We start from the raw sequence: 288,358 nt of genomic DNA on the forward strand, positions 1-288,358 counted from the left end.
GAGGGTGTTGTTGTCAATAAAACCCTTCCTCTGCGTTGTTTCAAGCTTTGAAAGAAACATATACATTTCACACACACTCAGACACTAAAATATCTCCCAAACGGAGCTAGAGATGGTTTTTGGGTTTGTTATCTCACCTCTCCCATATAGGGAAGGTGAGATATTATAGTTCATTTGCCAGTAGGGCCATATACAGATATGCCAGTTGCCGTAGCAACAGTTGCCACAAGGCCACATTGTTGCCATAGAGTAATGGTTAATTTCCATGAGTAGCTGCGCACACATGGTGGTGTAACCCAGGGTTACTGGAAGTCGATGACTGAGGGAGGTGTTTAAACATGTCCGTATGTGTGTGTGTCAACTTCTGTTGGGTTAATTTCTTCAAACTTGGTGTGAAGGTAGTGACCCAAGGTTGAACCCTTGTGTCTCGTAGACCCTCAGAACCAAAGGTCAAATTTAGTTACTATCGCTTGTCTATTTTGTTTCCGTAACTCCAAGGAAATTGACACAGACCCTCCACATGTATAATTTAATATCACGTAGTACTTTCCTACGATTGCCATATTGAGTTACTAATAATAATATTGTTCATTTGAAGTTAGTCTTATACTGCAGGGATGAGATATACAACTCCGTGGATTACCCTCTTGTTTGACCATTTATTTGGATAAACTGAGGTCGGCATTAGTCGATAAATACATAGAACTATCATTTATTTATCTATCTTCTTGTTCGCGTCTGTCTTTCGACTATTTTAAGACTGCTGTTTTGACTACTTACGTAGCCAGGATTAATATTAACGAGTCGTGCAATTTTTCATTTTTTATCGTATTGATTATGTTATGTACACTCCACATCAGTGACTGAGTAGAATTTTGCAACCTGTAAGCCCGTTTGAAGAAATAAACTGATCGTTTGCACTCACAAGAATAAATACATCAATGTATCTTTCTTTTCTTTTTCATTGCTCAGTGATGGGTGTTACTATTTTGCAGTCAAAACCATACGTTGGATGTACTTTACTGGCTGGATAACTTTCTTTTTCTTTTTCATATGTGACTTCATCTCTTGAATTATCATGCCGTAAAATTACTGTAAAGAATAAAAATCATAAATAGCAAACATCTCGACAACTTCAGATAAAAAATGTAGTGTACTCTACTTCTTTTGTAACGGGTGCAATCTAAAATAGCACCCTCTTTTCAATTGTAGGCGTTAGAGAATAGTTGGTGGATGCTGCCACGACTCACTAGTGAAACGTGAGTTTTAGTTTCAATTTATTTACACAGTGCAAATATACAATACTACAAAAAAAAAATCAAGGTGCTTCAGGAGCAGGGGTTGGCCTGGGGGTACGTGCCCTCCAAGAAAATCGTGCTCCTAGGTGCCTCCCCCCCCCCCCCAGATGAGATTTGTAGTGTTAAAAAACAACTAAGCCAAACAAACTTGATCTGCCTCAGTTAAAAACATAAATATCGGACAGACTAATCCCGAAAATTTAAGTTGAAGAATATAGCACCAGATTGCATCTAGGAACCTTATTTATCAATAAATTTCTCAAAAACCAAAATTTTAAGGGTAGGTGAGCACCCCCTCACATCCCTTGCCCAGGACGGCTTTCACAGCAACATTGTGCCCCCTCTGTAAGTAGTATGCCCTCAGTGCCCCCAAGATTGAAATGTCTGGCGACGCCACTGTGGAGGAGGACTAAGAAAGCTGACTGAAGTTGACTGAAGCGAAAAATTGATTTGCGATGGCCCGTATGTTGTAAATAGTGACTTTTTAACACTGTCTTAATGTCGACTGCCATATTAATGGCGTTAGCCAAAAACTAATACTTACTCAATTCAGAACAATGGGATTTGAGAGTGTTACTTTCCGCAAATAATGGAGAGGAAAATAAGGATGCCTTGAAATATAGCTGGGGCGCATTTCACACATTTTATGATCAACCATGACTAAGTTTTCATTGCGTTGTGTTTTAGGTTTCGGAATACGCCGACACTTCACGTTACATAAATTGTGTATTATGTTCCACTGTAGTTTTTCGTAGAATATAAAGTTCTATACATAGATTGAACACGCAGACGAAGAATGTCAGAGAAGTGAAGTATATCTACTCCAGACATACTTCTAGTCTTTATGTTCTCTCACACCAGCTGAAGACGTCTACATTATATTATATCCATTCCAAGAGTCTGTCATATAATCGGAATTGCGCTATCAGACACAGGTAGGAATTAAGAGCATTGGCGAAATGCCATTTTCCGTTGTTAGTGCAAGCTGCAAAAGGTGTATTTAACGAAGGATAATGTTTCTTCAATAACCGATACGTATATACCAGCTTGATTGCATTATAGGCCTACAGTATTTCTCACAACTCTGAACAGTAGCTTCAATTTCAATCACTGATGTGTTAACATTCAGTTGTCACAATTTGTCTGTCAGTGTTCTCCTCCGGGTCACTTGGAAGTACTGCCATATATAGTGCCAAATATAAGTATGTCATTCATTTCTCGCTAAACTAATAATGATTGCGCTGCAGGCAATTATTTTGTTAACGTTTTTACCACTTAATCAATCTAATAACTCAGCCAACCTTGCCACGCCCACTTTTGCTCGACCGAGCGCGCCTCCATTACAAAGTTGTGGCCACAGCTTGGCCTAGACAGCTATTTTCAGGATTCTATCATGTTTCATCAAGAACTTATGAGGACTCAAATCTGGTATCTTGTAATGGAGGCACTCTCGGTCGAGCAAAAATTGCCTGCCTTCCTATAACTGACTAAAATGATGAAAATATAATATTATAAGATCTGTTTTGGCATTCACGTCATTGGCATTGTCATCAATGAATGTGTCAATCGATATGAGCTGGTGCTCTCAAATAAACTCTAGCAAAGCATGGACATGCACTATTGTAAATATTAAAAGTATGATGTAGCCATTATCAGTTTAGCAGGAAAATGGGAAAGTTTTAAATAAGAAATGCTGAGTTGTTTATGTTATGTATCAAACACAGCTAATTTTCTAGGTTATGAAGAACAGTATCTAAAGAGACAGATCCCCGACTCCTACCCCGTGATACTATTTACTATATTACTTTGGTGCTTCATGCAATTGCACACACCCAAAGTATTCAAGTTATATCTTCACTTAACAGAACATACCTTTATCGAGATTTTTATGATCTATAAATCGCGAAAATCCTTATCTCTTTCTTCTAAATCGGATGTGACATGCCAAAGAGGTCACATTTCCGATCCACTTACAAGTTTGAAAATGTCCGATATGTTTTGACATATTAAAACACTCCCAAATAATATTCTGTACACACAGGTTTCGTAAGGGATGCGCAACTTAGTTTATTAAGAGAACAACGAAAGAGGTCCCTTGTGTCAGTTGCATGAATTCACGGAATATTCTTCGGATAATCAACCCACTAATCCAGTCTTAAAGCTATAGATATACACTACTCTTTACTATACTGTACTATACTACACTTCGCTACACTAAACTATACTATACTTTCTTTTTTATTAATTTCATCTTTACTGTGGGTAGTCCTGCTCAGTGCAGAAGCACTGCTTTCCATATGAGCCCTCAATACAAAATACATATTCAATATTATGCAGTAGAAAAACGGTAAACATTCAAAAGCACAAAAAGGACGGCAAAAAGTTAGACCAACAATTATCAGACATCTAAACAAAATATATAAGTTTCATATTGCATTTAAAAATATTAACATTTGGCAAGCATTTCAAATTTGGGGAGAGACTGTTCCACGATCTGCCTCCAGAAAATTAAAAGGAACTTTTACCATTCACAGATTTAACAGAAGCAAGTAAATCATTATTAGAGCAGCGAGATCTAGTTCTGTAGGAATGTCTATCTTTCAGTAGAATTGCATTATCAGTAAGGGTATCTGGAGCCAGGCCGTGGACACATCTATACATTAGTATATTCCTGAAATATAATGCACTTTGACGGATATTTAGCCACTTCAATTCAACAACAAAATATCTGTAACATGCACACCCCAAAGCCCACACCCCAGGACTAATCTAGCTGCTCAATTTTTGAGAACCTGAACCAGGTGAACCAATTTGTTCGTCGCCGTAGTCCACACGGCATGACCATAACTATCTGGGGTACAATTAAAGCGTTGTACATAGTATTACGTGTATGCTGGTCAACACACAAGCTAAGTCTTTTTAGAATACCAAGTTTCTGTGATATTTTTGCAGTAATTTTGTCAATATGTTTTTCCCATTTAAGAAACGGGTCGAACCACGTTCTATGGTATTTGAATACATACACATTTCAAGAATATAATTATCAAGCTTCACATTCAGGGGATTAACATTTTGTATAATTTGAGAAGGGTCAAATGTTATAGCCTTGGTTTTAGAAGCATTAAGTGTCAGCTTATTAGTGTTCATCCAATCAGACACAGCTTCCATGTCCAAATTGAGGACCCTTTCAATATATAATTCCTTTTTTTCCCATTTAAGAAACGGGTCGAACCACGTTCTATGGTATTTGAATACATACACATTTCAAGAATATCATAATCAAGTTTTACATTCAGGGGATTAACATTTTGTATAATTTGAGAAGAGCCAAATGTCATAACCTTGGATTTAGAAGCATTAAGTGTCAGCTTATTAGTGTTCATTCAATCAGAAACAGCTTCCATGTCCAAATTGATGACCCTTTCAATTATCTAATTCCTTTTTTTAAACTATACATGATGGCAGTATCATCGGTATACTTCTTCCTCCCCTTTCTCCTCACCTGATATTCGTGACCAAAATTAGTCTGCGGCTCATGAGCACAATCTTATATTTCATTTCTAGCTGATACTCATTCAGCATTCTTTGTAATGTTCTGCATCTTGATGTGTACAGTAGAACTCTTCCATTAAGATATGTACGTCACGATAAAGTAATTATTAACCTAATCAGTCAATGACAGTACTAACTTGTAATGATTGTACAGTAGTCGGGCGCGCAGACAGCTTTCTTTGTGTGATTGGGCAAAGCGATTGTTTGCCTCCATTTTATGATTGATAGAAAATGGTATAATTAATGCTTGAATCGATCGATGACTTTCCATAACACAATGTAGTATTTACCTTCTGTTGCATTTCGAAATTTTGTCGAGGAAGGGGGGGGGGGGGTGGGGTGCACACAATTTGACCCACGTCTGTTCTGACGAGGGGTTTCGTTTCCGGAGGGATTTTTGGTAAGGTTCCTTAGATGCAACATGGTGCAATAATTTCTCTCTCTCTGTCGTAGATCGCTCCAACAATGGCAGACAGTTCTGAAGATGACCAAGAAGCTCGCTTATCACCACTCGATTGCCCAGTATGCTGTCTCAAGAATGCCGATCCCAAGGTGTTGCCTTGTGGACATAGCTTTTGCAAATCATGCATTGAAAAGCTAATGCAAGCACTTCCAGCCTCATGTCCCGTCTGTCGTGCACAAATAATCGCACCTTCCTCTGACTCGCTACCCACCAACTTCACCCTTAAAGCCCTCATTGTGGAGGAAGAGAAAGATTCTTCAGACTTTAATATGAAGTCCAGAAGACTGGTTGGTGATTGTTCTGCACACATGAAAACTCGCGATCAGTTCTGTAGAACGTGTGAACGACAGATATGCGAAGACTGCGTACAAGACCAACACGCAGAGTCTGAGGATCACGACATTGCACCGGTAGGAGCAATAGTCACACAGCAAAGGGAGGTCCTTGATGCCACCATGGCGGAGCTTATTACAATTACCGAACAACTAGCAGAAATTACCAACTTCACGTCTACAGTCGAAAAGACTTGCGAAGATCAGTCTCAAGATTTAATGAACGAAATTACCGACGCTGTAAAAACGACTACACGAGAGACTAACGACGAAGAGACAACTCTAAAACAAGCTGTACAACAAGAACGGGAGGTTGTTCGTCGAACGATCGCTCCAATGAAAAGCCTGCATTCCGAGATCGCTTTGCTGACTAATTACTCTACAGATATCTGCTTGTCCTTTCAGAAGGACCTTCAGGAGGCCAATGTTTCCAAATTAAATGGGTTCAAATCTGTTACACAAAAGAAAGAGAACATTTTAAAAAATCTTGCTTATCTTCAGGATATGAAGAATGCCTTCACTTATCGTGATCCACAGTTTCGATCCCAGGCAAAATCATGTGTTGGTAAGCTGGTTAGCCGTGGGTCGACTCTTTCAAAGTACATGAAAACATTTGAATTATCTAATGATAATGACTTATGTGGAATTATATGGCCACAGATACATTGGTTGATATCTATTTCTTGTCATGTATCTGGTAATCACAATTTCGTCCAGTTCAATAACTTTAACTTCTTACAAGATGACATTGTAGTTGAAACAGGCATTGACAAAAAGTGGTTGACGATTACACCAAACTTCTGTTCTGATCGGCGTAGCATTCTATCCTTGGCTTCTGGACAGATTCACAAGTTTACTCTTCCAACCACAGATAAGACGGAAGATGGCATGGAAATAGTTGCTACTGTTTTCAACCTCCCGGATATCATCGGTATATCGTGGGACGAACAACGGAAAGGGTGTTACGCCTTGTTAGGAGATGGAAAGACGATAGTCCATCTGGATATCGAGAACAGCAAAGCCCCTAGGGAAGTAATGCAACTAACAGAGAAAGTGACATTGAAAAGTTATACCCATATTCTACACATACGTGTGGACGGAAGCATGGCTGTTTGTGATCACGGTAACGGGGTCATTCGATTTTACCCTTCTCTGAATGGCGTAGGCCTTAGTAAGACGGTAAAGAAACCTACAGAACTGAAACACGTAGAAATAGCCGTACCGTGGAGTGTTTGCACGAGGAACGAAGACAATCATTGGTACGTCCTTTGGGTGTCCTATTCTTGCAGAGATAAGTTCGCCAATGTGTTTGTCTACGATGCATCGTTCGAGTTAATGGGGGAACTGTTGAAAGTTCAGATTAACGAAAACGTGTCAGCGAGTTCACAAGCTCACACTTCTTCTTCTTCTTCGAGCCGTTTTGGCGGGTTGGATAGGTTCCAGATATTCTATGAAACACCAAAAAAAGTCCCAGATCCATTAATCATGGGAGCATCATTTTGTTTTCAAGGGGAATTTATCGCTCTAAAGTTAGAAAAGAAAATATACGTTTATCATATCTGAGGATCTTAAACTCGTATAGATCAGGTTATTGTTACGTTCTCATATGTAATACAAGTACTTTCTGCTATATTGTAATAGTTCCTACCGATTTCATCTTATTTTAATATTTCTTAATGTGGAATAGGGATATTTTGTAGATAGACAATGGGGGAGATTCATAATATTTACAGCTGTATTTAGGAGGTTATTTTCAACGACAATCTTTATATTGATAGAGAGGCACGAAAAGAACGATATTTTAAGCAGTCATCTTTAGTTTGTGGTTGTGTCTAGAACATTAGAACATTACACTCATTATGATATTTTAATTTTCTACTGCTCGTTTCATTCTTCGTGAAACGACTTTCGAATGATAGCTTTCTTCCCTTGCTGTCAAATCGTTATGTAGCTTTTCCTTATCAACGCCTGTCCCAGTCTTCGATGCCTAAATACATACAGTGGATGCATATCGTTATCAATAATCTTTACATTATATTTGGAAGATTTGTCCTAATTGTTTTTTTGTTGTTTTGGTTTGCAAATACCAAAGTGTAATGAAGCATATCACTTCTGGCTAGAATTAACCAAGACCTGGGAGCTGGTACCTAACTTTTTTATTCCCATTTACCACTGCAAGCGGATCTGCTTCAACCTTTGGAACCTGGCAGGAATGACAATTTGTACATCGAGAATGTTGCCTTATTTTAGTTTTCAAACACCTAATCAATATTCTTTAATTGTTTATTATCGTTCAAAGAGTTGTCGCTGGGTTTTTTCATATGTCAGAATATAACCGGCAATCATTTCAACAAAACATTACTGACATTAATTTAAGGGCCAATAGAAGGTGACGTTTGAATATAACCTCAACTATATCTACGATTGTAAATGGTACAGACATGTTGTGACGTCACCGATTCAATCTAGGTGGACCCCTTATCCATGGATAAGGCATCTGAATGGATTTTCATCCTGACATAAACAAAGGCTACTTCTAGTTCTTAAAATAATAAACTAAACCTGCTCAATCCGTCTAATAATTCAATACATAACAATACAATCAATCTGGCGGGCCATAAATACTTATTTCTCTCTAGATCCCATACTCTTGTTACTAAGCAATGACGTCACCCCTCATGACAGTTCTAACGACCAAATGTACACGCTGTAGCCTATTCATAACGCTAGGTCACTGAGCAACATTACGTACAGAGAAATTACCTAAAATGTCACATTTACGGCATCCTGATACATATAATATACTATTATTAACAACATCAAGATATAAATCACTTTTGTACTGATATGACTCGTGTAAATTATGACATTGTACCACTAATCAAACTTCAACGATAAACAATTGTTATGCGAATATACGTAGGCCCATGATAACACAGACATATCCTACATGCAAACCTGACGGTCTCATTTATAACGAATATTAACTCTCATGTATCGATGGCAAATCTAGACCATCCGTCATAATGAAACACTTTTAATAACGACAACTATTTAATCAACAACCTAATAATACTTTCATATTCACATGAAAGGGATTTAAGCATAATCTTCCATGTGAGACGGAGAGAGGAAAAACAGTTTAGTTCTGTAGTTGTTATAACGTTAAGGCACATGTTAATCAACCGCTGGGGCTCCGCCCACCATACGCGCTATTGAACGCCAAAACAAACAACAAAATTTTGGATAGGGCACCGCTAATCATACCCAAAACATTTTGTAATAGAAAACATCGACATGAATTGACGGCTTCCATGTATCCAATGAAAAACTTTTCACCGTTTTTCACAAACCACTGTAAAATTACGTCTCAGCACAGGCGTCCTGGCTGTCGGAACTCAACCTCTAAAATACAACCACTTTTAACAGTGTAAGAAAACAAACCAACCAGTGACCGAAACTACAGAAAAATAGGCAGGTAGAAGAGGTGCATGCCAAACGATTCTGATAACTAAATGGACTCAGAAAGCATATACTGTGCTTGGTCATGCGATATATTAACCACGCTCGTAGAATTCATAGGAATTGAACTAAAGAGCCAAATACAACAGTTAAAAGTAATTCTTTCTTTGCTTGTTTCCCTTTTTATTTACGACTTTGTGTGAATGCAGTTTAAATGAGGTGAGGGTGAACGGCCCCACCTTTCATTCTTAAACCGGGACCCCTGAAACCCTAGCTACGCCACTGTTAGCCACGCACTTTAATCTCCATTGAGTGCAACGAGAAGTGGTGACGACATCTGCTTTGAAACAAGCAGCCCGAGACATTGTAATCAAATTGATAACCCATGCATATGTACGTAATATCCTCAAAACGATCCTTATTACAACTCGAATAGTTTTTCTTATAAATCATTACATGAAGTAGTGAGGCCTCTAGAAAGCTAACATACTTATCTTTTTAAACGTATTTACAGACAGATATGAATCAAGACAAATTGTTTGTCATTGCCATTGAATTATCTTCTCATGACATAGAACTTTGGAATTAAGATACTCAAGTGAGTAAACACTCTCTCAGTTTCACAATCGGTCTTTTCCAAAATTCTATAAATAGAACTAGATTGTTGTTGAGTTTTAGAAATTTTCTGCACCTCTTGAACTTGAGTAGTTTCTTGTATATTAAGTTGAACACGAAATACAAATAATTAGGAATAGCCAAGAGTGCTTGACCCGTGTAAAGATGGTACTGAGATGAGCAATAGATATGTGCTTAGTGACTGTAAACTTGATCGTAACTCCTCTTCACAGAAGTGAAACACCTTCAAATGAATGAACTTTGTGGTGTACGTATTGGGCAATGTTTTATAAGACAAACGGCACAAAACGTTATCATATAATGGCCACAATTTTCTGAAAAGGTTGCTCGAAAATAGAAGTGATCAGTATAGGTGCAAAATGTGATCACAATATATTTATTTGTTCTTTCATAGATGTAAATTACTTAACTGTAAACTGCGACGGTAAATTCCTTACAGCCTATAGCAACCATTGAAAAAGATCACATGATCATTTTTAAAGTTAGAAGTTAAACCGACTGTTGCAGATTTCCTTGAGGTAAGGAAGCAACTATCTGGTAATGTATATACTCAATTTTACAATGTTTCCTATTCCAGGATTAGGCGTGAATAAAATGAAACTCTGTGACATTATGTTGTGACCATGGCTAAAAATAAGTATACGGTGGAGACAGTCGCTGTGTCCATTTGTAATTACCATGAAACTGTGAGGTGTTGTAAATACGTACTTTGCAATTGAGGGGGCAATGGCAGTGTCGGGGGTGGGTGGGGAAGGTGGTGTACGAATGATCTGAAACTTATGACAATGTTGAAACTTTAAGTTCTTCTGCTACAGCTTTCTCAAAGTTACTCCATTTCCTTGTAAAATGCACACCTCTCGCAAAGTAAAATTGTGCTTTCTGCAGAAAATTGGTAGATATCAGGCTTTGAACACTGATAGGGAATGAGTCTATGATGTATTTGCTGATTTATTGAATAAATTTCCTTGACATTTCCTTAAGTGTGCCCTGTTTTGCTTTGTCACAAACAATTGTGTATATTAAGCTCTTTTTTATCTCCAGTGTGTCACGGCCTACGCTAGGAGCACTGATTCTCAAACACAAGAAAGAGTCTTTCATCAAAACAGATACAAATTTGATAAGAATATCATTTATTTTCATACCGTTGTATACATAAAAGTGTGAAAATATTTCTCCTTTAATTATAAAAACAGAATTTTCAGCTTCCCATTAGACTAAATACAGTTAGCGCTATATACACTACGTAATCAATAATCAATATTTTCTTAGAGACCTTTAGTTTCAAAACCGTTACAACCGATATCACCAGATATGCCGTCACTGTGATAAGTGGGCAAGCTTAGAACATCACAAGATAAAAGTGGATATTATTAGGTTTATCCAGCTTTTACTGTAACTGTTTCCAGCTTACCACATTAACATTTTAACACTGATGATTTTGCTATTTTCTCTTCTCTTATCGTTGTTACAACAAAGATATGTCCTCTGAGGTTTTCTCTTATGAGCCAAGCTTTCCTCTCTTCAACACATGAAAAGCTCTGCAGGTGAAAAAGTTTGGAGGAAGTCCCATAAGATTTGAAATGAGAACATCATAGTTGCAATATTATGAAGGAAAAAGAATATTTCAATATTTTGTGTACATGGGCCATCAGAGAAACACATCAAGAAAGAACATCCTTGTGTTCTAAGTCTAACAAGTGAAAAGAAAATATTTAAAAAAAATAAATTGGACACTGTAATTAACAAATTAATTCTAAGATAAATAACATACACTACCGACTATTTTCATATCAAATGTTTATTTGATTTAACAAATCTATTATCATGTGGAGACATGGTTTGATTTGTCTTAAATGCAGTTCAGTGTTAAGGTTGCTAGTTAGATGAAAAGGATCAATCCTCTCTACTTCTTGAATTATAGAAAGCAAGCACCAACAGAACACTTACAAAACACTAACAGCAAGCTGCATAGGAGATGAAACTGTGAAAGAAGAAATTGATGACTAAGAGTGGAGTACCAATAGTGAGATGAACTGGTCTCGTGCTCTTCTAACAAAGATATCTTTTACATTATTGTTCTGTAGGTTGACCCCTATTTATTTCCATTACATTTAGTACTTACCTGTTCCCCTTCATACCCAAAATGTCCGGGGTTTTTTTTTCAAATGTGTACAATATAAAAATTAAACTAATAATCATATTGAATTAAGCAATCAACAGAATCATGTTCAAAACATTGCTTGCCTATTAAATACTTGAAAAAAAGTCTAGAAATGTCAATTTTACGTAATGACTTTTACAGAGAACGGTTAACATTAAGAGATTAATGTTACACAGATTATTATCGAAAGGCTTAGATAGTTGCTTTAATAGATATATGCTAGTTGTTATTTATTTGATTCTTATCACAAAGAACTTTATTGACCAGAAAGTAACCAATCAAACATTCGCAGACGTCTGTACACTTGAAACAAAATTTTCACTTCATTACAATCATGGCAAAGATAACTTGTAAATGAAGAAGAAATGATAGGAAATTGCTATGTGGCTATGATGAATGAAAACATCTTCTTAAACTGGTTTTTGGAGACCAAAACTATCCTTTGACAGCAAGTCCTTCACAGGACATGTGTTTACATGGATATCTATTTAGAGAATCAACCTGTCTATGAAGATGTTCCAATTATAACAAAATTTCTTAACAGAACATGCAACATTTTTTGGAAATAAAGCTGTTATTCCAGAGTAAAAAACTACTCAATCAGTAACCTATTAAATTGTGTTATGTTATTACAACAATCACACGGCTCTGTTGTTAACTAATAGAAGAAACTTTGAGTTTATATTCTTTTTAAATAAATTTGATGTAATAGTATAGTGTAGAAAGCATGCAAGAAATGTTTTGATATCTCTACATGTATGCTAGTCAAAAGATAAAGTATTACGCTCTTTATACTATTCACACTATTTCACACAGTTTAGCTACCGAAATGGTTTGTACATGACTAGCCCACATTTTATCTCTACAGAGTAGGAGTTCCACTATCTAACCTGCTGAAATGTATTACCGTACCAAACAATCTGTTACAGGGGATCAATGTCCTAAGAAAAACCAAATAGGCTCACCAAAAATAGCAATATACTATGGTTTATATATATTCAACATTATAATAGATATTTTACTTAGCGATTATTATTCCTCAGACTTTTTAGTAACTTTATCCATTAATCGTCTAGCAGGGAATAATTATCCACTACGGCATAGCGAAATGCCACAAAGAATGGGCAACTAGCTATATAAGATGTAACCAGTCACACAGGAATCATTGTATTTCATATAATATCCAATTCGGAGTCTGCAAAACTGCCTCACCAAATTTTGACAGCAAATGAATCCCTGTATTGGGAACCAGCTTCACTTTTGTCCTGCATTTCAAATGACTTGTCATTTCTTGTTATTAACTGTTTTTAATTTCATCGATAAATTGATTGATGTATGTTTTCAAAAAGCCACTAACACTTATAAATCGTTTTGTTGTTTACCACAAACAAAAACTGTTATCTTCTTCAATGCATGAACTGAAACCGATATCCTTTATGTGACCAAATTGACAAGAAAAGCCAAAATAAGAAACAGGGCCAATTTTTGAGATAATATATACACAACACCAAAGAAAACAGAACTTTATATTTTCTCTTGTTTTTTTTATTTCAACTACTCTACAGCTAAAAGTTCTCTTTGTGTAAAATTAATCTGTCTATACCACCTACAAATAATAATATCAACAAAATGGAGACATTACCACAAGAGGAAGCGTGTATGGGTTGGGCGGGGCTGGACAAGCATCTCAACAATAATCCGTAAATGGGCCAAGGTTATTGCAATGTCATCGATTTGTCACGTCTACGCTGGCTTGAGCCTTTTACTTTTTCTTCGTGAGATCTTCAAATCTTTTGCTGAGTTCGTCAAAGTCCAGATCATCTCCGCCATCGTTGTGATTGGCTGACGGGGAGCCTCTGAAGGCACTGATGGGAGTTCGGGTATCGTGTCGGCTGGTCCAGCTGCTGGAAGGGGTTGGCATTACCCCTCTAGGCGCAGGATGTGGTTTACCTGGGTCCATCGGTTGAGCCTGTGGTGGAGGATCTGTGTTCACGAATGCAAAAGAAAATAAATTCAATATTTAATATGAATAATAGATCAAATTCCTGGTTTGTAATAAAAGAAAATGTGATGAGTTTCCAAATGACAGAAATATTCAAATGAACTATGGCAGTTTAAACATTTTTGAAACCTTAAAAAGGGAATCCTTTTTGTTACACTTTAGGCAGCGCCTCATGGTTCTAAAAAAAAATCAATTTACTGATTTCATTTTACCTTCAATGTTCTAAATAATTGTCATTTTTTAATATTGAAACTCAGTAAGGGAAAGGCTCCAATACTTACAGGGAGGATCGTTTGCTGCAAGGGAATACCTCGGAGGATCCTTTGAAGAGAAGAAATTCAAAATAACAGGTGTGATCGAGAGATATACATCAAACTCATGAGATTTCCATAAACCATTTTAATTGTTTAGTCACAATGACAGAGGCTTCAGTAATGAAAGTAATGAAACCGTGCTTGAACAAAAGACCACATAGCAAGATTCCATCTTAGGAAATATCTTTCAATCTTGGGATTCACACCTTACACCAGTTCAAAGGCAACATATAAATGTTGTTACCTACTACCATGAATATCTGTCATAGTAATCTCCATATTTGTCTTATATGTTGATTTTATCTTGTCCAAAAAAAGCGTATCTAACACGACGGTACATACAAAGCAAACAATTCTATAAAAATATTTTGCGAGGAAGTTTTCTGAATTTACTTTCAGACTAAAAACGTTTTCAAGGAGACGACTTAAACCTATTAATAAGTTAATCAAGATGTACTGGGGAAAACCGACAGGCACATTGGAGGGAAACCCAACTGCTCCTGGGGGGGGGGGGGGCAGAGGCAGCAGGCTGCAAAAGCAAAAAGAAATGAAATGTCAAAATTTTTGCAAGGGGTGGAATTGAAGACGGGTAACGAACGTTTGCATGCAATTGGGAAACATTTAAAAAAGTGTTCCTTCCTTTCCCTCAAATCATAAAACCATTTCTTCCTATTCATCACACCATAAAACCATTACTTCCTTTTCCTCAAACAATAAAACCATTCCTTCCTTTTCCTCAATTCATAAAACCATTCCTTCCTTTCCCTCAATTCATTAAACCATTCCTTCTATTTCCTAAAATCATAAAAACCATTCTTTCCTTTCCCTCAAATCATCAGATAAAACCTTCTATCAATGCTTTGGCATGTCTTGAAAGTGACGAGTTTAGTGTGTAAGTCAATGGAACAATTAATTGTAGTGCGAGACCTATAGACCCTATAGACCCTATAGTCACGTTCAAGACGTACTAGTTACGCAACTATTTGCGGCCATTCCCCCATACTGCCATACTTATCCAGCTTTGGTTGTGTACGCACGAACATAACACCATACTTACCCTTAGCAAATGAAGCAAAGCTATGTTTATCACTGAGTCTGAACGTTAGACATTTGGTAAATGCAGCCAGCCAATCAATCGTTGCAAACTGTTGCTGATGAAGTTGGAAGGGCACTTTTAAGGGCAAGGGAACGACTTCAACACGATATACCACCAAGCAGTGGTACTAGCAGTAGTAGTAGTACCACAGGCATGGTACCATGTAAACATTGCCCCCAGACCAACCACTTCTCCGTACGAGGTTAATTTTAAAACGGCTTGCCATTCGACCGATCCTTCAATTCCACTTTAAGCTAAAATGTATTTTACTTAAGAAGAATTGAATTTTACTTAAGTAAATTGCAATTGTATCTAAAGAGAAAGATCCCTAAGTCATATACATGTGTTGTATGTATTTCAGATCCTCCTGCAAGCAGGAATTCGCAAAGAAGCCATCATTGGCTTACCAAAGCCGCAAGCAGACCGAAGTCAGTCTCTTAGATCCATATTTAACGTCCATGATTATGAATTGTCTGTTGTCAACAACTCTGTAACTAGACGACATACATTAATCTTGGAGTGACTCGAAATCGTTACCTTATGATTGTTTAGAGTTTAGAGTAGTAGCACCTCCTAATTAGAGTAGTAGCATCCCCTTTTTAGGGTACGTAGTAGCACCTCCTGTTTTGGGTAGTAGCACCTCCTGTTTAGAGTAATAGCGCCACCTGTTGTCCTTTTGGCGTTCAATACCTTTTGCGTTTCGTGACTTATTTCTCACTGCGTTGGTTTTAGGCTTCGGAATTCCCCGATTGAGTACTCGTATGACACGTCACATAAATAACGTATTATGCTCCACCAGTGTTTGTCGTAGGAATTATAGTTCTGTACATAGATTGAACGCAGACGACGAATGTCAGGGAAGTGGGGTTAATCTACTCCAGACTATTATTCTGGTCTTTCTGTTCTCTCATACCCGCTGAAGACGTCTACATTATATGATATCCATTCCACAGGCCTGTCAGATAATCGGAATTGTGCTATCAGACACAGGTAGGAATTAAGTGCATTAGCGGTATGCCATTATCCGTTGTTAGTGCAAGCTGCAAAGGGTGTATTTAACGAAGGATAATGTTTCTTCAATTACCGATACGTATATAACAGCTTGATTGCATTATAGGTCTACAGTATTTCACACAATTCTGATCCGTAGCTTAAATTTCAATCACTGATGTTTTAAAAATCCAGTTGGTTGCAAGTGGAGGGTCGTTGATGAACCCTGGTTCTCACTTCCATAAGATCTGTTTTGGCATTCACGTCGATTGGCATTGTCATCAATGTATGTGGCAATCGATATGAGCTGGTTCTCTCAAATGAACTCTAGCAAAGCATGGACATGCACTATTGGAAATATTAAAAGTATGATGTAGCCATTATCAGTTTAGCTGGGAAATGGAAAAACTTTAAATAAGAAATGCTTAGTTGTTTATGTTATTTATCAAACACAGCTAAGTTGCTAGGTTATAAAGAACAGTATCTAAAGAGAATGATCCCCAAGTCATATATGTATTGTATGTATTTTAGATCCTCCTGCAAGCAGGAATTCGCGAAGAAGCCATCATTGGCTTATCAAAGCCGCAAGCTGACCGAAGTCAGTCTCTTAGATTCATATTTAACGTCCATGATTATGAATTGTCAACAACTCTGTAACTATACGACATACATTAATCTTGGAGTGACTCGAACTCGTTACCTTATGATTGAAAGGCACCGGCGTTGATTGAAAGGCACATATTCTATGATGCTGTTTACTATACCTAAGTCAACAGGTTTATACACTTGCACACACCAAAAGTACTAAAGTTATACCTTCACTTAACAGAACATATCTTTATCGAGATTTGTATGATCTATAAAGTCGCGAAAAATCCTCATTGCTTTCATCTAAATCGGATATGACACGCCAAAGAAGTCACATTTCCGATCCACTTACAGGATTGAAATGTTCCGATATGTTTTGACTTTTTTACAGACCCCCAAATAATATTCTGTAGACACAGGTTTTGTAAGGGATGCGTAACTCAGCGTTTTAAGAGAACAACGGAAGATGTCCCGGGTGTCAGTTGCATGAATTTACGGAATATTTCTGCTGATAATCCACCCACTAATCCAGTCTTAAAACAATAGTTATATATATATATATATATATATATATATATATATATATATATATATATATATATATATAATATACTGTATTGTACAGTAGGTTGTACAGTACTGTAGGCTACTATATACTATACTGTTCTATAAAAAAGTAATTATTAACCTAATCAGTCCATGACAATACTAACTTGTTATGGTTGTACAGAAGTCGGGCGCGCAGATACCCTATTTGGTGTAATAGGGCAAAGCGTTTTTCTCTTGCCTCCATTTTATGAGTGATAGAATTAAGGTTAAACTAACGCTTGAATCGATGGATTACTTTCCATAACACAATGAAGTATGTACCTTCTGTAACATTTCGAAATTTTGACGAGGGAGGGGGGCAAACAAAGTTTGGTCAACGTCTGTGCTGACGAGGAGTTTCCGTCTCCGTTTTCGGAGGGTTTTCGGTAAGGTTTCTTAAATACAAAATGGTGAATTATTTTCCATCAAATTACCTACATTTGTGCACAACTTGCCGATGATCTTTGCGACTTTACGTGCGTGTGTGAAAATACGTAAGCAATTAGAAGCAAGTTTGGTGGCAGTGGATTTGAAGAGCCCCGTACCCTTAGTGGCTAAGGCCCTGTATAGATGAAACGATGTCAAACATTTACAAACACATAATATTATAGCGGGTTGGTACACACAGATATCTCATGTCTCATATATCTAAAAGACGACAATCAAGTTCCATACGATACACGGAACTTTAACTAAAAGTGGCACTACCTTAATCAGTTATTCCGTTCACCTGAATGTTGTCATGTGCTTTATATAAATTATGTGAAAACTTGAGCAGAATAAAAAGAAGTAGTATATCATGATAAACTTTTCCTTTTGCAAAGTTTACCGTCCCCTCTTCTTTCGCTATAATTTCTGTTTGTGTTTGTGTGTGTACGTGCTCTTTGTACGTAATTGACTACAAACCTCTGGAACCTTCCTTTTTCTTCATCCATTTATTCGTTGATCTATATATTAATCCATCACTCCATTCATTTATTCTTCTATTCATGCTCTCATTTCTTTCTTACGTCATTCTCTCTCTCTATCTGTCGTAGATCGCTCCAACAATGGCAGACAGTTCAGACAGTGAAGATGACCAAGCACCTGGCTTAACACCACTCGATTGCTCAGTATGCTGTCTCAAGCATACCGATCCCAAGGTGTTGCCTTGTGGACATAGCTTTTGCAAATCATGCATTGAAAAGCTAATTCAAGCAACTCCAGCCTCTTGTCCCGTCTGTCGTGCACAAATAATGGCACCTTCCTCGGACTCGCTACCCACCAACTTCACCCTTAAAGCCCTCATTGTGGAGGAAGAGAAAGATTATTCAGACATAAATAACAAGTCCAGACGACTGTTTGGTGATTGTTCTGCACACATGAAAACTTGCGACCAGTTCTGTAGGACGTGTGAACGACAGATATGCGAAGACTGCGTAAAAGACCAACACGCAGAGTCTGAGGAGCACGACATTGCACCGGTAGGAGCAATAGTCACACAGCAAAGAGAGGTCCTTGATGCCACCATGGCGGAGCTTCTTACAGTTACCGAACAACTAGCAGAAATTACCAACTTCACGTCTACAGTCGAAAAGAATTGCGAAGATCAGTTTCAAGATTTAATGAACGAAATAACTGACGCTGTGAACACGATTACACGAGAGACGAACGAAGAAGAGACAACTCTGAAACAAGCTGTACAACAAGAACGAAAGGGTGTCCGTCAATCGATCGCTCCAATGAAAAGCCTGCATTCCGAGATCGCTTTGCTGACAAATTACACCACAGATATCTGCATGTCCTTTCAGAAGGACCTTCAGGAGGCTAATGTTTCCAAATTGAATGGGTTCAAAACTGTTACACAAAAGAAAGAGAACATTTTCAAAAATCTTGCTCATCTTCAGGCCCTGAAGAACGCCTTTACTGCTCGTGATCTACAGTTTCGATCCCAGTCGAAGTCATGTGTTGGTAAGCTGATTAGCTCTGGGTCGACTTTTTCAACGTACATGAAAACATTTAAATTACCTGATGATGGGGACTCATGTGGAATTATATGGCCACATACACATTGGTTGATATCTGTTTCTTGCCATGTATCTAGTAATCACAATTTCGTTCAGTTATACAACTTTAACTTCTTACAAGATAATTGGGCAGTTGAAAAAGGTATTGACGAAGAATGGTTGACGATTACACCAAATTTATGTTCTGATCGGCGTAACATGCTATCGTTAGCTTCTGGACAGATTCACAAGTTTACTCTTCCAACCTCAGACAAGGCGAAAGATGGCATTACATTGGTTGCTACTGCTTACAACCTTCCGGAAATCATCGGTATATCGTGGGATGAACAACGTAAAGGGTGTTACGCCTTGTTAGGAGATGGAAAGACGATACTCCATCTGGAGATCGAGAATAGCAAAGCTCCGAGGGAAGTAATGCAACTAACAGAGAGAGTGACCTTGAAAAGCTATACCCATATTCTACACGTACGTATGGACGGAAGCATGGCTGTATGTGACCACGGTAACCGGGTCATTCAGTTTTACCCTTCTCTGAATGGCGTAGGTCTTAGTAAGAAGGTAAAGGAACCTACTAACTACGCAGAAACAGCCGTACCATGGAGTGTTTGCACGAGGAACGAAGACACGCTATGGTACGTCCTGTGGGTGTACTGTTCTTGCAGCGAAAAGCTCGCCAAGGTGTTCGTCTACGATGCTTCGTTCGAGTTAGTGGGGGAATTGTTGAAAGTTCAGATTAAAAATCAAGTGTCCCCGAAGGTGCCAGGTTTTAATTTTTCGTTGAGCCAGGCTCAACAGCAAGAAAAACGAAAGGTAAGGCCACATACACCACCAAGTCCTACAGATCCATCAACGACGGAAGCATCATTTTGTTTTCAAGGGGAATATATCGCTGTAAAGTTAGAAAACAAAATATACGTTTATCATATCGGATGAGTTTAAACTCGTATAGATCAGGTTATTGTTACGTCCTCATACTTTCTGCTATAGGCCTATTGTAATAGGTCTTACTGTTTTCTTCTTATTTTAATAGTTCTTAATGTGGAATAAGGATATTTCGCAGATAGGCAAGGGGTGAAGGCATTCATAATATTTCCAGCTGTATTTAGGAGGTTATTTTCAACGACATATTTGTATTGACAAAGAAGCATGAACATAACGATATTTTTAGCATTCATTTCAAGTTCAGGGTTGTGTCTTTCCCAGAACATTAGACTCATCATGATATCTTAATTTTCTACAGCTCGTTTCATTCTTCGTGAAACGATTTTCGAATGATACCTTTATTTCCTTGCTGTCAAATCGTTATGTAGCTTTTCCCTATCAACGCCTGTCCCAGAGTTCGATTCCTAAATAAATACAGTGGATACATATCGTTATTAATAACCTTTACATTGAGAGAAAGGAAAACAATTAAGCTGCGATGTAGTATATGGGAAGATTTGTCCTAATTGTTTTGTTTTTAGGGGGGGGGGGTGCAAATATCAAAGTGTTATGAAGCATATATCACTTCTTACTAGAATTAATCAAGATCCGAGAGCTGGTACCTAACTCTTGTACTCCCATTTACCACTGCAAGCGGATCTTCTTCAACCTCTGGAACCTGGAAGGAATGACAATTTGTACATCGAGAATGTTGCCTTATTTTAGTTTTCAAACGCCTAATCAATATTCTTTAATTGTTCTTTATCATTCAAAGAGTTGTCGCTGTTTTTTCATATTTCATATTTCAAAATATAACCGGCAATCATTTCACCTAGCATTACTGACATGAATTAAAGCCTAAGACAAGGTGATGTTTGAAAATAGCCTCTACTCTCTACAATTGTAAATGGTACGAACATGTAATTGTGATGTCACCGATTCGATGTAGGTGTACCCCTTACCCTATAGAGGTACCAAATGTACAGACGCCTCTAAGCAAATCGACGGAGATAGTTTTTAAAACAAATCTAAGAACATTTTGCTATTCCAAAGACTTTAAACCAAATAAAACTTGTATTATTGTGTCGATTCACTCTTTCTGCCGAAAGATCAATATTCACAGATAAAAAGTAAGTAGCCTGAAGTCTTCACTTCACTAATTTAACTTCGCTTGGCTTCTGTTACGCTCCGCCGTAAGTCACTATAACATAATAATATTTGTTTAGTGACACTACATTTATGTATAGGTAAATGGTCTGAAATATAGTAACACTGCATTGGATAGGAACTTGGTTCTTTAGAAACAGCGATTGGACAAGGTGAATCCATGACGTAACAACCAAACTAGCTCGTACTTTTTAACCCCCAACCTCCACGTGGGCTGATGTGGTAACGGATTGGGCATTTGATATCACTCGTTTGGGGTTTTACAATATAGGTGTACATAAACATGATGTTGAATTAACCCGATGCGAGTTTCCTGAAACTATGCAGACACACTGTTAAAGAAAAACATAAATTAAAGGTGAAATATTGATTTAATATAACTGTAAAACGCCGTTTAAACATAACTCATTGTAATGACATGGAATTTTGGTATTAAGATACTTCAGTGAGTAAACACTCTTTCTGTTTCACAATCGGACTTTTCCAAAACTCTATAAATAGATTCGACTGCTTCTCTTAATTTATTTTAATTAACCCGATGAGAGTTTCCTGAAGTCTGAAAACCGTTGCTACGTATAACAATTTTTAAATTAATTTTTAGGAAGTTTTTTATGCATGGGTGTGATCATAGCAGTATCAAACATTAGCCATAGCTTTTATCGTGAGGCGAAGTGTTTATTAGTTTAAACTTTAAGCAACATGATATAATGTAAGTTGCAGCATGGTGCATGCAAGTCCATACTTATGACATGCTGCAGACATTTCATCAAACAAAAATATAGTTGTAAATTGCAAGAAATGTGTGTGATGAAGTATGTGATATGGTAAAAACACACATGGAATTCTCTCGCATGTAAATTGAAAATAGAAATGACAAAAAAAACACAAAGGTCTATCACACCAAGCTAAACTATGCAGACACATTGTTAAAGAAAAACGTAAATAAAAGGTGAAATATTGATTTAATATTACTGTAAAACGCCGTTTATACATAACTCATTGTAATGACATGGAATTTTGGTATTAAGATACTTCAGTGAGTAAACACTCTTTCTGTTTCACAATCGGTCTTTTCCAAAACTCTATAAATAGATTGGACTGCTTCTCTTAATTTCTTAATGCACAACATTCTTAATGCACTTCTCTTAATTTCTTAATGTATTCGCATATATATTAACCAACACATGGACATCCGGAACGTATTGTATCGTTCAAGGAATATTCCAGTCTCGGATGTTTATTGTGTACGAAGAAGTTTAGAAATTTGCTGCAACTTCTGAACTAACTTACTTCACGGAAATGAAACACCATCATATGAATTAACTTTCGTTGTAGAAACTGTGGTGTTCATATCGGGCAATGTTTAAACGACAAACGGCACAAAACGTTATCATATTATGCTTACAATTTTCTGTATAGGCTGCTTGGAAATAGAATTGATCAGTATAGGTACAAAATGTGATCACAATATATTTAATTGTTCTTTCATAGACTTGTTAATTAGTTAACTGTAAACTGTGACGGTAATTTTTTTAGAGCCTATAGCAACCATTGAAAACGATCACATTATAATTTTTAAAGTTAGATATCAAACCGACTGTTGCAGATTTTCTTGAGGAAAGGAACCAACTATCTGGTAGTGTTTATACTCCACTTAACAATGTCTCCTAATCCAGGATTAGGCGTGAATAAAATGAAACTGTGCCATTATGTTGTGACTATGGCTAAAAATAAGTATACGGTGGAGACAGTCCCTGTGTCTATTTGTAATTACCATGAAACTGTGAGGTGTTGTTACTACGTTTTCAATTGAGGGGCCAAGGGCAGTGTCGGGGTGGGAAGGGAAGGTGGTGTACGAATGATCTGAAACTTATGACAATGTTGAAACTTTAAGTTCTTCTGCTACAGCTTTCTCAAAGTTACTCCATTTCCTTGTAAAATGTACACCTCTCGCAAAGTAAAATTTATTTATTTATTTATTATTTATTATACAAAATTTCTGTGCTTTCTGTGCTTTCTGCAGAAAATTGGTAGATATCAGGCTTTGAACACTGGTTGGGAATGAGTCTATGATGTATTTGCTGATTTATTGAATACATTTCCTTGACATTTCCTTAAGTGTGCCCTGTTTTGCATTGTAACAAACAATTGTGTATATTAAGCTCTTTTCTTTGAATTTGATTTCCAGTGTGTCACGGCCTACGCTAAGAGCACAAATTTTCAAACACAAGAAAGAGTCTTTCATCAAAAAAATGAGATGCAAATTTGATAAGAATATCATTTATTTTCATACCGTTGTATACATAAAAGTGTGAAAATATTTCTCCTTTAATTATAAAAACAGAATTTTCAGCTTCCCGTTAGACTAAATACAGTTAGCGCTATATACACTACGTAATCAATAATCAATATTTTCTTAGAGACCTTTAGTTTCAAAACCGTTACAACCGATATCACCAGATATGCCGTCACTGTGATAAGTCGGCAAGCTTAGAACATCACGAGATAAAAGTGGATATTTTTAGGTTTATCCAGCTTTTACTGTAACTGTTTCCAGCTTACCACATAAACATTTTAACACTGATGATTTTGCTATTTTCTCTTCTCTTATCGTTGTTACAACAAAGATATGTCCTCTGAGGTTTTCTCTTATGAGCCAAGCTTTCCTCTCTTCAACACATGAAAAGCTCTGCAGGTGAAAAAGTTTGGAGGAAGTCCCATAAGATTTGAAATGAGAACATCATAGTTGCAATATTATGAAGGAAAAAGAATATTTCAATATTTTGTGTACATGGGCCATTAGAGAAACACATCAAGAAAGAACATCCTTGTGTTCTAAGTCTAACAAGTGAAAAGAAAATATTTTAAAAATAAATTGGACACTGACATTAATAAATTAATTCTAAGATAAATAACATACACTACCGACTATATTCATATCAAATGTTTATTTGATTTAACAAATCTATTATCATGTGGAGACATGGTTTGATTTGTCTTACATGCAGTTCAGTGTTAAGGTTGCTAGTTAGATGAAAAGAATCAATCATTTCTACTTCTTGAATTATAGAAAGCAAGCACTAACAGAACACTTACATAACATTAACAGAGGGCTGCATAGGAGATTTTAAACTGTGAAAGAAGAAATTGATGACGAAGAGTGGAGTCCCAACATGAGATGAACTGGTCTCGTGCTCTTCTAACAAGGATATCTGTTTACATTATTATTCTGGTCGACCCCTATTTATTTCCATTACATTTAGTACTTTCCTGTTCCCCTTCATAACCAAAATGTCCCAGGTGTTTTTCCAAATGTGTACAATATAAAAATTAAACTAATAATCATAGATCATGTGTCGCTTTTTCAGCAATATTCAAGTACAATTGAATTAAGCAATCAACAGAATCATGTTCAAAACATTGCTTGCGTATTACAAACTTGACAAAAGTCTAGAAATTTCAATTTTACGTAATGACTTTTACAGAGAACGGTTAACATTAAGAGATTGTTACACAGATTATTGTAGAAAGGCTTTAGATAGTTGCTTTAATAGATGCTAGTTGTTATTTATTTGTTTCTTATCACAAAGAACGTAATTGACCAGAATGTAACACAAGTCAAACTAAAGTAACCAATCAAACATTCTCAGTCTGTACACTTGAAAGAAAAATTTTCACTTCATTACAATCATGGAAAAGAAAATTTTCCTCAAATTAAAAGCAAAACAATTACACTTCTTTAGCCTAGAATGCAACCTGTATTCAACTAAGTAAATCTATATATGAGTACACAAACCCAAATCGCGGTTTTACACAAAACCCATAGTACATAAACCAACATTACAGTGTAAAAGCCGATAGTGAGTGTATGATGATAATAGTGAAGGTTAGAATTCCAAAACATCCATCATAAAGCTTGCAAATGAAGAAGAAATGATAGGAAAATGGCTATGTGGCTATGATGAATGGAAACATCTTCTTAAACTGGTTTTTGGAGACCAAAACTATCCTTTGACAGCCAGTCATTCACAGGACATGTGTTTACATGGATATCTATACAGATAATCAACCTGTCTATGAAGATGTCTCCAATTATAACAAAATTTCTTTACAGAATATGCAACGTTTCTTTGTGTTATGTTATTACAACAATCACACAGCACTGTTGTTAACTAATGAAAGAAACTTTGAGGTTATGTTCTTGTTAAATAAATTTGATGTAATAGTATGGTGTAGAAAGCATGCAAGAAATGCTATAATATCTCTACATGTATGCTAGTCAAAAGATAAGTATTACACTCTTACTATTCACACTATTTCACACAATGTAGCTAGCAAGATCACTTGTAAATGTGATGCCCACATTTATCGCTGCAGAGAAGGAGTTCCATCATCTAACCTGCTGAAAATGTATTACCAAACAATCTGTTACAGGTGATCAATGTCCTAAGAAAAACCAACTAAGCTCACCAAATATAGCAATATACCATGTGTTATATATGTTCAACATTTCAGTAGATAATTTACTTATTGAGTATAATTCCTCAGACTTTTTGGTTACTTTATCCGTTAATTGTCTAGCAGGGAATAATTATCCACTACGGCATAGCAAAATGCCACAAAGAATGGGCAACTAGCTATATAAGCCCAAAGATGTAACCAGTCACACAGGAATCATTGTATTTCATATCATATCCAATTCGGAGTTTGCACAACTGCCTCACCAAATTTTGACAGCAAATGAATCCCTGTATTGGGAACCAGCTTCACTTTCTCCTGCAATTCAAATGACTTGTCATTTCCTGTTATTAAATATTTTTAATTTCATTGATAAACTGATTGATGTATCCATCCAACAAGCCACTGAAACTTACAAATCGTTTTGTTGTTTACCACAAAAAAACTGTTATCTTCTTCAATGCATGAACTGAAACCAACATCCTTTATGTGACCAAATTGACAAGAAAAGCCAAAATAAGAAACAGGGCCAATTTTTGAGATAATATATACACAACACCAAAGAAAACAGAACTTTTTACTTTTCTCTTGCTTTTTATTTCAACTACTCTACAGCTAAAAGTTCTCTTTGTGTAAAGTTAATCTGTCTATACCACTTACAAAAAATAATATCAACAAAATGGAGACGTTACCACAAAAGAGAGAGCGTGAATGGGTTGGGGCGGGGCTGGACAAGCATCTCAACAATAATCCGTAAATGAGCCAAGGTATTGCAATGTCATCGATTTGTCACGTCTACGCTGGCCTAAACCTTTTACTTTTTCTTCTTGAGATCTTCAAATCTTTTGCTGAGTTCGTCAAAGTCCAGATCATCTCCGCCATCGTTGTGATTGGCTGACGGGGGAGCCTCTGAAGGCACTGATGGGAGTTCGGGTATCGTGTCGGCTGGTCCAGCTGCTGGAGGGGTTGGCATTACCCCTCTAGGCACAGGATGTGGTTTACCTGGGTCCATGGGTTGAGCTTGTGGTGGAGGATCTGTGTTCAGGAATACACAAGAAAATTAATTCAATATTTAATATGAATAATAGATCAAATTCCTGGTTTGTAATAAAAGAAAATGTGATGAGTTTCCAAATGACAGAAATATTCAAATGAACTATGGCAGTTTAAAAACTTTTGAAACCTTAAAAAGGGAATCCTTTTTGTCACATTTACGTTTATACAGCACCTCATGGTTCTAAAAAAAAAAAATCAATTTACTGATTTCATTTTACCTTCAAAGTTCTAAATAGTTGTCATTTTTTAATATTGAAACTCAGTAAGGGAAAGGCTCCAATACTTACAGGCAGGATCGTTTGCTGCAAGGGAATACCTCGGAGGATCCTTTGAAGAGAAGAAATTCAAAATAACAGCTGCGATCGAGAGATATACATCAAACTCATGAGATTTCCATAAACCATTTAATTGTTTAGTCACTATGACAGTGGCTTTAATATGAAAGTAATGAAACCATGCTTGAACAAAAGACCACATAGCAAGATGTCCATTTTTGTCTGATATGTTGATTTAATCTTGTCCGAAAAAAGCGTATCAAACATGATGGTACATACAAAGCAAGCAATTCAATAAAAATATTTTGCGAGGAAGTTTCCTGAATTTACTTTCAGACTAAAAAACGTTTTCAAGGAGACGACTAAAACCTATTAATAAGTTAATCAAGATGTAAGTGTACCTGGGGATAACCAACAGGCACATTGGAGGGAAACCCAACTGCTCCTGGGGGTGCAGAGGCAGCAGGCTGCAAAAGCAAAAAGAAATGAAATGTCAAATTTTTTGCAAGGGGTGGAATTAAAGAAAAGTAACGAACGTTTGCATGCAATTGGGAAACATTAAAAAAAGTGTTCCTTCCTTTTCATCACACCATAAAACCATTACTTCCTATTCATCACACCATAAAACCATTACTTCCTATTCATCACACCATAAAACCATTCCTTCCTTTTCCTCAAACAATAAAACCATTCCTTCCTATTCCTCAATTCATAAAACCATTCCTTCCTTTTCCTCAATTCATAAAACCATTCCTTACTATTCATCACATCATAAAACCATTCCTTCCTTTTCCTCAATTCATAAAACCATTCCTTACTATTCATCACATCATAAAACCATTCCTTTCTTTTCCTCAAACCATAATACTATTCCTTCCTTTTCCTCAAACCGAAAAACTTTCCTTCTTTTTCCTCAAATCATAAAACCATTCCTTACTTTTCCTCAAACCATAATACCATTTCTTTCTTTCCTCAAACCATAATACCATTCCTTCCTTTTCCTCAAACAAAAAGCCTTCCTTCCTTTTCCTCAAATCATAAAACCATTCCTTCCTTTTCCACAAAACATGAGACCACTCTGCCCTGCTCTAAATGTACCTCTCATATTCAGCCAGTTAGTGACTTTAATACTTGCAATCGGAAATATAGCAAGGAAAACACCACATTTTTTTTAAAACAAACAACGAAGTTAATAAGTATGCAACCTTCAATACAGACAATAACCAAAAAGTTTCAGACAGGCTTAAACGGAATTAGCAACATAAATATAAGTAAGTCATGAACAGAAGACTGACTGGGAAATTATAAAAGAATTTTGAAAAGATAAAGGGAATGAATTCTTAACTAAAAAGGGACCTATTTAACCAGTATTTTCGTCACTGGTCTGAATAACATTTTGCTAAAGCTTTCAAGAAATGGATATAGAATGATTTCGAAAGATCAGGAAGTAGGCACACAGAGAGGTTATGATGTTAGCACTCTTGGTGTCTTTAGATTGAACTAGAAACTACAATTAACTTGATCAAATGCCAACATATCTTGGTAGCAGTAACGCATACAAATTTGAAAAATAAAAAATTCCTTCAAAAAGCATACCATCCTCTACATCCAACAATCGCCCATACAACTTTCTTTGTGTCCCTATTTTCGTTTTGAAAAATGTTTCCTAACATTGTACTTAACATTTTACTTTTTATCCAACATGTGATTACTCTTTCTTTTCTTTCAGCTTTATCAATTCATTTCCAAACCATGTGTTCTTATCTTTGTTTACACTGTAAGGTTTAAATTTAAAAACAAAATATATAAAATATGGGCAAAATGAGCAGAAAGAGCAAAATAACAGAGATACTGTAAACGTCTAGGGTTACCACATAAACTCTTTGCATAGAGTATTGTGTCACATGCTATGAAGCAGTATAGTGTCTGTTTCAACTCTGTATTAAAGCACAGGAACTATATTCATTCTGTGAACATGGAATACCAAGCTGATACACAAATATTGATTGATAATAACAATCGACATATATGATATTTTATGGCAATTGGCAACGATATAATTTATTACATGAACATGAAAACGAAAAATCTTTCTCATTAAAATCAATCGTAGAAAAGTCTCTATACTCTTCACATAAATGGCATCAAACTCCTTCAAGTCAGTTTTTCAATTTGGGTGAGTGACTGGCTTGACTTCCTTTTCAATTCCTAATCACCAAGGTTAACAGACTTAAAAATGTCAAATAATTTACTACCATGAACTCTGGGGTAGTGGGCAGGGATGGGGGGGGACTAAGTCAACCATGTATGATGATATGGTAACTTGGTGCATTCCATAACTTTGTGTACTGTGGCATACTTGTTTAGCTTCATTGATAAACACTGTTCCTGCCATGTTTGAAAGCCATATGATAACCACGTTTTTCAAATAATTTAAATACACAGCCTCAACAAAATATGTTAAACATTAAGAGAAGGAAACATCAGGGTTCTTATTCTCAGATTCTTTAACTTATGTAGTAAAAAGGGAATTTTTCCTTGTTTTGACTGAAGACCTTTACAAGAATAATCTCAACAGTGTTATCACATGCACAGACTGTGTAACTGGGAATCATAAGATGTTGTTTGTCTTTCTTCATGGCCAGCTATCATACATTACTATTTATTGCAAAACGTTGCCAGGTGTCTGATTATTTACAACAGACAAAAGAGCCATCTTTCCAAATAGAAATAAGACCACATTGTAAGAAATTGCACAAAACATTACAAATGTTTCCCCTCACATTGGCAAATGTAATTATTGGAAAATTCATGACTTTAGGAACAAAGAATGTCAAAAGAAGGCAAAGATGATTCCAGCTATAAAGAGTGTTTTATGTATGCTGTGTGCACTTCTACGTTTCTCAAGATATGTGTTCATGTACAAACTGCGATTTGGAATGGCTAGTTAACAAGGTTTTTTTCATTAACTAGGCATCCAAAAATGATGAGTTATGGCGTTCCAGCTAAGCTGTGAAGTAGTGACAATTAGCCTTCAGTGTAATGACACTATATTTTATAGATAAATATAGATACATCAGAAATTTGTCAGAAAGTGAGAATACTTATTTAGGGAATGATCCATTAACCCATAAACAGAATGCAAGCAATGTTATAACATGATAGCTGAATGTACATGCAATTCATTTGTGTTAAAATGAACCACCACCAATGTTTTTTGGTACTGTGAGTTATTTCAAATGTGGCATAAAATATGTGGAGTATGTTCACTCTGTTACAATGGAAAGCCAGTTATATGAAAGCTACAGTGAAAATTTGCTACAATGACAAGATTCTCATTCAAAGCAGTCCAACATGTTTGCTGAATATTCATGCAATTCCTGTATGTTACAAATAAACCAGCAACAATGTTCCCTTGAACTCTCTAGATTTCTTCTCAATCATGAAGTTTACAATTTATATCATTGAAACTAAGTGTGCTTTTCGTTACCCATAAAAGCTTTAATTTTAATAGTTGGGTTTACCACTTTAATACCATTCCTAATTCTCCCTTCCCCCTTTCTTGTTTCTCCTCTCCCTTTCCCATATCCCTTTCCAATCCCCCCCCCCCCTACACTTTGCACCCAGTTCCCTTTCTCCCAAAGACTTAAACTGCCATTGTTCATCATCGAATAGATAAATAAGGTTTCAAGATTTTGTGTGTCTAGCTTTTTCAACTAGAAAACTGTGACAACCACCTGAGTGGATAACGGCGGTGTCATTTGAAGCAATGAGGCTACCGTTTGCCCATCTGAAATGACTTTCTAAATTGAAAAGATTCCAATTTCAGTTAAAATGTTGAATTGGAAGCTACTCGACGTGTAAGTTGTAATCCATAAGCCCTGCGGGTTTCTCCCACATTTGTGGTCGCTTAAGCGTCATGAAAATAACTGCTGATTAATATTATTATTATTTACTATTTGAAAACCAACAACCAGATACTGTGCAAGGCACTTTATGGTATGAGTTAAGAAATTTAAACAGCAGGGTTTCATACAAGAGTCTCAACACTTCTGCAACTATTACTGTACTTGACTACCATTTCAGCCCACGACAAAAAATCATCCTTAACAATGAAAAGTTATGATGTGAAGTAAAAGTTTCATAATGCCAGATTTATAAAGTATAACTTTGAACAGAGTTTCCTTCTTGGTATATTTTTCAGAATTTGAAAATGGAAAAAATGTTTCAACAATTAAAGTGGGATAAACTGTGCATTTAGTTAAGATTGTGTGAACAGCACAACAGTTTTGTGCAAGAGAAAAGTTCGATTAAATTGGATAAAAATTACCGCAGTAAATGGTAAAGATATTAGTCAAAATAAATGACATAACAAGTAAAAGGAGAGAAAGTTTGAATAATTCCTTTTGCACAGGAGTTTCTATACACTGACTTTAATACTGGGTTAATATGATATTACAAGAAGCATTTAAATACACCAGGTATATACGGTATATACAGTATATATGCCACATGTACTTTCACCGGTTAAAAGAAGATATGATTTTTATAATGGAAAATTGTCAATTGTATTGGAAGCGCTGATAGTATGTTCACCACAGAGAATGGAGAGATGATGCAGAATCACAACAATGAAGAGAGTGACTGTTTTCTAAGTCTAAGTTGACCTCTAGAGATCTAACTCACGCTCATATTGGTGAATCCCACCGGAGGTTTACTGGGCAACGGAGGAGCGCCATTCATGGCTGGAGCAGGAGGAGGTATCTATAATATACGTACGTTACATAGAGATCACAAGAATGTACAAAAATCGAAACACCAGTAAAAAATGGCTGACAGAAGCCAAGCTACTGAATAACAAGACTGCAAGGACAGGTCAGCCAGACCAAACTGAAGATATTTATTCAAGGGAAGTCAAACAAGATAGACACGTTGGTAAAGATCTCTGATTTGTGCAGAGAAGGTAAGATACGGAATGTTTCCTAACGCAGCTTGCTATGAATCATTTGGTATTCTAGCATTGGCTGGACTTAATCCAAGCTGCAAAGCCGGTTCCATCGAGCTTGCAGTAACCTCTGTATTCGACCTATCAACTAACTTTTTAGTTTATTAGCAAATAAATTCATCTGGAAAGTGTATTATCGTCTGCGATAAAGTTCTGCTACGCTAATAATTTACAGAATAAACTCAGACATGATGTTGTGGTGTTATATGAGGACTGAATCTTAAATGAGTGAGTGATTCATTGCTCCGTAATGATTCCTACCAACTGTGTGACCTAAAATTACACTAGCATTGCAGCTAGAATTGTTAAAAATTAGAAACATACAAGGTGCTAGTCACAAGGTCTATGGAATCCCAATGCACAAAGACATATAAATTTCTTGTTTTCAGTTGTCAGGATGGGGTTACTTCAAAGAAATGATTAAATGAGACCAGCTGTCAAACTTTCATATCAAATATCAACATCATTATGTTAATCTTACAATCAGGCTTTTTCTTGTTAATTATGGTCACACAAAAAATCACAAAACTTTCAACAAGTGATGGAACCAAGAACTTGTTCAAGAATCGAGCTCTTATTCCAAAGAACTTTCAAGGTTATGCTCTTCACTCCCACCTTGTAGCCCCATGAAGTACCTACAGTACTGTGATCGCTTAACGATCGTACAATTTCGAAGAAACGATATTCTGCGATTTTTTACGATTTTATTCGACGTTATTCGAATTTATGCGATTTTGCGCGATTTAAAAAATCGTTGAAAAATTCGGACGTAAAGATTTGTACGAAATTCGCACAATTATTCGCGGTTTTTGCGGTCAGTTTTACAACGTACAAAATCGCACAAAATCGTTGAATAGGCCTTTTAGAATTACAACAGTCGTTTTTTGATATTACGTGTGTTCGAAGTATACAATACAACTTTTATCTATGGTTCAAATCACTTAGTTACGAGACTCAAATGTCATACATTCAATATGCACAGTGTACAGTACCGCTCACGTATAACTGGACATGTGTATGCGCACATGATCGTGTAAAGACGTATAAACAAGTATAATCGCGAATAAACTCGTTGACAAACAAATTGCCGCGTAGACATTCGTATAATCCATGTACGAGTTTCTACGCAGGAAATGCTATTGTGCTCAATGAATAGGATTAAAGTCGCCGAAAATTTTGAAAACCTAGAAGAAAAAATAAAGTGTTACTAAGCGTTTCTTGTGTCAATTTTTTATATAATTTACCGTTGGCTCCAACTGAATGAAAAGAGAAAAAATTCCACCCAACAACTGAAAAGAAAAACAAAATCCACCCAACAACTTTGAGTTTGAAGAAGGGCCGGTTAAAAACAAAACATGTTTCTCGTCCGCGCAATGGGCCTCCTTTTACCTGATTCCCGAGTTTCTATTCGGATTACAAGAAATCTCAACTATCCTTAAAAATTATTTTGTAAGGGTTGCCACATATTCCAAACTAATATTAGCGCTTGAAAAGAAGAAAAATGGCCGCCCGTTTTTTTTCAGATCTCAGTACGAGAAACATGTATTTTATTTGGATAATAGAACAACTTTTGTTAATGTGGTTAAGTTAATATTTTCCTACCCTAGCTGTATGTCGATTTTATAAAACCTTCATGAAAACAGACTTTTTTGAAAATGGATTTTGAAGCTGTCAAAAATTTAACAAATGCTTACCGTTAAATACTGGCGTCAAAAAGTACATTTCGTATATATTCCAATAAAGATCCACAAAGGATAACAATGCTAGGTAGAGCTTACTAAAGAGAAATAGAAACTGCATGTACATGGTCATTTTAAGTATCCAAGTACTATACAAAGAGACTGAGTTCACCGAATCACCCCTTTTCCCTACCACCCGAGGAAAAACAAAAATTTGTATGTGTCGCAATAAGTTTTAACCGCACAGCATAGTACCATTAATAATTTGCATGTTACACCAAAAGTTACACTCGACGTCTAGATGGCGGGGAAAATGTTACATCTTGTTCAATGTATTGAGTCGTTCCCACGGTGCAATGAACTTGGGCAAGTTGCCAAGTTCGAATGTCGATGACCTACTTATGTTCCGTGACCAATGTCAATGGGTGTGTAAAATCTCAGGTTTTCCACGTGTTATATATATATAAAAAGAAGTTTTCGTAAGCGTACTAAGCGGAGCGAATTTCGGGCGGCATGTTGATTGTGAGGAAGCACTTATGCATCAATATTTGTGAAAAATATCGTACGGTTTTTCTTCAGAAAATATTTTTGACTAGAAATTGAAAACTCAATGTATTAAGAAGTACTACTGGGTCTAAACCTTATCATTGCATTTTGGGGGAAGCCAGATCTTCAAGTGCAAAATATTGTTTTTTTTTCATTTAAGGTTATCGTAGTTTTCTTGCGAGGTGTATACGGCGTAACTTTCGAAGTAGGCTTTCTGATCATATAGCCTACCCTGTATGTCATTCTGCGTAATCTTGTTATCGAATGAGTTACGGTATTGTCTTAGTAGAGAAACATTCAGACTGTCTCCGAATATGTTCGTCATTTGGGGGGGGGGGGGAGAAGGGGGGTGGCACAACAATTCTGGTGTGGGTGGGGGCCCGTTCCCCGTGTCATCCCGTTTTACAGTGCCGTAATTTAATAACGTCGAACGTGGTCTCATTTCGTGAACAAGAAGTTTTTAACTATTTTGGTAATTAATAGCCCAAAGACTCCCAGGGTCCCTATAAACACCTGTTAGCTCATCCTGCTGCAGTGATTGGACAATAAGTACACGCGTTCCTCATTTTTCCCCAGGTAGGCCTACCTCCGTAGGCATTCTGGGAAAACAAACATTCTAGACGTCAGTAATATATAAGCTAGTCATAGCAAGATCCATGCAAGGAAGACACGTGCTGTGCTGTGTACAGGGCTAGCGCTGTTCACTATATTACCGGCGTAGTAGGTAGTTTTAGTCGCAAGGTCTTTTTAATTTTGGGGACGGGTAAAGGGAGGTGATGGTCACCCTGTTGAGGCGACTGGTAGTTATCGGTAAATATCGGTAACGTATGAGAAAATATCGGTCTGAAGATGGGAATAAGGATAGTGGAATTCCAAGCCCAAGCTTGATCAAGCCCCTCATGAGAGGTGGGGTTAGGACAGCTAAGCCCGGGTAAACGTTGATCAATGTAAATAAACTATTGCCTTGGGGTGTAAAAGATAAGATGGATTTTACCAGTTGTGGTTTCCGCCGCTTGCTAATTTCTGTATTGACATAAACTGTGTCTATTTCCATATTGGTTGTGCATGTGTACAATGGACTGATGCAGCGAGAATGAAGGAATTACGTAAGGCATTGCTGAGTAGTACACAGTGTATAGCTGCCCGTGTATATCCGCATGCATACAGTATAAAGTTTGAGTTGCTTTCTTGAAGACGTCCAGATAACCGGAAAGGCCATTATTATTATTATTATTATTATCGATATTTTCGCAAAAGTAGACAGAGTAGAGCATGTGGTCGGAAGATGAAGTATTCGCATTGCTTGGCATTTGGTGCGACGAAAAAAATATGTCGAAAACGCTCCAGTGTACTGAGACATCTTTATGTATGGGAGAGAAAAGCCTACACACCATGCAATACTAGCAAAATACACTGCAGTGGAATTTCTTGTTGGCAACTTGCCAAGAAAAGTTTTAACATCTATGTCTAGTCCAATTGTACAGTATAAAAACAGGTGCGCACATCGAGCCCAGCTCAACCATTTTGTGTTAGGGGTCAAATATTTCTTTTCGGTAAAGACTTAGTGTGCGAACAATTTTTTTCCAGAGTTGTTGGAACATTGTACGCACACAAAGTCGGCATATCTGCTAGATATAATTGATATGATTACATTTAGGTTTTCCATTTTATTTTTTTTTATTTTTGGAAACTATGAAAGATTGTTTTAACGTAACCCCCGCGAAAAGTCGTACCACTCAAAATATTGCTTTTCAGGTACGAACAATGATTTCCCTGCCCAGTGCATTGACTTTTTCAAAGGTGATAAACGTTGGCCGTATCGGGAAAGCCCCGGTAGAAAATAGCGTGTGTGTGCGCTGCTTGGATGATATATGCACCCGCGAAAATCTCACTGCATATATCTGTCGATCGCTCGTATTCTCTATTGTAATAACCTGGTTCGGACGATTTCCAAGGTTTTCCAAGCGTGCCGCTATGCCCGGAGTTAACTCGTTGAAACGCGGGTTCAAATTGCAGGGCTTATCTGCGGTTACGGTTTTAGCTCCACCTATGCTTGCTTGAAACAAGACCGTGTTCGTGGGAACGGGGTATTTGTGCATGAGTCATGAGTGACCTTTTTCAGTCGGTTATTGTGATCAACACAACGGACAGCCCTTCCGTATCAACTCGAGAACTGCTTTCTGCAGTAGAGGTTGTTGCGGGAGGGAGGGTGGGGGGGGGGGCAGTGGGGGAAGGGGTGTCAAGTCCGTAGTCCGTAGAAGCTACTTATGCATCATACAAATGACGTCATATTTACCATATTTTACACCAACGAGACCGAAAATAAAAAATATTATACAAATTATCTATGATTGGGATACATACAGGCTGAGGTCTGTTGTAAACTTTTTTTAATGCATCCATAACTGAATTCTAAGGAACTGATCAACCAGGCCTCGCGCCCATAACTCCTTATGGTTTAGACTAAAAAAATGCAATGTTTCAACTAAACAAAAGGCTGCGTCTTTCTGTAACAAAGCAACTGTCAATCACTCCCATAAACATTGCATGTCGGCCGTCCGTCCAGGGTATTTTATTTTGTGCACCTGTTGCTAGCCAGCTACATCTGATACAAGGCAAAGGAATTCCGCCTTTTGGTGTAATATGCAAATGATGTCTGGTGCAGTACTGTACTGTCTGGCGACACACATGTAAACAATCTGTGTAGAGCTAGCTGTTATTAAATAACTTTTGTGTCAATGCACTGTGAGCCTATATGGAACATTTCAAGACGTTTCTTTTTTTTCTGAGGTGGTCGGGAAGGGGGATTGTTTGGGTGTTCTAAATCTTTTGTATCCTCCTAAATATAAAAGATGGTATTTTCAACATCTAAAACTTTAATGTACATGTAGTTTCTAATTTTCGTCAGTAAGGCTTACTGAGTGAGAATAAAAATTGTCTAAAATTGCCAGTTTTACCAACATCGTTGTTCTTACGCACTTCCGTTTATCCTATGTCACGGATCTTTATTGGAATATATACGACATGTGTTTTTCAACATCATCTGCATTTTACGGTAAGCATTTTAATAATCATTGTGCTTCAAAATCCATTTGAAACACGATTTTTTGTGCTTGAAATACAAATCCAACAAAGGGCTAGGCTATTGGCGAAATTAAACTGTCAAATGTTTGAACCTAAGCACTGTAGCGACAGGTGTTATAGACAAGCAAAATACATGTTGATCTCGTTCAAAACTTAACAGAAAAAAGGACGACAAAAACCTAAACAAAAAAGCGGATGCAGACGAGGAACACGTTTTTCCACCTAGCACTGCATCAAACGCCCTTTATAAGTTTATCATTTCTTCAAAATCTTCCCAAAAGTTTAAAAATGAATTTAAGCTGAATTTTTCCTTCATGGAACACAACCTTTATGTTAGAAAAGGGGGATAAAGACCATTGAATAGTTTCCTTATTAAAACATTATATGGGAAAACACCATCGTCCTCTTTCCTTCTAGATGTATATCATTAACAGTTATCACAGCATCATGAGCTAAGTACGATGTAGGAAATGGCTGTTTCAAACATCTCACTAATTCTTTCGGCCACTTTAATCTCCATTCATCGAGCACAAAAAAAAAAATAGCATTTCCTTTTATCAACGAGTTAATGCTCTGTTGTACTTGTTTAAAAACGCTTTTATACGATCCTTATACGGGAGCGGTAGTGTAAATGTTTGCATGCTGACTGGATGAATTGACTGTTTTTAACTTCGATTTTTCTTTTTACCGGTAAATTACTTCCGTGCCCGTTTTTGAAGTGAATTGATTCACACATGAAAATACATTTTAAAAGAAGCATCGGTGGGAAAAACAAATTCCGTGTTTTTCGCTTTTCAAGATTTCATGAATTCCGCATTTTACCGCGATATTCCGCAAACACGGAAAACCACTGGCCCTCGACCAGTGAGGGCCTATGCTTTTTTTTTCATTGATTCTTTTTCGACATCTTTATTGGAACGGCTCCGAAAATTCTAATCTTTCACCTCGCCCGTTCAGAGTTAATTCTCTGCTTCATTAAGCACACATTCCTGTGGTCAAATGTACGATTTTACATGCGTTAGAATTGTGCGAAATTTTGTTGAAAAGTTCGTGTACGAACTTGTGCGAAATTGTGCGATATTACGCGATATTATTCGAAATTCTACGATCGTTGAAAATTTTTGTACGATAGTTAAGCGATCACAGTACTGTACTTACCAAAACCTCCCATCTCCTACGCTAACCTCCCATGTCCACGCTAAGCAATAATAGGTAAAAACATCAGACTACACTTACGTATGGCTGTGGAGCCTGGGGTGCCTGTGGAGGTGGATAGGCCATAGATGGATCATGCATCACAGGACCAGAGAATGCGTTACCAGGACCAGAGAATGCGTTACCAGGACCAGGGGGGCCTCCATACCCTCCGGCTCCTCCTCCTCCATAACCACCTGGAGCAGACCCTCCTCCTGGTGGTCCTCCCGGTTTGTTGTTTTTATCCGGTGTTTCAGATGGGATGGGAGCGTCATCGTCCAACTGGACGAGAAGATCCTCAATTTGTTCTCCCTGGGAAGATTAAAGGTGTTATATTTCTACATCAACTGACAGAGGCAATGAATGGAAGATGTTGATCTATATTTTTAAGAATGTTGGACTTACTGATAGTACATAAAACCCTACGGGGACTCAGTTTTCGGATGTTGTTCCACAAAAAGGAATAGAGAAACAAGCAATGAAAGTATAAAATGGCACCTGACAAACAAAGAAACACCCTCAGCAATATCAGCATTATATGACAATACCACCTTCCCAGTTTGCCATTATGGTTGAGAGTTTATTGAGCCTTTGGACAAATCTGATTACAGTTGCAGTCCATTCGACAATACTGGCCTCATCCATGAAAATTTTGTCTGGTACCCTCAAGGTTGTTACCATGGATACCAGCAGTCGATCATATAGGAATCTCTCACTCTTGAAAATTAACAGACAATAAACATCTGTTGACAAAATGAATGCAAAAATCCTAACACTGTATTTGAAGTTTGGGTTCAAGTGTCCCTGCTTCAGTTGGAGATTTAATTTTGATGCAAACATAACAGGGACGGTTTTCATTTGAATGTCCAGACTTATTAGAGGCATCCAAATTGGGATGGAACAAAACTTCACCAAAAACTGGAGAAATTTCAATGAAGCTACATAATTTTAATATATAAGGTCAATAATTAACAGAAAACTGACCGGGAATTCTGGATAATGGTAAAGAGCAAAGAAATTAATGGCGGAAACAGGAATTTGAATATGTGACGTATGGTTTACAAGCCCAGCAGTTGATGGCAAATCTCTGTATAGCCATATTTTTAGCTGGGGATGCCAATTAAAGGCCACAGTACCTTGCATATAATGTAATCAGCGATCACTCCACAGTTTCATTCGACACAACCCAGAGATCACTCCTGCTAGTTCGAATCTCGTTGTAGCCAAAAAATGTCTTTGTTCTATTCCATTTAGATTTGAAAATAAATCTGTTTAGTTAACCAAAGAACAAATTAAACCTACATTGAGCACTGCTGTGTCTGGTTCATAGGGGATGTTGTGACTCTTTGCAATCTCAATCAAGTATCTCTCGACTAAGATCTTTGGTGGAGCATCGACTTTCAGCTTATGCACCAACTGTATTGAAGGGAGAAAATCATAAATTTATATTATGTATAAAAACAAAAATATTAGGGGAAATTTCATTCTTTGGATCTTACGTGCGCCTACTATCCACTACACTGTTCAACAGATCCTTGTATTATGTAGGCAAATTAACCCAACTAAGGAGAGCATTCAACACCCTGTTTCCACAGCACCCCCCCCCCACCCTCCCCACCACACTACCACTGACCATAGTGCAATAGCTACACAGTAGTAAGATGCAAATCTTCTAAAATTTGGGATCATTTAAATGTTACTGTCTATGATTTGAAGCTCTTCTGGTTTCCTGTGCAATGGCACAACTAGTTATATCCCAAAACATGTGTTGTTTGCAGCAGTTTAATGGCTATTTGCCCACTTTGCATAGCACTTTGCAATGTGATACCCAATAAAAATGTTATAACTTAACATCAACTACCTCAGACAAAGTTAGTGTTAAACAAACATGTTGAATGTGCACACAAATACAACTTGTGCCCATGTATACAATTCAAGAATTTAACTTAATGGTAAACAGCGATGCAATTTTTCTCAAAAACCTCATTGCTAAGCAAAGTTTTGGTTATAACACAAACTCACCTTACATCTTAACATGCAGGTGGCTATATCAAACCATACTAATGTGATAAATTAACAATTAACAGATAAAGATGTCGTTGGTTACCAATACTCATTTATAATAATAATGAGCAAAAGAGACTTATTATGTATTGAACAAACAGTGTAAAATAAGTCAAACAAAAATTCATATTTACATTCATGTCCCATAGTCTATTTTCTAAGTGACTCATGCACTACATCAGAGGTCTACCCATCCACAAAAAGGAAGGGTGAAACTTGACTTACCCTGTCGTTTACAGTTCCCATCTCGTTTATGAGGGCCAACCTGCCAAATTCTTTGCCATATTTAAGAAATAACTGATCTGAGACCTAATGCAGATGAAAGAGAAGACCAAAAAAAAATGTATTACATAGTGTGAAGCTTCTTTGACTTACTAACATAATATATACATAAAAAAGGGTTTGTTTAAACCACAACTTAAAGTAAGCAAATCTATCCTACAACTAAGTTGCTACACTTTGATAAAAAAAGTCTTTAAATGTCTACAGACACCTTTGAACAACATTGTCTTCATCACTCTAATCGGCATGAGAGATCTAGAAAATAGCTGAAACTGCCATCAAAATCCATCAAAGACTGACCATTTTACAAGTACTTTTCTTATTTCTAGTTTTATTTATGAATAAACATTAGCAAGTTATGTACATTGACGACATTAAGGGAGTGCTTGCCTAATGTTCTTTTATGTTATCTCTTTGATTTCACAATCTTTTTTTCAATGACACTGACTACAGGTTTGCGGACCTAAGGCAATGTTTTGAAATATTTTATTGTCTTCTTTTAAAAGAGGAACATCATATTATGCAAACGATATATGTGGGCTTGTAATTATGGGTTAACTTATTAAGTGCTGAAAAAGGGAACTCCACGTCATAGTTTTCACATAATTAACGAATATCCTGGATTTATCAAACCTTCATGTGTGTATGTCATGGAAACAAAAAGAACCTTTCAAAAATTTCAACAGATTATGTATGAGATTATCAAACACAGCAAATAAACTAAATGTGGGGCAAATTGGCTAGGTGTCCTGTTTTGAAGGATATGTCCTACTGTAATGTACACAAATCTGAGGGCCTTAAAGATCTGCTTTATTGGCTCCAATTATAGCACGCTATAGCTAGGAAAGTTTTGTGATTACATTACACCTGCCATGGTCGTAAATCGACCACAGACTCAACAATTTGCCTGCATTGCTTCTTGAAACTATTAGGCTCTTCATGTAAACAATGAGTGGAAATATGTTCATGTCTACAGTGTAGTTAATCATACAGCATTCACACAAAGACCCTCATACAAGAAAAAATATGTGGCAGGTGTTGCAGACTAATTGGTAAAAAGAGGTCATTTTACGACCAAGCAGGTCGATTACGTAATCTCAAGAAACTTTTCCATGATAGCGTGCTATAGTTGGGGTCTATACAGCAGACCTTTAGGTGCCCTTAAACTTACAAAATGTCTTTAGAAAGTGATAGTCATCAGATTTATCTAACATAATTGAAGGTTGAAGACTGTTTTGTATTAGGGTGGTATTAACTGGAGGTTAAATTAACATTTCCACCCCAGAGACTATTTTCTGCTTTTTACATAGAACACCTGAGACTTGAAGTAGTACTACTGTAGTTTCTATTTCACATTAGGACAAACATATATCAGTCAACTTCAAAGGGATTATTCTGTGTGTGTTTTTATCCCTTCTGTTACTGTACGTTATTTGTCATTTAGCCTCTGAAGAAGATCCTGCTAGGATCGAAATGTCAGGCCAACTTACTTTCACACATTCTCTTAGGATAAGCAGTTTGCTAACAGTTTTATTTTATTTTGAACTTCAAAGGTAGTATAGAATAGAAATGGAAAGGCCTTTATCAAAACATTGGATAATTTTCCTCTATAATTTGAAGGATATTGCCACAGGTAGTGAGACTTCATGAGAATCTAATTCACAACATAAAGAGTAAGATTTGCCACCAAAACAAAAGAAATCATATGGGGAACAGCTGAAGAATTGCTCATCCTTAGATGATATCTCGGCCTAGAGGGAACAAGACCTGTCGTGTTCAATTGAGGGCTGGTCTCAGAGAACTTCTTATCACATTTGTCCTTGCAGGAGAAAGTCTACTGCAATGTAGTCCATGTGGACAATTTACTGTATTTTCTACGATTTTTTTGTTCCTAACTGAAATATGGCCAAATCTTATCCAGTCGAAGGTTGATAGTGTATAGCAAAATAATTTAAGTCCACTAATGGCAGGTCTTCTTAGAATTGGAGATGGCTCACAGTTCACATTTCAAGTAAGCAAACGAACAGTCAGAACTCAGAGTGTACAGTACTTGTTTAGGACAGACTGGTTTAATAAAGCAGTGAAGTAATTACAATAGTCGTGGAGAAAACTAGCAGTTTCATTCTTTTTTGTTTTCTTTATTTTTCACCTTAAACATATTTTCATCATAACAGATTTTGTTAACATCGTAAAAGTCATTAACAAATGTAATCATCATTGCTCAAGATTACGCAAACACTTACTACTTTGAGTTCTGGGACTTCTGTTGTCATTCTTGGTGTTACCCAGATGATGCTGGTGATTGCCTCCTGCAGACCTTCGTCGACGTGTTTCATTGATTCAATCATCCCAAACCTTGCCAGTAACATGTCACAGTAAAGTTCCACCATCTCCATGGCTTCCACCAAGTAATCTTCCCTGATGATGTGTTCTACCTACAAAACAAATAAAATAAAAAAATTCCAAACACAGCGAACAAGCCATTTTGAGAATTCTGAACTGTTGTTTGTGTTAAAATATTGAAAAGATTTTTTAAGCAGTTTGAACATTTGAAATACCATTTACCCTACTTCTCTCTGATAACTAAATGCAACATGACATACTTAGGTCTCTTAGGTAGCCTTCCTTTTCTCTGTTAGGCTCATTACATCATATTGAACTGAAATAATTATTTTATGGCATTTCTGTGCGACAAAATCAGTAGAAATATTTGATTTAAAATGTGATAAAGACTGGTGTGAAGTGCACTAAGGGTTACATTGCTTCAATAATGAAAGACAACCCACTGGTTATTTTGTATATAAAGGGAAATTTTTGGTCTGGGCTATAAACTTACCCTTATTCTTGCCCTGTCATCTTTGGCAGCTGCGATGTAGTCTGCTATTTCTTTTCTGGCTTTCTGAGCTAGTTCAGCTGAAGGTATAAAGAATTACATGCAAACAATTACTAGACTGCAGACAACCGTTAAGTTAACAAAAACGACGCACAGGAAACTTAAATGCACCAGGCCTTGGGAAAGCATAAAGAGGTAACAGTACTACAGCAGAACTACATACACAGGCCATAGACGATTTTGGGCTAGTACGAATGATTCTTAGGAAGCTTTGTTGATCCTCCATCCCTCAGATGAGTAAGTAAGATTTTCCAAAACAACAAAGCTTGTTGTCCAACAAGTTAAATACAATAATGGAAGTGTTGACAGACTGTTTTACTGTACACAGAAGTCAGAGAATAGTGAATTTTGGTTGTCCAAGACAACCGGCAACCTCCCTTTCTCCCCGTTCCTTTTCCTTCCTCTCCCCATTCAAACAAACTCTGATCTTTATTGACATCCCTAAAATGGTTCCAGTAGGAGATACTGAAAAGTCACACTTACTCTTTTTCTTTTCCATCAACTTTAATCTGTTGATGGCAAGTCGGAGATGTGTCCTCAACTTTTGGGAACGATACCCTCCAGAAAACATGTTGATATCAGTTCTTCTCTTACTGTTGAACCTGTAATGGTTAAAGATACAGTATGTGAGTTTATAGGATGATATACAGTAACTAAGCAAATAAACATTCTTTTTAAAGATCAAATGTAATGAAAATATCTTTGATTTTGGTCTGTGGATACTTTTACCCTCCATCTACTTGATTTCAGCATCTTTTTTAATAATGACATAATTTATCAAAATACCTCAGAATACAAACTTCACTGTGTAAAGTTTAGCTGTTTCCTTTGTTCCGAACAAATGCTGCAGTTTAACTTACAAACACAGAAACTATCAGTGCAGTTTAAATCACAATATTACAAAAATTTAGGGAGCATGCAAGTATGTTCAAACGTTCGACATGTTACGGAAAAAAAAGTGATATGAGATAAATGGTTACAATTTAACTCGAACAAAGTCCCTGAGGAATACACATATGTTGTTGCCTCTGAAAATCTACCCAACATTATTAATTATGAATGTTAATTTATAATTATGCACCTTCAAATATAGAGAACTATCATCAAGCAATGTTCAAGGTTGCATGTGTGACTTATGTTTGCTATCTATTTTTGTTTTCAAAAGGCCAAATTGCATCCAAGAGTGAGGCAGTCTGTGTACCTCATCTTTTTTCATTTCAACTGGTATGGTGGTGTTGTAACTTCCCATGTCCACTCACTCTGTGTACTGTGTTCTACATATGTAGCTGCTCGGATAGACAATGTCCCTGCCAAGTTCATAAACTGTCATATCGTACCCACTCAAGAACGCAACTTTAATTAAGTACTATATTTAGCCAACACAAAAACAGTTTAAATTGAAACAAGAACTTTTTGTACTCTGAAGCTCTTTCATGAATTACTGAGCGCCCTTTCACCAGAATCATCCGTTAATCTTTGATGCATGTCCACGGTAGGGACATTTTTGCCGTAAAAAACACAATATTATGTAAATTAAAGCAAGTGCTTCGTGTTTGAAATATTTCTGCACATCACATAAGTTACTTCTTATGCTGTGTTTGACTGTGGTGCATTGTTCTTTGCATTGTCTCTAATGCCATATATATAACTTCGTTTACAAGTGCAAAAGTTTCTTAGATTCATGCAAGAAATTTGTAAGCACAAAACAGGTGTCAGTGGGGGTATGTTCAGTTTAAATTGTGTCCACTTGTACAATACAGCACCTGACTAAGGAAATTTGTTTTACCGCACAGCAAAGAAAGTTGGCAATTTTGAAGTTTAGCCCACAAAGTTTGGTAGCAATAGGGTGCCCCGCACACCAGGCTCATAAAATTTTGCAAGCCCTGCATAGCCATAGGCAGTACAGCTACTATCTTATTACTAGGCCTAAGCTAGCCTAGGCCTGTGTTTCAAAGTTCAATTTCAACCAGACTCTGACTGCTTAGCCCTGCCTAAGCACGGAAATCTCACACCCACAGTGAGTTAGCACTAGAATCAGGTACTAGCCTAGATAAGTAACTTCCTTACTGTACTTATTAAGAATGAGAAATTGCTTTTACTTGTTAGACCGATAGTATGTGTTTGTATACTGTAGCCCTATATGCTACGATAGTCATAATCATTGATTGAGTTAGCTAGTACTACTGTAGTATAGTGTAGGCTTACGTTAGCCTGACAGTGATAGTGATACTAACTTTCATTATGATAAATTATAGCCTAGACTCACCCAGTCTCAAATTAGTTTATTCTTGATTTGAGTCTCGACGATGAGACTTCGTGTGCCTTTAGAAAAATGGCAATGTTCTTGTTTCTTGAGATATCAATATCAGGACCGGGATACGTGTATGGTGTGAACTTCAGGGGCGAAAGTGGTGAAATGAGTATACTGTAGCTCTGCAGTAGGCCTAATGTTATTGATATCGATAGACTTTGATTACTGATTCACAGTCACACTGTACAGGACAACTTGTAAGGTCGAAAAATAACACATGACGTCATCAATGCTTAGTAATATAGAATGCCATTGTGGACAGAATGTGCATGGGTGAGCCGGCTAACCGCTCAAATTGGTGTCAATTGGACTATGATACAGCAATAATATTCAAGAATAAAACGTTAAAAACCATTTGTAGTTTTTTTTTTTAACCATACGGCTGAAACAACTTCACACATATATACACGCACTAAAGCGGGGTTTTCACAAGCATGACCCGAGTCACAAGTGTTCCAAATTTCTAAAACGTTTAGAACCTTTCCACGTACAAAGAGTACATCCCACATCTGCTTTATTGGCTCCATTTATAAGTTTGTGATTACGTAATCGACCTGCCACGGTCGTAAATCCACCTCAAGCTCTAAGGTTAGCCTGCATAGCTTCTTAGCATCATTTACCATTAACCAACTTTGTGTAACACTGTGTTGAAAATGTTCATGTCTACAGTGTAGTTAACCATACAGTGATCACACAAAGACCGTCATACATGAAAAAATATGTGGCAGGTGTTGCAGACTAATTGGTAAAAAGAGGTCATTTTGCGACCAAGGCTAGTCGATTACGTAATTTCAAGAAACTTTTCCATGATAGCGTGCTACAGTTGGGGTCTATACAGCAGACCTTTAAGCTTGTTTAATTTGTAAGGAACTTGTAAACTTTCTTTTCAAGACGTTCTTTCGGTAAAAAACATACACTAAGACGGGCAAATTCTAAAATTATATATTGAAATATTTCAAGAACGTAGGATGCGAATAAAGTTTTTCCAAACAGCAAATTACTATATTCTACCAGGGAGTTGTTATGTTCCATAACAACTCCCTGATTCTACTAGGCGCTAGCTACGTTACTCGCTATTAGTTGTGTGGGTATATAACATGACGACCATGACAGGCGTTTAGGGGCGGGTGGGACACCCATGGATGCGCGGCACATCATGTCTATTGTCAGTTATATTTACAGGAATGTTAGTTATTATTTTCACCAAAACGGGTGGCGATCAAGTGAAATGATATGTACTACTATACTGCTTTGACCTATGGCACTAACCCCCGTAGTGCAAAATAAAATAGCACACCTGTTAATGATGAAACACAATCCCCCTGATAACAAGTACACTAGTCCATATAACGGCCAACGGCGCCTGAGGTCATTAAGTTCACTTTTTTATATCCCTCCTTGAGCCAAGCCATGTATATCTCATCTCATGTTGTCATATAGTATATACACTGTTGGATATGGAATTTACTACTGGATTGCACACCATAAAGATTGTTCTTGCAGCTCTTTCAATGACAAGTTCTTGTGTGAACAGTTACAATAGGTATCATGGAAAACGCGTTTTCGCAACAAAAATATTGTATACTAGATGGAAGATAGGAGGATACTGAATGAACATTTTATATCTCGCAAAAGTTATGGAGAGAAATGATCATAACTTGGCGACAGACATCGAGTTTTGGTGAAAACAGAGTGAATTTGTCCATTCATATTAGGGTTTTTTTTTTTTTGCGAATATTGTTTATTTTGGTCGAGTTCTGGTTACCATAAATTCCAGGAGCTGAAAGTATGAGATCGGAGCTGATAATACGATTGTAGCAGTAAAAGAATAAACATAGGTTATAGTTAAATTTATATTGGTAAAGTAAACTGCAATCCTGAAGCCATATATGATATTAATTGCACATTTGCTTCATGTACGCTGGTCAAAGAGCGTGGTCGATTATACTTAAATATTGATTTAATGATATTATACGATACACCAGTTACTGCTAAATCACTTAAGCAGACCTTGATTAAAGTCAGCTAGGATTCAATATATATACATCTACAATTTGGCGACTAGCTCAATATTCCTAGACCTGCAAGATTCCATCAGAGCAGTGAACTTTTTGCTTTCAGTTGGTTATTTAATTATTGTTTGACAACAAAAAAATCTTACATGCTTGTTGTCTTAGTCAATGTGGGATATCAAAGGAACATTCAACAGACGTAGCAAGTTCCATGAAAGCAAAAGTTTCGTTAGTTCATCAACCGTTTAGTCTTTTCGCTTGTGCATACACTGACCATACGTGGATCGCTGATAATACAGAGACTCGGATCTGAGGTAATAAGATTGCAACAGTAAAAGAAATAAAATTTTGTTTTATATTGGTAAACTGTAAAGTGAAGCTGTATATGATATGATTGCACGTTTGCTTCATGTATACGCTGGTCAAATTGCATGGTCGTATATAGTTATATAATGATTTTATGATATTATGCAATACACAAATTACTGCTAAGCTCTTAAGCAGAACTTGGTTAAAGTTTACTCGCATTCAACATATGTACAATCATCTCAACTTTGGCGATCATATATAGCTTCATATTCCTAGACCTGCAAACACCATTGGACTTTTTCGTTACAAGGTTTTCATACAACTATCGAATGACATTCTTACATGCTTGTTGTCTTAGTCTATGTGGAATATCAACGATTACAATAAACATTTATAAACAGTAAATGCTGCTGCAAGAACTGAGTTTACAAAAATGGCTAATAAGATCAACAGTGATCAGAATTACCCATTGCATACTGTACTAAAAAAGTCGTCAGCACAAATCGAACAGAAACCTCAGATATCCCCACATTTTGCCAAAATAAAGAACACAAGTTTACAGAAACTCGTTCATATACCGCGCTGCTTTATTCAATCCGAGCACTAACTTTGTTGTTGTAGCCTGTCTGTTATATCGTTTTATGTATTAGGCCCTAACTTTTGTATGTGTAGAATATTTTATACGATATCCTATCATATACCTTTTTTCTTTTCCTTTTATATTAGTTATTCTTCCTGTGAACGTATTTTATGACTCCTCTTTATAAATTATATATGATACTGGAATAAATACTGAAATCTCAGAAATCCCCACATTTTGCCAAAATAAAGAACACAAGTTTACAGAAACTCTTTGATATACCGCGCTGCTTTATTCAATCCGAGCACTAACTTTGTTTGTTGTTGTCTGTTTGTTATATCGTTTTATGTATTAACTTTTGTATGTTTAGAGGTATTTTATATGATACCTTTTAACATCTACCATTTTTTTTCTTTTCCTTTTATATTAGTTATTCTTCCTGTTAGCGTATTTTATGACTCCTCTTTATAAATTATATATGTATACTGGAATAAATAAATATATGAAGGAAGGAACAAAAGAACGTTCGAACAGACGTGTACAGCACATAACACGAAAGCAACATTTTCATTCAACCTTTTTTCAACAGTTCATCTATATCGTATATTCCTTTCGCTTACACGTACACTGATATCAACTGATCATATATACGAATGGATAATTTAGCTTTAGAATTGGAGGCTCCTACACCAAATGTGAAAGATGGAACGAACACAGAGAATCCCAGCCGACCCGCCGAAGATGATGTTGACATTGGCCGTGAGAAGAAGTTCCTTGGTCACGAAGACATTCCTGCTGAAGACAAAAGACTTACAATCTGGTTAAAAAGGTTGATCCCATCTCGAGGGATGCTGGTGGCCGTCTTCTTTACCTGTGTCAATGTGTCTATTGAACTGTCGACACCACAAGTCCATCCACATCTAGTGCTAGCATTGTATCCAAATGTCATCATGGCTCTTTCATTGATTTGCATAATTGTCACGAGAGCCAAGGTAGTGTACAATATAAAACAGTACCTTTTTCTCGTAGTCTCTGGTGGAGCTTATGCCACTGGTGCAACGTTTGTTACATTATCCATCAGCAGAATACCGGTTGGGGACGCAGTCGCCATTTTGAATTGCATGCCAATTTTTGGTGGCATTTTTGGTTGGATTCTGTTGAGGCAGTCGTTACGGTTACTCGATCTTGTCTTTACAATATTATGCATTGCAGGAGTCGTTTTGATTGCACGGCCCTCTTTCATATTTCCAGCATCTGTTCAAAATGACGAAGTAGATGCAATTGGTGTCTTATTGGCCATAGGAGCGGCTTGCTTCATTGGATTTTCCATCACTGCCGGTAGAAAGCTCCAAGAAATGAGAATAAATGCACTGTGTATATTATTTGTCAATGCTTTCTTCATATTTTTTATCAATGCTATAATATGCACGGTAATGGATGTATGGAGCGCGCCCAGTCCTTCATATTATTGGGGTTTATCTTTAGCACCTGGGTTGTTCTCATTTCTTGCTCAGATGTGTGTGTTGTTCGCTGTTAAAATGGAACGTGCTGTCATGGTTACAATCATTTTGACTTTAGGAATAGTTTTCACTTTTATCATGCAAATATTTATTATAAAGATAATTCCTCATTGGTATTCAGCGATAGGATCTTTCTGTATTTTACTGTCGTGTATTGGAATGTCTGTCCGGAAAGTAAACGAGGAAGAAGTAGAAAGTTAATCTAGAATAGTGCAGTTCTCCGGGAAACCAAATGCAGATAAAAACAGAGGCAGTTTTTCTTAGAAAACAAAGGCAGTAGAAAATTGGAACACTTCTTTCTATTTTGAAGACAAAGTCTTGTGCACAATATTTCAGTGCCCGTCGTATTCGGTTTGGGCGGAGTAACCTCAATACTTTTAGATTACGTTTTATTCGTTGTATACTTTGAAGGTATAGGCTCTTCTTCTTGAATTTATTAGTTGATAGCCCATTCAATCCTTTTTGTAACAAAAGAGGTCTTGGATCGTTTATTCGTGCAGTGGCACATTGTTTCTTCGTCGTTCTTCTTGGAGTCAGAATTACGCTTTTTGAAGCGTTTGTTAACTGACTTCGAAAGAGGATATTTCCTTTGGTTTCAATAGATTTATTAAGCATCCTCTTTACTACTTTAAATTTACATATATCATGTTACATTTTCCAATGTTAGCACTAAATTAGTTCTCCTATCAGTTTCAATATTTGATAGAAGTTTAAATGCTAATTTTCAAGAAAGGTAATCCAAACTTGTTTTTTTTTTATCATTATTATTATTATTATAACGAGTTGCATACTTCATTCATGTTATATACCTTAATTCTTATTTAAGATTTAAGTCGTATTCATTGTTTCTTGCTTCTGAGCAGACTACATTGCTTGGCTAAGAAAATACTTCTAACGTTAATTTCATTATGTAAACCCTTGGATACCATATCATATTCGCACATAATTTTATACTGTTACCTGTACTTTATATCTATATGTATGAAACGAAACATGTCAATAAAACATGTAAAACATTCTCAGCAACCTCATAAAAAGGTCTCAAATTCTCTATTGAACTATTAATTGAGTTTATAACATACGGGACATATACTCCTCAACTCTAAGTATGATATTTTTGCTGTTTATTTATCACGGGGTGCGATTAGATGTAAAGTTCTTACCGTCTTAGCTACTCAATGAACGCCCCAATAAATCTCATGAGCTCAAGTAATAAATAGTGTACAACACAAGTCAATTACCTTAATAAAGGTATGTCTCTGGTAAATCTGTACTATTGTTTATATTTGATTTTGAACGAAGAATTAAATCCTATACTTGCACTTGCGGGAACAGCTCCCTGCGAGGGACGGGGGACATGACCCTTCTACGTTCCATTTCAGTAAAGTACGAGAAGTATCATTGCAAATGACGATGCGATGTAATGCAATACTTTAGAATGCCCAATACAATTATCACGATCTGATGACTGTTCAATGCAATTTCTACCGTAAGAAAGTAAACGACAATGTCTCTAATTTAAAAAGAAATTAATTATTCCTGAAAGCAGATTTCAAGCTTCCAAACGTAATTTGAGGCTTAGACTTATTTCTATGTGATAGTATTCAAATTGCAAAAGAAACGTTAACTTGAAAAGAAAGTCCGACACTTTAGGGATTTTAGACACTAACTTTTGTTAATAATGGTAATACTTTGCACGAAACATTAAAGCGATATATGGATGCTTAAGATATAGCTGGTACCTAAACTGAAAAAGTGTTAAATGTATATCATCCGCAACGGTACTATATCGAATTTGGTGTCGCATGCATGGACTAATCTTAGTCTGAACACCATTCCCCTTTTTTAAGCAGGTTTTTTCTTACGAAGCGATATCGATAATGTATAGGTTAAAAAGGATGCATGTGAGCATTAAAGAATGAATGTCAGCAGAAAATGGCTGTATGTCACAAGATACAAGAAAATGGTACGTGTTGTTTGTACCCTTTCCTATTTTATAGATATCCAGCATGCCAAATGTCTGAAAACATGTTTTATGTCCCTTCCTTCACTTTGTAAATTTTAGCTGTTTTCTTTGAAGCTAAAACTTTTGTTTCAAACAAATGCTGCAATTTATCTAACAAACACAGCAGTTACACTGTCTATCAGAATGAGTTCAGTGGAAAACACAATATTAAGAAACATTCTAGGCCATGCAAGGTTACCATTCAATCGTTCGACATGCTACGGCACAAAAGGTGATATGATATTGTAATCAAGGGCGGCGGAAGCACTTCCAATCTGGGGGGGGGGGGCACCAACGTTGAAGGGCACTTAGCAGAAATTCGATTGGACTGATGCAGCCTGATATTTAGTACCCTTTATAACTCTTATTGTATTATCTTATTTGCGTATACACATCACTCCATCAACGCCACCACCCCCCCTCTCAAGGAAACAATGCATATTAGCACTGCAATATCTAATGTGCAAATTGGGAAACAAGGAAAAAGACAAAATGAGGTGAAATCATTATAAAGTCCAAGTCCCTGCACACGCGATCGATACATGCATGAAAGCAAATGAAATATGTCAAAATACCGAAAGAAAAATAATTTTCTATGTGTTTTTCAATGGTTAAAGTGATATTATTATGATCATTATTATTGTAACGACTTTCCCAATAATTGTAACCAATTTGGAAGGGTTATAACACGGCAAATGATTGTATGTTATTGGCATGCGATGTAATAACCAACGCATGCCTATATGATATGCACGTTGCCATGTTGAACGCGCGCGTAGCGCGCGAAAAATTTTGGTAATATTTTTCGGGCAAGTCGTTACAGCCTCCCCAATTCAAATTGGGCTCCTACGCCTGTGGTAGTAACATTTAAAAATTCCTGAAATATTTCATTCGACGTGGGTTTCGCTTTGTTAACTCTTTTTTTATTTAGAAATTTTTTGGTAGAAAAAGGGCACATTTTTAACCTGAGGAAAAGTGGGGGGGCACGTGCCCCCTGTGCCCCCCCCCCCCCGGTTCCGCCGCCCTTGATTGTAATGGTAAAAGAACATAAATAAAACAAACTCCCATATCACTATATATTTGTTGTTTTCTCTGGAAATCTACCCAACATTATCACTTATGAATGTTTAATTTTACTGTATAATTATTCTCCTTTAAATATATAGAACCATCATGAAGTAATGTTCACGGTTGCATGTGTGACTTATGTTTGCTATATATTTTTGTTTTGAAAAGCCAACTTGCGTCCAATCGTGAAGCAATCTGTGTATCTAGCCATTTTTATTTCAACTGGTGGTGTCAGGCTGTAGAATTAATATTGGGAACATTCTGTTCATATTTCAAGCGTACAGAACGGGAAAATTGAAGAGCAGGTAGTCTTTGCAGGCAAATACATTTAATTAATGTGACACAATATTTATGTAATAACAAGAAACGAATGATAATACATTCATAAGAATTAACGTGCCAATTGCTTGTAAACAAACGGAACTTTTGGTTACATTTGGGAACCCAGTTATTATACATAGATTGGCAGTAACACAAAGTTACCATTTATCCTCATAAAGATTTGTAATGCATTGTAATCATCTCACTGTAGATCACAACTTGTAGTAGAATAGCTGAACGACTGATATACTAAGTCTATGAATAATATTATTATGACCTAACATATTTTCCATCTTTCGTCACTTTTGTACAATCCCGCGACTAGCACATACGGGTTTATACAAATGTGCTATGTTTTCTAATGTCCTGGCGCATATGAGTTATCTAAATCATTACAGAGCGTCTTAGTTTAAACGGATTTTTTTCTTATTCTTACCAAAACCTCAGTTGATACAGAAGTATTACTTGAACAAATGGAAGAAATTTGAATACGTACTCTACATATCATAATAATTTTGTGATTACCTTCATCCTTTTAGTATACGTACCGTGGGTACAGTTGAACTAGATTCATGCTACCACCCCCCTCCCCTCCCCCTCCAACCCCACCCACATCCTTCACTCGTTACTTATTGGTCGAGTTCTGGTTATACCATAACCAGTAGCTGAAATAAACAACCTCGTATCTAACAAAGTTATAAGATTGCAGCAGTAAAAGAATACAAATAGTGTTCTATATTGGAAAAGCAAAAGGCTATGAAATGATTGCTAATTTTGTTCACGTACGCTGATGAAAGTGCGTGATAGTTATATAGTTATATATTGATTTTACGGCTTATACGATCTACCCGTTACTGTTAACTCTCTTAAGCATAACAAGATAAAAGTCAACTCTCATTTATCATATCTACATTCCAGATTTGCGTATAGCTTTGTATTCCCAGACCCGCATGATTTAATCAGATCAGTGGACTTTTTCGTTATAATTTTGTCATGTAACTATAGTCAGACAACAAAAAGTCAGAAATGCTTGTCGTCTCAGTCCATGTGGAATATCAACAGACGTATTTAGCAAGTTTCACGAAAGCAAAATTTCCATCAGTTCCGATAAACCGTTTTGTCTTTTCGCTTGTGTATACACTGACATTAAGTGATCGTAAGAATGGATCATCTAGCCGTAGAAATGGGGGCTCATACACCAAGTGTGAAGGATGGCACTAACACAGAGGGTCGCAGCCGACCCACCGAAGATGATATTGACATTGGTCATGAGAAGGAGCTCCCTGATCACGAAGACATTCCTGCTGAAAACAATTGTCTTTCATCATTGTCGCAAAAGTTGATCCCAACTCGAGGGATGCTGGTGGCTCTTCTAGCGGCCATCTTGGTTTCCGTCCTCGATGTTTCTCTTAAACTGTCGACATCGCAAGTCAATCCACATCTAGTGTTAGCATTGTATCCAAATGTCATCATGGCTCTTTCAATGATTTGCATAATTGTCACGAGAGCTAGGATACTGTACAATATAAAACAGTACCTTTTTCTCGTAGTCTCTGGTGGAGCTTATGCCACTGGTGCAACATTTGTTACATTATCCATCAGTAGATTACCGGTTGGAGACGCAGTCGCCATTTTGAATTGCATGCCAATTTTTGGTGGCATTTTTGGTTGGATTCTATTGAAGCAGTCGTTACGGTTACTCGATCTACTGTTTATTATATTGTGCATTGCAGGAGTCGTTTTGATTGCACGGCCGTCATTCATATTCCCAGCATCTGTTCAAAATGACGGAATAGATGCAATCGGAGTATTGTTTGCCATAGGAGCGGCTTGCTTCATTGGATTTTCCATCACTGCCGGTAGAAAGCTCCAAGAAACGGGAATAAATTCACTATGTATACTTTTTGTCAATGCTTTCTTCATGTTTTTTATCAATGCTATAATATGCACGGTAATGGATAAATGGAGTGCGCCCAGTTCTTCATATTATTGGGGTTTATCTTTAGCACCTGGGTTTTTCTCATTTTTTGCTCAGATGTGTTTGTTGTTGGCTGTTAAAATGGAACGTGCTGTCATGGTTACGACCATTTTGACTTTAGAAATACTTTTTACGTTTGTCATGCAGATATTAATCATTAACATCATACCCCATTGGTATTCAGCGATAGGATCTTTCTGTATTCTTCTGTCGTGTATCGGAATATCTACACGGAAAGTAAACGAGGAAGGAGTTGCCAGTTAATTGTTAAAGCATTTAAACCTTATCAACATCTTTAAGGAATTTAGGGTAGTAATTTAGGGTACCAAAGGTTTTGAAACCGTATCATAAAGGAAATCATCTCCGCCAGGGACCTCCTGCCCTTTTCACGTTATACACCTTGTCCCATTAGACCCGTGGTTTTCAACCTTGGGCTCGCGGGCCCATTTGGGCCCGCGAAGCCGATTTTGTGGGCTCGCGAGCATTGCCCCAGTAATGATTAAAAATTGTGGCATTTTTGGGGGCTGGTGGCGAAGGCACATGATGATGTTTCTTAGGAAGCCTCTTCGATGAAACCTTGTACAACGGGTAAAATTTACTCAACCCTAACCCTATAAGACTAGTATAAGAGAATTCGGTGACTCCCACCAACCACTGCACACTACGTATTTACCAAGGTTATGATGTGTGGAAGCCTTGCTTTGTACCATTGCCTTGTACCATTGAGGGTTGCAAGAAATCTTTGAGATAGGCTCTAATTGGGAAGTACCTGTCATCTGATCACGGAGGAACATACACAGCTCTGATTGAGTCCCCGGGTCACTTGTGTCAAGAATACACTAATAAACGCTGTGAAATTGATTTTATGATGTTGATAACTTTGCAGGGTAGGGTATGGGCTCGCGAGGACGGCTCGGAAGACGAATTGGGCTCGTGATCGAAAAAAGGTTGAAAACCAAGGCATTAGACAGTTAAATGTCACAGGGAGACGAAGGCTTATAAGTGGCAGTAGTATAAAAGCATGTGCATTATTTGAGTTTCTAGGGGCTGACTGTTGATATTTTAAATATGGGAATGTTATCTTAAAGTGCTTTCTGTATACTGTTAACCATGTCATATTAAGGATGAGGCTAAAGGTAAAAGTTCTAAGAAATAACAGATATGCTTTGAAGACGACTGTAACTGGCAGGAACAGTCCACTGTGACAACTGGGGATTCCCGTGTATATAGTATGCAAAGTATATCGCCATATATTATATAACGCCAATATATAGGTATAACGTTAATTGGCCTGTGTGACAGTATAGGTGACAGGAATATACAAAGTATATTGCTTTTCCTTCGTACTATTATAATTACGTTTACACATAAGTATCGTGTAGAGAAAATATAACTCCAACGTTGGCCAAAAAAAATGAACACTTATACGGTTGGTGAATGGGTGCCGAAGAGGACTTTTAGTAGACCCACCACAGTAACCCAATTGACGGAAGTTTGCTATCAGCTGGCCGAAAGAGATTGTCAATCACAACAACGCACTATTCTAGTTTACGTACGAAATCGGTGCGAATCTCCACAACGTGGGCGTTTATTTTAAATCTTTGCGGCCTGATAGATCATCCATCTAAAAGAAAAGTCCAGGTCAAAATTTCTTTTAGATATGTTAAACAGGAACATAATCTAAGCATTCTATAGTGAAATTTGCGTTCAATTCCTATTATATGTACCGTTTTGGAGATATCGACAGTTGAAGTTATCTGATATTCTACCAAAAATGAACTTGAAGCAAACAGGTGTGATATCATAGTTGCATACTGACAAATAATGTTTTGTTTTTACTTCATTCTTCAGTCTATTGATTTGACCTTGGATTGGATAGGGTGACTAGTTTGCCTAACTGCAGGATGTGAAGTTTATAAAATACCAATACCTATCGTACATTCACATTATGGATGCATCCATTTGCCGAGTATAAAATTAGACGTACATATTAAGGGAAAACAAAACATTATTTATCACTGTGCAACAATGACGTCACACTTGTTTGCTCCAAGTTCACCTTTGGCACGAAAGGAGGCAACTTCAGCTGTCAATATATCTCATAAACGGTACATAGGAATTGAATGCAAATTTCACCAGAATGCTTAGATTATGTTCCTCTTTAACCTATCAAAATAAATTTTGACCTGGACTATTAGGAAAAGTACGGTATCTTTTAACGCGTTTCTCGGTTTACCAGATATTTAATGGGAACTTCTTCAGTTTTTCATTCGTTTATACCATTTCCTACAAGGTCGTGATAAACATATATATTTCATTAACATTGGTGATTTGTAAACTTTGCTGAAATTTATCTAAAAAATTATAGCCGTACGTGAACCAGCAATATAATCTTAAATACAATCTTGTATCTTAACGATATAACATTTACGAATAAATAATAATACGTGGTTTAGACTTAATTAAAGACCTACTTTATAGTCTCAATGCCTCAGTATGCATCGATCATTTGACGTCTAACCATTCTGTTTCTTTGTGTAGGACCCCCTCCCCCCCCCCCCCTCGACCCTCTCTATACTGAGAACCGGCTTCAAATAGCACAGGGCAGGGCCACACTGACCCACTCCGTTTTCAAAATAATGGATCGGGCTCTGGCTATGTCCCTCCCTCATAACTCGTTTAGAACAAGAGAGATCTATGGGAGATATTGCCAGAGAATTTACGAGAAATGTCCTTTTTTTTGGCAAGTTTATTTGGGGGGCATGGAAATCATTAAGAGGGATCAAGAAATATCGTGATCGAATGGACGGTGCCCTGCGATTTATGTGTCATTGGTGCTAGTTGAATGATCAAGATGGTACGGAATAGCTAAGATATAGGGTTTTGTACAGCTATACCGTATTGGAATAATACATGTAGGCTAACACGTTATTAGTATATAACTAACATATGCTACTGATAGAACTAACATGTGTAAGACACACCTTTCAGCCACTGCAATAATTTAGTCTAGTCTAAAGGGTATCTTCAATATAAAAATTAACTGTAACTAGACTAAAATTAAGTATAAAATGTTAACCACCGACGAGAGCTTTTCAAAATCAGTTCTGTGCCATAAATAATGTTATGACAATTGTCATCCTATAAACAAAGATACAGTAGATACAACTGGATTAAGCCGTGCCCCCCCCCCCCTCAATACCTGTTCTCAGTTGAAGAGTATACCTGCATGGTTCCGTTAACATGACGGTGCCAAAATACATCAACATATATGGCAAGGTCATACGTTGTGATCATAGTGTAACCAGCGCCGTGATCTATTTCTAACAAGAGCAACGATTGGCTGTTGAAGAATTGTTGTCGGAAATGTGGGTAAATTGTTGTCGAATGCGGCTGAATTGTTGTATATATGGTGACATATATTCCTGCACTCTCATCGGTCGAATATATGTCAGCATTAAATCGAATATATGTCAGCATTAAATCGAATATACTTCAGCATTAAATCGAATATATGTCAGCATTAAATCGAATATATGTCAGCATTAAATCGAATATACTTCAGCATTAAATCGAATATATGTCAGCATTAAATCGAATATATTTCAGCATTAAATCGAATATATGCCAGCATAAAACCGATGTTATGCCCTCATTAAATCAATTTTATATCATAGAACACAGCCCCCTCGTTGGCTCGTAATTAATGTCTGCATTAAATGGAATTTATGTCAGCATTAAATCGAATATATGTCAACATAAATTCCCGAATTTGGTCCACTGTGGGCAACCATAAAAGTTTGCCGCTGAAGACGTATATCAAAACAGGACGAGAACGGAAACAAAGCACAAAACAAACGTATGTGAAAACCTTGACGGGTTGTACTTGACTCTCCTGTATTCTGTTCTTCTCTCGACATATAAATTCATCGCACAGTTGGATGCACTTATCCAGCTATTCCTTGCACGGAAATCCTACTAGTTCATTCATAAACAAAATAGTCTAACCTTCAAATGGCAGTCTTTTTTTTTTAGTTGTTACGATAAGATGGCATTCTATCTCATAATCATGCCACCATGTATGCTGGAAAAGCCTCATGCTTGACAGCGACGAGTATTCACTATACACAGCGACATGTGTGTACACAGGTCAAAGTGCATGGGTTTATGTCTATATTTATAGTGTCTTTATGGAATCCACATTATGAGCTAGAATACTCCTTAATATCGTACTCATCATGCAGCATATACCCTCACAATTTGAAGTATGGCATGGTGTTCATATATATACAACCAGTGATCAGATGAGTGACCTCTTCTGTACATGTGCGGAATTCTACCAAAGCATTCCACTAAATCATATTATCACATGCACTGGATCACATCAGCTCATCTGAAATGAAATGTAACTTCAACAGGCAACATAATTCTTCAGGTTAAATTTCGTACAATTGCAAACTTAATAAAGCGTATGTAGATACTGATGTAGTCTGCTGCATTAGCATGGGATTGTTATCTTGAAGACTCTCGGCTTAATAGGCAATTCATCAGCTTAGAAAATCGTGTATATTTTGACTTGTGTATACGGCCACCTATACTGATCTTTAAGAATGGATAATCCAACTGTGGAATTGGAGGACCATACCACATCCACGAAATGTGCAAGGGCCGTGTGTGATCCCGACCGACCAAACGCAGATGATATCGATAGTGGTCATGGCGGGGAACTCCCTGGTCATGAAGACAGCTCCACGAAAAACAAAAGACTTTCGACCATGTTGAGGAAATTCACCCCATCTCGAGGGATGATGGTGGCATTTCTTTCGGCTGTCTTGTTTTCGTGTGTGGATGTTTCCATCGAGATTTCGACCCATGAAGTTCATCCAAACATTGTTTTAACTTTGTATCCAAACGTCATCATGCTTTTCTCATTGATTGGTATAATTTTCGTCAAAGTGGAAGTACTATACGACGAGAAACAGTACCTTTTTCTCTTCGTTTCTGCTGGATTTTACGCCGCTGGAATAACCTGTCTTGCCTTGGCCATCAGTAAAATACCCGTTGGGGACGCAGTCGCCATTTTGAATTGTATGCCAATTTTCGGTGGTATTTTTGGTTGGATTCTATTGAAGCAGTCGCTACGGTTACTTGATCTTTTATTTACTATATTATGCATTGCAGGAGTTGTATTAATTGCAAGGCCTTCATTCATTTTTCCAGCATCGAGTCAAAACGACGAATTCGATTCATATGGTTTATTGTTTGCGATAGGAGCAGCTTGTTTCATTGGATTTGCCATCACTGCCGGTAGAAAGCTTCAAGAAATGGGAATACATGTTCTGTGTATATTATTTGCCAATGCTTTGTTAACTTTTCTGCTCAATGCCATAATATGCTCTATATTGGGTGTATGGAGTGCACCTAGTCCATCATATTATTGGGCTATATCTTTGGCACCTGGAGTGTTCGATTTTTTTGCTCAGATATGTGTGTTTTTGGCAGTCAAAATGGAAAGAGCTGTCATGGTTACAATCATTTTGACTTCAGAAATAGTTTTTACATTTATCATGCAGATATTCATCATTAAGATAATACCCCATTGGTATTCAGCGATAGGATCTTTCTGTATTCTTCTGTCGTGTATCGGAATGTCTATACGGAAAGAAGGCGAGGAAGTAGTTGCAGGCTAACCGTTAATACAGTAACATATACTATCTATCCCAAATGTTCACCTGTTCTTTTTTGCATATTTTTTTAAAATATATTTCTTGGCTTCTTTTTCAACACAGAAGAAACAAATGTGAGAAATAGGTTCACGTTTTACCCAAAGGAGTGTTAAATTTTAAGAGCATTTGGAACCATTAATGACAACTTCTAGCATATTTGGCTGAAATGTACCTGAACATTTACGTTGAAGGAAAGGGTTACATGTTAAAGGTCTTGAGCAATGAACACAAATGTCAAGACGGCAGTATAATTGAAGTAAACACGTCCACAATGTTGCGGCATATTCTACCATGCATGTGTAGGATCGATGTAAGTGGTGGGTGGTGGCGGGGTCGAAGAGGCGTGCTGGAGTGGGTTGTGGAGGGGTGAGAAAATGCTGAATGATCATTTGTATATTACTTTGGACTATTCATATTTGATTGACGTTTTTTGCATTTCGTGTAGAGTAAAGCATAACGCGAATGTAGGTGTAACCGTAGCCTAATTAATGCTATGTAGTAAGGGAGAGGAGAGTTAATAACTTGGCTGAGACTGACCACAGAAACTATAGTGCTATCACATAATTGACGGAGTTTTGCTTTGGACCGAAAATTTTGAAAGAAGTGGCTTATCCACAGCATAACCTCCCCTAATCATCCATGTTTTGTTACTTTTAGCTTGAAGAAGCAATTTATTCACTGATTGACACAGACAGGTGTACAAACTTCTCAATGGAGGCGTTAGGCCAAAGATATATCGAAACTCAACAAGCCAATTGTCTCTTTAAGACCAAAGAATCTCACTAACGCTTCTTATTGGGATTTACATAAGCTTATATTGAGTCTAAATGATCCACTTTAATCACTGTCGTTTTCAAAAGATTTCTAAGTAGGCTAGCTGCACCGAAAACAACTCACAGTCTCGGAATGTCACACTTCACAACTCCGAGACGCTTCGGAAGAATCGCCAACGTGTACGGTACGTGTAGAGAAACTTCCCTGGAAACAGCAACCGGAATCGAATGCTGTACCTCCGTTTTGCCCGTAACAGATCTTTTGCACATAGGAATATAATGTTTTGCACGTATAATAATAATGTGGGTATAGGTCTAATCACGTATGTATAGAGCCTCTTACGTGCATGACGACTGATGTTCAACGATATCATCACCGAATATGAAAGATATTTTGAACTCACCTGAAAGACAATTTTGTTGAAAATAAAAATGTATATTTTATCTCAGAACGTTCTCTCAGAACGTAAATATGTTTGCATTGTATATATACGATACTTATAGCAAAATGGCATATTGGAACGTTATAACTTCTCTATATACAGGTTCACCAGCAACCAGTGTAACCAATATATAGTCATTTTAATATATGAATTGTAATGATTTCTTCACATTCTGACGGCTGATTTCTTACCTCGCTTTACATTGGCAGTCTTTATCACTAGATGTACAGTTTTCCGTGTGAGTTCTTACAACATTACACTGCAGAACATGCAATAATAGGTCACAGAAGCAGGCAGGCAGCAACAAAACAAACATAAATAAGAAGGGGTTCGTTTCTTTCTTTATAGATATCGGCCATTTGGATAAGATCATGTGTAATATCTACTCTTTCCAATTCAGATACACCTACAAACGTTAGATCGCTCACCAAACATTTGCAGAGATCACTGTGTTGGATCAGGGAGTTGTTCCATAACAACACCCTGGTTGGATATATTATTCCCTTCGCATGGGGACTGCATGGTGAGAGCTCACCTATAATATACTATACTGTTGTGAGGCACACGGTTACACGGTCTCGATCTAAGGTGACTAGGGTTAAACAGTGGATCAAGTATTTTCGTGTTTTTTTTTCTGCAACGAAAATGAAAAGAAATGGGCCGTATAAACATTCGTTCTACGGTTAATTGTCGTCGTTTCTACACCCCCAAAGTGTTCCAGTTTCGAAGAAGTATTCTTCAACGTCATCACAATTTTAATGAGTTGGTTTATATATTCCTCCTTCAATGTTTTGTTGTTATTGATATTGTTAGTGTTATCGCAAACATTTTATACATGTGGCATGTAGGTTACTCTCATATTTGAATGTGTGTATGTATGTAGGCCTATGTATGTATGTATGTATGTATGTATATTAGATCCTCCTGCAAGCAGGAACTCGCGAAGAAGCCTCATTGGCTTATCAAAGCCGCAAGCTGACCGAAGTCAGTCTCTTACATTATGAATTGTTAATTGTCAACAACTCTGTAACTGGACGACAAACATTAATCTGGGAGTGACTCGAACCGGGGACCTTATGATTGAAAGGCACTGGCGTTAACCAATGAGCTAAAACTCCTAATTTTTCCTAATATTTGAATAGATTTGTAAACAAAAACCCTCGTAACTTTTTTTTTCCCCCTGAACCGACCCCATGCCCTCTTTGTACCATGCGTGTACCATGCGTGTACCATGTACTTCCGATTTTCACGACATCTAGTACATTTTAAAGTAATCCAATGCCTGAGTATTTCCCGCAGAGAATTCCACCCCCTGTTTTCATACAACTTAACTGGTGAAAACAAACCCTTATCTCTTATCCCTTATCTCTTAAACATAGCCGTATTCATGGATGGCTACGTTATATTCACTGACGTACGGTGTACACTAAGGTAGTAAATACCAGTATAAGTCATAAAAAAAGAAGAAGCTGTTTTATGATATGAAGTTCCAAAACAAACATGACAGTGCGAATTGTATTGCATATATATCAAAGCTGCCGGTTATATGCACAGGTTAAAGTACTTAACATTATAGTTTTATATGCCTATAGGCTATTTGATCTCTGATAAATGCATGGAAGGCCAATACCGCCGCTGTCTTTTAAGCTCTTGGTGGTGGTTGCAGTGTAGTTTTGCATATAAGTTAATTTATACAATTTGCTTCACAAATACGTATACCTGAGAGAGATAAACTTATAGCTATCATGTCCATTATGGTTAGATATCTACCACAAGAAAAAAAAACACACATAGGCCTACCAGATGACACCCAACCGAGTTGACTTAGATCAAAGTTACATGAAAGTTACAGCATGAACAGTTAAAATCGGCAAACTTGATCCAGCGCACACATAGGGGATTAAAGACTTTTGTAAATTGGGAACGTCGTGATATTGTGAAGATTCTCGGCTTAAAAGCCAGTCTAGCAGATCATCAACATTTTTATGTCTTTGTGCGTTATGTACATATGCATATGCAAGACAAAAGTGACAATCCAGATAACGCAGCCAACTGAGAAACTCACACCGAACCGAGTCACGGACAACAGAGATCAAAGTTACAGGAAAGTAACAGCATGAACAGCTTAATTGCAATTTAACCAGTGCACTCACAGGGGAAAGATTTCTGTCTGGGAAACAGTACCTTTTCTAATGTCATCATGTTTTCTGCATTGATCTGTATCGTCGCCACAAGAGTTAAAGTACTATATGACAAACAAAAATATCCTTTCCTCGTTGTTTGTGCTGCAGCCTTTACGCCGCTGGTATAAACTGTCTTGTATTGGCATATAGCATATATATATCAAACACCCGTTGAAGACGCGGTCGCCATTTTGAATTGTATGCCAACTTTCGGTGTTTTTTTTTTGGTTGGATTCTATTGAAGCAGTCGCTATTAGGTTACTCGATATTATCTTTGGCATATTGTGCATTGCAGGTGTTTCATTAATCGCACAGCCTTCCTTCATATTTCAAGACGTATTGCGTAATCAATGGCGACTCACTGTGCAATGTGGTGAGTCCTTATGAGCCAATTTTTAAGCGAGCGAATTCAGTAAAACAGGAAGCGGTTAACTTAAAGGCATTGAAGACTCGCCCCAAACCGCGTGCCGCCATCTGAAAAAAAGTTAACTTTCTGTTGTTTGCAAGTAACGTTTTGTTCGTGTTGCTACAAAATGCAGACAGTTATGAAACGTGACACCTAAATTGTTATCTTTAGCTGGACCTGATATGTCCATCGCTGTATCGTTTGTATAATGTGCTGTGGGTATTGACCGCAGCTGTATGTACTGACTGTACACTAGTGTCTAATTACCGACGGTAGCAAGCTGTGTGTGTATTTTCTGGGATCGATGGTGGTGTTTAACACTTCTGTTACACCTCATTCGAAACTAGGTCAAATTACCGGCATTAGACGTTCCTTTTTGCGCGAGTCTTCACACCCTTTAAACATCGAATATTAGAGAGTTTTGAGGAGTAGTATATTATGCACCGTTCGTACCCTTCTTTTGGTGGGTAAATGTGGTGGGTAAATGTGGTGGTTGAACTGAAATATAATAGCGCCCCCATTTGGGCAGTCGTAGATAACATGTACATAATACATAGTGTAAAAGTATATATTGGCATTTAAACATAGTTTAAAAGTATAAATTTATATATTTATAAAAGTATATATAGGTATTTATAAAAGTATATCTAGGCCTAGGTATTTATACATTTATATAAGTACATATACAGGTGCGTATCCAGGGGGGGCGTTGGGGGCGCGCGCCCCCCGGGTAAGGAAAAGAGGAGAGAAAAAAAGAGAAGAAAAAAGGGAAAAGGAGGGGGAAAAAAGAAAAGGAGGAAAGGAAGGAAGGGAAAAGAAAAAGAAAAAAGAGAGAAAAAGGAAAAAAAGGAGGGAGTAGAAGATAGCCAAGACCTCGGGAAGAGAAGAGGAACAGTCATAGTTAAAGCGCTGATCCCTATAATATACACAGGGTAGCCAGTGACAGATCAAGGATTACGGAGGGGGTGTGCGCCTCACCCTACCCCTTACACCGACAACTCCATTTTTGACGTTTCCATTTTTCCTCTCTCACTAATGTATCTATATAAATACTATATATGGTCTATCATAACGCGCGTGTGTGTATGGACGCCTTAAACAATTGTACAATTGTGCTATATGGAACCAACTGTGGCTGGTCTTGAACTCAACCGAGTCGTCGGGGTACATGACGCATTTTGGGAAGGGGGCGACCGCCCCCCCCCCCCGAGCAAAGTTTCTTTATGACATCTCTAGTAATTTCAAAATAGACAATGCTTAGATGCAACTTACAAGGCCTGGGAAGTGTCATTTCCAGCGATATGGGAGGCATTTTCGGCCAAAATTTTCCTTGTACGCTTCGCGCCAACCCATGGTGGCGCTTCGCTTAGATAGTTTGCCTACAGGCTTCGCCCCTCCCTTGGCAATTACTCGCTACACGCCTGTTCGAATTTGTAAAGCAAAGAGCAGATAAAACATCATATCAGTGAGCATTGAAATGCATGTTCCACGATGAACAGCCTCAAAAACTGTCTATGTGTGTAGTTAAAGGCGTAGGAGCCCAATTGGATTTGGGGGCTGTAATGACTTGCCCGAAAAAAAAGCCAAAATTTTTCGCTCGCGAAGCGCGCGTTCAACATATCAACGCCAATATCATATAAGCAAGCATCGGTCATTACAGTGCATAGCATCGTGTACCTTACGGTCCGTGAAAGTTGCACAGTATACCGATGCTATGTAAACAACCAAATGTCTTATGTAGATGGAGAAAAATCATACAGATCCATTTATGTCAAAACTCTTTTACAGTAGTAATGTCGGCCAAGCTTAGAACTTTATTTTAATTACCAAGGAGATCCATTTTTAAGCTATTCGTTGCTATTTATTTTTCTTTCAGTAGGTGCCTGAAAAAGATGGGGAAAAATTTGGTTGTGGGTTAGGGGTTGGGGGGGGGGCTGCAGCCACCGCGTCCTACGGGACCTACGCCTATGTGTGTAGTGTTCGGTTTCGATATACCTGATATCGGAAATATCTGCTATTTTTCATTTCCTTCAACCAAGTTTTATAATAGCCATTATAAGAGGTTGCAATATTTCTACATCAATAAATTAACTGTGTCTGAATTTTCCAAAATTTCCTCACCAACATTCTTCAACATACTTTCATCTACTCGTGCAACTTTGACCTGTCTGTTAGGGATTCAAGGAGGTTTTTCTATATTGCTTGTCCATAGATTGAATTTTGTGCAACATTATGGGTATGTTTTCAAGTGATTTTATTCACGAGAAATGTGAATTTTCAAATTCTCACCAAATAATGGGCTTAAAACCTTGAAAAGTGGGGCTTTCGGATATTGTGGGCCGTGACGTAGAATCACCTACAAAAGCAATCATCCATAGGACATGCAATGAGGTCGAACATGATGTGTGACTCAGTGCGACGTTTACGACAGGGGTTAATTAACTAAATTAACTTCTGACTACGGACTCATGATCACTATGTATCATGCGAAATGTTTGCAAATGTTATTTGCCCTGAAGTAGCTTAATAAATATAGAGCTGGACAAATACGATAACTAATCACAATGAGGCTGAATCACATCGGCACGATAAACAACGTTGAAAGTACCAGTCGCTATTCTTCTGTGCCAAAATGATCTATCGGGAACATACTCGGGCAACTCTAATACATTGACATGTGCCCCCCCCCCCACCCAAGGAAATAAATGTCCTCCCCCAGGACCCCAAATGAAATTTGCCATAATTAACTTAGGTCTACCTCTAAAGTCGTGCTGATTTGAAGCGCCAGTAGACAATACCCACAATACGCGCATGATGCTTTACCAACCAGTGGCGTAGGAAGGTACTTTTGAGTGGGGGGGGGGGCTGAAGACTGATGGCCGGCCTGGGGGAGGGGTCTAATGGGAGGGGCTGTCCCCTCCCCTTTGGAATTTTTTGCATTTCCAGGTAGCCTCAGATGCAATTTGGTGCAATATAGCACACTTAAACACCCACTCCATTTTGTAAACTTAATTTTGTATTTTCACCAGGCCTTAGATGCAATTTGGTGTTCCAAATGAGATTTTTTTTTCTCATTTGGAAATGAAAAAGGGGTTTTCTGACTTGCGAAGCGGGGGGGGGCAGAATGATACTTCCGCCCCTCCACATTTTTCACTGGGGGCTGGCGCCCCCCCCCCCCAGCCCCCCCCCAGCCCCCCCCCGGTTCTACGCCCTTGTTACCAACACATGCATGATGCAGTAGACAATCGCAGTACACACTTGCGTCAGCTTAGAAAGACCAGAAACATAATAATTTATATTTATTTCCAACGTTGTCTTTCTGGATGTAGTTCTTTTGGCGTTCCATACTTACTCTTGACAAAAATGCGGCATGGTGCGTAGCAGTTTATACAATACAGTGTGACAATACGTGCATGATGCAATAGACAATCGCATTACTATATAGGCTACAATATATACACACTACCGTCAGCTTAGAAAGACCAGAAACAGCCAAATGACAAATTTGAATCTTAACTATTGTTGATGTCTGTTGATTTTTGCCGTTCATAGATTTCAAAATACCCAAGTAGTTGTCAATAAAGCTTTGAAGCGAGGAAAATTTTCACACTATAGTTCTGAATCGTTGGAATTACTCTCCAAGATGTCAGAAGATGACGGGGTGAGTTAACCTTCTCGAAGCCTTATGTTACTTGTTAGTCGTAATCTTAGTACGAGGATACACTATACTGTGGCTGCCCAAGGCCTAGCGTTAAATCAATTTAAGCATAGGCCATGACATATGCAACGTAAGTAACGAGGCCTCTCCCTAATCTCATGCAGCCACTTCTAGGCCTAGCAGCATCAAGTCTTTGAATTTTGTCTTTTATTAAACACTAATATAAGACTCCCTGTATAAAACTGCTAAGCCTACAGTGACAGTATTGTATGTTGGAAAGGCTAACATAAAAGACTGACTCTGTAGACCTACATATTTTCCCTTGTTGTGCTTGTAAGTTGTACCTTTTCTTAGGCAACCTTAGCCTTTGTTAAGCCTAAATCATCACCTGTACTGTATATGAGAAAGAAGAATGCTAGGCTTTGGACAAATATTGAGATTTAGTGTACATTGAGGGCTTGGAGATTTTATCTTACTTGTATAGGAAATACAGCCTAGGACTGATAACTCTTTATCTTTTTCTTTCAAGATATTTGACCCAACCATGAAAAAGAAGAAGAAAAAGAAGCAAACTCCTTTGGAGTTTGATGCCAACCAAGATGAAGACGGTGCTCCTGCAGAGTCAGAACAAAAAGAAGACAAGACAGAGACGACTGAGGAAACTAAGGATGAGATGAAGGATGAGACTAACACTAAAGCCGATTTAGGTGAGCTAACATCGCTGGCATTTAACCATTTGTCTGAGACAACAGCATCTGGTCTTAAATAACTAAGTTTCCCTTCATGGGAAAAATAATTTTTTAAACTTCAAAGCTTCAACCATGAGCCTGAAATAATTGCATACTGGTGCATTATTGCTTTCAATTACAACTTATCAATTTAAGTGTTTCTTCTAGTTGCATGCTTCAGTTCTAGAGTTCCCATGAATTTTCTAATAAATAAATGTGATACAAGATTCTGGATTTACACGACTCATACAGGGAGATTGTATTGACAACATTTAGTGAAGTCATAAGAGCTGCTCTCAAATTAACATTTTTGTTGATCAATAATACTTGTTGTTGAACTGTATCCCTGAGTTTGAGTAATTGCAATCTTTCTTTCAGAAATAATTGGGAGGTTCTCTGAAAATTGGTGTAACAGGTTCATTCAAAACATTAAGGAACATTTCATGAACACATCTTTCCCTGACAATCCTTTTGAAACAAACCTTTAATGGTAGCTACTTCTCCGTATATAGATGATGATCTCGACAACTTCTCAAAGTTGAAAAAGAAGAAGAAAAAGAAGAAGGCCCGTTTTGACATGGATGGTCTGATGGAGGCATTACCTGTAAGCAACACTTATTTTGGTCTATATATACAGTAAGCAACATGTAATAAATGGGCCTACTGAAGATGAAGTAGGGCTGTAGTGGCAATTATGCACAACTAAAGGGTATCATCACAGTATACTGTACTGAGATTTGTGGTCAGAGTTTGTGTTACTACAATCTCAGCATGCTACATCTCTTTTGCTTCAAGGTTTTGACCTTGTCGTAATTCCACATTGTCTACCTAGGTGTTTTCTGAAGATTTCATATTTTCATGCCAAGTTTGAGCATACAAGATATTCTCTGATTTTACTGCAGAAGTTTGCTTGTAGACTGTAGTGTCATTAATCCAATATATACTTCCACCCCCTCCTCCCTCATGTTGTGTAATGCCATATAGTACAGAGAGATACGTTTACATATTCAGTAGTTGTAGTGTAGCTGAGATTGAGAAGACAAGGAGAAAGTTGCATTGTACTCCATTGACAAACCTGTATTTCTGTTACTTACCGGTCTTATCTGTACATAAACACCGGGGAATGTACCTTGCATCAAAAACTTAGTAATATTTTTAGAACAGTGTGTTTATTGACTCACTTAGACTGTGTTAGTACACTTTCCTCTTCCTTCGGAAGCTGCCATTCTGAGGGCAGACAACCTGTCACAAGAGCAGGGTAACTCCCTCTATCTCTCCTGTCATACTCAAATCTAGTTTGGTCTAGCACTCTTTTCTGCCCTGTGATGGTTTTGTAATATGGTTTTGATTTTGTTCACTTCATTTAAAGTCCTGTCTTCAGTTGGAAATTACAGGTCACAGTTCAAGTTGAATCAGTAAATATCGCATTACTCTGTGACAGTTTTTTGTACATTTAGTAAATTGTGGGTAGATTTTAGAATTTGTTTTTGGTCTTTGGTTGCTCCTTTATAAGTGTCAAAGTTTTACCCTCAACTGGCTCACTCGGTTGAGTCACACTCCCTTTAAGCCATGTTGTAAGTGAGTTTGAAGACATTGATTGCACAACACTGCTTTATTGGATCAATTTCGTCAGGATAATGAAGGGACAACTGAGGAAACAACACAGGAAACCAACGAGAGTACAATTGCTCCTCCCGCTGAGGACGACGACGATGAAGATACAGACATCTTCTCAAAGAAGAAGAAGAAGAAAAAGAAGAAGAGAGTGACGATCGAAGACGCTCTAAGCAACGGACAATCAGAGGAACAGAAAGAGGAAGGTGAGTTGTTAATCATGTGACTTGTCAGGTGGTATTATGTATGATATCAGGTAGCATGTATCCTGACAGAATGCCTCTATACCTTTCAAATTAAATTGTCTGAACGAACCTGTTTCAAGACATTGTGGATCTTTTGACCTGATACACTACACAGTGGTCCTTTTCTGTGTAGCGAAAATCCTGTATATTGATGTTATGTCATTCAATTTTCTGTGTGCTGACTTAGCTATTATGGAGAGGAAAGAAGTTAAACTGTTATGATGCTTTTTAGGCACTCTTCCTGGACAATGTGTGGATTAATGCCAGGGTCGATTGATTGATGATAGGGTGTCACCATAAACTCAGTCAGGGACGATTCTTTACGTACACTGACTATTGTAAATTCTGTACATGTTCAATCATTCTGGGACAAACTGATATTTATCTTCTAGTTTTACAAGCAATATATTTAGAACCATTCCTTTTGTTGGTCACTGTTCCATTTTTTTATTTTTTATAAATGTTTTTCTTGATTTGCCTCTTTTAAGGAGAAGACATTGACGCGCGGATCAAAGCTGCAATTCCTTGGGCTGGATCTGAGAGAGATTACACATACGATGAGGTGATTGATTTGTTTGCCATGTAATCGTTAAGTATCTTTTATTGAATATGGTGGATATATTTATATGGTGGATATATAGTGGATATGCCAAAAGTGTTTTTACCATGCACTGATAAGCTTCTGGTAGAGAAAGGACTGTAAATATGCATCTAAAGTAGTAAACATTTGAACAGTTTTAATTTGTACACACAAACATAAAGAACATTCAGTAAGACTGGAAAGTTAAGCCTGACTGTAAGTTCTGACTTAAGTAGTCCCATCGTATCTGCCTCTTTCAAATGTGTTAGTTGTTGACTTTCTTTAAAGTATGTTTTGATGTAAAGCATAATTGATAGGGTTTATTCAAGTAGGATCATTACAGATATTGAGACTTGCTGCCTTTCCTTCCGATCTGAAATATCTTTTGTCCCAGATATTATAATGAAATTGAGCATCCTGTGAAAGTGAAGTAACCCTGGGGGCTTACAGTACATAGAGAGTTTGTTGTGAAGATATTACTATTCTTGACGTATTTAACATTGTTACTATTGCAAAAGAACGACCAATATATCTTTTTGGGGGGGTAGGGGTTGGGGGGGTGGAAGGAGTTAACTTGTTCCAATCACTTAGCCCTTCAGACAGACAACCTTAACCTTTCTTGAGTCAGGAGCAAACAGATAGGGAAGCAAATGCAAGAAATTAACAGTGGATCTTGTATTCATGTGTGTGCATGAAGCAGAATCCATCCTCTTACATTCACTCGGCTATTCAGACAATACTAAACTGAGCAAACTCTATAGTATTTAGTATGACACTACTATAAGGAACTTAATGAGAGATATAAGTGTAGTCATGTGTAGTCATGGAGTGAAGACTGTTTTAAAGACTTGATGCTAATTTTAATTGATCATCTCTTCCTAAAGTCTTCTTTATTTTTCATGAATTGTGCACGCAGCTTTTGACAAGAGTGTTTGACATTATGAAGGCCAAGAATCCTGACATGGTTGGAGACAAGAAACGATTTGTCATGAAACCACCCCAGGTGGTCAGAGTGGGAACCAAAAAGAGCTCATTCGTTAACTTTTCCGATATTTGCAGAATGTAAGTGACTTTCTGTCTCTTTGGAAACAGTTTACAAAGGAATACGAGGCAGTGTTTGAAGGCTTGTGTAGTTACATGGTAAACAGCAGGCTACCAGCTGTCACCTACATTACTACTCTAGAAGCAGTTTAGGACTTAATCTTCTATACTGTACTCTCATATCATGCTCATATCAGCAACTATACAGATAGTATGAACAGTTTCAAACTTGAATCTGAGAGTAATATAACATTTGTACTGTCAGTACAAATTATTTGAAGGATGACATCAAAGTACATTATACAAAATTCATAGTCGTGAATATTTAATTATATAAAATGCTAATTAACCTTTTCTATAGTTTACTGATACATATATTACATGGACTGTTTGTTAGCTTTGAGGCAATGCTTAGCACTTATTGACTTTCGTTGCATGGTTTGTTGCATTATCAGTATTAAATGAGGTTTCTCAAACAGCTGAAATATATTAATTAAACGTGGCGCTCAAATTTCATAGGGTTAGATGCATTCAATACGTTAGCAATACATAGCAGCTTTGTACTTATGAAAAAGCTTCTACTCAATTCCAAAATTTGTTCTGCTTGACATCGGTAACATGATGCGATAACGTTGATTGAATTTACAGTGACCTGTCTGTGATTAAAGGGTGGGAAGACTTGCGCAAAAAGAAACGTGTCATGTCGGTACTCTGACCTCGTTTCGAACAAGGTGAAACAGAAGTGTTAAACACCACCATCGATCCCAGAAAATACACACACAGCTAGCTACCATTGTTAATTAGACACTACTGTACAGTCAATACATACAGCTGCGGTCAATACCCACAACACAGTGTACATAGCAGCGTGGACATCTCAGGTCTAGATAAAAGATAACAAGGTATCACGTGTCATTACTGTCTGAAAACACTTCACTTGCAAGCAACAGAAAGTTGACTTTTTCAGAGCAAGGCACGCGGTTTGGGGAGAGTCTTCAATGCCTTTAAGATTTAAGAACAGTTCAATAGTAGATCGACTACTCTTTGTTCTTCCCCATCCCAGGCTTCACAGGCAGCCGGAACATTTGCTAGCCTTTCTCTTGGCTGAGCTGGGAACCAGTGGATCTATTGATGGTCAGAACATGTTAATCATCAAAGGTCGTTTCCAACAGAAACAGATTGAAAACGTTCTAAGACGATACATTAGTAAGTACATGGAACGTGTCATCGTTTTCACGCTTCCGCTTCATTTCCAAATTTTGAGAAGATTCTATGTGGACGGGTGATCATTAATAGTGGAAATGTTACTTGTAGTGAGTGTTGTGCTTGTACTCAGCTGCTCAGGGCATATTGAAAATATTTCATAGGTACTAATTTAAGGTTACCTACTCACAGTTGAAACCTTGTGCTGGTACTCATAGCCAGTGGAATAATAATTGTAATCATGCCGTTTGTCCATTTGTACTGCACGTCTGTTGGAAATGTATTGTTATTTCATTGGGAATTGTCTATAACTCATGAAAAATTGTACAAGAGGAGAATTTTCCTTCATGTTAGTAGATGACTGATGCTTTCCCTCTGAAAAATATTCATCTTGTGAAGGAGACGTTCGGAGACCACAATCAAGCTCCACAGCCCTCTGCCGTTGGACTTAAATTGTCCATTTTCTCCAAGATGTTCATAATCCTGCTGTATCCTCCATCTCTAGACCTCTAAAATGTCAAGTTTGATGAATGTTTCTCTTTTGCTCCTCCCGCAGAAGAGTATGTGACGTGTCACACGTGCAGGTCCTCGGAAACCATCCTACACAAGGAGAACCGCCTCTTCTTCCTCCAGTGCGAGAGCTGTCAGTCAAGGTGCTCGGTCGCTAGTATCAAATCAGGATTCCAAGCCGTCACATCAAAGAGGGCAACAATGAGAGCCAAAGCTAACTGATCCTCCGACGAAAAGATAGGGACTCTAAGTGACAGGAAGAATCGATAGAGTTTTGAAGGAACAATAAATGTGGATTTGTTTGGTCGAATGAACAAGCATGGACAATTTCATCACAGTTGAGGTCGATTTGCTCTTAATACCAACATTGCGCGATGTGGACGACCGGTCATTCATTAAGTAGGGAGGGAATCTTCGGCCTGGCTTTAAAAAAAAAAAACAGATCAACTTTAAAGGCAGTATATCTTGTTTTGTCCACTGAACTTCAACATATTGTAAACATCTGATTGGTCCTTCATTACTTGGTTCTTCATTTTCTTATTTTCTTGTTTCTGTGATAGTTACTAGTACGTAATTTGGTAATATTGCTTCAGTTTCTTCCAGAGACTGCTGCAGATGCTTGTTGTTGTTTGTAATGTGTTTCAGTTAGTCATACATTGGAAGTGTAAGTTAAAAGGGCCGGGTGGTGGAGTTACCGTCGTTTTAGATGTAGTTTGATGAGCCTGTATTAAAAGTGAATGTTTGGGGTCAGTTTCTAATGATCAAATTGAGCAGAAGATTGTCTATATAAACAAGAAAAGTTGACCAGCTGTGAGGTTAGTTAAACATAATAGATTGAGTTATCAGCTCTTATTATTAGTTTCATGGAACAATGGCTATGAAATCATAATATACATATATATATATTATTATATATATATATATATGTTTATATATATATACACAAATATATATATGTCATATATCATAATACATATTTTCTTTAACTTATTATACATGTGTTGTTCAAAATACATGTAAGTTAGAGAAAATCTGTACATAAAATGATACTTCTGTATGTGTAGTAATTCTTAACTAACATTTCTCTTGCTTGACTAGCTCTTGTTTATAACATGTAGGTAAATGGGAATTGCTTGGTATTAATCACTCTTCCCTCACCGTGGAACATTATGACTAACAATCATCTTATTTTTGTGAGAACCCTTTATTGGAAACTAATCATCGATGATAGGAAAATGATCCAGTGATTTATTGAAGGTTTGGTATTAAAAGGAAAGAATGTCGTGTGGGAGGAATATAATATATATTCTTGGTTATGAAATTTTGTAATGGAAACGTGAAAAGTTACATTGTCATAATAAATTATGTAACTGTCTTGTTTTGGTGGCATTTTCAATAAAAGAGAAGGGAAAGACACGTCAGGAATCTGTCCCTTTTTTCTTTTCTTGTTTTTATTGTTAAATACACCTTTGAACTGTCAATGCTTAAATGGCTGCTAAGATAAGCAATTTACTGATACCAACCTAATAACCATGTTTTCTGGGGATGAGTGGGGTGCCTTCCAGAGGGGAGAATACCGAAGGTACCCTGAAACCTAGGATCACGCCAATTTTTATTTCATTAAACCCAGCAAGTGGCAGGGAAGGGATTTTAAGAGAAACATCGCCCTTTCACATAAATGTAAGAAAATCAACACGGTAACTGATGGGGAAGTTACGAAAGATTTTTAAGAAGCAGAATTTTGGCTAGAATGGGATTTGAACCTCCTGACCACAAGATAATTTTGATCTATAACACAACAGTGCTCTGTTCTGTTCTTCCTGTTCAATGTATGTAAGTGAAGTGGCTAAATCATTTCAAACAAAATATTCTGTGACAAATGTTCATTTCCCCAGACTGGTTACCTGGCAAAAGGTCTGACAAGAGGGAGGGGGGATATATAGTATACACATCACCACGAGGGTCAATTAAGTTGCTAAGAGATAAATAATTTGTTCTCATTTTCATAGTATACTTTAGGAAAGTAAGTAGGAGGGGGAGAGTGGCCGGGCTAGTGACATCTTTCCCCGGAGTCCAACCTTACTCAACTCTTAATGTTACTGTCCGTGAAACACTACTGTGATCCTTTAATAAATACAGACCTCTTAAAAGAATATGAAGTGCAACTATAGGTCAAATTTTGCCACAACTTTTGTAATTCATAACCTCAAATATTCTCATATGGAATAAGTATAAATATTATCATATACATACATCATATTTAACAAATCTATGGAAACAGCATACATATTTTCATATATATCTCTATATATATATATATGAATATCGGAAATATCACTTTGCATTCCCTCTAAAAATTTCTCAAAAGCAGTGGTTGGATTTACCTAATGCTTATCAACTCACCTGAACCCCATCTTAACCATTTTACCAATATCTTGCCTTGGAATCACAACACCAATGGAAAACATCACTCTCATTAATATTTTATAATTTTACACCAGCCTATTGAAAATATCTGTTACATGATTTCAAATGGCAATATGTTTACACAGCACACATAAGAGCTAAATGGAATGAATACTTCATACCATAGTGAAGAAAACTATATAAAGTATACATAGCACACATAAACTGTCAAAAATACTGCTTAAAAATTTTTAAACCTACTTCTACTTTCTCCATATCTTTTTAAGAAATTCTTGACTGATCAAGTCATCTATACTAACCAATTTGCGGTTGGTATCAGTAGATGGTGGCAATTTCTCTACATGTTATTGATGAAGCAATGTACACTAGTAAATAGTGAACATTCACACTATATTAAACATCACTGACTTGTTCATTAAATGCAGCACTTTAAGCTAATATCATAACACTATACCTGGGGATTGGGTTCTTAACTTTTCAAGTCAGTTTATATGCACATTATGTATTTACCTATCATTGGTCATTAATCAAGTCAGCAACAATATTACTTAATGCTTTCCATTTGGAATGTTTCCCTTAGTAGTTATTACATATGCTAGGAACACATGAGATTCATGATATAGAAGGGGAAAAATGCCGTTTTTTCTACTTAAGAATGGTAAAGCTCTGTTTGGTTTAATCTTTTTCACATTGTCGGAGAGCAAAGAATCTGTACTGTTGATATAGCACACCCAGCTTTGGCCCTAAACCACAATAAGCTCACATGGTCATGTTTTAGATATGGAAGGTCAAGGTTCGTAATCTACTTATCAGGCAATTAAATTTACACAAGTCACTTCTGAATAACAAATTGTTAAGAAATGAAATTGGAAGAAAACTATGAAAAAAAACATTTAACCCCCCACCCCTATCCCATCCTCTGGTCTCCTCCTTCCATGAAATAAAAAAGAAGAGCATGAAAACTGGAAACAAATATATTAAAATATCCTAAATACCCTGGATATCAATTGTAGATTATTGATGAAGAAAATATCAGCCTCTCTGTAATAAATAAATGAAAATAAATATTTGATTTGTGCCTCACTTTGTAAAAGTTAAATAGTTAAGTTGAATTACTTCTCTCTTTGTGTTCTACTGTACTTACATTATATGCAACTTTTGAGGTATTTACTAACTGGCTCTTCTGTTATGATATGGTCAAACATGGAGAAAAGCTTTACAAGCTCAATTTCAAAATGTTTCATTTTGGAAATTGAACCGGGAAGATTCACGACCAAACAAAGTAACAAACATCAAGTTTGTTGTTAACTGTGATATAGGCCTTGACATATTGAACACATGTAGTAAATTAAACATCTTAAAGTATTAAAATTTTGGCAGTTTCTGATATTAAACTATAATATTTGGGAATGGAAAAGTTGCAGCTATCCTTTAAATTTATTATATAAAAATTTGTGCAGTGTTATGGTCAGTTAATGTAACCTGTTCTTCATATCTTTGACCCTGACAATCAATATCAAAGTGGTGTGCTACGTTTGAAAGAAAATTATCACGTCATAGCCATTATGAAGGTGTTCTAGTTCTAACAAGAGTTAGTCTATTGTTTACCAACTGATAGACAATTAAAATTCAGATTTCCTTTGTTACAAGGTCTAAATAAAACTAAGGGATGAATCTTATATGTGCTTTGTATCAAATGAAAGCTAAATAACATGGTTTCCAAATAGTAGTGTACCATGATACAGTAAATGCCATAAAGAAAACAAAAAAGCCTGTCAGGCTAACTTTGTGCAAAATGTGAAAGATATAATCCCAAATGTGAATTGAATATCGAGCATTTCTCAACATTTATGTCAAGTAAAACTTTGAAAATTTGTCAGACCACATTCTGCAACGGAGCTGAAAATTAAGCCTAAAATTTTTTAAGGTTTCACAAAATGTCCAAGATTATCACACTTTCACATGTCATTTGCCACAGTGAATTTTTAAAGAATGTTTGTCTGTTTTGTGCAAAATATGAATATTGTCACACATATTTGTGTGAACAATGAAATAAAATTTATAACATTTTAAGTAAGGTTGTGCAGAGTTGACTTTGTGCAAAGTGTCAAAGTTATCATATCTTGACATGCGTATGTCACTATGAGTCTTACATAAAGTTCTATGTGTTGTGCAAGTGTTGTGCATTATATTAATAATGATATAATGATATAACATTTTTATTGCTATAATAACGATTTCAGTTGTCCAAAATCTGAACATCATCACATCATTTTTTTTTTATTCTTGCAAAAGGACAAACTGAACTTTCAATCAGATTTAGGTTGGAATACAAAAACTGCAATCTAGAAATCTTTTCAAAAACAAACATCAGCCATTTTATAATTTAAGCAGATGAAGAGACTTCCATTGAATATATGCCTCGAACTAGCCTAATTAGCATATAACACTCTAGGGCAGAAACTGCTGTTAATTGGTTAGATTTATTATCATCTCATTGCTGAGTACTTCATATGGGGTTCTTACACCAACTTAACCTGTGTCAATAAAACGTCACCTAAAGAAAGAGGGCACTGAACGTTTCCAATTTTAAGCGGAACACAATTCACAGCCTTAAAGAATGACATAATAACCTGTAATAATTTATTGCCTCATGTTGGTGTTGGTCAGTTGAAGGTCCTGATGTAACTAACAAATCTTACAATATAAACCAAACAGTTTGAACCACGATGAGTACTTCATTCAATGTTACTAAACATTCAGATCAGGTATTGAAACATTTCGACAAGTACCAAATACCACACATATATTCTGCCATAGATAACACTAAAACCCTTTTAGACCAGATTCTGGTTACGATCCGAGGTAGGAATCATATTAATGCTGTTCTTTAACTCCCCGTAAGACCAGTGGAGCTGTTTAACTTCCTGCAAGTGACGTTTCTTTAGTTCATCCATCTCTTTCAGTAAATGGTCGTTGGTGGTTACTAAAGACCTGAAAGTAATAAGAATTCATTTTGACTCTATTTAACTCATGCTGTGTCACTTACATTAAATAATTGTACAAAGCAAACCCCTCCCACTCTCCCTATAAAAAAACAAGGGGAAATGTTCAGGTGTAAATGCTCACAAGGTCATAGTTTGTTACTGTTCTAGAGATGCTTTAATTGTGGTATAAAACTGCATGCTTTTAGCTGTCCAATTCAGAGGCTACGGACAGAACAAAATGTTTCTGTGTATTACAACAAACAAGTACAGACACTCTGCCAGTATTTTCAGTTATATTGGAAAAGACAGTGAAAAAACTATATTGAGCTCCTTACTTGTGACTTTCTTGCAGCATGTTGGCTAGTTCTTGAAGTTGTTTAAAGTGTTTTATCTGAAATTTGAGCTTCTCATTTTCGAGTAGTAAGGAGTCAACTTCTCTCCTCAGACCTAAAGAGGGGACAAAGAAAGGAAAGAATTGTTAATATTCAGAGGTAAGGTAGATATAATATGGGGCTTTGATCTTAGTGATTCAACCAGTGTTGATGATGGAGAGGGAAAGATGGAGAAAAGGGGCCAAGGCAAAGGGGAGGGAGGGGGGAGGATGGAAGGGCAAGGGATAGGAAAGAGGGAGGGGGAGAGCAGTGAAGACAGGGGGTAAGGGATTGGTTAGAAGTTACCTAAGTAAAGTACCAACAAACCTAAAAAGCAATAAGCAGGATATGCTGATTACTCCTTGCTAATTTCCCAAAGAAAAATTAAAGCCAAAAGGTAAGAATAAAAAAAAAATCAATATTCCCTCCCCTGTCTGTAGTCTCCCCTCCTCCAACATGAGTGCAATACAGTGTTACCTTCATCTACTCCAGCTTTAAGTGGGTGAATCACACCATTTGGTTCCCTCGTCTTCAGTAATTGGTTTTGAAGAAGAGAATTCTTTTCCATAGAATCCTGAAGTTTACCCTGGAGAAGCCGCTGAAAGGCAAGTGGGAAACAACCATTAGCTTGAATAGTCAAACACTAAAAAAAATCATTTCAAATAACGCAGAAAACCATTAAACATTTCTGACTTAGTATTTGCATGTTATCAATTCTGACACAAAAAATGAGTTGTGGTGACAATAATTTATGAGGATGTTTGAATAAGTCTGATCAACTATAACCTTACATGTAGTAATTCTCAGTAAACATTTCAAATAATGCAGAAAACATTCAAGTTTCTGACTTAGTATTTGCAGTTATCAATTCTGACACAAAAAAGAGTTGTGGGTGACAATAATTTATGAGGATGTTTGAATAAGTCTGATCAACTATAATCTTACATTGAGTAGTAATCCTCAGTAAACTTGGTAAGAGTAGCAGGAAACCACAGATGAAACATACATGGCTGCATCACATTACATTACCTTCTTAAAGACGCCTTTTTTTTTACTAGAGTTTACAGTATATTAATGACAAAAGAAGGAACTTCCTTAACCGGGGGTTACAACTGGTACAAACATCCCCAAATGACAGACTGAAGGATAAAAAACTGTCCAGAGAAAACAGCCATATTATTTAGGAAATCAAGTTCAAAAGTGATTATAGCTTAAAATGGCTAAAGAGCCCCAATATTCTCTCTGTTACTCTTTTTTGCAACTCAAATCATATCTTTGAAACTTAATGGCTTGGCCACTCTCAACATTAACAATTAAACATTCTCCTACTCAGAGATTTGGGATCTTTCAACATTCTTTGTGCAAGGGTTAACCACATCTGTCAGATACCAAATAAAATGTACCCCTTGTCATGATATCATTGCTAGGTACCTGTTAGCTATGAAAGGCTATCAAAGAAGGCATCAGTTTCAACATGGGCTTTATTTCTTACTTTCTATTCTTCTAGGATTTCTTGTTTAAAGTTTTCTTCCTTGTCTCTTCCGGTTTTGCTTTCCAACCTTCCGGTCGCTACAAGCTTAATCAACAACCGTCATTTGAACTTATGGTGCATTTTGTACACTGAGCACCTGTATTGACTTTTGTGTACATGTGACAAAGTAACTTTGAATAAAATTGAATTTGAATCGAATAATGACGGAATAATGGGATGTCAAAACAGCTACAATTATAATTTACTTACAACTTCCTCTTGAGTTTCCCACAAACACTTTTCCAATTCTTTGTGAAATTGTTGACCGTCCCCTTTCCTTCTCTCTTCGACCTCTCCTCTCAGAATAAGATTCTCCTCCTCTAGCTTCTTCATCACTTCATCAAACTTACTGGCAGGACTCGGATGGGATGCTAAGTTTTCAAGGAATGCTGTCTTTATGATATGTCTTGCTTGTGCTGTAGAAAAAAAGGAGTTTGTGCTTCTTAAAGGACACTATGTGAAAATCTCCAAAGACAACTTTATAACATATTATGGTAATCTCTAAAGACCAACATCATATCATATAATGGTAATCTCCAAAGACCAACATTATAACATATAATGGTAATCTCTAAAGACAACATTATATCATATAATGGTAATCTCCAAAGACCACATTATAATATATGATGGTAATCTCTAAAGACAACATTATAACACATAATGGTAATCTCCAAAGACAAACATAATATCATATAATGGTAATCTCCAAAGACAAACATTATATCATATAATGGTAATCTCCAAAGACAAACATTATATCATATCATGGTAATCACCAAGGACCAACATTATAACATATAATGGTAATCTCCAAAGACAACATTATAACATATAATGGTAATCTCTAAAGATATCATTATATCATATAATGGTAATCACCAAAGACAACATTATAACATATAATGGTAATCTCCAAAGACAACATTATAACATATCATGGTAATCTCCAAAGACAACATTATATCATATAATGGTAATCTCCAAAGACAACATTATAACATATAATGGTAATCTCCAAAGACAAACATTATATCATATAATGGTAATCTCCAAAGACCACATTATAACATATAATGGTAATCTCCAAAGACAACATTATATCATATAATGGTAATCTCCAAAGACAACATTATATCATATAATGGTAATCTCCAAAGACAAACATTATATCATATAATGGTAATCTCCAAAGACCAACATTATAACATTTAATGGTAATCTCCAAAGACAACATTATAACATATAATGGTAATCTCCAAAGACAACATTATAACATATAATGGTAATCTCTAAAGACCAACATTATAACATATAATGGTAATCTCCAAAGACAACATTATCACATATAATGGTAATCTCCAAAGGCCAACATTATAACACATAATGGTAATCTCCAAAGGCCAACATTATAACACATAATGGTAATCTCTAAAGACAACATTATAACACATAATGGTAATATCCAAAGACAACATTATAACATATAATGGTAATCTCCAAAGACAACATTATCACATATCATGGTTATCTCCAAAGACAACATTATAACATATAATGGTAATCTCCAAAGACCAACATTATCACACATAATGGTAATCTCTAAAGACAACATTATAACATATAATGGTAATCTCCAAAGACCACATTATCACATATAATGGTAATCTCCAAAGGCCAACATTATAACACATAATGGTAATCACTAAAGACAACATTATAACACATAATGGTAATCTCCAAAGACCACATTATAACATATAATGGTAATCTCCAAAGACCACATTATAACATATAATGGTAATCTCCAAAGACAACATTATATCATATAATGGTAATCTCCAAAGACAACATTATAACATATAATGGTAATCTCCAAAGACCAACATTATAACATATAATGTAATCTCTAAAGACAACATTATAACATATAATGGTAATCTCCAAAGACCAACATTATAACATATAATGGTAATCGACAACATTATAACATATAATGGTCATCTCCTATTACAACATTATAACATATAATGGTAATCTCCAAAGACCAACATTATAACATATAATGGTAATCTCCAAAGACAACATTATAACACATAATGGTCATCTCCTATTACAACATTATAACATATAATGGTAATCTCCAAAGACAACATTATATCATATAATGGTAATCTCCAAAGACCAACATTATATCATATAATGGTAATCTCCAAAGACCACATTATAACATATAATGGTAATATCCAAAGACAACATTATAACATATAATGGTAATCTCCAAAGACAACATTATGACATATAATGATAATCTCCAAAGACAACATTATATCATATAATGGTAATCTCCAAAGACCAACAATATCACACATAATGGTAATCTCTAAAGACAACATTATATCATATAATGGTAATCTCCAAAGACAACATTATGACATATAATGGTAATATCCAAAGACAACATTATAACATATAATGGTAATCTCCAAAGACCAACATTATGACATATAATGGTAATCTCCAAAGACAACATTATATCATATAATTGTAATCTCTAAAGACAACATTATAACATATAACGGTATCTGGATCTCACAACAAATGAGGAGTAGTTCAACAAAAAATTCCTCTATTTGCTGTTTCACATCTGATTTCGATAAAAACTCACTTTGACAAAAATCATCATTGCAATACAGTACCACCCTAATATAACATGTGGCAAAAAGAATAACAAATGTTGCACTTATCAAACTACCATAACCAGAGACTATGACGACAGACCTGGCAAAGAATGAGGAAACTCTCAAAAAAAATTCTGCCTTTCTTCCAAAGTTTTACCACATTTGTATGTATCATAGATTGACCAATACCCTCAAAGAAGTAGAAATGAAACCTTACCTTGAAATTTACCATGATAATGTAGAGACCTGGATCCATTCCAGTATCTATCCACTAAATGAAGCAGAGACAGAAGCAGCTCATCACTGGCATCCTTGATGACTGGAGATGGTCTTGTATCCTTAGTTTCTTTTGGAGGCTAGGGGGAGGGAAAAATATATTTATTGTTTTTTCTTCAGCACTAAAAATTACCGCCCAGCACTGTCTTAAAAATCGTGAATCCCACCCAGCACTATTTTCATCTAAAATCCTGACATTCCTAACAATATATTCAACATAAATTGGGCCCTAGCCTATGCCAAAATCATACAGACTAATAATGCATCAGTTACGCATGCGAGAAACATTACTTACGGCTCTCAATCGATCCCTTGTAAAATCTCTTTGAAACAAACTAATAACTTTTACCAGGTACCTCATATATTTCACTAAATAAAATTTAAAAATTGTAAATTGTTAGCAAAACTAGTACTTGCGTATGTGCTTAAAAAGCTACACAAGTGCCAGCATTTGGCAATTGAGCACCTTCAAAAATAAAAAAAAATTCTCAAAAGGGGAGGGGACACCCCCTCCCCCTTAGACCCCTCCCCCAGGACGACAATCAGTATACCCAGCACCCAGGAAATCCTGGCACATCCCTGTATATATATATATAAATAAATAAAAATAAAATAAAACAATACTTTCAATTGAGCTCAGATACTGGTAACTTAGAACAGAAATTTTTTCAACTAACAAGAGAAACTGCTTCAAAGGGACATTGCAGTAGCTGTTTGCTAACTAAAGATGCTAGAAATTTTCTGTATGTTGTAGGTTCAAACCTCATGCTCATAGCATTGTGTACGGCAAATGTTGGTGGTACATTGTGAATTATATGGCAACAACAGAGTGAATGATGTCAACGTGGAAAATTCAGCTCAAAATGAAATTGTTTTTCTTTACAATATTTTACTCACTTATTCAGAGGAAAATAACATTTTTATAGCAGTTGCAGTTTGATGAAATTTCTAACATTAGAGAATCTTGAAAGCTAAGCAAACATTCCAACTGTATCAGGTTTCAAGGATAAAACAATAAGAAGATTAGCCATAATGAAAATCACAGACCATGTAATGTGATAGATTCCAGGGAAGACTCAAGGGTTTAGCCAGTGAGTGAGAATAAGTTACATTCAATCAAGCATATCTTGAGTTATGGACAAGATAATGAGATGGGCTTTTCAACAAACAAAAGTGGACATAGCTGTCTCTTCCATATAAATGTCATATTGTTAGCCACCAGAATATCCCTTTGCATGTCATCATCGTGATTAATTATTCATATTTACCTCAAAGAGTCTCTGAACATGTGGTGGTTCCTTGTATTCTTCCAACTGTGCTTCACTTGGAACCCTTTTAACCGATGTTTCATGATCTGGAAAGACATGGAAAACGAAGTCAACTACATCTTACAGTCCAAAGTACACCAAATATTACATAACCCATGTCAAATGTGCTAGTCCATGAGTAGTTCAATTGAGATCTGGTTACATTCTACAGTCTAAAATACACCAAATATTACATAACCCATAATAAAATGTGTTAGTCCATGAATAGTTCAAGTGAGGTTTGTTTATATCCAACAGTCTAAAGTACATCAAATATTACAAAACCCATGACAAAATATGCTAGTCCATGAGTAGTTCAAAAAAGTAAAGTTTTCATCTCCAAGTTATCCCATTTGTCTGTCCCATAAGAAATGGTCTTTACGATGGTCAAAAATGTTCATTGGAATTGCTTACTGCAGTTATTGTGCAAGCAGCAACACTTCCATATCTATAAGTATGTGTGTAATACACATACTTACACCTCTTCCTATCTCTACATAATTATAGACCATAACATATTCATAAATCACATTGCTAGATAAGCTACCTCAGCTATAGTCTGACCAAAAACATCCCTTCACAAAACATCACTTTCAATTTTTATTTATTAGTTATTTTTTATTTATTATATTATTTCACATTATTCCAGGAACTACATTGGACAGTCGGACACAAGAACTGTTGCAACAAAAGAAATTCTACAGGAATGTCATCCAATTCTTGCATACATGCCATAGGGTTACTGCGACAACCTTTTCAAAACTGACCAATCAGAGTTGACTTTCAGATGATTCATACCTGCTTTAGGATTTGGAGTAAAATGTCCTTTTGAGGTATAAGATGTGTAAGCATCATGTTCGTCAGAGTATCCTCCTCCGTTTGGTAACTCTGAGTCTCCGCCATCTTGGAAATGAACTTGGCCTTTTGTTTTTCGGTAGGTAGAATACTCATGGTGTGATGCATGATGGGAAGCCCCTGGCTGACCTAGAAGAGAAAATTTTGCACAAATGGGGTCAAAATACAACTTGGTTGCAAAGAGCTAGCTATTATTACTACAGTAAATGGGAAAACTTAGCATTGACTAGATTCTAAATCTAAACTTCCTTCAGCCTCAAAAGAGACTTCCAGGACTTGCAGGAGAAACTGATGGTCCACTCTCTTTAAACAAGCAAGATATAACTGTCAACAAAGTCTTAAATAATATGTCAAGCTTAAAAAACATTAAACTAATAATTGGTCTAGAATTTGTGAGTTCTCTTTGAAAGAAACTAGTATATATGTTGTTAACAAGATGGTGAGTCAGAAGAGAAACTGTCACTATTAAAAACCTCCCTAATCAGCCTAACTTAGCTAATCTGAATGCTTCATTATGACCTTAAAGGTACTAATCTATGATACTACACAGTTCTTAGATGGTTATGCTGAATCATCTGTTTATTCCATTAACCAAAAAGAGAGAATGAAGGAAGGGGAGATGGGGGGAGGAATGAGGAAATATGTAAGTCAAAACAGCTTAAACAGTGAACACACAGAATGCACAAACTATAAGTAGCAAAATAATATACTGAAATTATTAACAAAATCATAAATGAGCAATGCCATGTTTTACATAATCAGGTGGCCCCACAGCAACTAAATGTATCCTGTACAGTCGATTACATTACTGAGCCTATAGAGGTGGAAACCACAAACTTACCAGAATTGTTACTTTGGAATGATCCTGTGCTACTACACTCATCACCAATGGGAGTTTCACTGTCGGGGGTGTGATGGTTCCCCCCCTGTTCTTGTAGTAGATGAAGGTCGGTTGGTCTTTCTGTCTTGCCGTCCATTCGTCTGATGTCTAACGGGAACAGATTAAATCTTATCAATTAAATGTTGAATTTAATTCACAATTTTTTTTTTTGGGGGGGGGGGGGGAAGATGATATTTCATGTTTCCTTGAAAAACCAAATAAAAGGTTTGGGCAAATGATTAAGTGCCTGATTCAGTGGTGATAAAATAAATGAAGTAATTAAAAATTCTATTTTAGATTTGTAAAGTGAGAAGGGCTAACAGGAATTCTGCTAAATTGTCAAGACAAATACAAATGCTTAGTTTAGGCCTATACCAAAATCAATCCAAAGCATATTTAGAACTAGGCCAATCCTATTTTGTATACAAGTTTCTAGTCCGAGGAAGTTGTTAATTATCAAGAAGCTGCTTGAAATAACTGGTTGGATTCCATAAACATATTCCACTACCCCTCCTTCACATACCAATTCCAAGTCGCTGGTGCAATTGTCTGCAACATACTTCTTGTTGCCCACCCTCCCCCCCCCCCAAAAAAAATAATAATAATCATAATGAATATAGAAATGAGGGGGGAAGCCTGTTACTTACCATAAACAAAATTATGAAATAAAACTTGGAAAACTCTACTTCTTATGTGCAAAATATGCTAAGCTATAATATATTTGATTCAAATGTATGGTAAGTCGAGACGCTAGTCTGAAAGTTGATGTTGGATTAAACACACTTGAAAGAATTTCTCATCATTCAAAAGACATGCTCTGACATATATGAGAACCTAACATGCTCAATTACATTTCATCACAACAAATGTTACGCTAAAAATGATGACCAGCTGCTTGGTCATGATTATTCATACTGCTATTCATGATTATTCATGCTGCTATTCATGAATATTCATGCTGTTATCCATGTCATAGTTGGAGATTTCTTTATACGGTTACCTACCTTCTTTTGAATGAGGTTGAAAACTGCTGTCTTTGGCCTCTGAGCCTGATAGATGGTACGGTTTGTTGAGGTCACCACTGGTCTTGGCTAAAAGATCTATGAGGTCACTATCATCATCATCCAACGCTGTGCGAAAAGAACAAATGCAAAGAGGATTCGACGACAGAAATACCTTGAAGGTACCCCTCACAGAGCAAGCTTACTCACGCAAGAAATCAACACAGAGTTCTTCTGTATGGTCAACTGCGCTTGCCAAGACTTGAAGACTGTCACTTTGCTAATTAAATGTTGCATCCTTAAACAACATTATCCCCCAGAGAGACTAGACTGGACGAAATATTGCCTTCATTGAGTCGTTGTAAAGGATACAGTTAGTTATAAAAATCTGTCAGCAATGACAGATCCATGTAAAAGCATACTTAAGAAATATTATTAAAGTAGTTGATGATGTTCAAGCATGTATTCATTAGGGCACCTGGAAATATTGAATTATTTTTCTGTGAGTAAAGGAAATAAGATGATGTTCTTGATTTATAACTTGAAACCCAAAAATATAGTAATAATAAAGAAGGTAGAGGCAGTTTTCATCAATGTTTTTTAGGTTTAATGTGTATATATTGTATCCCCAGATGTGTGACATTTATAGTCAGGTTGAGTCCTCTGGTAACAAGCTTCAACTTTGCATATTTTTCATACATATGCATGTTATGCATATGAGTAAGGATTTGAAAATAAATATTACTGTGAAAATCACTTCTAGATGAATCACATCTAGAAATCACATCTAGAAATCATATGAATCACATATTGACAATCACATATAGATAAAGTATGCTATATCTACTTTTCATTAGTAGTAAAAGGCAAATGTTTTTCTTTCTGATATTCCCACTACCATATAAGCAACAGCATTGCTAGCATGTTACATATTTCACATGTACAGTATGTAAATGCAAGGCGGAGAGGAAGCCCTGCCAATAACCCCATAAGCAGACTTTACTACCAGTTTATTATGTACATTAAATTGTACTTTAGATGATAATGTGGCCATGTTAACCTTTAATTGCTTGACATGGTATTGTCAACTCACATGTAGGATGGCGGGCAAGTTTCTTCATCTGCTCTGATCTGGTTATGGAATCACTATGTGTGATGCCCTCTTTCTGGGTCACCTGATCGGTCACATGGGACATCAAATCGTAAGCCTATTGGAAGGAACCAAAGCCACTCATAGTGTCCATTATATAATATATCAGTATTGCCAGTTTATCTTCTGATATATATACAAGAAAATTTTATAAGAATTTTATGACAAATTGATACAAGTTTGACCCAACTACTGATATGACCATTTGGTTTTAAAAATAAAATTTAAAACAAATCAGTGAGGTAATTAATCATTCATTCATTGTTTTGCATATCAAAATACTAGAATTAATTATCAACTTGATATTTAAATGATGAAAAAAAAAAAAAAATCTTATTTATTTATTTTTTCTTATTTTTTTTTTTATCTCGGATGATGCATTAAAGAGAAACTTCCTCATGAACTAATCTGAATGAAGAGTACCCAAATGGTTCTACCTACATAGATTGAAAATAGATGATAAGTACAGACTTTCAAACTGTGCTACAGTAACAGGATGGAGATCTACTTTGTAGTAGTTGAGAGTGCAATCATTTATGAGTGGACAATAGTGAGGCCTGGCATTCTTACCTGATCGGTGTCAAAATGCAAAATGGCCGCCTTCCTTTCACTGTCTCTGACAGATCGATCATCTGAAAAGAAGCATTTGAAATTTGAAACTTTTTTTGAAAATTATGAACATTTTTATACAGACAATAAATAATAACCAGGAGTCAGACTCAACTAAGTTTATGGTATGAAAGGACGGAGCATTTTCAACTTGAAAAAAAATGGCCAAAAACACATGATTTAAGACATTTGAGATCAAATTGACTTAACTAGTCTAAACAGCTTTTGTAAATATCAACTTCACTGAATACAAGGAAAGAAATTACCGCTGACAGTTAATTGCAATTGATCAGACTGCAAAGTTGAAAACAAACTGCCATCTTTTAAAATATAAGTTTAATATATTATCGATTTCAACATTTTGGAATTTCTATAAGAACCATTTTTGTGTGTACATACGTACTGTACCGTGTCAGTCCCTTACCAAGCTTCCTGAGATTTGGAAGAAGATGGATCAGAAAGAGCCTATAATCAACTTCATTTTTGGTCACAGGGTTGAGACGTAGGTCCAGGTCATGTAGATTGGCATTGTGCCTCAGTTGATAAAGGTCCTTTAAATTCTTGATGTCATTGTAGTAACTGAAATCATGTTTAGGAAAGTGATTCATATTATTGGACAATAGAACTGAGGGAAGGTTTGGTGTTTGGGCATTTATCCAAAGGGGAAGGGCACTAAACTTATAGTAACGAAATAAATAATCAAATAGGTAAATATATGAACAGATGGACAGGAAGGGGTATGAAATGTTTGAAACAGAATTTATCATTTTAACAGAGATGTACAAACAAAAATTGACATACTGTTAAGTCCATTCACTAAAGACTACATGATAACAATGGGTAGTTTCACAAGAAATCAGATTTCAATACAACTCTTGTGGCCCATATTTACACATATTATATACTGTAGCACACTCTCATATCACTGTGATATTGTGAACTGCATTAGAGTGGTAGTGTGTCTATCTTATTCAGCATATGAGCACAAAAGCCACACCTCCACATGGCAACAGATTTAATAAAACAAGGAAAAACACGGTACAAACATAAAGGATACAGATTGAGTTTTTCCAGCACTTTCAGGTGGGAAATTCCTGATAGATTTGTTACTGCATTTCTTGAGAGATCTAAGCTCTTCAGTCTCAGAAATCCATGTAGCGATGTTCCAAGGTGGGTTATCTTCTGATGATATGTACCTGGTAGAGAAAGGGATTTCACATCCTCTGAAAAAGAAAACCATCATTATATAGTTAACAAAATATCCTAGGCGTATGACATATTGCATTTATTTATCTGCGAAACAAGTTCTGAAAGATGAATTGGGTGTTGATCATAAAAATGATGGCACATACCTTATCATGATATTATGTAGCACAATAAATGTCAACTTCTGTGAAAACTTTTACCAGAAATATTTTGCAAAGAAACTAAGAATTATGCAAATGCTGTTGGGAAAATCGCAGACCGGTGTGAGGAGTTTATCTCAAAGAATTTAACATTTAATTTAAATAGTCCAAGAGTCTTAGTTTTTGGCTATTGCTGTTTAGTAGCAGTATGATATAAGTGCTTTACTGGCAAGATTTAGGCTATTGTATTGGCAAGACTAGTAAGGTTAGACTAACATTAAACTTCAGTTATAAAATACTTAGTTAAGCCTAACTTAGTGATAACGAAAGTTAATTGGTAGGCTATCATCTTGTTATAAGCTTACCAAGGTTTTCAACCTCTAATCCCACTCGCTCCCGTATCCATAGCTCGGTAATTTCGAGTGCAGGGAGCGTCATCTGGTTACCTAGTGCATGGAAAAAAATTGTATTCAACACAACCGCCGGGTTCTTTCAAGTGAGCTACAGTTAGGCTAGGTTTGTTGTACACAGTCTCGTCTAAAAGGCGAGATATGAACCGACTGCAGCATTGCCGTTAGGTATACCGTATGTAGTATTGAAAAAGTACAACTACTATGAGATACATGATATTGTAGACATGTCGTTCGTTACAACGAGCGCCTTTAGTTCGTCTTTGTTGCCAGATTTCATTACACACCAATGGCCAACTTGTATTTCATTTCAGCCGAATAACAATGAATGACATATACATTTAGCATATTGACATGCGATGTACTGGTCAGATTGTGTTTTCAATAAATTGACAAGAAAGTCAAAACATTGCGAAACACCAATCTTTCTTCTAATCCAAGGGAGATCTTGAGGATGAAGATGGTCCTCGCCTTACATTGAAAACCATATGTAATGTAATGAAAACGGTTTGTACCAGTTTGCTGACCATTTCCACCGTACATATTCATCAAAAGAGTCCAAAATCTCAAACCGTAAGTACAGTACTAGGATCGACACACAGAGGGCAACATTATTCGAATGTTTGGTATTACTAAATCTAGTAGTATTACTTTTGTTCGATTTTCCATAACATACAATACAGTAAAATGCATGCATATGCACGCACACCATTGGAGTTCGTACTCCTAGCACGTACTTAGTATAGTGAAGAATGTACACCATTCGTATACTCAAGGCCTTTTACTGTAAGACCATAGCCATTATCTTAGTACAATCAACCTCTATCATACTCCCAAAGTCACATTATACATGATGTAGCCTAGCCTAGTCACAAATTACTGCAGTAAACACATGGGAATCAAATATGGCTTACTATATTTGTGGATGTAGCATATTTAAATGTGTATTTTATGTAACAGTGCACCTAGGTATATAACGAAAAAAATAATATTAGTCTGGTACAGGAATATTGGAAATAAGTATTTCTCACAGTAAGTGTAAATTCACTTCACTGTCAGTATTGAAGATGGACAGTTTTAATAAAAGAAAATAAGGCAATTATTTTTGCCAGAACAGAGGTATCTTTTTCTATAACTGTAGCCAAAGTTTCATTGCTCAATCAGAATTTGATTATATAATATCCTAGACAGATGATTGTTATGCAGTACCAGTATTTTTAACTCAGCCATCCTTACCTTTGTAACTTAATATTCCATTTTTTTTTTTGACTTGCAGATATCACTCAAATTTGGTTCTTCTGTCATTGTGAACAAAAACCTGCCAGAGTGGCTGATCAATCATGAATATCTTACCAAAGAAAAAGTTTGTACCATTTTACTTTCATAGATATTTATTCGTTGAAATGGGATAGAGTCACCAGAATTTTTTTTTTAAATAACACATTAAATATTCACAGATAAGATAAATACATGTCAGGCCATGTCTGTCTGTCAAAAAAAAATTAGGGATGCTGTAGGTGTGCTAAAAATGGCACTCCTGCAAAATATTTAAGTTGACTGTAAACTGCTGTTTACATTTGGTGTGTGATTTCAATGGCCCCCATGGTATAGGGTGTGTGTATATGAGGTACAATGTTAAAACATTTTCTCTGAATCTAGTCCTTGGTGGGTATGTTAAACATATATGTATGACCAAATAAAGCATGTGGTGATAATTCTCACGGTCATTTTTGGCTTCATTCCCACTCACCCCTCAGAAAAAAGGTCTGATAGTAGAATGTTTGTACGATGTGAAAGATTTCACAAAAATAAGTAATTGCAAGCCCCATATTCCATAGCAATTTTAAATACTCAATCCACTGAATAATTTGCAAAAAGCTGCAGATTCTTAATTGCTCGCCTGATTTCCAAGAAACAGCTATGACAGAAATTTTCCTGATGAATGAGTCTATGAACTCCCCAGATTTTCCCCACCAGACATTTAGTAGTGTTTGGTAGTGTCCAAGAGCTAGCATTTTCCAAAAGTAATTTTTGTAGAGTTTATGACTCCCCCAGCTCATTCCTAAGTATTGAGTATTGTTCAGTCATAAAAATAATTTGTGTCAGAGAGGACAAAATGGTTTAATAGTGGCAGCATGGTGCTTGCAGAAAATGTGTGCATGGGACCATATTGATGATGAGTTGGCAAAAGGAGGTAAAAAGGGATATAATATTGGGAAGAGATCAAAACAATACTGTACACATCTATACTGATCAATGTAAATTTGTTGCCTTTTGATGGAACTCTTTTGGGTAGATAATTGGCTTTCAGACAAGATGTCTTTTGCAATCAGACAAACACAATATAAAACAGCAATCAAACAAACAAACACTAGCCATGTAATTAATTTCCTGGGGTTTTTTTTTTCTCTCTTTTCTCTCCTCTTCGGAACAGTTGGCACGTGAGGAACAGAGATAACATAGAGAGGGTGAAGAAAGATGAAGCAAAAGCTGCAGAAGAGGAGAAGAAGCAGCTCACAAGAGCAGCTACCGCAGTAAGTGATCAAAATAATATTAAGTCATTTCATATTATCATCTACTTTGTAACAGTAAGTTTTTTCTTATGCAACATTTATCTTACCAAATATGCAAAGTTTTGCTCATTTTAGTGTTGTACAAAGGTTGACAGTGTTCTAGAAACACTTTTGAAATAAAAAACAAAATAAAAATTAACCTTTCATGACAACTAGAACAAAGGCAAGATTGCTAAATTGTCCCTTCTCTCAGTCCCAATCGCCTTCGATCAGATCAGAATTGGTGATGCATATTGGTTACTGTAGTATCATAATTCCACAATGGATAAAATATATATTATGATTCTACAATGTGGAAAAGTAAAGAGGGCCTGACAAATAAGCAGTTTGCTAACATTTGTGTTTTATTATTCTACAAGAATGATTTACTAGAGAGAGCTGGAAGGCCAACAGCTTTATGCTGATCTGAAATCCTGTCAATCGAACTTGCCCATATTTATTCCCATCTTCTTCTGCAGGAGAGAGAGGCAAGGACGAAATTTCTGCGAGACAGAGCTCATTCCAAGGGTGCCATCAGTTTTGTTGGGTCAGAGGTCGTACCAGTGAATGACACAGGTCAAAGTCATGTCAACTTCTTCAATGACCTAGAGGTAAAATCTTTTCTAGAACAAACTACGTATGAATAAATAATACATAGGCATAATAAATCTAACTTGAAAAGTACAAAGTTAAAGTTGACTACTAGTACAACATGTCCTATGCTCAGGTGGATCACGGAAGGAGCTTTAGAAACAATGACCCCAGCATCTGGGAGGCCATGTGTTTGAGCCCTGACTAGCCAAAATATTAAAGTCAGGACCAACTTCCAAAATGATGGGACAAATAAGAAAAATTAAGTAGAAATGAGGAATTGGAAAGGGAGTGATTAATGTTAAAGCTACAGGGGATTGAGTTGTCTCTGTAATACAAATGTGACTGGATTTAGATTTATTAAAATAAATACCTTCCAAACTGATATGGTTTCATTCTCAGCCACTTTTTAAGAACAACAACAAGTTTTTATCGCACAATTAAAGCATTACATTTATAGATCATTTGGAAACCAAATGTATTTTAGTTCATTTTTTTTTTATTCCTTTATAATGCGGAACAACATCTGTGATGCATCTCTCCTGGATAACTAGCAAAATTACTAACAAAATAATAGTGGAAAAGGAAACCATTGGTAAAATCCACAGTAGTGTACCTTGTTAAGTTCAAACTTATGTTTGAACCTAAATTTTTGTGCCATCCCCCCTTCCCCCCCCCCCCCAAAGGAATCAAAACCATTCAGAAAGACGACACAGGCTGTCTTCCTGGATACCACCTGTTAGGCTATGCAAAATTTATGCCTCCTCCCTCAAAGAAACAAGTATACCATTAAATCATCAGGATTAACTTCATTTCAGAAGGTGATCCTAGCATGGGTACATTCATCCCCTTCTGTAAAACTTTTTAATATTCAACAGAAAGAGACAAAGAAAGGAAATAAAGATCATGAAGCAGAAAAGAAGTCTGAACAAGAGGCCTGGGAGAAGAAAGTTGGAATTCTGACGCAACTGGGACAGACTGTGACTGATGGTCAACATAAAACGTTGGCGGACGGGCTTCGCATACCACTGCCCGAGGTGTAAGTGACCTCAGGCAGATAGTTAGGAATGAAAGTAAACTTAAATAAATGAAAAATAACTAATATAGATCTCGGTTTGCAGGAAATATTAACCCTGAAAATTGGCCAATTTATGTCTGTTTTGATTCTGATGCTAACTGTGGAGCAGGTTCAAAGGCTCAAACTTGGTCGAACCATTGCCTAGTAATGGTTGTGCCTTATACGAGTACAAAATATTGGACTCTAAAAACCAACCAGGTTTTCCTTGTGGAAAGAAGTTATCTACTAGAATGGCATTCCAACTAATTTTGCCATGATTAGGAGTTTTAAATTCCGGTCAAGGCAAACACTTCCTGTGATCTTTTGAATCTTGTCTATAACTTATCAGTCCATTTTCTGGCTATAAATTGCTTGTGCAGCTACCTAAAGAAGATTCCTGACTAATTAAGTCTGTTGATATATTCCATCATGAACCGTCAGCCACATGCACAAAGAGCAGGGTTCTTCTTTTCCCAAATGGTTGATCTTTCTCTAAAACTGAGCAAGTTTTGGATGAAGTTGCTGTTTAAATATAACCTTTTAGGATTTGTTTACAATTTAACTAAGAGCTCTGAAAGTCTTATGCAAAAAAAGGTTAATGTGAAAGTACATTTGCTGTGAAAACTGCTTGGGTTGAAGTCATGACATTTTTTTCCTGGTATGTTGCATGATGCTCTGAAGACAAAGGTTAATATCTGTCAGAGATGTATAGAATTAAGGAAATATTATACACACACAAATAACTAAATTTCTATTTCCTTTCTACAAAATATAATTCAAATTATTTGACTAATTTGGGTGTTATCTATATGAATTTGTCACATTTGTAGCGACCCTGACATCAAAAGAAAAGACTCCATGGACCCTCTGAACATGATGAAGAAATACCTCGGACATGGAGCACAAGAGGAAGGAAAGCTAACATCAAGAAAGAGAAGACACGAACCAAGTCAAGGAAATTCTTCCACTTCAGAGTCACAGGTTTGTCATAATTACCACCAGCCCAAGCCCACCTATGCCTGTGTTGTATTAGCTATTGATACCGATCTATAAACAGATGAACGGTTGGAAGACCTTGCTGAATTTCCCGCAAGCGTGTTTGCTAGTACCCCCTGATTTCTCACTATTGTTTGTGATATGGACAACTAAGCACTGCAGATCCATAAAGGCCCTTAACAATAAAATAAGAACCTCTGCTGATGGATTTTTTTATTTTTTACATCAGGGACATTTTATATTGTGACTTGATTACATTTATTTTTTATGTCATTGTTATGTTCTATGTCTTATTCAATATCCACAAATATTGAATCTTGCATGTTGTATTACATATTTGTATCCAAATGTATCTTAGCGAGGCAAGTATAGGAGCATTTGCACTGTTGATAGGGAAGAAGAAGGGGGGGCGGGTGTTTCGAGTGGAGCTGTGACCAAATGGTTGATGGCACCTACATATGTATGTGTGCAAGCTACTGGAAACTTGTGACTCACTTATGTGAAATATTGAACATAGATTGTTTCCACATTATTCAGAGTGAGTGACCCAAAGGTGCAGTTTTTGCGAACCAAAAAGCATAATTTGGGAAACACAAGTTAAGGTACTTAAAAAACAGTAGCTGGACTTTTTCTGATGCATGTTTCAAAAGATCTGGGTTATAGCTGATAGTCCTGACAAAATTTCCTACATGTTTGTCAACCACTGTTCGACAAAACCAGTTTAAGTTGGTGATAGAGCAGTTCTGTGACCTTAAAAGACTTGCTCATAATTTCCGAGACTAGTTTGCAAACTGTTGTATTAGAAAAATTAGGAGACTACGTGTCACGTTTAAAATCCAGATCAGTTGTAAAAATGTGACACATAATCATAAAAAAATCAGAAAAGCATCCCACTAGCTCAGTAAGAGGAAAGAAAACTGTGACAGTTTTAAGCACTTTGTGAACTTTTAACCATTTGTTTAATGATGCTTTGACTCACTTTTAGACAGTCCACTCATTTAGCAAATCTCGTTTGATATCATGACACCGACAATCTACTGCAGGAAAGGTTTGTGCTTGCTAAACAGTTGATAAGAATTCAATGTCAGTAAGGTAATTAGTAGAGAGGCATTAAACAAAACAAAATAGAAATAATAGCCAATTTACTCTCAGTACATGCACAGACACCCAACCGTCTTTATGCCTCAATTCCTTGAGTAAAAGGTCAAATGTGAAAGTTCAACCCATGTATATATGGACTAATTATTTGATTTTTTTTTTAACAATTCTTCTTAGTTATGTTAATAGTCAAATATGTTCTTAGTTTAAGTAATGTCGCCATCGTTTTTGGTGACAATGGAACGTTTATGTAGCAGCATAATTGAATGCTTGTGTTTTCCTACACTCTTGCTTTACGGTAAGGCAATCATCAAAGCTTAGTAAGTTAGTAACTATGTCTGGAAAATTTCTAAATTTCAATTGGAGGGAAAATATAGACTGGAAATTTTTAGTTTTGATAAGTTGACAGTCATTTCAATTTATTTGCATGATTGTCTGTATCTTTCAAGTCAAAAATTATTTTTTTATCTTTTATTTTCGGTTTATTACTCTTTTTTTCATTTCAATCATCTGATCTCTGATATGTAAATATAATAAGCGATATTTCTCATTCATATTTGCTATTATTTTGCAGGCAATGTCAACCAAGTTGGCCTATCAAAGTCACATCTCAGTGAGCCATCATCATTCTTCCTCCCGCGAGAAGAAACAGGAAAAGAAAGATAAAACGAAAAAACACAAAAGAAAACATAGACATAAACATAAGAAAGATAAAAACAAGGATACCGTTTCTCATTCTGTGGACATCCAGCAGTTACGCGCCGAAAGGTTAAAGAGGGAAGATGAGGAGAAGAAACGTGCGGCAAGGCTACTCTCGGGAAAAACCGACGATGTCATTCAGGAGGTTAGATTGACAGATGCACTTGACGGGAGATACAATGCACAGTTTCATCCTCATTTAGCACGACAGAGATTGTGCAATGACTTCAAGTTCAAATAAAGAGACAGTTATCGATAAGCTCGTTTTTCGCTTCAAGCGTTGACCATGGTCGTTGTCATGTGCGGATCGAAGGTATTACAGTAATGTAAGGAAGGAACAGTATGGAGCCTGCTCCTCCTTCCCCCCCATTCCCCCCCTCCCCCCCGCCATCCTTTTTAAATCTCTGCTCAGCCTAAATTAGGAGTTTGCATTTTTGCCAGTACATATATATACAACATGACTTTATTATTATATCATGAAGATATCAGAGATGTGGTATGGCACTTTAATACATTTCAGGAAAGATGAATATCATTGGGGTTTTTTTTTTCTTTAGAGGGGGAGGGCGGGGGATCATGGTTTGAACCTCAGCCACTTCATGATCAGGTTGACTTAAATAATATCATGACAATATTGGACTTATGATATGATATAACAATTAATACATTTTAGGAAATTTTAAAATGTGGAGAGCTTAATATCATTGTTTTGTTGTTTTTTTTGGGGGGGGGGAGGTGAGAGGGGTCATGGTTTTAGCTCTGATTTACAAATTACACAAATGTACCAGAAAATAGTTCACTGTCGACCTTGACAAGCCGAGATACAGATTTCACACAATCAAATATAATTGTTTACACCAAATACAATTCATATAGTGTCATTTTGGTTACAGCTGGTTCTGAAAGTCTTTGTTGAATACAAAGCAGCTACATATGTGTTTAGTGAATAATCAATTCACTCTTTTTGAACATTAGAATTGATTATATACATTAAGAGCTGTCTCGTAGAATTGATTATATAACAGCTGTCTCTTTTTACAGTTGGTATGTCACTGTAAGGTTTGTTGCAGCAACAAGTTCTGCCCAAAAAAATACACAAAGGAGTGAAGGTAGGGCACTTGTTGTATCTTGTTGTATCTGCGGGGTACATAATCAAAGGCGCACACTTTAATCCACACATGTATTCCCCTCAGCCCTCAAGTCCTTCATACCCCATTGATGTTATTGCATATTCCTGTATATCAATTAAAGTTTGAACACTGTTGGTTGTCTGGGAGATACAATATCAAAGGCGCGCACATTTTGATCAGACCGTTCCCTTACCACCTACCTCCAGCCTGCAATTCCTTCATACCATTGATGTTATTGCATATTCCCATTTATCAATTAAAGTTTGGACCTTATACGAATTTCGCTTAGCACAGTGCGTACTTAGTAGGATGTCATATTTTCGTATTTTGGATATCTGTAAAAAAAAAAACTATTTTCTTCCTTCCGCAAAACCCCAGAGGAGATTTGGTACATACAAAAGGATACATAAGAGCCCTTTTTTTACATAAAGTACAATGAAAGAACGGGGAAGGAGATGAAAAGCACAACAATAATTGTTTCTATCACATACTTTATTGCTGATTTCGTATAAACGGGATATTTTCTCTTCATCAAATAATCGAAATCGGCCCGATTATGAAAACAATAATCGGTATTTTCTGTTTTAGCATATTCGTTTGAACACTAATACGTTGTTGGTTATCTGGGAGGTACATAGTCAAAGGTGCCCACATTGTGATCAGACCATCCCCCTCCACCCACCTCTTCCCTCAGCCATCAAGTCCTTCATACCCTATTGATGTTATATTCCTATATATCAATCAAAGCTTTGAACCTATGCGTTAATCCAATCCACAACGCACTGCAGAACACAGAGACAACCCAATTAAGTTTGTATTGTCCCCCGTTATTACACTTCGAGTCTTCTTGGAAGGTGACCCTCTCCTCTACAGCAGTCCAGACAGGTGAGTTACTCCTGAAGTAGTCTGACCAGACATCAACATCATCAGCTCCTGAAATATGTCATGAAAGGAAGGGTAAGAAAATAATTCTGACTACCCAGCCTCCAATATTGTGCTATATGCGTGGTTTCCTTGGAGTCGAGTAACCAGTAAATTAGGGTTCAAACAATAGAACTGGAAAACATCATTTTAGTTGGTAAATGGATAAGATTATTGTATGCATGATCCGTCCTTGTCACCCTGTTCTCATCGATCCCCACCCCCCCCCACACCCTCTTTCACTCACCTCACCCCTAGCAATAGTTAGCAAAGCTGAGAGTCCCAAAGATCTACGTTTGTAATGGACGTTTGACAAATGTTAAATACAATATTTCAAAGTGCGAAATAACTTGTCGACTATTATTATTTATTTATTTTTCATGTTATTACCTTTCATCTTTTTTTCTCGTTATATTTTGGCTCAATTTAGTTGGCGTGGAAGGGCGTGAGGCCTTCTTAAAAATCACAGTATTTCCTTCGTTTTGAAATTACTCACATAAATTGCAGACAAACTAAAACATAAGATGAATGCACTGCAGTAAGGGTGGTGATAGGGTGTGGGATGATGGTGGAGGGGGAGGGGCGGTTATTATGGGATACTTACCTTTTACGCGACTGATTAGCATGTCCGGAATAATTCCATATCCAGCCCCACCTGTCGCGATGTAGTTATTGGTGACTATTTTATAAATCATGTCGTGGTCGATGGGTTCATACCGCGGTATATCGCAAGCTGTACACAGCACTTTCACACTTACGACTCTCTCGCCTGCTGGTTTCGTCAAGTCGTAAATAATCCGAATACCTTTTGGAAATTTCAAAATTAATCTTACAGCTTTTTTTTCATTTTAATTATCTTTATTCATGAAAATAATACAGTTTTGAAAACAGTACAGTTTTGACATTTTTCGAAACATTTACTAATCACAGAAGTAACATATAACGACCAAGTAGACAGGTAAAAGATAATTATCTTGAAATACCGAACATGGATGAATGATGACCGCGTACCAACTAATTAAGTTCTTTGGTCATGCAAAGTAAGACTATACCACTTTAAACATATCTTCCCTCGTTTTCCCCTCCCCGGGAGCACCCCTCTCGCCAAGCAACGTATACATGGTGTAATTGCACACTGACGGTAACAATATAAAAACTATGCTACAAAATTAAGTTGGCGGCTCGTTAAAATTATCTTGAAAAATCCCTTTGCAAAGAAATAGCTTCTCTGATTTCCATAAGGAAACAACGGGAAACAAGTTATGATTGTTAAACCAGTCACGATTTCTTAAATTGAGAGTTACTCGAGCCCCAATTCCATCTCCCGCCCTGCCCCCTCACCTATTGAGTGACTGGGGTAAATGGTGTGCTCGTACCTGCTGTCTGTAAAAATCCGCCGCTTGGTTCTCCATCCACTTCCAGATTAGTCACGGATACTTCGAGTACCAGAATGACGTCAGCTCCTCTTAGTTCTATGACGTCAATGGTATCACCATATGGTATCACATCCAGTACATCCTGATACGTCACGTAACCTAATATATAAAATAATATATAAAATATCTCTATATAAAATAATATATTAACTAGTATAACTCATCTCTATATAAAATAATATATTAACTAGTATAACTAATCTCAAAATAATATATAAAGTATGTTATAACGTATCTCTATATAAAATAATATATAAACTAGTACTAGTATGACGTATCTCTATATAAAATCATTTATAAACTAGTACTAGTATTACGTATCTCAATATGAAATAATATATATACTAGTATTAGTATAACGTATCTCTATATAAAATAATATATTAACTAGTATAACTTATCTCTATGTAAAATAATATATAAAGTATGGTATAACTTATCTCTATCTAAAATATTATATAAACTACTAACATAACGTATATCTCTATATAAAAGAAATATATAAACTAGTACTATAGTACAACGTATCTCTATATAAAATCATATATAAACTAGTACTAGTATTACGTATCTCAATATGAAATAATATATAAACTAGTATTAGTATAACGTACCTCTATATAAAATAATATATTAACTAGTATAACGTATCTCTATATAAAATAAATTATAAACCAATATAACTTATCTCTATATAAAATAATATATAAACCAATATAACTTATCTCTATATAAAATAATATTTAAAAGTAGTATAACGTATCTCTATATAAAATGATATATTAACTTGTGTAACTTATCTCTATATAAAATAATGTATAAACTCGTACTAGTGTAACGTATTTCTCTATATAAAATAATATATAAACTAGTACTAGTATAACGTATCTATAAAATAATATATAAACTAGTACAACGTATCTCTAAGGAAACTTACAGTTGTCGTACCACAGTTAATTGCTCCATTAACTTACACACTAAATTCGTCATTTTCCCAGGCCTCATCCAAGTTTTGTGATAAACTCAAATTAATAAATGCCCCACTTTTCATTGATAAAAACTAGGTTAGGCTGTACCCTTTCTTATTTTGACGTAAAAAAAGCACTTAAAAGTTCCCTTCTTTGAGAAAACTGTAGTTAGAAAGTGCGCTTCGCCGAGTTTGTGTCTCCGCCCCCCCCCCCACCCCCGCGCCCACACCACCACCACCAGATAAGCCTTTCATTACGTTTCAATGCTACTACTAAATTCCATCCTACTAGATTCACGCAAGTCGAACGATATGAAAATATATAGTTCCACTCCCCACATCCCAATGGTTCCCCTCCATGCTTCCACACTCCCCAACTCCCCGTCAGACTTACCCTGTGGTAAAGAAATTCTAAAGCTGTCAGCATTATAAAGTGCGATGGATGCCTGGGTCCATCCAGGGAATGATTCGTTACTAAGTTGATAGTTCAGCATAGCCTCTGCAAAATGAATACCCATATTACATTCCCCTCGTCCGCAAGTGTTAATGGATCCGTCCAGAGTGACCATTGAGTAGGCTAAATTACTGGCCATCAGCTCATCAACTGGACCTCGAAAGTTATTAAGTGTCTCTAACGCTCCGACATCTGTAAAACAATAGAATGAGGTTAGTGAAATTTAACAGGTTTTACAGCAAATACGATATAAAAAGAAGCCCGTAAAATTGCCACAACCGCGTCAGACGTGTTTACAGACGTCTATTAATGTTTTATTCTCTGATTCTGTTTTCCAGCATCGCCATCAAAGTATAACATTGTTAAGTTACTGAACGTTACCTGGAAATACAACTATCCCTTAGTTTCAAACATACCTGAGGAGAGGTGGATCAGTAGGGCACAGCCCAGGGCCCGGATTAATATAGGGGACATGGTAAATATATGCGATAAATAATACTTTGTTCTCATTTTCATAATATACCACAGAAAATGAAGAATACTTGAATAAGGTGGGCCGAATACCTTCTCCCGGGCTCCTCCAGGCACCGGACTTTTGAAGGTTACGTTAAGTAGCTATTTACGTCACGCAAAATCAACCACTCATAGTCTGAACTGAATCACGTTACCTTTCTCAATGTGGTTCCCCAATAGTAACGGATTTCCATTGTATGACTGAACTTGTCCTTGATCGTCAAATTCTACGTCAAGTCTTCCCAGATATTTACCGAACCTGTAGGCGGACACAACGAGTACCTTCCCTTCTGGATTACTGTCAGGAGTCACCACTATCGGGTAATCACCATATGGCACCTCCGAAGAAGGAGGCTCCCCTGTGGAGAGAAAAGTGTTTATGCGATGAAAAGGTACTGGCTTTTACACAAACAAATATACGAACTATATACGGTAACTTAATAATCAATTAATACATAGATGCATACAGGGTACCAGAACAAATAAGGTTATTTTGACCTTTAGTTCAAGTCTCCACAGTAAGGTTCTTATGCCAAATAATCTACCATGTGACGTAGAGCAGCAACCAATCAAAGCACTGGCTTCACTTGGAAATTGATTTGAACAAGAATATATTCATAGTACTTGTGGCTAAATGTGTAAGACTGCATTGACTCCTCCCATGAGTGATCATTCTGGACACTTCAAGAGCAAACTGCAAAAATAAGAAATCTTCCAAGCGAGATGATATACCAAATTGGAATTGGTCTCAAAACCACAACTTCTCAAAAGAACCAAAATTTCTTCCATTCCTTTGTACAGATGATTGAATTTTTTTTAACCAAATAAATTATAACAATTAACCGCAAAGTACAAGGTTAACAACACTTCCGTTGCAAAGATTTTCATGCTAAAAGTAGTCAATGGTGCGTTTCCAAATTTCCTGTGATTTGATTGCCATCATTGTCTGCAAACATTCTTGCATCTATAGTGCTCAATGAACACAACATAAAAGTAATGAACAACTTCATTTTAAGTTGATGCCCAGTGCAATCTAATGGAGTCCATGGTTATACTTCTACACAAGTTAGTTTCTGCGATCAGATATTGTTGCTATACGTAACTTGAAAACAGTTTGCGTTGTCAATGGTTACTGCCTTCATTTGCACGTATATACAAGGAAATATTACTACTCTCACCAGTGTATAGAAATGTATTTGTTCTTCCACCAACTACTACATCTACTCCTTCAACCTGCTGCGCTATTTCTTGGTCGATGGATATACCAGCATGTCCAACTGCTATGATCTTGGTAACCCCTTGCTGGTTGGTCAAACGATCAACCTCTTCTTGCAGGGACTCTATCACTGGTGCAATCTCTAAATTACCTGAGGTCAAAGGTTATGAGAAATGTTAAGGTTTGAAAATAACCTGCAACAAACTAAGAAGTTGTTTCAAGCTTACAACTGCATATCCTTCTCGACCCCTCACCGCCCCCCCCCCCTCCCCTCACCCTTCCACTCTCCACAAAGCAATAATTAGTCATTTATAAGTAAACTACACCTACAACCTTTACTCAACATATATGTTTTGTCTTATAGCTCTAAAGCCAAAACGGGCATTATTAATTCTACAACTATATGCAAAGAATTCAAAATATTACCACTCATCCTCAAACAATATTTACTGCCACCTCCAACACAGTTCTATACGTCACTGATTATTTTCATTTCCCTGCCTCTTAAATGTCTCGGAATAGACGGGAAGATTTCATCACACAAGAAGAGAAGTTTTAGCCAATTTTAATATAAAAGCATTGAAATTTAGCTTACATTCATATTGTATTTGTTTTTATTTTTTATTTTTGTAAACTGCCATTTGTAGGGATAACTTCCAATCTGTAAACGGTCATAATATGTGACGAAATTAGTGTGTAAATCTGCAACGAGGTGATTAATAAAAGGCCAACCATGCTTAGACTTCATCTTCTGAAATCGATATGAATTATGATATTATACACGGCAATATCAAAATATGTGTCCTTTACTAGATATATACTTTAATATACTATACTATACTATACTATACCGGTACTATACTATACTATACTATACCGGTACTATACTATACAATACTATACTATACCGGTACTATACTATACAATACTATACTATATGGCAACTGTACACTGGATGGAAGTCTATCTCAAATTTGATATTTAACGATGGCATAACAACGATCTAAGATACCATATATTTATTTCAGTATATTGGTTATTATATGTGCCAACCTGTGGTATAACTTTCAGTCCTGCCAGGTAGATATCTATCTATCATCATATGTTTACTTTTAAATCAAACAAACATTTACTCTATCCTTTGAACAATAAATAAAATCTTAGGCAAGATATAAATATAGATAAGGTTTCAGAAAGGTCAAACCGCTGGGGTTTTTTTTGTGTATAAGTAAAGTAATTACTAAATTATATCAAATCTGCTGAAATTCCGGGGGACGAGTCTGTAGGGGGGTGGCAATTCAAAAAGGACCTTCACCCATGTGATTATATTATGCCATACTCAGTGGAAGGCTCATGTAGTTGTGAAAGGCTCGCCCGCTCCCCCTCCTTGTGACGGAAAATTTTACATGTCATATTTTTTAACTTATATAATTTCATGTATAAGTTATATACTTTAACACTGTAGTGGAAAGTTCGAAATGAGATGTCGAAATTTCCACTAGCTCGTACCCAATTCGACTGTTTAAATCGATAAAAGACATTTAAAACAGAAATAAGAAATTTGAGATAAGAGTTGAAAGTTGAAATTAAGATACCAATATAAGTCGAAATTTGATACAAACAGTTGACATTTTGGTGAAAATCGAAATTTTGAGAAAAACAGTCGAAATCAGAAGTTTAAAACGATGTTTATTCATTAAGTTGACATTTCGTGGGACTTTCGATTTATAAAAAACAGAAATTCAAGAATAAATTCAAACTAGAATGAAAACCAAACGACTTAACTGATCCACCCTCAGTCCCATTCCACTCATATGATTGTGACGATGTGACGTAAAAATGTGTATCACGAGGCTCGTTGCAAAAAGGAACAGATACTACACATGCTGTAAGCCAAAATGCCAAAATAGTATACGTCAGTTCACAATCATCGTCTCAGCCACCCAGCCACCCCTCCACCCCCCTTCCCCTTCCTGATAATAGTTACGTAACACAGATAGCTGCAGCTAAACCTATAACTCCTCAATGATATATCAAGTACATACATGCTTAATGTCTCAATGTGTGTTTGCCAAATTTTAACTTCGACCTTTCCAGCTTACTGCCCTAAAAGCTCAGTGAAAATAACACTGTTCTATGCAATTTTCATATCAATATTCATTATTTTTATGGAGTTATCTTTCGGTAAACATTTTGAATAAAATTAGTCCGTGGATTCTACAAACTACAAACTCAAAATTTGCATGCCCCGCCCAACAGATCATGCGCCAATCAAATCTCTCTGTTTTGTTTACGACCAAGTTAGGCGGCTTAGGCCTTTAGGACTAATTTCAATTTCGTGGCTATAGCCAGTGTTAGGTTTCTTCTCTTGAATGGTATCTTTATTTTGGTCTTACCGATGTAGCCCTGCGAAATTGTGTTATTTCTTTCCATTGCAATGAATAAAGAGGTGTTTTCAGAAGTTTCCTCGGTGGAATTGGGTAAAAAAAAGTGGACGGTACGAGTATAAGTTACATTTGTGTAATGATTAACATGTTGATATGGGCGATTGCAACAGCTTTTTTTTTAATTAAATCCACCGGTCAGAGTGCATTTAGAATATACACAGTCACAGTCCCGATGCAAGGGGACTGGGGCTAAGAGCGGATCAGTCGTTTGGTAGTTTGGTTTTCGTGCCCAGGTTCTTTCCTGGGTGACTTTTTCTTAAAAAGTAGCATTTAGAATATAAAAAAAAACATTAAATCTGCTTCGGAAGTTAGTCCGAATTCATCGCCAAACACGTATTGAGACTTTAACCTTTGATACTGTATCTGACATGTTGATGGAAGTAATCTTTTATCAGTGTCTTGCAAACATGATCCATTGAATTCCGTTAAACTTATTTACATAACAATGCATGATCAGGACGGACTGTATATACGGTAAATATTGATGAGTTTATGCACACAAAAACTAGTATACCTTTCAATTCATTCTGGTAACGATTGTATCAGAAATTTTGCTTCACATGTTAGCCAGCTGGCCTATGAAAAGTTTAAAGTCTCCACAAACATATAACTTAAGAGTAAATTCTCAACCTTCTTGGAAGTTTTCAATTAGACAAAGATAACGCCATGATCTATCTCTTCGTGATACCTTTGTCTAATATCGTGTATAGGCCTATATAGTATTATCTTCGTCTTGTCATACTGCACTATAGGTGTCCTATCACAATCAATTGCTCCATTGACTTGAACACACTAAATTCGTCACTTTCCAAGACCTCTAGAGCAAACAGGTATAGATGGAGTCAACTGACATTATCCTACCCTCCATTTTGACTATAGCTGATGGCTTAGATTATCGTGGCGTTTACAAATTTACAAATCGTAACAGTCTAGATTTTGAGCTGGGAGAGGTGAACATTTAGCATAGTACTCCCCACCCTCTCACTGTTTCATACAAGCGCAAGCTCTATTGTGAGGTCTTCTCTCCTCTAACAATAGAGAGGCAGAGGGGCGGAGGGGCGGAGGGGCGGGGGGTTGGAGGCGTACAATATCCACACGGGTTTAAGGCGGGACGAAAATGTTGGATTTAGTGCCCGCTAAAGCAATTGATATTGTGTACGTTGAGTTAAATAAGGGTAATGGTTTTATTTTCAGTCCACATTTGGGTGGATTGTCGGACCCTTTCTCTCCCGTTCTTTACCTTTTGTTGCCACAACAATGAATGTAAAACTATTATGCAATTTACCTGTTCTGGAATATTCTTTATTTGCTGGGTGTGTATATCCTACGATCCCTACCAATTCACCGCTGATGTTGAGGACGGTGCTACACGGGATCAGGTTATCGAGTAGCGGTTCATTTGTCGCGTCGATATTACAGCCAAGTGCAGGAAACGTCAGAGATTCCAAAAAGCTCGCTAGGCCTTCAACATCAACATCAAAGTCATGGGTACCAATACCCTGTGTTGGGGCAAGAAACGTATAGACGTAATCAATTGATTACAAGTTTATTTAATTTATAAATTACAAAGTGGTTAACAGCTGTCGACAAACCGATTGGCTGATTACGTCCCCAAATCTTTGCTGAGAGATGGTAGTTAAAGGATGTGGTGGGTAGGGGTAGGGGTTGGTCACTGTACAGTTGTGAAATTGATGATTATCATATTTCAATAACAGTGAAGCATAATGCAACCTATGTGGGCTTCTTTGTTTTCATTTGGTGAAATCTTTAATTCTTGGATTTGATATTATTTTTTTAATCATTATTTAAAATACTAGCAAATAACTGGAAGAATCTAAAGTAAATTCATTTCTTAACGTCCTCTAAAAAAGTTGCCAAATATGACTATATTAATGACCTACATGCGTTGAAACGTCTCACGAGTGCCGTGTTCACAAATTGCGGAATTGTAGCGTAATATAAACACATTTACTGGACTCCCCCGCCAACCCCCCCCCCCCCCCTCCTCACAACCCACCTCTGAACCGCCCTCCCGCCAAGTTTTACTGTTTGAAATGTTGAAATACTATCTAATCTGCTCTCTAATATGTAGGTTTTTAATCACGCCCACCACAACTACCCCCCACCCCCCCCCATCCCTCTCTCCCTTGTCAAAGCAGTCATTCAATGGACGAATCAGTGAGGTAAAAGTCTTCTATTGATTACGATATAAATGCGTCTGTTACAAACATTCTGGGTAACATTGACACATCTTTAATCTCATATCCATTATGACCAATTTAATTACTCTTTGCTACCCCCCCCTCACACCCTCCCATCCCCAAGGCTTCAAATACAATCATTTTATACAATCAAGCAATATAACGACATCATTTGCACTAGTCTGTACTATATAAGCAGTTACCAGTTATTATCTCTTACAATCACATATTTCTACCCCTCACTCACCCCCCCCCCCTCCGAATCCCACCCGCCCCCACACACAACCATGTTATGGCACCCTAATATTCTAATGAAACAAAGCACAAACTTACGATTGCATCGTAACTCATATTGTTCATGAACAACGCCGTCTGTGATCCACGATAATAGTTGTACCAAGCTGTCCCCTGAAATCTGTCCCCTGCGTCCAGGAGGATCACATTTCCTGTTTCCTTTCGGATTTCTTTAATAGCTGATATTCGTCTGGCTATACCTCCGTAACATTCACCGCTTTCTTGATATTCTTGAGTACATTTGTCAAAATCACCGGGTCCGAATTCATCAAAACGACTGTGTTCATCGTTTGTATGTAAAATGGTTAAATTAAAGTTAGCTTCACTAATAGTTACAAAAGATACTAGAAATAAGCTGCAAAGGAAACTAGCAGAACGGATGAATTCCATGTTAGGTATATAGAACTATATATAGTTTTATCGATAGATTTAGCCCGATGAATGACTGCTACATACGCTAATCATTACCATTGTATTGTTTTTATAAGCGAGGCTGAAAGCAAGTAGGCCTATATGTTCACGTCTGTCGTAGTGTTAGTTAAAGTGTTAATGATTCACATCAGCGTGGCTTAGTACGAAAAACTTAAGGAAGAGAACTGTTGCCATCCTAATGGCAAGGTTGAAGTTAATAACTTGGGTATTTGACGCACTATTATCGATAAATCACGCTGAAGAAATATTAACATGTTTATTTGTAATGACGTATTCCCATGATATAAATTGACTCGGGTTGTGGCCCTTCCCCCTGGCACCCCTCTAGTCAGGTCTGTACCCCCCCCCCCCCCATTTCAAAACAAGAGACGTATTACCGAACACAGCACCTTGAAGCTGTAGGTAAGGACTAATCTTCATCAACTAATTATCTCTATATTGTATCTTGTATTTAATGGGGGATGAAAGTAGGGCACTTTTTCATATTTTAATGGAGCGATGTTATGTTTTCTTCACAGAACTGCATGTATGGTCATGAGAAACAACTCATAACCCTCTCATACCTTAAATAACCTTCGAGTCAACTGATGAAATACATCTCTAACTCCTATGTGCATGACCTTTGACCTCAGAAAGTTTTTTACCTATCCCCTTGGTTACACCCCCCCCCCCCCCAAAAAAAAACAATACAATGGGTCCATGAGTTTGGTCCCTACATTCACTCAAAGATCCCATAAATTCCATAAGTGATGTCTCCAAAGTTTACTTTTTGGCCTACTCTTTCAAATATGCAAATCTATATTTGGCCCGGAAAATATATTTAGTTTCTAAGTTGTTAAGTTAAGACATCTTGCAATGTAAATATGCAAGTTGCAGATGTTGGCGTCTGAGTTTAACTTTTGTTTTTGTCAATGATACGACATTGCTAGGTTTTTATTGTTAAGTAACCAAACGATAGTACTATGTAACTATGTAAGTATGCAGATGGTGGCATCTATAGTTTTATCATGTGTGTTGTCGTAGCTAACAATTTTTGCTTTTAATAATATGAATACAGGGTTGGGTTATTGCACAAAATGTGGCAACGTGTAAAATCGAAGGAAAAGAGTACGAATTTGTCAATGAGGACATAAGTTATAATAGCCTATATATATTCCATCGTACCGGTGAGGGTCGGATGTTGTAGCTTCTGAAGAAGAAAACAAATCAACATTTTATGGAGGTCCCTTGAGTTGAAATTGAACAAATATTCCCAGAGTTAAAATAAAACAAACTTGTGTGACCCTATACATGAGAGCACAGAAAACAGTTTCACAGTACCTGCTGTGGTGAATTAGAACACACGTTAAGATATTTTTACACATATTACTGTTGATCTACTTCATCAGTTTACACAGTACTTACTGTATAACGAATACGATAATCGGATGATGGACCGAATGGCGCCTGCGCGTCCATTTTGTGACTTTATTACCTATATGTCACTGTTTGATATTGGTTATTCTGTTTAAAGAGCAGTGCCCGGAGTGTAGGCTACTGGTCCTTGGAAATCGTTTATGGTGTGTCGAAGGGAGCGCGGCTTTGGAGGGTGGGGGGTAGGAGGGGTGCCTAACTGATAAGAATTAGTCTCTAATAAGAGAATTATACGAAAACGGCCAACGTGGAGGTAGTAGGTGCGCCTAGATTGTTTACGGCCCCGACTCCACCGTGGGCCGCAGCTTCGGCTGGGTCTATTTCCCGAGAAGAGTTTTTAATCAGTGTGTCACACTACGTCATTAGTAACAGTAGAATAATGATCAGTTTGTTCAAAGCAGCGAAATGTAGGGCCCTGCACGTTCCAGGTTATATGCTTAGTCCGACCCTTATTTGAGTGAACAAATTATGGAATAACGGCAATATCCACAGTGGAGCAGTGGTGACACTACATTTATTGATCACTTTATCCCCCCCCCCCCTCTCCTATAAATACAAAAAAACGAGAGAATAAAGGTAATGCGGCCTCACAGGGCCCGGGACACAGGGGAGGGGCAGTGACAAGTTAACACCCACCTGCCTAAGCATACTATTGACATTACAGGTTCAGTGAATAAATCAAACGGGCATCCATCTAAGTATCCGCCGGATGTGCACTTTCTTTAGGCTGCAAGCTACGTGACGTTACTGTACTGGACACAGCAAAAAGAAAAGGCGACCAGTCCAGTAACGTCACGTAGGACTGCTGTCTAAGGCCCCCTGGTGTGGGGGGACTGAAGTACACAAGGGACTGAAGTACACATGCAGGGGACTGAAGTACACATGCAGGAGACTGAAGTACACATGCAGGGGACTGAAATTCGTATTTTTGGTACTAATAATAATAACATAAATGTATCTCCTACTACAATCCCCCAATCATACTATCTTCAGTCCAACCATACTTAGGTGCAAATCGAAATACTATTCTATTATATGACCTCAATGTCCATCATACTCACAAAGGCTGTGATAAAACCACTCCAATGGTCAGGATTTCCTCAATTTAATGGACAATAACAACCTCCATAGTCTTAATATGGGAACCAAAACCCGTACTGACCCGACAACCGGTAATCGAGAACTCATTGACTTAATCATCATTAAAACAATAGTAGTCGAAAAAAATCTTCATAACTTTTACATTATCGACAATATTGACTATAGTGGTCACCATATTCTCTTCTGTAAATGTAAAATATCCACCACAATCAGCACTAAGAACTACTCCCGCTCTCCCCAAAAATACCGATCGGGTTAAATTCAATCAGGATGTCGAAAACGATAATAAAAATAATAACCTCCCAACAGATAATTTCCATATTACCTCATTTGAACAAATCGATACAATGTGTCATAGCCTTTGCAAAATGATCTTAGATAACTATAACAAAAACTGACCTCTCAAAAGAGCGTTAACAGTAACTGGTCCCTTCCTAATGAAATCCTCAATTTAATCAAGGCTATAAGAAAACTAAGAAGGGAATTCCATCAAATTAGAAATTTTCTACTAAAGACTAAAATTAATAGAAAAATAAATTTAAAAAAAAAACAGTGAAAGATAGGTTCTCGTCTTGTCCACATTCCCTCACTCCTTTCCTAGTGACTTCTATAGATCCGACCTAGTTTTCGATGCCCCAAAATTTAAAACTTATCCAAATTCTGCAGGAGCTGGGCTTAGTCCAGCTGAATCAGTACACGAACTTCTTCGCACACAGGGTACTGAATTGGGTACCACAAAAATGCATAACATTAGTAAAACCTTAATCAAGATGGTGATTTGAATTATTTGCTATACGTTTTGGGCAAATTGGGCAGATTCCCGTAGAAACAGATTCTACACATGATCTAAGAAAAAGGTCGAAAAGCCATTGTTTTCGATTTTAAGAAATGTCACCCAGGAAATAACCATATAGGCACAAAACAACGAACCGACTGATCCGCTTCCATTGTATCAAGACTGTGTGATTATTGTCAGATTTGTATCACGTTTCCCCCAGAAGGGGAACATAATGCCCACCCCCCCCCCACGTGACACTTTTTACGAAAAGTCACCAGGAAAGAACCTGGGCACGAAAAACCAAACAACCGAACGACTGATCCGCTCTCAGCCCAGTCCCCTTGCATCGAGACTGTGTGATGATCGTCAGGTGTGTATCACGATTCCCCTCGAAAGGGAAAAGACACTACACATGATCTTAGCCAAAAGGCCGAGAAGGGGAACATAATGATACTTTCTAAGAAAAGTTCCCCAATGTTTTCATCCAGCATATATTGTCTCGTAACAACTTACAGTAATGTGTCTCACAAAAATAGCTAAATATAAGTAAAACCTTCATCAAGATGGTTATTTCAACTATTTGCCAAGGTTTATTAATTAGAACATTTACGATAAATGTTCGAATTCTGCATTGTCTTCATTGTTTTCTAAAAGGAGCTTAGGTTTACTTCCTTTGGGTTGTATGTATTAAAGGGTGACTTTATAACAAAGATATACACATCGATTTTCATAGGAAAGGGCGAAATCACAATGTATCCGAAAGTTCTGTATTTACTGTAGGCGAATATATTCAATATCAGAATGCATATCTTCAATGCATCCTATTTTAGCAAGGTTTTAAGTATTTTTTATGAATGCTAATAAAAACAAACATTTTTCATTCCTCCTTGTACTTTCTTTTTACAATATTTGCAGAATGCAACTATATCGTTCCAAATTAAATGCAGAACTTAGGGCAACAGTATATATGTCATTTATCACATTTACTCATTGCTATGTCCCTCTCTATTTTGTTGGTTCTTTCTCTTTGCTCTTATTTTCTTTTTATTTGCAGACTGATTTCTAACAGGTTGGTTCCTGGTTCAACAGATTGCTTCTCGTTGATAGAATCTTGTTGACGGAGCTTTGACGCGTCAAACAGAGGGCGCTCTGCTCATTCATTCGATCTGATACCTGTTTCGTTATTGCATCGGCCTATGTGGTTACCGTAGAAATGAGTTCATAAGCACTTTTGCCCACAATGGTGGCGGAAGATGATACGGGGTGGGGTGGCCGCTGGAGGAATTATCAAATGTGGGTCAAAATAAACTTATTATCAAATTGACCGTCTACGCTCTTAATATAGTTATCAATCGCATTCGTGGATAGGATTAAATTAAGTCTATCAATTAGGTTTTCATATTCTAGGAAGTATAAAGAAACTATAAATTGATTAACAAAATATAACTGGAATTTTTCTCTTAAAGCACAGGGGAATCCTGTTTTACCACTCGATATTACAAGGGTATGAAGTTTTCAAATTTGATGATTGTGTGACACAGCAGCTAGCAACGGCAGAGTGATTGTTGATGCAACAGTAATCAACTCGATATAGCAGTAAAGTATTAATAAATTTCGCAGCAGAATTACAAAGACTGATATAGTTTGATCAATCGCCCTTTACTAGTGTATGAACCAAGCTTACGTGTGTAATATTTCCTTCTTCAATAGAAGTGTTACACTTTCTGCCACCAGAATATCACTTTAACTATAAAATTGAATGACAAGAATAAACTGATCCCTCATAGTTTGTGAGTAGGAAGCAATGCTTTGGATATCCTACACAAGGTTAGTATTCACAGAAGATCAATGGTAGCATGGATGATGGGGTATAAACAAGTAAACATAAAACAAAGAAATTCACTTATAGAAACTTTTTTCTTTCTTAAATCAGTTCTGTCATGTTAACAATGGCTGGTGTTTGCAAAAACGAGAAAACATTGTTTCTAAAACACCAATGAATGTATTTACATGGGAATGGATTTAGAAACAAAATAATTGAAAAACTTGACAAATAAGCAAATCATAATGGTAGTATCACTATGAACTTAAAATTATCTTAAAATGTGACTTAAAAAGAACTGATTAAGTTACATTAATGGGGAAGAAATTAAGGTCACATGTAACAAATCATATCTCTGCTTTACATGCATCGAGGTGGATTTTGGTTAACTTAGGGCTTAGTCAATAGTCATAGCACTTCCTCTGAGTGTTACATCTACTGAACCCCTCAATGTACACCATCTGGTGTGAGGCAGTAACTTGATACAATATAATGCTCTCACAGATACCTTGAAAGAAACAAGACACTGCTAACATTGACTGATGTCTTTTGCTGTTAAAATTGTCACCCTCATTTATTTCTTCAGCTACACACTGGGATAAATTTAGATACAACCCAAAGTAAAGTACAAAAGGAAACGTTTTTGAAGGTTTCATTATGTCCAATGGCTATACCTGACCACCATTAAGACTACATTCTAAACTTAAAGAAAATTTTTAATTTTTGCTGAGTAAGCTCAACTCTTGCTGGATTCTAGCGGCGGTGAAACTGGAATTCACGATCCCTCATCCAAGCAGATCATCAAGTTATTTGCCAATGTTCACATGACAAACCTAATGTTAAATGTACAATGATGGTAAAAAATATAATAATTAAAAAAAAAACAAGGACTATCTTCTGGGGCCACCTCTTCCCCTGCCACGACCTCTACCCCTTCCTCGGCCTCGTCCTCTGCCACGTCCACCACCTGTTGAAGAAAATGGTCATAATATCAATTTTAGAATGTGATTGTCAAATGAAACAACCGGACAGTAATTTCTTTTAGTGCTCAATAAATTCTTTTTCTTAGAAGAGTACAAAATTATTCTCCATGTAAAGCAATTAAATACCACACAATGGAGTTCTTTTTTTTTCTCCTTTTAAAAGTCTAAGACACTAATTTGAACCATCCAGATGAATACATTATTTTACAATACCCTTTAGCATACCTGGTAGCAAGAAATCCTTAATTACAGAACCTTATCAACTGTTCTTATATAGCTATAAATCCAGTGAATGATGGACCCCATGGCACGGAAAAGATTAATGATGAAATATTGACAGGAGGAACATTTAATGTTTGTGTACTTTATTAATCAAGCTATATATTGGTAAATGGGGACATAGATGTGTGTGTGGGGGGGGGGGATGCTTAGAGATATTTGATACCACTAACCTGCTTCTCTTTTCTTTGCTTTAGCCTTTGGTGTTTCATCCACTAGTAATGTATCCAGGGGCAGACTGTCTGGGAGGATGTAATACCTGATGTTGTTGCCACGGATACTGAGTGTGTCCAGCTGCACGGGGTCACGATTCTTGACCGTCATCTTGACCGACCTTAAATGTGTGTTCATGCTCACGTCGACACCTGTAAAATCAATGAGGGCAAAATGGTCACAACAACTCATGTGTGACAACCGTACTTCTACAGAATCTAATACTATAAGAGATCCAACCAGGACAAATTTTCTCTCTAATCTCCAGTGAAAGTAACCGTTTGGATTTCATTACTATTTGATTGTAAATTATAGGGCTGTGTCATTCCGGTTAATTCACTAACCGGTTAACCGTTTCTATTAACCGAACGGTTAACGTTTAAACGTAACCCGTGTTGTTGCCTCAAAATAAGAGCCGAAAATCAGAGTTATATAGCTCAGATTATAATTCCGAAAGAGCGCCACCACTTTTGATGCGGAAGTACATTCTCAAAATAGCGCTGCAAGTATCGTGTGTTCGTAACGCGTATGTCAAGAATTTGGTTGTATTTGCTTAGTTTTGACGATCGTTGCATTAAAAAAGACTAATCGCGCGTTTTCATGAAATTTTAAACAGATTTTTGTTTCTCTTTCAGTTCATCGGTAACTGTTACAGAGATATTTGAAGCAAATATTTCTTCGTTAATTGCGTAGCCCCTACTGTAATAGCGCAGGCATTGTATGGCAGTTATAAGCCTAATATTACTAGGCCTACTTAATATTGGCATTGTGTGTTGAAGTTTGCGATCATATGGAGTGTTAGACTACAAGGATTTCACCAGCTAGGCCAAGGTTAGGAAAGTCGGTTGTTAGAAAGCGATTACTACAGAAGTGTACGGTAGTAGGGCTAGGCCTACGCAATTACAAGTACAACAATGGGTCACAGATATATTGAATTTGTGCATTGTGGCGGGGTAGGCAGATGGTAGGGGGGAAGTGTGGAAAACATTGTAAAATTTCCCGCCGGAGTTCGCGCAGCAAACACAATTAGCACGCGTAGCATAATGGCGTGGGGTAGTCCCCCGGTTGGGTCATGTGGTGGAACCCCTTGTGGGGGTCCAGGGGTTAACGCCCCGGAAAATTTGGCGCGTCTGGCGATAAAATACTCGCAGCTGTGGATGCAAAATACTGACAACTTTTTTAATTTAAATTGTCACGAAACTGATGAAAATTTTGAAATGACAAGTTAGAGTAGCCATATTTTGTTATAAAATGAAAAGAGATCTATCTGTCTTACAATCATTAAAAAGTTTAACTTAAAAAAACATGCGATTTTATGAATCAACGTTCGGCAAAGCCCCATTCCTAGACTGCCTAACAATAGCTTGCACTATACTACAACTACGGTAGGCTACATTTTCCAAGGTACCTTGCCAAACAACTGTGAGCTCATCCCCTGTCTAACACCTGTTGTTAACAATTTTTTGGCATGTTGCCAAGGAACGTTTCATGGTCTAGAATTAATAAGGTCAGTCAGTAAAGGTTCAGTTAAGTTATGAGAATTATTATCTTAGACGTTTAAGAAAAGTAGGTAATATATGATCCCCGTAACAGCTAGGTAAGTAAAACAGGCAACTGACTCCTCCGCATGAACAAGACAATCTATTCCACATGATACATGAAAGTAAACCTTGTAATCACATGTTTAAGGCCACTTGGCATGATTAACTAAATGCTTAATATTGTTTCCATGTTCTTGTAGAAAACGTAAACTTCGCAATATACAATTAGTTGTGTTTTTTTAGTTACGTGAGATCCGTAACCGACGAGGTGGTTAGGCTATTTGCTATACACTAAACTATGGTAGGATATTATTTTCTCCGTAATTTTGGAAATTCTAGAAAATACTTTTTCGCCGCTTAACACCAGATGTGTTCTTACGTTTTATTCATAATTGGGTGTACTAGAGCCTTGTTTACATGACATTAGTTGCATTTAGCACGATATGCCAGTTTCGCGTGAATTTTTCGAAAGTTTTTTGCTCGATCTTTCGTAAAATTTGAAAGGTGTACCAACTTACTTTTCGTACACAATTGGTTATTTCTCTACTGATTTTCAGAGTTTTTTTTTACAGTCAAGTGTATACGTTGCATTGAGTATAAACTTATTGCGAATGCAAGAAAACGATGCGGGGTTTTCCAGCAGACAAATGTTTTCTTTGTGGGATTACTGAGTCTGTTGAATGGAATCCCGCACCTTAGAGGGAACACTGAACTTAAATTACATCATAATAAAGGAAACGTTTACTGCTTAAATACAATATAAATTTGAAAGGATTAGATGCAGACTCGCCACGTTGTCGAACGGGGTAACAATAGGCGCTTCACGGGTCGCATACCGCTTGGTAATCCCTTCAATCGTACCGCCAATCTTAAAAATCTTTTGTATGGATGCGTGATAAAGTTTGCAATTGTTACGTGATTTTCGGCAAGCAAATGTTGCGGTCTATTTCGGGAATAAAGTGATGTGAAGACGCGCCGTTGCGACTGCGTAATTAGCATTACAAAAACGGTTAAACTTATACGATGTACGGCGGACGTTTATCCGGCCGTTCGGTCGGTTAACCGGTTAACCGTTTAACCGTTACAGCCCTAGTAAATTATGTATTAACTATTGCTTTCCATTGACTAAACAATGCAATGCTTTTCTACTGCTATGCTATATTCACATATATTTCCAACATGCTGCAATCTGATGGAAAAGGACTTTATAATTCACCATTTGACAATTTCAACTTCCTCTCAATGTGTTATGTAGCCACAGCCCTTTGTAAACATTGGTAAATCCTCTAGTCCACTTGCTAGAGAGATGTAGGTAAAAACTAACCAAATGTTGATTTTTGGTACTTGCTTGAGAAATGTAATATCTGTGATGACACAAAAGCAACAAAATCGTATATTAACTGGTGCGCTAGTATCTGAGCGATGGAAATAACATAGAAAACATATATACAAGGTCAACACAACCAGCTCTTTGCAAGTTTTTAAGTTCCATCTTATTATCTTCACCTTATTATTATCTTCACTTCATATTATCTTCACTTCAGTAACAGATTCCTCTAAGTTTGGACATTTAGATATCATTGAAAGTAAATTTGTATGATTAAATGACATTCCAATGTCTCAATTCAATGCCTCAAGTTTTAATGTTAAGTACACAGAATGGTAAATAATATCAGGCAACATATGTGTTCTCTCACCTGTAATTGTACCATGTGCCTGAGTTCCATTCTTCAATTCAATGGTCACCGTTTCATGGCTGAGTTTCATCAGGAAACTGGTAATAGATTTGAAAACATGGTGTGCATCATATAATCTGTTTCAGTCAACAATTATACATCAAAAGAGTGGTTTATTTTAATTCTCATTGTAACAAACTAACTGATGCAAACTTCATTACCAATACACAGAAAAGGTCGACAGTAAGCCTCATAGTATCAATTCCTGTACCGTTTTGATTACTTATGAGTAAGGAGAAAGCAATACTGGGATTTAGTCCATTACTTAGATAATGGAAGAATCAGATGGGGAAAATATAGGACTTATCACAATACTGTTAACTAAATTTATATATGTATACTGTAAGTATTCGATGAGTGAACCTTTGATAAGAGAGTGGTCTTGAAATGAAAATGTTGTACAATGCATGACTCGAACAAAATTCAGAGTTTGGGACCATGTATGTACTACATGTGATCAGATGAAGGCCCTAAGCCACATGAGTCTGGGCTGAACTTAGTCTTACAGTTACAAATTAAGTGCAATTCATCATCAAGGCATCTGTGATGTGTTCATGTTGTGAGTTAGGGGCCTTGAATATTCAAATTATTTCTAAACAAATTTCAACCTACAAATCACTTTGAAAAAGTTATAGGTAAATCCTGGTTAAGTCAAGACGTCAATTATAATATTATATATGGAGTGTGTCAGCTTGCACACTCCATATCCTGGTACTTGTGATAGCCATAGCCAGCCATGATAAGTAACTACAGCAAGAAGAGGTGGACATAGAGGTCTACTTAGAACTGCATCCACTACTGTTCCTAATGTGAAACACACTAACGTAGTAGCAAAGGGCTTAAGTGTGGCAACCAATGGGTCGTGGCATGTTACATGGTACTGACTTCGGGTTGTCTTGGGGCTTCGTTGGGCCTTTCATAGGCTAGGCCTACATGTAAATTGGTATTGTAAAGGCCTGACTGACTTTGGCTAAAGTATAACAATCCTTGTCTGTCATCAATTAATGTTTGAAAGAACATAGCATAGCATTGAAACCCCTTGCATATAACATCTTTATGCACCTTAGAGTTAATAAGACAGTAATGGATATCCCACTTCCTATGCTGAGGGTATTTTGCAAATTGTGAATAACGGGGCCGTGCATACTAATAAACGAAAAGTATTGGTTGATCGATAACTGCTGTTCCAAATTGAGAACATGACGCTAGAAGGAGTCGAGGAAGTCGTTCGATATTTTCCCAGCTAATATGCATCCAATCACTCACGAATGTATAGAACAGCGAAAAGAAACATTTAAAATTGAAAACATATAAGTTACAGAATCCCTTACCTTACTAATTTCATGATGATAGTGGCTTATTGAACAACATTAGTTTGAGGTATTGTTGTCCTAAATCTAAGCGTCGCGGTAACGAAGAGATGGCGGTATAGCACTTTTTGTTACTTCGATCGTTGACCAAGTACACACATCTATAAATAGAAAAGTTAAACAGCACCATCATATCCTCTCCCCATCCGAACCGAAAAATAGCAAAAAGGGGCGATGGAAAGTAGTTTTTTACGTCGAGGTAGGACGCTATCACAGGTTTTGTAGTGCTAGTTCTATAATTTATCATGCAGAACAAATCAGAGAGGGTGCAGGCTGCATGTGTCCTCCCAGTTTTGTGAAAACCTAAAAGAAAAAAGCCTTTTCATTGACTACAAATGCCCTTTTGATTTATTAAGAAAAGAGTACCGTTTCCATTTTCGTAGATAAAAAATATGCTATTTGTTATGTTAAAGTATCTTTTATTAAAAACTTGAAAATTGTAATTCACAAACGGTGCCCTTTCGTTTAGGAATTTGTGGTACGGAATTCACCGAGAATCGTTTTTGTCAGAGGGTTTTCAGTTACCGCTGTGGTTTGCGTCCAGGTTCTGACTTCATGACAGATTGACCTCAAAAGCTTTATTATCCTGGGACCAAAATAATAATTTTAAATTTACCGGCCTTTGTGCGAAAGAATAACTAAATGTACTTTCTTAAATGAACAGGAGAGGTCCAGTACGTGTCAGGAGGGGGTGGGGGTGGCGTAATCTGAGCCTTATGGCAATTTTCAAACTGCTAATTCATACAGTGAGGGACGGGGGGGGTGGCACTTTGGGTGGAATATCTTCCCATGAGCAACGTACGAATATTGTTAACTTAAGTACAGGGGCTTGTTGACAAGCAATGAAAATTTCAGGCTTTAATTGCACACGGTGTTCATTGAAGGTGCCATGAATTGCTCGATGCGTCATATATCCAGAGATGGGTAGGCTGTATCTACTATCTATTGACGAAAATTGACGAAATCGTTGACCGTTTTGAGGTCAAAACCACGTTCTCATATAACTTTGTATGGGAATGATGTAAATATTTTAAATTTGGTGATAATTTGTTAATGCATCTGGCAACAAGCAGAATAAATAAATTCAGCAGGGATATTCTTCCAAGAAGTAGTTTGTTTGTCTTAGTAGCATTTCAATCCTGTATCCATCAGAAGAATAGGTTCATTTTCATGACATTCTAACAACAGCAAACATTGTCAACTATGTTAACATTCCATATATCAGGTTGCAAGGATAAATCAATAAAAGAACATTAATTTCAGCAGAGTCTGCCTTTCATAAATCCAGGTCCTTGAAAGAAATTCTGTTTAGAGCAGAGCTGGTAGGAGGTTAATAAATCTAGGGATCAGGGGTGTTTATCAACAGTTTGGTTTGCTTAGGGAACATGCAGCTAACCCCCCCCCTTCCCCACCATTAATGACATTTTGTGGTTGGTGTCAACCCTGGAATGTTAGGAGTGAGAAAAGACAAAGAGCTTTAACAGAATGAACAGAGATGTCATTTGAACTGTACAACATTTAATGTTCATGTCTTTTGCTTTTGAAAAAAAAAATATGTAATAATAGAACAAATGTACATGAGATGATGTTAACTTAAGTACATTAAAGTTAACAAACAAAACCTGAAAGTATGTTGAAATTTGTGTTCATTCAAAATTCTCTCAAATAACTAACAAGGGTCAGAATAGATATTTATTTTCAATAGAAAGAAATTACAAATGACTGCTAAATAATGTTCAGTACAGATTTACAATGAAGATATAATTTCCAATAAAAAGTAAAAAAATTATCAAACCTGGGGCTCTACAAACCCTGAATGCGAACTAGAATGTCTTCAGATGGTATAGAACATTACTTTCAATAGTCTTATATTCAATTTAAGTAAGATAAGAGTTACCGATTGAAAACTGTTGGATTATGAACAATTTTTTGTTGTTGTACACACAAGCCTCGATAATTTCTAAATTGCCATATAACTGTTTGTGAACGCTTAAAGGAGTGATAATGTTAAAACAGAATCCAGACAACTAGGCAATGTCTCTGCCCCTCATACTAATCTATGAAGGAGAACGAGAGAAGTTACAAAGGGCAAAAGAGACAACCTAAAGTAACGAATAGCTAACCAATTTCAGGTCAGAAACGTTCGAAAGAGCAAGTTACTGAAACGTGATGGCAAGTGAATTAACAAGCTTAAAATATTGTGTAAAAACATGGGAGGAGCCACAAAAATTGTGTGGGACACAAGAAATGGTAGACTGAATTAATTAAATAAATACAGAAGCAAAAAGTAAAAGATTCTCTCCACTTTTTGCAAATACACACCCCAGAACAATATCCGAAGCAGCATCAAGTGAATAAAACATATTGGATAAACTTTCAGTTGTAACAAGTCACTCTCGTGTGAGCTTCCATTTTGATTAAATTCCAGCAATATAACTGACTTGAGTCATGTCAGTGATTCAAATCCATGTGCAATTGCTACCAGGAAATATGTCAGAAATGTTTTCACATTTTATCACTTTGAAGAACTGGTGCATGCGGCTATGACTCATTACAACACTAAGGATTACTGTAATAAAAAATATCAGGTTAATGAACAACTTTAATAATCTTGCAAAGACAAAATAAGAAAAGATAAGGGGTATTTTGAGGACATTAGGGAAAGTAGGGAAAGAGTAGGGAAAGAGTGTTCATTTTACCACATACCTCCCCCCTCCTCTTTTACACCTATGAGAAGGGTGAACACTTGTAAATAAAAAGTTACTTCCCTCTTGCAGTGAAATCTGTTTTCATATATAATGCATGCGACTGTATAATGTCAGTATCTTGGTAAGCAAGCTATTAAACTGTTAGACACACATTATATTTTAATGACAGGTGGAAACAGACATACACACACATGCATATAAATATTGCAATGTCATGTTTATTTCTCCATCTTTCAGATAAGTCAATATTATTTTTGGGGGTTATTCCCTGACTAATTGATTTCATCTATTTTCCACAGAAAAGCCATCTGTTTTGTTGTCGATACTTAACTAATGACAAATATTCTTCTGCATTGTTTGGCGACCCGCCCAAAATTTCCATTCTCAGCTTGAGATTGCTAATTTTCTCAAAAATGTCCTTCTGATTAGCTCTGTCCAAGCACATGTTTTAAAAGAAACCACTATTGCTGTTAGCGTTTCTGTTACTTGGCCTTGTTTTGAACCGGCAAGTAGAGTTTGAATTCAGCGGGTAGTTCGTCTTCAGAATACAGCCTGTCGGAGAAATACACACGTCGGATTCTGCAGTTGGCATGAATCTGGAAGAAAGAATTAGAAAATGTCACATTAGTCTACCAGTGATTCCATCGTCTTATATCTAATAACATCATAGGAGGGCAAATTTTAAAGGTTTTTTGTACCCTTGGACAACCATGGTCTTCCATTTTGGTTGTCTGAACAGCAAATTTAGTTGTTCGAAAAATGTACCAAAATAACCTAGTATGATCAAAATCACATTAGGAGATTGGGGTAGGATTGGTGAATAAAACAGCAATATGTATACTGTAGGTAAGATGGGAAGGTTGGTGAATAAAACAACAGCTTTAGGGCCAGTAGAACTCCCCTTTAATGGTTATTTCAGTATCTACAAAATAGATTGAGGGTGATATTATTTGTTTTGCACTAAAGCCCTTACCATATAAGAAAACTGTCAATTTTCAAGTTTGATCATCGTAATGCCATGCTTTAAAGTACAACTAACATGGAGCAAATTATTTTCAAAATAGTTGGCAAATGGCGATTGTGTAGCAGGAGCACTTTTAATTTAATACCATGGTGATCATCAAACACAGATATATATTGCAAATGCAACTCTAAATATGTGTTGATGACTTAATATGTGGACCACCACAGTCATACAAGTACATCTGTAAATGGCTTTGCAGCATAACTTCAACCACGATGTAAGAATGCTACTGCAACATTGGTTAGCTAGTTTGATCAATGTTACCCAATTCATATTCACAACCTACAGAGATTCTATTACGTTTCAGGACTGGTAAAATATCAACCGATGATAACCATACACTCCCTAGTTGTTGTTTACATGCAGATTCTATTTTGCATTTAAGAATTGGGACAGTAACTGGCATACTTAATTACCAGCTAAATACATCTAATTAGGCAAGAAGCAATGTAGCATTTCAATGTAAGGCATCACAGCTTATTCTATGCATGGGAAAAGTAAGAAGGGATGATACCCTTGGAAACATACATAAAACAGAACTAATAGCAGGCAAGACTGCTCTCAAGAACTTACTTGTACTCTAAGCGTTTCAATGTAGTTTGTTCCATAAGCACGCCTTGTAAAATCAGACAAGTTGAACTGGAAGAGGATAGATATATTTGAAATTTAATGAATTGATTCAGGGATACATTACTATATATACTAATGTTAAATGGAGTATCTACAAATAAACCATTACATTGATCCCCACTTAACATGCTGAAGTGCTGAGGCAGACACAAGTTATAATTAACACAAGTGTAAATTTTCTGCAAATATTCTACTTCATATCATCAAGGGTGTAAGTAACTTAAATTCATGAATTTGGGGAAACAGTGAATCTTGTATATGTTAGTGTCATCTACAGTATAACCATTCAGCTTCATCAATGCAAATGCAGTTAAAACAATGACATGGATGAGGAAAAATATGAGATTAAATATGCTTCAAATTTGATCTAAAAGGAGATATCACTTCTAATTAACCTTTAGATCCAGTCTCCTTTTTAATGAACATTAACCTCTTGGAAAACATTTCCACAGTATCACAGGAGAGAACTCTCCAAAAATGTTTGATGCTTTTTGCTTCAGACACAGGCTTGAATGGTGACTTTCAACTGATTTTCATATCCTTATGTCATACAACAAAAGAAGCCATGCCCCCCTCCCCCCCCACCTCTATTCCCTGCATGTTGACCTAGTACTTGAGATGAGCGAATGAACTCAAACTTTATGTATGTTTAAAACGGTTGCAAATCTGAACAAACAACGGTTAGCTATGGATGACACATGCACCCTGCAAATGGTACTAAAAATTACTAAACTCAGAGCACATCCTTCCATGATTTGGGTGACCAATAAGAAGAGAAAGGACACACAAAAACAGAAGAAAGATAAGTACCTGAATTTGATTCCAGCCATCGTCCAACCTCATTGGCATAGTACAGATAAATGGCTTGACTCTTGTTGTGCTCTGGTAATTGCTTGCTCTGAACCGCCTCTTCACATTCTTGTCATCCAGCACCTGAACCTCAAATGTGAAGTATTTCTTCATGTTTTTGATAATCATGACCAAGAAAGGTAACTTGATGCCCAACGTTTTCTTTGGATTTTCTGGACACAGGATGTACGTTGTGCTGAATAAATGAAGTGAATCAAAGAACCTTTGAGACTAATGAGAAAATGCAACAACATAGTGTATATATGCTTTGCAAAAGAAAATCTGAGTTGGAAAGATACAATTTAAAGGTTAGCTGTGCACAGTTGATGAGGATGAATGTTTGTGCTTAAAAGCCATCAGCATAATTGCCTCCAAGCAGGCTTGACCTCATTAGCACTTGTGACAGGAGTACGAGGCAAATAATTTATAGCTGTTGCGAAATAGATGCTGACATTTGGGAGGGATTGACACTGACTGAGGGACTGAAAGTACATGGTAGAAAACAAACAGTGAACCCTGTGCCTTTCCCTGCATAGCCATTCAACATTGTGGTGGAGTTCCTATGCTATGCATCAGGATCTACGCAGAAATGTCCATAGCTATTGCATAATTTACAAAAATATGGAAAGTATTTAGTCTTGTTGTAGAAATGAGACACAGGCTGGTGTACCTTACATTATGAAAACTATCAAAAGGAGCAAAAATGGTTCACGATCAATTACGGGCGGAATTGTATCTAGCTTCTGTTCTTCACCTGCTAACAGTAGAGTTCCCATGCATTCGTTTGTTCAGGTACTTCAGTGTACATTATTCACATTATATTGGAACTACTCAACATTCATTAAGCTTTTATTAGCCTCATTACTGTGTTTAAAGTAAGTACTGTTTGGATCAGATTGGCATTTTCCAGTCAGCTTGAACATAAAGGACACACTCACCTGACATTTGTTCCAAGAATTTCTACAACTAGTGACTGAATGTCATCGTCTGTTATTCTTTTAATATGACCATTTCGAACCTGTGAAGATAAGGAGAAAATCAACTTCCAATTAACTTGTAGTCGTTGCACATGTGAAAAACAAAGATCATAACTGGTATGTTCATGTTCTGGATTCACTAAATAACATTCAGTTAAAGACCATGTAGATGAAATGAACATGGATTGTTCAATTGGCAAGGATACATCATCTGTCAGAAGTGTCATGTTTCTTAGGCTCTAAAAGAATTGATCTGAATATAAAGTTCATTTAAAAACACTTCTAGTTAATTGGTTGATGGTACCATAGCAACTGGTTTACCAATGTAAGTGAAAAACAATTTAACAAATCAAAATTGCTTGCTTTCATTTTCATCCAAATGCATGACAAACAGTTTGCCACTTCAAAGGCACAGGTTAGGTTTGTCATAGCATACTCATCAATGAACACATGCGCACTATAATATCATTTTCTTTAAGGAAGCTGCTTGTTAGTTCTAGTAACCATGCGAGAGAACAATACGGTATGATTGATAAAGACAGAAAAATGCATCAAACTGAATATTGACATAAACATATGATGATTAACTTTCAAAATTCAACTTAATGTCATGAAGAATGCACCTGTAGATTAACTTGGTAACTGGTTTTGCCTTAAGTTTGGCTATACTCTGGCAGGCATATCTAAAGCATGTAACCAAACATGGCCAACAAAACGTCTGCTAACACATTCATTTAAAAAAAAATGTACAATAAAATACACTATTTACAGTACAACTGGACTTATTAGGCATAGTTCTGCTGTTAATAAGTGTTACATGGGTACTGAAAAACTGTTCTATCTTAGGGTAGTAATAATAACATAAGGCATAGACCTAAGTAAGGGCTTGGTCAGAACTCAAAAATTTACACACACAAATTATAAGAAAAGCAAGCAATTATAGGAGAAATTTAAAAAAGAATTGCCATATTGTTTTATCATTGACTTACCTTTGATAAAACAATGACATAGAAATAAATACTGAACATTTTTAACACTTGTGAAAGCACGTTGCTAAGTGAATACTGGATAGCAACAACATCATTACCTGCCTAGTATTAGAATTACTATAGCCTAAGTTACGTACAGATACACGATAACACAGGCTAACACCAAAACGTAGCAAAATCTTATGGCTACTTACATTTTTGTCCCAAATTTGTAACGGTTTGCTTCCTATACTGTACAATATCGACAAGAAGCCGCTCTGAAATGTGTTTTTGAACATTTTAAGGTTAAATTAGCTGGTTTTCTTACGAATTCACAAGAAATTAGCCGCACACTATACCGCGCGTTTGAACCGCTTGTCGCTTGGTGATTGAATGAGTTACAGGTCGTTGTTACGTTGTAGTACAGTGCGCCTTTTCTCCGTGAGACTTCCCTGTTGTATAGTCACAATACACGCGTACTATTGTACAGGGCCATGTGTAGAACACAATGTGATAGTCCAGCGATCTGTGTACAACTGTGACGTCACACGTCACTTGGCAACCGCGTACCCTTGGTAGCAGAGAATGATCTCAGTGACCATTTCCAAACAGAAACACTTCGCTACAACTCTGCATGGCTAGTCCAAGATTACTGTCCATGCGATGTAAATAAACCCTAAACAATTGTCGAAACAAATTGATTAGCAACGAGGCATTTCCTTTGTGTGAACTTATTTTGATTTGCATGTGTTACTCACCTGGGTATTTTGAAATGGTAGGTGGTTATAAAGTAGAAAAAATGTATTAAATATCCAAAACATCGACGGGAAATTTATTTGACACTTTCTCGTTGGAAGTATTACACTTGCTTCTCTTGCTTTCTCAGCTTTCGAGAAGATGGGAGAAAGATGGGTCGCACAAGAGTGACCCTGAGGTTGAGAATCGAGTCAATAGGGGGAGCATTTTGTTGATGACTCAGTGCTAACAATTGAGACTAAAACGTATGATGGTTCAAGAGCAATGTAACTTGTTTCGGTTGGGCTTTTAAGTGGCGTTTGGTAACAATATATGAAACCAACTCACTCCGTTTAAAAAACATGAATGATTTTCAAGCCATCATCGGTTCATTTGAAACATGGTCTGTGTACGGATTGTGGATGGACTCATGTCATAGGTAGCAGGAAGACCCCTAAGTTCGGTTGTGTAGAATATGCATTAGTAGGTATATTCGACGTCAAATAATATGAACGTGTTTCTACCGTAGGTTAACTGGATTAAGTCTTGGTATGATTGGAGCCACATGCAATTATATCCAGCTTTCACCTTTTTTTTCGGTGAGTGTTTAGAGGCGAAGCAATTTTTGTGCTTAGAAGCCCTCTATGGATGTTCACCAAAGAACCTTTTCCTTCTCCGTCTTTTGATGCATTCAGTGTTTCTTAAATAACAGTGAATTCCCACACAAACTGTTATTATCCTGGATTCATGAGGTAAATCCGGGAGGGGTAGTGTTATCCAAACAAAATCTACATTGTGGCAATCATTTGTGATTTCTACTCCATTTTCAACTCAATTGCTGCAAAATAGTACAAAAACAGTTATGCATTGATCCCTGTTCAGATGGAAGTAGATACATTTGCCCTTGGTGTCTAACATACTAATTCCATAAAACAATGCCGATCATTGTTTTAACTAGCTAAGTTCTATTTTGAGTAATTAATGATGTTAAGGTCAAAATGTTTAGTTTATTACTTGCATATGCTTAATACTGTTATGAAAAGTGTCAGTATGATGAATTGTTAATTATTGATTCAAATCAATTATTTAGTCACTCATTAACTATTAATTATTGAAATATAAACTCTAGGACTGTCTAGACGTTATCGATTGCAATCTAATTTTTGGGCTGGGGGGGGGGGTTGGGATAAGGTGGAGTCTGCTGTGTGAATCTGTTATTTCATCAACTGTTGGTAGCTTGAGTTTTCACATGACACTGCACTGTATGGTCACTGAAGTGAATCTGATGGGAGGTATAATAGGCTTATGAAACACAACCAGTTACTTAAAAATTTTAAGGGACCATATAGTGGCACAAAGTGCTAGAGCAGCTTACTAAGTCACAAGGCTTCAACCTTGACAATATACCATTTAATTTCTTTGACAGTTTTGAAAGATCTGTTTGCCTGGCATTAATTTACTCTGATAAAAAAAAGTGGTGGTGTTGGGCGGAGGGGGGGGGGGGGAAGGGAGCTCAACCGAGGCAGCCTAGTGTTTATTAGGGGGCCAAGGAAAATATTTGGGATAAAGAGTAACATACTTAAAGGAAAATGAAGAGTTAACCCAGCGTGGCAACATACATGTCCCCGGGGAATTACCTGGCTCTCAAAGCCCCTGCTATAATAATTAATAATCCCTTTCAAATATTAAAGCACTACCATCGATAAAGAGAACAGAAGGCGGCATATAGTTTTGTTGTCTCTCTTCCTTTGTCATGTAAACATACTATACAGTAATCAGTCAAGCTTAGGTACATTCACATTGTAAAGCAACATAAAGTGAAAAAAAAATGCTTTTTTGTTAAAAAGAATATTCCGATTCAAATATTACAAAAATGTTAATTGATTAATAACTTTGGAGACTCAACATCAGAGGTGAATAAATACATGAGTATGTAGCCATAAAAACAAGGGGTACAATACTAGCCCTACCACAGTGACCCCTGTAGGCTACCATACACATCAAGTGACCAAACTCTTTTCTCTTCAGTTAATGGATATTGCATGTTTGGTAAGTACAAAGACACACAAGAATATTACCATCAATGAGAGAGAGAGAGAGGGTGGGACAGTGGGGGGTGGGGGAGGAAAAAGAATAAAGATAAAAATAAACAAACATGCTAAGCAATAGTTGTTCCAAGTCAAAACAAAGTATTTTTTTAAGAGTGGCATCTACATGGTAACCAGAATATCTCTATGGCAACCATTTATCTCAAACTACAATGACATCAAGCTGGTGAGGAAATCTGCCAGAAAAAAAGAATAATGTAGAAAGAACAGTGTGCAAATATGATTCCTACAAACGTTACTCGTTTGTCCCGACTCTGCAATGCATCTGTGATTACAGCCACTACAACAACTTGTCCAATTGCTTTCATAAAAAATAAAAAAACTTGCAGAAAGTTAAAAAGAAAAAGAAAACATTTTGATATCACATAACTTACCCTAACTGTATCATCATTATCATCATAAATACACTAGAGAACTGTCACAAGGTAAAACTATAACCTTTGACCTTCTCATACTTAAATAACTCATAAAAATGACATTTAGACCATTCTTTAACCAATAAAGAAACAAAACTAAAAAAACTGAATGATGGGAGGAGATTGGGGACAATGATGAATATGCACAACTTCTCTGTAAATCTGATTCCCCCCCCCCCCCCTCCCCTTTCTGGTATTCTATTTTTTACACCACACTGAGTCGTGAACAGATTCTCTCAGGTGTAAGTGTGTGTGTGTTAGTACAAGATCACAGAAAGTGTTTATTTAGGTTAAGGTGATGCAATGGTGAATAATACACTTCATACATACAAGTGACATGATCGGTTTGGTACCGCTCCATGAATATATCACAACCCATGCAACCATGAAGAACGCATCGGCACAACATCAATTGAAGCTCATCGGTTTCAAAACACAAGTGCTAGACTTGAGCCATTTCTAGGTATAGACATATTTGATTCCTTTCCATGTACAAAACATACTAATAATGACAATAATCATCATAACAGGAAACAAAAATCAGTCTGAAGAGTGAAACTAATCCAGCAATGTTTGTCTGTACAATCGAGAAAGAATATTCTCCAGATTCGTCAGTATAGGCCATAAAATACGCTAGAAATGACTGAAAGTGGGGTCCCTGAGGGTGAACATTTTCCAACCTCCTTTATACTACAGCCCCTCTCTTACCTACATAGTTATTTGTTATTATGACCCTCTTCAATGTCCGGCTGAAGTATTCAGAGAGTGAGAAGTTTCCTATCGGTGAAATATCATATATGCCATCTTAAATTTTGGAAAGTTTACTTTGTGTGCCAACCAGATCCACTTTGAAAGATTCCATCGGGCAATAACTTATGAGAAACAAAATACAGTGGTCACGGTCAAAAGCCAACCACTCCTCCTCACTTGCTAAGAATCTTTATGATGATGGCAGGCATACATCTAAAAGAAGCTGGCCAGCTTCCTCTTTCCTCACGAAGTGAAACTTACTCTAAGAATCCTGTGCCTATACAACCCATCAAAACAACACAAACTATTGTCCTACAATAGTCACCTGTTACCCATTACTCACCCTCAAGGGTTTGAACTTTCACTCGCGAGTAAAATTGACACTACTGCTTTGAGTCTTGGACTAGTACAAGTCAGTGCTTACCACTGACTAAGAGCAGCAGCTTTAAAGAATTTTAACAAAACAGAAAAGTCTGAAAGTGTTGTATGTAAATTTCTCCAAGATGGCAATGGATCAATTGTTTGCTGTCAAATACCGACCCCCCCCCCCCCTCCTGTCTCCGTAACAGTATTTATTAGAGGTGAGATGCTAGCACAAACAAAAACCTGAGAAAGAAGTACACAGGACGATTTAACATCCCTCTCATTACAAGACATTAGACATTACGTACATCAGTGTTATATATATGCAACCTCTTATTTTAAACCAAATACCTTAAATTCAGAAGTATACAGTATAACCTTATTACAAGGTTTTTTTTTTGTGGGAGGAGAAGGGGGGGGGGGGGAGAGATAGGGCTTCTTTTTACAGAAAATTGTAGTAATCACTACTGAGCTAAGTTATTAAACTCATGTGTCAAAATGCCTAATTAAGGATGTGATAAACAAACAAATAACAAAACAGATTCAAGCTTTTTGGAGAGACAGATGTGAAGATTGAGGGAGAGTGTTGAGATTGGTATGGTGGTGGGAGGGGGGAGAGGGGGGATGCTACCGGTTCTACCAGACAAGCACATTTGGCTTTCACATAAAATTTATGACCTCATGTTAGATAATAGTATATATTATGATAACTTCCAAATTATGAGGGTTTCTTATCAGGCATTTAGTGAGTTTGGATCTCAATAGCACCATTGAAAAAACAAAATTGAAGAAAGAGGTACTTGAGAAGCGGCAAACAGTATACTTTATGAAAGGGAGGCGAAGATGCAACCCCACCCCACCCCTCTTCTTTGTTAATGCTACATATATCTAACAGTACCCTCATGAATTCGTCCATTAATAAATTCCCCAAGATGGAAGGAACATTTGTTCTTTTTTCTCCAAAGAACAATAACAATCATGTAATAAATGGTTGAATTTTTTCTGACCATCTTCGTATAGCCTTGTCATAGTAAATATTAATAACAATCCAAATCCAACGATCAATGATCTTAATCAGGAGCCAAAATATTAAAAGATTTAAGAACTGTTCTTGATTATTTTGAAATGGAAGCTTTACCAATTGAATTAATGAAGCATCTTAGAAGGCAACAACAACAACAAAGAAGTTAAAGCAGTACCTGGTTGTGTTTTGTGTGTGCTACAAGTTATGTCACTGTGAATATCTTAATTACACTTTCAGAAATCAGTTCTGTTAGTAAGTTACAACAATGTCTCAAGATCGAAACAGGTATTTTTGTCATCATCAATGAGGTGGTTATTCCTTAACATTAATACCAACTGTAAAGCACAGACATAACATACTTCCACAGCAGACACACCTAGATCCAGCCAATAAAACGACCGGAGATGATGGTAAGGTATCGCTGACTATAACTATCACCACCAACCTTATCGGGCAAGCAATGTGTTAACTTATGCATGAATCTGAAACGATGCAGACATAATTATGTCATTACAGAAGTTAAATGCAAACCTGCCACCACATACTGACCCCTTTAACCTTATCCTGGGTTTCACAACACAACTCTTAATCCAAAACTGCTCTCTGAATTAAACTGAATCAAATGCTAGCCAAAGCAGGCACATCTACCAAATATGCAGGGAATGCATTTATATCACCTCTTTTTCACATAGAGAATACTTGCAAAACGTTTCCATAAATTAATGACAGGAAACTCTTTACTATATCCTGTTAAATCCTGATTAGTTTTTCTTCAACCAAGCTTCTCAACAATTGTTACTTCCATCTGAATATGTCCTACATGAGAATATCTGATTGCTACATGTCCTCCATCAATGCTGTCCGAGACCGATTCCTGATAATTCACAGTAAGCACAAGCTGTCCATTTTATAAAACATAAAAAACTTGGTACTCTAGGGACCAAAAAATCAATATATTGGGTATATGATATAATAATGCTAATAAGAAATAAAACAAATGATTATTACAAGTCTTTAAGTTAAACAGTAACACTGTACGTGTGTGTGTCATGAACGGTGCACATGAAGCATATCTTGAGGGAATACATTAACTGGTAACCCACAGCAACCTGCTATTCATTATGGGGAAACTATTTGCTATGCAAAGATGAATATTCAGTATTTATGAGAGACAAAATTCTTGAGTCTGAAACTGATATACACATAAAAGCTAAACCAACTTCCTTCTAAATTTCAGAGCAAGTTATAATAGAGGTTCTTTTTCTTCTTACTGTTAAATAAAATTTTTAATCAAAAACTCTTCTTTACCTTCAGTGAGATATTCACCTTCTCAGAAATTTAAAGTTGCTCCAAGTGTTAAAAATGAATAAGTCCCAATTGCCTACAAAAATTGGGCTCTTTATGTCTTGATTTATGCCAATGCTATCAGCACAAGCAAAGGATATCAATTCCAAGACAAATGCTTCCAAATTCAAGCACATTGATGAAAGCGTCAGTAAATTTTAGTAGTAACGATTTTCAATGTGAATTTAGTCATAGACTAGTGAAGGACAAGCCTGCAGCATGGCTTATGATGATGATCTTGAAGTAGTACATTTCCAGGAACAAATGAATGAAACAGAACAAAAAATTATGGAGAGGAACAACAACTGGGTATTTACAACCTCAGTGAGTAATTAAACTGACAGCCCCTTGGTTTTTTGCTTTCAAAATTGTTTACAAATTGCAGACTACTGCCTTAAAAAAAAAAAAAAAAAATTGATGAACAATTAAAATAGCTGGCCTTTTAATTTGTAATTTATCCTCTGGAGTAAAAACAAATGTGTGAATTAAATGGTGAGATTTTAAACAGAAACAACTAAAGAATACAATTCTGAAAACCATGGATTTTAAGGCTATCGTCATGTAGTGTCTCTACCTGATACTTAATTTCAGAAAAAGGAGAAGAGAAAATGAATGCAAAAAAACAAAAACTAGAAGACCGACATACTGTATAATATAAGTGTGAAAAAGCTGACAGAATAAATACACCAATTGGTTTTTGTTTTTATTTTTATGACCACTTGTCAGGTTCAAACTAAATCACGTCTAATTTCTAGTGCTGCTAAAAATAGCAATCAAATAGAGCAGCTGAATTAGTCATAAAATAGGAAGAAACAGAAGACCGAAACAGGTTTTTTTTTCTCCCCCCTTCAGTGACCAATTACGAATGCCTTCATAGGAGGAGGTTGGGCTGGGGTGTTGAGCTGCACCAACGTCGATGAGAGGTTTTTCTCTATATGAAGAAAAACCTGTCTGATGTTGTTCAACCGAATAGTTGACAGTCACAACTTGCCCTGGTAAGTTACTGGTGACACCACTGCCTGGTTTTGTTGTCTTATATTCTTATAGTTACCTTTCAGAAACTACTTCATGTCAATGAATACCTTCTACCTAGTCATCATTTCTTACAGGCATGAAGTAAACATCCACTGGGTTCGATCTCGTCTTTGGTGGAGACTCTCATAGAGTTTTGCTTTTTGCTCGTAAAACTTTTTCTCATAGCTCGAATTGTTTTCGGTTTGTTTTTTAACGAAGCAGAAAGTCCACGACACAGACCCGGCTTCTTCTTTTTTTTCTTTTTTTTTCTTTATGTTAAGTTTAAACCGACAACTTGTCCATGGCAAAATTTCCATATAAAAACTGAAGATAAAGGTGAGTCCATTGGAGGTAATCTAGCCGGATATTATTCAGCTTGATCAGTAAGCATCAAGGTACCGCAGCTGTCACAGGACTGGCGTTTGGTATCGGGGTGACCGGTGGTGGAACGGGTGTTGGTATCATCGGAGTGGGCGGTAACGTACTGTTTGCCGTTCTTGTGGTTGAATTTGTTGCTGTTTCAGGGAGAGAAAGAGAAGCAGATGGTCAAAAATCGGTGTTTTTCGGTCAGGTTAAATTTGATTTTTCAAAATAAATGGGATACAAAGACCATGTATATCATTCACTCGAATTAATTTGACTATATAGTTTTTGGTTGCCATTTTGAAAGAATGGCACAGATACATTGGTGCCATGTTGACAAAACTGGTGGAAGTTTTCTGCATCTTTAGATCAAAACCGAATCCTCACAGCACTTCTGTATCGTGAAGATATGAATTTTGTCAAAATCTGGTGATCTTTTTGTGAGTATATCTGGGAAAAGCAGAGTCAATGATGTCATCAACTGTCTTTGCCTTTTTCTTTATAATACTTCCATCATTCATCCGCAGCGGAAAATCATATTCTGTACAGGAGAGTTGAATTAAAGATGAAATTTTAAGTACAGAGAACAGTAACAGCTATAAAGAATAAATTCAAGATGTGTCAGGTTTCAAGGATAAATCAAGAAGAACGATTTTAATTGCCAAAGTAAAGCTTTTTGAAGAGCAACAACCCGGATAAAACCACAATTGTGATCAGACTTACTGGAAGAATCGAGTGTTTAGCCAATCAAAATAGGTTACATTCAATGCACCAAGTCAGGAGTTCTTAAGATTTTTCAACAAACAGTGTTGAATATTTTTCTCTTCACAGAAGATTTCCATTGTCTGCCACAAGAACACCCCACCCCTTTCATTATAGTTTAGTTTAGTAGAAAAAATGGATCAGGAGGGACACTGAAGTCCCCATCAAGAACCCTATAGGAGAGAGAAAAAAAACTGAAAACACAAACACTCAGACCTGATTACAATGCTTAAAGTGCTTGTCCAAGGCATTCTTAAACCCATTGACACTACTCGCAAGTACAACTTTCTCAGGCAAACCGTTCCACTCATTCACAACCCTATTAGAAAAAAAGTTATGCCGAATATTAATCATACTTTGTGACTTTTGGAGTTTAAGACAATAACCTCTGGTGCAACTACTATTAGCAAACATGAAGAAGTTGGTAAAGGATAAATATTATCTACCAATATAATTAAACACAAGAAAAGATTAATCACTAATCCTTGAACAGTCACACTTTTGACGTCTTGGATTGCACCATGCGTACTATATTCAAACAAATACTACGGCAGCTTTTTTGGGATGTTTGACATTGTTTCAAAACTGAGACCCAACCACACACTATCAAGGTCGATTACAAATAGTAAACAGACCAAAATTCTGATATTTTCCAAGTTGCCTTCCTATGTGATTAATACACATATCAAAGTCTCCTGGTGACAAAATGTTGATGGTTGAATCAAATACATTCATTAATGGCTTGTTAATCTATTATTAAAATTTACAGGGGAAAAAACTGGAAAGGTAGTGCAGGGAGTAAATAAGTTTTACAATTTTGTGTATCAGTTTTGAAATAACCGAAGCTCGTTTATTATCAGCTGACATGGTTCCTGTGTACAAAGTATGCTGCTATACACATTTGCCCTTGTAGAGCGACTTGCCCATATTGCTTAGCATTTTGCTATGTAATACGGGATAAGTCATTCCGTCTATGGTTATTTGATTAATTGAAACGTGTCTCGACTTACTAGAGGTGTTTGTGCTAGACGCATTGGTAGTTGCTGGTGTGGGATTGCTGTTGACCGCAGGCTGTATCGAACGGCTCTCTTTCACGACTGGGACTGCGTAAGAGACAGGAAAGAGAAATTATGCTTACATGCATTGTACCTAAATTCTTGTCACAGAATTGATATTAATAGTCTGTGTAAAGATTGCAGACAAGTATGTCCGGCCAATAAAAGCTATGTGTAAGCCTCAAATCATCTTCATTATGTACACTGTACGTGAAGTATTCAACACAAACACTTCATTGGATAGGATGGGCTGGATCATCCTTGCAGGTACAACCCACATGTTAGGCAAACTTTATTTTTATGACCATGGGCTAGATTACGCTGTCTGCTAACAGCCACGTTAAATACAGAAGCATGTCCTCCATCGACAGTTAACAATCTTTTCAGGCCACGACCCAGCTAAATTATTTGGCATTAGTCTGTGACCTATCAACTATCCCCCTCCCCGCCACCCTTATATTTATTATTACAGTGCCACAGGATTAGGGTCCCTAATGAGATGGGCCGACCCTGCCTCTTGGCCACAAATTAGTGACAAGACGACAATGCAATGATCAGCACAGAGGACCGACCACCAACCCATCTAAGATGCATAGGTCGCAACTCGTCATTCAATATAACAGCATATGTATATGATGAGTTCTGTGCTGTAGTACAATAGGTTTACCCCATTTGATTAACTGGAACTATTTGTTGGGGAACGACATACCTTCCTGACAATTAACTGGCAAGCCCGCTGCAAGGGCCCTCACCATCAGGTAAATAAATATGTAAATTGTCCAAAAGGCAAGGATTTCCCAAAGTATGAAGCCCTCCATTTGTTGCATGCTAACTGGTAGACAAAACACTTGTATGTGATAATTATGTTGTATTTTTATCATCAAATGAGAACACTAACATTCCACCTGTAATATTACCTGAAATTACTAATTAACTGAGTCAACGTTTGCTTAAGTTAATTATTCCATATTAATCACTTACAAAAGTAAGCATGATCCATGGCCTCTCTAGCTGTGAGTCTCTCCTGATGATCATACCGAAGAAGTTTATCCAAGAAGTCTAGTGCCTCCGGGCTGACTAGATGCTGGTTGTCACTGTGTACAAATCGCTCCCAACGTTTTCTTGAATGTCTGTGTTATGGACGACGCAGACGGAAAAAAACAAATATTGAAACAATGTCAAAGCCTTTCAAAAGTTTAAATGTGAAGCAAAGTAATTTGTCAAAGTACTGCAATATGTTGAATTGATGACATGAATTGAATAACACATGATACATAGGACATTTGATCAGCTGATTAAACAAAGCAACTTGAGCTATAATTCATTAAGTTCTGGCAGAAACATTAGACTTTTAACTCTACATTACGCTCGAAAACTGCATCTGACGTCCACTTTGCCAGTCTGGTGATACTACACACGACCGGTAAAGGAAAGATAGTGAAGCTGACAAAATATAACTTGTTCATGCTTTACTCAACCAGAGTTGCATTTTGTTATACTGCACAGGGTTAACAAATTAACACTAAACCATCATGCCACACAAATTTACCTGCACTGAACAGGACTACCCTCATTAAAGATAACAATAATAAAAATATAAAAATTTAAATAAAATAAAAAATTTCTTCCAAGATTAGGAGTAGCCAGGAGATCTCCTAGACTTCAGAGTAACACATTTATGTACGAAAGCTACAAATCTTAATCAGAAATGACAGGAAATTTATAATCCATGCAAAGTACAGCTTTAGTTTTACTCAAATGGAAATTAAAGAGAAGGGGAAAGGGGAGGAGGGGTAGCTTTGAGGGAGGAAAATACAAGGGCGGCGTGCGTGATCTAAAATTACTCAAATCAGTTTACCTTCCAAGAATATCGTTAAACCTCGGGTCCAACTCAATTTGGTACTTATCAAGGTACTCGTACAGCTCCTCCGTCCCCAGTACTTTGGCTATGCGTACAAGCTGGTCGTAATTGTCGTGACCATGGAAGAAAGGTTCCTTGCGGAATATCATGCTGGCCAGCATGCACCCCAGACTCCACATGTCTAATGAATAGTCATAGAGCTGTCAAATGAAAACAAAAACAGATGTAACAGTTACGTTCAATTATGAACCCTGTTTGCAAAATTTGTATCATTTCCAAAATACAGCCATGAATGACCGGAATACACAGGAATGATTCGCCGTTCTTTTGTCATTGGTTCGTATTGTTACGAGCATTTCATGATTATTTCAGGTGTGTCTGGGGGTGGGGGTGGGGAGAAAGGCAAGGGAAGGGAACATCCTATGGATTCAATAACAGGAGAAAATTGAATTTGGAGTAGTCTAAGGAACAACTGTTGGGGTCTTTGTTATGACGACAAAATGGTCTATGACTTCCCACTGATCTGATTTCCACACTTCTAGGGAGGTATTACTGAATGATCTGTGTTCTACATATGTTACTTCAGACACTGTGACAGATGTAACATCCCTGTTTAAAGGTTAATTTGCCAAAGCATGCACAACATTGGTACACATGATGGAAAACTCAACCAACCCACATTTGTGCATACAGAACTTTGACCAGGAATTATGACGTACTTGTAGAAAGATAAATAGGAACTCTTAGGCAATGCTCTGTGAGTTTGTTTGTTAAGATCATCTTCTTCCAAACGACATGATAGCAAAGAGACAGGAATTAAGAAAACAGAATCATCAGGGAATAATGTCTCCTATATCAAAATGCTATCCAAAATGGTGACATTGCTATATTAAGTCCACAGTATCTAACAGTTTCTTTTTTATTTGTGCACAGAAACCATGGTATTTTATGTTCAGACAAAATGCCTTCAAAACTACTTCCCAAAATGTGAACACTAAATTATTCCACGGTGATACCAGCAAGAATCAGAACAATGTACAATTTGGATGAAGATGGGGGGGGAGGGGGAGGCAGGGGTTACAATGATTTTCCAGTTTGGGTGGGGTGAGGTACACTAGAGTGCATTTGTTCAACGGAGACAGGTAAGAGAGGAGCGAAGTAACTACCAGACAGCCTTACCTGATAATCTACCAGTAACTCCGGCCCTTTGAAGTATCTTGATGCGACACGGACGTTGTATTCTTGACCAGGATGGTAGAATTCTGCCAGACCCCAATCTATCAATCTTAGCTGAAGATAAAAATATTAAAAAAAACAGGATGATCAATAGGTTATAAAGTTTAAGAAAACTGTTGCTTTAATCCACCGATGACATTCGAAAATATATCCACACCAATCAAGATTTAATCAAGAATAAAATTATACAACGGATAATATCAAATCTCAGGGTATCATTTTAATTTTGCCTGTATGTTTACACCGACAAAAGACGACAAATGTTTAATCGAGCAGGTTTTCAGATCATGTTAGATATTTTATACATAGAATTGTTTAAGACAAAAGAAAGGATTATTCATCTTCTCATGAATTCGAGCCTTGAAATATGTAGGTGAACAGGCTCGTCAATAACATAGAGCCAGAACTTCTTTAGTATTAGTACTTTTTGTACTGCACATTCATTGCTATCAAGAGTACATTGTCATAAAGTATACATACCAACAGTGTATACTGGAAGGGTTGTGCTGCAAACATTCCTGTCCTACTCATCCTCCCCCATCCCCACCCCCCACCCCTACCCTCCACTAACTTTCTCTGTTCTCTACTACAATGGTAGATGGACACCTCACAGAAGTGGCATTCTTCAAGACCCAATCATAGATTACTCAGGATAAACAATCTGCCCTATGTATAATCACTTTTCTGCCTCTGTGACTACTTCACTGATTGCTCCCACCACCCCTCCCTTCTCCAATTCCTGCCCTCCCTACCACCCCCCCCCCTTCACCATCTCACCATTCTTACCTTTCTATTCTCGTGGTCGATCATGACATTATGTGGCTTCACATCTCTGTGCATGATACCCATACTGTGACAGTAATCAAGAGCCTGAAAAGGAATAATTGATAAACAAGATAACAATACAGGTATACTCACACAGTAACTAATATAGCTTTGCTCATAACGGTGGCTTCAAACTTACAATTCTGTCTGTCACTGAACAGACACAGGCAAACAAACCTAAACTTGAGAGCGATCCCCAAAGGGCAACTGTATGCCAGACTATCATTAAAATCGCAGTGTGAAAACATAATTGATGTAGTGAACGATTTGCATTTAACTAAACAGGGTCTAAACTGCATAGTTTGCATCAATAACCAAACAGAGGGTCTACAATATGGCTAGTTTGTTATCAATCACTTTATAGGAGAGGCTTCACCTAACCTACTGCATAGTTTGCACCAATAACCAAACAGAGGGTCTACAATATGGCTAGTTTGTTATCAATCACTTTATAGGAGAGGCTTCACCTAACCTACTGCATAGTTTGCACCAATAACCAAACAGAGGGTCTACAATATGGCTAGTTTGTTATCAATCACTTTATAAGAGAGGTTACACCTACCCTACTGCATAGTTTGCATCAATAACCAAACAGAGGGTCTGCAATATGGCTAGTTTGTTATCAATCACTTTATAAGAGAGGTTCCACCTACCCTGCTGCATAGTTTGCATCAATAACCAAACAGAGGGTCTACAATACGGCTAGTTTGTTATCAATCACTTTATAACAGAGGTTTCACCTAACCTACTGCATAATTTGCACCAATAACCAAACAGAGGTTCTACACTATGTACTTATAATTGATCCTTTTCATAAAGTATATATAGTTATGCTGGAATAAAGGAATACAAACATTTTCAATAAACCTGTCTTGTACTGAATGGAATTCATCATTATGACTATGCTACGTGTATATACATCACATAATGATACGCTAAAGCTATACCAGCACACTAGCTAAACTTGATATTAAAAGCAGTTGCTGCTGATAATCTCAGCTTGGAAAGTTTGAATATTTAATCATTTACCACAATCAATGCAAAAAAATTACTTTTGCATCAAAGTAAAACCATGTAAACAATTATTTGACTACGTCGTCCAGCTCTGGATATACGTACAACAGTATGGTGGTATACGTGCAGTAACTTTGAAACGCCAGGACCAAACTTTGCTAAACTAGGTCAGGTAACAAAGCTCCTTCTGACTTGGCACTCACCTTTAGAAGCTCAAACAAGTAATATCTGATTTCATAATCCGTAAGCGTCTGATACAATTGCTGTAAAGAAAATGAGAATGCAAAGGGATTTAACCAATTCCGATGAAATTTGAAAATTTATAACACAGACCTTGTGAAACTGGGCGCATTGATCCAACTCCAAGCTTATTAGGCTTGTACTGTTGTTGTGATATAACGTATTACAGTTTATGCACTTGATTTGTGCATTAATATCATGTGTGCATTGTGTAATAACCTGCGATGTCATTCATGGACTACAACAACAGCTGGTTTTGTTTTTCCTTAAAAACTAAAATGATTATATAACCCCGGGAAAATAAGTCAATTGCATGATGGGATGGGATTTTTATGTTGGTAATGTTTGCTTAGCACATTTACATGTTATTTCTTGTTCCAAGTTTGATTTAAACCTCAAAGTAAAAAGGAGGAAGTTTGTAATTAAGAAAACATACCAAGAGAACTATTTCTCAGATTCTAGACACTTTAGATATTAAAACCAGAATACACTCCACACAGTAGATCAAGAGTGCAGCTGTCACTGACTATTTGCAGTAGAAGTTAGGAGCCAAGTATAATTATTCCTTCAGAATAAACCCTCCAAATTTGAATTCATGCATTGAGTAAAATATAAATTAGTCCCAGGTACACAGCAGTATCTAATATATGGGAGCCTCATGAAAAACTTACCTTAAAGTCAGTATTGTTAACAAACTCAAATATGAGGGCTGGAGTTCTAGACTGCAATAGAGAGAAGTGGAAAAGCTTTCATTAACGAGTGAAATAATACAGAGATGTAACTCGGCGGTAACAAAGACAATTCCAGTCTTTGATATATAAGTAGTTGAATTAATATCATAAATCTTTTAATCAAGAGTAAATAGACTGCCCAGTTAAGTACACAACCCACAATATGAACTTCTGACATGAAACAACCTAAAAAATAAGAGCCAAACATATGATTCTATTGGTCTGAAATAGCATTTATGCAACAAGACACTGCAAACCTGGGCTGTTTCCAGTGTGTACTATGTACTGTAGTTAGGTAGATGGGAAAGTGCAGATCTATGTGGAATGGGAGACAGGCAAGAGAGGAGCAAAGTAAATTGAACAGTTTGAAAATGTGATTTCTGTGGATGTAAATCTTTCACAAATTCCCCCAAAAATGACTGTTTTTGGGGATTCAGAAGGTGATAATACTCATCTGTCTCTAATTTGCATATATGCAAGATGTAGTTTAGGTAGATAAGCACATTGAAACATGTAGATTTGCACACAGCTGAAGAGAGGAGCAAACTAAATTTCCCAAGTGGAAGGTTTGGAAGGCAGGGGGGTGGATGATGACCCAGAATTGGGTCAGTGAGGTGAGGCTAGGCAGAGGGTAAAGTGCAAAAAGTAGAGTCCAGACAGGCGAGAGAGGAACGCATCTTAATTTAACATTTTGACTATCAGATATGAGGTGTGAACTCCCCAAAGCTCCTCATCATCCATATTCTTCCCATCCTATACATCCATATTTTTTTTTTAAACAATCACCTGTCACTGAAAGACATCTAAGTTATGCACAATCATCATGTAACTCCACTTACTACAAACTATCAAGCGAGTTCCACAGGTGGGCTGCAAATAAAGAATTGTTCACTGGGTCGCAAGAGATTTGCAGACATCAGAAAATTCTTCTACTTTTCCGAAGCTTGCCGACAGAGATCAGATTTATTTTTTGGACACAAAGTCGAGTTGAAGGAAGCTACCTTTCATGCATTCTGGTGAGTCTTACCTCTGTACTCATGCAAAATCATATGTGGTGGGCCTAATAACCCCCAAACTTAGCGATTTGGACATTAACAAGTGATGACACTTAGCCGTCTCCTACACACACTCATTCCAATCTACCTACAGTAGCGTACAAACTGGTAACATTCCTGCATTGCGCCCCCTATCTTACCAGTTTGTAGGCTCGGTCAAACAGAGTGCGTTAGTATAGGAGACAGGTAAGTGATGAATGAGGTCAATGTTTGCAGACCACTGCCAAATGATCATCCAAGCCACCATGTCATTGTTTATTTCTGTTCAAATGTTTAGCAGAGAAACAAAACTGAAGAGAAAAAGACAAGAAATAATCACTTCTGATGCCTTACCACAGGATCTTTCACAATTGCATGTAGACCTATGATGTTGGGTCCGCCTCGTAAATTCTCCAGAATCTTAATCTCACGTTTTATTTTCTTTTTCTTTACCGGCTGAGAAGAAATAAACAATTGTTGGGACAAATGTAAATAGAAATTTTTTACACTTAAATGTATTTAAAGCATGATGTTGCATAAAAATATAAAATCACATGACCAACAAAGAGAAAGTAATAGGGTTCCACCTACACTGTACTGGTGGCACCATTTCATCACAGATTAACAACATGTAATCCACCTAACAAGGTTATTAATTCCTCATATATCTCCCACAGAGAACAAGATTTGCCTCAGACATTTGTGGGACTTTTTTCATAGTTACAATATATATCGTTACCTAGAGGTGACACCTGAGGTTTTTGCCTCTCTGTTACAAATTCAAAACGAAACTCCAAAAACAGCACGTGTATGCAAAAATGATGCAACACTGAACCGGAATTTGTCAAATCTGTAATACTGAACAAGCCTACAGCATAGCACAGTGGTACATTATGTGTCAGAATGTTAACACCTCCCAATCAGATAAAGGTCAAAGTCATTTTCAAGTGCTGATATTTACAGCAAGGATTCAACAGTTCAAATGTTGTCAATTATAAAAAAGGCAAAAAAGGAAATTTTTTTTTAACTGATGGGAAATCATATAAAACATCTCATTTCCCAAAGCACAGTGAATAATTTAGTGTTCAAATTTTGTGTAGCAGTAATAAAGGCTCTTGACTTTTGTCTCATACACTATGGTTTCTGTGTACACAAACTGCTATGATTATCTTTCCACTTCAACAGCAAGTTGCCCATTTTGCATAGCAATTTGCAATGTGATAATGGATGAATTATTCCCCCGTTATGGATGTCCAGATGTTACAGTGATACCCTAATGTCATGTACATTTTTACTTTTTTTTTCTCATTTTTTGGTGACTTAATTGGGAAACACACCCCACCCATATTTTTGTTCTATGTTTAGTGACTCAGCAATTATCGCCAATGAACTACTATAGAAGTAACGAACTGTAATGTCTTGACTACACTTTCCCTGAATTGGTCATTTAATTTTCAAATTTCTGTCACTGAAATAGAGAATATGCTCTAATTACTACAATAAGAATGTTAATTATTCTGTCTATTTCTTAGCATAAATCTTGTGGATAAATTTGAACCCCTTAAATCATGCTTTTTAACCAGTACTTACTAGCAAACAAAAACATCTACAGCATGGAAATATAATGAGAAGGATATTAGTGAAAATACAAGTAGCGTGGACGAAAACTGAAAAAAAACTTGAAACTTACCTTTAATATTTTAATCACACACTTTTCATTGCTTGTGATGTTAACAGCTTCAAAGACTTCACTATATTTACCTCTGCCTAATTTCCTTACAATTTGATAATCATCTTGTTGTCTGGGGATGGAAAGTAAGAATAATTGTATTAAAACTATGTTTTTCGAGAGAGAGAGAGAAATCTCCAGTATAGCATTTAATAAAGGAGATACACAATTTGAACCATCAGCTTTGACAAGTTTACTCGAATATAAAGTTGTAAATAAACATTAGCTTGTCCTCTTTTTTGTTCTGCCCAATTTTGTATCATCTTGCAAATTAGGGTTAAAAACTCCAAAACTTACTGGTTTGGATATTTACGAGTGACGAGCTTACCTGTCTCCCCCCAACCTATGCACCTCATTCTACCGCGCCTAGAATGTCCTGGTAACCTTTTAACACTGTGCACCCTCTGTGACCCGGCTTCACGGGTCACCAACCTTCCTTCTCATGAGACCAAAGCCCCTCCAAAGTGGTCTCTGCCTTGGAGTCGAGTAGTAGTCCTTCCCGACAAATGGGAGGGCTACCCCCTCGACTCCTAGTCTAACATCGAATTTCTGACGCTTCCAACGGGAGGGGTAGTACTCCCCTTCCTGTGGGGAGGGGGGGCTACCCTCTACGACCCCGTCAGCCTGTACCCCTTAGGTCTAAAAAAGGTAGCAGAAGGTACTCTACAAGTTAGGCCCAAGGCCCTGAACACCGTAGTGTTTAATGGAGAAAGACGAAGGAAAAAGAGTATCAACATTATAAAGGAAATATCTATATAACGCTTCTCCATATATATATAAAACACTTTAAGACACTCTTCCTTAAGTCACTCATAGTGGCCCTAAGTTACTACGAGATACTACAAGTTACTACCGTTTACTACAAGTTACTACCGGTTACTACCGGTCAAGATAAAACTATCTTTGCAACAAACTCGCTGGTAACCATAGGTGATGGTACGGGGGGGCTCGTACGGTAGTGGAACCTCCTTTCCTCAGGTCTCTTGGCCTGTGCTAGAAGGTGTTTTGTTAAGTCAATGAGACCGCTCCTCCGTGCGGCTGTGTTCCACCCCCCTCGGGGGAGGGAGGCGGGAATGGAGACAGGTAAGCTCGTCACTCGTAAATATCCAAACCAGTAAGTTTTGGAGTATTTACTTCGTTCCTCGCTTACCTGTCTCCCCCCAACCTATGCACCGAGTGGCACTGCCCGATGGTGGGAGGCCCGAGGGGTGGGACCTAGTACCCGCCGGATCTCGCATCACCACGCTACGAAATGCCGCCTCAGCCTGTAATGAGTCTGAAAGGTAACAGGCGACGAACGTCGTTGGTGTCCGCCAAGCTGCTGCCTTGAGGATGACCTCTATTGGGACTCCTGCAAAAAGAGCTGTCGAGGCCGCTTTTCCTCTAATGTCATGGGCTCTCGTTAAAGTTGTGCCAACTGCGAAGGGGCGAATAATCTCCATCAGCCACCGAGAGAGGGTGTCCTTAGACACCGTTGAAAAAGGTGCTCTGGGTAGTATGAACAAGGACATGGTTGTTCGTCTCAGGGGTTGAGTCTTGTTTAAGTACCATTTGAGAGCCCTGACTGGGCCCCACAGTATATCCTCTGCGACTGAGGAAAGCGTCTTTATTTCAGGGATAAAGATGTCCCCCGGCAGGAAGGAAAGGACCTGGTTCTTGGGTATGAAGGACGGATCGGGGACCATTCTCCCGTGGTTCTCAAACCTAATATGGTTCTGCTTTGTAGGCAGAGCGTGGAAACAGCTCCTTCCTGCTGACGCGAGGGTGATCAGGAAAAGGGTTTTCTTTCTAAGGGCTGCCAGCGAGGCTGAAGCCAGTGGTTCGTATGGTGATTTAGTGAGTGCCTGCAGTGCTGCTGATGGACTCCACGAGGGGGCGAGCCGTCTGGTCCGAGGACGCCTGTTTGCCATCCCCCTGATGGGCTGGGTGATGTCCCCGTTGTTGCCCGGGGTGGACCCATCTGGAAAGCCGCGGTGGATCGCGGTAATTGCCAACCTGTAGTTCTTGATGGTTGACACTTGCTTTCCCTCCTCGAAGAGGGAGTGAGGAAGTCTACCACTTGTGCCAGAGAGGTCTCGGCTGGCAGTGCCTGTCTGTTCTGGCACTATTCCCCGCCTAACAAAATAACCCTGATCAGCGATAACCTGTCAAACATAGAGACAGATCCCTCCTCATTGCGGTAGCCAAAAAGCCCCCGACTGACAGTTTATCTAAAGGTCCCCCTTTATACACCTGAATGGAAAGACGCAATGGAGATAAAATGCCTTGCCCAAAGACACAACGGGATGATCTGGCCAGGACTCAAACTGCAAGTCTTAGATCACCAGTCCACTGCCTTCACCATTTGACCACAGTGCTCTCGAAAATTGAGTACTGAATGGATAGTTTGCTTCATCAGAATCTTGGTCAATGCTACAACTGTTATACTGTATGTGACTACTAAAACTATATATGTATTTATGTATTTTAGTATAATGTATTATATGTATTTTGGATCATCCTGCAAGCAGGAACTTGTGAAGAAACCTCGTTGACCTATCAAGGCCGCAAGTTGACCGAATTCAGTCTCTTACATTCGTATTTAATGTCCATGATAATGAATTGTCAACAACTCTGTGACTGGACGACATACATTAATCTTGGAGTGACCCCAACTTGGGACCTTATAATTGCAAGGCACCGGCCTTAACCACTGAGCTACAGTAACTGGGCTATAGGTCTACTCATCAGAAACAAACTCCCAACAGGGACCGTGAAGTTGGTGAGAGGGTGGGTTTGTAGAAATTCCACCTCATACATCCCTGGCTGCTTTAACCGAGCCCGGGGAGTTACTCATCACGCACAAACGCGTTATTAAACGCTTCGTCTTTTGTTATGATAACGTTATTTGCGGTGTAAAAAAAATATGTCACCGAAACGTTTTCAGGCTAGTAAATCCACACAAATTTCGTAAGGGCATGAATATGACATTAATATAACATTAAAAACTCATAGAACCTTATGTCGACGTTTCAACAACACCACATTTGATGTTATAAAACGTATTAAATGTTATGCTAACGTACCTGTTACTTCTCAAGTCTCTTCATGTCGAGATGAGAATTGTATCACTATCGTAGTACAGTGAAAGTTTCCAACTTCCTATTGAAACCAGCTAGCGCATGGTCACGGCCAGCCTATCAGGTGCTACGAAGTGCAACTCTGCTTAAAGTTTTGGAACATCGAACAAGTTATTCATGGAGCGTATCCCGTATGTTCGGAGCGTGATAGCCCTTGTAGCTTTCATGGGGTTCTATCCTACCCCTTATTCAACTTACTAACGCGTATGTCTTGGTAATTCACCAGAGAAATAGAGAGGCTTATTCCATAGGATCGCTCACATAGTCGACAGCTCGTTGCAGCAAACGTTGAGCTCACACGTGGCAAGCCAGGTGACTGCCTGGCCCCGCCTCCTCTCTTAACAAATGTACCGCGTTATACACATTGCTGGCAGTTTGCCAAGGCTTAAGAAGTTTTCGTTTTTCTGGCACGTTGCCAATGTTTGAGATAGTCCTCTATTTGGCAGTTTGCCAAGATATTAAAGCAGGGAGAGTAAGTCACGAGAACCGTTTGAAACCATTCAGTCTTGCGCATTTTAGCATATTCGGCTTGCGCATTTTAACATGTTCTGAGAGTGGGTTCCACAAGTGTTTTAGAACACAAGTGAGGTTTTAAACCTAGATATATGGCGATGAATTATTATTAGAGAGGAGTATAATTAGCGAGGACGATCTGACCCATGAATGCCCAGGAAAACTATGTCATGTCCTGGTTTCTGCTGGTACTGTACTTGTTAAACACATTTGGGATGTGTAGCGATTAAAGGTGTAGCGGTTGCGGTGTTTTTCCGCAATTGATTCGAACCTGTCGTTGCAGCCCAAGCTGCTAGTTTCGGGGGGCAACGATCCCCCCGATGTAGAAGGCTTTCCTCCTCTTGGAAGCGGGAGTAACCGTCCTCTGTAACCCCGAAATCTAGGGGTCGACCTCGTCGTGTAGGCCGGACAGGTTGACCGACGTTCTGCAAACCAGAAGTTCCTCACCGGGGGACAAAACAGGTTGCATTCTTTGGTCTGGGATTGATCGTGGTGTCGCGGCCGGGTGTTCAGTGCCCGTATTTGTCCTTCCCTCTCTGAGGCTGGGGATAAGTATATGTCCCTTCGCCGTGGGAACCTCGCTCGGGGCCGGCTCTCTTTTCGGATTGGGCGCTCTGGGGGCCCAGCAGTTGTTACTCTCGTCGGCCCCCGGCCTCGGGATCGGCCGCGGCTCCAGCTAGGAGGTCTGCGGACCGGGTTTCTGCCCCTGCTTCCCCGTTCTGGGGGCCCAGCAGTCGTCGATCTCATCGGTTCCCGGCTCCGGGACCGGCTCTGGGTCCGTAGTGGGACTTTGGTTTCGGGCTCCCTATGGAGTCTCGTCGGACCCGGGCCCTCCGAAGCCCATCTCTCGGGACCCAGCAGTCGATTGTAGCTCCGGTTCCCGGCTTCGAGGCCGGTCTCGGATCCGGAGTGGAACCTCGGTTCTTCACTCCCTCTGGGGTCTCGCCGGACCCGGGCTCCCGGAGCCCATCTCTGTGTGTACCACGCCGAGTACCACTCTCCTCGACCCGGACATTCTGTCCGTTCCGGTCGGAATTTCTAATGGGCTTTACATTGGCTTTTAGCCTTGCCCTTGCCTCCCCCTTGGTCATACAATCCGGACGTCGCCGGGACCTTGGGTTCTGGTCGGAATTTCTAATGGGCTTTACATTGGCCTAGGCCTTGCCCTTGCCTGCCCCCTTGGTCATACAATCCGGACGTCGCCGGGACCTTGGGGGGCAAAAACTCTTTCCTCTCTCTCTATCTCTCTCCTCCGGAAGGGGAGTCTCGTACATCAGCTAGTACAGTGCGCCAAGCCATTAGGCCACTCTATGTGTTCTTGGCCACTCCCCATTCTATCTCTTAACGACTCTTTGGCTTCTTCCTCACCTCCAGTCTCTCCTACAATTCCCTCCCCTCTCGGAGAACCGTTGGGGGTACGGGATGGTTTCCAGTTTGTCCCGGAGCTTCGAATGCTTGCTAGCCAGCCAAGTGTATAATTCTTGCCAAGGAGCTGGCGTAAACAAGATTTAGACCAACAAGGGTCTCTGGGCTACAGGTCCTGCCTCTGGGGCAAGGATCCTGGCCAATCCCCGCCCGATCCGGGCGGAACATCAAAACAATTGACATAATTCAAGTGGCTCCGAGTACATGATTGAAAAACTCACGGTAGGAAGGCTAGGAAAGGTAGTCTATCGTAAGAACGTAAACTAACCAAGGGAGTGGAAGGAGCGGGGTGGGGAGACTAGAATTGCCTTTGCGGTTTTTGATCGCGATAACTTTCGTGGGAATTTCGTAGAAACTTCGTTGACAACCGTGCCCGCAGTGGTCTAAATTTTGTCAACGAACTTATTCGTTTACAACCTTTTTTTTTTTTTTTTTTTTCTTTTTTTTGATTTTTATTTGATTTTTATTTTTTTTTTTTTTTTTTCAACGTTTGTTATCGATCGTTGGTTTTTTTTTTTTTTTTTTTTTTCAACGGGAGTTAAGCGAAACAGTACTGTACGCTACAAGAGTGAAACCAACACTTAGAAAAACGACCAAGTAACGAAGTACATGAAACGAGCAAACATCTTATAAGAAAAATAACAGATAAAAACATGTACAGATAAGAACATGTAAACAAGGCGAGAACCGCCCATTCGCGCTAATGCGAAAAGGGGGTCGTGGTTACAAGGTACGCTACAAAAGTGAAAACCCAACACTTAAAAGCGAACAAGTAACGAAAGCATGGAAGGCAAAAAAATTTTTCTCTTGGCCGGAGCCTGGCCCTTCTCTTTCTCTGTCCACACTCTCTTCCTCGGCCCCCTCTCACCACCTCTCCTTCCTCTTCCTCTCCTATCTGTACTAGGTCTCCCACTACTAGGGAGCCGCTGGGGTTGGGGAGCAAGTCTAGTATGTTCTGTAGCTATATTCTAAGTCCTGCTAGCCAGGTAATGATAATTAGCCAAGGAAGGGGGTGAACTGGGAACACACCAGACACGGGACCCTCCTGGAAAAAGTACGGCACTAGGGACAAGGGCAAGTTCATCCCCGGCCCTCACTGGCCGGAACATGGAGCAATCAATGCATTTCAGCTGATTCCTAGACATGACTGAATGACCCCTAGTTAAGGGAACAACTTCTTAACAATATGATAGGAGAAGCCCCCTTCTTTGGGGAGGAAAACAGCTAACAAGGAAGAGATAGGTATAATGTAAACATTTACAAATAAGTGTAATTATAAATATGATATACCCATGTAGTATAAATTAATATACACATGTGGTATAAGGATAATAAAATATACACACATGGTAAGGGCAATGCGATACTACCTTAACACCGTGCCTCGGCTAGAGGCCCGCGGCTTACAAGGTAACAGAATAGGCATAAGGCCAGCCCACAAAAAGGTGGGAAAAAGCCAGGAACGAGCCTGGGAGCAAGGAAGGGACAAGTAATATAGATATATAACGTATAAAGCAACGATAATACAAGAGAAGTAGAGTAGTTAACAACTAAACAACGGGTGAGGGAAAGAACTAACGCAATAGCGTGTGTAGCCAAAAAAGGCGGGAACTAGCGTAACTACGGTAAACAATTCGCGGAACTGCTACCAGTACTAGAGTTCTGCACAGAAAAAAGCGGAGCGAACGCCGCTCCCGAAAAACAGCCCTAAAAACCTCTCTAAAGAAAGAAAAGGATACTTATCGGGCTGCAAAGACTTCAAATACTTCCAAAAACAGTGGATGGGAAAATATTTCCGATCCTAGGAACCAAAAGTGGACGAAATTCGGTGGAAAATATCCGCTCGAAAAAATACGAAGTAGACGCTTTGGTTGGTAGAATGAGAAGGAAGGTTGGTGACCCGTGAAGCCGGGTCACAGAGGGTGCACAGTGTTAAAAGGTTACCAGGACATTCTAGGCGCGGTAGAATGAGGTGCATAGGTTGGGGGGAGACAGGTAAGCGAGGAACGAAGTAAATACATTAAACTTGAGATTATTTTAACCATCGTATTGAATATATAATGGCAGCAGGTCATAGCACCCCACTCAAAAAAAAAATGTCTATCCTTTTGAGTGATACAGGAAGTTAAAAATCACATGCAGGCTATTAAGGAAGACTTGTTACTGGCCAGGTCTGCTCTTTATACAATCAATTGAACACACTAATTGGTTCCTTTTTCAGTATGGGTTATACAGGGACTTGAAAATCGCTAGAATACCACCTTTTTTGTAACACAAAGTACTGAAACTATTTAGCATAGAAATCCTATTAATGAGAACACAATACTGTACCATAAAGTGACACACTTCCTTCAACTAATAAATAGATCAACTTGGACACAATGAACTGTAAATATTTAATATTCATCACATGAGTTTACAGTAATTCACCTTTAAATTATTGTTAAGGTAGAGAAGTCCGATATTGATAAAGTATTGAACTCGTAGACAAAACAGTAATAGTAAAATAAAAGATATTTGTCTAAATTCAAGCAGTTACTGGGTTCGGGTGAGTGTCAAAATACCAACAAAAAAAAACCTACTGTAGATAGAAACAGAATTCTCTAAGTTCTTATAGAGATAGAACATCATTCTTCATGAAGACAATATTAACCAGTAGGAATATGTATGAATGGGTAAACAATGGAGTAGTAATTCAATCTACAGTTGTAAAGCCTCCAGACAGATAGATTGGGGGGGGGGGGAGGGATGGGGAGAGAAAGACCACATTGATCCTAAAGTAGGTCATTTGGGATGTAGTGCTACAATGTTCGCAACATTTGTAGGCTAGGTTACTTCAAGTGCATACTGTATGAAGGACAGAGACAGGTAAGTGAGGAGTGAAGTAAATTAGTTACTGTGATATAAAAACAGTTGGTGCCAAACCCCACTTAATATGACGTTTGATATTAACATTCAGAGGGAAGCAACGTGCTATTAATTAATAAATTATATATTTAATATGTGATCGATCTATTTGAATCACATAGAAGCCAAAGATGTAGAAAGAGCCAACCCATGTAGCATACACTTTAGTTTTGTTCCATAGGCCATTAGTAAGCATGAGTGGTTTAATACAATTGTCAGGATCCATAGGCAAAGGGGAAATGCAAAAATGAAACGCAGCAACGACAAAAACAGACGCATGGTTAATGTTCCACTGAACAGAACATAATTTTATCTGTGAAGGTTTTGAAAAGTCATTCGTTTCTAATAAAAATGATACTATGCGGCAATTATTCCAAATCATGGATTTCCAAGGTGGAGGGTAAACTTCAAAACTACCTTGTCCGAACCATTTCCCACAACTGAACCATTTCCTGGAATCCTGCTACTGAACCCTTTTGCACTAGTGAACCATTTCTGGAGGCTGAGGTTGGGAGGTGAAAACCATGTCCTGCCCCCTCCCTGCCCCCTCCCCCTCTATGACCAGTTGTTTAATTGTAATTCTATGGATCCATTAACCAGGCTGCAAAGAGTTACGTACAACTGAAGAAAAGTAGTTGGTGTCTCATTAAAACCCCTACAGAAATGTATTTTCTCAAATCTGTCTACTTAAACGTAATCATTAAAAATCACCTTAACACCACATAGTACAAAGAGCAAGTACATGTAAAGAAATACAGCACTTGTGTAGAGTCACTGTCCTTAAGAACTTCTCTATGATAGAGAGGGGTCAAGGTTTCTCTCAATTTGTGGACTTGCCATAAATAATCAGCAAGGACCAATTTGAAAAGGTGGACAAATATTTCTAAGACCAACATACATGTATACAACAACAAACAAGTAGTTGTACTGGAAAATAAAATTTAAAATACACCCCCAGACCAATCTTGCATTTAGTTATAAATTATACACACGCCTGCTGAATTGCACTCTCAACACTTCAAGAATAAGAGAAAGCTTTCAGGGTTGGTTGATTTTAAATGACACTGATTAAAATCTTTAATAATAAGAATAATAATGAAAGGTTGTGGGGAGACAGGTAAGCGAGGAGCAAAGTATAAAACTACAAACATTGATGATTAAAAGGGAAAGACTTTAACCTTGATTGTAAGTTGAAAGAAATCTCATTTCTTTAGCCTTCAGGCCTGTGTGCGTCCAAACATCTGTACATTTTCCAAGCATATGTAGCCTACATTACACACTGTAGGCCTCAAATTTCTGGTACATGCAACAGAACAACTATGTACAGTCTTTCTTTATTGAATTTGCCAATAGAAGAACATCTGGACTGTAGGCATTTCCTTCTAGACTAGAGCTCTGTTCAAAATGTGTCTCATGGTCAAAAGAAAATACCAAATGCATCTACTGAAAGAACACACTGACCCGGCCAACCATCATTATTATTGGCAAGTTGATCAGATAATTGTCATCAACAACTTCCCAAACAGCTAAGAAAAAATATTATTCCATTTGAGAAATATCACTGATTTAATGTTCCTCTACATACAAGGCTGAGGGAACTTGTTAAACGTCTATACCTGACATCATCAAGACGAGACAATTGTGTTTGAATGTTTAATGTTTAAACTCATTTAAAACAACTTTCATTTCCTGTAATTGAGATGGGTTTGGCAAATTATGATAAATCTAAAATATGCTCTTGACAAGACATAATATATATGATGGCATTAGTTTCAGTGTCAACACTGTTAAAATTCTACCTTGACAATATGAGAAGAAAAAGGTTTTCAAGATCCTAGTGGCACTATGACAGCCCTACAGTATGTACAAATCGACAATTGTATTAAAGACACCACTGATCCTAGTGGCACTATTACAGCCCTATGTACACATCAACGGCTGTAATTAAAGACACCACTGATCCTAGTGGCACTAATAAAGTCCTATGTATACATCAACGGCTGTATTAAAGACACCACTGATCCTAGTGGCACTATGACAGCCCTATGTACAAATTGACAATTGTATAAAAGACACCACTGATCCTAGTGGCACTATGACAGCCCTATGTACAAATCGACAATGGTATTAAAGACACCACTTTTCCCAAATGGAGCAAGATTTTTACAAACTGTTCAGATGAGTTGTTCTCTGTTATATAAAGCTTTTGAACAAGATCATGGTTGCACCTTACATTGAGACTGCCATATATGGTCTGTTTGTTGTGCCCAAAATCTGAGAGACCAAGTCAAAACAAATTTGCCAGCAGCTACAAATGTCCTGCAGCAAGGCTGAATTGATACAATTCTAGGCACTTTTTTAATCAAATGAAAACCTAGAGGTGCACAGTATGTTATACTGTAATGTTCACAAGATTTGAAACAACTTTACTTTCAACCCCAAACACACTAGCACTGCTGTTATTAGTACAATCAACTCAAAGTTCAACTTCCAAAACGGTCGTTGATACAACCTACAGGTACAGTATGCTGTATTGGCCCCAAATATGCTAGATATTCAATTGTGGTCACTTTTGGTCAAAATTCTTGAACTGTTTCTATGACAACCTTTGAAGAAATTGTCCTCACTTAAACATCCAGTCATCTTGTGTGTTCCATAAAAATGTCAGAGAATAATTTGGAGAGTAAAGACCTCCAGGAAAATACTTTTTAAAACTTCTAGCAATTATAGCATGCTATAACTTGGGGCCTATACTGACTACCTTTAACATGTACCAACTTAGTGCACAATTACTACTAATTTTATATAAATATTCTGTATTGGCCTAAATGGGGATTGTAACTTTTGATAGATATTTGAGTAACAGTGTGTAGGTACACATGTAATTGTTATTGACAAGTAGTAACTTTCAAATCAAAATAACATCATAGTTTGGTTTCCTAAAAATTCATTTTTCCCTTGCAATGTATCAAATTTGTCTTCTACACTACTTGTAGAGTTAATCAGCTTAGAGGACGTGTACAGGAAATAATTTTATATATTATTGTTGTGTAGCAGAACTTTTGAAAGCTGTAAACTTTGTTCGTATATACAGTCAAATAACTATGGTTCCTGCATACAAAACCAACAATTTTAAATATATTTGCACCTGTTTACCAAGCAATTTGCTCGTTTCACATACAGTACTTGGCATTTTGCGATAAATGATTCCCTGGGACAGTATTAACATAGTGCTTAGAATAACACTGCGGGCTGTGGAGCCCTAACAGTAGCATTCCAAACTGGCATTCCTCTCCTTATTACACCAAAGCATTAACTACCACCGCAGGTCAACAAGCTCCAACCCTGCTCCCAGTGTAATGGAAGACGCCAATGACACAACCTGGTGAGTAACAGTTTCACATGATGTACAGAACAGCGAGTGGCATGTACCTGTACATACTGTAATGAAGTAGGCATTAACCTGCACAGCTATTTTTATTAACCAATGAATGACCACTTAAAACTTTTAGATTTTATGGCCAAGATTTTATGGCTGCAAAATCATGTAACAAACACTTCAAAACTCATCGGTTTGAGTTATGCCTTACCTTAATTTTTAAACCAACTTATGGCTTACTTACTAAATGTTTGGCTGAAATATTATTGAACAATATCCAAATTCCTATTTAAAAGGGACAATACTTTGTACATATCGCTCTTTCTTAATCTTTTTTACTGATCAAAGATACCAAGCAAGCTCCACAGGTTAAGAAACGCATTGTTCAAGCGGATGGAAACTTCAACAGTTTACATGTAGTGCATGCAGATAAGAAAAGTGGGCAGTACTAGTAGCCAAGTTTAGTTCAGATTATGAAAGAAGGAACCTGTAATGTTATTAGAGAAAAAAGTTTGCGTCCCAGGGATGCAAGCCCCTCAAAAAGTTTGCGTCCCATAAAGAAAACTTGCGTCCCGATCGAACACCAATTGTGTTTATTGTATGACCTACTGTTACTAGTGTAGTATCACTGCCTATACTTTGTGAATGCTTTACACAATATAAAGGGCAGATGGCTCAGTGCCTTAGCTTAGCTGTTTGAGGGGCGGCCCTGCCCGCCCCTCCTTTCGCCCACCCTGCCATTGCAACCAATTTCCACGGGACGCAAGCAATTTGAAGATGTTGCGTCCCTGGCCAAAACATTGCGTCCCTGACGCAGAATTCTGCGTTCCTAACAATGCTAGGAACAAACAAAGAATTGGTTCTCTTTTAAAAAGGATGACTTGAAATGTGAATGTAATGTGTTGATGTTATAGTCCAACAAAAAGGATAATTTATCCCAGTTCTTAGGATATGCACATTTAAGGAGGAGGTAGTGGGCGTTGCCCAGGGAGCGAGGGCGCAGTGCTAAAACGTTTCCAAATGTGTAGTTAGGTAGATAGGAAAGTGCAATTGTGGAGTGGGAGACAGGTAAGAGAGGAGCAAAGTAAATCCCTATTTTTTCAAACTTCAAATAAACAACAGAGCATCCTTGGATAACTTTCATCAGCATTTGCCTGTGATAATGTTGTAACATTTTATAAACATTTGAGGCCCTCAAAATTATAAGTTTTCCAATTGAGTTTAGTGCTATATCTGAAGGGCAGATTTAAAGCTTTGAATTAGATTAAATGTAGTCCAGTTACACTGATGAACCTTGGCTGTTTAAGGTGTCATTTCTCAAAATTTAAAAACGTTACAGAAATATACAACCCGGACTAAAGGTTCTAAGTAGTTTTGATATTTAGTCTACAACTTTTCGAGATAAATTTTGGACTTGAGTCATCCAAAAAATAAAATTGAACAAACTTTGAAAAAAATAATAATAATACTAATAATAATAATAATGAACGGTTCTGAGTGAAGAATAGACTGGCATCCTGGACCTGAGTTGATAATTGACAATGCTCTACGTACAGTACGTAGTCATAACTCGTAGGATTCAAGATGCACAATGCTGAACTCTATGAAATAATCTTCAACCCAATACACTGAGAATTTTATCATTCACTTCTGAGCAAGCTTTCAACATTCATACGTTGGCATTTACTTTAAATCCTCTCAATCTAGTCCACCTTTTACCTTCTCCCTCATAGAAACAAAATACACCCCCCCCCCCTACAAAGAAAAGAAGAAGACAAACAGAGAATTCTGCAGAAAACCTTTTCCAAGTATACAGTACTTAGTTCATTTAAAAGAGCATAGATCAGCTGTACTATGTTTGGGGGAGACTGACTGTATGTAAATTCACTATTACAAAACTATGATGGGTTGCTGCTATCTTGGTTCTCTGAGTGAGTACTAGTTCCATACAAGACAATGATTAATTAAGCATAGCAACCAGCTGCTGAGGCTAAGGAATGCCAGTTCCAGTTGGTTCTATGACAGATGTGTTGTTGTTACTTTACGAAAAAAGCAATGAATCAAATCTGGCTTCACTTTTTGGGCTGGAGAAAATCAGGACACTAAAATGTGATGATCAGTCTTTAGTAGTACAATGACAGTAGTACATGCATTGCTTAATAACAATGCAGAAATAATTATCATAATTATCATAATAATAATGATAGAGATACAGTACTGTAGGCTGAAGGAGGTGCAAGTTATTGTTTACAAAGATCATGTACATAACCCCAGTGAAAAATATAATTTTATTACAAAAACTAACACTTCCATTGGTCAGAGATTAATCCACTGCTAAGCAACAAAATCTTGTCGCTATGCATGCTACAGTCATGTTCTAGGCAAGAGTACAATAATAGTAGAGTTCTCATGTCATGTGTGTTAAAATATGAAGAAACTTTAGGTGAGCCACTAAGTTCCACAACTTAAAATTAAAAGTACTGTACATTACTTACTCATTTATACCTTATATACGGCAGCAGTTTTTTTGAGTTGATTACTAAAATTTTGGCAATGTTCACCAAACTTTGCTCAAAACATTGCTGATCCAAGAAGACACCATGAAACTTGGCTAAATTAAATAAAATTAAGACTTCGGTTCCACTTTGAAATTTTGTTAATAGACCAGAAACACTTTTATTGCTAAGTATTTGGTACACTGTAGACAACAATGTACAGCTCGTTTATTTGAAAGTGCATGAGGGGTGTGCTGCAGTGCTAAAGAAGGCTATAATTAGTGTTGAAAGATATCTGCTGCTGTAGGCAAAGTTTACTGGGGGGGGGGGGGGGCGGCGGGTACTCTGGAATGCTCATTTAATAATTTACTGTGTGATACCTTCTAGAAGCAATTTATGCAAACTACAAATAAATTTAAAATGTCAAGTGTCAATGCTATAAAATAAATATTTTGGATACTTGCACAATGTTGCACATACAGCATGTAGTTTACTTTAGATCCATTAAACTGATATTAAAATATGTACTAATTAATAATCAAACTAAAAGTACTAACCAGACTTGCAAGATTAAGAGAGTGATAGTGAACACCGAATAACAAAAGGCACATTATCGTAATGTGAAATAGACTGACAGTCTGAGTCATATCATGATGTATTCATAAACATAGAGAGGGGGTGGGTGTATGATGATGTCTTGAAATGTACAGAACCACGCTGATAATAGGGCACAAGTATGTACAGTGTAGGAGACTTTATATTGTGCTGTAACTGTACATAGCTATTATAGCTAGTATTGTAGCTAGTATATGAAATTGAGACATAGGTACACTATACTGTACATACCACATCAACAACAACAAAATATTAAGTTATTTCAAAATTTTACAGTTATTGCATGCTTACTTTGTGTACCTGAATGAGACAAATGAAAGAAAGACATGCATTTAATACTTCAATTATTTGCATTAATCAACTAAAATCAACTATGAATGGACTAAAAACACCTTCGTCCAAATCTTCCATTTCCTCCTCCAAATCTTCCATCTCCTCCTCCATCCCCTTATCCTCCTCCATCCCCTTTCCCTCCTCCAGGCTCCATCCCCTTATCCTCCTCCATCCCCTTCCCATTATCTGTCCCCTCTCCCTCCTCCATCTCTGTCTCCTCCTCCATCTCCTCTATCCCCTTCCCCTCCTTAATCCCCTCCACATATATCTGTTTTCAAAACTGCTCCTAGTCGCATAGCAACAACTCAGCAAGTACGGTACTGTACATTCTAAGTACTCTTTACAATCCTTTACACATGAAGCACAAATATATCATTGAAAGGCAAATTGCAATGATACCACAGTGCACATACCTAGCTCTCACTGGGCACTGATCTGTTTTTTTGTTTTTTAATTCAGTACTCTACTTGCATGTGGACTTAAAATCTGAAGGCACAACCAATGACATCCAACCATTCAGCATTGCATACTACTGTACACTAATTAAACCTTCCAGGAATCACAGCTTGAACCAATTCTGAGGTAACGGTCCCAGATGATCAGGAGACTTTGCTACAGTCAAATATATTTATTGTACACAATGTCAATAGACATTTGCTTACAGTAGTTAGTAGTTACTGTAGCTTTTAAGTACAGTAGCTTCTTTTTAGTTTTCACTATGGTAACAAGTTTAGCAAAACCTAATGACTAGATCTGTCTGAGTATTACTCAAAATATGAAATAATTGGTCAAATTAAGATAACTTCCAAGGTTTGTCCACCAAATGAAGGTTAACAAGCTACTAATTAATGAATTTGATTCCCTCCTCAAGGTTTCATACTACTGTAGGTCACGTTTTTGTATCAGTATTTAATATGACATGCATTAAAACCATGTGAAAAACATTTTCAAAACATTTTGAATTTTATTTCACAAATTGAAATGAAAAACACTGAGACACCCTGGTTTGGATAATTACATGCAATGATACTCACCTGTCTCTACTCTAGTTACTCTACTATTACTCCTTCCATCCTACCCTAGCCATGTATTAACTGGTAACATTATTTATTGTTTAGTACTGCATCCCCAATGACACTACTGTGGGTCAACACATCCAATGATGGATTCAAAACATTTCATTTATTAATGTTAATATTTCTCAACTTAAAATGCAACTTGACATTTAAGTATTGAATAGCACTGAATACTTTTATCAAAATAAATCAACTCAAAAAGGTGAATTTCACTACACACACAACCCTGATATGCTGATAAGCACATATGACGCCAGTAAGGGCTCCTCATAGGGTCATACAGTTAAATAAGGATAGGACTACTGTATTTATTATGCTCATACTTCACTTCCTGTATGTCAAATTTACTGTAGATTACTTATTGCTCAACCGATTTTCCTTCACTTTACTTTTTGCCTCAAAAGGTGCCAACCATTGCTTGCGTCCAGATGAAGCATTCACACGTCATTTTGTTCCAGGAAACAAGTACATCGGTGGTTGAGAGGAGAAAAATTTACAACAGAAATACAACAGCTTCATGGGACAAAACTGTCTGTAAAATGGGTCTAGAACCAGAAACCTGAGTAACCTCTGAATGAGGAAAAGAAAATCTCGCTGCGGGACAATTAAGAAGAATGCTTTCTCTGAACCATAAGAACTGATAAAACGATGTCAGTGAATTTGATGATGTACAGGTTTTTTGAGGCCTGGTTGAAACTGCGTTCAAACTTCAAAGCTTTGCAATTTTTGTTATTTCTTAACAACAATATGTGGAATCATCATCCCGATATAAGGCATCTCACATACGTAATGCCACAGCAACACGACTTGAACTTAACAACTTTCTACTTTGTTTGACCTTCACATCATAATCTACTGTATCTTCATTAGTGCTATTGTATCACTGATCATGTAACCATAAGTTCTGCAACTCTTAGTATTGGATAGTAGGATCTATTGAGCAGAGGATCATCCGAGGATGATCTACATACTTTAAAAATTTTCTTCCACTAGATTTTCCCCAAGCTGGCTGTAGTATGTAGTATGAACCATTCAAAAGATGGAAAGTGCAAAACAAATTGTCAATTTAGCCTGGGTAGGGAAACCAAGACAAAACATTCATGCCATCTGCATGGACGTTGATTACAGTATACTGTATACATTTACATTGTTTGTTTCATTTTTTTTTAGTGCATTTCACTTCCCTTTTCAAAGTCTTCCCTTTACAGAGACATTGAGTGTCATTTGTTGAGCACTACTCAATTATATGACAATATAATTTGGAGGGTTAGAACCATTCAAATTCCTCTAAAATAAGAAGACTACATTATAGAACTATTACCACCCTAGGGCTGCAGAGAACAAAGATTCTAAAATCCTACATACTTATTTGGCTTTTCCAAACAACTTCATTGGGATTTCTGAACTTTAAAGAGTGACCCAAACTCATAAATGTATGGTACCATAGATGCACTGTACATAAACCATACACTGTGTTTTGATTTTCCTCTTTAATATACTGTACTGTTAACCAGTAAATAATTATAGAATACCCCACATGTCTCTAGTGATGACACATAATTACAGGATTTATGAAATTAATAACTTCAAAGTCCACTCCAACATTATTTACCAGTAAAGAACAGTCAGTGTAGCTTTCCTTCGTCACTTTTTAACAAAAAATTTACTGGAGTCGGAGTTGCAGTGAGGAAATAATTGCCTTTGTTTTTCCTTGAAGTTATTTCTTGTAGTCTGAGAGAATGTTGCTTTATTTTCCTTGTTTGCTGGATTTAGGGTTGTGTGGAAACATACTACAGTATCATAGTTCTGTTTTGGTCGGAGTCAGAGACGGGCATGTTCCTTATGTTCCTTCCTTGAACGGAAGTGGAATGACATACAGTAGTAGACTTGAGACGGGTAAGAGAGAAGCAAGGTACAGTAAATACACTTTTGAGAATAACACTATGACATAATGCAGAACACTGACAGCTTCTCCAACAGGATATTCTTGCTGGAGACGGGAGTCACGTTGGTGAATGTTGCTTAATGTACATTTTGGCTGGAGTGGTAGTCTCAATGGATAAGAATACCTTTTTTTTAACTCGAGTCTGAGCCACGGTGGAGACAGTCAATAACTTGACTGCAACTCCACACAACAATCTGACCTTCTTAAGGCTGGGTTATTCTATAATTATACCCTAGCCAGCTTCATTAGCTAGGAATAAAAGCATCAATACACAGAAAAGAAACAAACCATTTCTACCTTAGAAGATGAAAATGTATCAATCCTACTGCATGAAACAAACACAAAAAGGTGACATCTCCTACTGTAGCTGGGTTGAAAGTTCATGGCCTACAGTGCAGAATTACTGATTACTGAATTACTGTTATCAGTAACAATCTCCTCTCTGACTATGCCTAAATATGGTATAGTTTTATACTTCAAATATGTGATTTCATCTGAATTTGATCACATTACACAAGAATAAAATTGTTAGAACTTGGTGAGCAACAGATATTTTCCCTAAATTTGGGTATCTATTACAGTTTGCAACACTCTAAAAAAATTGTTCTTTCTTCATTTGACTATTTTAGCTGGTTTAGTTAATGTCTGTATGGGAGCCTAAATTAAAAATTATCAAAACCAGTACAGGAATACACAAAATTACCATATACCACCATAATCTGAGTTTCTATTCAATTGAGATGTTTGAAATGTGAGGAATATGACCTTACCCCCATTCAACAACATGAGATTCATAGTCCCAATATTCTCTGGGTCTGTGTGAGTTGACATCTGCATATGTTCTTGCTCTGCTCATTGCCATTTTGCAAAAGCTTCTTCTGTTAGTTATATTCAATAGGGTTCCAGTATTCAGGAATCGCAAACCAAAACGTTGTTGGTTGGCCCCAAAGTGAAGTCTTTGTTCACTCTCCTGGGAAAAATCAGGAACTTTAAGTCTAATGCCACACAAGGCAACTGGTAATGCTAGTGTTACTAAGCCTAGTGTTAAGCTTAGGCTAATTTGCTGTCTGTCAAGCAATGCTGGCAAGCAAGTCTTTTGAGAAAAGATTATACTCTTGCCCAAATGTGCCAGTTCTTTGAAACCTGCTAGTCACAAAATCTGTATAAACACATGTGGTGAAACAACCAACAAAGCAGTCCGTGTTATACTGGATAGGTTTGTCAATACAAAGTTATGGCTTGGCCCCAACTTCTTTCATATGTAATGGTGCGGTCACACTCACATTTGAAGTGCAAACTAGCTATCGCTTAGTTTTACAGTAGCCTGTGGGCATCTACTGCTGGATGACATTAAACTGTGCGTAAAACACTTTATTGGTTCCAACCTACCAGCCCCACCTAATTCATTCTAAAGCCAAATCATGCACAGACTTTATGATTGGCAACGTACAGTACGTGTATAGGCTAGACTGTGTCGACATGGTTACAACAGTACATAGGCCCTAGCCTTAAATACAGTGTCAATGCAAAAAGTATATCCTATCATTGCCTCGTGCACGACCATCACACCCTTTCTCAAATAACTAAAATAGCAATCAAATTATGAGCGACTGAAATACGATATAGAGGAGAAATCCAAATTAGCGATGTCTCCAAAATAACAAGAAAGAGTTTAGGTGCGTAAAATCCTTCAATGTATCTTCAAACTTGCGAAATACTCGTCTTTTGGGTCGCTTTTCACGGTGAAGTATCAAGATGGCGCAAATTCATTCATCACCAAAACCCTAATTACACAATTCGGATGAGCGCCCTCGTTTATGCCTGCACCATTACTGATTCAGTCCGTATATGGTAACATTTCTTACAGTTAATGCTTCTGTATGTGTCAATCATAAATTTAGCTATGTGAACTCAAAAGATCATAAAAGTGTATCCCCATGATGTATGAAAACTGTACAATGCATTCATTTCCAAGAACCCACGATAAGGCCACCCGAGTAATAGCTTGAACAGAGAGAGGGTCGGATGGTTTTTCGAATGAGGGCGGGAGGACACTGTTATTGACTTGGCTTGAGGGGGGTGGACAAGGAAACGGCCGAATCAAGGAGGAGTCTTCTCCCGGAAGAATGCAGTTACTAGTTTAAGAATTTACTTGTTCTCTCCTAGCGATTATCAAACAATACAAAGTACATTTTAGAAAGAAGTATTACAATGAAAATGGTTTGGAATGTACCTTAAGAGCCCTGAAAGATGTCCCGAGTTGCACTGGCGTGGGAGAGATGAACTACGAAAGTGAAACATTTTAGTAATTACATCTTTGAAAAAAAAAACTGTCAAAGTGTTTTATTAATTAATAACCAGAGGTTCTTCTAATTTGTGAAAAGGGACAGTTTGAAGTTTTTCCAAAAAAAAAAAATGGGCACGCCCCTTGACATCGCTCAGTACCGCCCCCCCCCCCCCCATGGCTTCAACGCCCCGTCCATGAACATGATGCCATCGGAAACTGCTGCAATTTCACATATATTTTGTTGTTGATACCGTCGTAGTGATTTTCACTGGCAACAAATTCGAATGATAGGAACTTTATTTTAACTATACAAGACTTGGGTTCTATCAAACGCTTTCTGCGTAACATGAAGCTACACATGGGCGGGATTACGGGGGGGGGGGGCAAGAGGGGGCATTTGCCCCCCCCCCCCCCCACTTTTCCCCAAATCTTAGTTCACTTTTTTGTCGTTTTTGCAGACGAATGTGCACAACCCTAATCGAAATTATTCCCCCACAACAGCTCTATCAAATAGGCCTATTTGTTTCGAATCTAAGTCGAATTTGTATTTAAGATCGTAACATGTAGCATGCAGAATAACTGGAGCTGGAGCTAGCACATGGTTCGCAGCACAGGTTACGAATCCTGGAGCTAACACACTAGCGATTCAATTCTGCATGTGATGAATCCGCGGCATGTGCTACAGTGCTAGCTTCAGGAATTGATTTTCAACGTTGCTGCTCTACTGAATGCGTTGAATAACTAAATCCAGAGAAACGATTTACGAAGGCCAGATTTGCATATTGGGTATATCAATAATTAAATTCAATATACTGACACATGACACCCCCCCCCCCCCACACGGCGTGTCATTCAACAATATGCAATGGCAATGCCGATGTAATTTCTTTACTGCTCGAAATCACCCCTCCTCGACTTCGGTGGCGACGGAACCGGTTGACTTGAGGGGCTTATCCCCCATGAAAAAAGTGGGGGGGGGGTAAGGTATGTTCAGCCCCAATATTTGCCAAGTGCTCCAAGAAGTGGGGAGAATTTCGAAGTGGGTGCTGAACATATTCTTGATCGGTCCAAATGCACAATATACTAATAATTTTAGGGGGAAAGAACTGTCTAGATGCGATTTATTGTTACCAGAGGTGTCATTTTTGCTGATCTAGGATTTCCTTTTTGCTTAAATTTCGACGTGCCGCGCCAACTGATGGTGGTGCACCGCCTAAATAGTGACGTATAAGCTTCAGTTGTACATCACCATATAAGTTCTTCTATCCGTCCTCCCTAAATTTCAACACGTTCATTAATTGTTTAGATGCAATTTAAAGCCTACATGGGTGTTAATTTAACCGATCTAAGGGTACCTTTCATCGAAAATTTCGACGCTCCTTGCCAACCGATGATGGCGCTCCGCTTAGATAGTGACGTATAACAAAAGTTGTACATCACCATCTGACCATATGTTCTACTAAAACAATAATTAACTATCTAGATACAAATTGTAGACATGAGATCCATATTTCAAGGACGGGTACATGCAGCTTAGAGCACTCGGGAAGTGCCGTTTCCGGCCATCTGGAGGGTTTGTAAAGCCAAAAAATTTCTTGTACGCTCCGCGCCAACCGATGGTGGCGCTCCGCTTAGATAGTCTTGCTGGCAGGTTTGCCCCCCCACTTTTACAACTCAAATCCCGCCCCTGAAGCTACACATCCAGAAACAACCATCAGTGACATATAGGAAGCTATAAAAGTGTAGCGGAAGGGGTGTGGTGTAGGGGGGGGGGGGGTTGGACCGATGGGATTTTATCCAGGGGAGTTTGAGTTTTGTAGATTCAACGGTGGCCCTGATATATAGGACATATGAAACTCAAACTAATATATCTTCGAATTTAGACTTTCTCTTCACAGTTAGATTAAACAGGGTACTCAAAATCTCGACATCTTCAGTTTTGGCGAAATTTCGACTTCTCTACCAACATCTGGAATACGTTTATCATGACTCTCTTCAAATCTATTTCCTAAGAATGTGGCTTTACTCCGAAACTTCGACTACTTCATCTAAAAATCGTGACTCTTTGACGTTTTGACATCGAAGAGTACATCTGAAAATGTCAGCTTCTTTTTAAAACATTCCACTTCCTGCTCGAAATGACACTTTTCATGTCGAAATTCCGAATTACATGAAACTTTGGTTTCTTACCTTTTAACGTATCCTCCCTTAGTGCAACTAATTTACATGATAACGTCTCTTGTTTCCCCTGAAATTTGCACAATTTCCAGATGTTTGTGGAGTAGTTTGTTTGTTAATGTTGACGTATCGACGTTTTATTTCGCTTTTTGGAGAAGCAAGGTTTTCATCTCAAAATTTCGATGCTTATCTTAACAAATTGTTTATAGCTTGACTTTTAATCATAAAAACAATTGTGGCAATTCATCAGAAAATTTCCACAAATTCGTGAAAGTTGTCATCATTTTTAGGCAGCTGAAAGCTTTTAGCTGAGCTATAGCGATCGTGCGATTCTGCCAAAATTCTGTCACTTTTTGCCACCGTGTTTGATTGACTGCCATTTCGTCATTTATAATTCGTATAGGCTGAAATTTCTATATATAGGGCCTTTTATAGAGTTTTCAGTTATGATGAAATGTCGGCCACATATCATAATGCAATGATAACGAACTGCTTTTTTTAAAAACTTTTTTAGTACTTTTGACCAGTATGCGTTTTCAGTGTGAGTACCAAATTGTCTTCCATCCTAATACAGCCGTCATTTTTAGGGACGTTCTTCATTTTATTGTAGGCCAAGATTTATTTAGTCGAAGTCGACAGGTTAAAACAGTGAAAACCTTTTTCCTATCTGATATCAAGACTTGAAACATGTAAGTTACCCATTCTGAGTTGGAAAAACTCCTTGATATTAATTTAGGCCAGCGTGATTTGACGTCAACTGGCTCAAATAAATGGATTAATTGCTCAGAAATATTGCCAATCAAAACTAATCTCTCAAATAGACGCTGAGTTTCTGCAACGTTGCATGATCTTGTAAAGTTTATTAATACTGTGTTAATGAAAACCTGTGGTGTAGTTTTGTGCTGTTTGCTTAGAGGTTTTGTGTTTCAGGCTGGGCATATGAAGAGAGTGAAAACTCGAAATATGTTGATCTATATATATTACAAGGTAATCATTGTACATGCATGAAGTTATTGGATTGCTGTTCAATTAACTGATTAATTTAATGGAAAGACACAATTTTACATCGACTCTACCAACAGATAATACTATTTAGAACAAGGAGCGGCAGCAGTGGCGTAGGAAGGTACTTTTGAGTGGGGGGCTGAAGACTGATGGCCGGCCTGGGGGAGGAGTCTAAGGGGAAGGGGTGTACCCCTCCCCCTTCGGATTTTTTTTTGCATTTCCAGGTGGCCCCAGATGCAATTTGGTGCAATATAGCACACTTCTACACCCACTCCATTTTGTAAATAATTTTGCATTTTTACCTGGCCTTAGATGCAATTGGTGCTCCAAATGAATTTTTTTCTCATTGGAAATGAAAAAGGGGTTTTCTGACTTGCGAAGAGGGGGGGGGGGCCGAATGATACTTCCGCCCCACCATATTTTTCACGGGGGGGGGGGGGCTGGCGCCCCCAGGCCCCTCCCCGGTTCCTACGCCCTTGAGCGGCAGTATTATTATTATTATTATTATTATTATTATTATGAACTAAGCGGAAAACGATGCGACACAGTAACAAACTCAAAGACGAACTGCTTTAGCCTTCCAAACTTTAGATGTCAACTTTGAGATATTTGCTATGTATTCGGGAGATAACTTGTTGAAAAGTTTGTGGCATGTTGGCAATAGCACACTCGTCAATACATCGGTAGACGGATGAATGCGTGGAACGAAAAACCGCTCAAGGTGATGCAATTCTTATCATAGTACAAGGATTACCTTGGCCTATATTTTGTCCAATTATGCAGGTTGAATTTTTGTATAACTGGGAAGGTAATTTTGTAAGCTGACTTCATCCGAAGAGGAAGAAGTGTTGTCTCTTCTTTGAAAGGGGGTGATCCGATTTTGAAAAGAAAAGCCCCCAATTGATGAACGCATTGTTGTCCACTGCGTATAAATGTAGCCTATAGGTTGAAAAAGAAAGTACGAAAATTGTCAGTAGACTTCCTCCTTAACTGCAATTATATATGCTGATCTAAAAGTGTTTATCACGATCGGAAAACTACATAGTGGCTTACAGTATGAATTATGTATCTTATAAAAGAATGGATAATGGTTTAGATGTGGCGATAATAATGAATAGCCTCCACAGCGTATATCATACGACACATATCTTGAATGGTGTGTGTCGAGTTGCGGGCGTGTTTGGTTGCACGTCGACAGAGCCATATATATATGTATATATATATTAGTGTGTGTGTAGGCGACAAATATAATGTTGTCTGGGATATTTCGAGATCAGAAATTGAAAAATTTGACTTATTTCACTCGTTAGCACAGCAGACGCACACACAGTAACGTTATAAAACAGGATCAGCTGAAATGATATGAACATGTTATGAAGTAAATGAATATAGCCTCCTCCACTAATGTAGGTCAACTAGCACTAGCCTAGCAATAGTCTGTAGAAGCAGGGAGTTGTTATGGAACAACTCCCTGGTAAAAGTTACGGGTGTTTGGTTGCACGTCGAGGAGCGTTTAGGAGTTGTTGTTGTCTGGATATTTCGAAAACAGAAATTGAAAAGTTGATATGAGGTATATGAAGCGATTTTTAAATATATTTGATTGCCTCATACACTGTTTGCTAATACGAGGGTTCTGCTAAAGGATAAAGCACTAGTCTGTGGAGTACATCGCTAGTTACAAAAATGTATCCAGTTAAACCAGGGAGTTGTTATGGAACAACTCCCTGGTTTAACTTTGTAAATTGTATATAAATACCAGGTTTCGATTAATTCAGTCACATATATATTTCAAACCGGGTTCATTGAATGTACATTAAAAGTGTATAACTGCATGCGATGAAGCAGGCCAGATGCAATGTTGGTCACTGTACATGACTCAATTTGAGTGAAAGCAGTCGGGGCACTCATTCAATTATTCATATGTCATAATATGACCGGCAGTTAATTGTGAACCGTTGGATTAAACGTTGAAGCAATCCTCGGGGCCCTGTAGCACAGGGGCCCGGTTAAATGTACCGCCTGAATTGATGAAAGGCTACGCCTCTGATTTTGGCCCATGCTGTGAACATTCACCTAAAGGGAAGGGAGGGGGAGGGAGGGAACGGAGAGATTTGGGGGAACAAACGAAAATGCTATAAGGACATGGATGCATGGACATGAGGCATGGATCGACATGGGGATATTTCCTTCCATTTCAACCTCCCCTCAACTCCCGTCCACCCCCTCCCCCTCCCCGACCCCCCCCCCCCACCATTGACAGATCCATGAAATTGTAGTACATCACGGTGAGAAGATGCTTGTGGCAATCATTGATGGTACAGTTTGGGTTATGTTGCAGAGGTACATGTCAGGTTTGGTGTTTAAATTACCGACGCCTTGCCACCAGCGTCTCTACCTGCTAACTCTGTTCTTAGCAGACTTCAAATGAGACTCTGCCTGACCCACGAAGTCATAACATAATTTGCAATGTGAATGGAATGTACAACCTTACGGAAGTTTGCTGTTGCCACTCAGAAAAGACTTAAACGAACAACGGAACTTTCTTTCGAAATGCTTGGATAAAACCACAGGTAAAGAATAATATTAACATTACAAAGAATTTTTTTGCGACGATATCAAAGTATTTCCGAAATCACAACTTCTTAATTTCGACAGAATTTTGGTAACAATGCGCTTCCGTATAGCCATAATACAGACACATACGTGACTATCTGCCTTTGTTCTCATGGCAACAAGTACCGCAGTACTTGCATGGTGTTATAAACGAGACATTTAGCACATCTGCTGATAAGTGTATTACACTAAGGAGCCTAGCTATTTATACGGAATATAGACCTGTGCAATCGCTTGTTGTATGTTGGTCCATGTGAAAACAAGCCATACTGTGGAAGGCCTACTTATTTGTGTTTGGACGTGCTTTATGTCGGGTTCGTGTCAGCCATCGACCTGGATTGATCATAACGCACGGTCCAAAGAATATCTTCTTTTATCATTCGTATGCCACTGATTTACTTTATTCTTCAGACGTGTTTCGTAGCTGCATGTGTCAATGTGTGGTTAGGTTACGATACTGTGAAACACCCCAAGAACTACAGAGCCTGAAGTTCTTCGATAGCAAAGCAGACGCAAAAACAGTAACATTACAATTAATTTAGTTTCAGCTCAAATGATAAGAACATTGCATGGAATAATTGAATATCCTCCTTCACTAATTTAGGTGAAACCTCTAGCCTGCAGAAGTCTTACTTTCTACTGAATATTGATTAGCCTACTGCACTTGTGTCTTACCAAGTCTACCATTAACATTCTTCTAAGGCTTAGATTGAATTTAACCTGGACCGGAGATTAGTTTGTTACTAAGTAAGAGGATGGCTGACAATGAGAGTGTTGCGACTTCCCATGAACCTCAAGATGATCCTCTCAATGATCTTTCTGATGAAGAAATCCAGCGACAGCTGGAGGAGTTATTGTAAGTGAAGAAGGCCTAGCTTCTTTTCAATATTGTTCATTTTTAAAGTTAGCAGAGGTCCATTTTATGCCTATTGACTATTGTAGTGGCATATGCCTTTGTATACTCCTGTGAAGTCTTGTTATTTTTATTCTCCTTTATTTAATCAATGAATCATCTAATTTGACCCTTGTTACTTGCGAATAATTTGAAACTGTTTCAAATCCTTTAAACTCAATTAACATGTCAATATTGAATGCAATACAGATATCCCATTTCTGCTTTAGTGTTTGGTACATTAAAGGTATGCTTCTAAATGGACATAGGATTCATGGTCCCATTATAAACTTAATTACTTAGGCAAATTAATGTGGTCCAAGTCATTAAACTTTCATTATGGTCTAAGGTATCTGTAAATCATTTTCGATTGGTATCTTCTCTTCTTAGTAAATTAACATGGTTATACATGTTCACTCAGTGTCTGTCTTATTTGGGTCACATCTGCCGTAATGCTAAACTTAAGCATGACTTATGGTTTTATTGGGAAACTCTTTCATCAAATTTTGTTCAATCAGACATGGCAACGATGTTTTGAATAACGAGACAGGAATGTTTGAGAAATACTTGAAAAGGGTGGAACCGAGTATGACAGGGACTGCAGCAGTCATATCGACTCCTTTACCAAGCCAATCTACTCCAGACACATCCCGCTCTATGAGAAAAAGGTCAAAGTCGAAAGGAGGAGGAGGTGATCGCCATCTGCGATTAACTGCCGAACAGAAATGTGACATTGCTCAAAGAGAGATCGAAGAACTAAGGGAGGAAATTGAACAGTTGAAAGAAGAATCCGAAAAAGTGATTGACAACAACAAGGTGAGGAAAGAGGAAGAGCTGAGGTGCATTATGAACTTCATTTATAAAGTCTTTGTACAAGACCATCTTGCTTAGCCCTTCTAGAACAAACTAGTCAGAAACGAAAGCAAATGAGCATTTGAGAGATTGGTTGTGTTTACAATGTTATATACCTACTATTATACATGTCATAAATGCATATAATACATCTATGAATTGAAAGTTGGCTTGCATAGAGTAACACATCAATATACACAGATGGTACCTCCCATCACACTCCTCGGTCCATTCAGCCATTGTAATTGCTTTTGATGTGTCATTCATGCAAATGCCATGAGTGAGAACCGGGCCTTTTGAGTTTGCTTTTATTCTTTTATTTCCAGGCGGTGATGGAGGAAGCTGATGCACGCTTTGCAGAACTGAAGAAATCCTCGTATGAATTTGATCGAGATGTGCTGAAGGCCGCCCACGCTTCGAGAACAGGAAGAGTCGTAGCTGAGAAAGTCATCAGATACTTTGAGGACAGAATCAGGGCTAGAGATGCGTTGATAGAAAAACTACGACTGAAAAATTCTACTTTGAAGGTGCAGAAGAAAAAATTAAACTTACAGCTTAAACAGGTATGTATGTATATTAGATCATCCTGCAAGCAGGAACTCGCGAAGAAGCCTCATTGGCTTATCAAAGCCGCAAGCTGACTGAAGTCAGTCTCTTACATTCATATTTAACGTCCATAATTATAAACTGTTAATTGTCAACAACTCTGTAACTGGACGTCATACATTAATCTGGGAGTGACTCAAACCGGGGACCTTATGATTGAAAGGCACCGGCGTTAACCACTGAGCTAACACTCCGGTAATGGCAGGATAAAAATATTATCAGTTTTTAATATTTGGTCACAAATTACAGTCCATCAGCTAAAAATTTGCCAACTGGTTTAGCATAACATTGTGTAGCACACATAACATAGTATAGCACAGAATAGTAGTGTACTTGTATGAAAATTCCATATTGTTTATTCTGTTTGCATATCCTGTGGTAGGTTATTGCACGTCCCTTTGCATGCTGATAAATGTAGCTGAAATCTAATGTTCCTAGAATATCTGCAGCATAGTCCTATGGAATCCAGTTACAAGAATTAAAGAGTGTATCTAGGTTCTATGTAAAAAGATACCCAAATTCCATGAAATGCAAAACATACGCATGATGTGTTTCAAGAGAAATTGTTTCTGCTCAAAGGTTGCCAGAATTTGAAAAGCAGTCAGTCAAAGTTTGTCTTTTTCTTGGACAGGCTGACTGTTCTAGATTTAACTTTCGATGTTGTTATGGAAACAGCATTTTGCAATTTTTAGAGCCACACTGAAATAGTAAGAAGCAGTGGTCATTTTTTTTTTGTAGCACTTAAACATCCCACAACATCTTTGTTCAAATAGGTTGTGATTGTTCAAGTGTTAAAACATGCTTACAATTCTAGTTCTGTTTCACTTTAATTGTCAGTGGTGAAAGAATGCATCAAATAAAACCACTGAGTAATAGAAGGAAACTTGTGTCTGGTTGAACTTTATTACAAATTGAATTTCTTTTCAGAAAGAAGAGATGGGTGAAGTGTTACATGAAGTGGACTTCCAACAGCTCAAGATAGAGAACAGTCAATATCTGGAGAAGATTGATGAGAGAAATCAGGACCTATTGAGACTGAAACTAATGTCGGGAAATACTTTACAGGTTCTCAATTCATACAAGGTAAAGAACTGAGTCTCAGGTCTAGCAGATTGAGATGTTGTGATTCTAGTCTGCAGAGTGTATGTAGTGCTTACACAACATTGCCATGATTTATTCGGTCTTTAACCTCTGGAAGTGGAGAAGCAAGATGTCATTGGAACACTGGACTCTTTGTGTGAAAACACACGTTGCCTGTTTTTGATCTTTCAGAAAGTGAGACAGGGAGATTAGCATTTGGCTATTATGAGCTGTTTTATGATTCCAGCTTTGTTATTAGTTATCATTTTCCTATGCCACCAGATCAAGTCATACAAACATATTGATCATATTTATATTTATTCATGTAAAGTTAACATTATGATTTGGTGTGGGGGGGTGAAGGGGGTCAGAAGTGCTTTTACTGGACTTGGTAGTCAAGGATGTAAGTCACTTTCTGTTTATATACTCAATATTTCATGATATTTTAATTATTTATCATTTCTTTGGTGATGGGTGGGGGTTGGGTCAGGAGTGATTTACTGGACTTCATAATAGAGGGTGTACTTCACCTTCTGTTTATATACTTCCATATTTCATGATTTTATTAAGTGGATAGTGAGTACCTTTGGTAAAAGTGACAGGGAGTACACGTGTTCTAAGATTTCACTGTGCACAAGTGATGTGCGTTGAAACTGCAAAATGACGACTTTGGTTTTTCAGTATTTTTTGTGCTACTGGTTTTGTATTATCAAAGACTAGATTTGCATGACCCTATGCAAGCATTAAATGTTAACTGTTTTTTATATTTTATATTTTTAATTTGTTGCAGAAAAAGCTACACACCTTGACCATGGAATCTGACAGATTGAGAAGTGAAATCTCATCCAGGGATGAACTGTTGAGCAAAATTGACATCGAAACAGAAACTGTTGAGGAGGTAACTTACAATTTTGTTTGTGCAGAGCATTTTAGACATCTGTTGATGAATCAACTCCTAGACTCTTAAGTTTGTTATAACCATGCCATACAGCATATTAAGATTTCTTTCTGTACCTAGTTGTCAACTTCTTCTATGCAGTTGAAAGTCACTGTTTACCCGAGTTTGTGCCAAAGTTGTTTCAAAGATGGTCGTTCAGGCATAATGGTACAAAAAGTCAGTTTACAACAGTAGTATTTCAATTTTCTGATCCTAAAGCCTTTAAGCCGCTGAGGAAGATCCTGCTTGGATCGAATTGTCAGGTCAACTTACTTTGACACATTTTCTGATCCTGTTAAAATCCAATACATCATTAACTTATTTGATGATCTTATTTGATTATCAGTGGTTTCTATTTGATTATCAGTGGTATCAGTGGATACCTTTCATTTCCTTTTGTTTAAATGAAAAACTGAACTCAACACACAAAACTTATTTTTAGCCTAATACAATCATAGGACTTTGAAAGTATGTTTATTTGTCAACCCAAAGTAACTACATTATACCTTTGGTCCAAATCTTAAGTATCCAAATTGTGATTTGAATCCTCAAACTGTTGTAATGATATTCTTAGGAGCGGACAAAAGCGGAGGAACTTAATCGCAAACTTCGACAACAACTGGAAGATTTCAAGGTTCCTGAGGTAGTGGAATATGTCCAAGAAAAGGCAGACTTAGATGAACTACAGAAAACAGTCAAAAGTTGGGAGAGAAAAGTTGAAATAGCAGAGGTAAATTTGCTGTTATTTGGTTTATTTCAAGAAAGTGGTTACCCCCAAATTTCTTATCTGTTTTCCATTTTCCCAGCTGATCCACTCAATTAAGAAGCAGGCTATTGTAATTGGTCTCTGACAAAAAAAAAATCCACTAAATAATAGTTTTGGTGTGTTTGTATGCTATGTTATTTTCTCTTGCCAAACACGATGGAGGTTATTAGCTTTTATAATGGTAATTAGCTTTTCAGCTACAGCCAGTAATAACTTCAGTTCTGAAACCTATATCCAATAGCAAGCTACTTGTGCGGGTTAAGTTCATCCGAGCTGTGAAAGTAATGTCATCCAGTAAAAGGTCTGGATGTTTGATTTGAAAAGCGGTGGAAACATCTCAAACGTACGTTGTTGTGTAAATTAGACATGTTAATGTTAATGGAAGACAAAGAATATCAGCTATATTAATTGTTGCGACAGAATTGTCATGATTTTGAAAACCGCTTTGAGTTCTAACTTCTAAGATTTCAGCCTGACATTCAACCCTATTCATAGCAATGTTTTTATTCAAATTTTCCAGTTTGTACGACTCATATGAGAGTAAGAACGTTTCTTTAAGTTTTTTTTTTTTTATAGAACTATTCACAATTAATTGTTATGTATTTGTTTGCATCAATTCCAACGTAAACATTGATGTTGCTTTCTTCTATCCTAGATGGCTTTCAAAACAAACCACAAAACCTGGCAACAGATGCGATCAACCAATGAACAGACACATCAATGGGGACTGATGACATAGTCCTTCCTTTAAAATATTGTGTTTGAAAAAAAAAAACTTTATCATCCCGATTAGTCTCTAAATACACACTCGTTGCGAGATTGACAATGTGCAAATGTCAGCTTCTGATCTCTGTGTTTTCTTTGTTTATAATGATGTAATTAGAGAGCAACTTCTCTGAAGGGTTTCACTTTGTCATAAAGACTGGTTTACTTAAGTGCATTAAATTTATGCAATCACCAGTGATTTACTAATACAAACCTTGGCAAATTCCCCTTCTTAAAATATTTGTTTCTTCCTCAGAGAGTGTGTAATCAAAAAAAAGTCCGAGAAGGATACTCTCAAAATGAGAGAGAATTTTCTTAATTGGAATGAGACTTCACAGAGTTGCAAGAGACACCTATTCCTTTCGTTTTCAGGCTCATGGTGATTATCTTACTTTAAATGATTTTTACTGAATTATTTTTGGATAACATTCACAATTTCTTTCTTTCTCAGAAAGATGACTAACAGCTACAAAATTTACAAGTTTCTGCCATTTTGTTGTTGTAAAGATGTATAGATATGTATATAGCACTTGAATATTTTAAGTTCAATAGCCAATTTGACAAGTTTGCTTTGTAACATGTTTGAAACATCATCCATTTTGTAAAGCAGAGTATCTTTAGTTAAGGTTAATTTAAACAAGGGCGTAGGAACCGGGGGGGCGCCAGCCCCCCCAGTGAAAAATGTGGAGGGGCGGAAGTATCATTCCGCCCCCCCGGTTCGCAAGTCAGAAAACCCCTTTTTCATTTCCAAATGAGAAAAAAAATCTCATTTGGAGCACCAAATTGCATCTAAGGCCAGGTGAAAATACAAAATTAAGTTTACAAAATGGAGTGGGTGTTGAAGTGTGCTATATTGCACCAAATTGCATCTGAAGCCACCTGGAAATGCAAAAAATTCCAAAGGGGAGGGGGACACCCCCTCCCCTTAGACCCCTCCCCAGGCTGGCCATCAGTCTTCAGCCCCCCCCCACTCAAAAGTACCTTCCTACGCCACTGAACTTAGAAATGAAGATTGAAGACACTACAAAAGTTGTTTTCCTCAAAGTTTTATAAAGTGAAGAATATTCGAAGATACTGTGAAGAATATTTTAGTGATTAAACAGTATGTAAATATAAGAAAATGTGTCAATTCATCACAGGAAAGTTCTGTTGATGCCCACAATATGATATGAATTATGCATAGTGTTTGTTAGGGCTTCAAACTCAAGCTTATTTTCCACTGATTTTTTTAAATTCACAATATTCCGTCCACTGAACTAAACCTTACTCTTGTAAAATGCATACACAGCAGTAATGAGCACATTATTTGTAATTTGCATGTTTGTTATTAAATTATCTTTGCTCAAACTGTGTTTGAAGAAATGCTATCAAAATAAACGAGAAATTCAAAAGTAATTCTTTGATATTGTGTCTCTCTTTCTCAAAAATGTATTTGCTTAAACAAAAGTTTTATATAAGAATGATATTTCACATCATAAATTTTGTGAACATGGTTGACCTCACAGTTTTGTGAATAACACTGAACTATACAACCAAACTCTCTGAAAGTGTGGGTAGGTAATTCAAAGGAAAATTTGAATGTCTGTCTGCAGAAGAGCAATGCAGGATTGACACCATCTCATGTCCTAAGGCTTCAAACAGTTTCCCTTCCACCCTTATTGAGTTTTCAAGCACAACCTCATTGAGAAAGTTGGAATGTCTCACCTGGAAATTTTCAAGGAGGCCCCTTAAACTTAGGAAAACCTGGGCACTGTATAATGCAAATGAAGGAAGACTTAACAAAGACCAGGATTTTTTTTTCAGAATATTACTAATTGTACTTAATTAATCCAACACATTCAAAGATTATGAGATTAATTAGCTATTAAACATTCATTAATTCGATAATCTCCTATGTCAATCTTTATCAACATGACATCAGCTCAGCACTTCAAACATGCTCGTTATTTCAAACTCAGGAATCTCTAAGTTGGGCAAGGTTATTTACTAAGATATTCTTGCCACTAAAAGTATTTTTCTTTGACCAATTCCAGTTATGGAACATAATTTTCTACTAAGACAGTCTTTTGAAGACTGCTTGCATTACATCTCATCATTTGTAATGAATATCCCTTAGGTCACCCTACAAAGAATCAAGGGAGACTCCTACCCATTATGATAGTGGATAAACACCAGCTAATATCAGCTTTCTTTTTACAAGAGTTCAGTGTAGCATGGTGCAAGTGCCTGCTACTTTCTACTCACTTTCCTGTTCTCTGAAATGTTAATTTATGATTCCATCAGACAACAAAAAGTCTATCACCAACAGTTAATAATAATAATCAGCAGTTATTTTTACGACGATAAAGCGACCACAAATGTGGGAGAAACCCACAAGGGCTTATTGGAATACAACTTACACGTCGGTTGGTTTCCAATTCAACATTTAAACTAAAATTTGGAATCTTTTCAATTTAGAAAGTCATTTGAGATGGGAAAACTGTAGATTGCTCTTGGATGAAAAACACAGCCGGGTATCAAACTCGTTACCTCCTGACTTCTTAGCCTAAAGGCTTCAAATGCCACTGCCTTAACCACTCGGCCACAGCAACGGTTGACCAGCTTTTGAGCTGCAAGCTCAATCTTTCAGACAAAACTGACTCTTCTGTTAAATGATTTTAAAAATTTGTGAACTATCTGTCAGTGGGGAATTACCCTTGCACATTGGAAGCCATTGCCTTAGACACCGAGGAACTAAAATCAACCTCTCGGGTAATGTTCAACATTTGGGACAGACATCTTGTCAGGAAAAGAATACATATATCCAATCGCATTATGTAGGCTACTGTATGGTTTGTCTGACTAATATTACCACATCCAATAACATTCAGCTAGCCCACTGTGCAGAGTAGGGTCAAGAGCATCATTTTTTGAGCTTTAAAACCTGCGCAAGTGGGGTGGATGCTCTTGTGGCGACACTACACCCCCTTCCACCGTTATACTTTGTTATCTATCTTTCAAATTATTCACTTTCTCCTTCCTCTCCTAGTTTGTTGCTTTCTCCCAACTCCCAACAATGCTGATCGGCTGGTCACATCTCGGTTTACAAATGGTGAGTTCTGGGCCACGTAGTCGGGATCGAAAACGTTATTTCTCATCATGGCCTTGCGGGAGACACGATTTTGAGGGCGGGGTTGGTCTTCACACACCACAGGATTCTGTACATGCTTACCACTCTTTGGCATTGGTATGCTTTGCTGTTGATGATAAGGAAAAAGTGATTATTTCTTTTTTTCAGGTACTGGAATCACCAGGATGGACCAAAGGAAAAATTATCGGTTATAAAAAACAAAAAAACACTATGTCAATATTAAGAGCTCACCAGACAAAGATAAGAACTGTCTTAATACTCTATGTGACTGTACAACATGGAAAAATTCAACACAGAATGTTAGAGTCAACTATTGCAATGACAAATGGGACTGAATTTATTATTAGGCAAACAAGGTTTCTTTGGTCTGCAACCTAACCTTCATATTGATAGCTAAGAGATGTGAGGACCTTTTTGGGAGAAACTTCAAAATTTGAAAGCTTGTACAGTTCAATCATGAAAGTAGAGTACCAATGGTGCTGAGATGACTAGGGTTATAATATGTCAGGTTTTGCAAAAATTGTAAAAATTATCCAGAGGCTTGGTAGTTTCGACAAAGTTAATACAGTGCAAACACTGGTGATTTAGCCATCTAACTACTCAAATTTGAGCATAGAAACACAAAATTGTCAATAGTTACAGTCTTTCTGATCTTACAATTTTTTCCCAGAAAGGGTAGAAAAAACCCCAAACTTATATCTCTTCCCACAGGTTACGACAGCTCGTCCTCCGTTCTTCATATAACTATGGTAACACTGGATATGAATATTCATGGTTTTCTACTCACCCTCAGTTCTCCGACCTTGTAACCTCTTCTCCTCGTCATATGGTAATGGGTATTCCCTTCCTTGTCCACTGTGACGCTTGCCTTATTGAGTGTCTGGTTACCACATTTAGGACAAAATTTCCTGTTTGTTTCACTTGTCACTCTGTAATAACAACATAAATAGTCACACAAATGAAAACGGTTTCATCTCAGGTTACCGTTTCATCTCAGGTTACCATTAAAGGACATAAGAGGCACACACTGCCCTTCCCAGCAGTGTGCACACTACCTGTAACACCCAGCACACATGACACCCAACCAACTATCAAGCCACACTCAACATGAACCACTGATTGCACCCAGCAAACACCACTACCTGTCACATCCCCTTGACCCAGACAATAAGAACCTGTCACACCCAGACTCAGGATAAATCACCTGTTACAATGACAAAATATAAAGCAAAGTTGATGATCATGATAACGTTAGTCTGTTTACACCTCACTGAAGTGTCGAGAGAACTTACTTGAAACAGGCATAACACCTGAACGTTGGTCTGTTTAAACCTAACTGAAGTGTCGAGAGAACTTACTTGAAACAGGCATAACACCTGACCGTTGGTCTGTTTACACCTAACTGAAGTGTCGAGAGAACTTACTTGAAACAGGCATAACACCTGAACGTTGGTCTGTTTACACCTAACTGAAGTGTCGAGAGAACTTACTTGAAACAGGCATAACACCTGACCGTTGGTCTGTTTATACCTAACTGAAGTGTCGAGAGAACTTACTTGAAACAGGCATAACACCTGAGTACAAAACTCTTTGCCTTCTTGATGACCATACCATCCACGGAGAGGACTGGAATGCCGATTTGAATCAGGCAATTCTGAAAATTAATGAACAAAACAGGAAACATATTTGCAGCTACCTCAGACTAAACTTAATATCCAACGAACAGGACATCATAATGTACAAACAAATGAGACAACATTGTCATTATTTCTAAAGCACTGATAGTGTTATCTGAAAAAGATCCATGAGAATGAATTTTGAATGTCTACAGGCAAGATTCAAGGCCTACTTAAATCCTAAAGAGGTTTTCAAAAAGTTACTACAGATTGCAACAGGTGGTTATTTTCTCCATAAAGGGAAATTATACTGTCAAATTGATGGGGTAACAATAGGTAGCCCTCTGGGTCCAGTTCTGGCTAATTTTTTCCTTGCTCATTTAGAAAACATTTTCATGGCTCAAAGTATTGATTATGGCCCTGTGTTGTACCTCAGGTATGTGGATGACATTTTCTGTGTGTTTAATTCTTTGGATCATGTTCACAGTTTCCTTGGTTTTCTTAACCAATTACATCCAAATTTGAAATTTACCCATGAAATTGGACAGAATCAGCTTGCTTTTTTTGACACAGAGGTTTGTTTACCCTCTGAAACTAACTCATCATACAGTTCAATGGTCTATCGTAAGCCAACTATTAAATACAAATGTAATTCTCAATTTCCATGCCATTTGTCCATGGGTTTGGAAGATCGGCTTAATTAATTGTTTCCTTAATAGGGCATTTGTTGTGTGCAGCAATTGGTCCTTATTCCATACAGGTCTCCAAATTAAAAGAGATTTTATACCATAACGGTTATCCCAGTAGGATTTTGGAAGAGTGTGTAAACAAATTCCTCAATAAGAAACTTAGTTCTGAAGTGGATAATCAAGATAAGGATGGTGACAGTAAGTACATGATTACCATTCCATTCATAGGTCACCCTTCACTAAATTTCAAGAGATCCTTAACTAAACATTTTAGAGGCATTAACAAGAAGTGTATTATAGTTTTCAAAACGTTTAAAGTCGGTAATTACTTTTCTTTGAAAGATAAGACCCCCATGACCCTTAAAGCCAATGTCATCTATTCATTTGAAGGTTCCTGTGATAAGAACCAAACTTACATCGGTAAGACTAAAAGACATCTGGCTACAAGGGTCAAGGAGCACTTATCTGACAAATCTGTAATCTATGAGCATATCACTCACTGTATAGACTGCCGAACAGCCAACATCACCAACTTTAGTGTCATAGACAGCGGCTATACAGACTTTGAAATTAAAATTAAGGAGGCACTGTACATCAAGAAACTCAAACCCGTTTTAAACAATCAACTATTTCAACATGGATCGTCATATATACTCAACTTATTTTAGAACCTCCTTTATCTTTGAACATGGATAGTCAACATTAATACTACAACTTTCGTATGCACTATACATAAGTGACTATATTGTTATCTATTTCCTGACGAGGAAATGGGAAATCTTCGAAAATGTTTGAATATACACTACTATGACTTTCATCAACTGTTTCGTTTTATTTTGCTCGTTTATATGGTTCTAAAAATGTACAACTCAATGTACAACAAAAATGTACAACTCAATGTACAACAAAAATGTACAACTCAATAGTAATACTTCAATACACTGAATTGCCTTATAATTCAATTGGTGCAGATGTTGACAAAAGTGGGCCTCACATACAGTGCCTTACACTACCTACCATAAAGTGTACACTTGTATTATATGAATAATGGTATAGTCAGTAAACAAAATATATACTGGAGAAAAGACATCCTGTCTCAGTAACTAGAAACCCTGTAAAATGAATTACATCTGTGAAAATCCTTCACTATGGTTCAGTGTGGTTCAATGGAAGGTGGATCTTTACCTACCTGCATTGCAAAATCTGTGGTCAGACATGCTACATTCACATCTTGCAAGGAATCATAAATTTCCTTCCGCATGTCAGCTTTAGCCTTCTGGATATTCTGAGGTGTTATCCATCCCACCTCATCGTCTTCACCTTCCTCTTCTTTATCCTCCACCGCCTCTCCATCCGAGTCACCGCTCCCTGCTGCTTCCTCTTCACTTGACGACCCCTCCTCTTGATGCTCTTCAGATGGAGTCCTGTTTTCTTCCTCTGTCACTGCTGATTTATTTGCTTCCTTCGCTGATTCAACTTTCCTCTCGCTCTCTACTGCTTCCTCTTGATTCAGTTTACAATTTCCATCTTCGAGCCTCTCTTCTATGTCTTTTTTCTCTGAGTCCTGCTTCGCAGTCTCTGTCCGTTCTTCAACTGTTTGGTTAGAAGTTAAACCCTCATTTTTGCTATTTTCTGAGTTTTCTTTTTCGTTTATGTCAGCCTGAGTCGTCTGTTTATCATCTTCATCAAGGTTGACTTCTGCCAAGTTTAAAGGAACATCTCCATTACTTGAGGATTCTTCTGTTACCTGATTAGATGAATTCTTCTAATTGAAATCAAGGAAGAGAAAAAGAGCATAAATAATGGCCAAAGACTTGCAGGAGTGGAAAACAAACACCAGAATACTGGATGCAATGTGATTTAGGTGATTCTTTTAAAAATCTGACATTTTAATCTTCCTTGTAGTTGTCCAATGAGAAACCCCACCCCTGTTCTTGCCAAAGACAATCACTACATTTTACCAAACTTCAGATCTTTGAGGAAAAGTATGCTTTCAGAATGTCATTTTCAGCTAGCGATAGAATTCAAGGTAAAATTAAATTTTTGATAGAAAAAAATCCTGTTTTTGGATTACACTTCTACTTATCAAACAAAGCGAGCTATATGCTTAGGGTACTTAATGACACTGCCAAAAATCAAAGTTGAAAAATTGTTTCAAATGTTCACAAACCAAAGTGTAGGACTGGCGAGGCATGAGAAACACCCCAGAAAGTTTTTAAAAAGATGTAAAGTTTAATTAAATTAAAGGTAAAATCAAATTTTTGATAGAAAACAATCCTGTTTTGGGATTATCCTTCTACTTATGAAACAGAAAGAGAAACATCCCAGAAAGTTAATAAAAAGAAGTAAATTTTACCTGTTGTGGTAAGTAAAAGCCAACAATATCTGTGGTCTTCTCCAGTGGTTTTCTGTTACTTGTAAAGGTCACCTATAAGGAATGGACGTTACTGAATTATTAAGAATTACGTAACATTGTTACAAAACTGTAGTGCATAGTAACTGTGCAAATGTTTTATAATTTTTAAGCGATTTCATCTAAGCCGACTTTTACTTTATCTGAATTTTAAATTTAAACCTGTGACAATTGAACACTGCACCAGATTACAATATTTCTGAAAACTCACTTTGTTCTCTGGCAGTCTTTTCAGGTGGTCTGTTCCTATCCGTTCTTTTGTCATTTGATGAGCCAAAGCCATTACTTGAATGTCAACCGGTGACAAACTCCCATAGTCTCCAGTTTTTCTCGCAAAGTCAGAAACTGATGGTACAATAAAATAGTTTGACAGCTTCCAATTATGCAAACGTCCAAATTTAATGGAGAGTTTTATCACATGTTGAATCGTAATAAGTCTGTATCTTGTATTTTCCCTTCAAGTTTCCTAACTTCTCTATCAAGTTGGGTTATTGTATATTTATATACTATGACACTTCACAGAATGGTTTGGAACATCAAAGTGGACGATTGCCAAGAATTCAAATGGAAAGAAACAATTTATGCCAATACTTGTTTGTGGTGAAAAAAAGGAGAAAACATAACTGCATTAAAAGTTGCAAATTATAACTAAATAAAATTTTGCAACTAAGTAAGAACCTTAATTCAAATAAAAAATTTTCCCAAACTCTAAGAAACATTTTTGCGACTGATCTCAAAGCTTTTTTTCCATAAACTGAGACAGCTTAAATTCTCTATGTTAACACTCTTAAAATAACAGGGAATAAATCATTTCAAGGGTGTCAATTTAAAGGGGAAAATATTGTAAAATGTTTGTAGCAATTTGAAGCATATTGGATTTGAGATAATAAGGATGAACTTTAATTACACTGCAACTACCATATGGTATGATTATAAACTTTAATTCAGAAATATTGATAGCTCTTGGTTTTTCAAGTCATCTTTAATAAACATCTACAGTGAATTACACCCACAAAAATACCCCCAAAAAAGAAAATCCATCAAAATTTTTATCAGTATTGGAGAATATGAAGAAGAATTTCTGAAAGAATATCCTACACATCATAAGTCAATCCAATTAGCCAAGTTTCTGTTGCAGAAATATGTTTGAACACAGCACAGATCTAGTAATACAAGGTGTTCATCCCATGCTGACTTTCTAGATTAAGATGACTTTTTCTAACCAGGAGCAATCTAAGTCTTGGCCATTTTACAAATTGGTCTACTACATTTTGAAAATTTATTTAAAAGGACTTGGTTCAGTTGATTGCCATTTGATGTGTAGGATAAAGTTGCCATTTAGTTTTGCACATATGAGGCCATCAAGCATTGTTCCAGAATTTCTAGGACAATTATGACTAATTTAAGTACCATACTCACCAAATTGGATGCTCTCTGTGGAAGGTTCTCTAAAGCGCAAATCATAGGGTAACACTGCTAATCTTTCCCTTGTCTTAACATCTCTGATTTCATTCACAACAGAACGCACTGTAAAAACATTCTTTGCAAAGTTCTATAAACAAATAATACAGAACTGAGCATAAAATAAACTGTAATTGAAAGGTTTCTCTGGTGGCTGAAGATGATTGCTTCACAAAATTTCTGAATTTTAAGGTTATAAAAAATGATTAGTGTTACATACTGTAGTGCAGAATCCAACAAAAGTTGCTCAATGCGCTTTATAGGTGAAAACAAGGAACAAAGAAAGAAAAGAAAACATCCAACAACAATGTGATAAAGATTAGTTTTAAGACAATGTTTAAACTGATCAAGTGTGTCCAGAGACCTAAGATCTATTGGAAGTGAGTTCCACAAACAGGGGCAACATGTTGAAAGTTCAATCCCTGATCGTTTTCAAAAGAGACACCAGAACAATAAGCTGGCTAAGATATTGTGATCTAGATGGGCTGTTATTAGTTTGAGGATGCAAGAGAGAACATAAGTTACTTGAGGTATTAAATTTAATAGCACAGAAGGTCAAAATGTGGATTTTATAATGTGTAGATTTGGGTACCGTTATTTTCCGCACACGTTACTTTCCGCTGAAACAAAACGGTGTTTTCCGCAAACAAATTTGTCAGCGGAAAACAACGTTTTTTTCAGCGGAAAGTAACGTTTTTTTTTTTGGAGGAACAAAATAACTTACTGAATTGATTAGGCACATGGAATGATTTAGGAAGATGGAGAAGATAGGATTTAACTGTTACAGGATAAATCGGCCATGATTTTAGATGTAACTCGTAAGAAAGGTGGTGCAAAAATATTAAAACAGCCCTTACTTATACAGCCATTTCCAGCGAAAATCAAAGATACCGCCTTTTACAACTTTTTTTTTAAACTATCATTACGTGGACCGCAGTTTTAATACTTTATTAGATAGTCAATCCTTCATAACGCGGGCGTCCCTTTGCCCTTTTATCGGCCGACCGCCTCATACTTCTTTAATAATCCCTAATTACACACCCCCAAGCCTCCTCTATATTATAAGCAGCTTAACTTTTCTGACATGAACTCAGTCTAACCATCCTTTATCGACAATCTTTGATACTTTCTCATGTTATTTTAATCATCCTGCCTGAATTTGGTATCCTAAAATTGCGAAAAATATAGTATACAGGAATGTGAAAAAAAAGGTGTTTTCCGCAGAAGAATTTTTTCAGCGGAAAGTAATCAGCGGAAAGTAACGTATGCGGAAAACAACTGAAACCGTAGATTTATAGGTAACTTATGCAGCTCTTTCAGTAGTGGAGTAATGGCAGTATATTTTTTCACTCTGTGAACAATTCTAGCAGCTGTGTTCTGAATCGTTTGCAGTCAAGACAATGAAGTAGAAGATGTGCCACCTAGAAGAGGATTTGTGTAATCAAACCTACTGGAAATTACAGCATGAATTAGGTTTTCAGTTATACTTATCAAGATATTTACAGAGTTGACCCACTTGTCTAATTATGAAACATTGTACTTGTAGAATAGGCCCATCCACAGTAACGCTATGAATTAACAATGACGTGACGACCACTAAAGGACTTGATCCGCATTTGCAACCCATTATATCGCTCTTTGCCTCTCGTTCGCATACTGATTTCACGGACATGGCATTCTAAATAGGATTGACTGAGCAGGCTAGTGATTCATTGCTGGACTAACGTTGGGCCTAGTTCTACGACTTTTCACAGATAGACTATATTTATAACTTAGGTCTAACTCTAACTAGTATCAACATGTGTACCTTATGCTATAGCATTATGCGTACATTGGGTGGAATCAAAATGTGAATATACCTGTAGTTGAATATTTTTAAAGAAAGCAACGGCATCAACAACCACGGTTTCGACTTTTTCACGTTCCATATTTAAGAGAAATGTTAATGGCCGACTCGTAGTATCCGGTTCGGTGCTACAATTGACAAATAACACATGTGCGTATACAGTAATTCCAGATGCGAGGTGCATTTAAGAACGGAAGACAAAAAAGCCCGTTAAACACCATTTTGATTGATATACTGAATATTAAAAATACTTTAGTGGTATAACGAGCCTTATAAAAATCAGTTTAAATATAATGTAGGGATAAATATAATATATTCTGCTAACAGTTTCCAAGTTCATAAATATATCTTGTTTTCAAGCACTGTTTTATTTGTCGGTACATATTGCGTAACTAAAGTCAAATACAATTTGCTGCAGTATCCTCCAAGCACTGGGGCCTATCACAGTTGTTGAGTTTTACTGGCAGAAGTTGCAACGCAGACCGCTGGCTCGTGATCTCTTCCAGTTGGTTTAAAAAAAACGAACGTTTGGTTGGATCAGCGCGAGAGTAATATGGCAAGTCATTCGTCTCGAATCCTCCTTGGTCAGGTTGTTCAATCCAAATTACGTGATGCAGCAAAGGTTCAAATTACACGACTTGTGCTGGATGAGTATGTCATGCAAGTGAGTTTTACTGACAGTGATACACCACCTTAGACCTAGACCTAGTAGTATTTGTTAATTGTTTTTGTTAGGATTGGTATGGGTTTCAACATTACATTTAACTTCAACGGAAGAGCCAAATATCAAATCATTATTATATCAACATATCCGTTGTGTGTCCTGATGAAAACTGCAATAACAGTTACAGAGTGCTATCAGACCTACTACGATTTCACAAATTTATAAGAGGAAAAATTGGCCATATCAGGCTGATTTAATTGATACTGTAATTTAACTAACATACTGCAACCAGATTATGCCAATTTAAGCCAATATCTTTATGTTCCACACTGACCAGTAACATTTTTTTCAGACCATCAATCCCTGCATGGATTCCTTTGTAACATTTGTAAAAAGTTTTGCTATCCTACCGGCACAGATTATTGTTGTTGTAGATGGCAGAATAATTGTGCTGTTACAGGAAGATTCATTAAACTGTATCTGGATGTTTGTTGTCAATTTCCTTATTTTTTTATTGTAAAGTCAATTCAAATTTGCAGTATAATGGACAAATTATGCTATGAATAATAAATATCTTTCATGTTTCATTTTAACATTTGATCACAATGTTCGTATTCTTATTTTCTTTGACAGTATTTCCCGAATAAATCAAAGGTGTTCGCATTTGATCCTAAGAAAGTTACCAAAGTCGGAGATATTGTCCTCGTGAAAGAGTTAGAAGCTAAACGGACAGCTTTCATCACACATAAAATAGAGAAAATCATTTACAGTGTTGGAAATGTAAGGGACCCAATAACTGGCAGAAGATGTGACAGTAAATCGTACTGGGATGAGGACGAACGAAAGAAGCTGTTTGAAAAGGAGCCGGAGGAGAAGACAGGATTAGATGAGACTTTTGCAGAGAAGAGAAGTGTTTACGAAGATGACAGAATGAAAGAACCAATCATGAGCTTAGACAGGAAGGACTGGAAGATTTAAACTGATGCAGATGGACTCCACGGTATACTTTGAAGAATACTGTAGTTGAGACAGGCGATGAAGATTTTCAACAACAATGCCTGTTGTGCTGTTGTTGGTCAAGATATGATGAATCCTCAAAGTAAAAAGCCACTTGCAAGAATGGATTGCTTGTGCAGGTGGATTATTGAAGAGTGACAGTTGAAATTTATGGTTTCACCTAAAGTCATCAGATTTGTGAAGTTTTATTGATACCTTTTGGTATAGTGATATATTTGCCTCTTTTAGAAAGAAGGCTTTGAGGTTGGCACTCATAGGTATGGAATTCATTCAGAGATATTTTGTAATGAATTTGAAAGATGGTTTCTTTTTGCAAAAAACCTTCCATTTGTTAGTTATATATTTCAAGTCAGAGGCAGTGAATACATTCTTGAAATTCAAAAAGTTTGTAATATTTTATCAGTGTATAAAATATTACTTTGACTCATCCAATGAGATCCTTCATTCTACAAATGTCATTGATCACTATAGTGTATGTACATACTTGAGAAACAAATGCTGTAGACGATGAATTTGTTTTATCAAGGGCATTGTGTTTAATTTCAAATCATTTTGTCTTTAGATGTAACAAGATGAAGACAACAATAATGAATATTCTGTGGATAGTGATCAGCACTATCCTATTACTATGCTGTCATAGTTTAACCCTTCCAGCAACTATCTGTTTGAATCCTTCATGCTGTAAAGATATTTTGACATTGATTATGATGGATTTTCATACTTTACAATAACATTTTGTAAGAAAGTTATGTTTCATGTTAAGAAAAAATGTTACAAACTGCCTCAGGGGTATCAATTGTTTTGAATAGAATGGAGTTTGCAGCTAACATTGATATTGTAAGTTTCATCATTTCTAATGTTATCCAAGTTTATTTTTCCTGTCTTTGATAAACATGCCAGAAGGTTTAGACCAAATGCAAAATGCAGCTGATTTAATATAAATTTACAGTGCTCGCATGATGCTAATTCTGTGAACAAATTGGCTTGTTTCTTTACAAGTGATATTGCCACCTAGATATTTCAGAAAAGTACAATTTTCACATTTGCTTAAATTTGAAAGATGAAACTTTGGGGCCTGCCAATGGCTTCCTATTGGTCAGTCCGAAAAAATAAAGTGGGTTTGCCATGTTCGTTTAGTCTCAATTCCTGGAACATTTGTGTCACTTTCACAATTGTATGATTAATACACTTATGGAAATCTGAAAAAATAGTTAAGAAATTTTCTGTTGCAGAAGCTTTTGTTGGAAAATTTAACATGTTAAGTCAAGATGTTTGGACATCATTATTGCCCCTCAACTTGTATATATATACTCCTAGTTTCCAAACCAATCTTCCTGGAGGTTCTACCACTCCAAAACCCATACCCAGATGCTTCATTGAGGAAAAATACTTGGGAATAGCTAACCAATATTTGTCTTTACATCTATGCGGGTAATGCAGAATATCTCTCAGCTGTTAATCTGTCATTGTTTTATCATTTGCTAATCACTAATTTGGTGCTGTGTTTGAATTTACCAGCTCTGCATTTCAGGTTATATCACAAGAACAGGATTTGCTGTATCAAGAAGCAGTCTTATTCAGCAATTCCAGTCATCCATTAGATTTTATTTAATTGGACTAACTCAATATTGGGACGTCTCCTTCAAGCAAAGTGAGAAATCTGTAATCAAATGCATCAAATGAAAGCAACAGAAAACACAAATTCATCAACTATTATGTGAATATATTTACAAAATGAACACAAAAAAAGGCTGTCTTTTCTAATAATAAACAAACTATGAATTAATCACAATAGTTCCTTCATTTGCAAGAAATTTACATTCAATATTTACACAAAACTAAACAATATCATGATCCTCAAGATGGTACATGGCATCAGTATTGACCAACAACATGATACAAGTAGAAATTGTCATGCTTGACATGAAATGACTCATCAAGATGAGAATGACTTGTGAACAATGACCAATGCACCTTCATTCTTGTTAGAACTTAAGCTGTTTGTAGTTTACGATAACATCAGAGACTCTATGGGCTACATGATCGATAAAGTGACCACACAGAATTATTGCAGTAGGTTTCTCATCATTACCTTGAAAATGAACCTATTCAAAGTTTCATCTTATTAGCCTCCCCCTCCAAGTTCCTTTTTTCTTGTGAAAAACTTGTTGCTAGAAAACGTCAAGACTGGAATGCTCCTAAACTGTTAAGCGGTCATGATGGTCACTTGAAAATGGAGCAGTAGATATCTTCATATTTGTGACATAAGGCTTCCAACCTTAAGTTTGCGGTATTGTGGTGTGATCAGACCTTCCCGAGCCAACCTCCTGCCCCCCCCCTATGACAACATATCCCATATGATATCAAACATATTAGTTTGTAATACTATGATTCTGCTTACTCACATTTACTTAAATCATGATAGTGATTATGAACATTAGCTTCCGTCAAAAGGTTTTGTTTGCCTCGAAGAACATCGATTTTGATTCGCAGATTTGATTTATCAATGCAACTGAAAAATATGTTAATGATACCATTGAACAAATATATTTCTTTCACTTTTTTTTTACATTATTTGCAATGGAAAATCAGTTATGTTACATTACTGAAGGGAGGTTGACCAAGGAAATTACAATAAAAGTCAACAAAATTTCATGTCCCTTATCTGAAGGACTGCATGATGTATCATTCTCTTGTATTCACAGTACTGGAGCAAAAATTGGTTATATGATCAGCATGCCTATAAACACTGCCATTGTAGTTTGATGTTGGTGAATTTGGTTACATGAACACTTCTAGTCCGTAATGGTGATGTCATAACATATCACTTGCAATAATCAGCTTTCCCGCAGTGACTAGGATGAATTTTTACACTACTAAGATAACGAAACTTATTCTGGAATGTTGCCAAGTAGATGGTGAAAATGTATTTCTTGAAGCCTTTTTTCACTTCTTCTAAGAAACTGATGGATGCAATATGCAACTAGCTGTAAAAAATCCAGAGTAGTGACCAGTTGTGGACATGTTTAAAACTGACAAACTCATCACTGTAATATGCTATTCTCTGCTAACCTTAGGACTTGATATCTTTTACTTCTATATGATATGTGGTGCACCGCCCTCCTCCTCCTTCTCCTCCTCTCTTTCAATCATCATTGCATAATCATATCAAATCGGAACCATGGTTCAAAATGAGTATAAGGCTACAGATTGCACTCAAAGTGAGGAATTATGAAGCATGCTTTTCTGATTATGATTTCCAACTGATCCATTTTATTTTGGCATGTGGGTACTGAAACTTCTTGCTGTGGTACTGTACGTCAGTAAATCATCAATAGCATCGGCCATCTCATCTCTCTCCTCGTCAGTTGTCCAGTGATCATCACTCGGAGCTGAATTGCTATCCTCCTCCAAGCAATCCTTCCTCTCGTCATCAGAGTCTGAGCCTGATTCCGACCTTTTACGTTTCCAACCTCGCGGACTCTCTGCCGTGAGGCTCTCGTCGCTGGACGAGGGCAAGTCCTGCGTGAAGCTGCCGAGACTCTGACCGGATGGGCTGTCGATGGAAACTTCCTCCTCGGGATCATCTGAATCGCTCTCGTTACTGCTGCTGGACTCGCCGAAAATGTCCTCCACTTCCTGGTCCATCGCTTTGATTTCCTGTTCCGAAATACTATACAAGGGATTGTAATCGTCACAAAAACTTAAAGGTAACTGTTTGGAATTATTCTCGTTATTATTGCCGCCAGATTTCTTTTCAATCGGTTTGGTCCTTTCTGGAAAGGTGATCTGCTTCTTGCTGCTATCCAGTGAAGTCTTTGGCAGCGACTGAGGTTCGCTTTCACTGGTCGGCGTACTCCGTCCACTTCCTGAGGTACTCTGAGACACTGGGGACTTGGGCAACGGGAACAACCTTTCATCGACGCGTTCCCATCTCTCCCAGCATGCTAATAACCATTGCGGAGTTACCACACATACATTATGTGCCTTTCTGGCCATGTGGACTTTTGAAGTTCCGGCTTTGGCAGCAATGACGTGTGTCGTCCAGGTACTGCTGTCTTCACTCTTTGACTTGGCAACAAACTCCCTAGAAACTGAGGCTCCAAGAGAAATCGCTACGTTCCACAATCTGTACCTCTCTGGAGGTAAATTTCTAGGGAATACACCTGAAAAGGTGATTGTGACTCCAACTAGAGCTTTCTTACGAAGTGAAGGGACTATGACCTTGACGTCTGGCACAAAGTCTTTCCTTTTGACCATAAAGTGGTCACGGACGGTAAAAAACTTTTTATGGATTTTCATGAGAATTTCTTCCAAGTAGAGCAAGTAGTCATCGAAGCAGTCATCGTCCTGACTAGTCGTTTTCTCTTCCTTTGGGTCTCTTTTCTCTTCTTTCTCTACCAACTTTGCAACAGGCTGATCTCCTTTGCTCTTCTCATTCTCTTTCCTGTCCCCGTCATCATCTTTCACTTTGCAAACTACTTTTGCACCTAGGCCTTCTTCTTTTGCATCATCCTGAACATTCTCTTCAGCAGTTGCTTCATCGGCATTCTGTGTCTGCGTCCCTTCCTTCTCTCTAACTGATTCTCCTTCACGACCTAGACCCTCTGTTACTTTATCACTGTCCTCTGATCCTGTCGTGCTGCTGGTTACTTCACTGGTACCAGTCGCCTCTCCATCTTCCACCTCGCTTGCTGCTTGACTGGCATCATTTGCCTCCTTCTGATCTTTGTTCCTGCTTTCCTTGTTTGCAGCTTCGTTATTGTTGATATTCTTCCTCATGACGTTCCCCCAGCTGGACTCTTCCCCAGTCGTACTATCAGCTATGATGTTATCAACCTTGCTCTTTTCTTTACCAGATGTTCCGTCCTTTTCGCAAAGTTCCACTTTCTCATTTGATTGCAATTTGTCGTCATCTTCCATCGAACCACTTGAAATGTCTTTTGCCTCACTGACCACCTCTGTTTCCTTCATTTCTACCGACGCCTGATTTACATCTGGCACCTCCTCTAGCTTACCCGACTTATCATCGACTTCCTTACTCAGTTCATCTTTAGGATTTTCTCCCATCTCGTCTCCTGCATCTGGGATTGAATTCAATGGATTGCCCTTGGGAAGAAATCCAGGTGGAATGTTAATATCGTCTGTATCTCCAAAATACTGGTAAGGTTTGACATGAATCAGATTAGGAGCAAAATTCCAGACATCTTCTCTGTCATCGATGATGCAGACCATGTGATCACCAGTTGGGAAAATTGACCTAAAATAACAAAAGAAAGAAGGGAAGTTGAACAAATACTGCCAAATAGATCATGGAAAGAAGGACTCCATACTTTACAATGACATAGGAGTTAGTGGATGGAGTTCCCTCTGTAAAGAAACTCACTGCCTAACCATTCGTTAATCCAGAAGATTACTCAATTTTCAACTTGCCAAAAGGGAGAGATCATTCAGATGTGTGAATGTCCAATAAAATGAAGAAAATGCATCTATTTTGGTGTCAACCAGATGGAAAATGTTAACCCAATATGTATGAACAACTTCTGCAGAAGTTCCAGTTGTTAACAATGGCTCCCAACAGATACTATCCAAAAAAGTTCTTGTCACAATCTAATTAATACACTGATACCATCTCTGTATAATACAGACTTCAAACTTTAGTTCTAACTTTTCATTTAGTTTGAAGACAGACTGCTTCAACTTACCTGAGAGTACAAAACTTCAACAGTATGTCATAGAGCATTGTTGTTATCTAATTGTGAACTGTGAATAGCAACAACTATTTGATCATTTTTCCAAAACTTTCTGTTCTACAACCGCTGCTCAGATAGGCAACAGTTTTGTTCTGTTTGAGAAACGTCTCATTATTCTGCACCTTGCACAGAGCTATGTTCAGGCACATAGACTTTTAATGACACAACATGGCCCAGCACTGTGATTGGACTCCACCAAGCATTATGAATGTAACATGTTCACACATCATTACACGCATGATAGTGGTCAAATATATCTAACAGTAAAGGGATCCCTACATTAAATCCAGAGCTTTGCTCATCTCCTCCCCCCCCCCCAACCCCCAATAAAAATATCACACATGCCCACACTAGCATGGACAAACAAAACCTTGGTAATAAATTTACCTCAAGTTTGCTGTTTTTGAGTTTGGGTCAAAACATTCATCCCTTGAGAGAATTCTGTCTGCAAAGAGTTTCTTGTCTGGGTCCAAGATTCTGGCCACTGTGTGTGCATAAGGCCTTGACCCCATTGTGAATATGTGAAGTTGAAACCTCTCCGAGAGCTTCTCCAAGAATGACTTGCAACCAGGGCGAATCTTTGTGTGATACCAAGGTAAACCCATCAGTTGGAAATGATGGACACCCTAAGAGAAACGGGGGGAAAAATGAGAGAAAAGGGTACAGCACTAATTCAACAGTCTGAACATTCTAGACAGGACTTTTATTGTACAAATTGTTGAGGAGAAGAGATATGGAGTTGGTTTTTCAGGCCCAAATGAATCCTAAAGTATCTGCTGAGGACTGCCAGGAGCCTATAGTTGGATTGGTAGACTATGGAATGCTTTGAAGCAGTTTATATTATAACTATGAATGGTCTAGATACTATACACCAGGGCTTTTGTTTCATATCATGCAGTATGCTCCTTATCACTTCATTAGACTGATTTGATTTTATGACAAAAATACATCTGTAGGTGGTGGTGTTGAATGTTTTCGAACAAAGCCAGTCAGCGACATGTACATCACAATTCGAGGTACACTTTGAAAAGACAGCAAGGGTGACATGAAAGTAAAGAGTACAAAAAAACACATTGTACCAATGGGGGTGTTGACATTAGAGTTAGTGTTTGACCGATTATATAATAATCGGTTTAACCGATTACCGATTAGTTCATCATTTTCGTGGAACTGGCCTAAAGTATGATTTATTGTTATGCATGAATACCAACTTCTAGGCCAATACATTCAAATATGTATATGAATGGCTTAACGTTTCACAGTAAAGATAAATGGAGCAAGAAAAGAACACTGTAATGCATACATGGGCACTGAAAGTTTATAACGAGGAGTCGCAATATTGCAATCCCGCCACAACACAGTTAATGACAGGGGTGTTGACATTGGAGTACACTCACCGGTAGGTCTTGTTTGACGTGTCTCATGGTGGTGTGTATGACTGTTTGATCGAGATCAACGATGAGCACCAACTTCCTGTTGTCGAGGAGGGACTGAACATCAAGCTGGGCCAACTCGAAGGCAACCTAAAAGAAATCATCAAGCATATATCAAAAGTGGTTAATAAATTGGTTTCACTGTATGCTTTACCCTGAATGAACTTAGAAAGTGAAATTGTGAATGATAATTTAATTACTTTAGTACCTTCCAGTACTATCGGCAGAAACACAGCAGCTATCCATGTAAGCCATCAAGTTTGGGAACGATACTTTGGAGTGATTTATTATTCAGAGCCATGGATAGTGAAATTGTTGTGTAGGTATTTTGTCTTACTGGAGTGCTGAGTTCATATTATTTAACAACGAATCAACATTTTATTCTTTTTCTTTTACCCCTTTATGGAATTCATGATCCTTCATCCACTCCAGGAAAACAATTACTTAAATGTCATAAATCAAATAATAATATTTACAAAAGTGGACTAATTTAAGTTCATTGAAGACTTCAAGAACTCAATACACATTACCGATCATGTCTGTGGGGTGTATCTGGGTTGTGGTCGATATCAACCCCTTCTAGGATCCCTGGTTTAAACATATCTACCGTTTTCTTCTATCCATGATATTAAAAATGAGATAAGTTTATAGAAAAGGGCAAAAGGCATGCGGCAGGAATATTTAAGTGCCCACATACTTTATATGGCAGTTTTCAGATTTTTCATTTCAACTTCTTAGGTTTTGTATGAAAAAGATGCTAATTATTGAAGCATTATAGCAATGTTTCATTGTTGAATTTTGATACCTGAAAAACAACCTTTTATCATTGAACTTAAAAATTGATATATTAAATTAGCCTATCTGTCCCCAAAATAGAAAAAGAAAAATCATAGAATACAACACATAAAATAAAATCACATAAAGTACAAATGCATAAACAAATTTTGATGAAAAGCTAAACACTTAAGTGGCTTGAAATAAAATGAAACATTCCTTCAATGAATTTTAGTCAGCTGCACCAACCTTGTAACAAATTTCATACTGGCAAATGGGTATGTACTATGAATAAAATATTATTACCACTTATGAATTTTACTACAGCCAGCAAAAATGTGAAGTAACATAAGGAGTGCAAACTATTGAGAAAATCTTTTCTAAAATACTAAATAAATTTGCAATTGGATTAGCAAGTCACCGCGTTCAGCTTTTCCCCATCCCCAGCATCACCTTAGCCCCTCCTCCTCTCCCCCCCCCCTCAAACTTTCCAACATCCAAGGTCCTTGATTCTTGATCAATAATTGAAACTGATTGACACTTTACAAGGGTTCGTCATCTGATATTATTGCTAACTCACCTCTTTACTGACGTGCAACTCTGGGATGTTGTGAACCATGGCGACAGAGGCAGCTGCATGTTGGATGCGTTCTCCCGGTTTTCCTTGCGACCTTCAGAGGGTGGAAGACAAAAAGAGCTGCACCATTACATTTATGGATAAAGAATGGTAATCAATTCACTTCTGTTCTGTGCAGGCACATAGACCAGACAAAATCAGATGTTCCACAAGAAGTTAACATGTACATGCCCTAGTTGGAAAAGTCTTACAATTTCTCATGAAAAAGGTATTTTCTGTTCATTTCTTATCTGTATGAATTTTTCATAAAGGAAAACAAGAGTACAATGAGAACTAAACACTAGGCATCATTTGCATCAAATTACGATCAAATTGTCTCCTCTTCCCTCCTTCCACCTTCTCCTTAAAAGTATTATGACATCTATGAACAACATTGTCCTGTTCACTGTAATAGGCATTAGGAATCATGAAATAGCTGCAACTCACATCAAAGATTTACCATTTTACAAGTCTTTTCTCAATTCTAGTTTTATTGATGAATAAACATTAGCTAATTATGCACATTGATGATGTAAAGGGAGTGACTGCCTAATTTTTCTGTTATGTGATTGTTTTGTTTTCACAACATTCGTTCAAGGACACTGAACACAGGTTTGTGGACCTAAGGCGATTTTTTGAAATATTTTATTGTCTTCTTTGAACAGCGGAACATCATATTATTTGAAACGATATATTGTAATTAGGTGTTAACTTATTAAGGGCTAAATTAGGAAATTTTGATGAGCATAACAATCCATATCATACTTTGCACATATTTAATGAGTTTCCCAGATTTATCAAACCTTCAAATGTGTACTGTACATTCTGGAAACAAATAGAGCTTTTCAAAAACTGTGAACAGAATTTGAATGATATTATCACACACAACGAATGTACTGAATATGGGGCAAATTGGCTAGGTGTCTATACTTACTTTAAGCTCATGTGGCTTGATGATGTCATAATTTAGACTTGATCAGTCTTCCCCCTTGTGTGTGAATAAACATTGAATCTGTGATAACTCTCAAGATTTTCTTTGTTGTTTGTGAATAGTTCTTCAAAACTTTATCTCTAACACATCTAGGCTAATCCTGATGGTTAGGTTTGTGTCTCTTTCAAGAACTGGTTACTGACTCAACTGAATAGAATGCAGCAACAAAAGCAACCAAGATCGATAAAGGTAGAGTTTGTGTCAACTTTAACTTCCATCCCTCCATGAAAGGTCATTGAATTCTACCACCAGGTTAAAATGTAAGTTAAAACTCACACTTTTATGCAGGGGTCGAAATTTAGAATATTTACCACTATTCCAGCGGAATAGTGGATTTGAAAATACACTATTCCGTCTCATTTTCCACTATTCCTTTGAAACAAAAAAAAAAAAAAAAAAAACATAACAAAATTATATGTTGAGTCTTTTGTTGGGTTATTGATAATCTTTGTGTACTGAGGCAAGAGAGCATGTAACCCAGGACACAGGTTGTAAAACGCACTCACAAGGGCAATGTCAAAGGCTAGTTTCACACACTTCAGGGTATATGGGTCACACGGACATCTACGGCCCAGCGCGGGAAGGTTGCTGTAATAAATCAGCCTCGCGGGAAATGTTTTGAACAATACTGCTATTCCACATTTTTTTAAATTTATATTGTATGTTAGTAAATGTTTTCTTTCGTATGAATTTGACTTCAGTTCAGCGTTCCCTCTAATGTGCGGGATTCCCTTCAACTGACTCGGTAATCCCGCAAAGAAAACATTTGTCTGCTGGAAGTCCCCGCATCGTTTTCTTGCATTCGCGTTAAGTTTATACTCAATGCACAACGTATTCATTTCACTGTATAGAGGGAAAAAACGAAAACCAGTAGAGAAAATACCAATTGTGTACAAAAAGTAAGTTGGTACACCTTTCAAATTTTACGAAAAGATCGAGCAAAACACTTCGAAAAATTCACGCGAATCTGGCATATCGTGCTAAATGCAACTAATGTCATGTAAAAAAGGCTCTAGTACACCCATTTATGAATAAACCGTAAGACCACATCTGGTGTTAAACGGGAGAAAAAGTATTTTCTAGAATTTCCAAAAATACGCAAAAATAATATCCTACCATAGTTAAGTGTATTGCAAATAGCCTAACCACCTCGTCGGTTACGGATCACACGTAACTACAAAACACAACTTATTGTATTTTGCGAAGTTGACGTTTTCTACAAGAACATGGAAACAATATTAAGCATTTAATGAATCATGCCAAGTGGCTTAAAACATGTCATTACAAGGGTTACTTTCATAAAGATGGTAACTATAGGGGCCTTGATATCGTGCTATGCTTGTATAGTATGGACTGTGCCTCGTGTATCATGGGGAATATATTGTTTTGTTCATGCGGAGGAGTCAGTTGGCTTGAGGTGTGTTTTACTTATCTAAATGTTACGGGGATATTTTACCTACTTTACTTGAACGCCTAAGATAATATTTCGCATTACTTAACCGATCCTTTACTGACTGACCTAATTAATTCTAGAATGGAGCCAAAACAGTTGAACCCCGTGTAACGTTTCTTGGAAACGTGCCAAAAATGTTAGCAAACAGGTGTTAGACAGGGGATGAGCTCACAGTTGTTTGGGAAGGTACCTGGAAAAATTCGCAGCACATGATGTGTAGCCTAACGTAGTATTTAAGTAGGGGTAAACACTGCAGTTGTAAACTGATTTACGTATATTCATTGTTATAATATGGCAGTCTAGAAACGGTGCTTTGTCGAACGTTGTTTGTTTCATAATATCGGAAGTATTGTAAGTTAAACTTTTTAAAGATTGTAAGACAATTTAATTCTCTTTTCATAACATAATATTGCTTCAGTCTCCAACTTGTCATTTTAAAATTTTCATCAGTTTCGTGACAATTTAAATTCCAAAATTTGTTATTATTTTGCATCTTCAAATGCAAATTTTTTATCGCCAGACACGCAAAATTACCAATATTTTCCCGGGGCCTTCGCCCCTGGACACCCACAGGCATAGGCGTAGGAGCCTTATTTTATAGGGGCTGTAACGACTTGCCCGAAAAAATATAACCAAAATCGGGAAATCGGCAGTTGTTTTTAGTGTGTTCGCGGAAAATTGAACAAGGATTTTCAGCACTGTAGGCCTACTACCTGTTACCCACGAGGTGATAATTTTCCCTACATACGCGATGGTATACGGAACGTGTAAGGTGCAATAAATCGGAGGAAAATGTAAGGCTTGCTATACTGTGCAAGTGCAGTTGGCTACGGAACATGTATGTACTGTACGTAACTGCAGCTCACGTGTAAAGAGAGTTTCTTTTGTATTTCTGGGCAAGTTTTAACGCATGGGAAACAAATAAAATTAAAATTTGTTGCCTGACTAGTGACAGGCAAGTAAATTTAGATGGATTTGTCAAAGTTTGTTGTTAGCTATCACTTTTAGCACTATCCATACGGAATAGTGAACCCAAGCAACTTGGTATTCCGTTCATGATTTCACTATCTCGGGATAGCGGAATAGCGTAAATTTCGACCCCTGTTATGAATTTATGAATTATTCCTTTTAAAGTCAGAATCCTAGCAAATTTTGCAAAATGTTTGTCTGTATATATTTTGGGAATATGATACTTACACCCGAAGATCTGCACCACAGTCAGCACACATGTCTTTCATGACTGTTGGATGATTGCAAGGGGCTACAGTCATAACCAGTCCTCTGTCCACAATAAAAAAAAGAAACAGAAAATTAAACATATTCCCAAAAATTACATCAGAACAATTCATATCTTGGCACAGACTACACAAAGTTTATATAGAATAAGTCACTGTTCATTCCCTTTCACAGATCCAGAGTAATATTTCGGGTACTGTCGTTAACCAGAAGTATTACCATCTTACCAAAAACAAAACAATTATATTGTGTGAGTTTTTGTGTCCTCTCAAGTTTGTAAATGCAAATTTCAATTGCTAGATTAAACTGTACAGCTAAAGTCTTGAAAAAGTTGTCTTTTATGATCATAGATGATAGAAAAAAAACCCACAAACAATCACCCACAACCCTCCACTTCTTGAAGTCAATCCTTAATATGGTACTGTTGGATATGAATTAACAATCTTTGATCCCCCAGTCCCACAACATGCAAAATCTTGTGTGCAATAGAATATTGTGTAATGGCAATGTGGGATACCTCTAACTTTAAGCACTTGCTGTGTGCATTATTGCTTCAAACCTATATCGTAATAAATGAAATAGTACAAACCTGTTATTTGTGCTTTCGTGCTATCAAAAATTTAAATTTGTGACATGTACTTTGTGGTCTGAGATTGAAGCAAAATACAACTTTCCTCTAAAAATGTACTCTGGCTAGTTACTACCAGTGGTTGAATGGAGATTGCTAACTACAAATTTACACTGCTGTTGTTCAAATAGACACGACAAAACTGAATATTATTACTTGGCCTACCATAAATAAAGATGCGTTAACAATCCCATACACCACTATGCAAATGCACTGGAACCAGTTATGCGACAAAATAACCATCACAGTAGGCCTATACTATTGTGTATCTATCGGCTAGTCTACCTATATTATTCATAGATTTAGTATTGTGAAAACTTTGGGTAACCTTTACAGAATGTTTCAAATCAGTATGGAGATTATATTTTCTTCATTGTGGAGATACAGACGGGTAGGCTACGCATTAATTAGCGAAAGAAAGAAAGGAGATTAAAAAGTTAGTAGCCTACCCTGGATCAACTGTTTGCCCAGTTTTAACATACAGACAGTCCACAGTCCCGACCAGAGAAGACTTTAATCGCTCAATTTGTGGCTTTTCTGACTCTTTTTCCTCTTCATTTTCTCGCAGCACGGCACATATCACCAAAAGACTCCCAACAGATACATGAGATCCTTGTTTCACCTTCAACTTTTCAATTCTACACCTAGTTTTTCCCTTCCATAAAATCTCATTCAAGGGCGCAGCCATTTTGAAATTACAGAAACTGGTTTGGGTTGTTGTATTTGAATTCTGAGATCATGAAGCGTTTTTCTCTTAAAATCTATTTAAAAAGGACAAAATATTTCAATACTATTGATATAATTAATTATTCAGATTTTACCAAGATTTTAAAGTTTACTACGTTTTATTTTAATTTTACATTTCCCACAACGAGAATTGTTTTCTATATGGCAACTATCTTAAAAGCAAACACATGCACACACGAAACAAAATTTGTTCCCAATAGCACCAAGACTGCAAATGCACTGCTGTCGACAAACACAGGTCCTCGGTCTCTGGAAGTGAAAGAGCATTGAGACTACAGGGGAGCAAGCTTTCTTCTTTCTCTGCAGGCACGGTACAAAGAGTGAAAATGACAGCATTTGCTGGTAAGACATCGTTAAAAAAAACCTCTCTAAGTTCTATCACAGTGAAAACTGGAATAACATTTGCATAGATACTGATAATTGATATAGCCCACAGTAAGGTTTTAGGTCTAACTTAGGACCTGGCCTAGGTCTAACTTAGACATAGTCCTAACATAAACCTAATGTCATCAAGTTGGATATCTTTATGAATAAAGACAGTATATCTCTTATTAAATGAATATCCTTTCAAGTTACAGTATATCATTGTTTGATCCCTTTTACTAGTGGTGCATCTTTTTATTACAGAATTTGGAGTAATGCCTGAGATTTGCGAAGCAGTGGAAGATATGGATTGGTTGTAAGTTTGCTAGTTTCTAAGACATTCAAACTTTCCTCGCTACAGTGTAGCTCAGCTAATGATAGTGTCCCTGCAGCCCCCGAAACAAAGTGCTAATGGCTTCACAGCGCTCATCGTTCTCCACTTTTCAAAATATATTAGATTAAGTTGGCGCGAGGTTCAAACTTCATTTTTCCTGAATCGTAGGATGAAAAATCCTGAACTAGGACTGTGGTGATGAAAAAAGAATGGAGGTTTTTTCATATACCCAATAGACTGCCACTGAAAAATTCCTTTAATCACACATTTCTTTCCTCCCTCCATTGCTCTGCAATGCAAAGAGGACAGAGAGAATTTATATAAATACTGTTCGATTTTTGACGCACTTCCCTTCCAATGTGTGGTTACTATGCAAGAAGTGAAAGGTGATACAAAGACAACAAGACTTGGAATCTTGAGCTAATTATCCATTAGAAGGTTTTAAAATTCAAAACAATAAAAAAAAACACTTTATCAACCTTTTCAAAAGAGAATATAAATTCCAACTTGATAGGATAGTATTTGACATGTGCATCAAAATAAGTTTTATTAAATTGTTTCATTAATGTCTACAGAAAGGTGAATAATGGCATACACATGAATGGGGTTGGGAAATTATCATATTTTTCAGGGTTGTGAATTTCCTCAAAATATGTTGATGTTGTAAACTAGCTGATTGAGTTTTCAACCTAATATGTCTCCTACCATACCAACATACAAACATGTGCATATATCAAATCCATTAGTAATTTGCTACCTGGGATTCACCAGAAGTTTAAGGAATGCATCCTGTGGCAGAAAATACTTTAACATTGCAAGGGACAAAATTACAAGGTGAAAGCCCTATCTTATTAATTATGTTTCTAACTCTAGACATGTTTGTTAGAAGGGGAATTACTTTTGCCAGATGAATACCCTTATGCTAGGAAGTGGATCACAAGAGTTGTCTCTGACATCATCAAATTCCTGTTCTTCAAAATTTGTGTTTGCATTCCTAATATATTTCCTGGTTGTAATAATTTGTTCGTCCAATGTGACACAAAGTGGAAATGGTAACTTAGCTTGCAAATACCTTGAGCTGAAGACTACATCAAAACACAAAATTGCTTAAATTAAAGATTATCTTCATTGCCAAGAAGGCCATTTTCAACTCATTTATTATTATGTATGATGTCACTATCTCTTGGCTGTTGCCAGATGCATTTTTGAAACAGATTGAAAAAAATTCATTCTTTGCAATTAAAAGATTCTATTTGGATGTGGTTTTCACCCACCACCAGTGGAAGATTTATGTATTATTTTGACTTCATTGTACTTTGACCACCGAAATGTCCCTTTAATATCTAGAGGAATTACATGACGCGAAAGTGTTCATTAGCTATAGGTTGCATCCCAAAACCCGCCGTTTGTACTGAATGGCAGGTTTTTTTCCAGTTAGTCAGCTGAGTGATCAGTCACATCTTTTTGCACCTAACTTAAGCTGCCTATCCATCTATTATGCAACTCATCACACGGCTAGTACTATCAGTTCTAGTGCAGTGCACGTATTCTTCTGTATGCTATACGGTCACAATAATAACGTAACAATAAACTTCATACTGCGAATGTTTTAGAGATTTGTACGGTGAAAATCTATGAAACTTTTCCACATTAGTTAAAAAATATGTTTGGGAAGAAGCAAAGATTTCATATCATACATCTTTATAAAAATTCCTAAACTTAAGAGTATCTTAAACCTCCACAATCTCATCTCTGCAAAATATGTGTAACTAAAACCTGCAGCAGAGTAATAGCTATTATGGAGATTGCTCTATGCATTGTACATGTTGGATGTGTAATTATACGGTAGTATCAAACAATAGCAATCTCTTACAACTAGTTCTGGCAAAATGACGGGCAGTTCATGGCAGACACGGCAAGGTGTGAACAAATCAACTCTTCCAAACTCACCGATCCGGTCTGTTTGCAGGAGAGATAAAGTTTCAGTAAGTTGAGGTCAAGAGAGCTGAAAAATGCAACCTATGGTAATGGGCTAAGTCTCGTCATGAGTTACTAACTTTTCAAACTAACTTAAAGAGTTGTTAATGTTTCTTCAAGTCATAAAGTTAATTATTCTCCCAGCTAGTTGTTCCATCTTGAGCAAGAAGAAATACTTCAGAGTACTGGTGCAGAACAATACAGATGGGTGCTCAGTGGGAAATGAGCTGTTTTGGTAATTGGGAGTGCACTATTATGGTGGTACTCATTTTTGTTATAAAATTTAGAATAAAATTGGTCCGTTGTAGCTGAACCTTATTGGTTTGAAAGCCAGGCAGACCCAAGCTCCATATTTAGCTGATCATGTGATAGACATCTTTGTGATAAGTAACATTCCCTAATATTGACTATGATTTGCTGTTGTTTACAGGTTACCTACCGATGTTCAGTCCGAAGCCATACCACTGATCCTCGGAGGGGGAGATGTACTCATGGTAGTGTATAGCATCTTCCTAACTGACTCTATACTAAGTAGTTAATTTGCATCATTCAAAAAGTCTAAAGAATGCTCCTGCTTTCATTAAAGTTGTGTGGAAATCAATTGAATCAGAGCTACATTGCTATTCCAGTATTTTTAACATTTCCGCCCAGCACTTTGTTTGATGGTTAATTTAACAAATTTTACAATTACCAAAATATGGGTGAATACTTGGCACAAAATTTAGCACCAGAATAGAAAAAAGATTTGCCATTTGCCATCTGAGCATACATTATTTTCAAAACTTTTCCAAGGGGGAAGGGGAACCATCACCCCTGAGACCCCTCCCAAAGGACTTGGATCACACTACCATTCAAGTCGGCACTCCAATATTCCTGAGCACATCCCTGCAATGTTGATCGTTGATAAGACATTGGTAATTTGCATAAATTTCATTTGCATGTTGTTCATTTCATTTCATTTAGGCTGCCGAGACTGGAAGTGGCAAGACTGGGGTAAGTCAATCTTTGATACTGTCGATTAGTATCCCAACTCTTGTATTATGACATATGTTACCTTTTATTAAATACAAGTAGTTATTTAGGATTGCTGCCCTCTATACGTAAGAAAATTATGTTTGTTTGGGTGTGCTGTGTTAGTGACTGCTAACTTCTATTATATCATATTGAGACGACAACAATACGAGATAGAAAGCAGAATTACACATTGTATCAAACATCTTTTGTAAGAAGATAAAAGATAATACTTCACCAACCAGTCGTTAACAAGTTCAAAAGGAACCATGCATGCTCTCTTCCTGATTCTGCGATCAAAGCAGTCTTCTAAGTTACAAATTTATCAGTAACCCATCTAACTTTAGCCTAAAGTTGAAGAGAACTTCAGTTTAAAAGAAATGAATAACAAATCTGTCAATCATCAAACTACAAGCCTATATAGTTAAGCCTCAGCAAGTACAAATGATAAAAACAAACTCATAACTATTTCTAGTTGGTCAATTTATCGAGAGAAATTAGTAGCAAACTCATCAATCTTAAGAAAACCAGTTTAAGGAGTGGGCACTTTACAAACATTTCATGAGTGACTGCTTGACGTTCTTGTCTGTCGCCATTGTTGTAAATGAACCAGGGGAAATGTCTTTTTGATGCAGTTGGCCAGTATTTAACTGTTCATGGGTTAGTGAAACTGTTGGCTGTCATAGGTTAAGTGGCTGTTTGATGAACATTGTTGACCGATTTTATATTACCGATCATGGGTGAGTGACTGTTTCAAATGGCCAGGACCGAAGAATTGTAATCTGTCATGAAAAGGAGGTAATGTGATCTGTTGGCCAGGACTCGATGGCACAACTCAAAATATATTTGTGAGGAAACTCTTGAAATATAACAAATTTGATTTTCAACCCAGGCTTTCTGCTTACCGGTTATTCAAATAGTCCACGAGACATTACGAGAAAAAGCTGAGGGAAAGTCAACTTCAAAGGTGACAGCTCCAAAAGCAGGTAACAACTTTAATATTAAATGACATTTGTTGCATCAGAGCTTAATTTTAGGTTCATCAGTATTGTTACGTGCAGGTTAATCATTGTTCATGTGAAGGAACAAATTGGGGACAAATTCCATTCACATGTGGGTATTTCTCTCTCTCCTTCCAATATGTGATTCAGATAACTCTTAAATAATCTAACCATTCTGTACAATGGTTTGCTTCATAAAGTCGAAATTCTTGGATAATGATGCATTTGTTGGTTCAGTTGGTTTTGGGGGGCGGGGGAGGGAAGGGAGGGGATTGGTAATATGTAAATATATAAATAAAAAATATGTGAAAGCATAAAGTCTTTCATTTCCATCTTTTTCTTATCATTGGAAGCAACAAAATCTGTTCTCTTTTTAAGATTCAACGAATTGGAGGATGAACATTTACGACAGAGGGGAGTCCATGGGTAAGACAACCAACTTTGAAATAGTAATTACAACAATATATCTCTATAGTAAAAATATCAATAGTTTAAGAGTGCCGTCATTCGCTGTTTCCAATAGGATGATTTTACACAGAATTTTAGTCTGTACATGTTATAGTTTCAGAAAGTAAATAGAAAACATTGATTTCTTTTATCTAAAGCTAACTTGATGATGACATCGACCCCTCAGCGCAGGCAGGCCTTAACGTTAATATTAATCCATTTTTTCATTACTTGTAACCACTCAACCAAACATACAATTCTATTAACTTCATATTGACAACTGAGCACCTTTTGACATTCTACACACTTTGTCCTAGATCAATTTCTAATGCATTGTAAACGTTTCATTCAATGCTATAAAGATGTCTTATGTTTTTCCTTTGAGCTTAGTTTTGCATCTGAGGAACTGACCTAATAGGTTGTGTATTAGACTATATAGTCCAGTCACTTTAATTGATTAGCCTCAGCTGTTGAAAACTAAAAGTGGTATAGGAAGACACACATGTATTAATAGCAGTGGCTGTTAAAAGTCTACATCATATTAAAATAAATCTTTAACCCAGATACAACCTTTCAAAGTAGTTTTTTTTTGGCGTTTCGGTTAGTGATTAGTGAGTTAGTGATTAGTGAGTTAGTGAGTACTAAAGCCTACTGAGTATTACTCAAACATAAGATTATAAATGGTCAAATCAAGACAAGTTCCCAGTTTCTTTTTTTACATGAAATTATTAAAAGTTAATGAACGAGTAATAACTTCATATGATTACATTCACAACAGTTATTATGGTCCAGACACTTTAAAGAACCACAAAACTTGATCAAAATCAACTTAAAATGGTACTTGAGAAACAATTCATAATAACATTTTGTACCTTTTTATATAAATATATATATATATATATATATATATATATATATATATATACCATATATATATATATATATCTTACCATATCAATATATATATATATATATATATATATATATATACAGTAGGAAATCTTGTCAACAATTCAAGAAAACAAAACTGTCATGTATTAAATGTTTCTATTTTCAGCCATTGACAAAGAGGGCCTGCTATGTCAAAGCAGGGAACACCATTCCTGGTATGGGACTCGCTCCAACAAAGGGGTATCAAACCGGGGCAAGTACTACTACGAGGCGACCGTCACAGATGAGGGGCTATGTAGGGTCGGATGGGCCACGGCTAAGGCTAAACTTGATCTAGGTAAATTTTCTGAAAGCGCAGTGAACAGAAGAAAACATAAGTGGTATACCTGGATTTGATGTAATATCTCAGCGGATAGATAGGTACAGGTGGGGATATTCCTGGTGGTGCTTTTCATTTTGGTTATGCCATTACGTGGACATGTCCATAAAATATCTTGTGAACCTTAGTTCTGATATCATAAAATTTGTGCCTTTCAAGGCTAAGTTTTATCTCGCCAAAATAATATTTCCAGACAGATCTCATAGAATCACGAAACAATTTTCCCATCTTGGATTACTGAGTCGTCACCAAGAGAAGGATTGTTATGACAGTGTCTATCTGTGATTATCACATGGTTTGGGTCTCAGATAAAACCATAGTCTTGTGTCTCACTGGACGATTGAACAGTTCGTGTTGAATTGGCTAATTTGTTGACCGAGTGCAGAAGTTACTTTAAATAGTTGATGTTTGATAGCATGCAGTCAGAGCTAAGGAAACTTAAACTGGTTGCCCTGTTTTGAATATTTAAGTTTCATCTAAAGAAAAATTAATGCAAAAACAAAAGCAAAATTATAGTTATTCACACCTGAGTGACGAATCTATTGGGAATGGAATCAACTTCAGTCATTGGTTTGCATGTAGGTTGTGCAATTAAATGTAAATTCTATTTATTACAGTTTCATCGGGAGTATGTTTCAGGGAAATCTCCAAAACGAAAAAAAAAAGAGGCTTTTTCGATGAACTTAAATGATTTGTCAGATGTATGTTCATTTTTTTGTCAGAGTTTTTCATTAAAATGTATTAAGTGCAGTGAGTGACCAAAACTGGATAGAAATATGTATCCGTAGATACAGTACTTTTCTTAATTGATAATGTAGTTTGTGTATTGTTATTGCATGATTTTGATTCCCTTCCCATTCACGATCTACCATATAAAGTGGTCCCAATTTATTTCTTCTAATTTAGCTATCTGATAGTATGTGGTTTCAGTTACACATTTTAACAAGCGTTCATCTCTATGCACTCTTTGGTTGTCTCGTCAGGTACATGTAAAGATGGCTTTGGCTTCGGTGGGACCGGTAAGAAATCGTTTGGAAGACAATTCGACACATACGGTGAGGTGAGTAAGACATGGATCCAAAAGTCTAAAAAAATCGTTCCCTTGAAAGACCAGATGAGGAGTCTAGTCATTTGGTAATAAATAAGATCCCATTGGGTAGGCATATTGACAGGCACTTCTTGGACAATAATTGGGTGCTGATCGCAAGTTGAAGATTGTGGTCCAAATATACACTCGGATTGTTGTCTCAAAATGGATCGAAACACACCCGGTGTTTATGGCAGACTGCAAAGCTGCCAGCATGTGACTTAAATTACCATAATCTTCTCTTTTTTTCCCTTTTTTTCCCTTTTTATTTCTTTTTCTTGGGACCAATAATGTTTTTACGCGTTAAAATGATTTGATATGTTATGCACTACAGGTGATAATTAATACTGCTTCATGGAATTGCATTTAGCCCAGGAAAAACCTGTTTGGTCAGATGTCATAGTTTGGATATAGCAGTATGAGTACCAGTGCCCACAGTTTCTTGCAATGAGCATAAGCGATGGGTGACAATATTTATTCTTGAAAAATCCTGTTAGATTTGCCTACTTGATAAACCCAACGTTGAAATGCACCTCAATCTGTTTATATCATGCTTTATGTTTTTCTTGTCCCTTTTCTGGAGTTTAAAACTATTATTCTTGTCTACAACAGCTATGAGGTTTCATTTCAAAATGAAGCAGATTGAACCTTTGCAGGTCTGTCTCTCTCAATCAAGAGGTTCCCCAAAATTATTTGACTCTAGCGCCCTCTAATTTCCATAGTTCTCTTAATGGTCTAGACTCTAACAAATGTTTGTGTGTAGATGACTAAATTGCATTTAATTACTGATACCTGACTCCTTGTGCTGTAAATGTTCTAAAAGTGCAGGCAGGCACTGCAAATTTGCTCTTTTTTTGGTAATTGAGAGTGTGACATATATTCAGTGGCAGAATATCTATGGATGCGACCATCTGAAGGAAGTTTTGACGATTGATCGCATCTCTTATTGTCATTGAAAGCAATACAGTCTGTGTTGCCTATTATCAGAATGTACAGAAGTTTATCCAGTTTAAATAAGCAGAAGGCATGTTTCTTTCTCTGTTCTGCTGCATACTAAAGAATTCCTGAAGTCTTGGAATAAATTTAGTGTAATTTAGTTCTTAAAACCTTGACCTTAATTAGTGAGGAGGAACAGAAAGATTTACTTGTCAAGAATTTAGAAGGTTTGTAAGAAATAGGTCTTTTGATGAGAGAGGGGAGTAGGAATCTCACACAATGGGTCAATATCTGTTATAAGGTGGAAATGAGGGGTTGAGGTATGGGTGGAGGGTGGAGAGAGGGACAGATGGGAGGGGTGGAACCATCCAAGTATGAGGGCAGGTGGTTACTTAATATTTGGTTCATGCAGAGGAAAATGTGTATCATGGACTGTATCACTGTTGACTGATTTATTTTATATTTGAATTATTCATTATGTAGCAATTATTGCATCACATCAGTGTATGTCCTTTCTTATATTGTATTATTTGGGGGGAAGGGGGCGGTGGGGCTTTGGAAGCTGTTCGTTACTTGCCTTTCATGGTTTGGTCTCCACATGTTGTGGGATGTCAAAGTCAACAGATGTTGTTGCCTGCACCTTTTTAAAAAAGTGTATGTATATCTATTGTTGGAATAACAGTGTTGTTATGGATGATGGGCAGAGGGGAGGGAGGGGCCGGAAAGTTCTTCTTTTCAAAGTTTTCTTCCCATCCGCTGTCACTTAGAGACAGTAGCCTTTCCAATCGAAGCAGGATTTACCCTCCCCAGTTTCCATTCTCCTCCCACGTTCTTGTACAAAGGATCGCCTCTTTTCATCCTTCCTCCACCCCCTCCGTTTTACCCCATGACTCCACTCACATGAATTAAAATTTCATTCAGCATGTGTAACATGAATTACAGATATTTCTTTTTCTCTTTCTCGTGTATGACCTTTTAACCGATGACGTAGTATCAAAGCAGATGTTACCACTCTCTGACGGTAGCTTAATAGCCTAAACTTTATATGTCTTTGTTTTTTAAATTGTCATTTGGAACAAAGCTGTACTGCAGATTAACATGAGTCTGTTTGATTGCCCTTATTAAATTATTGTTGCTAATACTTTGGGGACTAATGACCTCAATCCCTTTCTCTCTCTGTCTCTCCCTTTTAGTAAATTTTCTGATTGTTATTTGTTAACTGAGCGGCGGCCATCAATGAAATCCAACGCATTTGCATTTAATATCGAACACAATATATTAAACAGATCTTTATTGACTTTGAACTAACTTATCAGTTCTTTTTTTTGGTGTGGGGGGGTTTCCCAATGTAGGCCATGTTTGCTTTTACATTATTGGTACAGTTGGAGCTATGTACAGCGGGTTCTACATGTAGTCATTAATGTTAGTATAATTCACAAAGCAAGCACAGGTGGTCTTGGATGCACTCTACACACATTGTATTTCCATGAAATGTTTTCCCAAAACTGACATCTAAAAGTTAAATAGTCCATTTCTTATTCTTTTCTTGTTTTCTGATAAGCCAGGTGGGGGGTGGGCGGGGGGAATAATTTTTAATGCAAGGGTATTAGAAAACACACAAGGTCATTCACTGCCCTCATTGTATATATTTATTTCAAATTTATGGCATCTTTAACAAATAACCGCAGATCATGAAGTTAAGTGAGGTCATGTGAATTTTTAAATGTAACATTTATAATAAAAAAAATGATTATTACTACAAAATGTTTGTCCAAAACCCAGCAGAATTGTGAACATACTGTACTTTATTCAAAATATTTGAATTCACTTAGAGAATAAGGGGTGATTATAATAATTAAAGCTTTGAGTGGTTTTGAGGCATACATCCCCGATCCAGATGTTGATATAAATATTCAATTTCAGTTTCAAACAGTCATCCTTTGACTTTTAGCTAAAATATGATTTTTTTTTTCTTACCTTGATTATTTCAGATGAAATATTTTAGAAAATGGTTGTTGTTGTTGCTAAATTAATGTTAAGATTCCCCTCCAAATTGTTCATGGTAAAATTTGTGCATGAAACCGATAATTATTAAGACAGTCTAACCTCTTTGTTTTAGTGCTTACAAGTGGTAGTCTGCATTCACATGTTACCATGATGAAGAATCGTGACAGCTTTTCACAAAATATTTTCACAAATACTGAGCAAGTTTAACTGTAAAAATAAGCAAAACCCAACCACCATCTTCAGCTTATGGGATAGTGATCTTTGTGATTAATGAACGACTCAACGGATTTAATTAGGAAACTCTTACTCCGTTTTGGAGAGAGCAGGTGCGAAGAGCCATATCAAGGGGCCTGCCTTTTTGCTGTAATGTCATAAATCCTAACTGGAAGGTTAAAACTGTTTGCTTTCCCTAGTTTTACCCCATTCATCCTATTAATTTTTATCCTAACTTGCCGTCCTGACAATGATGTGATGTGAAAAACTGTGATGTTTCACATTCAGCTATATAGACACAAAACCCCCGAGAGAGCCATCACAGAAAGAAAACACCATAATTAAAGATAAACGTAAAGATAAAGAAAATATCAGTTTTTCTAGGAAAACTACATTGTCAACCTTTCTGTGATGTTGTACATATGGGATTACACCCACAAAGACTCAAAGCCATTTTGTTTGTTTTTGAAATGAACTTCCCACCCCCCCTCCCCCACCACCCACCCTCTGCTCCTTGTAGACTCTATATATTTTGTATCTTTTGTTGTACTTTTTCAATAGCTTACCTAAAGGTCTTGAAAAGGTCAAGAGGCCTGACATGTCATTTTAATTCAATTCTTCTGAAATGAAAATAGTTATATAAATCTTTTGAAAATTACACAACGGCTTCAGCGGGTGGCAAGGCTTGGTCATGCTGTTTTGTAATATTTAGGTAGGATCAAGTGCCTTGGGTTAGAGTGAAATAATAATTATAATTGTAAATGAGCCCCAATTGCATCGGTAAAATCAATAAAATTTAAGTTTCTTATATCCTCAGTGGTAGGAACAAATGATCGAGATGGTAGTTGGATTAGTTTTCATGATTAAAATATGTGGGCCTTCCATGCCCCCTCCCCCCCCCTCTGCTCATTTTTTTTATTTACATCTATTTAGCACCTGCAGTTTTGCATATCAGGTTCGGGTACTTTCCCTACAGTTGTTGATAACAGTGATCTTCGCAGATAGGGGTTTCTCAAGAGAATTGGCATTTCATACGAAATGGTGGGATCTCATTTTTTATGAGCTGCTAAACATAAATTTTATCGTAAATGTGTGTTTATTTATAGATCTAAGATAATCATTGCATATATATATATATACAGTATGTACATGTGTTGTTTTATAAGAAAACACAAACTGTCAGAGTTCTGTATGAATAATAAGAGATTTGTACCAACAATGCATTTGGCCTGAATATCCGAGAATTAAATTTTATGATTTCTTAGAGGTTATAGAAAAAGAAATTTTAAAAAATTCAATATTTAGATATATACTTTATGTAATTTTTATATAGGACCTATTGTAATGGTATTTCAACATAGCAGATCACCCAGTTTGGATAATTGTTTCTATACTGTGCAGTCATGTCCCACTTCAGAGCACTCGTAGCGATGGTGAGAGCAGTACAAATATCATGTTTCCATCAGATAAAGGTTAGGAACTGTTTGTACTGTCAGTTTGAGTGCTTTGAAGCTTGGTATGGGAGGACAGTATAGAGTTGTATTAGCATTAGAATCAGATGAAGGTTAGGAACTGTTTGTACTGTCAGTTTGAGTGCTTTGAAGCTTGACATGGGAGGACAGCATATGGTATTAGCATTAGAATCAGATAAAGGTTAGGAACTGTTTGTACTGTCAGTGCTGGAGTGCTTTGAAGCATGATATGTGAGGACAGTTTAGAGAGGTATTAGCATAATTAGGAAATTGTCCCAACTGGCTGTATCAGATGATCAAAGCATAAATTGAGAACTTTCATTTCCCCATAATAATGTAACATTTCCATTTCTCTGATGGGAGTAGAAACATCCTTAAATGTGTTAACCTACCACCACCCACCCCAGCTTTGGGGCATCCGCAAGTCTTGTGGCTTGAATTTGTGACCATCTTACTGTATTTGGGTATCATATTTACTAGACCATTAAAGGAAATTAAAGGTATGTGATAATATATGTAGATCTGCTACTCTAGCCTACTAAATTTTCACCAACCAGGCTGTTATTTGGCATAAAGTTCAGAGGATTGCAAACAGAAATCTAGAACCTGACAAGAAAATTAATAGTATATATACAACTAAAGTTGTTTTTAATTACTCGTATGCTAATTGGAAACAGTCAAATGGTTGTACCAGCATAGATCTCTTAGTTAGATGGGGAGGCTTCCTGTTATATGTGAATATCATATGGTGTCATCAGAATGGTAAAACTTTCAATACAACGTTTTAAGCCATCCAGCAGACAGCACAAATATATATATATATATATATATATATATATATATATAAAATTAATAAAGATCAGCACACCAGAAAAATTCACAACCTTAACATCCTTTTTGTTCAAATGTAGGCCTATAAAAAGTGGTAATCCTGTTTAAATTGTCAGATATATATCTATATATATATATCTATATATATATATATATATATATATATATATATATATATATATATATATATATATATATATGTATATATATATATATATATATATATATATATACATATACATATATATGAATATATATTTATATTGGAAAGGGCCATAGTTCTACAACCAATATCAGCTGCTTTAAACAAAATGCTGGAGGGTAGAAGAAAGCCAAGTCAGGAAACGTGTGGAATAAGACATATATGTGGTAGTGTAGTTAAGATGGCATGTCATTATAAGTCATTCTGTTTAAGAAGCAGACCCCCTGAAAACGGGAGGACATACTGTACCCCTTCCCCCTCTCCAATAATTGACAAAGCAATGATGTTGCTTCCACAGCTACAATCCTTGGACATTGGTCTAAATCCCTCCACCCCTTCCCCTCTTCCCCCAATCTCAAATCTATATCCGGGTCCTTGCTAAGTAACACCCAATTTTAATGGCTCAATTGTTGGATTGACATCATTACTCTTGGAAAGTCCTCTCACATTTGGCTAATCAGTCCAAGCCATATTCTTTCCAAATTCATTAAAGGGGATAGCCAAGTATCTGAAGCTGATTGCTTAACAAATTTGCTTGAAATTTGTATGGTGTATTATGTTTTTAAATTATTTTCTCTCTTCAATATTTGTAAATGCATGCTGACAAAGGAGCTGAATATGTCTTTATAATAGATTTAAAAATTGTTTATCTAAAGAAGAAATATCATTCTTACAAAAGTTATATTTTGATGAAAATACTAGAAAACAGAGAACATTGATGTAGCTAAACACATCACATTTTGAAGGATAAATCAACTAGTTGATCCTGATAGGAAAGTGACTCTTTAGAAGATATTCTGCCATGGGGATCTCACAGACCATGCGGTTCCACTTTACTTCAAAGTAATGTCCAGAGGGAGGGTTTTAGCCAGTCAATCAACTATATCCCGAGTAGTGTTACTTTGTCACTATAGGGAATACCCCTTTAAGTTTGATCATTTTGAATGTTAGTGGCTTATAATATTCCACCCGAAAGTAAAGTTAATTTGAAAGCCAAAAATGAGCCGATTTTTAATTATCTCACATTTTTTGGGTTTTTTTTGGTAACTTTGTATCATCTTTGTTTGCCTGTGAATGAAAAAGTGTCAAGTTTCTTTTTTTACACTATTGTATGCATATTCTCTTGTCTTTATTTATTAATTTTTTTCAAAGCTCTCTTCATTTTGATATTAATCAATATTTGTTCTCCTCTTAACAAAGCAGAAAACTTTATAGGCTGGGAAAAGAAAACATAGTAATTTTAAACAAACCTGAAGTGTAATTTCTGTTTCCAGTCATCTTGTTTGAAGCGTTGTCCTATTATGTCAGTCCTGTTTGCTTGATTAGAATTAATTGTGTCCACATCTAACAAAAACTTGATGGAGTACTTTGATACAATCGGAGAGAGATCCTCCAAACAATATCTTTGTTTGGAGACTACGGCAGATTTTCATTAAAAAAAATTACACTTTTTTTTCGACAGCTCTTTTCATGTTTTTTTTTTCATCAGTATCAAATTAATGAATTGAGTACAATATATACTTATCAATGTCCTCTACAGAGGTATAAATTTTTCTCCATTTTTTTTTTAATTTTTAGTTTTATCAATGACTTTTCAAAACTAGTTGAATATTGTTATTTGGTATTATCTTTGTTCTTTTCTGAACTTTAATATCCATGAAGCTTTAGCCGGAGAACAATGTAGGGTTTCAGTGGTACTGGGATTGTTCAGTTCATTATAACCTATGAAATCATTGCCCCACATTTGGTAGATCTTTTCATTAATTTGAACAAAGGAAAATGTATCATATTGAAAACCATAAAAATATAATAATAAAAAAAACCTCTGTGTTTTATATTGAACTGTTTTTTTTGTTAGTGAAGCTGGTTAACATAAGAGTTGCCACTAATCAGCAAGTGACTGACAAATTGAAATTTCCAACAAAAATGGAAAGAAAAAAAAAATGAGAAAAAACACTGTATCAATGAAAAGTTTAGTCTAGGCTATATTGAAGAGAAAAACCACTTTGATTTTCAGGTACTGTTAGTACATGTGAAGTGTGACATATTTTGGTTAAAAAATAAAAAATCATTTGAAGATCCATCAATAACATCTGTGGTCCTTGAAAATGATTACCTTGACCAAGATTTTATGAAGTTTGTCAAAAGTATTGTTCGAAAAGGGGACTGAGTAGGTTGTTATCTAGATGTGGCACCCAAGAGCATGGTGTAAGTAGCTTACAGAATTTGTGAGGCCTGTCTCACCCTTGGACATCAAACTTGCATTTTTCCCCCTCCCCTCACCTCCCCTGCCCAGCCCTGCAAGATTTAAAGGAGCTATTTAAACACATTTCTCAATTTCTTCATTCATATTTTGTATACCTTGTATTCAGGGGGGAAGGTGAGGGGGGTGAGAAGGGGGCGCTCTATAAAAGAAAGGTAAATGGTCATTTGAGGTTTGTCATTTTGGTCTATATTGTGTATTTCAGAAACCTGTTAACAATCCTCCTCAAGATAAGATTGCAGTTGCTCAAATGAAGACACCCTCGTAAAAGTTATGAAACTAACAAATTAACAAAAAGGATTTAATAGGACTCCTTGACAATGGAAAATTGGGACTTGAAGGAAATAAGTTTCTAACCAATTTTATGTTAAAAATTTTTTTAAATTTTTTTTTACTATGATTTGCTTAGACTGCCAAAATTGGTTTCAAACCACAAACTACTGTAATCAAGCATGAGGAGCAATTTTGAAGATGATATAGATCATTTATTTACATTTAGAAATGTTTATGAGCTGTATATATGATTAATTTAACAATATAACAGACACTCTCAAATATCTGAGAAATGCAATGAAAATGCTACAGTAGGACATTAGTCTTCATGCCTAGTACAATACTTATGCACTCAGCTTATGTATAGATCTCAAAACATAGATTTGATCGAGTGACGAGTGAAGTGTGTCAAGTTTTCTCAGTGTACAATCCCAGTCCTTGATTCATGTATATAATCTAGTATATAGTCTGACCACAATTTCCGACTGTGACTTTCCAGCACCCTGGATTTTTCAAATTTACGTAAGGTGATATTTTTTTTGGGTGCTATTTTGACTCTTTTTTTTTTCTATTTTTGTGGGGAGATTATGATTTGTCAGCACGTGTTGCGTTTTGATATCCGTTGCGTGTCGCTGTAATTACAGAATTAGGAAGACAGGCCGCTCCCACTGTATTGTGCAAGTCTGTTTTTTCTCAACTCTGTGGTCACTGAAGCTTGCATTGCTTTTGTTTGTAATTGTATACCTTTGCAAAACAAAAGGCTTCAATTTAGTGTTATGTGCAAGCTCATTGCATTTCTGAAATTAAACAAACCAAATTTTTTTTTAATAGTATATATGGAGACAACGAGTACTGCCATTCCTTTGTAAAACTATAAGTAAAAAATCATGGTACATGTGGCCGGCCATGTGACGTCAATGGGCTAGCATTTTCAATGTCACATGGCCCGCCACACGTACCATGGGCTAGCATGTCAAATTAGTGGGTACAGTAGAAGCAGATCTCAAATAAAAAAAAAAATTTCTTTAACATATTTGCATTCTACTGTTGAAGTCATAGATATAGCATTAATATATATATATATATATATATATATATATATATATATATATTTTTATATATCTATATATATATATATATATATCTATATATATATATATATATATATATATATATATATATATATATATATATATATATATATATATATATATATGTATATATATATATATTATATATAGTGGGCATTGGGCTAAAGTTTATTAGTATGTGCAGAGGAAGGGGGGAAAAGCTGGGAATTGTGTAGTTGGGGTGATTGGATAGAGAAGTTATTACAACCTAGCAAAGTTGACCACACAAATAATTTTTAAATTCCACATATTCATTACTATTCCATAGCTGACCTTATATCTAAATAAGTGCTTCTCATCCTCACTCACCTGTCTCCCCACAATCCTAACACTTTTACTCTATAGGTATGAATATAAGAGTAATCCAGCAAATTTCTAGGTTTGATAATATAAAGTATTCGTGCAAAAGTCAGTATTCAGACCTGGGTAAGTTTTGGAAGTTTGGGTTTCGAGATATATATACATTTGTTCAAATAATGCCTAATATGTGGAAAAGAACCAAGAAATTTTGGCAATGGTGCCAATTTACATATATATATTAGTCATAACCGTGATATTACTGATCTTGGAGGGAATTTTCAAGTGATTGACATATATGGTTGGTTGACATGTTAAAAGTTCACTCCAAAATTATTAAATTATGTTGGGGGCTTTAATATTTCTTTTTCTCCATAGTTTCACCTTAATCTGATTTAGCTTGCTTGTCCTAATTTTCAAAGTCACATGTATGTAAGTGATTACTTATACAGTACGTATATAGTCACCATTGCTCCATTGTGATTAAAATTGAGAATCTTTGCCCAGTGTAACTTGTATGGACATCTGATATAAACGAATGAGACTTTTCATCTATTAAAGCCAAACTGAACTCTATTTTCATATACTTCCCTCCCCACTCCCCGGGGGAAATTGATCAAATTATTTGAATTTTCCCGGATTATTTCCATGGAAAAAAAAAAAAAAAAATCTGTTAATTTTGTAGCAATATAGCACTTTTGTTCTGATATAATTGAATTTTCCCTCTGTTCCTTTGTATTTGATACATTTCCTTGTAGAATTTTAAAGGGACGTCACAGGGGGAAGCGCAGAAGAGGGCAAACATGTAACTGTGATGCACAGTGTATTGAGTATGGAGAAATTTCAAACTAGCGAAAATAATACCTTTCTCAACAGTCTGTTAAAAGAAAGTTAAGATTGGGAAAAATCACAGATTGGTATATTATAAGACATCAAACAAAACACTGAATGACTTCTTTTTTTCAAAAAGGCCTTGAATCATGCAACAAAAACTCTGCAAACATCGTCTAAATTGCCTACATTACGAAATGTAGTAAACAAATGATGTCATTTGTTTACCAAGTCGAAAGTGTATAATATCGTCGCAGGGGACTGCTTACTGCTACCACATACAGTTGGTATACACGCACTCATACGCATACACAGCATAGCTAGCTCACACATATTGCGAAATGGCGGTTGGTGGCATTGACCGTAAATTAAATGATCATATGCTTTCGGATTAAGATAGCAATATAGTAATGTTAGGCCTAGCGTACTATATAGGCTAGTTGTGTGATTGGTTAGGCCTACAGTAGATCCGATATTGTTACCTAACTTTTCCCAGGATAGAAATACCTCGGAAATAAATCTTGGTCTTAGGCAGCTACACTAGCTGAGTGCAGTGTTACCGAGATATCATTGTTAGACGAACACAAAACTTGCGCAAATCTTGGTACTGTTGTGCACCCATTTGCAGATATTTTGTTGACTGTCCGTGACGTATTGTTTACGTCTTGGATCTTAGTTAGCACATTTTGCCTATGTAGTTTTGGCCACAGTGGTAGTTCCCGCAATGATATCCATCATCTTACGGGATGAGCTTGGTAATTAACTTAATTAAAGCAGCATCGATGAATAGTATTGAACTGAAAGCTGTTACAAGTAAAATTTTGTAGCCAGGGCTTGTGGTAGACTGGACAAGTGAATGGAAAGAAGTGTATATTATCAGTGAAATAATTAAAAAATATCAACATCGACAAACAATTTGTGAACAACAGTTGTATTGTTTCTTTTAATTTTTTGAGACATTTTTAACCCTTTCAATAATTGAATATATTGTTGTTTGCTATCTCAGCCAGTTCTAGCAGTGCTATTTTATTTTCAACCAATCATACTGTTCGTCAAAATAAATTTATGTTAGTATTAAAAGTACACAATGAGAAAATTCACTAAGTAAGAACAAACAAAACAACTGTGATCATACAGTAGTTTCGATGCTACAAAAGTATTTCAAAAGTATGTCAGTGAAAACAGGATTGAAGATTTCATTTTTTTCTTAAATACCTTGTTTCTGTTCTTTTTTTTTTGTTATATATATATATATAATTACAGCAGATTACTTGAAAAGTAATTTTAGTGTCTTTCAATTTTCATCAAAGGTTTTCTGCTTTGAGAAAAAGTTGAGAAGAGAAACTCAATTTTTTGTTTCCTTTCGTGTCGACCCTACACGAATTAGCGACTTGATTAGAAAGAAAAACTGTAACATTTCTCCAGGATATCTTACTATTACAAAACATACTGTTAAATATTAAATTACATATGGTTTGCTCATGGCAAGATAATTATAGGATGTTGAAAAAGAATGTTTAATACCAGCTGCTTTGCTTTAAGTCAGAAAAAAGTAGAGTTGATGCGTATAAACATGAGTCTCTCCATAGTCGAATGTGGTAGGTTGTTCTCAAGGCCTTGGATAAAGTCATTTTTACATAGGGAAGCTGCTGGGATGCATAGGGTATTACAGGCTAGTAGTGATAGCAATGGGAATTCTGCTCCATGGAATTTCCAGTAGTGCAACGGATTTGCATTATTCTTGGAACAAGGCAGCGATAAATAGTTGTTGACCTCCTCTTGGACTTTGACCTCTTGAAAGTTTGGTTTGTTCTGTTGAGGGGATCCCATCAACTTGAATAGTTTGCTGGTATTGCCAGCATCTTCGTCGACCTCTTCAGAGTGGCTCAATTCCGCGCCGTAAAAATTGAGCCTTTCGGCCATATCGATGCTGGCCTTCAGCAGGATGTCTTTGATGCTACTCACCTCCTGCTGGGAGCACCACGTCACCTTAAACCGAGGGTCCAGCACAGCCGCTAACTTACACATTCTGCTCGATTCGAATTTGCTCATCTTTTTGATCAGCCCTGCCTTCAGCTGAAAGAGCAATTTCTGACACGAGCTTTGGTTTACGCACTTGAGATGTCTCTGTAGGCCACGGATACATGGAATAGCAAAACTGATTGGGATATTGTCCTTGTGCTTGCCGATGTAATCCATGGCGTCTTCGAACGGCTCGAGAGTGTCAAACAACTCGTTGAGGAGAAGTCGCTCCTGTTCCGAGGCTTGCGAACTAGACATCACAGCTTTGAGGAATTTGACCTGATTCAGCCAACCTCTGATTTCCCCTTCGTCACTTTCGGGACTAGCGGTACCGTTCACGGCATCACCTCTCTGTGTCTGAAGTACATTTTGAACACAATCGAACACTTGTTGGATGTCCTTAAGGCCATCGCTGATGCACACTTGCAAGTCTTGTTGGAAGGACGTCAGCCATTGGTCACCCATGTTAGAACCTTCTTGCCGGTAAGGCTTCTCATCAGCTTCGTCTGTCTTGCGGTCGTCGGCTTCAGAGCCGACCGAGAATCCCGGGAATGCAAAGTCTGACACGTCTTCCTCTATCAACCTCTGAAGTATCTTACCTTCCAGTTGGTATTCGGTCTGAAGCTCGTCGATGATATGGCAGATGGTGTCACTTTGAGGTTCGTATCCGAAGATTCGGCAGGCGAGTAAGACTCTCCTGAAGTTCCAGTGCTTGACGAAGCACGCCGAAAAATTAACCAGGTGCTGCTGAGTCGAAGAAATCAGCTTTGTGACCACGATGCAGACTCTCTCCACATCTAACAACTGTTCGTGGATGTGCCTCTTCAGTAACTCCTGCCTCTGCGGTATCCACTCCAACGTGAACACCTCCTCGGATGGTAGGCTGAAGTTGGGATTCAGGCTCCTGACGAAACCTTTGAAATTTGGATTTGCTACGATAGAGGGAGGGAGCATCGTGTCTGCCATTAATAATAAGAACCAGGACTTGGAATCCATTTTCTTGGGATAAGTTTCACTTATGTGGTTACTGCCTATGTCAGCACCATTGATGGAATGCTGGGGGGTGGAAGACATCGATGTCGCCGTCGATTGCTTGTCCCCGTAAGATGACCTGCGTAAGTGGGTCGTGCTGGAAGCGTCAGCCGAGTATGTCATGCCGTGCATGCTAACCACCTGCGTGACGCCGGTCTCCGTAGACGAGGGTATGTAGGTGCTATAGATGGTGTCGCCGGGTTGGGTGGTAGCTTGGGATGCCATGGCCTCCATCGCTTGGTACTGGGTCTTGGTCAGGTCCATCATCTGATGGTGAGGGTGGTCCTGAACCTGCAGGATGATCTGGTCTCCTCTCACGTCGCTGGACGACGTACGGTTGACGAAAGAACCGTGACTGGTCAGGAAAGCTCCCGGTGACTGAAGTTCAGCGTAGTCTGCATAGTTCAACGGGTGTTTTCTCTGAGGAATAGAAGAGGTTAAATTATGCAAAATGAGATTCAACAAAGCCGAGGGACACCAGAAAAAAAAACAGAATCGGAAAACTCAACATCCAAATTATGAAGAATGAAGTCACCAAGTCTACAGGGTTATCGTCCTTGCAACATGTTTCCACTCATTTGCAAGAAAAAAAATATAAACTTTGGAATTGAAGTGGCAGTTGAAAAGCACACTAGGTCAATATTTAAGTAATGTATAGATATAAGTAATCTGTAATGAAAATCTAGGGTTTGAATTATACTTTGCATATTAATTCATATCCGCTGGGTTTTCTTTTGGTGTTTTTGACCCATGGTCGAATTTATTATTAAAGTTTTTAAGCTGCCTTCAAGTGCTGATGTGAACAAATACACCTCCAAAGGCATTTACAGTATCTGTCTGATTTTATATATATACTATCTAAGTTTCAAAATAATGCTTAGCAATGAAATTTTGCAATTATTTAATTTCCCTATCAGGTTATAATTTGTGTATAGAGCAGTTCTTTTCAGTGATTCCTAGAACATGTTTATCCATGCAGAACTATATTGGTTTTGTTTTCCATTTTATTTTTGCAGTGCAGTTAAATGGGGTGTGCTGAAACTTGTCACCCTAAAAAAGTCAAGAATTGTTCCCAGTATTCTGGGTCTTTAGAAGCATTATAGTAAATCTGAGCAAACAAGAGAACTTTTAACTGTTTACAAGAAGAGTGTCTTGTTTAAGCTTGTACTGATACCATTTGAAAGGCAATGATTGTTCTAACCTAAATATTGATGATGACAAGTTGCTATGGGAATGACACACTGTAAGTTTGGTGATGGGCTATTCCGTAAAGTCGGACGATATCTCAATATCTCAATGGCTATATATAGGAGATAACTTTTCATTTGGGTTTTATGAAACATCTACCTTGTACTATTCTTGTATGGAGTTTCATTCCTTGTCCATCCAAATAAACTACAAAAATACTCAAAAAACCTCCCTGTGACGGACGTACCCAGAGAAAGTGACTTTTTCAGATCATATTTTTCTTTTGAAAATTTCTTTGAATTGGAATGGGATACAATTAAAAACTACTATACATGTAATGAAGAAGACTCCTAACTACACATATCAGTAAACAAGCAGTTGAAACCTTTATCACTTCCCTGAAATATTTTCAAAAATGTATCTGTGACGGACGTACAATTTTTTGTGGCGGACGTACATGTGTGAAATTATATAGTAAATGTACGTCCGTCAAAAGCAAAAGCGCTACTTAATATGCCTAAAATTTCAATTTGTGACAGAGCTACACCCAGAGTTTCCATTGTTGACAGCTGTACACAATAATGCAGCATTTACTTGTGGCTAATGGAACAACTCAGGTAAAAGTAATAGTGAAAAGAAGGTTTACCCTCTCACAAAATTTCTATTCCATTGGAAATCTATATTTCACTTTAAGTTGTATGCAAATCATCACTTGAAATGATAATGGAAAGCTGATTTAAATTTTGTGTGCATTTCAAACAATACAGATGTTAGACCCCTAGGGTGTTGAAGTTCTCTAGTGGGTCAGAATGATGGGTCTTTAGTAACATTAAGATGGGATGAGCACCAAACCATTTTTCTTTCACTTTTCTTCACACCCTGTTTAATTTCTTGACAATTTTTTTTATTAAAATACATGTACTGCAGGCTTCTGTATGGATGATATAACAGAACTTTTCAGTAACTGTCCACCAACACATTACACTATGAGCACATGTGGTTTCAAAATTAACTTTTCTTCTATATAATGATACCTGAAACCCAACACAAAAGGTATCTAGTAATGAACCTAAAGCAAATGTAGAAAAAATTACATCAAAACAATAACATTCATACTACAGCAGTAACAAAATACTAACAGTTCTCGCAATAACAATAACGCAATATTGCAATAACGCAATAATTATCACAATAATTATTGCAATCACTTGCAATAACAGTTCTTGATGACTCTCTGATAATCTTCCTTCCAAAACTGATTTATTATTTTACTCAAAACTGGTTGAACAAAGTGTAATATATATGTTGGATATCGAAAGGAAACCTCATGGTCAGAGGGAAGAATAAATGGCAGAACTACAAAGAAACAATGTTGTACACAATTAAATAGTTTGTAGCTAATAGTTCCATTTATGTACATGGTTAATTTGCATAATAGTGAGTGGAACAGGCATGGTCTTATGTAGTTCGTTTGCCTTGATCTTGGGTCACCTTGGTCCCCCAAGTGTTCACACTCTGGAACAGGGGACCAACATGTCGAGGTCTGACCCTGAGTAGGATAGTATTTACACTACGTAGGATGTTGATCTCGAGCAGGGGATATGATTCGATCGGATCCCCTCTGTGTGTTTTCTAATGTGAACAAGGCTTTTAGATGAAAGGTTTATATATATCAATGTAGACAATAGCATACTGTACATGTGGTTCAATACCATGCCATTTCTTTGATATCTTGCCAAGTGCTAACCAATGACACAAATGTATGCTAGTTGACACTGTAGTATGCAGTGTTTGCATACAGCTACATTTATGAAACAACCACAAAACTACCTAAAGTTTGTGTAAATGACTAAATGGGTTTGATTATTAAATTCAGAGGTAATGTAGTGATAAACATGTTAAAATACATTGTTTATCTAAACAAAAATAATGTGACGGACGTACGCGTGACGGACGTACGTGACGGACGTACCAAAATATGTACGTCTGTCACAGCATTTTCTAAAAAAATAAAATCCTAGGGATTAAAGGCACATTATGTAGTTATTGAGTGTTCAAAATGTGCATTGAATTGTAGATGTCTTGAAATCTGGGTACTTCCTTCTGTATGAAATTTTAAAAAATTTGATTTTTCTGTGACGGACGTACACATGACAAGTGACATTTGTGAAAAAATTTATTCTCAGAAAACTGAAAATCCCTGCAACTTTACCTGTTTGTAAATTGAATCTATATATAATATCACTTTAGCAAATCCAAGAATATTTATTCCTCTGGAGATACACAGGAAAAAATAGGCATTTTGTTTTGGGGTGATTTTTGTGAAGCAAATTTGAGATTTTTTCGGTTGACTAAAACACACCTTAATCTGTCTGAAAACAATGTGTTCTATGAAAATTAGCTACATATTATGAAACTCAATTGTTTTAGCTTACATCTGATACCCTACATGTAATGATTCAACGTTTTTTAATTTTGGGTGAAAAGGTTTACTAGTTTACGGAACTGCCCTGATGTTAAACATGTAACATACAATGGGATGTTATTCTCACAGAGACTTTTCCTATTGAATATTAATAACCTTCAATCCAAATGAGAGGTACTATATATGGTTACAGCCATATTATTCATATAATATAATATGACACGTTATATATTACATGCTATATTTATCGTATATTCATTCATACTTAGTAAAGATTCCTAAATCCTATTGGTCCATTCAGGTCAGCTAATCCTGTGAGTAACACACGGTAAATTTACGGGGCATCACTTTAATAAATCTTTGGTTATATGTAACCGAAAATGTTTTGTTTTATGATTTTTCCCCCACACAAATGGTAGTGTATGAATGAACGGGGTTAATCAACGGTCTAGCGTGCGTTACTCACATGATTAATGCACTCCGGGTGTTAATGCTATCGCTGGATGCACTCTGGCTCCACCCTCGTGCATCTCTTGCATTATCCCCCGATCGTGCATTAATCCTGTGAGTAACGCATGCTAGACCGTTGATTAACCCCTTATTGTTAAATTATATTGTATACTGTAATATATATACTAATGAATAGCGTTATATTATATTATATATAATTTAAACTTTATATTGTATATTAAATTCATGTCTCAGTTTATAGGTTCTGATATAATGTGGGTGAATTTATAAGTAACAGATCTATTATGTTTGTAAGGGATGTTTAATACACCCTTTGGGTTGACTGGAGGTATAATTACTAGTGTCCCATCAGTGTGAAGACAGATGAACACTTCAAAAATGACACAAAGAAACAGTGTGTAGCTGGCTAAGTATATACACTCTAGAGAGAATTGTATTGAAACAATAGATTTAACAGTAAGACTCATATGTAACTGAAGAGTCCAATATATGAATATTGAAAAGGTTATTCTTACATGGGTAGGAGGGGATTGATAATGCGGGGTCCAGTTTAATGACAAATAAAGGAATGATTTGACTTACAGTTTCGTTGCTCACCGGTGGCCACTTTGCATTCACACACACACACACAAGGTTTAGGTGCTCTGCAGCCACATGGCATACCCAGCATTTTCTTTGTTTAACCAAAGGGAGGGGCAAAATTGGAGTAAGGATACAGTACCCAATCAGGAAAGTAACTTTCTCTAACCAATCCTTTAGAGATTGGAGTTGCTACCCGAATTCTCTGACCACAGCCATGATGCCACTTTTCTAAGATGCAACCCATATATGCTAATGGACACCAAATTTATATACAAAAACTGCAGAAGAGACAATGAACTTCTGTTCTGATGCAGTATCTTAAGTTAAAGGATAAACTGTGAAGCCAGCAGCTTCTTGACTATAAACAGGAAATGGAGCCTATTTACATGTTTTTGAAGTGCTACCTTAGCGTTCGATTAAATGGTGGGAGTTAAAGCCAGGTCTGCTATATAAGATGGTATCAAGGGATGGTAGCCAAATGCGACTTAAAGCTTTCTTTGCTACTGCGGTGATTCCATTGTATAGTCGCTGCATGCTTTAAATAAATTGAATGCTCAAAGTACACTTCAAAGGTAATCAGTATTTTGCTTCCAATCCAACCCTCCCCCCCACCCCACTCCATGTCCTGTAGTTTCAACACATGTTTTACTATCACTCTTAAATCGTTTGCCCCTCACTGATTCATTTTAATTGTTGAAACATTGAAGCAAGACTCCTCAAAGTCTATAAATAGATCAGAACCACATAGTTAAAATTACTTTTCTTAATTAAAGGAGCCACAGTTGTTGACCGTATAGTGTAACTTATCTATATCAGAACTTACCCGCCCATTGAGCAGTTGGGTAAATCTATTCGGGTGTTACTGGGATAAACTATGGCCTTCCATTCTTCCTCTCCCACAACCCCCCCTCATTCCCCTCACTCCCCTCACCCTCATGTCACAAATTGATGTAACATATAATCCAGAACAGTGAAAAACTTCCAGCCTCCACCGGGATTCGAACCTGGGCCTCCCGCTTTATGTGCGGACACCCTAACCACTAGGCTATGGACATTGATTGTATGTCCAGTGGTTCAAAACCTATATATATATATACATATATATATATATACTGCATAGGTTAGTTTAGTAGATTGGTAGATTTGATAGTGCAGATAAAAGGAAATGGCAGGTAAGGGTGTGATAATAAGTGACATTGTGTCATTGCGGGACGTTTATTACAAGGTCATCCAGCAGTATTGATAAGAGAATGAGTAGACTGGATTGCTGATGCAGAGTTGAGGCGAGATAAACTCTGTGCCGGCGAAAACCAGGAATACAAAATGGCCGCCGATGTAATCCTTCCGTTATTGAGTAAAAACTGATTTATAGTTATATACAAGAATATCAGCAAATGTAAGAGCATGACTAACATATACATATTTTAGACCATTTGTAGTTGTCTTTCCTTTTTTTTTCTTTTTTCATAGCATTAAAAATGGATATGGGCAGCTGGTGAACAATTGCAATATAGGAAAGACTTCAGATATTTAGGGACAATAAAGAGGGGGTTGCTGGACTAGACATTGTACCTTCAAATGGGTGATGAGATTAGACGTCGCTCTACGAGAGTAACAGATAGTGGTCTCGCAAGATTTGCACATTGCCCGAAGCGATTTGCCGGTCGGATCGCTGGTGTCGATGAGATAGTAGTAGTTGAATACCTTTGGCAGTCGCATCTTTTTCTGGTAGTGGGGGATCGCGACCATTTTGTAATCCTCGGCTTCGGCCACTATTCGCTCCTCTTCGTTTAAACTCAGATCTGTGTAAAGGAAGATCAATAGTTATGCTTTTTATCTTAAAAATCTGAGTTTTTTAGCATTCTCTTCAGACTAGACAACCACAAAACATTTAAATATTTAATTACGTCTGCTGCCTGCAGAAATAAAGTACCTGAGTGTAAAAAACTTTAGCTGGCACATAATCACTGTACAAAAACATGTTTTCATAAAAATATTTGCCAAATACTAAGGGAAAAAAATGGGAAAAGCCCAAAAAAAATGAAGTGCACAGCTAATTACGGTGCTTTGTTTTGCAGCGCAATCAGCGACATCATCTCTGGTGAAAGTTAACGCTGGTTTTGCATTTATCTGATCTAATCGAGAACTTATCATTCACCGTCTGAAAAATTTGAAATTAACGGGTCAATTGCCAATGACAGAAGAAAAAGAAACAGTCAGATAAAGGGGGGGGGGGGGGTGGTTGGTGATGTTAGTTATTTGATTTCAAATTTAAATAACAAGTTTGTTCATGATACAATAACAGGTTTTAATAACCTTTGCCGTATTGTTTTCAGCATTCTTGTTAGTTCATAAACAAGATTGGTATGTAAAAAGGGTTAATTGTTTACACAGAGGCAAATATGTTTGCATACTGTAGCAGTTTGTGTACTGCATTTAGTACACTTGACAATATTCTGTCAGAAATTAAATTGGTAAAAAAACTGCTAAATAGAAAATGTGAACATTAAATTATTTCCTAGCATTTTGTTCTCTCTAAGACCATAAGTAGGTTAGGATTGTGAGATTAGATTGAGTGCACATGTTGAATGGAGATAAGAAGGTAAAAAAGGTGTGAACAATGCCATCTTATATGTATTTTTTTCTTGGGGGGGGGGGCTCTGTTCCAATATTAAAGGTCAATGGACAAATAGAGTTGACTTTCAATAATGTAAAACTTAACAATTCTAATGTTAAGAAAAACCCAACTCCGTGTCCAATTTCCATCTCCAAAGGGGTAGAAATTTGTAACAAGTACTATTACGTAATAGTTTCGTGACATCACAGGGGAAGCGCAAAAGAGGTCAAACATGTAACTGTTCTGCACAGTGTATTGAGTATGGAGAAATATGTAACTAGCAAAAATAATACCTTCCTCAACAGTCTGTTAAAAAAGAAGATAAGATTGGTATTTAGGTTAGGCCTAGATCCGATGTTGTTACCTAACTTTTCCCAGGATAGAAATAACTCGGAAATAAATCTTGGTCTTAGGCAGCTACACTAGCTGAGTGCAGTGTTACTGAGCTATCAGTGTTAGAGATACAAGAAACTCTCGGTACTGTTGTGCACCCATTTGCAGATAATTTGTTGACTGTCCGTGAAGTATTGTTTACACCCTACCGCTGGTACATTTAACTGTCCCAATTCAATTATTGAAAATATCTCGTCCAAAATTTCCAAGCACATTAAATACAGTTGAGTTTGTGTGAAAAGCACACAGTACAGATCATTATAATAACAAAGTAAGAGAATGCAGTATGTACGACAAACTTAATTATCCCCATGGATTCATTGATTTTTCTTTTTCCGTATCTGGACCTTTGCTCTGGGTTTGCTAATTTACTGCACTCATCCTCTTACCTGCCTATTATTGCAACTTTCCATCTAGATACCTAGCCTATTAACTGGTACAGTTAAGCACTGTGACTCCTCCTCCCCCCCCCCCCCCAGCCCCCATTGACCCTCCTACTGGTAAACACCCATCACCCGCCTTCTGAATCTTCCATCATTCCTGAAGTATCTAGAAGGCGATGTTTTCCTTTGTCTGGAATTACAGTATATTTCTGTGATTGAAATACACAGCGGAAAAGATGTTCTTGTTCAATGTTCCGCTTATTGCTTAAAATGATCGTGTCATAAGTAATTGTACGAATTGTAAATATTAGCAATGAATATGGATAAAAACTAAGACTGCTTACGAATTAAATCTTCAAACAAGTTCTTCTAACTGCAATAATGTCTTTTTCATATGTGTTTGTTCTAACTTCTTCTCTGTACATGCATGAACAAGTTTGTCAAGATATAAAATGATAAATTGCCGAAAATTCCTTAACTTCACTCAGATAGATGTCAGGTGAACGGTTGAGCAATTGTAACTTTAGAGAAATCTTCCAATTCATTACAAAACAAACAGCATAAGAATCATGGATTGGAAACATTTGGCTGTTAATTAATCTTAAATTGTGCTACATTTATGGCAATATACATCGAGATGATATTTTTGGGGGGAGGGAGGGAAGAATCTATGATGAGAAAAACATAAATTTCAAATGTCAGCATTTTTATATTCACTTGTTAAAATAATCATTCAAATATTTCTTATTCTTTTTTTTCTTCTAATTTTTTTGTGGTTTCCAGATTAAACAACAGGGCAACTCTTTATTCATCCAATGTGCAATTGATTTACAGTGACTATTGTACCATTGAGAGATAAAATTAAAGTTGACTGTAACCGTACATAAAACAAAACAAAAAACAGCAAAAAGGAGGGAAATGTTTTACTTAATAGAGTATTTCAGAAAGAAGATTTCCATTTATAGATTTTACTGTGTTGTACTCGTCTTAAATTTGTAAATGGATATTGAAATTTGACTTAAAATAATTCAAAATGATATAAGTAAGAAGCTTGATTGTAGACTTGCAATAATTACATGAATGATTAGCAAATGCAAAAACAAAACAGAAATTTTGATTTTAATGAGGATTGGCCCTCAAAATTTTCCAAAAGTATTTAAAAACTTGTGCTTTCCATGGAAATGCTGATCAACAAATTTATCCCCCAGACAGTTTTTGTATTAGGTGATTGGGTGGTAGTTAAAATAGTGTTCTGAAATTTGACTATGAATGACCATTTTTTAAATATTTCTAGCATATTTGTGGACAACATTGATACTGCACCCTTTTTAAAAATAATATGACGGATTATTATAAACGTATCTCAAGAAACGTAGATTTTGAAAATGATCTCGATGGTTATTTCTTTGTTGCATTAATTTAATTCATAATGGATGTGGTACTCAACAGCTTTATATACAGGTACAGTAACTCATGCCACATTCTTTTTAAATTAATGTCTGTGGTATTAGGGAGTTGTTTTCTGGAAACCTGAAAGTCATAGCGGTACTATATATACCATACATATATGCATGACATAATAAAAACAAAGCTATTGTATGATAGCTAGACTATAGTTAAGTATTCATAATGACGTAATGATGTTCTACATGGTAGCGTTCTTTGTTCACATGGATCACTGTTATGCATACAATGGATTCACTACGTAATGTACATGTGGGCATCAGGGTCTGGGTTGCTGGGAAGCTCAAAAATGAACCATAAAATAGAAGTGTCCCTTTCTATAATTAATTTAAAAGTATCCTTTCGTGTTTTTAGAAGCACCTGTTTGTCAAGAAAATTAACAAAAAAGGAATTGAAAAGAGCTGCTGTAGTTGAGAAACGTTCAAATAGTAGAATCTGTAGTAAAAAGCACAGAGGAAGAGGATCGATTTTCTCATGGCGTTCTGGTGACCCCCCCCCCATTTCCTCACACCCTTTCCCTCTCCCGTATTGAATCCCCTTTTGAAGACCACTGTCACTTCAGTGATGTGTTTTACCATTGAAGTGTGTCGCAGAAATCGTGAAACAAAAAGTGTCTGTCAACAGATTAAGGAAATGTTTTTCCAAACTTAATTGAAACTTTGTGTACATGCAGGAACTTATTTTATATCTGATATATGGTGGCTTATTGAAATACAAAAAGCACTGTAGAATGCCTGTACCACAGTATAGCACTGCACAAAGACGAACGAATTTAACAGTGTTTTGTACATGTTTAGAACTCATGCCATTTTGGTATTTTATGATATTTGCAATACATAGATCTCTACATAAAATAATTCTACATAAAATACATAACATAAAATACATAACATAAAATACATAACATAAAATACATAACAATAACATAACTACTTTACTGTATGCAGAATGCACCCACTCAAGTTATTTCCAGCTGTAGAGGCAGTATAATACGTTGATTCTTATAATGCAGAGTGGGGTGCTACGTTGTCATTGGATGGATAGGATAACTGGGAACCAAAGGAGCAGAGCGTACTCTAGGTACAGTAGGGTTCCAGGTCCCCCCCTCACAGAGACCTGTCTCTCATAGCAGCACTCTTCCAGCAAAAAAATACATGTTCACATCTTTTCCTAGCGATGAATGTGGTGGTGGAGGGTGGGGGGGTGAGGGAGAATATACCCCTTGACCCTCAACTTTCCTAGTTTTTACACTTGTGATGTGCTGATGATTTTGTACAGTTGACCTATATGTTTGGTATACTTTGTAAAAAAAATGTCCGACTCTCTCTTCAGGCTTTGCGACCTCTGCTGAAATTCAAATTTTATATTCAGAACAGAAACATACACACTGGAAACACAAAACAGCTCTACATTACATCGTTATCCCCCAATTTGGAGCTGAAATACTTGCCTAACCTTTGAACAAATGTTGAAAGAATATTGAGATGGCTGCAAGAACTGGTGGACAGTTTGTAAAACATTTGGTGCACTTATATATCTGTATTGCTTTATTTTACTTGTCATGAAGAAGAGTTGACAGTACAAAGTAACAGTCACACAGCTAGACTCAAATTGAGAATGAGGGAGGCACAACCCCTTGACCTTTAGACGTTTTATCTCGGAATTACAACATTTTTACCACAAAATTGTGGCATTTATGAAGTAAATGCTGATGTTCTAACTCAAAATTTTGACATTTTTAACTCCGGGAGGCGTCATTTTATTTTTGGTCGTAATTTTGTCTTTCTCACAAAATATCGACATAGAAATTCCGAAATTGTGACACATTATGAAAAAAAATTGATCACTTGATTGCTCAAATTGTTCATAGAGTACTGTCAGCTTTCTCAGTATCTTTGAGGCTTGGGAAGTTGCCATATCCGAATTTATGGTATTGTTTTGGAAGTTGGGGAGATATTTCTTGCACAACAAATATAGATTTTTGTCTGGGCAAGAAATGCCAGCACCACCCACAGTTGTCTAACATATAACTGGTGAACTGAGTGAACTGGTAACTTTTTTTTGGGCACTGTGCGCCCTCTATGACCCAGTCCCTTCCAGTCAAAGCCCCTCCTTCTCATTCTACCATAGCAAGGTGTATGGAAGCGTTTAATGCAGACTCAGGATCTTACTTTGGATTTGCACTTTTTTGGTAGGCAATTGGAGGTTTCTTTGGTGTTAACCGGTAAGTTTTGGGATTTCTCCATGGCTGGCCCCAATTTTGTCATGTCCATAAATGGTTACTTTGTCCCACAAGTTTGATCGAGAATAACTGGGCCTAGATTTTGACAACTTTTTCCACTGTCAAAAAGACGCCAGCGCTGCTTAAAAAGTCTACCGGCAAATATCAAATTCTCACTGGCATTTTTCTGAATTATAACAAACATGTATCAGTTAAAGGTACAGGCTTTTGAGAGCAGCACAATATTTATATGATTAAAAAATTATATAGAAACAATATTTATAAGGATTAAGGTCAGTTCCCGAAATTATGCGGATTCTCTGACTGAAGTGTGTTAATTGACTTACATGTGTTTGTGTTCTTAATGTGTTTATGTTCTTAATGTCTACTGGAAGGAAAATTTTTTAAAAGGCAAGGGGATGTGGCCATGGGTTTGTTTAAGAAAACTCCCATGTGGAGGGATCTGGGGGTAACCTCCCCTTGGAAACAAAATTAAAACTTTGATATGCAATGGTGCATTCTGAGTTATAATTAATTAGATTATATTAATAACTTAACCTTTGTGTGGATCCATTACTATAAATTCATCCATTTTAAGAAGTTTGCAGACCATTGTAAATATGTAAGAACTATATGATCAAGGAATTAAAAGCTTGAGGTGCTCTTTGAAAAAGTTTGGCTCAAAATGCTAGATAAAAGAGAAAACTGGAGTTGTTAATCATAAGAAGAAAAATATCACTTTGAATGCAGATATTAAGGGATTTGGCTTTCACAACCTGAGAGTGAAGGAGTAGATGAGCTTAGGAACCCTGCAGTGCCTAGAACATCTACATGGGGCTATGAATTGGGGGTAAATGCCAACTCTTATCAGGAAACATCCATACCAGGATGGTGTACTTGCCTAAAGTCCTATATTATATTGCATTTATAGAGGAGGGGAAAGGTTAAGAGAGAGGGTAAATGGGCAGGGACAGAAGGTTAAGAGGAAGGGAGAAGGTAGGGAAGGGGAGGGAGCAATTGGTGAAGTAGCTTGATTTCTTGAAACTGTTATTCAATAACCATGTTGACCAAGTAGAATTCTGATCTATTTTAATTGCTAAGTTAGATTTCCAAGGAATCACTTTGTATACATTCTAAAGCAGAAATAGAAGTGGAAAAAAAAAGAAGGAAAAAAAAACGGGAAATAATTGGCGAGAATGGGTCAGGAAAATACTCTATAAATAATAAATATAAATAACAAGGTTGGTGCACCTGTATATTAGGGCATGAGCTCTATAGGTCTAATGAACATGAATAAAGTGGTAGAAAAGTTTCCTTAAGAAAACCTAGAATAAATATTAAAAAAACAACTCTCTTTTTTTTACTCAAAAATGTAAACTTGTACAAAAAAAAAAAACATTTGACAAAAAGAGAGAGGAAAACGAGAAGGAAAACACAATTGCACAGGCCAGTTTTATTACATTTTAGTGTATTCAGTTTACTGTTAATTCTGTAAATCTGCTTTCAAAGTTTCTGAGATCTGCATTCAAACTGATCAAGCTTCCGTAACTTTTTGAAGTAAAGAAGAAAGCAGGCCGTTCTATTTTTGAAAATGATTCTTTTGTTGCATGAGCTGTCCTTTTCCTGAATTTAAATTGACATTGATAATGAAATCGATGAAACTGCTAAAATGTTGTCACAGCAAATTTAAATGATTACAATTAGTAATGAGTGAAGAAAAAAAAGGAACCCTAGGAATTAAATGGACTTGAAAAGTTTGGAAACTGTGCGTGCTCAAGAAAATTTCACCTAGAATAAGAGTTCACAATTATTACAGGCTCCAACTGTTTGATTTCATAGACAATAATACAACATTGTTTGCAGAAGAACGATAGTCTCAGTTTGAACATTTAAATAATTGCAAATTTGCCGAAAAGTTGGAGCAAAAGCCTTCTCTCTGCAGGAGAATTTGATTTTGATCTAATTTGATTAGATCAGAACATTTAAAATGACACATGATTAAACTATTTTTCAAACATAAATCTATTTAAAACTGTTTCCAACATATTTGGATATGACTTATTAAGGCTTTTTATTTATACTTCACTAGTCAATTATTATTTTTTTTGGGAGGGGAGAAGGGGTTACTCTTGTTTTTTGAAGAGTCCATTGTTTCTGTTGGCAAGATTTTATTCTAAGTGATATTTAAATTGTGATTTTGTTTTGTTCTTTACTTTCATCTTGAATCAATAAATGCTCTACCTGCCCAAATCGTGAGAAACAGCCAAAAATTCTGGCAAAATTTCAAAAAAGAAGCAAGTTGATATTTATTTTTTACTGTAATTTTGCCATCCAAATTTCTAGAATCACTTTGTTTACAAAATCCATGATGAAACAAAATTAGATACAATTAATGGACTAATAAGTGATCAAATTTGAAAGTACATTCAAGTTTTGGAAGCCCATTTTTTTTTGTTTTTTTTTTTGAAAAACAGCAGTTATTACAAAAAAAAATGTATGTTACATATACTCCATACATTATTTACACATGTTGTTTGCTCACATTGGTTTCGCAGAAGTTCAAATAAATCAAACAATTGTTCAAATGTTCAGGGAAAAAATAGCATCGTGCATATTTCATCAGGTTGAAACATTACTTGGCATTGGTTCGATAAACTTACGTAAACACCGAGCGCAGATATTATACAATTATTGTACAATTGAGTTCACCGACATTTGTCAACATTAAAAAAAAGTGCAGATATATTTTTGTCAACCCCAGTGTTTACTCTTTGGAATCTTTCAGCTCTCGCTATTTCATTCCTACTGAATGTATACAACTGTTTATATATATTGTTAGTTTAAAACAGGGAGGTAGACCTTGAATTCCAGCTCGTGGTTCGGAATGATCATGACACCGTACGATACGAGATGAAAGTCTTTCTATCGGTGCCATGTAAGGGGTACCTATCACCTTCGCAACAAATTCAAATGTTTACCCGAGGACCCACAATATTATGTGTGACTGGGTACAAATACATTGTCTAACTAATAGCCATACCATGCTACACACCCACCCACCCACTTGCAATTACTAAAAATCCTTGCAATTTTTTGTTTGTTTGTTTTGTCTGCAAAAGGAGGGGAAAAGAAACTTCTTAATTGATGAAATTGATGATAGTGGACACTGCCAAGAAAGAGTAAAATACATTACCATCCATATTTCGGTCCAGCTTGGTCAAAATTTCTCAGTTGGAATTATCAAACTTCGCTCTTAGTCCTTCAGTATTAAAAAAAAAATTTATCCTGCAGGTGATCAAGTATTCCCTGGAAACATGTCTGAATTGCTCTCAGCCAAACACACTGAAGCTGCAGTGAACTACACTTAATATATTGTCAACTCTCGTGTTAAATTACAACTGTGAAATCCTGTTAAACTCCATGCCCAGCCGCACACACACATAATGTACACATACTACAGTGAATTATAGGTCCTACACTGCACTACATCTAATTACTGTACAGCTTCTCTGATTGGCTGAGCCTGCAACCAATTTTACTGTACAAATTCAATTACTAGAGTGAAGGTTATACAGGGACTGATCCATTCTTGCAGCAGGGTGCTGACAGATGTGATGAAATTGACAAGTCCTATTAATCAATTGTCTGTGGACTCCTATCCATACACAGAGTCTACGGAATTTGTGGAAGTGAGTGTGGATTGGTTGAAAAAATAGACAGGGTAAAACCGGAAAGACAAAAAAAAGAAAAAACAAGGGAATTTTGTTCGGGGGTTTGGTGGTTCTGGAGTGGACAATGCCTTTTTCGAGGCATGTTAGAATGAAAGATTGAAGCAATTTTAGAGAAAGGAAGAAAAAAATAGCAGATGAATAGTATCCACAGGTTTTTATGTTGTGTAATTGAAGGCAAGCAATGTTTAGTCATCACATGTTATGTTTAATACGAAGGAGATTCAATTTCCACACCTCTTAACTGAAAGTAGTACAACAGAGCCGGAGGAGTCATTACTATATGAATGAACAATTAAAAAGTTGATTGGGAAATGGTAATTACATTACTGTGAAAGTATGACAAGATGTTATGAAGCTTTAAATAGAATGCTTTGGCTAGATATGCAGGTATGAGCAATTTGGTATATTGAAAGTATAATAAAACAGATTACGTATTATAGCAATATTTTATGACATGTTGACTTAAATGACTGAAATGATTTCAAAATTGTTTGAAAATGATATATATTAATATATATATATATATATGTATATATATATCTGTTTCGATTTAAACGGGACATTTAGAAAATAGTCCACGGGTATGTATGTTTTTGACTTTTGATTCAACATTTCTGAGAAATCAATTGTAAACAGTCGAAATTAATGTTACAAACCGCAAATTAAAAACCATTACAGTTTTAGTTTTTTTCTCCAAAGTCTGAAACTCTTTTTGTAGACCACAAATGCAGTGTAAATCACATTTTATCGTAAAGGTTTTTTTTTTAATATCTTCCTGGTGACAAGTATTAGTTTTCCTGGATATAGTGTGAATCGTTCATCTATGGTTATAGGTTGAGAGGTTTCTGTTTGTTGGGAAGGGGTAAGTTAGTGAGGCAAGAGTGGTCACAGGGACGGGGATCTCTGAGGGGCAAGAGGGCAGTGCCATCAAAGATAATCATTTTTTAAATTTTTTTGCAGTGTTTGCAAATATTTTGTCAATCATTTCCCTTAGATCTATTGAATATAACATGCAATGTTATTCAAAACTTATTTAATGAACTTATTTCTATGATTTATTAAAAGAATAAGTACCATTTTGAGAGCAATTGTTAATGGCAATATTTTAATAGTTTCCAGTCAGAAAGTAATGTTTGCCTACCACTTGAAGCATTGTGAACAAGAATATAAATTCATTCTTAAAATAAAAATTGTCTAGTTAACAGATATATACTGGTTTGTGCATAAATACATGATGAGTGCCCCAATTTTACTCAGCTGTAAGTATACTATGCTGTTGCTAGTCTGATGTTAGTTAGTATGTAATTAGGCTATAGCTGATCGACAGATATACATTTTCCGATAATGTACAATAACAATGGTGTAATATTTCTTAGCAACCATACAGCTCACGCCAAAAGCTTTGTATAACTTTACTCAAGTTCTGTCTAACTGGCATACATTGGCCAAGAGATCTATTTTAAAAGGGAAATTGAGGTCATGTGATACAGGTATCAATCAGACAAGACTAGCTCCTTATGCCTGCAAAGAAACAAACTTCCAACCAACACACACTGTAGCCAGTGTAAACAAGTTGGAGATGGGGTGCATGGGGGTGGTGGAGGAAGGTGGGTGGGGGGTGATAGCTTGAATTAAGAGTTAATATCTTTTGGTTTGGAAATTACAATCTGTGATGACAACAAGCTCACCTGAAATCATTATTTGTAGGATCCTTCCTTCGTTGTCCCTCTTGCCACCCGCCCCCCACCCCAATCCCTCCCCTGCAGCTGAGGTGCATTTGGAAAGAGAGGATTGTGATGCTTTATTATTAAGTAGTTGACAAACAGTGCAGACCCTACGACATTAGTAGTAGCAATCTCTCTAAGAAATGATGGTCTGCCATCGCTGGCCAAAGGATTTGTACCAATGAAGTCTTCAGCTTTGAGTACAGTGTTTCTGTATGTTGCCATGTTCGACGTATCTAACCGTAACAGTAGTTACCGACTTTGCGATCCGCATTATAGTCATTGCCTACTTTGCAATCCGCGGTCCCCCTGTAAATTTTGTGCGGTCGGTAAGAAACAAAAACAAAATATCTGTATTAATCAATTTAAATATCCATTGAAAAGTTCAGTAAGAGTGAATTTACCTCGATGTCAAAGCAATCTGATGGTTTCATAACACTGCATCTACTGAGTTTTGTGTCATGAAATTTTTGGATCCATACTAATCATTTTTTTCCAAATTTCTTTGTAAAAGCACTTCTCATCTGTATCGGTATGATCAACAATCAAGAGAGTCTCTCTCAAACAGGCTATAAACAATTTATCGGTGAAGGCATGGTGTAGGCATGGTGTAGGCGTGGTGAAGGCATGGTGTAGGCATGGTGTAGGCCTGGTATGGTAGTTAGAGTGTCTGCATCACAATCGTTAGGTTCTTGGGTTCAGAACCTCACCAGGGACCAGATTCTCTTTGACCTATTCAAAATTGCTGCTAAGTTGCAGAATGGAGTCGGCATCCATAGATTTTGTATTTCTGTTTTGTAAGTTGGGAACTAGTTGTAGTTCTGTTCTGCACTGTAGTGATGATGCATGGAGTGCCTTTGGTCTTCCTCAGTATTTGAGAAAGTGGTCAGATGCTGAGATTCACTCTCATCTGTCTGATGGGGGGGGGGCTTACTGCGGGTCCCGGGAGCAGGAATGGGTGCCACAATTACAACCCTGCTTCGTATTAACTCTCTGAATACTTCTCTAAGAGTGAAGGCTTGGTAGTAAGTAGGTGTTCATCAAAGATCATCACTTTGATAGAGTTTAAATGATCACCTTTTGGCTTCACTTAACCCTTGGAAAATGTTCAAACTAATCATCTCTGGATGGTAGTAAAACTTGTTTGTTGGCATAGAAATAGTTGACAGTTGCTCGTCAAGTGGTACTTTGAAGTTTGAGACTATTATATAAAAAATAATGAAATTTAACTTTCATTATTTTACTAAATAAAACCTAACCACTGATGAGTATGTTAAGGAATTGATAACTTCATTATATAATAAACAATGAACAACACAAACTCATTATCAGTTACATAATTAATACAATTTCAGCCATTATTTAACAAACGGCAAAGGAGCTCATGGAATCGATAAGGAAATTATCACATTGATGGACGGGTCTAATGGTGTGGCTAACCAATCATTGAAATAGCTTATACGTTTATAGGCTAGGCTTGGGCCCTAACTTATACTGCTATATTCCGTTGGTTGGATACATTTCACTGCTGCATTGAAACAACAACAGGCTAGCTTAACTTAGGCCCTTTTAGCCAAACGTTACAATAGGCCCTTGTTAATTAATGTTAGCTGGTCCCACCTAGGTGAGAAAAGGCATATGGCCCAACTGTAACACAGTTATACTGTACTTTGCCTAACATTAGACTAATGTTTCTCTTCAATCGGTAGTTGTTTTTCAGTGAAACGATTTTCTTTTTCTCTGTCAAAATATGTTCATAAGGCATCGAGCTCGTAACATGTAATGAAAGTTGTATTTGTACTGGTGATATTTTACGGGCCTGGTTAATTATTTAACATATAATTATTTCGTGTTCATCATTTAGTTTTCTATTATATATTTAATTTTATACTATTAAATTAGTTAGTCAGTTGGATTTATTTCGTATTGAATGAGTTAGTCAGTTGGATTTATTATATAAGGAGTTAGTTGGATTTATTTACTATATAATGAGTTAGTTTGATTTATTTATTATATAATGAATTTGATCTTATATTATATAAGGAGTTAGTCAGTTGGATTTATTTATTATATGAGTTAGTTAGTTGGATTTATTTATTATATAAGGAGTTAGTCAGTTGTATTTATTTTTTGAATAATGAGTTAGTTGGATTTATTTATCATATAATGAGTAAGTTGGTTTTAATGATTTATTACATAATGAATTAGTCAGTTTGCATTGTATAGTAAATAATGAAAGTTACTGTTCGTTATTTTATATATAATGAATTTGTTTTTCAATTATTTACTATATTATGAGTTAGTCAGTTTGCATATAATAAATAATGCAAGTTACTGTTCATTATTTCATATGTAATGAATCTGATTTTCAATGATTTAGTATAAACTAAAATTTACTTTTCATTATTTATCATAAAATGAAAGTTATTTTTCAATATTAATTAAATAATGAATTTTGTTTCTCAATTATTTACAATATAATGAGTTAGTCAGTTTGTATTTTATAGTAAATAATGACAATTATTTTTCATTATTTATCATATAATAAAGTTTCTTTTCAGTTATTTGTTATGTAATGCGGTTAGTCTGTTTGCATTGCTGTGTTCGTAATGAAAGGTTTTTCATTATTTAATATATAATGAATAGTTAATTTTATTTAAATACATGATACATAAATATTTACCTATATCACTCATTTACACACGGGTACCTCATACACTCCAATCTGAACTTGGGCAAAAGAAAATTTTGATAACAAGGGTGTGATCATCTGCTGGAGTGAATTTCAATAAATAATAATAATAATAATAATTTATTTTGTAAAGCGTAAAATCCACAAAAGTGCTCTAAAACGCTATGTAACAGCAAATAAAGAAATATAAAAATATAAATCTCTTTGGTTTTCTTCCAAAAGTCTGCCAATAAAGGTTTGGTTCACCAAGTTGAATGGAAGGGGAAGTTCATGAGAAATGAAGCTTTACAGTTGGACAATTTTGTATGCCTGGTGTATAAAAATCACCACTCATTTGACTTCAAGTACACGGCAACACAAAAGCAATGCGATTTTGATTGACAAAATCTTTGAAAAAAATAATGTGTGTGGGTGCACTTAACAGAGATAGAGCAAATGGAAAGAGGAAACTTGGGGGGCGGGTGGGGGGTGATTGGGAGGCCAGGGGGTGGGCAGTATCCAAAAGTAATGGTCATAGTAAATGGATAAATACATGTACCAATTTAATTATCTCAAGGTAGAGGAGAAAATAACATGCCCCACCCCACCCCCCCCCACCCCCTCAGAACTGTTGTCTCAAAGTAACATTTTGCATGTACTTCAGTATTCCATGATCAATTATAAAGCAAACTATCATTCTAGACAGAGCTATTTAACCTGAGTTATCATTGAAAACAGTTGCACTAGATTTACAGGGTGTTATCTTTCTAGTCGAGATCAATGTTTACATTGGTTAAAAAGTATAGGAAATTTGCGGGTACTTTCTTTAAAATTCACATAGATCTAACTTCCTTTTTTCTTTTTTTAAAGAATTTGAATTTTGTTTGTACTTTTATTGAAATTCACATAGATCTAACTCCTTTTTTTCTTTTTTAAAGTATTTGAATTTTTAGGTACTTTTATTAAAATTCACATAGATCTAACTGCTTTTTTTATAAATTTTTTCTTCTAAAGAATTTGAATTTGTTGGGTACTCTCATTAAAATTCACATAGATCTAACTTCTTTTAAAAAATTTATTTTTTTATTATTTGAATTTTTTGGGTACTTTCATTAAAATTCACATAAATCTAATTTGTTTTTTAATATTTACACTTTTGCATTTCTTTTTTTTTCTTTCATAGCTGTATGGTATGGGTGATACGATTGGTTGCTTCCTGGATTTAGACGCTGGTGTCATATCTTACTCCAAGAACGGTAAGAATCAGCTATTTTGACTTTTTGAGTTGAAGTTTATGAATATTTCAATCTAGTATAAAATACCATAATAATGATGGAATGCCTCATCAGTTTTGTTCAGTCAAATGTCATTTCAAGTTGTGAAAAGCTGAAGTCAAAATTAAGAAATTTGTCTTCACATGTGTTTTATGTTAATATGAAAATGTTTAGGATCGAATCAAATTCATGAAATTACTCACGGGTCTGATAAAATTCATTTCATGACAAAAACTAGATGGATGTCGTGGCTTGGTTAATTGCAATCGTATTTTAAGAAATTTACTCGAAACCTTTCAAAACAATTGCCGACCAGACTCGAAAAGTTGCTTTTATGCAATTTTTTCCACTTGATTCTGACAATTTTTTTCCCCGATACTATTCGCGAACCATTTCTCCCTCCAAAGTCAAACGGACACGTTCAGAAATTTCGAAATTAGAGAACTAGATATCTCAGTGACTGGAAACTGTTTGGAGGCCGACAGTATAAATGTTTGGTAGAGTCTGAACATGTCATCACTTACCTGTCTCCTCACAACAGAGTTCCATTTATTGTGACTGTGTGCCTCGTCCTGAAAATGTCACCATTATGTAGTACTTATTGTTGTATAAACAAATAATATGTTATTTTTTTCCCCTTCTGTGAGATGTTTGACAGGTAAATGAAACCACTTCTTAAAAAACGATTTCATGGAATCTTAGGCACCGAGAACCATGTCAGGCCCCAAGGACAATTACATCATTGAGGTTTTCTCTTTACAGTTTACACTGTTCAACTTTCATTACGTATTGCATGAAGATGAGAATTTAGACTACGCCTCATCCCCTACTTCCCTGGGCCCTGTTCATATATTTTCACGGATATCCTAATCATACCTCAGCGCTCCTCCCCCCCCCCCTGTCGGGCCTGCATAGAGTTCCTTTCATGACATTGCACTAGTAATCGGAGAGAAGGTGGTCTGAATCAGCTGTAGCTGTTCCGTTTTTGAACAAGAGTATAAAAACAAACTTTTGGCTGCTTTCCCTGTCTTTGTCTTGCCTCTAAAACAGGAATTGATTTGGGTCAAGCATTTGCCATTCCTGGTCATCTTCAGAAGCAAACCTTCTTTGCAGCTGTGGTGTTAAAGGTAAGAGAGATTTACTGAACTTAAATGTCTTCAAGAGAATCAAAATTCTTCACAGCCGGTAACACCAAAGTTGGCGTTTGTTATGGAATTTCTTGCATTTGCATGTTTTGGGTGTATCCATGTTACTGTGAAGTTAAAATATTAAGCACATGGATAACAAATGACCCATCCTTTTTGTCAATAATGTCAGTAAAAAACATTTGTTAATTGTAATTATAAAATATAGGGCTCTTGTTTTGTGACCATGTATTTACATCCCTGTTGTTCTCCCTGAACTGTACATTTGTCACTGTTCGTCGGATAAATTTTCTCGAACTTTGGTTAATTGTTTTTCTTCCACCCAGAATGCAGAGATGAAGTTTAACTTTGGTTCCTTCACATTCAAGCATCAACCTTCTGTAAGTACGCTAGAAATGATGTCGTAGGACAGTTAATTTCCTTCTTTCATTTGGGTGTTATTGTTTTGTTTTGTGTGTTTTTGCGTACGTACAGTATGTGTGAATGCCTGCGATAACCCTGCTTGGAAACACAATGACTCAAAAAGTGCATCTTGGTTGAAGTTCATACTTGTTCTGGACATACCCTTGACGAGTGCAAAAACCCTGCTGAAAGGTCATTTAAGGTCATTAAGGTCAATAATGGTCAACGTCTTAAAAGCTTATAGATACATGTGATAACAGCAGAAAGTGAGACTGGAATGAGCTAGTACTTCATACTTGATATATAGTAGTGTTTACACAGGGTATCCAGATTTATCAAAGTGTGTTTTTTTTGTTTTTTTGGCAAACCGATGGTTAGGCAAGATTTTTCCCATTGACTTTGTGTGGTGTTAGGCTACCATGTGGTCGAAGATTACAGCAATAACGAAAGTATTCCATGGATATCTTAAATAATTGGGTCACAATTTCAGCTAATAAACAGATGGTTAGGTAGATTACCCCATTGACTTAGTATGGTGTTTGCAACCATGTGGTCGAAGATAACAGCAATAATGAAAGTATTCCATGGATAAAAAAAAAAAAAATCCGGATACCCGACGGGTAACGGCTCTCGGGTACCCGGTTCCCTTTTTTGGACCAGTGTAAACATGTAATATGTAGGTCTGTATTAGGTGTACGGGAGACCTTGCTGAAGGTCAGTAATGGCCAGCATTTAAATTCTTGCAGTGGATACTACTTAATGTCCTCATATCAAATGTGGCATGGAATCTATAAGCCAATTGCTTTTAGTGGTTTGCATTATTTGAGCTGAAAATAAGTGGGTTCAAACTCAGATCAAGCAATAAATCTTGATCGTTGGCATTCTGTAGAACTATTTGAAAGATTCAGTTGAACTATTATTAGCGTTAATGTTAATTATGCAGATTCCCAATGTTCAGTCCTTGTTCCTTCAGTACAGTGTGCATGGCAGCTTAAGATTTGACCTGTTGTGTAATAATAATAATTAATAATTAACAGTTCTTATATAGCGCAACTTACAATAAAGTCTCGCCGCGCTGTACTTAACCCTGGTCATTGGTAACTTGTCACACCTACACACCAAAGTGTGCACAATTCAAACAATCTCTCCTGGGGCACCACAGCCACGTGTCCCCTGGGGGACTTCCCATAGGGTGCAGCCACAAACCGGCGCATGCAACTATATTTACAAGACACCTCGCAAGTCCTCATTTATACACCTGGGTGAAGAGAGGCAATGGAGGTAAAGTGCCTAGCCCAAGGACACAATGCAATGATCTGTCCAGGGCTCGAACCTGTAATCCTTAGATCACAAGTCCACTGCCTTAACCACTTGACCACAATGCCCTCGGCTTGACATGCTTGTATACAGAACAGAGCTCAACCATCAAAGAAGGACATGTCAACTAATTAAATATTCCTTATTCCTGTGGCTTTATAAACCCTCCTTTTGTTCTTAGTTGTATCTATTAACCTTAAACAATGTCACAGCAAATATTTGAGGTTCCGTTGATAGAGAGTTCATGCATTTGTAGTATTTCGAGGGTCGGTATTTTGACTAGATTATCGAGTTGCATAAAATTTACATAATGAAGTTTTCCCGCTCTGAACTGAATCTCTAATTGGAGCCAAACATGGAATGGATTTTTGGGGGGAATGTAGAGTTTTGTCATAAATAGACTCGTCAAAGATAGTATCAAATGCGATGACACCGATCTCTGAAGATTGTCGACGAAGAAACGAAATATGTATTCCGTATGTGGCAATCGTTTCATAACAGTTTCTCTGCCAGGTGGGTTTTTTCCCTAACCGTCCGATCCAGTTGTGTGAACAACATCGTTGTTATGTGCTATAAGCGTCGGTACTTAACTGTATCCTGCTGCTCGGGTTCTCAAAACAAGTGACCCAGACTTTTTAGAGTTTTTTAGTGACTGGCATTTTCCCTGAGGATATTTAACTTTTAATAAACCGCAAGAAAAGTTTGTGAGATACAAATTAATGAAATGGCAAAAAATAGTAACAGTTCTCAGAATAAAACAACAGATTGTAAGTCACTGATTGTGGTAACCCCTTCCGTTTGCATAATAAGAAGTCATTGGAATTGCGTCATTATTCTTTTGAGGGAATATGTAACACTACGCCAAATAGGCTATTGTTTACTTGAAAAATTTGAAGGTGTTATATAAATGCAAAAATTATGCAAGCATGGTGTGGACAATGGTTGTGTAACATGTGTAAGATATCTACTTTTAAATGTTGTGCGAACAACCCCACCTGAAATATATAACAGACTCATCACAATTAAGTACTGGCCCAGTCGTTTCTAACGGCTGTAATCGTATAGAAAGGGGGACGGGGGGGGGGTATGAAGCAAAGGTCATTTATTGATATGGTATCTATGTAATGTATCTGTGAATCATGCCATCTAATGTCATGTATTCTATCAACTTTTCTGAGTAAATTTCAAGTTTTGAGTTGAAATGTTGAATTGAAAGCCACCTGATGTGAAATTTGTAATCCATGAGCCCTTGCAGGCTTCTCCCACCTTCATGGTTGCTTACATGTCGTAAAAATTTACTACCTGATAATCATGATGATCATCATCATCATCATCATCATCATCATCATCATCATCATCATCATCATCATCATCATCATCATCATCATCATCATCATCATCATCATCATCATCATCATCATCATCATCATCATCATCATCATCATCATCATCATCATCATCACCACCACCACCACCACCATCACCATCACCATCATCATCATCATCATCATCATCATCATCATCATCATCATCATCATCATCATCATCATCATCATCATCATCATCATCATCATCATCATCATCATCATCATCATCATCATCATCATCATTATTATTATTAATTCTCTGTTTTCATCTCTACTAGTGGACTAGGTTTGAAAATGTGGTAGTTAAGCAATTGAGATGCCTGTTCATGTTGCATTGTCTTGAAACCATATATGATATAGGTTTTTTTGTAAATCAGAGGTAGAATTAGAAAAGAATTTAAGGCAGAATGTTAGTCTTTAGTCATCATATAGTCCAAAGAATTTTTTTTGGGGGGGGGGGAGGGAATGTAAGGAACCTTAGTATGACATTTGACAATAGTTTCTCCTGTGACAAAGGTGAATTTCTTGAATGATTTTAGGCCATTATAGTCTATTTTTGAAATGACCTAATGGTCTGTAGTAGTCCAGCCACTTGAACTGATGAGCCTCCGGCACTTATTAAGGGGTGGGGGGGGGGCAGAAACAGTGTTTTGGGGTCCAAATTATATAAAATCTTAACATATTTAACAATTAATACAGATCAATAATTGTGTTAGTCACTGAAATGGAATGAAACCATAGAGGATGTTTGAGAGAAACAATTGCAATACTTTGAAAACCGTAATGAAAACCTTTTAAGAAACACCCTTTAAAAAAAATGTAAACTTTGGGAAGAAATATTCAAGTGAGAGTTTGTTGCAGACAGAGTTTTTTAAAGCCTTTTTATTTTATTTTTTTTCCAAAAGTTTTTTTCCCTTTTACCCGCAGAACAGCCCTTTCTGATATATCATTAAAACCATTTGTTGAAAAAATCTTCATATAAGTGTTAACACGGATACCTTAATTCCTACACATTTTATGTCTGAATTTGTTGGCATAAAATAAACAGTTATTAGCCAGATATATTAACATATCAACCAGTTGCATGGACATTTGCAGGAAATGTTCGTAGTAACTTTTCTGAAAAAAAAGTCTGTTTTCATGTTGAACAAAAAAGTGTCGAGAAACAAGGTAGATTTAAAGTGTTTGTATCATTTCTATTGGTAAAATGGTAATTTTCTTTTTTGACAAATTAAATCTTGCTTTCAGAATGGATATGTGGGTTTGTCAGAATCTGATCCAAGCTGTGTGAGTCCATCTCCAATTCATGGTAAGAATAGCCCTCTCTTATCTACTTTCTACAATGTCACAAGATTTATCGTTAACGAACGCAAAAGATAAGATAAGATTCACTTTATTAAACCCGCTTCGGGTAATTAAATGCTTGTTGTACAGAATAAGATGGATATAACATTAAAATACAGCACATGGAAATTGACTCACATAAAACAATAAGACAATCAAATTGCAAAGTCCAACAATGGCAAGACTAAGTATGACAAAAACAGTGAAGGTGTTACCAGAGGGCAAGGACACTAGCGATTGTAATTTTGATTATGGATTCTGATGCACTGTGGGACGAATGACGAGAGGTGACGATTAGTTTTGGCTGTCGGCAGCCTCATCCTCCCGCTCCGAGGAATCACTGCATTCTGAAATTGTCCATGCAGTGGGTGGTCAGCATCATCCAAAATCATGTCTAATTTCTGTTGGAGTAGATGGGTATAACTTGATGAGTAAGAGGGTTGGCTGTTGCCAATTATGCGGCCCGCCTGACGGATTAAAGAGTATACGGTTCTGATCTTCCTTTCTCGCATTCCCGCCCCAGGAAATCAAATTGTATTTCCATACCCCACAAATGGTGGAAGTATAAAACATAGTCAGAATACGTTCATCAATTTGAAAAGTTTCAAATTAGGGAAAGTAACGAACGCAAAAAAGAACCCCGGAATAACTGTGGTTCGATGAATCAGTTAAACTTTTGAAAGTAGCAAACTGCTTTCTAAGAAATCGCAAGGATTCCTCTTCACAAGGACGTTCATTTTTTGTTTTACAATATTCAACACCCAGTGTCAAGGAAAGATTCATCTGTATTGAAAGCCACTGTATCAAAAACTGAAGTGCAGCATCCAAAAAGGAGAGAAAGTTCCCTGTTTGATTAAAAAAAATTCATGTCACACAGAGTCCTAAAACTACTTTCAAAAATAAATGATCAGATCATAATCAAGATTTGGAAAAGCTTGCCAAAGAAATCGATAATGAAATCATGTGGTTTGCATCAGGCAAATAAGCGGCAGCTATCTTGGAACAGAAGGGACAAGCCAAATGTTTGTCCCGTTTTAGGAGTCAGGGAGTTTAAGTTTAAGCAATGCATGTGTTGATATTTGACTTCTCTTAGCACGATATAAACACTACCCGTCTGTTAAAAATTCAAATCGTAGGGTGGGGAAACAACATTTTGCCGGTCTAAAGGAAGTGGGCACCCTCCCCCTTTGAGAAACGTATGTTTGGTATTAACGAGGGTCTTAGGTGCAAAATGGTGCTGTCCTTTCATCATTTCTACTTCATTTGTGTATATAACCTTGCTTGTGGTTGTCATACAAATGTAGGATGCCCCCCCACCCAAACCCCTGTGGCTACGTCACTGGTTTGGGTGGTTAGCTGGCACACAGAAAAAAAAATTGTTTCTAATGGTGGTCAATATCTATATGTATGAGTTCAAATACTTTTCTTTCTCAGGGAACCAAATGTTCAAGTCTCAGTTCTCTGCTCCAAGCAAATTCACTATAAACCCTTTGCACGACTCCAAACCTCTCACTCCCTCCTCCCCCTCCCTCCCCCCTTTCCTCCCCTTACATCAATGAATATATATTTCTGGTTTGCTTTGGTAGGTGGAGGTGCAGTGCAATCATCCAAAGCTGCCCCAAATGCCCCTATGGCTATCATTATTGAGGTAAGTATTATAGAGTTGTACATATACATATAAATATATAAATACATATATATATATATATATATATATATGTATATATGTATGTATATATATATGTATGTATATATATATATATATATATATGTATATATGTATGTATATATATATATATATAAATATATATATATGTATGTATATATATATATATATATATATAAATATATATATTTATATATATAAATCTCAAAGAGAGAATATATATATATATATCTTTATATATATATATATACATATCTATCTATATACGTATATATCATATCACATATACTGGGGACCTTAGGTGAACATCCATTGAGTTTTGTATTTCTCTTTTTGTCAAAGTCATGACCTAACTCTAATTATACAACAAGCCCTTTTTTTTCTATTAACTCTGGTTTCTTGAAATTGATTACTCATTCCAACTTCTATGGACCATTATCTAATTCTTCAATTCAATTTTGCAGATCAGATATTTTGATGAAAGCCTCAACATATTAGAGGTTCCCTTTTCTTTTGGCCCCTGGTGAAATAAATTTCTGTTTATTGTAACCGGCTTTATAAACTTCAAAATATGAATGACTTCTTTTTGCAAAACAACTGTATTTCACACAGGCGACAACAAAGGAAACAAAAGGGAACAAAATTTGAAAAGGCACTGGTTTTTTTTATATTTTATGAATTAATTGTCTGATCGCCTGATGTCTGGCTGCACCTTTAGTGCGACCTGTTGTGTCTCCTAGAATTACGGGACCAGTTTATTTTTTGTTCGTCTGTGCCTCTAATTCAGCATTGCCACAAACGTCTAAGTCCCCTGTGCGGAATTTGCAGAATTTTGCAAAGTCAAATTACCTTCACATGACAAGGTGATGTGACTTTACAGACTGTTCTTCAAGAGATTTTGGTAGGGGAGGGGAAGGAGGGGGTTGGGGGAGGTTAGGGTGAGTGGAGAGTAGGTAATCAACTCAATCCTTTTTCAGAGATGTGGCTGAAAATCATACCTCTCTCGTTCCCAAATTTTAATCTTAATTATAAAGAAGAAAATATTGAAAATGACTCTGAAAGACAGTTCTCATGGTATTAAACCTTGGTCAAAACTGAAATGAATTAATGCCTTAGGAAGGTGACAGTATCATATTTTATGGCTTAAATTTAGTATAAAAAGGATTTGTTAATTTGTGAGCAAAGGCGTTTTTAATATTATTTGCCTCTTTAACAAAAACCAAAGGATGCACAGTTCGTAAGCAAAGTCTTGCCAGTGACCTGTCGGCCAGCATCAAAACTTCTAGAGGGGGAAAAAAAAAACTTCAGCATTGTTATTATGTCAAATGTAGGTTTTTAGACTGTATGCTTTTGGTGTATTGTATGTTTTGTTGACAGTATAGATTTGATGCATGGTCAGCACTCTCTTCAGATTTCTAAGATTGTCTCAAAAAGTTGCGAACGAGTTTTCGAGAGCAGTTTCCAGATATTTTATGATCGAGTGTGATACGTAAATCGCCGAGTCTCTCAAGTCATACACTCGAGTCAAACACTCAAGGTTTAATAATGATGCATCAGTTCCCATTCCAATTCAGAAACTTCAGATTTGATATAAATAAACTCTTCATTTGTGTTACTTCTTTCTCTTCTTCACACAGCCCTCCAGGGAGCTTGCTGAACAGGTTAGTGTGTGTGTACTGTACAGCTAGTTAGGTTCTGCCTCTTGATCCATACATGAATAATTATAATCAATAGGATTATTAATCTTCCTCCTCTTCAGCAAATCGCCACTAACCGCAACCACAGCATTCTCCGCACTTCAGATAGACTCCAACTAGCCGTCCCTGAAAAACCCGCCATCGCCTACAGACGTCCACGCAACCTACGAGACCTTCTTGTGCGTGCTGCTGTTCCACTTACTTCTTACCCCACACCCATTCAGCATGGTACTTTCAAATGTGATCGTACTTCGAGATGCATCGTCTGCAGCCACCACATTGTTGAATCCAATTCCATCAACTCACACACAAGACTAAGGTCGCAACACTTGCACAACCACTAATGTCATCTATATGATCTCTTGTAGAGTTTGCAGCATCCAGTATGTTGGCAAAACCAAAACAACCATCAAGAAGCGATTCTATGGTCACAGATCCACAGTCAACACCATGAAGACTGAGATCTTGTTGGAGAACATTTTAACCTTTCCAACCATATCATCAATGACATGTCCCTACATAAGGTAGCTGTCCTGACCTAGTACAAATCAGCAGAGAGAGACTGTGGATGCAATGCCTTCGCACCATTCAACCTCATGGGCTCAACATTCAGGAAGGACATGACTAACTTTCCTTCTGTTCCCCCTCCTTCTCCCCTTGTTCCGCCCCCCCCATCACTTCTCTTAGCTCTCTTACACCCTTTTTTCTCCTCACCTTTCTGTCTTTGTCCTCAGGTTTATTCCCCACCTCCTTCCCTTAATCCTTCCTTTGTCCCTCCACTGTTTATCTCCTACCTCTCCTCTTCCCCTGTTGGTTTCTGTCATTCTTCTCTCCATCCGAAGAAGATCCTGCTAGGATCGAAACGTCAGGCCAACTTACTTTTACACATTCTATTACACAGGCTCTCTAGTGGATAAGCAGTTTGCTAACAGTTTTATTTTATTTTTATTATAATTAAAATATATGGAAAAGGGAGGGGGGACACATTAGAAGATAAGGTACTTTAAAGTGAGGATTAGTTTTGCAAATTAACCTCATCGGTTGACTCATGTTTGTGAAACACAGACTTGCTGGTACATGTCAGTTTCGGTGCTATTGCTATTATAGTAACTTCATGAAATGCTCAAAAGTGCATCAAATGATATGAATTATGCCATAATAGGTACCTGGATTGTAAGATATGTATATGACATAAGTAGATAGTAATACAAGTTGTTAAAGAGCCCTAAAGACAACAACAGAAGAGCAACCATATAAACCTCTTCACAACTACAAAAAAGGAAATCATTTGTGATTACTAAAGCCGGATCTAGGAGATACTTTGAACACACTCTGTTAAATGAAGTGGAAATGAACGACAAAGGCATATGAATATATATATAAATGAAATTGTAGTGAGTTGGAAAATCCAGAACAGTGAAAAAACTTCCAGCCTCCACCGGGATTCAAACCCGGGCCTCCGCTTTTAATGCAGACACCCTAACCAGTAGGCTATGGATGCTGATTGTACATCCAGAAGTTAGAAACCGGTATATATATTTATATATGTATATATCTATTTTTATATATATATATATATTTATGTGCATATATTTTTATATATTGATATATAGATATATATATATATATATATATATATATATATATATGTATATATATATATATATCTTCCTATATATATATATATCTTCCTATACTATGTGTTTAAAAGTGCTGTCCCTTTGTTGACAAGCAAGATATTAAACTTTTCTCAGTCATTGATTTTTTTTATTCTTGTCACTCTCTCCAAATACTACAATTATTCATTATTAAGGAAGTTACTACTTTTAGTTTTTAATTATTGGTAGATTTGTAAGAGATACATCCTTGAAGTCAATTTTGCCCTTTGTAGCTCAAAAAGAAGCATCAATTGAGAAAGAACAATTAAGCTTGATGAAATTTTTTCCTTCTTCCCTTTTTCTTTTTCTTCTTCTTCTTTTCTTTCTCCTTCTGTTATTGTTCTTGTAAAGCTTGAACTCTTTATTGTCTTCCTATCTGAATAGGCATTCAAAATTGATCAATAATAATGATTATTGTTACCATAGCAACTGCTGATTAATATTTTCAGTCGCATTAATTTTTACAAAATCTTATTTCAGAAAGACAAGTTTCATGGTGTCTATTTTATCTCATACAACTTTTCAAAACACCAAACGAACAAAACTTTGATTGTGTTGATTTTTTTTTTTTTGAGATCTGTAACTGATTATTAAGCCTTCCATTGATTAATGTACGATTTTTTTTTTTTTTTTGTGGATTTTTTAATGAAAGGACTGGCAAAAGTACATAAGGACTGATAACAGTAATAATAATAATAATAATAATATATCATGAGTTTTTGAAAAGTATCACTGGAAATTTCCAATTTTTGTGTGTACATTACATAGCTTATGAATAAATGATGTAAAGTTACTACTAAAAGCAAAACCATATTTTTAATATTGAGAGCAGGAGCCAAGACTGAAATTAGAGAGTCTGGTTAAATTATTGCATGTGTAAGCTTTACTTTTTACTGCACTTTTACTTTACAGATTTTAAACATAAAAATATATATATATAAAAAGGATATTTTGAGACAAATTTAATACACTAAAAATACTATGGAAGTTAGGTCAAAGTTAGGAAAGGGGGGGGGGAATGGGGGTAAGGGAGTTAAGCATTATGAATCTTCGTGGTTGACATAGATTGGATGGTTGGGGAGTGGCAGGTGGAGGGCCATCACCTTCCATTCCACCTGGACCTGAGGCAAGTCTGGCCCTTAACGTCCACCTGGCCTCTAGGCCTCGGGCCAATATTGATATACTTGTAAATGAGAAAGATGAGTGCAGGAGCATGATATGAATCATAAATATGTCTGTAATGGATTTTTATGTTGAAATGACATCGGATAATTATCCACAAGGACAGTATCAAGTGAGGGTGACTTCATTATTAACACAGCTGACAACTTTTCCCTCACAACATTTTGGGGGAAAATCCATATTGCAAGGCAAAAGAGATATAAGCAAATTTACAGAATGGGCTGATAATGTGGAAGTTGTTTCATGTTAGCAGTTATTTGCTTACTGACAACAAAATTGTTGACATTCAGTTATGTTAATCTACCTGACATTAAAAGTCTAAATGAAGTTATTTATTGTTCACAAAATTAAAATGAACTCATTAATTAGTTACTAATTTAAAACTCAACAGCCAGGACAAAACTTCTTGAGAGATGATTAATTGTTACTTTAATTCCTTGGTTAGCCTTAGAATGTATATAGATCAAAAGTTCAGTAACATGTCGTTAAAGCTCAAAATCAGCAGTTAAACTTAACCAATGTTTGCTTGATTTCTTTTTTTCATTCTACATCCAACAGACATTGAATCAAATCAAGAAATTCAAGGTACACATATCGGAGTTTCGTCCAAGGTAAGAGCCGATATATAGATCTATATGTACATATATACAATATATATATGTATAGGCCTATATATATATATATAGGCCTATATATAGGCCTATATATATATATATATATATATATATATATATATATATATATACTTGAAATCTTAATGAGTTGGAAAATCAAGAACAGTGAAAAAACTTCCAGCCTCCACTGGCTGTATATATATATATATATATATATACATGCATATACATGAATATATATATATATATTTATATATATATATATATATATGCATACATGCATATATATATATATAATGTATGTGTCATACATAGTATGACAGACATAAAATAAATTATTAAAAATGAACACACCCCAAAAATTTCCACTCTACAACCGGTTTCTTCCCGTTTTTGGGACTCATCATTAGTGCGTAGGAGGAGCCTAACCTTTTGTGTCACAGACATAAGCCCATACCAATCAACCACAGTGATTCAGCTCCAAGGGCGAAGGAACCGGGGGGGGGGGGGGGTGGGGGGGGGGGGTGGGGGGCGCCAGCCCCCCAGTGAAAAATGTGGAGGGGCGGAAGTATCATTCCGCCCCCCCCCCCCCCCACTTTGCAAGTCAAAAACCCCATTTTCATTTCCAAATGAGAAAAAATCTTATTTGGAACACCAAATTGCATCTAAGGCCAGGTGAAAATACAAAATTAAGTTGACAAAATGGAGTGGGTGTTGAAGTGTGCTATATTGCACCAAATTGCATCTGAGGCCACCTGGAAATGCAAAAAATTCCAAAGGGGAGGGGGTGTCCCCCTCTCCTTAGACCCCTCCCCCAGGCTGGCCATCAGTCTTCAGCCCCCCCCCCCCCCATTCAAAAGTACCTTCCTACGCCACTGTTCAGCTCTCATAGGCTCCTTCTACCTACCTGTCAAAGAGAGTGTATTTATGCCTTCAATGAAACATATAGAGGGCAGTATGAGGGGAAAGAATGATAGACACGGTTTATTGTCTGTGTATGGCATTGATAAAAAGAAAAATGCCTTGTCACTGAAAAATTTGAGTTTTTCTCAACCTTCTTTAAAGTGGATGAGTCTGCCTTCACTTTTCCACTAGACTAGACTCATAGGAGGTAAGGTACACGTAAATGATCAAATCAGTAATTTATTCAGGTTTCTGTTTCTTGTCTAGTTTTAGTAATTGTTTATGTTGCATTGTGTCCATTTCAGTAAATAACGGAGGCGTGGTTCTGTAGAGTCGTGTGCACTTTAATTGTGAACATGCTCGTTGATACAGCAGCAGTGTATCGAGAATAATCTCAGTAGTTTTGTTTTCTTTGTAAATGCAATGAATTGATTTGTTTAATTTTCTGTATTCTGTCTTTGCTTTCATAAAGCTTACATTTTGACGTGATTCAATAGACAAATGCTCAGTAGTGATATTTGAACGACAACTACAAACAGAAAGAAGAAAAGAGTTAACAAATTAATTAACAGTTAGCCAAAACATTTTTTTCAAATAGTTTAACAGGTTTTGGCAACATGCCAACACCGTAACCTTCTTTGACAATGCAGGCATAGCTATCACCCAATACCTATATAAGTACTACAAAGTAAATTTGAAGCCCAGGCAAATCACTCATTCAAAATTACAAGCAAAGTTCCCTCCATTCTGGAAAAATGAAAAATTTTCATTCATTCCATTTATTTTTTGTTTTTTTGGTCACAGCATTATACAATATCTACATATAATTCGTTAAATTAGATATACAGCATCCATACGTTGTGAGAGGAAGTATTGTATGATTTTATTTTATTCGCACTCAGATTGTTCAAAATACAAAAATATTACACAGACAAAATAGACAAAATGGACGGAATTGAAAAGAACAAAAATAGTAACAGGAGCTAAACCCATTAGGCTGACAGAACGTCGGCCCATTTCCAATGGGGCCCTATAGACGAAAAAATTGCACTTTCAATGGAAAATACAAGGAAACCAATAAATAAGACACAAAAAAGAAACCTGGTGGCTTAACAATGTAGAATGCTCCCATGAAAGAAAGGAAAAGAGCAAAAAAAGGAAGCATGTAAAAGAACCAAGATATTAACAGAATGTGTGTATACTTCTGTCTATACACTAAACTGGATACATGAACACAATTACTGTTAGAGAAATGACCAACACTAAAGTTTGACTAGATATATAACCGTTAAGTCCCCCCCCTCCATTTAACCGTTAATTCCCACCTCCATTTAACCGTTAAGTCCCTCCCCCCTCCATCGTTTATTCTACAAACTTCAATGAAAAGTGCATAATATATACAGACAAACAATAGCAGAAATGAAAAGAGAATGGTCAACGAAAGACAAGTAACTGCTCTAATTTAAATCTTAAGGACAGGCAATCACAAGTTGCAGTATATTTGTTGATACGTTTACGAGATGTTTTTTTTTTTTACAGCAAACGTAACTTTGTAAAACTGATGAACATTTGGCTTACAATTATTTAACCGACAACTAAAGAGATAATATTTACACTGGAGGATGATAAAATTCATAAGGATGGCCGGCTATTTTAAGTTATAACCAAAGAAAAAAATCCTTCTTGAAGAGGATAAATTGTCTCCCAAAATGATGTTGCTCTGTATCCAAGAGAAAGGTAGATGTATTAAATGAACAGATCCAAAATAAAGGGTCTAAATTTTTTGACCTATTCAGCTTTACAAAAGCTACAGAAAGGACTCTCTACTTCCTTCACAGAATATAAAACTTTATTTGTGTGTATGAGTCTATGAAGAAAGCGAAACTGAAAATAAATCATTTTAGTGTCTGGAAGGAACGAAGGAAACTTAAAAATCACTTTCCAATCATCGTCGGTTATGTTAAAATCGGTATTCCACTCCACCAACAACCTTGGCGGGTTAAACGATATGAGAAATAAGTGTTGAATTAGGTAATTATGAAGTAAAAATCTTGTGACTAGTGCTTTCTGGTTCAACTCTACCCTCCACAAATAGATTACCTTCAAGTTCCTCGGAATAGCTGAAAATTAAACTGCACGTAAAAAGGGAAATCTTGTCATATTATACTTATTAAAAAAGAGGATTGAATAGCCAACAACTTGTTATCATTAGTAAACATATCCTTAACCTAGAACACTTCCCTCCTTAAAGAGCTTATCATAAAAAATTTAAAAAGTCATAGTATTTATCTTAATGTGACCATTGTTCCAAAAAGTACTACCATCGTTATGACGATCATGAAAGTTCAGAACGCCCCAAGCAGAACAAACATTTCTAACGATTATATAATAAAGACAATCCCGATATGCAAAGCTTGGAGTTTGGAATTTAACAAAAGTTGACCTCCATGGTCAGACAATTAAATAATCAAAGAACAATTTTCAAATTCCATTGACATTATCATCATCTCTGTACCTATTCACCCAAAGCAATTTTAAAGCAGAAATAAAGCTTCTAACCATGAGTGATTTTTTTGTCATACCCACATTTTATTTGCTGTTTGTAGTGATAAGGGATGGGGGAGGGGGAGGAAGGGGTGGTGGTTTGTCAGAAGCCACAGTACCATTAACATGCCTTGTAATCAGGGATAACTAGTTTCATTCGATGCAAGTGAATGTTGTCTTTTTTACTGTGTGGCAACGATGAGAAAGTATTTATGTGACAACGGAATGCACAGCATATAGAAAGTAACTTTAATAGCTGTTGCTATCTTTCATTCATCTCACTGCCTGTTGTTCGGTCTAATTCTTCTCTTTACTGTTTGGATCAAAGATATCAGGCGCTTTTAAACTATTACATGTTGACCTTCATACGTACTATTATATGTTTACCTACATACGTACTATTATATGTTGACCTTCATACGTACTATTATATGTTGACCTTCATACGTACTATTATATGTTGACCTTCATACGTACTATTATATGTTTACCTACATACGTACTATTATATGTTGACCTTCATATGTACTATTATATGTTTACCTACATACGCACTGGCTATTTGCAGTTAATAAGCACCTTGTTAGTAGTTCTCTTTCCCTTTCTCTCTCCCTCTCTCTATGTGCTCTCTCCATAAAGTAAACTTATACTAGTCAATGAACAATGGAAACTAATTGGGAAATTGTTATAAACAATGGGAAAGCTAGGGAAAGAAACTAATATGGCTTAAAAGGGTTTGGAATGAGTTCCAACATACCCTCTACGAGCAGGAAAAGTTTATATGACTTTACAATCTTTCAATTTATTGTTTTTTGTCGGGGGAGGGGGGGTGGTCTACCCCAGTGTTAGATCTCTGTGTATTCTATATTTCTTCTTCTTTTCTCTATTTATTCGCAGGGAGTTACTAATCATCGGTGGTGCACCAGCTAAGGAGCAGATCGACGCTCTTAATAGAGGGGTAAGACAAAGAATCGGCTGTGTTTGATATTCACTGTATTACAGGAATACCTGCCATGATGCAATGAAACTAAAGAAGTGTCTATGGTGTAATATGGATAAAGGCAGTGACGTATTATTTAAGCGATAAGATCCATCATGTGTTGTATGATGTATCATCATTATGTTCGAAGGTGAATTATTTATCCAGGAGATGCCCATGGAGTTTCCATGTACGATGATCTTCCAATTAGTGAGGGAAAATAAGATCCATAATGAGCTTAAACTTTATATGGGATAGTCACCCGATGTGAAGTATTATTTACAAGCCATTCGGCTTCTTCCACATGCACACACGCACATACACTCACCTGCTAACAGACAATGTTACCAGAAACCAGAATTTCCTAGTGTACACTGTTCACATACAAATAACACGTATGTCAACCTAAACAGTTGGATATTTTCAGACATTGTTTCAAAAGCACCCTCAGTTTCACCAAAGTTTCTTGAAGTGGAAGGGGTTCCCCTCCCTCCCCCTTCTCCCCACCCACCCCCACCCACCCTCCCCAGCTTTCAGTCTGTAATTATCATGTCTGGTAGTAACTTCACTTCATACAAACATTCACAAGTGACCATCATGAATAGTTTAAGTTAAACATACCTTCAACAGTCACACGTGTACAAGATGAAATCACGTTGTAGTCGTTATCTAATATCATGAATATTTGACACAGATTGTGTTTAATAGGAAACTAACCCACAGAATTGCAAATTGTTTAACCAAATTTACGTACAACACGAAAACTATGAACTTTGGTTGTAGCATGTAGGATCAAATGACGGTGCCTTGTAATGACAATGCAAAAAGTTTGTGGTTTGACATCAAAAATCTAGACTGGAGTTTCCAATTTTCCAGTCATATGGCAAAATTTCGGGGTTTTAATTTGTACGATCTGTCAATATAGCTATTGAACAACACCGTCATCCTTCCTTTTTTGGCGGTGGCCTTTTTTTTTCTATTTTATGATTGATCCTTCATTTTATTGCATTTTTTTATTGTTTTGTTTTTGATTTTCTTTAGCATTGTTGTACCCGAAAAAGAAGAATCATATGCCTTTTTTTTTTTATTGCTTTTTACAATATTCTCTTTAATAATACACTAATAAGGGTTTTTCAATTTTTTTTTTACTTTTTGGAAAAAGATCCCCCCCCCTTCCCCTGCAAAAAATATCAATCACTGTTCACTCACTCTCCTTGCAACTGTTTTGTTGTTATTCATGGTGGAAGCAGATTTATTTTTATTGCTCAACATGATGCATTATTTTTTATGATCCATGAAAGGGTTTATTTCTGTCTTTTATTAGGTGGACATTGTCGTTGCTACGCCAGGAAGAATCGATGATCTCATCGGGACTGGGAAGCTGAGTCTTTCACAAGTGAGAATAATTTCAAAGGCTTTGAATTGATTCGATTCTATCAACCCTCTTATCCAAATTTTTATAATTTGTTTCTTGATAATGTCCATGTAGATTAAAGATCAGTCTGTACGTTATGTCGTTTCAGTCAGATTTCTATGTGTGTGTGTGTAGTCACTCGACATCCACAATTTGACCCTTAAATATATCGTTAATAAAAGACAGATGCACAATTTTAAGAAGGATGGGGTGTAGATGGGTGGGATTGCTGAATGCCCACTCCCGTGTTGGGAGATAAATAATTAAACTTTTAGACTTCAATTGTTGCATTCTGAGGCATATATGGGCTATATATTAGGTCTACACCTATAAAGTTTGTCCTTCTAATTTCTTTTGTTTGTGTGGTGTTCATGCAACCCCCACCCCCCCCCACCTTGAATCCACACCTGTTATGACCTTCGTGGTGGATGTCATCAGTTGATGTAACTAGTTGCAGGTCATCTCTGGAGATAGAACATTTCTCCCACCAAGCCTGCCTAGCAGACCCTTTGTCCCACAGGTGGGTAAATTGCTGCCGACTCTCAACATTTCTACTGCCCGTGAAAACAGCCCCCCCCCTCCCCTGTTTATAAGACCCAAACTGTTGTTTAAACATAAGTCAACTGCATTAATGAATAAACTGAATGACAAAAAAAAATCTTAAGTTTTGGGGAATTTTCTATAGTTCCTGCATGTGATAAGATATTCCAACACAACAGATGGAAAATGCACTCGCAGGACTCTCTGATATTTGATTCCTCATAGACTGTAATATTACTTTTTCATTCATGGGAATTGGTATATCCTTAAAAAACCTTAAGTGTTGCGGTCCTCAGATCGGAGACAAAATTACACTGTGGCTTGCAAGATCAATTTGTGCTCACGCCTGGCTGTTACTTTTATCAATTAGAGGGCGCTATTCACAAATGCTGAAATGACTTATGAATGCATGCAGTTTATCGTTCTTGCTGAGCTGGTTGATCTTCAGTGTTGTGTACTTAAGTGTTTACTAAAGACAATGTCTGCAGTGTATGCGACCTATGTTTTCTATTGTAAAATTTCAATTATTGTAAAGTACATTTTACCTGTATGTTTTAAACTTTTTGAAAAGGAAACCTGCTTTAACCCTGTCAGCTGATTACTAAGGGTATAAATATGGTAACCACAGCATCTCATTTTAGGCACATGGTACAGTTCATCAATGCCCTTTATATTCGATGCGCTCACAAGCCCTCTTTGTGGATCCCAGTCGATTCTCTAGGGGGTCTAGCTGTGTTAGTGACAGAGGTGTACGTCTGGTCAGAAGATCACTAAGAATGGAGAGTAATAAAATGATAAAAATCAAGAAATACTTCTTTGATGTGGCTCGTTTGATTTGATTTTGTCAATTTCTGTGCAAATCGATCAATACAGTTCATGCAGTCAATTATCAACTTATTTTGAGTATTATTCTTGAAGGTTTTGGTAAAGTTGTTGAAAGTAACAGATAGTTTTATATAATTTACACTTCTGTTAGTTTGTGAAAACTTTGTGAAATATTTCTCGTCATCAAGTAATTCATTTTTAAGTGCTTTTGTGTAGAAAGTAAATTCATTTCTTTTATGTTCTGCACAGGTTCGTTTCTTTATTTTGGATGAGGCAGTAAGTATACATACCCTTTCTGGTCACACCAATCACCTGATGTTGGAGGGGCGGGGTCGGCGGGGTGGGCAGAGGGGCGGGTAAGGTGAGGGGTGGTTAACTTATGTCAAACTATTATTACTATAGTATTATGAATGTAGAGGTGACAAGTTTGTTTTATGGTTGAAGAGAATAGTGGGATGGATGTGTGTCTATTGGGGGGGGGGGGGGGGTAGGTGGGATGTGCTATAAACATCCCAATAAACATAATTGGCCAATGTTTAGTGTTAATATTATATAATACAGCTTGGTATCATCCTAACTGCATTGTCGTGAACTTTACTGGTGACACAATGACATCGCATAATCACATTGGGATCCTCCAACCTTATTGGACATTTGAACAGCGGTATATTACAGATGTAACCAAGTATTCAGTGTTGCTAGAGGAAGGGGGGGGGGGACATGTTAGTATGTGCTTTTCCATTCTAATGGATACATTTCACTGATTGGTCTCCCTGTCAATTAAATCGCCAGTTTGAAAGGCTATAATTTGAAGTTTAAGAAACTGATAAATTTGTCATTTATCATCTGATCTTGCAGGATGGATTGTTATCTGCTGGTTATAGTAACCAGATCGACAGAATGTGGAAGCAGATACCACAAGTCACAGCAGATGGTAAAAGGCTACAGGTAAAGCATCCAGTATCCACCTACTCTCATCCCATTCCCTCTCATCCCATCCCCTCCCCCTCTCATCCCCTCCTCTCTCATCCCATCCCCTCTCATCCCATCCCCTCATCCCCTCCCCCTCTTATACCCTCCCCCTCTCATCCCCTCCCCCTCTTATACCCTCTCATCTTATTCCATCCCCTCCCCCTCTCATCTCCTCCCCTTTCATCCCATCCCCTCCCCTCTCATCTCTTCCCCTTTCATACCATCCCCTCCCCCTCTCATCCTTCCCACTCTCATCCCCTCCCCTCTCATCCCATCTGATCCCTTCACCTCTCTTCCATCACCTCTCAACCAGTCTTCTCCCCATCCCCTCTCCCTGTCATCCCTTCTCTCCTCATCCCATCCCAGGAATTCCAACCTCAGAGTATGTTTCCTCATGTGTACATTTAATTGTGTAAATTGACCCTTTATATCTGATAAAAACATTGAACATAATTACCTCCAGTGAACCACTTTTGCTTAAAACTTCTTAGCAATTTTGTTCTTTGTTTACTTTGGGGGTAGTACAGAATGTGAAGTATTTAATTTTACATATATTTACTCAATTTTTTTTTCCTTCCTTTTTCTGCAGATGGTGGTGTGCTCTGCTACATTGCATTCCTTTGATGTGAAGAAATTAGCAGTGAGTACTAACATTTATTAACTATACCGTGTCCATGATTATAACATTGTTTTATGGACTTTACATTCTTCAAAGAAGAAACAAACAAACTGAAACCATCATCGTTGGTCTGTGTGGTAGAAAGATTTGTGATCAGCAACTTCCTCAACACAACTAAGAATAATCTTATTCCATTTGTGAGATATCACAGTTTAAATGATAAGAAGGAGGCTTGAGCAAGTCTAACTTCTACCTCACTGTGCCACTTGCATGTGAAATCTTAACATTTAAGAAACCTAGTATTTCAAACTTTTTTCACTTGGTGATCCCAGTTTTCACATTGATTATGTTGACAAACTTCCAGTGATGAATGTTGTGTTTCGGGAGATGATCTGTGGGAAAGAAGGTCATCCCCTTCACATTTGAGAATTTATTTTGTGATTAAGGGTGCGTAGTTGTAAAATGGTGTTATACATACCAGTGCTGTTGCAGAGTGGATAAAGGCAGTGGCATTTGAAGCAATGAGGCTTAGCAAAAGGGAGGTTCCCATCTGAAATGACTTTCTAAGATGAAAAGATTCCAAAATTTTAGTTAAAATGTTGAATTGGAAGCCATCCGACATGTAAGTTGTAGTCCATAAGCCCTTGCGGGTTTCTCCCACATTTGTGGTCATAAGTGCTGATTATTATGATTAATAAGTCTTGCAACTTTTGACAGAAAAATATGTACTTGGATTTTGCCACTTTTTTCCTCAAATATAGGCATCATTTTACCTTCCTTCTCACTTAGGCTGACTTTGGCCACCCTCCAAAACATCTAGCCGTGGCGACCAAGGCTTAATGATTAGAATGGGTGTGGCAGTCACATGCCTCCCTCTTTAATTCTCTGAATGCTAATATAAAAAAACAGAGGGCTTGATATAAGCTCAACTATATAGCCAGTAACTGAACCTTCAACAGTCTCAATAGTCCTTTTTTTTTTCTGTTGCCGGGGGGGGGGGGGGTGGGGGTGTTCAACCTTCTGCAACATAAGTTTCAGATGTTTAAATTTACAGCAATATGCCCAATAATACCTCCAAGATAATCTAAAGTAAATATTGCTGCTGTCATTTCAAATTTAAATGTATTATTTTAATCTTATCTTTATTTCTCAGGAGAGAATTATGCATTTTCCTACGTGGGTTGATTTGAAAGGTCAGGACAGCGTTCCAGATACCTTACATCATGTGGTAAGTTGCAGCTCATCTCACTGACCTTCCGGAAGGGGGGGGGGATGGGTGGCTTGGACAGTAAAGCTTTGTTTGTATTTCAATTAGCTATGGTCGTTAGACCCTTTTCATTTGATTCTCTTTGTCTCTTCAGGTCGTTAAAGTAAACCCTCAGGAGGATCTCTCATGGCAGAGAGGCGGGCAGAAAGTCCAGGTAAATCACTTAAATTTTTTACGGATTGCCAAACGGTGAATTCACATGTAGGAGTTACACAAGCAAGACTTCCTTGTTTGTGTAAAGCTGGCATTAAATCTGGGAGTCTTGTTGATTTTTTTATAAACCCTGTCAGCAGATGCAACTATGGTTGGGGAGGGGGTTTGGGAGAAAGGGGTGTGAGTGGAGAAACATTTTCCTTGAGAGATTCAGCCTTCTGCTCTTCCCTTTTGCCTTCTTCATCGTGAAGTTACTGATGGCGAACTGTAAATTGTAATGAAATCTTATAATTAGGAGAAAAACATGATAGAGTGCTTTATGGTGATACAGTCCATCATTGGGATGAAAAAGTTCCTTTCCTTTTAACCATTTCGTATGTAAAGCAGGGTGCCATTTCATGACTCTAATGTAAGTTTAGTCGTACTCTCCAAAGGACTGCTTTTATATATCAATGAATTTTTTAACTATAAATTTAATTATATTTATTTTCATTTTCAGACCGATGGTGTCCACTATAACGATCAGATGCATTATGGCAGCCAGGACAAAGGTTTTAATTTTTAATTTTTATCTACAGCCTGAGTGATTATAAAAGAATACAAATTTGTTTATGTAGACCGATATATTAATTACACCGATGAGCATATACACAACACTCTCAATAGGCATAAGCATGCCGTGGTACACAAGTAATGTTTTTAGGAGTACTTACTCCTCAATATCGGGCCAACCTTACAAGACAAAATGTTATTAGTAAGAGTAGAGATTCTTTGAACAAAAATGCAAATGTTATGTGAACTTCAAGGAGAGAAGTGCAAGAAAAGAAATGAAAATAAGACTAAATTTTGAATAATAATTCTTTTGAACCACAGTGGTATAAGCTTAACATAAATTTTTAGATTTTCTTGTTACAGTTTGAGTATTATTGTCTGTGAGACAAACTTTGTGAAGTAGATATATGTGATTGTGGTAATTTGATTTTATATTCACCTATCTGAAGTGAAATTGGTGATTTGATGTATTATTAAAAGCTAGTGAGTATATTTTCACCCTTGTTTACATCAAACCTAAATGTCTACCATTTCCTTCGTATATTATCCAGAGACGCTCTCGGAGGGGATCAAGATCCTGAAGGCGGATTATTTAATCAAGGCCATCCAGGAACACAAAATGGACAAGGCTATACTCTTCTGCAGAACCAAACTAGACTGTGATAATATGGAGAAATATATGAAATCTCTAGGAGGGGGTAAGGACAATAACAAAAAAAGACCAAAATAAGAAGTTTTGAAGACAATTGTGGGCACTGATGACAACCTGTAATGGTCACACAAGTCCTGAAGAAAGTTGTCATTTAAAGCCAGTACATAATCTGAACATTCTTTTGAATGTCTTGACTATGTTCTCCATAACTAGTATCGCACAGTCTGAATTTATGCATGACTATCATGTATGGCCGTCATATGTCATGCATGGCAGTCATGTATCACATGTATAATCAGCAGTTATTTTTACGATGCTTAAGGGACCACAACTGTGGGAGAAACCCGCAAGGGCTTTATGGATTACAACTTACACATCGCCTGGCTTCCAATTCAACATTTTAACTCAAATTTGGAATCTTTTTAATTTAGAAAGCCATTTCAGATGGGAAAGTCGTAGATTGCTCTCAGTTGAAAAACCCGCTTTACTATGACCCAGCAAGGTATCAAACCCAGAACCTCTCGATTGCTAAGCATCATTGCTTCAAATGCCACTGCCTTTATCTACTCTGCCACAGCACCGGTGGTAGTCATGTGGTAGTCAGGTATCATGCATGGCAGTCATGGATCATGCAAGACAGTCATGTAACATGCATGAAAGTCATGTGCCATGCATGATAGCCATGTATCATGCATGGCAGTCATGGATCACATGTGGCAGTCATGGATCATGCATGAAAGTCATGTAACATGCATGAAAGTCATGTGCCATGCATTGTAGTCATGTATCATGTTTGGTAGTCATGTATCATGCTTGGTAGTCATGTATCATGTATGGCAGTCATGTATCATGCATGGTAGCCATGTATCAATCATGGCAGTCATGGATCACATGTAGCAGTCATGGATCATGCATGACAGTCATGTAACATGCATGGTAGCCATGTATCATCAATGGTTGTCATTTAGCATGCATGGTAGTCATGTATCATGCAAGCCAATGATGTATCATGCATGGTAGTCATGTATCATGCATGGTAGTAATGTATCATGCTTGGTAGTCGTGTATCATTCATGCCAATGATGTATCATGCATGATAGTCATATGTCATACATGTGCCATAATTTTAACATACTATCTTTGTAGCAACACAGTACTCAAGAGGGACATGTCACAGCCATTCTCTTTTCTTCATACCTAATGCCTTCATTTAATTTGTCTCAATAGGTCCTAAAGCTGTTCCCAAACATCAGTTCTCATGTGTGTGTCTCCATAGCGACAGGAAGCCTCCAGAGAGAAGAGAGAACCTCCAAAAGTTTAAGGTAGATTTTGAATGATATGCATACTGGATAGAGTGCTGTATCCATTGTGCCGAATTACAAACTATATCTTGAAATGTAACAGGTATTATGAAAGAGAGAGGCATACTGGATAGAGTGCTGTATCCATTGTACTCAATTACAAACTATGTCTTGAAATGTAACAGGTATAATGAAAGAGAGAGGCATACTGGATAGAGTGCTGTATCCATTGTACTCAATTACAAACTATATCTTGAAATGCAACAGGCATTCTGAAAGAAAGAGGCATACTAGATAGAATGCTGTATCCATTGTGCTCAATTACAAACTATATCTTGAAATGTAACAGGCATTCTGAAAGAAAGAGGCATACTAGATAGAATGCTGTATCCATTGTGCTCAATTACAAACTATGTCTTGAAATGCAACAGGCATTCTGAAAGAAAGAGGCATACTAGATAGAATGCTGTATCCATTGTGCTCAATTACAAACTATATTTTGAACTGCAACAGGCATTCTGAAAGAGAGAGGCATACTGGATAGAATGCTGTATCCATTGTGCTCAATTACAAACTATATCTTGAAATGTAACAGGTATTATGAAAGAGAGAGGCATACTAGATAGAATGCTGTATCCATTGTACTCAATTACAAACTATATTTTGAACTGCAACAGGTGTTATGAAAGAAAGAGGCATACTAGATAGAATGCTGTATCCATTGTGCTCAATTACAAACTATATTTTGAACTGCAACAGGTGTTATAAAAGAGAGAGAGAGATACTAGATAGAATGCTGTATTCATTGTGCTCAATTACAAACTATATCTTGAAATGTAACAGGTATTATGAAAGAGAGAGGCATTTAACATTTTGTGTTGACAGTTATGAAACACACTGCTTTTTGAGATTTGCTCTGAGGACTACTTGACTCTTACAAGGTTCGTCAAAATTATCATAGACATTAAATTATGCGAGAAACTAAAAGTATGGTTTCCTGTGTTGTAACATCTTGGTGGGTAAGCACAGTCATGCACAATCTGCTATCAATATAGGTGCAAAAAACTAAGGGAAATTTTACAAAGATCTCTGCAGCCCCTCTTCAGAAGCAGTTGAGAAAGTCCTTTTAACCTTAGAAGTACTATATAGGAAGATTTAAATGTGTTAATTCCCCTTTGTTGGTAATATTTGAGAATTTGGCCTGAAAGATTCTAATCCTGTATCGCTAATAGTCATTACAGAGGGCGATGAAGCTGTGATTTTCTTGTTTGTCTACAGTTTTATTAACCTTTGAAGGGTTTGTCAAATGGCACTGACTGGTATGCCCTGCCAATAGGGCATTTAATCTCACAGAAAGGTGTGAATCTTTTAATCTGCAGTCATTATCAGAGGTCTCAAACTGACCTATTTATATATATATATAAAAGCTCAAGTTACAGATAGAGAATTGAGAGAGGGATTGTTTGCTTATTAAGCTAATGAAACAAGAATAGCAGCTTACAGACTTTTGCAAACAGCAGCCCTGTCTGGTTTGCAACAGAGGAATCTAAGTAACTGTATGTATTGCCGTATCTTGAATTGATCCAGGGTTGTCTGTAGATAGCAGTTTAGTTTATAGTAGGCTTCATCTTTTCTCATGGCAATTTGCTTCAAACCTACATGAGCAAATGATATTGTTCTTACATGTCTACATAAACCAAATGCTTGCTCCCTATTGAAATAGTATTGGTACCATTGTTTATATCAGTAATATAGTAACATGAAGGAGACATTGGGGAGGGGGGAGGAAGATGGGGGAGGGAGGGAGGGGAGGGAAGAAGGTGGGGGAGAGAGGGAGATATTTGTGAAGGTATCATTAAATGTTAGTGGAAGAATACCATTTGAGAAAGTAAGTGTAAGGCTTAGAGATTTGCCAAACTTTGGTAATATGTGGGATTCAAATATGTGGGATAAAAACAAAATAGATATTTTCTGTCTTTTTTTGTTCGACAAAAAGAGCAATAGGGCAAGATGGTCTTTGTGTCTTTGGATGGGTATGGGGTACACAGAGGGGTATTGTTTGGTTTAGTAGTTGTGTCCATTAGCTTCCTTTGTGTTTGTAATGACTTATTTAATTTTGAAAGGGATATTGTGGCCGAGGTTAACTGCTTAACAAAACTGCTGAACGTTCTTCTGCAACTATAGGTCAAACCCTCATCTTCATATCATTGTATATGGCTACAAATGAATTTGGTGATTGTTTGTGCATTCAACTGACAGTAGGAGATTAAATGATGTCATCAGGGCAATCAATCTGAAAATGCTTCAGTCTTTCTTTAAAATATTTCAGACATTTCTTGACAGAGGAAAACCATATTTTGACAAGAAACAGTTGCACCTTGATGAATTCTAAATACAGAGACCATTGACATTTAAAATATAAATTGATGTGAAAAGTTATGATATGGAATTAAAGTTTATGAAGAACTTCTACTGTGATGTACTCCCTGGAGTAAGAGGGTAGGGGGTTGGGAGAAGGGGGGGTTAGCCAGTCAAACTTTAATCAACAGTATCTCAAGTTAGTGACAAGATATTGAGATGGTGTTTACAACAAACATCGTAGAACATAAGTCAAACTTTATCAACAGTATCTCAAGTTAGTGATAAGATATTAAGATTGTGTTTTCAACAAATATAGTAGAACATAAGTTATAAAAATTATTTACAATGTCTGCCACCAGAGTGACCTATTAATTGAAAAGTTCACACAAATGGTGTTCTCATTCTGCTTATCATATTATTTTAACTGCTGGTTGTATGACTGTGGCAAAGCTTTGAATGTAGAAATGTATTCAAAGCTTTGAGGTTTTGTCAGTCTAGTTTGCAGTGGCAGAAGCACAATCACATTTTTACCTTTTTTTTTTTTTACTGAAAATTAATCAGATGATAACCAGATCTTTTTGGTTTCTCCATTCTCCCATAGGATGATAGAGTCCGCTTTCTGATCTGCACAGATGTAGCCGCCAGGGGTATTGATGTCCGAGGTGTACCGTACGGTAAAGCCGAAACTACTTACCTTCTGTGCGATGTATAGTTACAATGTTTGAATGTGTTTCTATCCTGTGATGTCCTAGTGGGATGTTTGGCGTAAGAGCTGTTGCTCAGTATTAACTTGACTGACATGAATGACAATCCCTTCTTCCAGTAGTGTATTAGTAACAGTAGACCTGGGTACTGCTTGTCCCAGTGTATCGGGGGGGGGGGGCAGCCGCCAAACAGGGTCTCTCCTGAGGGTTCCAGGGGGGACCAGCTGCCAAACAGGGTCTCTCCTGATGGTTCCAAGGTATCCCAGCTGCCAAGCAGGGTCTCTCCTGAGACAATTGGACTTGAAATTGCCATCAGTCTGTTAGCACAATACTATTGATCTTTGCTATGTTGCAGATATTGTGACGATGGTTCAGGAGAGGTTGAAGTATCCTGTCTTTCAGAGTTGTAAAAAGAGTCAATCGCTTCATTTTTTGGTCAATTGGAATAATTTACAAGAAGTTATCATCGCAGATCTCTGTAGAGAAGATAGCCTCGCTTAATTTTTTTCTACTTGCTTCCTTTTTTTTAAAATTAGTGACTCAAATCATGACTCTTTCATTATTGCCTCGATGCTTTTGTTTTGTTTCTGATTTACAATTATCATAGCACAGTACAAGCTTACAATCTCCCTGTACTTTACCATTGCACAGCCGTGTGAGTCATGTATTAGATGTAGTGTGCACATTGAATTACCACCATTAACATAATAAGTCATCAATAAGTAGATAATAATACATAACAATAATACTATATTTACTGTTGTTTTGCAGTGGTAAATGTCACTATGCCCGATGAGAAGGAGAACTATGTACATCGCATCGGTCGTGTTGGTCGTGCTGACAGGTAACAGCAATTTATATTGTGCAGTTCACTACAATAGATATGCTAACAACAACATCGGAAAGTCAAATTTTGAAATGTTTAAGATAGTGGATCTAGAAATCATCAGTTGTTTATGTCGAATTGCAGACTATAAGTACGAGTACAACAGAATGAGCATGGGTACAACAGTATGAGTACGAGTACAACAGCATGAATACGGGTACAACAGCATGAGTAAAAGTACAACAGTATTAGTATTACAGCAAGAGTACAAGTACAACAGCATGAGTATGAGTACAACAGCATGAGAACAAGTACAACAGCATGAGTATGAGTACAACAGTATGAGTATTACAGCAAGAGTACAAGTACAACAGCATGAGTACGAGTACAACAGCATGAGTACGAGTACAACAGCAAGAGTACGAGTACAACAGCATGAGTACGAGTACAACAGCAAGAGTACAACAGCATGAGTATGAGTACAACAGCAAGAGTACAAGTACAACAGCATGAGTACAAGTACAACAGCATGAGTAAGAGTACAACAGCGTGAGTACGAGTACAACAGCATGAGTATGAGTACAACAGTATGAGTATTACAGCAAGAGTACAAGTACAACAGCATGAGTACGAGTACAACAGCAAGAGTACAAGTACAACAGCATGAGTACGAGTACAACAGCAAGAGTACAACAGCATGAGTACAACAGCAAGAGTACAAGTACAACAGCATGAACATGAGTACAACAGTATGAGTATGAGTACAACAGCATGAGTACGAGTACAACAGCAAGAGTACAAGTACAACAGCATGAGTATGAGTACAACAGCAAGAGTACAAGTACAACAGCATGAACATGGGTACAACAGTATGAGTATGAGTACAACAGCATGAGTATGATTACAACAGCATGAGTATGAGTACAACAACATGAGTATGAGTACAACAACATGAGCATGAGTACAAGTTGTCTTTCCCTTGGTTTGAGTACAAGTACTAGACTAGGGCTCTAAGTGTGAGAATGAGTACTTAATTTTGCATTAGAGAGAGTGTTTACTAGTACAGGCATCTATGCTAGAATACAAGTATGAGTACAGACTCACTACTCTATTTTTCTTGGTGGGGGTGAAAAATCCAGGAAGGTATCTTAGTTTGCTCCATTACAAATTTGAGTGTTTACTCATCAGCTCTGGTAAAATTGTTGGAATTTTGTGACCCCCAAAAGCAAGCTGCTTTGTAAATGTAAGAACAATCCACTCCCACTTTTTCAAATGTAGCTTCTCAGCTAGGCAGTTTTTGTTTGGAAATTTGGATTTAAGTAATATTTTCTTCAGAAATAAACAAATTTTGTCATGTCTTTGGGCTGGCAGGATGCGTATTGGTTAGTCTCACTGCGTATACCGCATAAAGTAGGTTTTAATTGCAAAAGTTTCTGACAAATTGATCAGTGGAATTTTATATTTTGTTATGGGTTGAATGATGGGAATATCATTCTAACTTTTTTTGTTTTGTCTATTTTCATAGAATGGGTTTGGCAATCTCCTTGGTCGGCTCAGTACCAGAGAAGGTCTGGTACCATAGTAACTGCAGCAATCGCGGACGTGGCTGCCACAACACAGACCTTACAACTCGAGGTGGCTGTTGCATTTGGTACAATGAAATGCAGGTAAGTTTCAGTACCAATAGATGATAGCCTTTATTGATTTGTTAGGTATGGCATAAAGGAACCTATGTGCTGGGGATGGGAAGTATATGTTACACTTTAGTTTAGAAACACAATATTTTCAGAAAGTGCATAATGTGTGAACTTCATGTAAAATGTGGATCCATCTTAGTGTAAGCAACCCTAAGGCAGGGTTAAAGGTCAATAGAGGTCAAGGTCTGAGACATTTGTAATACAGTAACTCAGAATGGAAATCTTGGATGGTCATCATACTTAGTATATAGAAGATCCATCTTGGTAAATGCAAGAATGCATTCAGTTTTTTTGTGGAGGTCAAAGGTCATATGAGGTCAATAGGGCTTGAAGTTATAAAACCCATTCAAATGTGATAATTCCCAAGGTAAAGCTTGGTTACAGGTAGTGAGTACAAGAACCCTATTGCTTTTCTGTGGAGGTCATAGGTCATTCTTGGTCAAAAGATGCTGTGACAGTACCATTGTAAAGCAATAATTGATTGAATTAATGATAACAACAATGGACAAAGTTCAATAATGGTTAAAGCAGAACTTTTTCCAATTAAAGGTTACATTTTTTTTAAATCTCTTCAAAGCACGCTGCTTGAGGAGTTGAGAGGGACCTTAAGCAAGGTTGTTTGTGTTTTTTAGTAGGTGTAATAGCAGAGTCAAGTGCCCCATTTTGAAATCTAAAATTTTAAAATCTTAGCGAGTCACAATAAGTCTATAGCTCCTCGATTTGTATTTTATAAACGATTCGCGGCGTAAGGTGAATTAACAACAATTTATTTACATTTATTAACAGTTTCTTATTCTTTTTCATTTTTAAAATGTCAAAATTCCCGGTGACTTCTGCTGATAGTTAATATTAGATGGACCATCAACAAATAGAGAAGCAGTAGACAACAATACTCAGACAATAGTCATTAAGTCATCATTAGGTCATTATTATGTCATAGCTGACAACACAAGAACTTTCACACAGAACATGCAAGAGAAAACATTCTCAGCCCATGTTAAGTGACCGTCATCTGTTTTTGTCATTGGCAGTACTTGGGAGATATCGAAGAGCATCTCGGTATAACCATCGACCAAATCGGTCCGGAGATGAAAGTGCCGGTCAATGAATTTGATGGGAAAGTTGTTTACGGTGAAAGAAGAAAGCTTACAGGTAAGGAAGAAAGATTTTTTTTGTCACATCAAAGGACTTCTGTGCATTTCGTATTTAGTAAAGGTGGAATGAGTCACTGGGTTTAAGGTTACAAGAAACTTTTCAAATAATTAGTTTTGTTAAGTAACCAATTCTCTCCCTTGTCCTTTTAGTTTTATACTCACATAGACAACCTCCCCTCCCTCCCTCTCCCCCCCCACCCCCTCCCTCTGCCCCCACCCCACTCCTCTCCCGCTACTACATGAAAGTTTTGACTTACAGAAAGTTTTGGTGACATTATACTATAGAATATATTGCTGGCTAGCATTTAGTTCCATCTTCACTTTATACAATGATTTTGTTTTATATTATGGCTTCTTGTCCCAATTTTCAAATGTCATTGATTTTCTATTCATGTTTGATAAAGGCTAGTAGAGGAGAAGGGCATTGATACTGAACCAAAATAACAGTAGTTGAACATTTTAATGTACAAATATGAATACCAGTCATTGTTGTACTTCCTTGTCCCTCAACGACCCCATATTCCCCTTCCTCTCTCCCCTCCCATAGACTGCATCTGTGCAATACTATGTCAGTAATATAATAACTTTGTTCCAGGTTCATTTATCTTATTCATCTCTATCTTCGCATCTGATATTTTCCGCCGTGCATGAGCTAGTCGTATCAGTAAAGTCTCTGAGCAATAAGTACTGAGCAGAATTTGAAAGTTATTTACATTTATGTAAAATCTGTTTTTGCCAATATTTTAATACTGCTTCTGTCGTCTACTCTGCATTCTGTTACAGGGTCGTCGTACAAAGGTCACGCTGATATACTAGCGCCCGCCGTGTCAGAGTTGGCTGATCTGGAATGCAAAGCCCAGTCGTCCTTTCTCCGTTTCTCCGGAATGCAAGATAACCTCTTTGCTATGTGATGAGGACTTTTTTCATTTGCCCATTGTCAGCAAAAGTAGAACTTAAAGAGGCACTATCTTTTCAAAGAGGTTTCAATTTTCGATCACATAAGAAAAAATCATTTTGAATCTTGCGAAGTATTCCAACATTTGTGGATGAGGTTTTGGCTTCAGGAAAGGTTATTTATTAAAAGCCACTCATTTAATTTTTTTCATTGCTATTCTGCCCAGGTACTTTAAAACAAACAAACAGAGAAATAGTTTACGAAAGACAAACGCTAAAGAAGATCTGTTTCTGATATATATTTAATTTTGTTGGAGGAAAATCGATAGAAAGGCAGTAACAACAAATATTCATGAATAGTTTGATGGGCAACAGTACACGTTACAGACCATCATTTTATCAGTACAGAGATTATTTTATTTTCATGCTCCATATAGGCTATCAAAAGAACCCCTTGTCAAACATCAATGGTCGTGGTAAGAGATTACTAATTTTGATTGTACCAAGGGAATTCCTGTCAAAATTCTTCTTGCTATGGAATTTTTTTTTTTTTTTGGAAATTATAAAGTTGATGACTATAAAGTTGATGAATATAATGGTTTTGTTAAAGCCTCAATTTGTATCGGTTTTTGTGACTTAGTGTTACAAACCTGACCCAATCATGTAATTTTCACAAGTAACTGCGATACCTCTTGGGCAAAAAAACAGCAAATCAATGTTGTTTAAACCCTTTGTCTGCCTGTAATATATCTGGTCATTTACATGTCAAGTCAAATGCAGGAAATTTTGTTCCCAGAAATTTTGAGCATAATGTTTTAGGTTTTCATTTGCAGAGTTTTGAAATTTACGGCTAAACTTTGTCATTCCTGATGCGGTGTTAATCGATTCAAGTAATAGATTAGATCTCTCTTCAGCTGTCTCCACCCTCCTTTGATTGGTCAAGTATTTTAGGTAATTGTGGCAGTTTTCAAGTTGTTAACTCTATTAATATTTCATAAATACAGTTTAGAATTAAGGAACAATTTTGAAGTAAGTCATTTTTATTAATATGATGTCTGAATTTTGCTGCTGTATTTTCTGGATAACTTATAAAGTATAACCTCTGATTAAATCATGATTATTGTATACATTTCTATGTGATATCTTAATTTAGCTCCTTTACAATGTAATGCTATTGTTTTATTCGTCAAAGCTGAATTGCATTTACACTAGACAAGTACCAAAAATAGGATTTTTTTTAACATAATTTGCTGATTTCCAGTTTTGGTTGGCTCTTAGTCTGAAGATATTCTACATCTATGTGAATGATTAAATTAATAAATGTAGAGGTCTGTGAAATACATAATTTAATGGTCCAGAAATAGCAACAGTACCATCTTTACCAGTGAGTTATTCATGCATAAAACACAAAACGAACAGACAAAAAGTTGTTGGTGTGTCTTTGTATCAATTTGAATCAATATCCCCCTTTAATTTCACAAGGGATAAAAGTGTTAATGTCACTTTCCTCTTGATTTTAATCATAAAATGTGAATCTTATTGCTTGTAATCTCATTGCTTGTGAATCCCAATTTGCGTTGTGAAGAAGAATTTATGGATCTCGTCTTGTTGTCTATCCTGCCTAAGAAGTTTACTCATCCTCCCTTTCTTAATAACTTAAAACTAGAAGCAAGAGATTCATGCTTAAAATAATTCAACCCCCTCCTCCTCAAACAAAAGAAGAAATAGGAAACTTTACCCCATTTATCCCCTTGGAACACTCTAAGCCAACTGGAATAATGTTCAGGTGAAAGTATAAGGCAAAATAAGCTTTTCTCATTGTTTGAGCAAAATTGGCCTTTTGATGTTACTTGACAAATGTTTACATAGTTCAGGTGCCATAAGCAGTTAGCTTCTGAATGTTGGGTTTTTACATCAATTAAGTCTTCCCCTCATCACCCTTTCCTTCATCATTCAGTTTTGATTTAATTTTTTCTGTGAAGTTTGTTTTTATTCAAATCTCTCAATTTTTTTTTATAGCATAACGATTGAGCTTCTCATTCTGCTTGAATGGTATATGTTCATTTAAAGGTGTAAGGGAGATGTGTACGATGAGAATGCATATTCATAAAATGATGGTAAAGTCTCCAGTGATGCATATTCATGAAGTATTTTGCTATGTGTTCTATTTAAACAGGATGGTCTCGTAGACATCTTAACATGAAAGGAAAATTAGCAGATAAAACACTTAGCTTTGCCTGCAGGCAATTATATTTGAGAATATAAAATGTTTGGAATAATTTCTTCTAAAAAAGTCTCTTGTAGCTTTTAATCTGCCAAATAAGTTAAAACAGATGTCAAAGATTGTAGAACTTAAAAATATCAAAGTCAATATTTCAATCATTTGTATTAAATGAGAGGTTGAGGTAAAAATGAATATTCATGATATGTCATGCTCTAAGGCTCACACATTAATAACATACACACAACTTATCATCATCACAGTTAGGGTGTAAATTTAAAGGTATATCAGATATAAAGAACACACTTCCTTGGTATATGTCCTTCAGAAACAAGAACATTTCCTGTGTACATTTCCTAGCAAGGGTGTGGATAATTTGAGTGATACACATACATGATACATCCACCCTCATAAAGTGTCGTGAGGAAATTCATGAATATTTATACATGTCTTATAATTATTAATGAACCTTTTTTTGCTCAAAACTTGAAAGTGGAACATCTTACTGGCTCTGAGTTTCTTTAGTCTCTGTTACATTGGATGTATTACTATATTGCAGAAATAAGAACACATGTCAATATATAGTTCAACATGTTTAAATTTTCTCATTTGTGGTATAATTTTTTAAATCTTTTAAAACTTTCTCCTGCCTCTAAAGTGGCCTTCCTCCTCCTCTGTACGTTCTCCTCCCCACCCCTCCACTCATTTTCTTTGCCAATTAATACCCCCCTCCTGCCCATTCCATTGAGAAGCAATCTGTTCAGTACAGATTTTTGCTCATCATTGTGTCATCTTGAAAACAATTTAATGGGCATCGATATCTCTCGGCAGAAAACAAGGCGTAAGCAGAGTGATAAATAATCTGGTACTGTGTTGTGAGGTTGTAAAGTACTAACATGTGATGTTACTCAGTTTGTCAGCGATATTGCTTGAAGACATGAATGCAGTCTGCCCCTTCCCCCACCCCTTCCCCACCCCATCCACCCAGAGGCATCAAGAGCAAGGTCAGATTCCAAAGACAATTATATCACTGGTGCCACTTTTCTTGGGCACTTTCAATTTTTCCTTCAGTCGATTATGAAAATAAGAATACACATTTCTTTGCCACATATTTCCATGGTCCCCTTATTGACCCTGGGGTTGTACCCCACCCCCTCTACCCCCCCCCCCCCTCTAACCCCTCCACCCACCATACCCACTTGTCAGGCCTGCCTACAGCTGCTTTCCCTCTGCAGTATTAATATGATTTCCTGCCAAACTGACATATGTTCCCATCGGAAAAACATTTCTGGGGGGAATTGGGTGCACGCTACATGCAGTGGTACTTATGATTCAAGCCTCTTTGAGAATCGCTGTATACAGGAAGTCGTGTCTTATTTTTAAGCAGCGTTTTGAGTTGGTTTCGGTGGACGTTTAGAATATATTCGATACTAACATCTCATCATAACAAATTACTTTGGTAGCTATAAATTTTCATTTAAATGGAATAGTGAAGTCAATCGGGATAATTATGAAATTAATCATTTCCAAATACTAAGATGAAAGTGTCCGACGACGAAATGTTGATGATACGTTAAATTTATTAATTAGTTGTTATATAGTAAATTTAATTTGGTGTAAGGACGTTTCACAAGCAGAGGCTAATGAAATGGTGGCGCACTAACGTCTACCATCAACACAGAAAAGACTTTGCATGTATTTCAGTATTTTGACTGTGCTGTATTTTCCATCTCTGCAAATAACTTGTTTCTTTGCATCTCCGTAACACAGTACAGAATCCGTCCTGATCACTTTATATTCAATACAGGACTTTCCTTCCACACTCACACTAAAATAAAGAGAAAAGTTTCGGTTTTAAGGAAACCTACACTGGATATTTTCTCCATTTTACGTTACGGCTCAGATAATTAAAAAGCAATAATGAATATTAATTCTGTGTGTTGTCGAGGTTATCTTTTTGCCTGTGTAAGTGTTAACAAATTATGAATCACAACTCGGTACTCGTACTCGAAAAAAATAGGTGGAAGGTCTTTTACTGTATCAGATTCTCGGGAGTTCCAAAATACTCCAATAAGGTGTTAGCTATATGCTATGTAGTTGCACCCCACCCCAACCCCAAAACAAGGGGGGTTACTTAGACTGGTACTTTCTACTCGGTGAAAACCAGTTGCGTGGAGAACCTGCAGATCAGGCGCGCAGGACAATGAACAACAAGGTCCTCTTTCTGAAGGTTTCATTAATACTACGTATTTTACCGGTGCTGTGGCCGAGTGGATAAAGGCAGTGGCATTTGAAGCAATTAGACTTAGCAATCGAGAGGTCAGGGGTTCGATCCCTGGGCGGGTCATAGTAAGGTGGGTGTTTTATTTTTATTTATTATTTTCTTTAACTAAGAGCAATCTACGGTTTTCCCATCTGAAATGACTTTCTAAAGTTGAAAAGATTCCAAAGTTGAGTTAAAGTGTTTAATCGCAGGCCTCCTGACGTAAAGGTTGAAATAGTTAGCCCTTGCGGGATTCTCCCACATTTGTGGACGATTAAGCGTCGTAAAAATAACTGTCTGATTATTATTTTATTCCGGTTTGTCTCTTATAATTTGCCAGCACCCCGCTCTAACGGTCTGGTCTGGTTGACAGGTCTCGGCGGCAACACTGTTATTCCTTCATCATTGTTTAACTTGGATAGCAGTCTTTTCCCCGTCTTGAATATTTGAAGGGCGACGCAAGTCTTTCATAAACATCGTGAACGTTGCGTCACCAGTGGCATCGGTGGGTGAGGGGGGGGGGGAGCACGGGGCCACCAAAACTTACGTGACTCCCTCCTCTGGTACCCAAAATGAAAAATGTCAAGTCAATATATATATATATATATATATATATTTATATGGGCAGAAAAGCCTACACAACTTATACTGACTAAAATGTACTGACGTCTGCCTCCAAACTTCTGCGGATATGAAGCTGATACCAAATCTGGAAATACAGCTAACATTACCCAAATACTGCTCATCACTTCCCCTACCCCGTTGCTGAGACCACTCCCCCCCACCCCCCTCCCCACACACGCATTTCCAAATGTCTGGCGACGCCACTGTGTAAGGTGAGCAACAAATTAACGTCATTTACAGCAGCAACATGATAGATGAAATAAGCTGCTCATCAGCTGACATTTTGTCCTTACTTGGGCAGATCTGCAACGTGAAGCCTTTTTTTTTCACGATATTATCATGTTGATCAGCATATTTTAGTAGCGTTCCATAACAAGTACTTTTGATCTGCAACTCGGTCTGTCTGAGAAAAGTTCAGATCCTCATATTACGGAAGCGTAGAAGACACATAACTTTGACGACTCACGCACATTGCAAAACGGTTAATATCTGAAGTAACCGTTTTGTATAGCCTATTAGTGTTTCTCGCCAAAGTGTCAAAAATATGAAAATTATGATCGAGTTCCAGACATGTTATAACCGCGAGGTTAGGTGAAAAATATGGAAATTATTTTATTTCAAGATTTGCAATACGGTAGTTTCAGTTTTTAACGTTGTAACTAACGCAGTATGCATTACTAGTTCAGTAGTTAGTTTAGTAGAAAAAAGGATTAGGAAGGACAATCAAGAACCCATCAAGGACCTTATAGGAGAGGCAAAAATGAAGACACAAACACTCAGACCCGATTACAATGCTTAATGTACTCTTCCAAAGCGGCATTCTTAAACCCATTCACACTACTTGCAAGTACAACTTTCTCAGGCAAACCTTTCCATTCATTCACAACCCTATTAAAAAAAAGTTATGGCGAATAATAATCCTACTTTATAACTTTTGGAGTCGAAG

General features: G+C 36.9%; 19 protein-coding genes and 1 long non-coding RNA gene across 27 annotated transcripts; 11 read left to right on the forward strand and 9 right to left on the reverse strand.

Moving 5' to 3' along the window:
• The first annotated feature begins 2,068 nt into the window (after nt 1–2,068).
• LOC139965507 (uncharacterized) lies at nt 2,069–7,696 on the forward strand. Its single transcript, XM_071967937.1, has 2 exons — nt 2,069–2,233; nt 5,304–7,696. The coding sequence occupies exon 2, from the start codon at nt 5,316–5,318 to the stop codon at nt 7,206–7,208; it is 1,893 nt and encodes a 630-aa protein (XP_071824038.1). The 5' UTR covers nt 2,069–2,233; nt 5,304–5,315; the 3' UTR covers nt 7,209–7,696.
• Nucleotides 7,697–10,852: 3,156 nt separating this feature from the next.
• LOC139965510 (IST1 homolog) lies at nt 10,853–46,588 on the reverse strand. 6 transcript variants are annotated; one of them, XM_071967943.1, is made up of 11 exons: nt 46,379–46,588; nt 44,596–44,714; nt 44,056–44,132; nt 43,463–43,654; nt 41,163–41,246; nt 40,176–40,289; nt 38,916–39,185; nt 32,052–32,129; nt 27,767–27,832; nt 27,378–27,417; nt 10,853–13,887 (listed from the first exon to the last, which is right to left on the reverse strand). In XM_071967943.1, exons 2-11 carry the CDS (start codon nt 44,681–44,683, stop codon nt 13,667–13,669), a joined length of 1,230 nt encoding a protein of 409 aa, XP_071824044.1. In that variant the 5' UTR covers nt 44,684–44,714; nt 46,379–46,588; the 3' UTR covers nt 10,853–13,666. The 6 variants fall into 6 exon arrangements, with proteins under 6 accessions (XP_071824044.1, XP_071824046.1, XP_071824048.1 ...); XM_071967941.1 differs by lacking the exon at nt 10,853–13,887 and adding an exon at nt 23,830–27,069 and having other exon boundaries at nt 46,379–46,586; XM_071967945.1 differs by lacking the exon at nt 32,052–32,129 and having other exon boundaries at nt 46,379–46,587.
• LOC139965509 (uncharacterized) lies at nt 16,135–24,491 on the forward strand. The gene is made up of 2 exons (XM_071967940.1): nt 16,135–16,306; nt 18,520–24,491. The coding sequence occupies exon 2, from the start codon at nt 18,532–18,534 to the stop codon at nt 20,419–20,421; it is 1,890 nt and encodes a 629-aa protein (XP_071824041.1). The 5' UTR covers nt 16,135–16,306; nt 18,520–18,531; the 3' UTR covers nt 20,422–24,491.
• Nucleotides 46,589–49,977: 3,389 nt separating the features above from the next.
• LOC139965672 (solute carrier family 35 member G1-like) lies at nt 49,978–51,739 on the forward strand. The gene is made up of 2 exons (XM_071968281.1): nt 49,978–50,662; nt 51,708–51,739. Exons 1-2 carry the CDS (start codon nt 49,978–49,980, stop codon nt 51,737–51,739), a joined length of 717 nt encoding a protein of 238 aa, XP_071824382.1.
• Nucleotides 50,183–58,810, forward strand: LOC139965512 (solute carrier family 35 member G1-like). Its single transcript, XM_071967948.1, has one exon. The coding sequence runs from the start codon at nt 55,401–55,403 to the stop codon at nt 56,478–56,480; it is 1,080 nt and encodes a 359-aa protein (XP_071824049.1). The 5' UTR covers nt 50,183–55,400; the 3' UTR covers nt 56,481–58,810.
• Nucleotides 58,811–60,288: 1,478 nt separating this feature from the next.
• On the forward strand, nt 60,289–66,123 carry LOC139965513 (solute carrier family 35 member G1-like). Its single transcript, XM_071967949.1, has one exon. It carries the CDS (start codon nt 60,827–60,829, stop codon nt 61,904–61,906), a length of 1,080 nt encoding a protein of 359 aa, XP_071824050.1. The 5' UTR covers nt 60,289–60,826; the 3' UTR covers nt 61,907–66,123.
• Nucleotides 66,124–69,177: 3,054 nt separating this feature from the next.
• LOC139965516 (eukaryotic translation initiation factor 2 subunit 2-like) lies at nt 69,178–76,742 on the forward strand. Its single transcript, XM_071967953.1, has 8 exons — nt 69,178–69,408; nt 69,935–70,112; nt 70,646–70,737; nt 71,767–71,953; nt 72,481–72,554; nt 73,489–73,634; nt 74,677–74,819; nt 75,373–76,742. Exons 1-8 carry the CDS (start codon nt 69,391–69,393, stop codon nt 75,546–75,548), a joined length of 1,014 nt encoding a protein of 337 aa, XP_071824054.1. The 5' UTR covers nt 69,178–69,390; the 3' UTR covers nt 75,549–76,742.
• Nucleotides 76,743–77,980: 1,238 nt separating this feature from the next.
• LOC139965514 (centrosomal protein of 72 kDa-like) lies at nt 77,981–93,386 on the reverse strand. The gene is made up of 14 exons (XM_071967950.1): nt 93,113–93,386; nt 92,459–92,624; nt 91,826–91,980; nt 91,363–91,424; nt 90,736–90,850; nt 89,646–89,771; nt 88,603–88,749; nt 87,705–87,890; nt 86,868–86,953; nt 85,541–85,679; nt 82,853–83,058; nt 81,589–81,709; nt 81,076–81,187; nt 77,981–80,747 (listed from the first exon to the last, which is right to left on the reverse strand). Exons 1-14 carry the CDS (start codon nt 93,183–93,185, stop codon nt 80,591–80,593), a joined length of 1,851 nt encoding a protein of 616 aa, XP_071824051.1. The 5' UTR covers nt 93,186–93,386; the 3' UTR covers nt 77,981–80,590.
• Nucleotides 93,387–93,531: 145 nt separating this feature from the next.
• On the forward strand, nt 93,532–100,849 carry LOC139965517 (leukocyte receptor cluster member 1-like). The gene is made up of 7 exons (XM_071967954.1): nt 93,532–93,730; nt 94,434–94,520; nt 95,592–95,691; nt 96,189–96,320; nt 97,179–97,339; nt 98,188–98,338; nt 100,026–100,849. Exons 2-7 carry the CDS (start codon nt 94,498–94,500, stop codon nt 100,389–100,391), a joined length of 933 nt encoding a protein of 310 aa, XP_071824055.1. The 5' UTR covers nt 93,532–93,730; nt 94,434–94,497; the 3' UTR covers nt 100,392–100,849.
• A 31-nt stretch (nt 100,850–100,880) lies between these two features.
• LOC139965515 (snake venom 5'-nucleotidase-like) lies at nt 100,881–112,269 on the reverse strand. The gene is made up of 8 exons (XM_071967952.1): nt 111,769–112,269; nt 110,520–110,733; nt 106,750–106,938; nt 105,727–105,930; nt 104,999–105,250; nt 103,578–103,736; nt 102,806–103,006; nt 100,881–102,213 (listed from the first exon to the last, which is right to left on the reverse strand). The coding sequence occupies exons 1-8, from the start codon at nt 112,117–112,119 to the stop codon at nt 102,011–102,013; spliced, it is 1,773 nt and encodes a 590-aa protein (XP_071824053.1). The 5' UTR covers nt 112,120–112,269; the 3' UTR covers nt 100,881–102,010.
• Nucleotides 112,270–117,356: 5,087 nt separating this feature from the next.
• LOC139965518 (small nuclear ribonucleoprotein Sm D1-like) lies at nt 117,357–123,505 on the reverse strand. The gene is made up of 4 exons (XM_071967955.1): nt 123,359–123,505; nt 121,989–122,065; nt 118,711–118,902; nt 117,357–118,242 (listed from the first exon to the last, which is right to left on the reverse strand). Exons 1-4 carry the CDS (start codon nt 123,370–123,372, stop codon nt 118,166–118,168), a joined length of 360 nt encoding a protein of 119 aa, XP_071824056.1. The 5' UTR covers nt 123,373–123,505; the 3' UTR covers nt 117,357–118,165.
• Nucleotides 123,506–124,895: 1,390 nt separating this feature from the next.
• LOC139965520 (cilia- and flagella-associated protein 20) lies at nt 124,896–130,999 on the reverse strand. Its single transcript, XM_071967957.1, has 5 exons — nt 130,769–130,999; nt 129,547–129,626; nt 128,570–128,804; nt 127,703–127,768; nt 124,896–126,701 (listed from the first exon to the last, which is right to left on the reverse strand). Exons 1-5 carry the CDS (start codon nt 130,850–130,852, stop codon nt 126,588–126,590), a joined length of 579 nt encoding a protein of 192 aa, XP_071824058.1. The 5' UTR covers nt 130,853–130,999; the 3' UTR covers nt 124,896–126,587.
• A 142-nt stretch (nt 131,000–131,141) lies between these two features.
• On the forward strand, nt 131,142–138,620 carry LOC139965521 (uncharacterized). Its single transcript, XR_011792278.1, has 2 exons — nt 131,142–131,328; nt 138,146–138,620. It is a non-coding gene; the product is annotated as an uncharacterized lncRNA (long non-coding RNA).
• LOC139965519 (casein kinase II subunit alpha) lies at nt 133,015–168,759 on the reverse strand. The gene is made up of 11 exons (XM_071967956.1): nt 167,735–168,759; nt 149,119–149,230; nt 147,783–147,884; nt 146,335–146,385; nt 145,627–145,686; nt 144,371–144,454; nt 143,528–143,638; nt 142,346–142,548; nt 141,469–141,617; nt 140,443–140,535; nt 133,015–138,822 (listed from the first exon to the last, which is right to left on the reverse strand). The coding sequence occupies exons 1-11, from the start codon at nt 167,824–167,826 to the stop codon at nt 138,698–138,700; spliced, it is 1,182 nt and encodes a 393-aa protein (XP_071824057.1). The 5' UTR covers nt 167,827–168,759; the 3' UTR covers nt 133,015–138,697.
• Nucleotides 168,760–175,229: 6,470 nt separating this feature from the next.
• LOC139965526 (cilia- and flagella-associated protein 263-like) lies at nt 175,230–181,173 on the forward strand. Its single transcript, XM_071967965.1, has 7 exons — nt 175,230–175,903; nt 176,458–176,755; nt 177,118–177,354; nt 178,325–178,480; nt 179,268–179,375; nt 179,989–180,144; nt 180,836–181,173. The coding sequence occupies exons 1-7, from the start codon at nt 175,803–175,805 to the stop codon at nt 180,917–180,919; spliced, it is 1,140 nt and encodes a 379-aa protein (XP_071824066.1). The 5' UTR covers nt 175,230–175,802; the 3' UTR covers nt 180,920–181,173.
• A 137-nt stretch (nt 181,174–181,310) lies between these two features.
• On the reverse strand, nt 181,311–192,422 carry LOC139965525 (RNA-binding protein NOB1-like). 2 transcript variants are annotated; one of them, XM_071967964.1, is made up of 8 exons: nt 192,114–192,422; nt 190,213–190,345; nt 189,005–189,138; nt 188,737–188,808; nt 187,570–188,142; nt 185,632–185,729; nt 184,863–185,004; nt 181,311–184,181 (listed from the first exon to the last, which is right to left on the reverse strand). In XM_071967964.1, exons 1-8 carry the CDS (start codon nt 192,282–192,284, stop codon nt 183,951–183,953), a joined length of 1,554 nt encoding a protein of 517 aa, XP_071824065.1. In that variant the 5' UTR covers nt 192,285–192,422; the 3' UTR covers nt 181,311–183,950. The 2 variants fall into 2 exon arrangements, with proteins under 2 accessions (XP_071824065.1, XP_071824064.1); XM_071967963.1 differs by having other exon boundaries at nt 187,570–188,145.
• Nucleotides 192,423–192,498: 76 nt separating this feature from the next.
• LOC139965528 (small ribosomal subunit protein uS17m-like) lies at nt 192,499–196,735 on the forward strand. The gene is made up of 2 exons (XM_071967968.1): nt 192,499–192,764; nt 193,398–196,735. The coding sequence occupies exons 1-2, from the start codon at nt 192,654–192,656 to the stop codon at nt 193,740–193,742; spliced, it is 456 nt and encodes a 151-aa protein (XP_071824069.1). The 5' UTR covers nt 192,499–192,653; the 3' UTR covers nt 193,743–196,735.
• On the reverse strand, nt 195,484–207,371 carry LOC139965522 (RNA polymerase II subunit A C-terminal domain phosphatase-like). Its single transcript, XM_071967959.1, has 6 exons — nt 207,115–207,371; nt 205,999–206,082; nt 202,322–202,412; nt 200,932–201,057; nt 199,922–200,160; nt 195,484–199,041 (listed from the first exon to the last, which is right to left on the reverse strand). The coding sequence occupies exons 1-6, from the start codon at nt 207,351–207,353 to the stop codon at nt 197,055–197,057; spliced, it is 2,766 nt and encodes a 921-aa protein (XP_071824060.1). The 5' UTR covers nt 207,354–207,371; the 3' UTR covers nt 195,484–197,054.
• LOC139965523 (ATP-dependent RNA helicase DDX1-like) lies at nt 203,490–285,110 on the forward strand. 2 transcript variants are annotated; one of them, XM_071967960.1, is made up of 31 exons: nt 203,490–203,537; nt 207,613–207,754; nt 208,040–208,091; nt 210,517–210,580; nt 211,050–211,079; nt 211,990–212,083; nt 212,477–212,524; nt 213,603–213,773; nt 214,799–214,875; nt 249,465–249,537; nt 250,606–250,682; nt 251,027–251,080; nt 255,035–255,095; nt 256,717–256,778; nt 258,434–258,457; nt 261,892–261,944; nt 266,292–266,352; nt 267,698–267,769; nt 269,402–269,428; nt 270,011–270,100; nt 270,714–270,764; nt 271,897–271,971; nt 272,105–272,164; nt 272,663–272,714; nt 273,267–273,413; nt 274,595–274,689; nt 277,631–277,703; nt 278,505–278,577; nt 280,085–280,226; nt 281,288–281,408; nt 282,194–285,110. In XM_071967960.1, exons 1-31 carry the CDS (start codon nt 203,505–203,507, stop codon nt 282,319–282,321), a joined length of 2,382 nt encoding a protein of 793 aa, XP_071824061.1. In that variant the 5' UTR covers nt 203,490–203,504; the 3' UTR covers nt 282,322–285,110. The 2 variants fall into 2 exon arrangements, with proteins under 2 accessions (XP_071824061.1, XP_071824062.1); XM_071967961.1 differs by lacking the exons at nt 203,490–203,537; nt 208,040–208,091 and having other exon boundaries at nt 207,604–207,754.
• Nucleotides 226,273–243,760, reverse strand: LOC139965524 (zinc finger BED domain-containing protein 4-like). The gene is made up of 3 exons (XM_071967962.1): nt 243,349–243,760; nt 234,650–234,879; nt 226,273–228,831 (listed from the first exon to the last, which is right to left on the reverse strand). Exons 1-3 carry the CDS (start codon nt 243,353–243,355, stop codon nt 226,900–226,902), a joined length of 2,169 nt encoding a protein of 722 aa, XP_071824063.1. The 5' UTR covers nt 243,356–243,760; the 3' UTR covers nt 226,273–226,899.
• Nucleotides 285,111–288,358: the final 3,248 nt, after the last annotated feature.

Source organism: Apostichopus japonicus, chromosome 3 (genome assembly GCF_037975245.1).
Source record: "Apostichopus japonicus isolate 1M-3 chromosome 3, ASM3797524v1, whole genome shotgun sequence".
NCBI classification, from domain to species: Eukaryota; Metazoa; Echinodermata; class Holothuroidea; order Aspidochirotida; family Stichopodidae; genus Apostichopus; species Apostichopus japonicus.

What these genes read in the sequence shown, in the direction of transcription:
- LOC139965507 (XM_071967937.1), top strand. Translation starts at nt 5,316, where the DNA reads ATGGCAGACAGTTCTGAAGATGACCAAGAAGCTCGCTTATCACCACTC.
- LOC139965509 (XM_071967940.1), top strand. Translation starts at nt 18,532, where the DNA reads ATGGCAGACAGTTCAGACAGTGAAGATGACCAAGCACCTGGCTTAACA.
- LOC139965510 (XM_071967943.1), bottom strand. Translation starts at nt 44,683, where the DNA reads ATGTTTTCTGGAGGGTATCGTTCCCAAAAGTTGAGGACACATCTCCGA. An exon ending in AAGTCCCAGAACTCAAAGTA is followed by an intron (nt 41,247 to 43,462) that starts GTAAGTGTTTGC and finishes CATCTGCATTAG; the next exon opens with GTCTCAGATCAGTTATTTCT. An exon ending in TGGGATTCACCAATATGAGC is followed by an intron (nt 27,833 to 32,051) that starts GTGAGTTAGATC and finishes TTGCTTTTGCAG; the next exon opens with CCTGCTGCCTCTGCACCCCC.
- LOC139965672 (XM_071968281.1), top strand. Translation starts at nt 49,978, where the DNA reads ATGGATAATTTAGCTTTAGAATTGGAGGCTCCTACACCAAATGTGAAA. An exon ending in TGGATTTTCCATCACTGCCG is followed by an intron (nt 50,663 to 51,707) that starts GTAGAAAGCTCC and finishes GCTTCTGAGCAG; the next exon opens with ACTACATTGCTTGGCTAAGA.
- LOC139965512 (XM_071967948.1), top strand. Translation starts at nt 55,401, where the DNA reads ATGGATCATCTAGCCGTAGAAATGGGGGCTCATACACCAAGTGTGAAG.
- LOC139965513 (XM_071967949.1), top strand. Translation starts at nt 60,827, where the DNA reads ATGGATAATCCAACTGTGGAATTGGAGGACCATACCACATCCACGAAA.
- LOC139965516 (XM_071967953.1), top strand. An exon ending in GAGATTACACATACGATGAG is followed by an intron (nt 72,555 to 73,488) that starts GTGATTGATTTG and finishes TTGTGCACGCAG; the next exon opens with CTTTTGACAAGAGTGTTTGA. An exon ending in TTTTCCGATATTTGCAGAAT is followed by an intron (nt 73,635 to 74,676) that starts GTAAGTGACTTT and finishes TCCCCATCCCAG; the next exon opens with GCTTCACAGGCAGCCGGAAC.
- LOC139965514 (XM_071967950.1), bottom strand. Translation starts at nt 93,185, where the DNA reads ATGACGCTCCCTGCACTCGAAATTACCGAGCTATGGATACGGGAGCGA. An exon ending in GTGCTGGAAAAACTCAATCT is followed by an intron (nt 91,981 to 92,458) that starts GTATCCTTTATG and finishes ACATGATTTCAG; the next exon opens with TTACTACAATGACATCAAGA. An exon ending in ATGCTGCAAGAAAGTCACAA is followed by an intron (nt 80,748 to 81,075) that starts GTAAGGAGCTCA and finishes TATTACTTTCAG; the next exon opens with GTCTTTAGTAACCACCAACG.
- LOC139965517 (XM_071967954.1), top strand. Translation starts at nt 94,498, where the DNA reads ATGAATATCTTACCAAAGAAAAA. An exon ending in AATATCTTACCAAAGAAAAA is followed by an intron (nt 94,521 to 95,591) that starts GTTTGTACCATT and finishes TCTTCGGAACAG; the next exon opens with TTGGCACGTGAGGAACAGAG. An exon ending in CGCATACCACTGCCCGAGGT is followed by an intron (nt 97,340 to 98,187) that starts GTAAGTGACCTC and finishes TCACATTTGTAG; the next exon opens with CGACCCTGACATCAAAAGAA.
- LOC139965515 (XM_071967952.1), bottom strand. Translation starts at nt 112,119, where the DNA reads ATGGAATTCATCCGTTCTGCTAGTTTCCTTTGCAGCTTATTTCTAGTA. An exon ending in ATATGAGTTACGATGCAATC is followed by an intron (nt 110,734 to 111,768) that starts GTAAGTTTGTGC and finishes GCCCCAACACAG; the next exon opens with GGTATTGGTACCCATGACTT. An exon ending in AAATACATTTCTATACACTG is followed by an intron (nt 105,931 to 106,749) that starts GTGAGAGTAGTA and finishes TTCTCTCCACAG; the next exon opens with GGGAGCCTCCTTCTTCGGAG.
- LOC139965518 (XM_071967955.1), bottom strand. An exon ending in GGCACATGGTACAATTACAG is followed by an intron (nt 118,903 to 121,988) that starts GTGAGAGAACAC and finishes TTGATTTTACAG; the next exon opens with GTGTCGACGTGAGCATGAAC. An exon ending in AGCAAAGAAAAGAGAAGCAG is followed by an intron (nt 118,243 to 118,710) that starts GTTAGTGGTATC and finishes TTTCTTCAACAG; the next exon opens with GTGGTGGACGTGGCAGAGGA.
- LOC139965520 (XM_071967957.1), bottom strand. Translation starts at nt 130,852, where the DNA reads ATGTTCAAAAACACATTTCAGAGCGGCTTCTTGTCGATATTGTACAGT. An exon ending in ATTCTTGGAACAAATGTCAG is followed by an intron (nt 128,805 to 129,546) that starts GTGAGTGTGTCC and finishes TCATTTATTCAG; the next exon opens with CACAACGTACATCCTGTGTC. An exon ending in TTGAAACGCTTAGAGTACAA is followed by an intron (nt 126,702 to 127,702) that starts GTAAGTTCTTGA and finishes TCTTTCTTCCAG; the next exon opens with ATTCATGCCAACTGCAGAAT.
- LOC139965519 (XM_071967956.1), bottom strand. Translation starts at nt 167,826, where the DNA reads ATGGCAATGAGCAGAGCAAGAACATATGCAGATGTCAACTCACACAGA. An exon ending in GTGTGATTAAAATATTAAAG is followed by an intron (nt 147,885 to 149,118) that starts GTAAGTTTCAAG and finishes ATTTCTTCTCAG; the next exon opens with CCGGTAAAGAAAAAGAAAAT. An exon ending in CATGGATCATGCTTACTTTT is followed by an intron (nt 140,536 to 141,468) that starts GTAAGTGATTAA and finishes TCTCTTACGCAG; the next exon opens with TCCCAGTCGTGAAAGAGAGC.
- LOC139965526 (XM_071967965.1), top strand. Translation starts at nt 175,803, where the DNA reads ATGGCTGACAATGAGAGTGTTGCGACTTCCCATGAACCTCAAGATGAT. An exon ending in AAGTGATTGACAACAACAAG is followed by an intron (nt 176,756 to 177,117) that starts GTGAGGAAAGAG and finishes TTTTATTTCCAG; the next exon opens with GCGGTGATGGAGGAAGCTGA. An exon ending in AGGTTCTCAATTCATACAAG is followed by an intron (nt 178,481 to 179,267) that starts GTAAAGAACTGA and finishes AATTTGTTGCAG; the next exon opens with AAAAAGCTACACACCTTGAC.
- LOC139965525 (XM_071967963.1), bottom strand. Translation starts at nt 192,284, where the DNA reads ATGCACCTCGCATCTGGAATTACTGTATACGCACATGTGTTATTTGTC. An exon ending in TTAAAAATATTCAACTACAG is followed by an intron (nt 190,346 to 192,113) that starts GTATATTCACAT and finishes ATTTGTTTATAG; the next exon opens with AACTTTGCAAAGAATGTTTT. An exon ending in ACAAGGTCGGAGAACTGAGG is followed by an intron (nt 184,182 to 184,862) that starts GTGAGTAGAAAA and finishes TATCATCAACAG; the next exon opens with CAAAGCATACCAATGCCAAA.
- LOC139965528 (XM_071967968.1), top strand. Translation starts at nt 192,654, where the DNA reads ATGGCAAGTCATTCGTCTCGAATCCTCCTTGGTCAGGTTGTTCAATCC. An exon ending in TGGATGAGTATGTCATGCAA is followed by an intron (nt 192,765 to 193,397) that starts GTGAGTTTTACT and finishes TTTCTTTGACAG; the next exon opens with TATTTCCCGAATAAATCAAA.
- LOC139965523 (XM_071967960.1), top strand. Translation starts at nt 203,505, where the DNA reads ATGCAGCAACAAAAGCAACCAAGATCGATAAAG. An exon ending in AATTCGACACATACGGTGAG is followed by an intron (nt 214,876 to 249,464) that starts GTGAGTAAGACA and finishes TTTCTTTCATAG; the next exon opens with CTGTATGGTATGGGTGATAC. An exon ending in ATATCGGAGTTTCGTCCAAG is followed by an intron (nt 261,945 to 266,291) that starts GTAAGAGCCGAT and finishes ATTTATTCGCAG; the next exon opens with GGAGTTACTAATCATCGGTG.
- LOC139965522 (XM_071967959.1), bottom strand. Translation starts at nt 207,353, where the DNA reads ATGGCTGCGCCCTTGAATGAGATTTTATGGAAGGGAAAAACTAGGTGT. An exon ending in TGTGGTGCAGATCTTCGGGT is followed by an intron (nt 202,413 to 205,998) that starts GTAAGTATCATA and finishes CACCCTCTGAAG; the next exon opens with GTCGCAAGGAAAACCGGGAG. An exon ending in AGTTGCACGTCAGTAAAGAG is followed by an intron (nt 201,058 to 202,321) that starts GTGAGTTAGCAA and finishes GATTTCTTTTAG; the next exon opens with GTTGCCTTCGAGTTGGCCCA.
- LOC139965524 (XM_071967962.1), bottom strand. An exon ending in ATCTCATCACCCATTTGAAG is followed by an intron (nt 228,832 to 234,649) that starts GTACAATGTCTA and finishes TCTATTCCTCAG; the next exon opens with AGAAAACACCCGTTGAACTA.